Source organism: Scyliorhinus torazame, chromosome 19, assembly GCF_047496885.1.
Source record: "Scyliorhinus torazame isolate Kashiwa2021f chromosome 19, sScyTor2.1, whole genome shotgun sequence".
Lineage (NCBI taxonomy): Eukaryota > Metazoa > Chordata > Chondrichthyes > Carcharhiniformes > Scyliorhinidae > Scyliorhinus > Scyliorhinus torazame.
In genome coordinates, this window is record NC_092725.1 from 144,524,422 (window position 1) to 144,759,699 (window position 235,278).

General features: G+C 49.8%; 1 protein-coding gene and 1 long non-coding RNA gene across 6 annotated transcripts; one reads left to right on the top strand and one right to left on the bottom strand.

The window, feature by feature from the left end:
• The first annotated feature begins 401 nt into the window (after positions 1–401).
• LOC140395954 (uncharacterized) lies at positions 402–38,423 on the top strand. 2 transcript variants are annotated; one of them, XR_011936422.1, is made up of 5 exons: positions 402–475; positions 7,806–7,870; positions 17,464–17,574; positions 22,537–22,686; positions 37,613–38,423. It is a non-coding gene; the product is annotated as an uncharacterized lncRNA (long non-coding RNA). The 2 variants fall into 2 exon arrangements; XR_011936421.1 differs by lacking the exons at positions 402–475; positions 7,806–7,870 and adding an exon at positions 13,548–13,973.
• An 8,637-nt stretch (positions 38,424–47,060) lies between these two features.
• slc13a4 (solute carrier family 13 member 4) lies at positions 47,061–182,222 on the bottom strand. 4 transcript variants are annotated; one of them, XM_072485367.1, is made up of 15 exons: positions 181,693–182,222; positions 145,669–145,800; positions 128,166–128,302; positions 113,453–113,658; positions 109,661–109,706; positions 106,717–106,771; positions 89,403–89,569; positions 88,253–88,372; positions 86,652–86,753; positions 86,440–86,541; positions 75,209–75,315; positions 67,086–67,240; positions 66,354–66,515; positions 62,741–62,878; positions 47,061–55,422 (listed from the first exon to the last, which is right to left on the bottom strand). In XM_072485367.1, the coding sequence occupies exons 1-15, from the start codon at positions 181,789–181,791 to the stop codon at positions 55,285–55,287; spliced, it is 1,866 nt and encodes a 621-aa protein (XP_072341468.1). In that variant the 5' UTR covers positions 181,792–182,222; the 3' UTR covers positions 47,061–55,284. The 4 variants fall into 4 exon arrangements, with proteins under 4 accessions (XP_072341468.1, XP_072341467.1, XP_072341469.1 ...); XM_072485366.1 differs by having other exon boundaries at positions 109,661–109,709; XM_072485368.1 differs by lacking the exon at positions 181,693–182,222 and adding an exon at positions 179,103–179,141 and having other exon boundaries at positions 109,661–109,709.
• Positions 182,223–235,278: the final 53,056 nt, after the last annotated feature.

Below are 235,278 nucleotides of genomic sequence, written 5' to 3' on the forward strand. Positions count from 1 at the left end.
CGGCTTCACCCCCACGAATCCCTCCCGGACTGGATGGGAAAATCCCACCCCATGTTTTTGCTTTTTAACCATCGATAATTGGTGAGAAGATTTATAATTATTCACTCCTAAATTGCATTTTGATGCTTTTCTTTGCTGTTGTGTGGCTGATATGTGTTTTGCAATCTGACTTTGAACCTTCGCCAATAACTATTGGTGATGTTAATGATGTGGTTACTGAGTGAATAAATCATGGGGCACTTTGCCATTTATCCGAAACTTTTCTTCATCTACCCAGCAGAAGCATTTATGAAAATGAACAGCTACACCGGGGAAGTAAAACAAAAAGGGGATTGTGCCATCCCAGAACTACCTTCGTGAAAGGAACGGGAAAAGTGGAGCAATGACTTGGGATTCATCCTATTGATGGTTGGAGGAATAACTGGACTGGGGAACATTTGGAGTTTCCCTTTTCTCTGATACGAGAATGGAGGAGGTAGGCTGTTAAATAAAAAGCAAATGGATATTATGGAAAGTAAAACATTAGTGAAAGCACAATGAATACCATTGCAGTTTACAGCTACACCCAATGTGAACTTTGAATGAATAGAGAGGTTGAGGTGCAAATGCAGTGCCTCATGTAATAAAATAGAAACACAAAGACTTGAGAAATTAGCCCCCTTTTTGTTAGAACAGAGGATGATTATAGTGCTGGACTATGGTAGAATGGGACGGTGTAGAATTGGTGGACAATGGTAAAAGATTAAATATATGCTGCAGGATTCTCCGGCAGGACCTTCCTCACCCACACCCGCGGGTTTCCCGACGCATGGGGTGGCCCACAATGGGAAACCCTATTGGCCGGCTGCAGGAACGGAGAATCCCACCCAAGAGATTGGAGAAATCCTAGTAGACAGATGTCTGTGAGACTGGAATGTATCACTGGAGTGTGTGACTTAGTCAGCACATCAGAAATGTTTGGGTAGATGGTTGCAGGCAATGGGAATAAGGAGTGCACAACTAATAGCTGGCAGCTTCCAGCTAATGAAAGCTCATTCACAAAAATAAAATCACTTCACCTCTGCTTGTTCTCCCCATGCCCACAGAAAATCTCTTCCTGTCAAATAATTCATGAGATGTCCATCTTTCCCCACCATCATCCAACAGCTGAAAAAGTCAGACACACCCACAAAAACTGTTATATTACTGGGTTCAGTAATATGTGGCGTTACTAGTTGCTGTATATCCAGAAGGTCTGATGGTGTGATCCTGAAAAAACTACAAGTCTTCAACTTAAAGCAAACTAATTTATTAAGTAAAGATTAATTATAATTGAGTTTGACACTCTACAGAACTATCATTAGTAATCAAGTAATTAAATAGTAATGTATTAACTGATTCAAAACTACACGTGCTCACTACGCTGCGATCTATCTCTCATACACTACTGCTGCCTAGTCACTCCTGGGTTGAAAGAGACCAAGATCCTCTGGGAGCTGATACATATAGTGGGATCTAGTGGTGCCCTCTAGTGGCAGTATTACAGTTAGATGTTACAATTAACACTTTAGTTATCTACATGTCTACATATCATGGCAGAAACTACCTCAACATTTGTGCTTATGTTAGTGTTGTAACCTGCCTGCTTACCATTGGCTGGAGACTAATGACAATCCCACAATCCTGTGGGAGTATGAGCTTCCCCAATGAGGGGGGGGGGGGGGCGGAGAAATCATTAGCAGACTCCCTGTATAAATAAAGCTGGCCAGTTTGGAACAAGCAGGAAGGAGTGAGCAGCAAGTGAAGTTGCTGCTGCTGTTGTCTATTATTGTAAATAAATGTTATTTCTTTGTATCCTTAAAACTCGTGCTGGATTCTTCGTGGCCGTCACAAAACTGGCGACGAGGGTTAAAGTGAATAGCTGTCTACACTGCTGAAGCCACCTCCCTGGATTTTTGTTGGATACAGGTTGGAAGTTGTTTTCTATTAGGCCATGCCGCTGTACGGACGTTTGGATGTTTTTGATGCTGCGCTGGAAAGCTGGAACCAGTACACACAACGGATGCGTTACTATTTCCGGGCAAACAATATCACTGAAAACGAGCGCCAGGTGGTCATATTGCTCACCGCCTGCGGCCCGCATACGTTTGGGGTGATTAGGAGCCTTACGTACCCAGCTGCGCCGGACACCAAAACGATTGATGAACTTGTGAATTTAGTGGGGCAACATTTTAACCCAACCCCGTCCACGATAGTCCAGCGTTACCGGTTTAATACCGCTGAGAGGACCCCTGGAGAATCCCTTGCCGATTTTCTATCCAGGCTACGCAGGATTGCGGAGTACTGTGACTATGGTGAGACCTTGTCAGAAATGTTACGCGACCATTTGGTTTGCAGTATTAACAATGCGGCCACCCAGAGAAAGTTGTTAGCTGAGCCAACATTGACTTTTCAACAGGCCATTCAAATAGTATTGTCCCGAGAGAGCGCAGAATGAGAAGTGCAGGAGATACAGGGAATGGAGGTGCATGCCTTGGGGCGCAATCCCTTCTGTCCGAAAACATCCTCCTGCACTCCTGCGGTACCTTGGGTGAGGCGACGTCCAGATCGACGCCAGTGGCCGTCGGACATTCCTCCCCAAAGGGAGCCTTCTCCAGAACCAATGAATAAGGAGCCATGTCCGTGTCAGACTTGTAGGCACCGACCCCGTCGCGGACGCCAGTCCTGGGGGCGCCAGAGGTGCCATCGTTCCGACCGAAACTGGGACCAGCCCAGGGGCCGTAACTGGGACCAGCCCAGGGGCCTTACCTTCCATGTGGATGAACCTGCGGCGACTACTCCTGAGGACGTGGAGGCGGAGGCCGACTGCCTGCAGCTGCATTGTGTGGCAGCTCCCCGTGTGGCCCCCATTAAGGTGACAATACGGGTCAATGGTCACCCGTTTGAGATGGAGTTGGACACTGGCGCAGCGGTCTCCGTGATCGCCCAGAGGACATTCGACCGCATCAAGCAGGGTATACAGACTCTTACATTAACCGACTCACAGGCCAGGTTGGCCACCTACACGGGAACCACTGGACATTGCAGGAACTACAATGACCCCTGTTGTTTGTGGACGCCAGGAGGGGCGTTTCCCACTTATCGTGGTGCGCGGCCATGGGCCCAGCCTGTTGGGTCGGGACTGGTTGCGCCATTTGTGGTTGCAATGGCAGCACATCCTCCAAACAGTTTCTGGAGGGTTGACTGAGGTGCTAGGACGGTACCCAGATGTATTCCAGCCCGGTTTGGGGAAAATAAAAGGGGGCGTAGCCCGTATCCAAGTCGAACCAGGAGCCACACCGCGCTATTTCCAGGCGCGCCCGGTGCCTTACGCCTTGCTCGAGAAGATAGAAGGGGAGCTCACTCGTTTGGAGACTTTGGGTATTATCAGGCCCGTCCGTTTCGCTGACTGGGCAGCACCAATTGTACCTGTAATGAAGCCAGATGCCACAGTTCGCTTGTGCGGTGACTGTAAACTTACAGTGAATACGGCTCCCCGACTCGACCGATATCCAATGCCTCGCATAGAGGATCTCTACGCGAAGCTTGCAGGCGGACTCTCCTTCACAAAATTAGATATGAGTCATGCCTACCTACAGTTGGAGCTGGACCCTGCCTCCCGACCATATGTAACGATTAATACACACCGGGGCCTGTATGAATATACATGGTTGCCCTTTGGAGTATCCTCTGCCTGCGCTATATTTCAACGTGTTATGGAGGGCATTTTGAGAGGTTTACCGCGTGTCGCTGTCTACTTAGATGACGTTTTGATCACAGGGACGTCAGAGCAGGAACATTTGGAAAGTCTGGAGGGTGTCCTTAGATGCTTTTCGGAGGCTGGGGTCCATTTACGTCTCACAAAGTGCGCCTTTCAGGCAAAGGAAGTAGTCTACCTAGGTTATCGGGTGGACCGCGAAGGTTTGCACCCCGTCGCAGAGAAGGTGCGCGCGATTCAACAGGCCCCCGCCCCGACTGACACTTCGCATCTTCGTTCTTTTCTCGGCCTCGTAAACTATTACGGGACGTTCCTCCCCAATCTGGCAACTACGCTGGCCCCGTTGCATCTTCTGTTAAAGAAAAATCACACCTGGGTTTGGGGTCAGCCGCAAGAAACCGCTTTCCGGCAGGTAAAACAACAATTGTCGTTGTCTGGGTTACTAACCCACTATGATCCTGGAAAGCCTTTGCTCGTCACATGTGATGCATCCCCGTATGGTATTGGGGCCGTCCTGTCCCACAAGATGGAGAACGGGGCCGAGCGGCCGATAGCTTTCGCCTCCCGCACATTGACTGCAGCGGAGAAAAAGTATGCGCAGATCGAGAAGGAGGGCCTGGCAGTGGTCTTTGCGGTGAAACGTTTCCACCAGTACGTGTATGGCCGCCACTTCACTATCGTGACTGATCATAAGCCTCTGCTGGGACTTTTCAGAGAGGATAAGCCAATACCGCCCATTGCTTCCGCACGGATCCAGCGCTGGGCTTTGTTGCTTGCTGCATACGAGTATTCTCTGGAGCACAAACCAGGAACGCAGATAGTGAATGCCGACACACTGAGCCGATTGCCTTTATCGACCGGCCCCATGTCGACCCCCACGACCGGTGAGGTGGTTGCAACCCTAGATTTTATGGACACCTTGTCTGTCACGGCATCACAGATCCGTGAGTGGACCCAGACGGAGCCAGTCCTGTCAAAGGTTCGGCACATAGTCCTATATGGTGGGCAGCACAGACAGCTCCCAGGCGAGTTGCGGGCATTTTCCTCCAAGCTGTCAGAATTCAGTGTGGAAGACGGCATCCTCTTGTGGGGGACGCGTGTGATTGTCCCGGAAAAAGGACAGGAGCTGATACTAAGAGACTTGCACAATGGGCATCCAGGTGTGACCAAAATGAAAATGTTGGCCCGGAGCTATGTCTGGTGGCCAGGCCTCGACACCGACATTGAGAAGGTGGCCCAAAACTGCTCCATTTGCCAGGAGCATCAGAAGCTTCCGCCGGCCCCGCCCCTACATCACTGGGAATGGCCAGGGCGGCCTTGGGCACGCTTGCATGCGGATTTCGCCGGCCCTTTTCAAGGATCCATGTATCTTCTATTAATCGACGCCCAGTCTAAATGGCTAGAGGTGCATAAGATGCTAGGCACAACGTCCTGCGCAACAATTGAGAAGATGCGTTTGTCTTTTAGTACGCATGGCCTCCCCGAGGTGCTGGTCACGGATAACGGCGCTCCATTCACAAGTGAGGAGTTTGCGAGGTTCATGAAGATGAACAGCATACGTCATATCCGCACTGCCCCTTACCACCCGGCTTCAAATGGGTTGGCGGAGCGCGCAGTGCAGACATTCAAACGAGGCCTAAAGAAGCAGTCATCCAGGTCAATGGACACGAGACTGGCTCGCTTTTTGTTTTTGTATAGGACCACCCTCCATGCGGTGACTGGGGTAGCTTCTAATGGGCCGGAGACTTCGCATATGCCTTATCATGGTTTTCCCGAACATTGGCGCAAAAGTACGCCGCACACAAGAACGGCAGGGACGTGGTTTTTCTTGGCATGGCCGATTCGGCAGTTTGCGCCCGGTGACCCAGTGTTCATTTGGAATTTTGCTGGTGGTGCCCAGTGGGTCCCTGGCGTAATCTTTCGCCAAACGGGCCCGATATCTTACCAGGTGCAAGCCTAGGGTCGTCTCCAGCGCAAACATGTCGACCACGTGCGGTCCAGAAGACTATCCCTTCCAAAGATTCCCCGCCCCCGGAGCTCATTTCTATAGCCGCAGAGACCAGAGACAAGGGAAGGTAGTCCTCACAATCTTCCTCTGGTGCCTCACTCAAAGCCTGCGCAGGTCGTTACAGAACCGCGTGGAGATAGAGACGCCGAGATGGCGGAGGCAGCAGACTCTGACTCCAAGATGGAGACACAGGACGCATCAGAGGGGGAATCCTCGGGCCCACGGGCCGTGGATGTACAACCGTTACGCCGTTCATCACGGAAGCGCGGTATCCGTCTCGTTACACGCCGCCCGATCCAGCGCCTCGTGCAAATGGTGTCCGGCCAGCGGCAAAACAAGTCCGACGCCCTCATTCGCCAGGGTCTTCGGTGGATTCCTTGGACTTTGCAGGGGAGGGATGTTATAACCTGTCTGCTTACCATTGGCTGGGGACTAATGACAATCCTGTGGGAGTATGAGCTTCCCCAATGAGGGGGGGCGGAGAAATCATTAGCAGACTCCCTGTATAAATAAAGCTGGCCAGTTTGGAACCAGCAGGAAGGAGTGTGCAGCAAGGGAAGTTGCTGCTGCTGTTATATATATATATTATTGTAAATAAATGTTATTTCTTTGTATCCTTAAAACTCGTGCTGGATCTTCGTGGCCCTCACAAAAGTTAGATAGAGCACATTTTCCAAAGTATTTCAATCATCCTCCTTAAATTTTATGTTTTAATTTAGTGGCCTAGTCTATTATTACAGTGAGCTGCTTGCAGAGTGAAATGAGCTGCGCTGCTCTTCCTGCAGGTGTGTAAGTCCAGGATGAACCTCATTTCAGAGTGATCTGCTTGTGTCTCCGCTTCTCTTGCTTGTCCAAGGTCTGAAGCACTTTCATTTTCAGGCATTGCAGGCAGCCTGAAGATAGCAGGTTCATCAAAGAGTAACATCTGTACCGACACCCCACAGCAGGCATCCTGTAGATGGTGCACACAGCTGCCACAATGCATCCTTAGTGCAGGGAGAGGATGTTTGTGGAAGGAGGAGCAATCAAGCGGCTGCTTTGTCCTGAATGGTGATTTGATTTGATTTATTATCACATGTACTAAAGTACAATGAAAAGTATTTTTCTGCAACCAAGGGAACGTACACAGTGCGTACATAGTAGACACAAAACAAAGAATAATCAACAGAGAACATTGACAAGTGGTACATCGACAAACAGTGATTGGTTACAGTGGTTACAGATCCAGCAGAGGGCAGTAGAGCGGAGATGCTGATTGGCTGTTGCGGGGGAAATTTGCATACATCCGTGTCCTCACTCTAACTTGAAGGTGTACCAGAGCAAGAGACCCTCGCTGTTCAAGTGAAGACAAGCATCCAGCAGAGGGCAGTAGAGCAGAGCTGCTGATTGGCTGTTGCGGGGGAATTTTGCATACGTCCGTGTGCTCATCCTAATTTGAAGGTGTACCTGAGCAAGAGACCCTAGCTGTTCAAGTGAAGACAAGCATCCAGCAGAGGGCAGTAGAGCGGAGCTGCTGATTGGCTGTTGCAGGGGAAATGTGCATATGTCCGTGTGCTCACCCTAAGTTGAAGGTGTACCTGAGCAAGAGACCCTAGCTGTTCAAGTGAAGACAAGCATCCAGCAGAGGGCAGTAGAACGGAGCTGCTGATTGGCTGTTGCAGGGGAAATTTGCAGACGTCCGTGTGCTCACCCTAAGTTGAAGGTGTACCTGAGCAAGAGACCCTAGCTGTTCAAGTGAAGACAAGCATCCAGCAGAGAGCAGTAGAGCGGAGCTGCTGATTGGCTGTTGTGGCGGACATTTTCATACATCCGTGGGCTCACCCTAACTTGAAGGTGGTTTGTGGAGCAGCTGTGGTAAAGTGACACTTAAACCTGAAACACTTCTTCAGTGTTTCCCTCCCTACCCCCTCCTCTAACCAAAACAAAATCAACCGCTGTAAAGATCAAGAGGAAGGCTCGAGGACAGGTAGAAATAGAAAGAAGTTGAACCGTGACATCACAGCCTGCAGGTAAGGGATTGGTTGGTGACTGGTAAGTAGTTTTTCTTTTATTTTCCCTCAGGTGTTATCGTCCGGGGCGCAGAGGTTGCTGAGTGAGTGCTTGCTGAGAAGGGGAGTGAATAACAGGTAAGCTCTTTCTTTCTTTTTCTTTTTCTATCTAGAGGGGATGGCAGAGAAGGTAGTGCAATGTTCCTCCTGCAGAATGTTTGAGGTGAGGGACACCGTCAGTGTCCCTGCAGATTTCATCTGTGAGAAGTGCACCCATCTCCAGCTCCTCAGAAACCGCGTTAGGGAACTGGAGCTGGAGCTGGATGAACTTTGGATCATTCGGGAGGCAGAGGTGGTCATAGATAGGAGCTTCAGGGATGTAGTTACTCTGAAGAATAAAGATAGATGGGTGACGGTGAGAGGGGCTGGGAGGAAGCAGTCAGTACAGGGATCCCCTGTGGTCGTTCCCCTTAGTAACAAGCATACCGCTTTGGATACTGTTGGGGGGGGGGACTTACCAGGGGTAAGCCATGGGGTACAGGTCTCTGGCACAGAGTCTGTCCCTGGTGCTCAGAAGGGAAGGGGGCAGAGGAGTAGAGCATTAGTCATTGGAGACTCCATAGTTAGGGGGATAGATAGGAGATTCTGTGGGAACGAGAGAGACTCGCGGTTGGTGTGTTGCCTCCCAGGTGCCAGGGTGCGTGATGTCTCAAAACGTGTTTTCGGGATCCTTAAGGGGGAGGGGGAGCAGCCCCAAGTCGTGGTCCATATAGGTGCCATCGACATAGGTAGGAAAAGGGATAGGGATGTAAGGCAGGAATGCAGGGAGCTCGGGTGGAAACTTAGATCTTGGACAGAGTTATTATCTCTGGGTTGTTACCCATGTCACGTGATAGCGAGACGAGGAATAGGGAGAGAGAGGAGTTGAACACTTGGCTACAGGGATGGTGCAGGAGGGAGGGTTTCAGATTTCTGGATTATTGGGCCTCATTCTGGGGTTGGTGAGACCTCTACAAACGGGATTGGTACCCCTCTGGTCTACCAGAGGGGTACCAATATCCTGGGGAGGAAATTTGCTAATGCTCTTCGCGAGGGTTTAAACTAGTTCAGAAGGGGCTTGGGAACTTGAATTGTAGCTCCAGTATACAGGAGGTTGAGAGTAGTGAGGTCATGAGTAAGGTTTCAAAGTTGCAGTGTACCGGCAGGCAGGAAGGTGGTTTAAAGTGTGTCTCCTTCAATGCCAGGAGCATCCGGAATAAGGTGGGTGAACTTGCGGCATGGGTTGGTACCTGGGACTTCGATGTTGTGGCCATTTCGGAGACATGGATAGAGCAGGGACAGGAATGGTTGTTGCAGGTGCCGGGGTTTAGATATTTCAGTAAGCTCAGGGAAGGTGGTAAAAGAGGGGGAGGGGTGGCATTATTAGTCAAGGACAGTATTACGGTGGCAGAAAGGACGTTTGATTAGGACTCGTCTACTGAGGTAGTATGGGCTGAGGTTAGAAACAGGAAAGGAGAGGTCACCCTGTTGGGGGTGTTCTATAGGCCTCTGAAAAGTTCCAGAGATGTAGAGGAAAGGATTGCAAAGATGAATCTGGATTGGAGCGAAAGCAACAGGGTAGTTGTTATGGGGGACTTTAACTTTCCAAATATTGACTGGAAACGCTATAGTTTGAGTACTTTAGATGGGTCTGTTTTTGTCCAATGTGTGCAGGAGGGTTTCCTGACACAGTAGATGTAGATAGGCCAACGAGAGGCGAGGCCATATTGGATTTGGTACTGGGTAATGAACCTGGACAGGTGTTAGATTTGGAGGTAGCTGAGCACTTTGGTGATAGTGACCACAATTCGATTACGTTTACTTTAGTGATGGAAAGGGATAGGTATATACCGCAGGGCAAGAGTTATATCTGGGGAAAGGCAATTATGATGCGATGAGGCAAGACTTCGGATGCATCGGGTGGAGAGGAAAACTGCAGGGGATGGGCACAATGGAAATGTGGAGCTTGTTCAAGATACAGCTACTGCGTGTCCTTGAGAAGTATGTACCTGTCAGGCAGGGAGGAAGTGGTCGAGCAAGGGAACCATGGTTTACTAAAACAGTCGACACACTTGTCAAGAGGAAGAAGGAGACTTATGTAAAGATGAGACATGAAGGTTCAGTTAGGGCGCTCGAGAGTTACAAGAGCCAGGAGGGGACATGAGAAGCCTTTGGCAGGTAGGATCAAGGATAGCCCTAAAGCTTTCTATAGATATGTCAGGAATAAATGAATGTCTAGGGTAAGAGTAGGGCCAGTCATGGACAGTAGTGGGAAGTTGTGCGTGGAGTCCGAGGAGATAGGAGAGGGGCTAAATGAATATTTTTCATCAGTATTCACACAGGAAAAAGACAATGTTGTCGAGGAGAATACTGAGATTCAGGCTACTAGACTAGAAGGGCTTGAGGTTCATAAGGAGGAGGTGTTAGCAATTCTGGAAAGTGTGAAAATAGATAGGTCCCCTGGGCCGGATGGGATTTATCCTAGGATTCTCTGGGAAGCTAGGGAGGAGACTGCTGAGCCTTTGGCTTTGGTCTTTAAGTCACCTTTGTCTACAGGAATAGTGCCAGAAGACTGGAGGCTAGCAAATGTTGTCCCCTTGTTCAAGAAGGGGAGTAGAGGCAACCCCGGTAACTATAGACCAGTGAGAGCCTTACTTCTGTTGTGGGCAAAATCTTGGAATGGTTTATAAGAGATAGGATGTATAATCATCTGGAAAGGGATAATTTGATTAGAGATAGTCAATACGGTTTTGTGAAGGGTAGGTCGTGCCTCACAAACCTTATTGAGTTCTTTGAGAAGGTGACCAAACAGGTGGATGAGGGTAAAGCAGTTGATGTGGTGTATATGGATTTCAGTAAAGCGTTTGATAAGGTTCCCCACGGTAGGCTACTACAGAAAATACAGAGGCATGGGATTCAGGGTGATTTAGCAGTTTGGATCAGAAATTGGCTAGCTGGAAGAAGACAAAGGGTGGTGGTTGATGGGAAATGTTCAGACTGGAGTCCAGTTACTAGTGGTGTACCACAAGGATCTGTTTTGGGGCCACTGCTGTTTGTCATTTTTATAAATGACCTGGAGGAGGGCGTAGAAGGATGGGTGAGTAAATCCGCAGATGACATTAAAGTCGGTGGAGTTGTGGACAGTGCGGAAGGATGTTACAAGTTACAGAGGGACATAGATAAGCTGCAGCGCTGGGCTGAGAGGTGGCAAATGGAGTTTAATGCAGAAAAGTGTGAGGTGATTCATTTTGGAAGGAATAACAGGAAGACAGAGTACTGGGCTAATGGTAAGATTCTTGGCAGTGTGGATGAGCAGAGAGATCTCGGTGTCCATGTACATAGATCCCTGAAAGTTGCCACCCAGGTTGAGAGGGTTGTTAAGAACATAGCTTTAAATAGATATAAGACAGATGTCAGAGGTAGGTTCTTTACTCAGAGAGTAGTAAGGTACGGGTGTGGAATGCCCTGCCTGCAACAGTAGTGGACTCGCCAACACTAATGGCATTCAAATGGTCATTGGATAGACATATGGACGATAAGGGAATAGTGTAGATGGGCTTTAGAGTGGTTTCAATGGTCGGCACAACATCGTGGGCCGAAGGGCCTGTACTGCGCTGTAACGTTCTATGTTCTAAGGGGCCAAACAAAGCTAATACAAGAGCAGGAGCAATGAATGTTGAGTGTTGCTGGAGCTGAGCTCATCCAGGCAAGTGGAGAGTATTCCATTACACTCCTGACTTGTGTCTTGTAGATGGTGGACAGGTTTTGGGAAGTCAAGCGGTGAGTTGGTCTCCACAGGGTTCCCAGCCTCTGACCTGCTCTTATAGCCACAGTACTTATGTGGTTGTCCAGTTCCGTTTGTGGTAAATGGTAACCCCCAGTAATCGGTTCAGTGATGCTAACATCATTAAATATCAGGCAATGGTTAGATTCTCTCTTGTAGGAGATGGTCTTTGTCTGGCACTTGTGTGGCGTGAATGTAACTTGCCACTTGTCAGCCCCGAGCCTGAATATTGTCCGGGTCTTGCTGCATTTGGACATGGACTGCTTCAGTATCTGAGGAGTCGCGAATGGTGCTGAACATTGTGCAGTCACCCGCAAACATCCTCACCTCTGACCTTATGTGGAAGGAAGGTCATTGATGAAGCAGCTGAAGATGGCTGGGCCGAGGACATGATTGGTTGAATCAGCTCTTTTTGACCAGTAACCATTCTGCAACTCTGTGATTCTGTCCTCCGTTTTTTCATATTTCTTTCCTGGTTTGGTCTTTCATTTCTCTCTTACTTTCTTTCCCTTGTATTTGGATGTCAGCTATTCATAAATAAAAAATAAATAATGTTTATTGTCACAAGTAGGCTTACATTAACGCTGCAATGAAGTTACTGTGAAAAGCCCCTAGTCGCCACATTCCGGCGCCTGTTTGGGTACACTGAGGGAGAATTCAGAATTCCCAGCTGGTATGGGAATTGAATTCTCCTGCCAGTCACACCTCCTCTAGACGTAGTGATTGTTTCTTAACTTGTCCCATTACCTTTGGCCTTGCACTATTAGATCTTTTGTTATTTGATCTTTCCTTCCCTCCACCGATCACAGACCTTCTCCCTTGTTCTACTTCCCACAATCCCCACTTTTACCTGCTTCCATTTCTGACATTTGTCAGTCCTGATGGAAGGTCACGGATGTGAAACATTGGCTGGAATTTTCCAGCTGTTCTCAGCAGCAAGTTTTCCCTGTCCCGATGACGACGAACCCCCATCATTGAAAACCCGTGGAGGGGGTCCAAACAGTACGAAACCCAGGTGGCAATGGCAGAGCCAGGGGACCCCACCACTGGCCATTGGTGGGCCGTGAAACACGTGTCGGGGAATGTGGAAAATCCACTCGATTTCTCTCAGAGGTGTTACCTGACCTGCTGATTATTTGCAGCATTTCCTATTTTATTTTTGGACAGGATGAACTCTGCCTTCTTTACCCCCCAAATACCCATCGGTCATTGACTTGACCTCGATAAGCTGAGTACCTAACTGGACATCGAGGAGAGGCTGCAATCACTTTGTTAGGTTTGAGGGAGACTGTGAATCTGTCCATGCCGTGCAGGGTATCTATTGAACCTTGTTTTGTTCACCTGGCTGGATCTTGGGTTTAGGCTGTGAATGCCTGGCTAACCCTTGGGATAGACAGGTGAGAGACTGACTGGGCCTGCATCTGAGGACTGAATTAACCTGTATATTGCAATATCAGTTCAGTGGGCTAGACAGCTGGTTTGTGATGCAGAACAAGGCCAGCAACGCGGGTTCAATTCCCGTACCGGCTTACCCGAACAGGTGCCGGAATGTGGCGACTAGGGGCTTTTCACAGTAACTTCGTACTTGTGACAATAAAAGATTATGATTATTATGATTATGATTATTAGGTGGGCCTACACCTTGGAGCAGAGAAATTAGTTATTTCTCAGGTGCTTGATGAAATTGGTATTTTTTCCACGGACATTATTATGCTCAGAAGGGAAAACCTATTTTAAGGCATCATGGCCCAATCTATTTGAAATGTTGTGTTAATTGTAAAGCACTGACAATGTTTAACAGTGTATAGTTAGTGGACTGTTCGTTGAACGAGTGTCTACTCATTACTGTGTAACAGTGCAGAACTTATTTCTCCCCATTCACACGTTTGACCCTTTCCAATGTAATCAACTTTCATGATGTTCGGTGTTTGGTTACTGGAAGCTCAGAAAGGCAACATTTAGTTCCAAAGAATATTGATTTTGTAACTTTATTATTTTAAAGGGGGTTGTTGTGACATTAAATGTACTGACTTACTGTTGCCTGTGAGAGAGAAACCACAGGATCAGTGTTAATAATTTAATCAGACAGAACAGGATCATTGGATCACATGTCAGCCACAGGATGATATGCCGCCATTGTGAAATTTGTTATGTGAAACGTATTTGATCATTGCACTCTGGCTTTAAAATAGAGAATTCCAGACTGTTAGTGAGATTGTTTTCACTTGGGGCTGGTTTCACAGTGTTAGGGGCGGCACTTTGCGCCCCTCAGCAGAGAATAAGTCCCGCTCTCAAGAGCTTGCAGCCAATCAGAATGGCCTGAAGCTCCAGCAGTCTCGGCAGTACCAGAACTCCGCAGTGGGTGCTGCAGGGACTGCAAATAGTCCTCAGGAAGACGATCACGGTGACGAGAGATGGGTAAGTCCTCGGTCTTTAGGCCAGTGAAAAATCGGATAGCTATGGAGGGGGGAGAGTGGGGGCAGGATGTTTTGAGGGCGGGGAGGAACGAAGGGGGGCGACACCATGAGGGAGGGAGCCCCCAATGCGCGTGAGGTGCCCCTGATTGTTGAGCCCACCCTTCTTCCCGCCTTTTCAAGAAAGCCATTTCAGTAATGGACTTTGCACACTGCTTGGCAGTGGAAATGAGTCCCTTAATTGCTAATTAATTGGACAGTTAAAGGATTCAAAAGGCCAAAGGATGGGTGGCCTATTGGATGATTCACTGACCCCTGTATTATAGGAAACACGTTCCCGGTGGGTGAGAAGGTGGTGCGCTAGGCACCCAACAGATTTTATGTGGTGTGAAGACCACATTTGTTCAATGCTGCTGTCATTTTTACATGATCCATTATAATTTCTAATTTCTCAGATTCTAATGGACCAATGTCAACTTTAGCTACTCTCTTCCTTTTTATATACTTGCAAATGCGTCTTTCCTGCTGAGTTTCTGTTTTTGCCTGGAATGTATTTTTGTTAGGCATTTTGAATTGTGTCTTTAAATGTTTCCCATGGTTTACTTACAGCCGTACCTTTTAGTCTATTTACCTGATTTACCTTCACCAGTTCTCCCCTCAAACCTCTATAATTGGTTGTGTTTAAGTTTAGGATTCTTGTTTGTAAGTATGTCACTTACAAATTTAATTTAGAATTCAATTTTATTCTGATCACTATTTACTACAACATTACTAATTGACCACGCTTTATTACGTAATAGTAAGCTTCCTTTCTAGTAAGTTCCAAAATGCATTGGTCCAAGAACTGTCAGGAGAACATTCCACAAATTTATCTTCTGGTCCATTCTTGTCAATTTGATTGTCCCAGTCGATATGAAGATTAAAGCCCCCACAATTATTACATTGCCTTTGTTACAATCTCCAATTATTTCTTGCTTAATGTGTTACAACTGGGCGAGTGGACGATTAATTCCAGCCTCACAAAGTCCCAACCTAAGTGAATCAACCACTAACTCATATATCATTTTGAGATCTTTGACCCTTGACTGCTCCAATGACTTACCGACACTAAGTCCTGCATTCTCCGATCTTGTGGCTAAGTGCCGACAGCGACGTGGGAACTGTGATGTTTTATGACGCCAAAATTGGTGCCTAGCCCTCGCTGATCCTGGGACCGGTGAGGGGCTACCAGCAGCATCGGGTAAAACCCCCGGCTCCCGCGCCAAACACGGCTGGAGAATGGCCGGGTCCATGGCTGCGCTTGCGCACGGCGTCGACCTGCAGCGGTCACACCGTACAACATGGCGCTGGCCATGTGTGGATCCAACCTGCCAAATACTGCCCCACAAGACGATCCCTGGCCACCCCCCACCAGTCCCCCCAGACCTCGCGGAAGCCCCCCCCCCCCCCCGGCCAGCACGGCTCCTGGCTGACTGTGGCTGCGCTGGACACAGTCCGCCGCCGCCACGCCGAGTTCCCGACCACTCAGATTACACCATTTCGGAGAGTGCGGGACTCAAAAACCGGCGTCAAATCGACAGCATCCCTGATTTGGGCGTCAGATGGGATTCTCCGCCCGATCGGCGATTACGATATCAGTGTCAGGCAACGGAGAATCCCGCCCCAGATTTGTAAGTAAAACACAAAAAACTATTTACAATAAGAGGAGAAATAAACATGTAATGGTAATAATAAAACAACTGCTAATCTAATTACTCCCCCTTCCACCACCCCACTCTCTCTCTCTCTCTCTATATATATATATATACACATGCACACACAAGACAGACACACCATGGGGATGGGAATGATAATAATAATGGTGATTAAAATGGGAATAAAAAATGAATATCTTTGCTGCTGAGGTTGTAGTCTCTCTAGTTGGCTGTCTACCCGGGACACAGAGTATTGAAACCCACTGGTTGGAGCAGACCTTCTGCTTTGTGCCTTCAATTAGAACCCGCAGGCTGTAGAATTTTCTCTGGGGAGTCTCTTTCACTTGACTGACTTCCACCAGACTGCCTCTCAGTCTCAGAGGTAAAATTAGAATTCTCTGCCTGAGAATGTAAAACGGGGTTTTCTGTCCACTCTGCCTCTTGAGCACTGGCCTGCTCTCTCTGCAGGGCAGAACTAATTATAGTGGAGAGAGAGAAAAAGGCTCTTCTCCTTCGGACCTTTAGAATTCTCAGGAGAGATATTCGCCACTGAGTGTAAGTCCTGCTTCCTCCAAGTGTCACAGTACAGCTTGCATTGTTCCGATACCCAGACCAAACCTCAGTTTCTATCAGGATACCATACAAGGCCCCACAATTTTTCAATTATTTAAATGTGAGGTAAGGATACTTTGCTGCGAGACTATTCCACTGACAACCAGGGAACTTTTATATTAGCATTAAACTTTATTATTCACACAAAATTTATCCTATTAACTTCCAAAGAGAAACAGCTTTTCAATTAACAAATAAATAGTTTGTAAAAAAGAAAATCATAGAATCATAGAATTAACAGTGCAGACGGAGGCCATTCGGCCCATCAGATCTGCACCAGCCCTTGGAAAGAGCACCCTACTTAAACCCACGCCTCCACTTTATCCTCCGTAACCCAGTAACCCCACCTAACAATTGAACACTAGGCAGCAATTTGGTGTGGCCAATTCACCCAACCTGGACTGTGGAAGGAAACCGGAGCATCCGGAGGAAACCGACGCAGACACGGGGAGAAAGTGCAGACTCCACACAGATAGTCACCCAAGGCCGGAATTGAACCCAGGTCCCTGGAGCTGTGAGGCAGCTGTGCTAACCACTGTACCACTGTGCCGCCTCAAGTCTTTAAGATGACGTTCTCATCTACTTCTATCATTTCAGTTAAGCAAAATCCACACACACGGGCCTAATGCCTCTTATTATTAACGTTAACACTCAGCGGCTTACAGATTTATTCACAAAGCCCGTGGCAGAGAAGCTTTCAGAAGTCAGTCTGAGAAACACATCCCCGTCCTCAAAATCTACAGCAGGAGCTTAAAAACAAAACTAAAAACAACAGACACCAGGCAGAACCAAAAACGAAATTTAAAAAAACAGACCCAGCCCCTCCCATCTCCCATAAGTGACATCACAGCCTCCCCAGCTGTTGCCCCCTTAATCACAGCTTTAGCTGACATTTAGACGGGAATTTTCCAGATATTTGGATTGTCTTTTCCCGCTGGCAATGCACCCCCGCCTGTGGGCTTCCTGATGATGTACCCAGCATCGGGGAATTTGGCTTCATTGCCAAGTCCCATTGATAAGTGGCAGGAGTGGGGAATCCCACTGACAAGAAACACATGGACGGGGGTCGGAGGATTCCGCCCATAACCTAAATTATTTTAGTAACATTATTGCAACAGTCACTTAATACAATATATATAACAATTCCCTCCATTCATCACAACACTCTCATGTCATGTTTCGTTCCAGTGGATTCATGGATCAGGACATCATCAACGTGACATCCGACCCCATCCAGTGCTTCTCAAATGCTTGGCCTTCTTCTCGGGAGCATTTACGCTGCTGATGCAATGTTGAAAGGTCGGTAACCTGTTGAAACAAATCCTCCGAAATAGTGTAATGAACGTTGTGACTCTTCAACGAGTGGCAGCTGGCAAAACCACTATTTGCATGGAGATTCATGAAGATTGAACTCACTCCCAATTTAGTTCAGCTGACAAAGGGTCATCCAGACTCGAAACTGTAGCTCCCTTTACTCTCCACAGACGCTGTTAGACCCTTTGCCCACCGCAGGGTCCGCTGTGGCCACGCTTGGCAGGACCTGCACCAATTCTCACCCACTTAATTCCTGGCCCGGAGGATCGGAGAATCATGAGGGCCTGGAAAGAATGGGGCCGGATTATCCCACCCCTGCCGGGTTGGAGAATTGCCGGGGGGCGGCGTGAAACCCACCCCGCCGCTCCGACGGCAGCTGCTGAATTCTCCGGCGCTGGTTTTTGGGCGGGAGCGGGGATCGCGCCACGCCGGTCGGGGACCATTGGCAGTGGCCCCCCCTCGGCAATTCTCCGGGCCCCGATGGGCCGAGCGGCCGTCCATTTCCGGCCAGTCCCGCCGGCGTGAAACGGACATGGTCCATCCCGGTGTGACCTGACTTGTCAGCTGTCTAGCGGGGTCCTCGGGGGGGGGGGGAGGCGCGGGGGGATCCAACCCCCACAATGGCCTGGCCCGTGATCAGGGTCCATCGATCTGCGGGCGGGCATGTGCCATGGGGGCACTCTTTCCCTCCGCGCCGGCCTCTGGAAGGTTCCGCCATGGCCGGCGTGGAGAAGAAACACCCTGCGCATGCGCAGGAATCACGCCGGCGGTTCTGCGCATGTGCCAACTTGCGCTGGCCGGCGGAGGCCCTTCAGCGCCGGTTGGCGTGGCGCCAACCCCTCCAGCGCCGGATGTGCGGAGGATTCTGCAACATCCAAGCGGCCCGGGGCCAGAGGGCTTCGTGCCGCTCTTGGCGCCAGTACGGGTCGCCCCACCAATTGCGGGAGAATCCCGCCCAAGGCGCCTGATCCGGAATTGGATGAACAAAGAACAAAGAACAAAGAAATGTACAGCACAGGAACAGGCCCTTCGGCCCTCCAAGCCCGTGCCGACCATACTGCCCGACTAAACTACAATCTTCTACACTTCCTGGGTCCGTATCCTTCTATTCCCATCCTATTCATATATTTGTCAAGATGCCCCTTAAATGTCCCTATCGTCCCTGCCTCCACTACCTCCTCCGGTAGTGAGTTCCAGGCACCCACTACCCTCTGCGTAAAAAACTTGCCTCGTACATCTACTCTAAACTTTGCCCCTCTCACCTTAAACCTATGCCCCCTAGTAATTGACCCCTCTACCCTGGGGAAAAGCCTCTGACTATCCACTCTGTCTATGCCCCTCATAATTTTGTATACCTCTATCAGGTCGCCCCTCAACCTCCTTCGTTCCAGTGAGAACAAACCGAGTTTATTCAATCGCTCCTCATAGCTTATGCCCTCCATACCAGGCAACATTCTGGTAAATCTCTTCTGCACCCTCTCTAAAGCCTCCACATCCTTCTGGTAGTGTGGCGACCAGAATTGAACACTATACTCCAAGTGTGGCCTAACTAAGGTTCTATACAGCTGCAACATGACTTGCCAATTCTTATACTCAATGCCCCGGCCAATGAAGGCAAGCATGCCGTATGCCTTCTTGACTACCTTCTCCACCTGTGTAGCCCCTTTCAGTGATCTGTGGACCTGTACTCCTAGATCTCTTTGACTTTCAATACTCTTGAGGGTTCTACCATTCACTGTATAAAATGGGTCTTACATCCTCCCGCTGGCACAGGGGCGAAACTCGATGCCGACACAAGCAGGGACTGGAGCATCGGAAATGGATCTCTGCCACGCACCAATCCTGTTTATTCGCCAATGCTGGGTACTCCGCTGCATTGGGAACTCCATCACCAGTGGGGCGAGGCGGAGAATGCAGCCCACCTCGACTTTCCAATTCTATCTCTTTGAAAGTAGTCCTCGGTTCATTTTCCTTGAGGCCGAAGTGACCTGTGCTGATATTTTTAATGATTTGTGTATTTGAATTCCCACATTCCTTTACCTTTCTTCCTCATTCAGGTTCTTATTTTCCAAGTAATGTGATCTCCATTTTCTTACCAAATTTAAATCCTCAGACATATTGATGTTGACAGTCACTCTTATACCAAAGTTCTGAGTTTTGTGTCATCTGCAAATGCCCAAGTCTAGGTCATTAATATATTGTCGAAAAGGGCAGTGATTTTAACACCAACCTTTGGGCAACACTTTTCCTCCATTCTGCTAAACAACCATTCAACACCACTCCCTGCTTTCCTGGCTAATTTTACATCCAAGCTGCCATTGCTCCCTTAACCCCAAGTGTTTCAGATTTGCTGACAAATTTATTATGTGGTACTTTGAAATGCCTTTTGAAAGTCCGGGGGTGAGATTCTCCGACCCCCCGCCGGGTCAGAGAATCGGCGGGGGCTGGCATGAATCCCGCCCCCGCCGGTTGCCGAATTCTCCGGTACCGGAGATTCGGCGGGGGCGGGAATCGCGCCGCGCCGGTTGGCGCCCCCCCCCCCGCGATTCTCCGGCCCGGATGGGCCGAAGTCCCGCTGCTAGAATGCCTGTCCCACCGGTGTGGATTAAACCACCTACCTTACCAGCGGGACAAGGCGGCGCGGGTGGGCTCCGGGGTCCTGGGGGGGGGCGGGGCGATCTGGCCCCGGGGGGTGTCCCCACGGTGGCCTGGCCCGCGATCGGGGCCCACCGATCCGCGGGCGGGCCTGTGCCATGGGGGCACTCTTTTCCTTCCGCCTTCGCCATGGTCTCCACCATGGCAGAGGCGGAAGAGACTTCCTCCGCTGCGCATGCGCGGGAAACTGTCAGCGGCCGCAAACGCTCCCGCGCATGCGCCGCCCGGAGATATCATTTCCGCGCCAGCTGGCGGGGCACCAAAGGCCTTTTCCGCCAGCTGGCGGGGCGGAAATTCGTCTGGCGCCGACCTAGCCCCTTAAGGTTGGGGCTCGGCCCGCCAAGATGCGGAGCATTCCGCACCTTTGGGGCGGCGCGATGCCTGACTGATTTGCGCCATTTTGGGCGCCAGTCGGCGGACATCACGCCGATACCGGAGAATTTTACCCCTGATTCACAGCATCAAATGCACTGCTCCTCCCATTACTCTATCAACGGACTCAATCGAATTAATGAGCAGTAAATTTAGGTGGGATGCAAAAGGAATTGCTGATCCCATACCACTAATTTCTCGTCAGGTAGATTTTGTTTAATTTAGCCTCATGCAACGTTTATTTTCCATTGGGTGTTTATTTTCTCTGAGTTATGTGGGTTTTTTATTAATTCATTTTTGACACTTTCTATGTCACACGACATGGCTTGAGGATAAGAGGCCTGTTCCTCAGGCTTCACAACTGGTAACAAATCACTGATGGCTAATCGGTGTACGGACACTATACCTACCCTGATGTTTCTCTCTAGATTTTGCAACCTCCCTACATAGACAGGTTTCTGACCTCTGCCCCCCTCACTCCAAAATCCTAAGCAGAATTCCATATTCTACCTCTTGTTTCGCAACTCCAGACAAAAACAGAAAATATTGGACAACCTCAGCAGCACCTGTGGAGAGAGAACGGAGCTACGATTTCGAGCCTGGATGATTCTTTGTCAAAGCTGAAATGAAAAAATGAAAATCGCTTATTGTCACAAGTAGGCTTCAAATGAAGTTACTGTGAAAAGCCCCTAGTGGTGTGTGGTAAAGGCACACACATAGTCTATTTCTGCTCTGTGCAGTGGTAAAGGCACACACATAGTCTATTTCTGCTCTGTGCAGTGGTAAAGGCACACACATAGTCTATTTCTGCTCTGTGCAGTGGTAAAGGCACACACATAGTCTATTTCTGCTCTGTGCAGTGGTAAAGGCACACACATAGTCTATTTCTGCTCTGTGCAGTGGTAAAGGCACACACATAGTCTATTTCTGCTCTGTGCAGTGGTAAAGGCACACACATAGTCTATTTCTGCTCTGTGCAGTGGTAAAGGCACACACATAGTCTATTTCTGCTCTGTGCAGAGGTAAAGGCACACACATAGTCTATTTCTGCTCTGTGCAGTGGTAAAGGCACACACATAGTCTATTTCTGCTCTGTGCAGTGGTAAAGGCACACACATAGTCTATTTCTGCTCTGTGCAGTGGTAAAGGCACACACATAGTCTATTTCTGCTCTGTGCAGTGGTAAAGGCACACACATAGTCTATTTCTGCTCTGTGCAGTGGTAAAGGCACACACATAGTCTATTTCTGCTCTGTGCAGTGGTAAAGGCACACACATAGTCTATTTCTGCTCTGTGCAGTGGTAAAGGCACACACATAGTCTATTTCTGCTCTGTGCAGTGGTAAAGGCACACACATAGTCTATTTCTGCTCTGTGCAGTGGTAAAGGCACACACATAGTCTACACACAGTCTAGTTCTGAGAACTTCTTTGTTTTACTGAAGCTATCCTGCTGCTGTCGTGCATCTGTTATTGATTTATTTTAAATCCTCAAAATACAAATTGTATCATTGACTGCACGTTCTCCCCGTGTGTGCGTGGGTTTCCTCCGGGTGCTCCGGTTTCCTCCCACAGTCCAAAGACGTGCAGGTTAGGTGGATTGGCCATGATAAAATTGCCCTTAGTGTCCAAAATTGCCCTTAGTGTTGGGTGGGGTTACTGGGTTATGGGGATAGGGTGGCGGTGTTGACCTTGGGTAGGGTGCTCTTTCCAAGAGCCGGTGTAGACTCGATGGGCCGAATGGCGTCCTTCTGCACTGTAAATTCTATGAAATCTATGAAACCCACATCGAGCAATTTTCTTTCACGTGAATCATTATAGTAACAAAGTATTACTTTTGTGTAAATATTTCAAATAACATGTTCACTTGTGAAAAGTGGGACTCGTTAATAATAAAGCTTTTGTGTCTTGGGTTTATCAGGAGAAACGCCAAAAATCCAAATTTCAAATGATCACAACAATTTATACTGCCGTAGAAAAGGATGTTGATCGGAGTGCAAGTCAACGCTGATTGACCGAGGCATTGCCATGGAGAGAGCACGATGGAATTATAAGCTTCCCAAGCACCGGGGTAATTCAACAAGGCATTACGGCCTAAACATATTCTTTTTTTTTGAGATCAGGGTCCCTGTGTAGGAATGTATGTTGCTTCTCCATCTACAAGTTTGCTGACGATATGACCTTAGTGGGCCGGATCTCGAATAACGATGAGTCCGAATACAGGAGGGTGATAGAGAACCTAGTGGAGTGGTGCAGCGACAACAATCTCTCCCTCAATGCCAGCAAAACTAAAGAGCTGGTCATTGACTTCAGGAAGCAAAGTACTGTACACACCCCTGTCAGCATCAACGGGGCTGAGGTGGAGATGGTTAGCAGTTTCAAATTCCTAGGGGTACATGTGGTAGTAGAGGTATTATGGTACCTGGTAATGCTGGAACACCATTGGTAGAAATTGTATGCTTCCTATTCGTCAAGCTGTCTGGTAGCTCCGCCCTGCTAGGCGGGGTATAAGAGCCCGTGCCACCCCAGCAGTCTTCATTCTGTACCTGAGCTGCTGGGGGAAACATCTAGCTTATTAAAGCCTTCAGTTGGACTACAACCTCGCTTTAGTGGTCATTGATCGTGCATCAATTTAATAAGCTAGATTTAAAAGGATGGAGCTCTGAATCAAACCGGAGTGTCTGCAACTCAGCCCCCACGCGGCGAACTCAGCGGCAATCTTCAAGCACTGGCTGGCGTGTTTTAAAGGATATCTCAGGACGGCCGAAAACACACCCACGGGAGAACAGAAAATGCAAGTCCTGCACTCGAGGGTGAGCCCGGAAATTTACACTCTCATCGAGGACGCGGAAGACTTTGATGCGGCAATAGAGCTGCTAAAGGACATTATATTCGCTCGGTAAACCAGGTCTACGCCCGACATCTGCTAGCGACGAGCCGACAAATCCCTGGGGAATCACTGGAAGAATTCTACCGTGCACTCCTGGTGTTGGGGAGAAACTGCAGCTGCCCGCAAGTTTCGGCGAGAGACCACACTGAACTCTTGGTCCGGGACGCTTTCGTGGCAGGTATGCTGTCATCCCAAATCCGCCAGCGATTGCTGGAAAAAGACACTCTAGGTCTCAAGAAGGCATGGCACTTGCAGGCTCCCTGGATGTGGCCTCCCGAAATGCCCGCGCTTATGTTCCCGACCGCGCGGCAGCCCCCTGGTCAGCGTGGAACCCCTCCGCAGCCGACCCCGAGACATCCCCCATCCCCCCACAAGCTTGTGCTGCAAGGCGGCCTGGCAACCCCGGGGGGGGGCCCGCTGCTACTTTTGCGGGCAGGCCAAGCACCCCCGGCAGCACAGCCCGGCCCACGCATCCACCTGCAGGGGATGCGGTAAAAAGGGCCATTTCGTGGTGGTATGCCAGGCCCGTGCGGTTGCCACGGTCTCCGGCGGCAAATGCGGACCGCCACCATAAACCTCGCCACGGTCCCCATGCGACCAGCTGGCGCTGCCATCTTCCTACTCCAGGGCCACGTGCGGCCCCCGGGCGCCGCCATCCTGTCCCGCGGAAGCCACGTTAGATGGATGGGCGCCGCCATTTTGTGCACCCCCAGCAAATTGCGATCAATGGGAGCCGCCATCTTGGATGGACCCCCAGGGCCCCAGCTCGGCTGACCACACACCGCCCGAAGAGAACATTCAACTGCTGAGATTAGCCTCGGTGACTCTGGATCAGTCCCGGCCTCGGACACTCTCAACTGCTACAACGACAGTACTAATCAACGGACACGAGACGTCCTGCTTAATCGACTCTGGGAGCACGGAGAGCTTCATCCACCCCGACACGGTAAGGCGCTGTTCTCTCAAAAAATCAAAATACTCCCTGGCCTCCGGTTCCCACTCAGTAGAGATAAAGGGGTTTTGTGTAGTAAACCTCACAGTCCAGGGAAGGGAGTTTACAAATTACCGGCTCTACGTCCGTCCCCACCTCTGCGCGGCCGCACTCCTAGGTTTAGACTTTGAGTGTAATCTCCAAAGTCTAACTTCGAAATTCGGCGGCCCTATACCCCCCTCACTGTCTGCGGCCTTGAGACCTTTAAGATCGATCCTCCTTCCCTGTTTGCGAACCTCACCCTGGATTGCAAACCCATCGCCACCAGGAGCAGACGGCACTGTGCCCAGGATCGGATCTTTATTAGGTCAGAGGTCCAAAGGCTACTGAGGGAAGGGGTCATTGAAGCGAGCAACAGTCCCTGGAGAGCTCAAGTAGTGGTGGTAAAGACCGGGGAGAAGCATAGGATGGTCATCGACTACAGTCAGACCATCAACAGGTTTACACAGCTGGACACGTACCCTCTCCCCCACATATCCGACCTGGTCAACAGGATCGCGCATTACAAGGTCTTCTCCACGGTGGATCTCAAGTCCGTCTACCACCAGCTCCCCATCCGCACTAGTGACCGCAAATACACTGCCTTCAAGGCAGATGGGCGGCTCTATCACTTCTTAAGGGTTCCCTTTGGTGTCACTAACGGGGTCTCGGTCTTCCAGCGCGTGATGGACCGAATGGTTGACCGGTACGGTTTACGGGCAACATTCCCGTATCTCGATAATGTCACCATCTGTGGCCACGACCAGCAGGACCACGACACCAACCTCCGAAAATTCCTCCTGACCACAAAGATCCTTAACCTTACGTATAACAAGGATAAATGCGTGTTTAGCATCGACCGCCTAGCCAGCCTCGGCTACATAGTGCGAAATGGAGGCCCCGACCCGGAACGCATGCGCCCCCTTATGGAGTTCCCCCTCCCTCACTGCTCCTAGGCCCTGAAGCGCTGCCTAGGGTTTTTCAGTTACTACGTCCAGTGGGTCCCCAACTACGCGGACAAGGCCCGTCCCCTGATCCAATCCACAGCTTTTCCCCTGTCGATAGAGGCCCGCCAGGCCTTCAGCTGCATCAAAGCAGGCATTGCAAAGGCCACGATGCACACCATCGACGAGTCCCTCCCCTTCCAGGTCGAGAGCGATGCGTCTGACGTAGCTCTAGCGGCCACCTTCAACCAAGCGGGCAGGCCCGTGGCTTTCTTCTCCCGCACCCTCCATGCTTCCGAAATTCGCCATTCCTCGGTCGAAAAAGAGGCACAAGCCATAGTAGAAGCTGTGCGACATTGGAGGCATTACCTGGCCGGCAGGAGATTCACTCTCCTCACTGACCAACGGTCGGTTGCTTTCATGTTCGATAACGCACAGCGGGGCAAGATGGAGGATCGAACTCTCCACCTACAACTACGAGATTTTGTATCGTCCCGGGAAGCTAAACGAGCCTCCTGATGCCCCGTCCCGCGGCACATGTGCCACCGCATAAGTGGACCTCCTCCGAGCCCTCCACGAGGACCTCTGCCACCCGGGGGTGACTCGCCTTTTCCACTTTATCAAGACCCGCAACCTGCCCTACTCCATCGAGGAGGTCAGGACGGCCACCAGGGATTGCCAAATCTGCGCAGAGTGCAAACCGCACTTCTACCGGCCAGAGAAAGCGCACCTGATGAAGGCTTCCCATCCCTTTGAACGCCTCAGTATGGACTTCAAAGGCCCCCTCTCCTCCACCGACCGCAACACGTACTTCCTGAATGTGATTGATGAGTACTCCCGGTTCCCATTCGCCATCCCCTGCCCCGACATGACCGCAACCACCGTCATCAAGGCCCTCCATAGCATCTTTGCACTGTTCGGGTTCCCCGCTTACATACACAGTGATAGGGGATCCTCCTTTATGAGCGACGAACTGCGTCAATTCCTGCTCAGCAAGGGCATTGCCTCGAGCAGGACGACCAGTTACAACCCCCGGGGTAACGGACAGGTAGAGAGGGAGAGCGGAACGGTCTGGAAGACCGTCCTACTGGCCCTACGGTCCAGGAATCTCCCAGTCTCCCGCTGGCAGGAATTCCTCCCGGATGCCCTCCACTCCATCCGGTCACTGCTTTGTACCACAACCAACCAAACACCTCACGGACATCTTCTTGTCTTCCCCAGGAAGTCCTCCTCTGGGACCTCGCTCCCGACCTGACTGGCAGCTCCTGGACCCATCCTGCTCCAAAAACATGTGCGGGTGCACAAGTCGGACCCGTTGGTGGAGAGGGTCCATCTTCTCCACGCTAATCCCCAGTATGCCTGCGTGGCGTACCCCGACGGCCGACAAGATACAGTCTCCCTACGAGACCTGGTGCCCGCCGGAGCCCCACGCACACCCCAGCCACCAGTCCCACCCTCCCTCCCACCGGGGCATCTTACAGGAGGATCGGTCCTTCCGCCGGCCCCGTCTAGGCCCCCCAACCCACCGACGCACCCCGCAGGCGCTCCCTTCGCAGAGGTATTACGGTACCTCCATAACTATTGCTACCACGTTGCCATGTTTCTAGTATCAGGCCACCATCCCCGCCAGACCCTTTTTTAACAGGGGGTGAATATGGTAGTAGAGGTATTACGGTACCTGGTAATGCTGGAACACCATTGGTAGAAATTGTATGCTTCCTATTGGTCAAGCTGTATGGTAGCTCCGCCCTGCTAGGCGGGGTACAAGAGCCCGTGCCGCCCCAGCAGTCTTCATTCTGTACCTGAGCTGCTGGGGGAAACATCTAGCTTATTAAAGCCTTCAGTTGGACTACAACCTCGCTTTAGTGGTCATTGATCATGCATCAGTACACATCTCTAAAAATCTGTCCTGGTCCACCCACGTCGACACTACCACCAAGAAAGCACGGCAGCGCCTATACTTCCTCATTATTCCTCAAATTCGGCATGTCCACACTGACTCTTACCAACTTTTACAGATGCACCATAGAAAGCATCCTATCTGGCTGCATCACTGCCTAGTATGGAAACTGCTCGGCCCAGGACTGCAAGAAACTTCAGAGAGTCGTGAACACCGCCCAGTCCATCACACAAACCTGCCTCCCATCCATTGACTCCATCTACACCTCCCGCTGCTGGGGAAAGCAGGCAGCATAATCAAAGATCCCTCCCACCCGGCTTACTCACTCTTCCAACTTCCTCCATCGGGCAGGAGATACAGAAGTCTGAGAACACGCACGTACAGACTCAAAAACAGCTTCTTCCCCGCTGTTACCAGACTCCTAAACGACCCTCTTAAGGACTGACCTCATTAACACTATGTGGTGAATGTATAATTACTGATAATTCACCAGTGCACTGTGTTATGTTATTAACCCTGTGGGCTCCACCTATGGGCCATTGTGTGGCTTCACCCACAGCGGATATGTTGGGGCATGTATAGGCTCCGCCCATGGCTCCACCCCTTTAAAGGAAGTATAAAGAACAAAGAACAAAGAAATGTACAGCACAGGAACAGGCCCTTCGGCCCTCCAAGCCCGTGCCGACCATACTGCCCGACTAAACTACAATCTTCTACACTTCCTGGGTCCGTATCCTTCTATTCCCATCCTATTCATATATTTGTCAAGATGCCCCTTAAATGTCCCTATCGTCCCTGCTTCCACTACCTCCTCCGGTAGCGAGTTCCAGGCACCCACTACCCTCTGCGTAAAAAACTTGCCTCGTACATCTACTCTAAACCTTGCCCCTCTCACCTTAAACCTATGCCCCCTAGTAATTGACCCCTCTACCCTGGGGAAAGCCTCTGACTATCCACTCTGTCTATGCCCCTCATAATTTTGTATACCTCTATCAGGTCGCCCCTCAACCTCCTTCGTTCCAGTGAGAACAAACCAAGTTTATTCAATCGCTCCTCATAGCTTATGCCCTCCATACCAGGCAACATTCTGGTAAATCTCTTCTGCACCCTCTCTAAAGCCTCCACATCCTTCTGGTAGTGTGGCGACCAGAATTGAACACTATACTCCAAGTGTGGCCTAACTAAGGTTCTATACAGCTGCAACATGACTTGCCAATTCTTATACTCAATGCCCCGGCCAATGAAGGCAAGCATGCCGTATGCCTTCTTGACTACCTTCTCCACCTGTGTTGCCCCTTTCAATGACCTGTGGACCTGTACTCCTAGATCTCTTTGACTTTCAATACTCTTGAGGGTTCTACCATTCACTGTATATTCCCTACCTGCATTAGCCCTTCCAAAATGCATTACCTCACATTTGTCCGGATTAAACTCCATCTGCCATCTCTCCGCCCAAGTCTCCAGACAATCTAAATCCTGCTGTATCCTCAGACAGTCCTCATCGCTATCCGCAATTCCACCAACCTTTGTGTCGTCTGAAAACTTACTAATCAGACCAGTTACATTTTCCTCCAAATCATTTATATATACTACAAACAGCAAAGGTCCCAACACTGATCCCTGTGGAACACCACTGGTCACAGCCCTCCAATTAGAAAAGCATCCCTCCATTGCTACCCTCTGCCTTCTATGGCCTAGCCAGTTCTGTATCCACCTTGCCAGTTCACCCCTGATCCCGTGTGACTTCACCTTTTGTACTAGTCTACCATGAGGGACCTTGTCAAAGGCCTTACTGAAGTCCATATAGACAACATCTACTGCCCTACCTGCATCAATCATCTTAGTGACCTCCTCGAAAAACTCTATCAAGTTAGTGAGACACGACCTCCCCTTCACAAAACCGTGCTGCCTCTCACTAATACGTCCATTTGCTTCCAAATGGGAGTAGATCCTGTCTCGAAGAATTCTCTCCAGTAATTTCCCTACCACTGAAGTAAGGCTCACCGGCCTGTAGTTCCCGGGATTATCCTTGCTACCCTTCTTAAACAGAGGAACAACATTGGCTATTCTCCAGTCCTCCGGGACATCCCCTGAAGACAGCGAGGATCCAAAGATTTCTGTCAAGGCCTCAGCAATTTCCTCTCCAGCCTCCTTCAGTATTCTGGGGTAGATCCCATCAGGCCCTGGGGACTTATCTACCTTAATATTTTTTAAGACACCCAACACCTCGTCTTTTTGGATCACAATGTGACCCAGGCTATCTACACCCCCTTCTCCAGACTCAACATCTACCAATTCCTTCTCTTTGGTGAATACTGATGCAAAGTATTCATTTAGTACCTCACCCATTTCCTCTGGCTCCGCACATAGATTCCCTTGCCTATCCTTCAGTGGGCCAACCCTTTCCCTGGCTACCCTCTTGCTTTTTATGTACGTGTAAAAAGCCTTGGGATTTTCCTTAACCCTATTTGCCAATGACTTTTCATGACCCCTTCTAGCCCTCCTGACTCCTTTCTTAAGTTCCTTCCTACTTTCCTTATATGCCACACAGGCTTCGTCTGTTCCCAGCCTTTTAGCCCTGACAAATGCCTCCTTTTTCTTTTTGACGAGGCCTACAATATCACTCGTCATCCAAGGTTCCCGAAAATTGCCGTATTTATCTTTCTTCCTCACAGGAACATGCCTGTCCTGTATTCCTTTCAACTGACACTTGAAAGCCTCCCACATGTCAGATGTTGATTTGCCCTCAAACATCTGCCCCCAATCTATGTTCTTCAGTTCTTGCCTAATATTGTTATAATTAGCCTTCCCCCAATTTAGCACATTCATCCTCGGACCACTCTTATCCTTGTCCACCAGTACTTTAAAACTTACTGAATTGTGGTCACTGTTACCAAAATGCTCCCCTACTGAAACATCTACCACCTGGCCGGGCTCATTCCCCAATACCAGGTCCAGTACCGCCCCTTCCCTAGTTGGACTGTTTACATATTGTTTTAAGAAGCCCTCCTGGATGTTCCTTACAAACTCCGCCCCGTCTAAGCCCCTGGCACTAAGTGAGTCCCAGTCAATATTGGGGAAGTTGAAGTCTCCCATCACCACAACCCTGTTGTTTTTACTCTTTTCCAAAATCTGTCTACCGATCTGCTCCTCTATCTCCCGCTGGCTGTTGGGAGGCCTATAGTATACCCCCAACATTGTGACTGCACCCTTCTTATTCCTGATCTCTACCCATATAGCCTCACTGCCCTCTGAGGTGTCCTCTCGCAGTATAGCTGTGATATTCTCCCAAACAAGTAGCGCAACTCCGCCTCCCCTTTTACATCCCCCTCTATCCCGCCTGAAACATCCAAATCCTGGAACGTTTAGCTGCCAATCCTGCCCTTCCCTCAACCAGGTCTCTGTAATGGCAACAACATCATAGTTCCAAGTAGTAATCCAAGCTCTAAGTTCATCTGCCTTACCCGTAATGCTCCTTGCATTAAAACATATGCACTTCAGGCCACCAGACCCGCTGTGTTCAGCAACTTCTCCCCGTCTGCTCTGCCTCAGAGCCACACTGTCCCTATTCCCTAGTTCTCCCTCAATGCTCTCACCTTCTGACCTATTGCTCCCGTGCCCACCCCCCTGCCATACTAGTTTAAACCCTCCCGTGTGGCACTAGCAAACCTCGCGGCCAGGATATTTATGCCTCTCCGGTTTAGATGCAACCCGTCCATCTTATACAGGTCACACCTGCCCCGGAAGAGCTCCCAGTGGTCCAGATAACGGAAACCCTCCCTCCTACACCAGCTGTTTAGCCACGTGTTTGTCTGCTCTATCTTCCTATTTCTAGCCTCACTGGCACGTGGCACAGGGAGTAATCCCGAGATTACAACCCTCGAGGTCCTGACTTTTAACTTTCTGCCTAGCTCCCTGAACTCCTGCTGCAGGACCTCATGCCCCTTCCTGCCTATGTCGTTAGTACCAATATGTACAACGACCTCTGCCTGTTTGCCCTCCCCCTTCAGGATTCCCTCTACCCGTTCGGAGACATCCTGGACCCTGGCACCAGGGAGGCAACATACCATCCTGGAGTCTCTTTCACGTCCACAGAAGCGCCTATCTGTGCCCCTGACTATAGAGTCCCCTATTACTATTACTCTTCTGCGCTTTGACCCTCCCTTCTGAACATCAGAGCCAGCCGTGGTGCCACTGCTCTGGCTGCTGCTGTTTTCCCCTGATAGGCTATCCCCCCGACAGTATCCAAAGGGGTATATCTGTTCGAGAGGGGGACAACCACAGGGGATTCCTGCACTGACTGCCTGCCCTTTCTGGTGGTCACCCATTTCTCTGCCTGCACCTTGGGTGTGACCACATTTACATAACTGCGATCTATGACGCTTTCCGCCACCTGCATGCTCCTAAGTGCATCCAATTGCTGCTCCAACCGAACCATGCGGTCTGTGAGGAGCTGCAGTTGGGTACACTTTCTGCAGATGAAGCCATCCGGGACGCTGGAAGCCTCCCGGACCTGCCACATCTCACAGTCAGAGCACAGCACCCCTCTAACTGACATTGCGTCAATTAATTAAAATTAAAATTTGTCTTTTTTTTTAATACTTTTTTTTTTTAAATTGCAAAGTTACTGTCAACTATCTGTTTCCTAGCACTAGATTTCTAATAGAAATGCGATAGCTAACTATAATACTCTCCGATCTCTGGCTTAGATATCCTCTAAATTATAATTAAGTTATTATGTTTAATTAGTTCCCAAATACTCAAATTTTTTTTTTAAAATTTAGGTTAGAATCCCAACCAGCCACTCAGGTCACAGCTTTTCTGTGATGTCACTTCAGTTTCCCCCCGACACACAATTTGAAAAAAGGTATAAAAGTAAAAATCACTTACTTACCTTCTGAGTGTCTGAGATGTTCTCAGGTTCTCTCGCTGACAGAGACTGCTCCTCCACCTCCGATCCTTGACCTGCACAATGCTAATAATATAATAATATAATATGGCACTTACCTTACACCAATGGGTCTTATTATTAGGTTAGAGGAGGAGGGCGGGTGGGAGACACTACACGTGTAGTGTCTCGGGTTTCCTCTCCACCAGAATTTATTGGTTGGGGGGGGGGGACTTCCCAGAGGTCCGCGGGTCGAACTTCCGGTTCCCGCCTTATATAAAAACAAATAAAACAGAAAAGAAGAACAGACACGGGACCAGGCAAGGCTTATTAAATTCACTACTCACCTCCAAGAAGGCCCCTGCGCACCGCTGCCGCCGAAATCCAAAGGGCTGCTCCTGTAAAGGTAAGGTTTTTAAATACACTACTCACCTCCCAGAAGGCCCCTGCGCACCGCTGCCGCCGAAATCCAAAGGGCTGCTCCTGTAAAGGTAAGGTTTTTAAATACACTACTCACCTCCCAGAAGGCCCCTGCGCACCGCTGCCGCCGAAAGCCAAAGGGCTCCTCCTGTAAAGGTAAGGTTTTTAAATACACTACTCACCTCCCAGAGGGCCCCTGCGCACCGCTGCCGCCGAAATCCAAAGGGCTGCTCCTGTAAAGGTAAGGTTTTTAAATACACTACTCACCTCCCAGAGGGCCCCTGCGCACCGCTGCCGCCGAAATCCAAAGGGCTGCTCCTGTAAAGGTAAGGTTTTTAAATACACTACTCACCTCCCAGAGGGCCCCTGCGCACCGCTGCCGCCGAAATCCAAAGGGCTCCTCCTGTAAAGGTAAGGTTTTTAAATACACTACTCACCTCCCAGAGGGCCCCTGCGCACGGCTGCCGCCGAAATCCAAAGGGCTGCTCCTGTAAAGGTAAGGTTTTTAAATACACTACTCACCTCCCAGAGGGCCCCTGCGCACCGCTGCCGCCGAAATCCAAAGGGCTGCTCCTGTAAAGGTAAGGTTTTTAAATACACTACTCACCTCCCAGAAGGCCCCTGCGCACCGCTGCCGCCGAAATCCAAAGGCTGCTCCTGTAAAGGTAACGTTTTAAAATACACTACTCACCTCCCAGAAGGCCCCTGCGCACCGCTGCCGCCGAAATCCAAAGGGCTGCTCCTGTAAAGGTAAGGTTTTTAAAGAGCCGCTGACCTGCGGGGCCGCCTTCAGTGTTGTACCGGTTGCAGGCAGGCACAGTTCCAAGCTGATTAAAACCACGGTTTACTTCTCCACGTGTCTTTGAGTGAACTGATGGTCGCATCACACTACACCCCTGTATGCTTTACCCGATACCGGTGTTTATGCAGTTACATTGTGTACCTTATGTTGCCCTGTTATGTATTTTCTTTTCTTTTCGTTTCATGTACTTAATGATCTGTTGAGCTGCTCGCAGAAACAATATGCACAGTGTGATTCATACTGTTGTAATAAAGGTCATCAACATGACCTCAGTGGAAGGGAAATGTGTCATGTGATCCAGTCTTAGATTCACTTTTGCCTTGAGCAGAACACCAACAGATCAGGGCCGGGATTCTCCCCTACCCGGCGGGGCGGGGGGTCCCGGCGGGATGGAGGGCGTGAACCACTCCGGCGTCGGGCCGCCCCAAAGGTGTGGATTTCTCCGCACCTTTAGGGGCCAAGCCCTCACTTTTCGGGGCTAGGCCCGCGCCGGAGTGGTTGCCGTCCCGCCGGCTGGCGTGGAAGGTCTTTGGCGCCATGCCAGCCGGGGCCGAAGGGACTCCACCGGCCGGCGGAAGTCCGCGCATGTGTGGGAGCGTCAGCGGCTGCTGACTTCATCCTCGCACATGTGCAGGGGGGGGGGTCACCTACGCATCGGCCATCGCGGAGACCTACACGGCCGTCGCGTAGTAAAAGAGTGCCCCCATGCCATAGGCCCGCCCGCTGATCGATGGGCCCCGATCGTGGGCCAGGCCACCGTGGGGGCCACATCGCCCCGCGCCCCACCCAGGACCCCGGAGCCCGCCCGCGCCGCCTTGTCCCGCCGGTAAAGAGGTGGTTTAATTCACGCCGGCGGGACAGGCATTCCAGCAGCGGGACTTCGGTTGATTGAGGGCCTGAGAATCGCCGGGGGGGACCCGCCGTCTGGAGCAGCGCAATTCCCGTCCCCTCCGAATCTCCCGTGCCGGAGAATTCGGCGGCCGGCGGGGGTGGGATTCACGCCGCCCCCCGGTGATTCTCTGACGCAGCGGGGGGTTGGAGTATCCTGCCCCTGGTGTCTTCAAGCTTTAAACCTCTGTATAAGGGTATAGAGGGGATTTACCAGAGTGGTTTCAGGGACGATGGATGTTAAACTAGAGACACAGCCTGGAAAAGCTGGGCATTTCACACACACCTCATCTTTTACAGCTTGAGCTGGCTCCCACATGTCCCACCTGATGCTAAGGCCTCAAACCCAACTCCTGCCTGGATTACTTCTGCATTTGCACATTTAATTGTTCAGAGTCCTTTTGAGTGCCATTGCGGTGACTGTACTGTGCCTCTTACCCTCGAGCAGCGCAGGAGTTTATTAACCATCTCACAGCACTGAATCCAGACCTGTTTGTGGATCCCATGACTGCTATCCACCGCTGCCACTGTTATCAGGTAAGAGGGCAGCCTCCATGAATAGAAAATAGGCCCTTGTGCTGTTCCCAGATCACTTGGAGGAGACAATTCGGAGAGGTACCTCTGAACTGTGGGTTCACCCATTGTCTGCATCGGGACATTCTTCATAGTTTAATGGGGATCAACAGTTTGGGGGTGGGGTGGGGGCAGAGTTGGAAGGTGTTTGGGAATCCAAGGGCAACAGATCAGGGGTGGGATTCTCCGACCCTCCACACCAAAACTGCGCTCGGCGCGGGGGCGGAGAATTACCGAAAATAGGCTCCCACACCGGCACGTGATTCACCGGCGACTAGAGAATCGCCACCAGTCACGTGCTCGATGCGGCGCCGGTCGGGGGCCATTGAAAGTAGCCCCTTTGTCGATTCTCTGCGCTCGAAGGGCCGTGTGCCCGCCGATCTCTGCCTAATCCCGCCGGCGGGGTTCACATGTGGTCCCACCCAGCGGGACCTCAGACTTCTGGCTGCGGGGGCCGTCCTGTAGGGAGGGCGGAGGGGTCCGACTCGGGGGGGGGGGGGGGGCTCCACGGTGGCCAGGCCCATGATCGGTGGCTACGGATCGGCGGGCGTGCTCATTCCAGGAGGGGCCTATGTTCCTCCGCGCCACGCCCCTGTAGGCAGGAGCCATGTTGCGCTGGGGCCGGCGCGAAGACGGCCGCCGGGCACATGCGCGGATCTGCGGCTGGCTGCCGTGCGCATCCGCGGCTGCGCGGCGTAACTGCAGGACTCCACCTGCAGCTGGAGCTGCGGGACGCACGCCGGGGCCCTGCTGGCCCACTTGAGGAGGGAGAATCACCCCAGACTTTCTCGGGAAAAGTCCGGAGTGATTCCCACCCATTTTCCGGCATGCGTGGGGACTTAGTCCCCAGAAGTGAGAATCCTGCCCCAGATGTGGGGTCAGTGTATTACGATCCCAGACCAGACCCCAACAGACCGAAACCCACCCCAATATTTTAATTTTGAAAGGATACCTCACTCCAGGAGGGATTTCACACTATATAGGGATATGGTTTATTAAAACAAACACTATTACTAATACAGTAGTGAAATCTTTAATATCACACCTGGAAATAGCTTACAATTACCCCTTAAACAATAGTACTCAACACAGTGAATACAATACCTTTAATTTCTATCTTTATTCCCACTTAAACAACAGGAAAAAAGACCATCTCTACCCTCAATCTGATTAAATACCAATGGCACAGAGTAATACTTGCTTTACCGAGATGTTCATTAAGAAAGAGCCCCTTGACACTGCTTCTCCAGTCCAAACTTTGGCTGCATGTTTTCAAAAGCTGTCTTCAACTGGCTTGTTTAATTTCTCCCATTGTCTTCAGACAAGTCCGACTGCTTTAAATACTGTTTTAACTAACTTACAGGACAGTTTCTCTGTGCACACAGCTTCAGCCAGATCAGAACTCAGCTGAAAATGCTTCCTCAAAATGCCTGATACCTTAATTCCACCCAGCAATGACATCATCTCACCAAGCTGAAAACAAATTAACTCCCCAGAGAATCCCCTTAATCAAAACAGAATTGCATGAGCCCAAGCTTTTATGACGATGAATTGCACCCTCGACTTCGAAAAGCTTTGTTGACTTTTAAACCAACCTGTCCACGGCTGCCACATGATTGGCTGGCCCCTCGCCTCTGCATAGTTGGTTGGCTGGCTGCCACATGTCTATATATGGCCCGTCGGCCCTCTCGGAGTGGACGTGCGATGCAGCTGAACCGTCGGGATGCTCAAAGTGAGATGATTTCGGCCACCATGTGCAAAAGAATCCTTCCACCCAACCCACTCAGTCGTATCATTAATGGGTGTGGAAAATTTCACCCTGTTCATTCTCATTCCCTTCGCCAAGGGAGATTCAGGTTAGACACCTGAACATCTGTCTGAACCTATATCCTAAATTATTCATGTTTGACAAGCTGCTTTCTGATCTGATGTAACTATGGTCCCAGCAGCGTACAAATGATGTTATCAAGCTGGATAGTTGAGCTCTATTTCTGTAGAATATTCTAGTTTGGAGCTGTTTGTTTTTAGCAGTATTACATGAAGGTTACAGAAAGATTTGAGCAGTTCAGTCCTTGAGGCAAGACACAAGTAGATGATTTTTTTAATAGTAGATGGGACGTTTCACTATTAAAGTTGTCTTTTGGCCAGTGTGGTGGGAGATGTCCTCTCATATGAAGTATGCACATCAAAATATATCTACACATGTTTGAATAACTGTACAAAGTCTGCACGCTCTCCCCGTGTCTGCGTGGGTTTCCTCCGGGTTCTCCGGTTTCCTCCCACAAGTCACCACTGTCTGACTGGCGTGTGGTTTGACAGGCCTTACTGAAAAGAGGCATCGTGAGTCAATCCAGCTGGCTGGCAGGACCCCCGACACCACAAGATTCAGCCCCTGATTGCTAACTATGGGCTGCACGGTAGCACAGTGGTTAGCACTGTTGCTTCCCAGCGCCAGGGACCTAGCTTCGATTCCCGGCTTGGGTCATTGTTTGTGCGGAGTCTGCCCGTTCTCCCCGTGTCTGCGTGGGTTTCCTCCGGGTGCTCCGGTTTCCTCCCACAGGCCCCGAAAGACGTGCTGTTGGTGAATTGGACATTCTGAATTCTCCCTCTGTGTACCCGAACAGGCGCCGGACTAGGGGATTTTCACAGTAACTTCATTGCAGTGTTAATGTAAGCCTACTCGTGACACTATTAAAGATTGTTATGTATTTTTCTTCTGTAGCGTATTCTTCACCACAGCCGTCCGGCTGCTGACTTGCCGCCGTTCAAGTAATCGAAGCAAGAGCGTTTGTTGTGCGACAGTCCACAGCCGGATCTCAAACTCTCTGCGCTCGGTACTCTGGCCTGCTGGAGAATGCAGCTATTGAAGCCACAGAGAGGGACATGGTCACCCTTCAGAGCAATTCCATGCTGAAGCGATGTCCAGAACTTGATTCTCCTCATTCAGAAGCATAATTTCAGTCTTGACAGGGCCTGTCCATCATGTGCACTGTGCACAGGAATTCACCAAATATTCCATTCTCGCTTCCCCCCGATTCAACACAAGCAGTGCGTTGTAATCAATTTACCAAATGAAGCCACAGAATTTATTCTGTGAAGTAGGAAGTTTTCTCTGGTGCATTACCAGAGCCGGAATTCATTTGTACTGAATGTTAATCTTCGCACTGAGATATCCATCAGTGTCTACAAAATTTCATGGTCTCGGGAAACGTGCTAAGTCCAGAGGATTGAATACGACAACATTTAATAATGTATCAGTGAAAGTCAACCGCAAGTATATTAAAAATCCACTTGTATAACATTGAGAAAAAGTTTGTCATCATTGAGGGAGCTGGTTTTGGTCGAGATGGAGGGAAGGCATTCTCAGGTTGTTAAAGCTGCCCCGCGAAAATGGTCAAATAAATGTTCCAAATCAAATGCTTTTGGTGAAATTGGTGCTTCTACTGTACAATTTTATCATTCATTTTCAAACGATGCCATTTCAATGTAAAAAATATTTCCGTGAATAAAGGTGTGCAACATATTGGAAAATATATTTGCTTAAAATGAACTTTTCTTTGTCAAAACTGAACTCAGAAAAATGAAAATGTAGAAAAGTATTGACTTCTTGCAAAATATATTAGTTTGGGTGAAGAGTCTGGAGTGGGTTTTTCTCAGCAGCGTCACTTCAACTCAAAGTGTGATAGAAAATGGGGTAACATCACCCAGTGAGGGTGACTGTATCGCACTCAGAGCTGAGGTTTCCTCCTTAGGAAGGTCCTTGGTCACCTCTAAATGCTGGACTGGGGGTCGGGCCTAGAATTCAGACCCAGTTTCCTTCTTGCAGCCGCTGCTGACCACACATTCTGCCATGGGGAAAGTAGATCCTGGGGTACTGGTGTCAAGTTCCAAAGGTCACCATATGAAGGGAGAGGACTATCCTCTCTTTATAATAGACTCAGAAACATATCTGCTGAAATACTTGGTTTAGTTCCAGGGTTTCAGCAAAAAAAAGGTTTTAAGCTTAGTTGTTCCTTTATCTACAACTCAGTGTTGATTTAGTGTATCTCCTTCCTCTGCATCATTATTGCCGTGGATCCACTGAGAGCTTCCCTGGATCACCCTGACCCACCAGACCATTCACCTGTACAGCAGATGTTTTCCTTCACTATCCATAACTTTGCTCTCGATGACGACATTGGCGAAGAGAATTTAAACGATGGGTAAACTTCTGGGTGACAAAGCAAATTCCAAGATAATGTCAATGACCTATCGTGTGTCATGGTGATGAAAAGAGGAGCATCTCTGTGAGGCAGATGCAGGAACTAGACTCGTGAACATGAGAGCCCAACATGGCTGACAGAGCAATGCTTGTTTGTTTATAACCTGGAACATGTACAGTAGGCCAATGCAGTGACCAGAATTGAGAAGTCCTTGGTGACCGAAGCAAAGGGCATCGGATACAAATGATGTCGGAAATCTTTGATGGCCTGAAGTCCTTCTCCCTCTCTTGCAAATAAACCTTGCAAACGCTTCACCCACTGGCTTCCTACGATCCCTTCTCTTTCCTTCTAGGCCACTAGAGAGCCATCAAACATGACAGCAAGACTACATTATTGATTGTAAGGTGCTTTGGGATGTCCTGAGATCATGACAGGCACTATATCAATCCAAGCCTTTCCTTCTTGAATGCTCTACAAAAGACTCCTGGGGCTACAGTGGCCGACATCTCACGTCAGCCTGCTTCTCCCCCCCCCCCCTCCCCCCACCACCACCACCATCCCCGTGTGCTTGTAGAACAGTGCTGGAAGGAGAATGGTCAGGGATCTGGCATGGTCTCCTCTTGGACCTTATCACCCTCTTCATGATCATCATCTTGTCCTTCCCCTCCCCCTTCCCCGCCCCACATTACTGTGGTGAGTCTGTAGGGAAGGAGGAGAGAAGCTAATGATAGATAAATATTACCCCCCAAGATTAGGAAGACAGGGAAGGGTGACATTTGTGGCTCTATAGTACTTCACAACGATGTCAGGGTCACAACATGGGTATTCGGTCAATAAACTGGTGTTATCAAGGTGATGGGCGGGATTTAATGCCCCTCCTGCCAAAAGCAGACTGGTGGCAGTGGGGGCTGTTTAATCAGGGGAAAGATACGGGGTGGAGAGCCTATCGCCTTCTTAACTCACCCTGATTATGTAAAGGTCACAATCACCCTTCCTGCCCACAGGCCAATTATGCTCCTTAAGTGCCCAACTAATAGCAATTTAAGAGCCTTAGATCGTAATCTCCTCATGGTGGTGGTGTTTTCACGTATACACTAATGCAGGGCTTTTCAAAGTGTGGGTCGTGACCAGCGGGTGGGTTACAGGCGGGTGTCGGGAGGGTTGTGAAGCGTTTGGTCATGCTCCGCGGTGGTCCCGATCGTGGGAAAAGCGCTCAATGGCCACTGGCGGGCGTTTAAATTGAGAATGGCAGCCACCGGTGCCTTTTAAATGAAAATAAATGTGGGGTTTTCCAGACAGACGCAGCAGCAGAGAACAGGTCACGCGCTCAACACGTACACCTGACGTCAAGCGCCCTCCATGTGTGTGAGGGCGCCAAATTACGGAGCAGAGTTGCTTTCATTTTCCAGCTGTTGGCAAGAGGTCTGTGAAGACGGATTGCTTCCTTACAAGTAAGAGACAGCCAGAGACACAAATAGGCAGCGTACCTACTGGACAGGATCTTCCAAATCAACCTGCTGGAGAGAGCTGCACAGGAGAGTCCAGAGCAGGACAAAGCAGGGCTCGTGCTGGCTCTGAACAGAGCTCCAGGGCCTCTGGCTAATAGCCGACAAAGAAGAAACTCTGGAACAAAGCAGTATAAAGATGACTTCTTGAGATATGGTTTTGCCAATTGTGCCAATGCAAATACGAGTGCAAGGCCCATGTATGTGTATGCAGGGAAGTACTGACAAACAGAATCCTTAAAGTGCAGGAGGAGGCCATTCGGCCCATCAAGTTTGCACCGGCCCTTGGAAAAAGCACCCGACTTAAGCCCACGCCTCCACCCTATCCCTGTAACCCAGTAATCCCACCTAACCTTTTGGACACTAAGGGACAATTTAGCATGGCCAATCCACCGAACCTGCACGTCTTTGGCTGAGAGGAGAAGTTTCAGACTTTGAAAGAGAAATGACGGGTGCACAAATTCCTTTTTGAGGTTGAGACCCGAGCGTTGGCTATTAACTTGGAGCTGGCTTCAAATTAAAAGACTACACTGCTGTAGCTGACCTCTGATCCCACTTTAAGAACATGCCAAAAGCCCATGAGGCTGCCAACATTCTGGGGGAGCATAAGACCATAAGACGTAGGAGCAGAATTAGGCCACTCGGCCCATCGAGCCTTCTCCGCCATTCAATCATGGCTGATATTTTCTCATCCCCATTCTCCTGCCTTCTCCCCATAACCCCTGATCCCCTTATTGATCAGGAACCTATCTATCTCTGTCTTAAAGTAATTTGGCCTCCACAGCCTTCTGCAGCAAAGTGTTCCACAGATTCACCACCCTCTGGCTGAAGAAATTCCTCCCCATCTCTGTTTTAAAGGATCGTCCCTTTAGTCTGAGATGGTGCCTCTGCTTCTAGTTTTTCCTACAAGTGGAAACATCCTCTCCACGTCCACTCTGTCCAGGCCTCGCATATCTTGTGGCCGCGTTTCTCTGGTCCGGCGCCAGAGTGCCGGCACTGGCGCCACAACGGGAATACTTAACTCCGGTGCCGGTTCCGAGTCCCGATTCTCGGGTCCTGGGGGTGCCAGCACGGCGCTGGAGCGGCCCACGCCGCAGGGTCCGCGCAATCGCACTGCCCGTCGTCCCAGCGCCGGCCCCAACGCCAAATGGCGCTGGGATCCAGGAGCCGGCGTGGAAGGAAAGAGGTCCGCGGCCAGTGAGCCGGCCGGCCGATCAGTGTGCCCCGATCGTGGGCCAGGCCACTATGGACAGCCTCCCAGGGGTTGCCTCCCACAGTCCGCACCCGGACCCTTCTACCCCGAGGTCCCGCCGGCCCAGAGCATGTTAGAATGGCGCCAGCGGGACTCAGATTCTTTCGGACGGCCGCTCGACCCATCCGGGCCGGAGAATCGCGCCGCCGCTACGGCCATTTGCAGGATTTTCCGTGCGGCCCGGCGCCATGCATGCCTGCCTGTTTTTTCACGGGCGGGAGAATGACGTCCCGGCGGCGTGGCGCGATTCGCGCGGCCCCCCGCCAATTATCCGGCCCGGCGGGAGGTCGGAGAATCACGCCCTGTAAGTTTCAATAAGATCCCCCCTCAACCTTCTAAACTCCAACGAGTACAGACCCAGCGTCCTCAACCGTTCCTCATACGACAAGCTCTTCATTCCAGGGATCATTCTTGTGAACCTCCTCTGGACCCTTTCCAAGGCCAGCACATCCTTCCTTAGATACGGGGCCCAAAACTGCTCACAATACTCCATAAGACCATAAGACATAGGAGTGGAAGTAAGGCCATTCGGCCCATCGAGTCCACTCCACCATTCAATCATGGCTGATTTCAACTCCATTTACCCGCTCTCTCTCCATAACCCTTAATTCCTTGAGAAATCAAGAATTTATCAACTTCTGTCTTAAAGACACTCAACGTCCCGGCCTCCACCGCCCTCTGTGGCAATGAATTCCACAGACCCACCACTCTCTGGCTGAAGAAATTTCTCCTCATCTCTGTTCTAAAGTGACTCCCTTTTATTCTAAGGCTGTGCCCCCAGGTCCTAGTCTCCCCTGCTAATGGAAACAACTTCCTTACATCCACCCTATCTAAGCCATTCATTATCTTGTAAGTTTCTATTAGATCTCCCCTCAACCTCCTAAACTCCAATGAATATAATCCCAGGATCCTCAGACGTTCATCGTATGTTAGGCCTACCATTCCTGGGATCATCCGTGTGAATCTCCGCTGGACCCGTTCCAGTGCCAGTATGTCCTTCCTGAGGTGTGGGGCCCAAAATTGCTCACAGTATTCTAAATGGGGCCTAACTAATGCTTTATAAAGCTTCAGAAGTACATCCCTGCTTTTATATTCCAAGCCTCTTGAGATGAATGACAACATTGCATTTGCTTTCTTAATTACGGACTCAACCTGCAAGTTTACTCCACTCCAAATGGGGTCTGACCAGAGCCTTTTACAGCCTCAGAAGTACATCCCTGGTCTTGTATTCCAGCCCTCTCGACATGAATGCTAACATTGCATTTGCCTTCCTAACTGCCGACTGAACCTGCACATTAACCTTAAGAGAATCGTGAACAAGGACTCCAAGTCCCTTTGTGCTTCTGCTTTCCGAAGCATTTCCCCATTTAGAAAATAGTCTATGCCTAAATTCCTCCTCCCAAAGTGCATAAACTCACACTTTTCCACATTGTATTTCATTTGCCACTTCATTGCCCACTCTCCGAGCTTGTCCAAGTCCTTCTGCAGCCCCCTTGCTTCCTCAATACTACCTGTCCCTCTACAGATCTTTGTATCATCTGCAAACTTAGCAACAGTGCCTTCAGTTCCTTCTTCCAGATCATTAATGTATATTGTGAAAAGTTGTGGTCCCAGCACAGACCCCTGAGGCACACCACTAGTCACCGGCTGCCATCCGGAAAAAGACCCCTTTATCCTCACTCTCTGCCTTCTGTCAGTCAACCAATCCTCTATCCATGCCAGGATCTTACCCTTAACACCATGGGCTTTTAACTTATTTAACAGTCTCCTATGCGGCATCTTGTCAAAGGCCTTCTGGAAATCTAAATAAATCACGTCCACTGGTTCTCCTTTGTCTAACTTCCTTGTTACCTCCTCAAAGAACTCAAACAGATTTGTCAGACACGACCTCCCTTTGACAAAGCCGTGCTGACTCAGTCCTATTTTACCATGCATTTCCAAGCATCTCCCAGGTGTATCCAATGCTGAGTAAAACAAGCATTTTGTTGCTTTATCCTTCACGATGACCTTCATGTGCGAAGTTGGATTTTTTTCTATTTTCATGAAGATGAAGACAAAGGAACTGGCTGAACTCTGCACCTGATCTACGTATTGCCCTCTCCTCCTGTGGACCTGATTGGAGTGAGATCCTAAGGACCAAACAGGCTCCCCTTTCACATTAAAGGTAAGCCAACGTGGCGTGGGTCGCAAGGGTCAGTCAGCTTGGGCTAGTTGGCAAAAGTGGGTCCTGGAAAAAAGGTTTAAAAACACTGCTCTAGTGGCCTGCATGCAGGTTGGGAAGGGTCCCACCACTCGGGCAACCTATGCCCAGCAGAAGATTCCACTGACAATAAGGACCACCCCAAGTCAAGGGCCCAAATTACCCTCAAAACCAAGTCCCTTCCCCGGCCTTCCCAGGCCTGCCTGACTGGCTCAGTGAGTCAGCTCCTCTTCCCTGGGTCCAGGGGACTCCATTGCTACTCCTCCTGCCTGGTTGTATTGTCTACCAGCTTCTGATTGGCCAGCAACTCTTGGAGGTGGGATCTTTGCATTAAGGCAAAAATCCCAATGGCTGGTAACTGAGTGCCTGATTGGACTTAAATTTTATCGGGCTCTCCAGAATAGCAATGGCGGAATTGCCACCTGCCCATCGTTATCACTGCCACCTCACATGACAGGGGCAAGCTTCATCCATGTGAGCTCCATGACTGGCCACTCCCTTCCAAAGAGTTTAGTGTGCTCAGTTTTCTTGAGAAATGTGCGCCAAGTTGTGCGGTAGATGTAAGAACTGAAATGAAATGAAAATCGCTTATTGTCACAAGTAGGCTTCAAATGAAGTTACTGTGAAAAGCCCCTAGTCGCCACATTCCGGCGCCTGTTCGGGGAGGCTGGTACAGGAATCGAACCGTGCTGCTGGCCTGCCTTGGTCTGCTTTCAAAGCCAGCGATTTAGCCCTGTGCTAAAGGACTGCAGGAGTTTACGAGCTGTTAAAGTGGAGGAAGGGGCTTTGCAATTGTTCATATAAGGAAGCAACCGTGTTATGGCCATTCATGGGAGATACAATGAGATTTAAATTGAAACTTTTCTTTTTGTATTTTAACATTTATCTGTTTGTTTGTGTTGTGTGAGTCACAGTCATACCAAAAACACCCATTTCAGGCGATGCTGAAGGTTCGACGAGACTAGGCCAGATTCTTAAGAGGTAAATTTAATCTTTATTAGTGTCACAAGTAGGCTTACGTTAACACTGCTCAAAATCTTTGACCAAGGTTTTGGTCATCGTCACTAATACAGCTCAGTGTCACAATTTGCTCTGTGTGAAACCTTGTGAAGCACCCTGGCAGATTAGGATTTGGATTTGACTTATTGTCACTGTACCGAGGTACAGTGAAAAGTGTTGTTCTGCGTACAGTCCAGACCGTTCCATACATGAAAAAACATAGGACATATGATAAATGTAATGTAAATACATAGAGAGACATCGGGTGAAGCATACAGAGCATAGTACTCAGTGGAGAAGATGTGTGGAGAGATCAATTCAGTCCATAAGAGGGTCATTTAGGAGTCTGATAACAGAGGGGAAGAAGCTGTTTTTAAACCTGTTAGTGCGAGTTCTCAGACTCTGTATGTCCTGCCCGATGGGAGAAGTTGGAAGAGTGAGTAAGCCGGGTGGGAGGGGCCTTTGATTATGCTGCCCGCTTTCCCCAGGCAGCGGGAGGTGTAGATGGAGTCAATGGATGGGAGGCAGGTTTGTGTGATGGACTGGGCAGTGTTCACGACTCTCTGAAGTTTCTTGCGGTCCTGGGCCGAGCAGTTGCCATACCAGGCTGTGATGTAGCCCGATAGGATGCTTTCTATGGTGCATCTGTATAAATTGGTAAGAGTCAATGTGGACATACCGAGTTTCCTTAGTTTACTGAGGAAGTATAGACGCTGTTGTGCTTTCTTGGTCATAGCGTCGACGTGGGTGGACCAGGACAGATTGCTGGTGATGTGCACACCTAGGAATTTGAAGCTGTCAATCATCTCCACCTCGGCCCCATTGATGCTGACAGGGGTGTGTACAATACTTTGCTTCCTGAAGTCAATGACCAGCTCCTTAGTTTTGCTGACGTTGAGGGATCTGGGAGAGGTTGAGGAAGTGAGAGACCTTGGAGTGTATATCCACAGGTCCTTGAAGTGGCAGAACAAATGGACAAGGTGGTCAAGAAAGCATATGGAATGTTTTCCTTTATTGGGCAAGTTATTGGATACAAAAGCAGGGAATTTATGCTGGAACTGTATAAAAGCTGGTTAGGTTACAGCTGGGATTTTGTGCTCAGTTCTTGTCACCACATTACAGGAAGGGTTTCATTGCTCTGGAGAGAGTGAAGAGGGATGTACACGAATATTGTCAGGGCTGGAACATTACAGCTCTGAGGAGGGATTGCGTAAGCTCGGATTAGGTTTTTTTTTTGAAGAGGAGGCTAAGGGGTGATCAAATGTTCTCCTCATGGAGAGGTCAATTACCAGGGGCACCGATTTAAGCTGATTGGTGGGAGCATTAGAGTGGCTTTTAGGAAAAACATCATCACCCAGGGGATGGTGTATGTTTGGAATTGGCTGCCTGGCTTGGTGGTGAAGGCAGGAACCCCCAACTCCTTTAGAAGGTGCCTGGATCTGCACCTGAAGTGCTGTAACCTGTAAGACTGGCTGTTGGTTGGTGGGACTAGATTGGGCAGCTAGTTTTTAATTTTTCAGCCAATGCAGACAATGCCGAATCTTTCTCTGGTTTCCTAATTTCACTTATACTTTGCGTAATCTCTCCTTCTAATTAATTCTTGTAGTACAGGTAACATTTTGGTCATTCTATGTTGCTCTCTTTCCAAATCCATATATCCTTCCTTCCATCTAGTGCCCAGGACTGCTCACAGTACACATTGTGTGCTTTTCGATATATCAAAGGTTAGTTTTTAGTGGAAATTGACATTGCACTGAGACTATGCTGTAGATTTAATTCACTTTCCATACTGGAGTAATGGCAACCCCGTCCTGCAGCAGTGTCCACAGTGGGAGCTAATGAATCTCATCCAAGGATCCTGGACATTCGTACAGGGTAACCTCGGTCAAATCTACAGCTAATACTCTCTCTGAGATAGTTCAGGAGCAATACCACACTCTACCTGCAGGACAAAGTTTGCATTCATACATATTTTTAGTGAACTGCAAAAAAAATGAAAACAATCGTGCAAATTTCAGAGAGCGTGTGCACCATGGGTCTTTTATTCAATTCAAATTCAAACAAGAAAACATGTTCGAGAAATCAAGTCGGTTTTGAATTTCTCAGGAAAGGGGCATCGATTCATTTTGTGTTGCTGAGGTTTTTGAAGAGAAAAGCAATCCATTCTTTCAGAAACATACACAAGCCGGGAGTGCTGGTAAGGTGTGGGGGGGGGGGGGGGGGGGGGGGGGACACGTCGGCTGGATAGGGTCTCAGCGCACACTGCTGAGCCCTGAAGCTGAAACAATTTCCGATGGTACTTTGAATTTCTGTTTCCTGTTTCAGTGAAATGTCAGAGTTGACTGGCAGGAGAACATGCAAGCCAGGCAGGAAGAACAGAATGATCTACTCACTGGGGGATGAGGGGCAGGTATATCAGAGTGAACCACATGTCCCATCACTGCTCAGAAATACACTCAGAACTTTTATTTACACCAAGGATATCGAGCCAACCGTGAGGGACAGGACTTTCCGTGGAAATGGCAGTGATTGTCATGAGTAAGGTCCCTGGTACCAAACAAGGAGGATTTACTGCAGTAGCAGCACAGGACGAGGTCCTGTTGGAAATGGAAGCAATGAGCTCAAAGAGAGGGTCGCTGTCCCATAGCCAACAGAAATATTACCTTGTATAGGATTTTCTAGCTAGTCACACAGTTAGAGCCAACTTACAGAGGAGCCGATACAAATTTACAGAGGAGCCGATACAAATTAGAACCAGTCACCACAACACCTCAGAGCATTGTGACAATCTGAAATAATTCTTTGTGATCTTAGTGTACAATAATTGGTTGGAAGCAAGTTATTGGATATATTCTAATCAGAAAGAAAATTGGAAAGCCTTCTCAACCAGACCGAGCATTATGCGGAAAATTCATCAATTTGCAGAGACAACTAATGGTTCACTGGCATACCCCAAATAACTGATCACTAACTCTATTGCACACCAATAACTCATCATTATACAGGTGCTTAACCGACTAACGTACTGAGGTAGCAGTGTTGACTGATGGACCAGCAGTGACTGGATCGTTCACTTATGTACCAACACTAATCGGAAAACTCACTGACATACAGGTGTTGGCCAGGTAACTCATTGATGTACCAACACTAACCGGTTAACTCACCGACGTATAGAGGCTGGTCAGATAACTCACTGATGTATCAACACTAACCGGATAACTCACTGACGTACAATGTTGGCCAGGTAACTCACTGATGTACCAACACTAACCGGATAACTCACCGATGTACAGGTGCTGGCCAGGTAACTCACTGATGTATCAACACTAACTGGATAACTCACCGACATACAGGTGTTGGCCAGGTAACTCACTGATGTACCAACACTAACCGGATAACTCACTGACATACAGGTGTTGGCCAGGTAACTCACTGGTTAACCAACACTAACCGGACAACTCACCGACGTACAGGTGCTGGCCAGGTAACTCACTGATGAACCAACACTAACTGGATAACTACCGACATACAGATGTTGGCCAGGTAACTCACTGATGTACTAACACTAACCAGATAACTCACCGACATACAGGTGCCGGCCAGGTAACTCACTGATGTACCAACACTTACCGGATAACTCACCGACGTACAGGTGTTGGCCAGGTAACTCACTGATGTATCAACACTAACTGGATAACTCACCGACATACAGGTGTTGGCCAGGTAACTCACTGATGTACCAACACTAACCGGATAACTCACTGACATACAGGTGTTGGCCAGGTAACTCACTGGTTAACCAACACTAACCGGACAACTCACCGACGTACAGGTGCTGGCCAGGTAACTCACTGATGAACCAACACTAACTGGATAACTACCGACATACAGATGTTGGCCAGGTAACTCACTGATGTACTAACACTAACCAGATAACTCACCGACATACAGGTGCCGGCCAGGTAACTCACTGATGTACCAACACTAACCGGATAACTCACCGACGTACAGCTGTTGGCCAGGTAACTCACTGATGTATTAACACTAGCCGGATAACTCACCAACGTACAGGTACTGGCCAGGTAACTCACTGATTTACCAACACTAACTGGATAACTCACTGACGTACATGTGCTGGCCAGGTAGTTCACTGATGTACCAACACTAACCGAATAACTCACCGACTGACAGGTGCTGGCCAGGTAACTCACTGATTTACCAACACTAACCGGATAACTCACCAACGTAAGGGTGCTGGCTAGGTAACTCACCGATGTATCAACACTAACCGGATAACTCCCCGATGTACAGGTACTGGCCAGGTAACTCACTGATGTACCAACACTAACCGGATAACTTAGCGACATACAGGTGTTGGCCAGGTAACTCACTGATGTACCAACACTAACAGGATAACTCACCGACGCACAGGTGTTGGCCAGGTAACTCACTGATGTACTAACACTAACCGGATAACTCACCAACGTACAGGTACTGGCCAGGTAACTCACTGATTTACCAACACTAACTGGATAACTCACTGACGTACATGTGCTGGCCAGGTAGTACACTGATGTACCAACACTAACCGAATAACTCACTGACTGACAGGTGCTGGCCAGGTAACTCACTGATTTACCAACACTAACCGGATAACTCACCAACGTAAGGGTGCTGGCTAGGTAACTCACCGATGTATCAACACTAACCGGATAACTCCCCGATGTACAGGTACTGGCCAGGTAACTCACTGATGTACCAACACTAACCGGATAACTTAGCGACATACAGGTGTTGGCCAGGTAACTCACTGATGTACCAACACTAACCGGATAACTCACCGACCTACAGGTGTTGGCCAGATAACTTACTGATGTACTAACACTAACCGGATAACTCACCGACGTACAGGTGCCGGCCAGGTAAATCACTGCTGTACCAACACTAACCGGATAACTCACCGAATTACAGGTGCTGGCCAGGTAACTCACTGATTTACCAACACTAACCGGATAACTCTCTGACGTACAGGTGCTGGCCAGGTAACTCACTGATGTACCAACACTAACCGGATAACTCACCGACGTACAGGTGTTGGCCAGGTAACTCACTGATGTATCAACACTAACCGGATAACTCACCGACGTACAGGTGTTGGCCTGGTAACTCACTGATTTACCAACACTAACCGGATAACTCACTGATGTACGGGTACTGGCCAGGTAACTCACTGATTTACCAACACTAACCGGATAACTCACCGACGTACATGTGTTGGCCAGGTAACTCATTGATGTACCAACACTAACCGGATAACTCACCGATGTACAGGTGTTGGCCAGGTAACTCACTGGTTTACCAACACTAACTGGATAACTCACCGACGTAAGGGTGCTGGCTAGGTAACTCACCGATGTATCAACACTAACCGGATAACTCACCGACATACAGGTACTGGCCAGGTAACTCACTGATGTACCAACACTAACCGGATAACTCACCGACTTACAGGTGTTGGCCTGGTAACTTACTGATGTACTAACACTAACCGGATAACTCACCGACGTACAGGTGCCGGCCAGGTAACTCACTGCTGTACCAACACTAACTGGATAACTCACCGAATTACAGGTGCTGGCCAGGTAACTCACTGATTTACCAACACTAACCGGATAATTCACTGATGTACAGGTGCTGGCCAGGTAACTCACTGATTTAACAGCACTAACCGGATAACTCACCGACGTACAGGTGTTGGCCAGGTAACTCACTGATTTACCAACACTAACCGGATAACTCACTGATGTTCGGGTACTGACCAGGTAACTCACTGATTTACCAACACTAACCGGATAACTTAGCGACATACAGGTATTGGCCAGGTAACTTACTGATGTACCAATACTAACCTGATAACTCACCGACTTACAGGTGTTGGCCAGGTAACTCACTGATGTATCAACACTAACCGGATAACTCACCGACGTACAGGTGTTGGCCAGGTAACTCAATGATTTACCAACACTAACCGGATAACTCACTGATGTACGGGTACTGGCCAGGTAATTCACTGATTTACCAACACTAACCGGATAACTCACCGACGTTCATGTGTTGGCCAGGTAACTCACTGATGTACTAACACTAACCGGATAACTCACCGACGTACAGGTGTTGGCCAGGTAACTCACTGATATATCAACACTAACCGGATAACTCACCGACGTACAGGTGTTGGCCAGGTAACTCGCTGATTTACCAACACTAACTGGATAACTCACTGATGTACAGGTACTGGCCAGGTAACTCACTGATTTACCAACACTAACCGGATAACTCACTGATGTACAGATACTGGCCAGGTAACTCACTGATTTACCAACACTAACCGGATAACTAACCGACATACAGGTGTTGGCCAGGTAACTCACTGATTTACCAACACTAACCGGCTAACTCACTGACGTAGAGGTGCTGGCCAGGTAACTCACTGATGTACTAACACTAACCGGATAACTCACTGATTTACCAACATTAACCGGTAACTCCCTGATGTACGGGTATGTGCCAGGTAACTCACTGATTTACCAACAGTAACCGGATAACTCACTGATGTACGGGTACTGACCAGGTAACTCACTGATTTACCAACACTAACCGGACAACTCACTGATGTACTGGTGCTGGCCAGGTAACTCACTGATTTACCAACACTAACCGGATAACTCACCGACATACAGGTGTGGCCATGTAACTCACTGATGTACCAACACTAACCGGATAACTCACCGACGTACAGGTGTTGGCCAGGTAACTCACTGATGAACCAACACTAACTGGATAACTACCGACATACAGATGTTGGCCAGGTAACTCACTGATGTACTAACACTAACCAGATAACTCACCGACATACAGGTGCCGGCCAGGTAACTCACTGATGTACCAACACTTACCGGATAACTCACCGACGTACAGGTGTTGGCCAGGTAACTTACTGATGTACCAACACTAACCGGTTAACTCACCGACGTACTGGTGCCGGCCAGGTAACTCACTGATGTACCAACACTAACCAGATAACTCACCGACGTACAGGTGTTGGCCAGGTAATTCACTGATTTACTAATACTAACCGGATAACTCACTGATGTATGGGTACTGGCCAGGTAACTCACTGATGTACCAACACTAACCGGTTAACTCACCGATGTACAGGTGCTGGCCAGGTAACTCACTGATGTACGAACACTAACCGGATAACTCACCGACGTACAGGTGCTGGCCAGGTAACTCATTGATGTGCCAACACTAACCGGATAACTCACTGACATACAGGTGCTGGCATGGTAACTCCCTGATGTATCAACACTAACCGGATAACTCACCGACGTACGGGTACTGGCCAGGTAACTCCCTGATGTACCAACACTAACCGGATAACTCACTGATGTGCGAGTGCTGGCCAGGTAACTCACTAATGTATAAACACTAACCAGATAACTCACCGACGTACAGGTGCTGGCCAGATAACTCACTGATGTACCAACACTAACCGGATAATTCACCGATGTACAGATGTTGGCAGGTAACTCACTGATGTACCAACACTAACCGGATAACTCACTGATGTGCGAGTGCTGGCCAGGTAACTCACTGATGTACTAACACTAACCGGATAACTCACCGACGTACAGGTGCTGGCCAGGTAACTCACTGATGTACCAACACTAACCGGATAACTCACCGACGTACAGGTGCTGGCCAGGTAACTCACTGATGTACCAACACTAACCGGATAACTCACCGACATACAGGTGCTGGCCAGGTAACTCACTGATTTACCAACACTAACCGGGTAGCTCACCGACGTACAGCTGTTGGCCAGGTAACTCACTGATGTACTAACACTAACCGGATAACTCACCGACGTACAGTAGCTGGCCAGGTAACTCACTGAATTACCATCGTTGACCAGATGTGTCACCAATGCACCAGCACCGACTGGACAACAAATCAGTATGTGATCTTCCTCCCCCACAAAACCTGTTGACTCTGACAGAATAACTTGTGTGTGCTGCATCTGACTAGACAATTGTTGAGCAGACGTCTGTGTTATTCTATCAGCTCACCTGTCCCATTATATATTGTATTACAAAATGCGAGTCTTGCTCTTAATAAGAAAAATCTTGTATGCTAATCTGAGCAGCAAAGGAATATGGACACTGCTTCCACATCACTCATTTAGCCATAGGAATCACAAATATGACCTAAAGGCCGACATGTGTAATAAGACATCCATTTCATTAAAGAAGCGCTGATTCCATTTTGGTAATGAAGAATTCACAGTTTATGTTATCATAGAGATATTCCTATTGTCATCAACATATTATTTTGCCTCTCTATGAAGTTACAGGTGATTGGCAGTGTTTCTCAGAGTGACATTAAATCCCTTTTCAACCTTGTGTCTGTCCAGCAAAAATAAGCTGACAGTTGTGAGAACGCAGAGAAAAACATTCCTCTTTTCTGCGTGCATCTTAGTAACAGGACTCGTGACCACTTCACGTCATTAAGATTTTCTATTGGAACTTGTCTAGAACCTCTTGCAGCTACAGTTTCTACTTAATAAAACAATGTCCTTTTGTGCTTGAGTCACAGAAAATGGAACCATTTCCTATTTTAGTCGTCAGCAATGAGCAGCCGAGATTAGGTATTGCACAGTTATATACCGAGCAAAGAAATCGTACCTTTGCCCTTACAATGTGCCTCACCTTCAACTTCGAAAGGCCTAATATCCAGCTTCCAATCATTCCACTAGCAATCCTTGTGAAATTAATAATTTAGATGTATTTTGTACAAAATGATTGGCAGTTTTATGCTATGGACTATATCCGAAAGGGGACAGGCTGAAACTCACTTCACATTGGACCCTTACAGCCAACGCAGAAAGGTGACCCTCAGTATCAAGAGGAAAATGATGCCTCAAAACCACCCAAGTAACTAGTGCTCCATATTTGGCAATTTTGTATTCTCATTATAGATATTTTAAACAGAGGAGGTGAGGCAGGGTGACATCATTGGTGTAATGACTAAATCAGTGCAATGTGAATTGCATCTTGTGCTACAGGTTTATTAGTTTTCTCTTTAGTCAGAATTTAAAACAATGATTTGGTTTTGAACACAGTTAACCAGCAGAGGCAGGACCTGCGAAGCCACAACCGTCCTGGCATCCCGAAGGAACTTCAGAGTGGAGCTGTCCCCTGACAGAATCCACTCTCAGTGTCCATCGATTGAGACAATAACAGTACCTCTTTTTAATATAGGAGACATCTGAACTCAGTGTCAAACCAAAGTACAGTTTGTATGGTCAAACTGTCTGCACATTATATAATGGTCATACTGAGAGTAAGGGATGCTTCTTAGCTATGCATTGCCAACTACCTCTGGGCCCGCAGTGGAATGTTTCATATGTGCATCTTGTGTGGAGTGCACGTACGGATATAAATCACTCCAGGGATCTGTACCCACAGTGATCTCTGCAATTAAACTGGACAAAATTAATGGTTTCCACCATTGCAAATCAAAGCCATCTGCTCCTTTGAAAGGGGCAGCAAGCTGTGATACGAAGAATCTGACAGACAAGGAATGTCACACAGACAATGCGCAGCCTCTGCAGCGAGCAGCTCTGGAGCAGAGTTGGAAAAGTTGTAATCAGCCCCAAGATTGGACAGGGAAAAGAATGATCCGGGTTTCTGGTCCTGATTGGTCTCTGTTAGAAAGACCACCGACTGAGGGTACGGTCAGGATTGACTGTGATGGCAAACAGCTTTGCCCCCTTGTCTCGGCTCACATGGGTCAAACGGTCACTCGAATGGGGAGCTGAAGCCTGTGGAACTGAGTTTTTAGCTGAGCCACCACCAATGAAAAGATTAGAAAAAGAAAACAATTAAAAACTTTGTGAAATCCCATGTCGCCAATAAATTCCCAAAGGTGGGGGGAAAAAAGCTGCAAAGATCCTCAAAAGGATTAACGAATGCTCTCGATATCAAAGCTGCCAAGTGACAGGAGAGGTGAGGGGGTTGTACAAATCTATGTTCTGCACTCCATAATAGTTCGCAGTCTGAGAATGATTCTTGCTGGATTCGCATCCCTGCTGTAATAGGTCATGGATGATTTGCAGGCTGGTTTCCATCTTTCATGCACCCTCTGTATGTCTCTTTCTCTGCAATCCCTGATTTAAAGGCCTCCAGTTATGTTGCTGCTGGAAACCCAGTTGGGGAATTGTTCAAGTTGGAATAGAGGAAATCCCCAGGTAGTGATTGCCAGCATCACAGCAGCCACCCCGATCACATTCACTCCGAACCCAGCTTTCACCTGGAAACACAGAGATCAGACTTTCAGCTTGAGCACAGTCCTGGCAATATATCAAACCATTAATTCCAAACGAAATGCTCAAAACAGTTGTGGATCAGAAATAATATTACAATACTTCATTCTCCACCCTGAATGCTCCCAGCAAGCGGACCATCCACTTCGGGGGTCTGAGATTATGGCATTTGCCCACTAATATCAAGGCATAGTCTGGAGGAGTTGCTAATATATTCTGTGCAACTGGTGGTGATAAACATAATATTATTCACAAATATGGGATTGAAAATCATTCACTTTTTAATCTGCCAACCCTGGGATTGCAGGATTCTCCGATGAGGAACAGCCTGGGCCTGTGGTCTCCAGAGTTTAGAACAGGGTTTTTCAAAATACGGGTCATGACCCACGGGTGGGTCGCAGGCAGGTGTCGGGAGGGGGGTGGTTTGTGAAGTGATCAGTCGTACCATTCCCGTGGTAGTCCCGATTGTGGGAGAAGCGCCCAATGGCCGTTATCGGCTTTTACATTGAGAATGGCGGCTGCTGCCACTTTATAAATGAAAATAAATGAGGCTGCGTGGAGTCTTCCAGCCAGACGTGGCAGCAGAGAGCAGGTCACACATCCAACACGTGCGGCTGATATCAAGCGCCCTCCATGTATGTGCTTTTGGCACCAAATCACGAAGCAGAGTTGCTTCCATTTTCTATTCACAAATATAATTTTATTCAAGAAGATTGTGAAGATGGATTGTTTTCTGAAAAGTAAGAGAAGGCCAGAGACACAAATAGGCAGTGCGCCTATTGGACAGGACCTCACAACACCATCTGCAGGAGAGAGCTGCTCAAGAGAGTCCAGGGCAGGATAGAGCAGTGCTAGTGTTAGTTCTGTATAGAACTTCAGGGCTTCTGGTTAAAAGAAGAAAGTTAACTCAAGAACAAAGCAGTATAAAGATGATTTCTTGAGGTATGGTTTTGCCAATTGTGCCAATGCAAATAGGGATGCAATGCCTATGTGTCTGATCTGAAGGGAAGTACTGGCAAATGAAAGAAGTGTCAAATTTTGAAAGAAAAGTGGTGGGTGAAAAATTCCTTTTGAGGTCGAGACCCCAGAGTCTATTATTAACTTACAGCTGACTCCAAATTATAAGTCTACGCTGATGTAGCTAACCTGTAATACCACATTCAGAACATGTCAAAAGCCCATGAGGCTGTCAGAAGTCTGGAGGAGCACCTCCCAGGAGTATCCAGTGCTGAGTAAAATAAGCATTTTGTTGCTTTTGCCCTTCACGGTGACCAACATGTGCGAGGTTAGATTTTCTGATTTCATAAAGATGAAAACAGCACAAAGGAACCGACTGAAGTTTACACCTGATAGGTGCATTGCCTTCTCCTCCTGTGAACCTGATTCAAGTGAGATCGTGAGGACATTAGGCCTCCTCTTTGCATAAAGGTAAACTAATGTGGCATGGGTCACGAAAGTCGGCCTGCGTGGGTCCCAAAAGGTCGACCGTTGGCAAAACTGGGACCCGGGGAAGAAAGTTTGTAAAGATTGCTTTAGAAGATGTAGAGGTTAATCTCTTTCAAGAGTGCAAACCTCTTGCATGGTTCTCGACTCTCCTGGCTGGGGAGTCTAGAACCAGTGGACACAATCTCAGAATAAGGGGTAGGCCATTGCATACTGGGATGAGGGGGTATTTCTTCCCTCAGAGGGTGGGGAATCTTTGGAATTCTGTTCCCCAGAGGCTGCAGAGGCTGTCATTGAGTATATTCAAAGATGATAGATTTCTCGGTACCAATGGCATTACCGGTTCTGGGGATGATGCGGGAAGATACCATTGAGGCAGAAGATCAGTCATAATCTAGTTGGACGGTGGAACAGGTTCAATGGGATGAATGGCCCTACTGCTGCTCCTATGTTCCTGACCCACTTACTGCAGCCACATTCAATGCAACCCGATTTCTTTAACAGTTTCTTCCAAACCTGTGACCCCGAACCCCTAGAAGGACAGGGGCAGCAGGTTTTTGGGAATACCACCTGCTACATTTTCTTTGTCCAAGTCACTCACCGTTCTGACTTGTGACCATATCATCATTCCTTCACTGCATAAAATCCTGGAACTCCCTCCCAAACAGCACTATGGATGTACCTACACCAGGTGGGCCGCTGCGGATCAAGAATGCGATTATCCTCCGCTTTCTTAATGACAATTACAGATAGTCAACAAGTGCTGGCCTTGCTCATGGTTAATGGATATTAAAAAGAACCACAGTTATTCTGGGAGGTAACTGTGTCCCACAGTTCCATAGATTCTTGGCTTTTAACATACAAATGTATTACTTGCAGAAAGTGGGCTGATCTGTACTTCTGACAATTGACATGAACGAGATAATTACTGCATCAACATGAGGTGCAAAAACAGAAAATACAGGACAATCTCAGCAGGTCTGACTGCATCTTTGGAGGGAGCCAAGGCTTCGAGTCTCGGTAACTCTTTGTCAAAATGAGGTTGTTGACTTACCCTTGTTCAAGAAGGGGAGTAGAGACAACCCCGATAACTATAGACCAGTGAGCCTTAATTCTGTTGTGGGCAAAATCTTGGAAAGGTTTATAAGAGATAGGGTGTATAATCATCTGGAAAGGAATAATTTGATTAGACAAAGTCAACACGGTTTCGTGAAGGGTAGGTCGTGCCATACAAACCTTATTGAATTCTTTGAGAAGGTGACCAAACAGGTGGATGAGGGTAAAGCAGTTGATGTGGTGTATATGGATTTCAGTAAAGCATTTGATAAGGTTCCCCACGGTAGGCTACTGCAGAAAATACAGACGCATGGGATTCAGGGAGATTTAGCAGTTTGGATCAGAAATTGGCTAGCTGGAAGAAGACAAAGGGTGGTGGTTGATGGGAAGTGTTCAGACTGGAGTCCAGTTACTAGTGGTGTACCACAAGGATCTGTTTTGGGGCCACTGCTGTTTGTCATTTTTATAAATGACCTGGAGGAGGGCGCAGAAGGATGGGTGAGTAAATTTGCAGATGACACTAAAGTCGGTGGAGTTGTGGACAGTGCGGAAGGATGTTACAAGTTACAGAGGGACATAGATAAGCTGCTGCACTGGGCTGAGAGGTTGCAAATGGAGTTTAATGCAGAAAAGTGTGAGGTGATTCATTTTGGAAGGAATAACAGGAAGACAGAGTACTGGGCTAATGGTAAGATTCTTGGCAGTGTGGATGAGCAGAGAGATCTCGGTGTCCATGTACATAGATCCCTGAAAGTTGCCACCCAGGTTGAGAGGGTTGTTAAGAAGGCGTACGGTGTGTTAGCTTTTATTGGTAGAGGGATTGAGTTTCGGAGCCATGAGGTCATGTTGCAGCTGTACAAAACTCTGGTGCAGCCGCGTTTGGAGTATTGCGTGCAATTCTGGTCGCCGCATTATAGGAAGGATGTGGAAGCATTGGAAAGGGTGCAGAGGAGATTTACCAGAATGTTGCCTGGTATGGAGGGAAGATCTTATGAGGAAAGGCTGAGGGACTTGAGGCTGTTTTCGTTAGAGAGAAGAAGGTTAAGAGGTGACTTAATTGAGGCATACAAGATGATCAGAGGATTGGATAGGGTGGACAGTGAGAGCCTTTTTCCTCGGATGATGATGTCTAGCACGAGGGGACATAGCTTTAAATTGAGGGGAGATAGATATAAGACAGATATCAGAGGTAGGTTCTTTACTCAGAGAGTAGTAAGGGCGTGGAATGCCCTGCCTGCAACAGTAGTGGACTCGCCAACACTAAGGGCATTCAAATGGTCATTAGATAGACATATGGACGATAAGGGAATAGTGTAGATGGGCTTTAGAGTGGTTTCACAGGTCGGCGCAACATCGAGGGCCGAAGGGCCTGTACTGCGCTGAAATGTTCTATGTTCTATGTTCTATGTATGTTCCATTCACGCTGATCATTTAGCCGACATCATTTTGAAATGACAGAACTCTGGGTGGCCAGTGTACAGGAGGTACGCTCTATCCTGTATGAATTATGGTTCTAATGTAGTTAAGACCTTGATTAAAACACATGGATACAGTGATCGTTGGTCTGGTATTGTTGTTCTGAAATGGCCAGAATTATTTTTTTAAATTGTGTTCTGTGGAGTCAGAAGGAGATTGTTTCTGCTCCACCAAAATATTTCTGGTCAGCCGAGCCAGGCCTAGCAGCTCCTATGCATTACCTTCCCCACCCTCACCCAGAGGATCTATCTGAAGGTTTCTGCCTATGTCCTAGTCAACCTACAGTCCAAAACTGAGGACCAATGAGCTACGGAGGTCACCCAAATAGGCGGCACGGTAGCACAGTGGTTGGCTCACAGCTCTGGGGTGCCGGGTTCCATTCGGATCTTGGGGGACTCTCTGTGTGAAGTTCACACATCCTCCCCGTGTGTGCGTGGGTTTTCTCCGGGTGCTCCGGTTTCCTCCCACAGTCCAAAGACGTGCAGGTTAGGTGGATTGGCCATGATAAAAAAAACAATTGCCCCTTAGTGTCCAGGGGTATGCAGGTTAGGTGGGGTTACGGGGATAGGGTGGGGGAGTGGGTGTATGTAAAGTGTTCTTTTGGAGGGTTGGTGCAGATTCGATGGGCCGAATGGCCTCCTTCTGCACCGTACGGATTCTATGATTCAAAATATCAGGTGGCGACCTGAAGGCTTTGTTTCCGGCTGGGTGCAGAGTGACTGCTGTTCAGGCACTCGGGGGGCACGGGCGGGGTGAGTGTTCAGGCACTCGGGGGGCACGGGCGGGGTGAGTGTTCAGCACCCTGGGGGGGGGGGCACGGGCGGGGTGAGTGTTCAGGCACTCGGGGGGCACGGGCGGGGTGAGTGTTCAGCACCCTGGGGGGGGGCACGGGCGGGGTGAGTGTTCAGCACCCTGGGGGGGGGCACGGGCGGGGTGAGTGTTCAGCACACTGGGGGGGGGCACAGGCGGGTGAGTGTTCAGCACCCTGGGGGGGGGCACAGGCGGGGTGAGTGTTCAGCACCCTGGGGGGGGGGGCACGGGCGGGGTGAGTGTTCAGCACCCTGGGGGGGGGGGACACGGGCGGGGTGAGTGTTCAGCACCCTGGGGGCACGGGCAGGGTGAGTGTTCAGCACCCTGGGGGGGGGCACAGGCGGGTGAGTGTTCAGCACCCTGGGGGGGGGCACAGGCGGGGTGAGTGTTCAGCACCCTGGGGGGGGGGCACGGGCGGGGTGAGTGTTCAGCACCCTGGGGGGGCACGGGCGGGGTGAGTGTTTAGCACCCTGGGGGGGGGGGCACGGGCGGGGTGAGTGTTTAGCACCCTGCGGGGGGCATGGGCGGGGTGAGTGTTCAGCACCCTGGGGGCACGGGCGGGGTGAGTGTTCAGCACCCTGGGGGGGGGGGCATGGTTGGGGTGAGTATTCAGCACCCTGAGGGGGGGCACAGGCGGGGTGAGTGTTCAGCACCCTGGGGGGGGGGCACGGGAGGGTGAGTGGTCAGCACCCTGGGGGGGGGGCATGGGCGGGGTGAGTGTTCAGCACCCTGTGGGGGGGCATGGGTGGGGTGAGTGTTGAGCACCCTGGGGGGGGCACAGGCGGGGTGAGTGTTCAGCACCCTGGGGGGGGGGGCACAGGCGGGGTGAGTGTTCAGCACCCTGGGGGGGGGGCACCGTCGGGTGAGTGTTCAGCACCCTGGGGGGGGCGCGGGCGGGTGAGTGTTCAGCACCCTGGGGGGGGCACGGGCCGGTGAGTGTTCAGCACCCTGGGGGGGGCACGGGAGGGGTGAGTGTTCAGCACCCTGGGGGGGGGCATGGGCGGGTGAGTGTTCAGCACCCTGCGGGGGGGGGCACGGGAGGGTGAATGTTCAGCACCCTGGGGGGGGGGGCACGGGCGGGTGAGTGTTCAGCACCTTGGGGGGGGGGCACATGCGGGTGAGTGTTCAGCACCCTGGGGGGGGGGGCACGGGAGGGTGAGTGGTCAGCACCCTGGGGGGGGGGGGGGGGGGCACGGGCGGGTGAATGTTCAGCAGCCGCTGCCTGACACTCCTGGTGCTGCTACTGGGACCGGGAGCTGCTGACCATTTAATCGGTTTGCAGCTCCCGGAGGCGGTGGGCAGGATTCCAGCTGAGCTATTTAACCGCCCATTGTCATCTCTTCCTTTCCAGGATGCAGTTGGAGAGGAGGAGATTCACGATGACAGGATGCAAAGAGAGTTTGGGGTGAGGTGGGTGTTGGTTCAAGTTTGAGGATATTGACATCTCCGATGGTTTCAGCCCCAACGCTGACCCTGATCCCTCGAATGACCATTCGAACAATGATGGACACTGACTGCCTCCATGAGGGTGAAGGGATGTAGCCACGCAAATTCCCCACTGCTTAGGCGTTGCTGCCTCCAGTTCTGTGTCAGGTTGTCCTGTAAGAGGGACTGAGTGCTGTTCAATACGGTAGGTTGCCACAATGCTGGTTTAGCACAGTGGGCTAAGCAGCTGGCTTGTAATATAGAACAAGGCCAGCAGCACGGTTCAATTCCCGTACCAGCTTCCCGAACAGGCGCCGGAATGTGGCGACTAGGGGCTTTTCACAGTAACTTCATTGAAGACTACTTGTGACAATAAGCGATTATTATTATTATGCCTTTGTGAGATATGGGTGTGAGGGTTACAGCAGTGTAATGTGTGGGAGGATGAGGTGGAGCATATGAAGAACAGGCACGAGTCCTGATTTGTAGAGATTCTTGCTGGTTGAATGGCAGGAATGTGATCAATTCAGCAATGTTTGAGGCTAGTGGTGTGATTACAGGGGTTGGCATTCGCTGACCTTGTCCACTTGGGTGAGATCACTGCCCAGCTGGCAGCACCTCACCCAGTTTCTGAGGTTTGCCTCCTGGTGTTGGCAGAATCAACTGTCTCCTTGCCCCACCTTCTGACCACCTGTCTGACCTCTCGTCTCCTTTCCACCTCTTCCACCAGGGCCTTCAGCGCGGTGCCTGAACACATTTGGCCACTCTCTCCCATGTTGTGCTATTATTCAATGTTTTCCTGCACAATTGACAGGACACGGTGCAGCCACAATGCAGTTCCACTTTCAGAGGGGGAGGCTAGCTTTAAGTAACACAGGATAGCTTTAAATGATGCGGGCCACTCATAACATTGGCTCTCTGTGGATGTATCTAGTCAATAGCACGGTCAGCACTAAGTGAATACTGAAATTACGAGAACAATCAGGCAGTAACAAAGTCTACCTACATCATAATCAAACGCGAGTTGGTCAATCAGGCAATATGACCCCCATGTCATTTTGAGTAGTATCAAACCGAGCCCTCAATGGTCCTTACCATGTCCTGAATTTGGCAGTGCCCATAGCTGAAGACAATAGCATTCGGTGGATTACCAACAGGCAACATCACGGCAAAGGACACACACATCGTGGCCGGTATCAGTGTGTACAAGGGATTAATCATCAGAGTTTCAGACTGCAGAGAAAACAGGGAATATTAAACACAGCATATTGCATCCTCTGGAATGACTTTTAGGTTTATATTTATAAAATAATGGATACTTGAAGAAATACTTTGGAGAGACTGGAATAAGGATTTGACAATGTAATTACTCCAGCCACGTTAACGGGTAATTGTTGGACCTTCAGCATCAATGGGAAAACTGGGCCAGAGACCTGCTGACTGGCCCAGTTTCCACAGAGTCATCGAGGCTGGCAAGCAGAACCCAGATAGAGCTCTCCAGCCCTCATTTTCAACAGATTCCATTTTTGCCAGCGGGTGAAAGGGACAGGCCTGAGTTCAAACAGATGCCGTTTTTACAGTAGATGTAAAGGCTCATGAAAGGCAGAGAAGGTCTGTTGGCTTGTCAAGCTGAGAAGTTATTCAAATCTTCACCTGTTAAAAATAAAAACAAAATGGGGCAGCACGGTGGTGCAGTGGTTAGCACAGCTGCCTCACAACACTGAGGACCCGGGTTTGATCCCGGCCCCGGGTTACTGTCTGGGGGGAGTTTGCACATTCGCCCCGTGTCCGCATGGGTCTCACACCCACAGCCCAAAGATGTGCAGGTTAGGTGGACTGGCCACGCTAAATTGCCTCTTAGTTGGAAAAAAAAAAATTGGTACTGAAAGGTAAAAACATCTTAAGGTGTGAAGCTATTTAAATCCCCAACTCATTGAAAATTAAAAATGAAACAGGGTGCTGTGTCATTGAGAGATAAAAATTCTGGTCCAACTGTTGCAAAGCTGTTGGTTGACATTGCCATAAAACCATGATTGTGTCATTATTAATCCTTGGCTATTTTCCGTAACCTATCATTATCCTAATTGGGGATTCTAAATTCACATTTTGATTGGCAGCTCAAAGAGGTTATTCAAGGATTAGCTATCTTTAACGTGAATGATGAATGCAACTGTGTTTTTTTAAGGGATTAGGAATTTCAGGGGATTTAAATGTTTGAATGAGATTTCATGAGGACTAATTTAATAAATTTAATAAGTTTAATAAAATAAATAATTTAGGGCGCAGTTCAGCGGGTTGAATTTAAGTCCACGGTCGGACGCGACTAGTGTGTGTTTCTCAGTGGCCGCTATCCAACGGCACTCTGCAGCTTGTTTTGGCCTCGGGGAGTTTCTCCACTCCAAGGACACACTGAGATGGATTCCCTGCTGGCGAGCTTTGTCTGCTAAGGCCCTCACTTTTACTGACTCCCCCCTCCCTTCATCCCTCCAACCTTGCGGAGGCCCCCCTCCCGAGGGACCTCCCATCAACTCCCATCTACTTGGAAAGTCTCCCCGCCTGGGCCCAACCCACAGCAGTGCCAACATGGCATCTTGGCACCCTGGGACTCCCCAGGCCCCTGGAAGTGCCCTGGTCACCCTGGCAGTGCCACCTGGGCACCCTGGAAGGGTGGCACTGCCAGAGTGTCTGGGTGGCACTGCCAGGTCGTCAGGATGGCAGTGCCAAAGTGTCCAGGTTCCAGAGGTGTGCCAGTGTACCACCATACCCGCTCCTCGACCACCTGGGGGCCTCTGGCCTGGGAACCATCCCAGGTGCCATGAGGACTGGACCATGTTTGTGTGGAACTGTACTAACCGGTCCCTGCAAGGTCCACCATGTGGGGCGGGAGAGTCCTGGGTGCCAGGTGAATCCGGTGGCCTAATATTTAAATAGTGAGCCATTAGGGTCATTTAAATATTCAGATCTGGACCTCGCTCAGTGAAGACAAGATCCAGATCGCGCGGGGTGGAGCGAGTTGGGTGGCCCAGCGTAGAACCCGAATTGGGGCTCTCCCGCAATTCACCCGTTGTGTCTGGATCCACGCAAAGCGCGATGGGGTCGCTGAATCGCACCCTTAATCTCACCATGGCTGCTGAGGTCTGCTCATGATGAATGTTAATGTGTTGGCATGGAAGGTGTAAGGACAAAGGATGGTGTGTAGTTTAGCATGAGTTGTCATGCATTGTCATGGAGTTTGCATTGGGAGCTAAAAGGAGTCATAAGGGTGGGTGGGGGCACCGGTTGGCATGGATGGGACATGGGAAGTGGTGAGGGGTGAGAGGGTGTGGGGGTGAGAACAATAGGGCCTAAAACATGAGCAGACAACTGGGACGATGCCCTAGAGACAGATCTCCACAGCAGCCTCCCTCCAAACCTGGCAGCCAGTCTGACTGCCTCCAATCTGCTTCTGGGGTCAGTGGGCCGAAGTGCACCCTGAAACTATGTCCCCGGAATGAAGACCCCGCCATTCAGGGAATATCTCCCGAGGTGCGTACAACAAGTTGGGAAATTTCCCCACTCGTACTACCTGACTCAGGTGAAAAGATCCGGGCCCGTGACTCCCTGTCCCTTTATCTACCTCACTGTCCCTAAGGCTGTGTTCCTTAGGGGCAGAAGTGGGAAAAATAAACAACCCTAAGCATCATGATGTTCCAGACAATGTCTTTCTAAAGAAAGCATCACCGTTTCAGAAAGGTTTCAGATAGCTCAAGTTTCTGATTTTTCAGGGTCTCCTCAGCCAGAATATTCCATGGAGGATCTTTGATATTCTCTATCCTGGCAAATTTAATGTATTAATGTGGATGTACTTCACCCAGATATTCTTAATTTAAAACCTAAAACTGGTCAAGGTTCACTTGTGTTTGCGGACCACGCAGTGCTTTTGTCAGGCAAAATCTCCCTTAAATTCAGAATTGCCTCACTGCAATGTTGCCTAGTTCAGAGAAGGTTCCACTCTGAAACATGACAGGGTGCAGAGTCATGTAAAAAAAACCTCAATTAATGTTCTTCTTGAATTTCGTTAATTTTTTTTCGATTCACCATTGCTTAAGAATAAAACACTTTCTACATTTTGCACCAATCAAATGGTCATAGGCCTGACATAATTTGAGTTGGATGCAGGATAAAACTCCTGTTATACCCTCCAGCAGGCAATCCCAGGATAGGCTGGAAGCAGAGTAGAACTCCCTCTAACATGACAGAGCAAGGGAAAAGGCTTGCATGCACTTGTTGTACTGAAATTCTAACAGCAGTGGCAGGATTTGAAACCACTTTTCGGACTTAAAAGAACAGCATTGACATTGATCAGTTTACTTCGTTGCTCATCGCGTTTTAATCAAACACTTCTTCCCACAATGGATGTAAGAAATCTGCAACCCCCCCCCCCCCCCCCCCACCCTGTGTCAATTAAAAAACAAATCAAAACTTGAGATCACGACCCTAATTTAGAAAGGATATTACTGATTGCAGAACCAGGGTGGGTAGATGGAATTAAGACATCCCTGAGCCATAATCTAACTGAATGACAGCTCAGACTCAAGGGGCTGAGTTACCCAAACCAGTCCCCATGTCTGGAACAAAGTAAAATGGTCATTGGAGAAGCCTTCATATAGTAATGGGCAACAGTTCTACAGCAGCATTAATGGGCACTGCTCCAGGTGATATTCCTTACCAGTGTGGAGAGGATGGGGAGGAAAACTGTGATGGTGGCGGGATTACTTGCAAATTCCGTGACAACGGACACCAAGAGGCAGGCGATTAACGTAACAGCCCATGGGGGGAGACTGCTCATTGGCTCCATCTGACGGCCAATCCAATCTGATAAACCAGACACCTGGGGGAGAGAAAGATACAAATTCATGAAAGAAACATGTGCACACAGAAGGGGCTGGCTGATCGTACTATTGAATCCTTTGTTCAAGGAACAACGAGGCTTTAAGATGGCATCAGACACCTCAATGAAATCTGGGCAACACATTTAACTGTAATTTTTAGCTAGCAGGCTGTGCAGATCTGAAAACTAATTTCCTCCGTACATCCGGAACCTTCACCAGGTCATCTCTCCAAGTCTCCAGGTTCAGCCAGCAGGATGTGCCATCAATCCAGCAGGAGACAAGTTATTTTCCCTTCCTTCAGGGTAACGAGACTCCGCTTTGTTTTCATCTCCATCAGGGGAGTTGCTCCTTGTGACATCTTTCCAAGCCTGTTGGCATGAAGTGACTCAAATAACCACTCGCCTGCCTGGGCACTTTCAGTGAGGAAATGTAACCACCGTAACTAATGGACTGTTACAGGTCCCAGGAGTGGATCACGAGACTTACTCTCATGTCCGTGAACAACAAATCAAATTTAGTAACGCACACAGAATGTGATTATACTGGACGCACACGCATTCCGGATTTACCTTGCAGCCTGCGGCCAGTGCATAACCCCCTCCCACGAGGATAACAATCTCCCACGGCATGTGCTTTTGAAAGTCTTTCCAGTTGATCAGTGGGGCCAGTGGGTTGGGGTCCTTTGAGATATTCAAATTCTTTGAGTCTTTCGCACTTTCCTCATCTGTGGCAAAATGGAAACCAGGTTCAGACAAGGGTTTGAAACTTGTTCTCGAACAAGGCCACAAACTGTTTTGTTTTGAAGTATTCTATTTCTTTTCAGAAAAGCTGCAGGCTTTGATGATTTCTTTGATTATATTTTCCCCAATCTTAAATTGTGAGTCTTTACCCATCCCTTTGCCTTTTCCCCGGTTTGTGGGCAGAATAACAGGTGATTGTGGTGTAAGGAATTGAATCATGGAAACATAGAAACTTGGAAAATAGGAGCAGGAGTAGGCCCTTCGAGCCTGCCCCACCATTCAATACGATCATGGCTGATCATGGCAAATTCAATATCCCTGTCCCGCTTTCGCTCCATATCCCTTGATCCCTTTAGCCGCAAGGGCCGCGTCCAGCTCCCTCTGGAATATATCCAACACCGGCCCCAACAGCTTTCTGTGGGAGAGAATTCCACACGGTCACAACTCTCTGAGAGAAGAAGTTCTTCCTCATCTCAGTCCTGAATGGCTGACCCCTTATTCTTAGGCTGTGACCCCTAGTTCTTGACGTCCCCAACATCAGGAACATTCTTCCAGCATCCAGCCTGTCCAGTCCCATCCGGATTTTATATGTTTCTATGAGATCCCCTCTCATTCTTCTAAACTCCAGTGAGTGCAATCCCAGTCGATCCAGTCTTTCTTCATCTGTCAGTCCTGCCACCCCGGGGATTAGTCTGGTGAACCTTCGCTGGACACCCTCAATAGCAAGAATGTCCTTCCTCAAACTGTTGTGGGCAAAGTCTTGGAAAGGTTGATAAGAGATAGGGGGCGAAATTCTCTGTCATCGGCGCGATGTCCGCCAACCAGCGCTAAAAACGGCGCAAATCGGTCCGGCATCGCGCCGCCCCAAAGGTGCGGAATCCTCCGCATCTTGAGCGGCTGAGCCCTAACCTTGAGGGGCTAGGCCCGCGCCGGACTGATTTCCGCCCCGCCAGCTGGCGGGAAAGGCCTTTGGTGCCCCGCCAGCTGGTGCGGAAATGACATTGCCGGGCGGCGCATGCGCGGGAGCGTCAGCGGCCGCACACGGCATCCCCGCGCATGCGCAGTGGAGGGGGTCTCTTCCACCTCCGCCATGGTGGAGACCGTGGCGAAGGCGGAAGGAAAAGAGTGCCCTCACGGCACAGGCCCGCCCGCGGATCGGTGGACCCCGATCACGGGCCAGGCCACTGTGGGGGCACCCCCCCCAGGGCCAGATCGCCCTGCGCCCCCCCCAGGACCCCGGAGCCTGCCCGCGCCGCCTTGTCCCGCCGGTAAGAGAGGTGGTTTAATCCACGCCGGCGGGACAGGCATTCCAGCAGCGGGACTTCGGCCCATCCGGGCCGGAGAATCGCCGGGGGGGGCCCGCAAACCGGCACGGCGTGATTCCCACCCCTGCTGAATCTCCGGTGCCGGAGAATTCGGCAACCGGCGGGGGCGGGATTCACGCCAGCCCCCGGCGATTCTCCCACCTGGCGGGGGGTCGGAGAATCCTATCATCTGGATAGGAATAATTTAATTAGAGATAGTCAACATGGTTTTGTGAAGGGTAGGTCGAGCCTCACAAACCTTATTGAGTTCTTTGAGAAGGTGACCAAACAGATGGACGAGGGTAAAGCAGTTGATGTGGTGTATATGGATTTCAGCAAAGTGTTTGATAAGGTTCCCCACGGTAGGCTATTGCAGAAAATACAGAGGCATGGGATTCAGGGTGATTTAGCAGTTTGGATCAGAAATTGGCCAGCTGGAAGAAGGCAAAGGTTGGTGGTTGATGGGAAATGTTCAGCCTGGAGTCCAGTTACTAGTGGTGTACCACAAGGATCTGTTTTGAGGCCACTGCTGTTTGTCATTTTTATAAATGACCTGGAGGAGGGCGTAGAAGGATGGGTGAGTAAATTTGCAGATGACACTAAAGTCGGTGGAGTTGTGGACAGTGCGGAAGGATGTAACACGTTACAGAGGGTCATAGATAAGCTGCAGAGCTGGGCTGAGAGATGGCAAATGGAGTTTAATGCAGAAAAATGTGAGGTGATTCATTTTGGAAGGAATAACCGGAAGACAGAGTACTGGGCTAATGGTAAGATTCTTGGTAGTGTGGATGAACAGAGAGATCTTAGTGTCCATGTACATAGATCCCTGAAAGTTGCCACCCAGGGTGAGAGGGTTGTTAAGAAGGCGTATGGTGTGTTAGCTTTTATTGGTAGAGGGATTTTGTTTCAGAGCCATGAGGTCATGTTGCAGCTGTACAAAACTCTGGTGCGGCCGCATTTGGAGTATTGCGTGCAATTCTGGTCGCCGCATTATAGGAAGGATGTGGAAGCATTGGAAAGGGTGCAGAGGAGATTTACCAGAATGTTGCCTGGTATAGAGGGAAGATCTTATGAGGAAAGGCTGAGGGACTTGAGCCTGTTTTCGTTAGAGAGAAGAAGGTTAAGAGGTGACTTAATTGAGGCATACAAGATGATCAAAGGATTTGGTAGGGTGGACAGTGAGAGCCTTTTTCCTTGGATGGTGATGTCGAGCACGAGGGGACATAGCTTTAAATTGAGGGGAGATAGATATAGGACAGATGTCAGAGGTAGGTTCTTTACTCAGAGAGTAGTAAGGGCGTGGAATGCCCTGCCTGCAACAGTAGTGGACTCGCCAACACTAAGGGCATTCAAATGGTCATTGGATAGACATATGGACGATAAGGGAATAGTGTAGATGGGCTTTAGAGTGGTTTCACAGGTCAGCGCAACATCGAGGGCCGAAGGGCCTGTACTGCGCTGGAATGTTCAATGTTCTATGTTCAAACTAGATGACCAAAACTGTACAGAGTACTCAAGGTGTGGCTTCACAAAGGCCCTGTATACCTGCAGCAAGACATCCCTACTCCTATACTCCAATCCTCTCGCTGTGAAGGCCAGCGTGCCATTAACTTTCCTCACTGCCTGCTGTACCCGCACGCCAACCTTCAGCGACTGTTCCACCATCACGCCCAGGTCTCGTTATACTTCCCCTTTTCCTAAACTGCCACCAACGTGGAGAACCTCACATTTACCCACATTATATTGCATTTGCCAAATACATCCAGCCTGCCCAAGTCACCCTGCAGCCTCTTTGCATCCTCCTCACAGCACACACTGCCACCCAGTTCAGTGCCGCCTGTCATCCCAGTGGAGTTGATCTAACATTGGGGATAACAGGCATTGCTGGGAGGAGGTGTCTCGAGCAGCAGTCATCGTGCAACACCTGTCATTCAAAGGCTGCAGTTGTGGCAGCTGGGACTCAGACAGAACATCTCAGCTTTGAATTCATGCAAACTACGGTTGTGTGCTGTATTTCTGTATTTATCAAAGGATTGGGTGGTGATAGCAAGGACAACACTTATGGGCAGAAGGGCCACTTCTTCACTGTGTGATTCTGTGATTAATGCTGGGGAATTAAATTTTTAAATGTAAAGTAACTGAATCCTAGGTCAGAAGTTACCAAGGTATTTACACATGGAAGGTCCTTCCCGGTGGATTTAGGAGGTCAGAGTTCGGAGGGTGAAAGCTAAATGGAAACTGCAGTCTATGGCCAATATTTTCGTCATGGCCCAGAGCCTGTCCGTCGTTACAAAATACCCAGAAATAGACAGAATTTATAAGCCCCACCCCCAACCCAGCATTTCCCATCTTCGGTGGGGCAGGGTTGGAATTGGCTCGGGGTTCACCCACGCACAATGTGCAGAGGCAGCTGGCCATGTAAATCATTAGCTGTCTTCACTAACCTCTGCATTGTGACCATATCTGTATGAATCCTGGAGTGTGCAAAACAGAGCAGGTAAGAGGAGATCTGAATTTGGGGGATTCTTTAGATTCATAGTGTGCACCTTTGAGAGGGTTAAGTTACCCTTTTGGGAGGGGTAAGTCACCCCTTTGGGAGGGGTAAGTTATCCTTTGGGAGGGATAAGTTATCCTTTGGGAGGAGTAAGTTACCCTTTTGGGAGGGGTAAGTTACCCCTTTGGGAGGGGTATGCTACCCCTTTGGGAGGGGTATGTTACCCCTTTGGGCAGGGGAAGTTACCCTTTGGGAGGGGGTAATAATAATAATAATAATCCTTATTGTCACAAGTAGGTTTACATTAACACTGCAATGAAGTTACTGTGAAAAGCCCCTAGTCGTCAAGTACTTTCGTGATGCTGTGTCTCGCTCTCTAGTTGGAGATACACGTGGCTCATGTCCAGTTTCATGAACAAGTGGTCCCCAGCCAGCTTCACGTACAGATCCTCCACATGCGGAATGGGATATCAGTCCAGGCCCAGTTCACTGTCAGTTCATAAACTCGATGTGGAGATGCCGGCGTTGGACTGGGGTGAGCACAGTACGAAGTCTTACAACACCAAGTTAAAGTCCAACAGGTTTATTTCGATGTCACTAGCTTTCGGATCGCTGCTCCTTCCTCAGGTGAATGAAGAGGTATGTTCCAGAAACATATATATAGACAGATTCAAAGATGCCAAACAATGCTAGGAATGCGAGCATTAGCAGGTGATTAAATCTTTCGAGAGGTGCGACGGCAGAGTCTCTCAGCGTAGTCTGTGTTGTAGGTCGACTTGAGTGGGTTTGTGATCTGTAGCCCTTTTGGGATCTTGTCTGCTTTCTTGCATCTTTGTAGAAACTTAATGTCAGTGTCTATATGCCTATAGTGTCTATAGTGTCTAGATCACAAACCCACTCAAGTCGACCTACAACACAGACTACGCTGAGAGACTCTGCCGTCGCACCTCTCGAAAGATTTAATCACCTGCTAATGGTCGCATTCCAAGCATTGTCTGGCATCTTTGAATCTATCTATATATATGTTTCTGGAACAGACCTCTTCATTCATAAACTTCGCAGAGACGAACAACTTATCCGGTTTCAACACCGGGATCACTGATCCAGCCCACTCAGCAAATTGGACCCGAGGTATGATGCCCAAACTTTCTAAGCGCCGTAACTCAGTTTCCACCTTCGTGAGCAAGGCATAGGGGACCGGTCATGGTCCGAAGTATTTGGGCTGGGCCTCCAGGTTAACATAAATTCTTGTCCTGGCCCCTTTGATTTTTCCCAGGTTCTCCTGGAAAACCTCCGGGTATTTCCTGAAGACCTTGTACAACTTTCCAGTGCCTGTCCAGAAGATTGGCTGCCAGTCCAGGTGAAGTGTTCACAGCCAATCACGGCCCAACAGGTTGGGTCTTGGCCCTGTGTCACTATTACTGGAAGCCTAACCGTCTGCCACCAATGGGTAACTGGGGTCACCGAGGTCTCTGTAATGTTCAATGGCTCACTGGTAAATGTCACCAGCTGGGCCTTGGTATCACGCAAGCTCAAGGGCAGGAAGCCTGTGGGAAGCCAGCGGAAGGTTTGTTGACCGATGCTGGAGACGGCTGCCCCTGTGTCGATCTCCATTACTGGGGTGACCATTGACATGGAGTCTAATCTGAATCGGTGCCAGTTTAGGGGCCGTGGTGCAATTCAGCTGCATCAAGTCATCCTCCTCAGGTTGGGTCACATGCAAGGCCCTGATTCAGGGTGACCTTGTCATCTTGTGACCAATGCAGGATTTTAGAAATATTAGATTATAAACATTTGTCAATTGAAAGGTTAACAGCCTGGGTTAGAGTGTGTCTGACCTGCAGTAGTCATGTTTTTAAAAATAATCTTATTTTACAAGAACAGAAAGCTTTTAGGAGCCAGAGGTGAAACTGCCCAGAGTAAAACAAGCCTGGGCTAATGCACTGTTATTTGACACAGGAGAGTCCCTGGAGAGTTCATTTGTTTTCAGCTTGGGAGATGATGTCATTGCTGGGCGGAGCTAAGGCATTCAGACATTTCGAGAAAGGTTTTTGAGTTGAATTCTAATCTGGCTGCCCTTTTAGACCAGAAGTAAAGAATTTTGCTCCCAGTAGGATAGTTAAAAAAGAGTGATAGTATTTAAAGCAGAGTAGACTTGTCTGAGGACAAGGGGAATGCTGAAACAAACTAGTTGAAACAGCTTTTTGAAGACATCCAGCCAGAGTCTGCAGGGGTTCCACCAGGAACCAGATCTGTTCTGGAAAGCAAGTTTTCCTCTGTGCCATTGGGATGTGGGTTGGATTGTGATCTGTATGTTTTTCCTTTCTTGTTCTTTAATTGAGAACAATGATAGTAATTAAGGGTATTGTAGTTACTGCATTGAGTATTGTTTAAGGCGTATATAATCTATTTCCAGGTGTGTTGTTAAATAGTTTAATATTGTATTAATATTAAAGGTTTGTTTTAAAATACAAAACTCCTATTTCTTTCTGCAATCACTCCGGGAGCGAAGTATTCTTTCCACACTGTCTAACAAAATAAACTAAAATATTGGGGTTTCGGTCCAGTACCCCAGCCACTGATGGGGTCCGGTCTGAGATCGTAATAATCTGTCCCGGGCCTGCGAGCGCAGGCTTGGTAATGCCACTGGTACCCCCCGTCATCCACCGGAGAGGCGTCATCCTGGTGTGTGGTGGCCTTTGACCATCGATTCCAGATGAGACATTGTGTACTTGGTTGCTGCTTTGGTGGCGATCTGGTCATGTGAGCATTGCCCTGAGGGGGCGCTGCACTCCTGTTCTGTGATCGCCACTAACTCCACTAGTTCATCAAAGGACTTTGAGTCCGGGACTGTCGGGTACATGAGGCTTTTGATTATGCCGAAGGATTGGCAGGCGGTCAGGAGTCTTACCTTCCATCGGTACTCTTCACTGATGCCATTTGCCTGAAATGATATTGCATTGTTTTAACACAGTGGGCTAAGTAGCTGGCTTGTAATGCAGAACAAGGCCAGCAGCGCGGTTCAATTCCCATACCAGCCTCCCCAAACAGGCGCCGGAATGTGGCGACTAGGGGCTTTTCACAGTAACTTCATTGAAGCCGACTTGTGACAATAAGCGATTATTATTATTTGCTTAGCATATTGGGCTCAACCCTCCAGGCGACTTTGTTTTTATTGCGACTATGTAGACCCAGGAGGCCCGTGTTGCAGAATAAACGCGAGTTTATTGTAGTCACAGAAAACAGCCACTTCATTGGCGTATACACAATAAATCTGGTGAGGACAACTAAATGTTGGTCCCTGTCCAGGCCGGTGTTTACATAGCCTGGTAACCAGCCCCAGCGGGCGAGCCTTCGCCCACTCGTGGGAAAGATCGTATTCCACAAGCCTCAGGAGATCGATTACGGTATCCCTGTGGGCTTCATGTGGCTTATTGTAATCCCCCTGACTGGTATCACCCTCTTCATCACCATAACCAGTATCTCCCCCTCAATCCCCGTGATGCGTATCACTCCCTCCATCACCTTGACGAGTATCACTCCCTCCATCACCTTGACCAGTATCATTCCCTCCATCACCTTGACCAGTATCACTCCCTCCATCACCTTGACGAGTATCACTCCCTCCATCACCTTGACCAGTATCACTCCCTCCATCACCTTGACCAGTATCACTCCCTCCATCACCTTGACCAGTATCACTCCCTCCATCACCTTGACCAGTATCACCCTCTCTGTTGCCTTCAGCCCCTGGCCAGCATCACCAGCAGGACAATAAGCTACTTTGCTGCTGTTCCATGTTTTTCTACATGGAGGCCGAGGTTCGTGAATGGGAAGGGATTTTCTGACTGTTTCTCTTTGGCCTTTATGAATGATAATATCACACACTGAACGCCTCCACATAGTCCCTACTGAGGCAGATTCAAGAAGCTGGACTTACCAGGTAACTAGGCACAAGCTGAGAATCAAAACTGGAATCTTTTGAGTATCATGTCTACATTTAGCTTTTGAGCCATTAAGACTCCCAGAGTAACATGATCTTAACAAAAATACAGTATGATCGAAAGATTAGCCTTCACATTCCCAGACTGTGAAGGAGAGAAAGGTTCCCTGAGGACTGTGAAGAAGGCAGCAGCTCAGGCGTCAGAACTCACCATTACTTATTTTGCCAAAACAAGGGAAAGATGGTTTCTTCGCAGGAATCAGGAATAGAAGAAATCCCAGGAAGATGGAAACTGTGGCATCTGTTCTGTAACCTTTTCTGAAAGACGCAGGAAATAATAATTAGAGAGAACTTTGTTAAAGATATTTTACAGACTTCAAGTACATCAGCATCGGTCGGGGAAAAGGCCTTTCTTGTCACCAATAAAATGAGATCAATAATTAAGTCCAGATTCATTCAGCTCATAAACATGGAACATTGCAGTAAAGTCATTGAATCCCTGCAGATGGAATCTACACCAACCCTCTGATAGAGCAGTCTACCTCGACCCACTCCCCACCCCACCCCTATCCCTGTAACCCCATACCCTACCTAACCTTTGGACACTAAGGGACAATTTTTTAATCATGGCCACTGCACCTAACCTGGTTTAGCTCAGTGGGCTAACAGCTGGTTTGTGATGCAGAACAAGGCCAGCTGCGTGGGTTTAATTCCCGTATCAGCTTACCCGAACAGGCGCTGGAATGTGGCGACGAGGGGCTTTTCACAGCTTCATACTTGTGACAATAAAAGCTTATTATATTATTACCTAACCTGCACATCTTTGGACTGTGGGAGGAAACCGGAGCCCCCGGAGGAAACCCACGCACACACGGGGAGGAAGTGCAAACTCCACACACTCCGAATTGAACCCGGGGTCCCTGGCGCTGTGAGGCAGCAGTGCTAACCACTGTGCCACCGTCCACTACATGGTGAGTGGATCAGAGTGGGGGGTGAGACTCGGTGGAGAAAGAGGAGCAGAGAGCGGCTGTTTGACCCCTCAAGCCAGTTCCATCATTCGATAAGATGATGGCTGCCTGCCCCCCGCCACCCCCCCCCCCCCCCCCCACAGCATTTGACACAGTTCAAAAAGCTTTAAACTCTGCCTTGTATGTATCCAATGTCCCAGCTTCCTCTGCCACCTGGGGTGGTAAATGTTAACGATTAATGACCCTCTGAGCACAGAAATCCCTCCTCATTTACTTAAATTTTCCACTGTGGCTCCTGGGACTGTATTCCCTACAAGAGGAAACATTCTCCCAACAATTCCTCCATCAAAGCCCCTCTGAATCCCTGTCTCAATAAGATCACCTCCCATTCTTCTGAACACCAATAGGTTCAGGCGTAACCCCATCATCACAGAAATCAAACTAAAGCATGTTCTATGAACGGCTTTCAATGCAAGACTGGTAAAATACCTGTTACTCAGTGTCTTCCTGGAATGGGAGGTGCCGGTGAATCAAACATGGCAATCAATTACGATGGAAGAGAGTTCTGCATTTCCATCCAATCATACGAACCTACAAGCAAGGAACAGGAGGAGACCATTCAGCCCCTCCAGCCTGTTCTGCCATTTAATAAGATCCTGGATGATCTGATGGCAACCTCAAATCTGGGTCCCACCTACCCCTGATAACCTATCACCTCCTTCTTCCCAAGAAACTACCACATCTGCCTTAAAAATACTCAAAGACTCTGGGCTGGATTCTCTGCTGTCAGGATTCTCTGTTACGCCGGCAGCCCGGGGATTTCCCGATGGCGTGGGGCTGCCCACAATGGGAAGCCCCATTGGTCGGCTGGCGTGACGGAGAATCCCGACAGCGGAGAATCCAGCCCTCTGTTTCCACCACCTTTTCAGGAAGAGAGTTCCAGAGGCTCACTCAGGGGCGACCTCTCCAGAGAACAAACAGACCCAACACAGCGGGTCTGGTCACTAGAGTGTGCCAGTTGGCATAGTGACAGGTACAGACATTTCCTACATTATGCTCCATCTGTTAGATTTTTGTCCACTCACTAAACCTGCCTCAATCCCTCAGTAGATGTTTTTTTGTCTTCCTCACAACTTTGGTTCCCACATATCTTTGCATTGTCAGAAACTCTGGCTGCATAAATCAGTGAATTGCTCCAGGATATAGATATATACTGGGAATAGTTGAAGCCTCAACACCAATCTCTGTGGCATGTCATTAATTACAGTTTGTTAACCTGAAAATGACCATTTGTCTCGATTCTCTGTTTCCTGTTCGTTAGCCCATCCTCTATTTCTGCTAATATATCACCCAACATCTTTGGCGGGATTCTCTGTTCCTGAGGCTAAGTGTTGACGCCGTCGTAAACGCCGTCGCGTTTCCCCGCGGCATCAACAGGCCCCTAGGAGCAGCGATCCTGCACCGCACAGGGGGCCAGCACGGCACTGGGGTGCCTCACGCAGCTCCAGCTGCCGATGCCGGCATCAGAACAGGTGCCACGGGTCTGCACATGCGCGCTGCGGCCGACACGCATTCGCGCATGCGCGTGGGTTGCCTTCTCCGCGCCGGCCCCGCGCAACATGGCAGAGCGCTACAGGGGCCCGGAATGGAGGAACATAGGCTCCCACCAGGACAAGCCGGCCCGCCGATTGGTAGGCCCCGATCGCGAGACAGGCCACCGTGGAGGCCCCCCTCGGGGTCGGATCCCCCCTCCCCCCCACCAGGCCGCACCCCCGCAGGATGAACACCGAGGTCCCGCCGGGTAGGACCACACGTGAACGTCGCCGGCGGGACTCGGCCTATCTCAGTGGCCACTCGGGCCATTGTGCATGGAGAATCGCCGGGGGGGGGGCCGCGTAGAGTGGCCCCCGACCGGCACCACGCCGACCGCAACGGCGCCGATTCTCCGGCGTCGCGTGAATCGACCCCCCCCCCCCCCCCCCCCCCGCAGCGATTCTCCGACCCGGCCCGGGGTCAGAGAATCCCGCCCCTTGTGTTCTGACCATAATGTGCGCCACCTTTTAAAATATGTGGTACTGCAGCCCCTTTAAGGGGGAAAGCACCATGAACCACAGGGCCGGCTCAGGTTCAATCACACAGGAGCGTGCAAACCCCGGCCAATAGAGAGTTTGCGCGGGGACAGGACCCGTCAATGTGGGCCAGGGGGCCGAAGTGTTAAAACATGTTGTATTGAGTTCAATGCCTGTTACATAACAGCCTTTGCTTTTCATCAATAAACCCATTTGTTAACTACTCGAAGGTCCCAGTGTCTGTCTCGAGCCATCACATTGGCGACAAGGAAGAAGTTTTCGATTGCAGCCGACGGTCCTTGTGAATCGAGGGGGAAGGAAGAGCTGAGAAAATAGAGAAGCTCCACCAAGGGTTGGAATTATTTAAACTGTGAGTGGAAATGCTTATGATTGGGAAACTAGATCCATTTTATCAAGTGGTTGGTGATTGGAGTCGGTACATCAAACGGCTCTGCTATTTTTTACTATGAATGAGATCAGAGCCGAGGACAAACAGAAGGTGATGTTTCTGACAGTTTGTGGGCACCAAATGTGCAATTTGATTCGGAAACTCACTTCCCCGGAGGCACCCAACTCAAAGACCTTTGACCAGAGAGTGAAATTGGTTAAAAAACATTTCAACCCGAGTCCCTCGATTATCCTCCAACGTTATAAGTTTAACTCTATAGTGAGGGGCCTTGAAGAGTCTGTTTCAGCCGAATGGTGAAGCAAACATTACAGTCCTCACACCTCTTGGTGCATTTTGACTCGGGAAACCCAACCTTGCTGACAGGTGATGCGTCCCCTTACGGTATGGGGGCAGTTTTATCCCACAGAATGGGAGATGGTTTGGAACGGCCTATCGCCTTTGCCTCAAGGACCCTTTCTGAAGCAGAATTAAACTATGCCCAGATTGAGAAGGAGTGATTAGTGCTTATATTCGGTGTGAAGAAATTCCACCAGTAAGTGTACGGTCGACAGTTTGACATAGTGACTGACCACAAGCCATTCCTGTGCCTTTTGAGGGGAGATAAGCCCATTCTGTCCGTATCCTCGGCGAGGGCCTAGTTGATGACGGCTTCGAACTATGTTTTTCAGCACCGGCCTGGGAAGCAATTTCTAATGCAGATGTGTTAAGTCGTCTGCCCCTACAAGCATTCCACCAGCATCGGTACCCCAGGAGGCCACCCTAGCTTTAAACGTCCTAGACACTCTGCCAGTGTCAACTGGGCACATCTGCAACTGGTCCCAAAGAGACTCTATTCTTGCAAAGGTTAAAAGAATGGCACAGACTGGGTGGCAATACGAGAAGTCCGAACAACTGAGGCCTGACTTCACTCGTCAGGCCGTGTTGACATGTGAAGATGGCCTGATTGGGGAATTCAGGTGGTCGCCGTGCCTCAGGCCAGAGGATCCCTCCTTCAAGAGCTACATGGCACCCACCCAGGGCAGATGAAGATGTTGGCGTGGAGTTACATCTGGTGGTCAGACATAAACAAAGTCATTTAAGAACTACTACAATAGTGCCACGCTTGCCAAATGCAGCAATCTTTGCCATCCTATGCCACCCTTCACCCTTGGGAATGGCCATGTCTCCTGAGGACCAGGGTCCATGTTGATGACGTGGGCCGTTTTACAGGCAAGGTGTTTTTAGTACTGGTGGCTGCCCACTCCAAGTGGCTATCGGTTCAAGAGGTGGGGACCAGTACTGCCGGCGGCCACAGTAGATGCCTTGCACCGAGCGTTTGCCATTCACGGGCTAACCGAGTCAATTGTTTCAGACAATGGTGCCCCCTTCACCAGCAATGATTTCCAGGTTTGTGAGCAAGCCAATGGCATACAACCTACACAGACAGCCCCCTACCACCCAGCGTCAAGCGGTCTGTCTGAGAGGGCCGTCCAAACATTCAGGAATGCCAGGAAAAAGCAATCGGATAAACCACTTTGCCAAAGGTAGGCTAATTTTTTCTGGTAGTGCAATTCAACACCTCATTCAACCATGGGGCCACACCAGTTGAGCTACTCATGGACAATCTGTTGAAAACACGATTGGCTCTTGTGTTTGCAAATTTGGCGGGGAGGGTGGAGGCATCTCAGGCTTCCCAGAAGGGTCAGTGGTCAGAGCAGAGGGACGGCAGGTCGTTCTGGGTGGGGGACCCGGTTTTGGTCTGTAATTATGCCCCAGATTTGCCTTGGTTAGAAGGATGGGCTTTGGCCCAGTCAGGGCCGGGGCCTTATCTGGTCAATGCAACGGGAAAATCACCAGAAAGCACATCGACAACTTGAGTCGAGCGGTGGCAACATACAACTTGGAGTAGACAAGTCCAGCTTACATCATGAATGCGTCATGTGTCCTCGTTCCAGTCACAGGGAGCCAGGGACTCTCGCTTCTGTTCAACCAGCTGTGTCTTTGAAGGCCGCTGAGGCCAGTTCGCCTGCCACTGAAGTGGTGCCCCCTGAGGCAGCACCAACTGTCGATGACGTGGTGGCCCAAAAGAGTGTCGAGCCTGTGGCAGGGTCACAGAGTTCTGGGACAACCCGGAGATCCCAGGACCCATTGACATTTTGATGGGGTCTCTATCCCCTGTCTTTCTGTTAACATTTCTAACTTCTGTATGTCGCTTTTTGGGGGAATTGTAATAAGGGACTTGGGCGGGGGGGGGGGGGGGGGGGGGGGGGGGAGTGGTAGTGTGGTCCCTTTAAGGAGGCAGCTTCTACAGACCATGTGACCGGTTCAGAGCCAATCGTGTGGTAGGGCGCAAACCCTGGCCAATGAGGAGTTCGCACAGTGTCCTGGAGGTATGACCTGGGCAGAGGGAACCAGGGAGACAGAGGGTTAAGACCTCTTGAGTGTTTGCTGTTCTGTGCCTGTTACCGAACTGCGTTTGTCCTCCATCAGTAACTCCTTTGGTAACTAGTGGAAGCCTCCAGTGTCTGTGTTGAGCAACCATAGAATGCCCTTTGGAAATCCATAGAAACATCAATTATTGTTCCCCCTTTATCCATCCTGCTTCTTACATGCTCAATTCTAAAGGCCGTTGTGATTGGGCTGAATATGGAGATATGGCCACAACTGGATCAGCAAGAATCTCATTAAATGGGAGATCAGGCTCAAGGGGCTGAATGGCCAACTCCTACTCCGAATTCATATCTTCGGTAATTTTCTACAATTCATCAATGTTGTGGAGTGCCTGGATGATGATCAGGGTTGTGGAGGACTGGATGATGATCAGGGTGTGATGGGACTGGACGATGATCAGGGTTGTGGAGGGACTGGATGATGATCAGTGTTGTGGAGGGACTGGATGATGATCAGGGTTGTGATGGGACTGGATGATGATCAGGGTATGGAGGGACTGGATAATGATCAGTGTTGTGATGTCACTGGATGATGATTAGTGTTGTGATGGGACTGGATGATGATCAGTGTTGTGATGGGATTGGATGATGATCAGGGTGTGGAGGGACTGGACGATGATCAGTGTTGTGATGGGACTGGATAATGATCAGGGTTGTGACGGGACTGGATGATGATCAGTGTTGTGAAGGGACTGGATGATGATCAGTGTTGTGGAGGGACTGGATGATGATCAGTGTTGTGGAGGGACTGGATGATGATCAGTGTTGTGGAGGGACTGGATGATGATCAGTGTTGTGGAGGGACTGGATGATGATCAGTGTTGTGGAGGGACTGGATGATGATCAGTGTTGTGGAGGGACTGGATGACGATCAGTGTTGTGATGGGACTGGATGATGATCAGTGTTGTGATGGGACTGGATGATGATCAGTGTTGTGGAGGGACTGGATGATGATCAGTGTTGTGATGGGACTGGATGATGATCAGTGTTGTGATGGGACTGGATGATGATCAGTGTTGTAGAGGGACTGGATGATGATCAGTGTTGTGGAGGGACTGGATGATGATCAGCGTTGTGGAGGGACTGGATGATGATGAGGGTTGTGGAGGGACTGGATGATGATCAGTGTTGTGATGGGACTGGATGATGATCAGGGTTGTGGAGGGACTGGATGATGATCAGTGTTGTGGCGGGAATGGATGATGATCAGGGTGTGGAGGGACTGGATGATGATCAGTGTTGTGGAGGGACTGGATGATTATCAGGGTGTGGAGGGACTGAATGATGATCAGTGTTGTGATGGGACTGGATGATGACCAGGGTTGTGGAGGGACTGGATGATGATCAGTGTTGTGATGGGACTGGATGATGATCAGGGTTGTGGAGGGACTGGATGATGATCAGTGTTGTGGAGGGACTGGATGATGATCAGGGTGTGGAGGGACTGGATGATGATCAGTGTTGTGGAGGGACTGGATGATGATCAGTGTTGTGGAGGGACTGGATGATGATCAGTGTAGTGACGAGACTGGATGACGATCAGGGTGTTGAGGGACTGGATGATAATCAGTGTTGTGATGGGACTGGATGATGATCAGTGTTGTGATGGGACTGGATGATGATCAGTGTTGTGATGGGACTGGATGATAATCAGGGTGTGGAGGGACTGGATGATGATCAGTGTTGTGATGGGACTGTATGATGATCAGTGTTGTGATGGGACTGGATGATGATCAGTGTTGTGGAGGGACTGGATGATGATCAGTTTTGTGATGGGACTGGATGATGATCAGTGTTGTGGAGGGACTGGATGATGATCAGTGTTGTGGAGGGACTGGATGATGATCAGTGTTGTGATGGGACTGGATGATGATCAGTGTTGTGATGGGACTGGATGATGATCAGTGTAGTGACGAGACTGGATGATGATCAGGGTGTGGAGGGACTGGATGATGATCAGTGTTGTGGAGGGACTGGATGATGATCAGTGTTGTGATGGGACTGGATGATGATCACGGTTGTGAGGGGACTGGATGATGATCAGGGTTGTGACGGGACTGGATGATGATCAGTGTTGTGGAGGGACTGGATGATGATCAGTGTTGTGGAGGGACTGGATAATGATCAGTGTTGTGATGGGACTGGATGATGATCAGTGTTGTGATGTCACAGGATGATGATCAGTGTTGTGATGGGACTGGATGATGATCAGTGTTGTGATGGGACTGGATGATGATCAGTGTTGTGGAGGGACTGGATGATGATTAGTTTTGTGATGGGACTGGATGATGATCAGTGTTGTGGAGGGACTGGATGATGATCAGTGTTGTGGAGGGACTGGATGATGATCAATGTTGTGGAGGGACTGGATGATGATCAGTGTTGTGATGGGACTGGATGATGATCAATGTTGTGATGGGACTGGATGATGATCAGGGTTGTGGAGGGACTGGATGATGATCAGTGTTGTGGAGGGACTGGATGATGATCAGGGTGTGGAGGGACTGGATGATGATCAGTGTTGTGGAGGGACTGGCTGATGATCAGGGTGTGGAGGGACTGGATGATGATCAGTGTTGTGATGGGACTGGATGATGATCAGGGTTGTGGAGGGACTGGATGATGATCAGTGTTGTGGAGGGACTGGATGATGATCAGGGTGTGGAGGGACTGGATGATGATCAGTGTTGTGGTGGGACTGGATGATGATCAGTGTTGTGGAGGGACTGGATGATGATCAGTGTAGTGACAAGACTGGATGATGATCAGGGTGTGGAGGGACTGGATGATGATCAGTGTAGTGACAAGACTGGATGATGATCAGGGTGTGGAGGGACTGGATGATGATCAGTGTTGTGATGGGACTGGATGATGATCAGTGTTGTGATGGGACTGGATGATGATCAGTGTTGTGATGGGACTGGATGATAATCAGGGTGTGGAGGGACTGGATGATGATCAGTGTTGTGATGGGACTGGATGATGATCAGTGTTGTGATGGGACTGGATGATGATCAGTGTTGTGGAGGGACTGGATGATGATCAGTGTTGTGGGGACTGGATGATGATCAGTTTTGTGATGGGACTGGATGATGATCAGGGTGTGGAGGCACTGGATGATGATCAGTGTTGTGGAGGGACTGGATGATGATCAGGGTGTGGAGGGACTGGATGATGATCAGTGTTGTGGAGGGACTGGATGATGATCAGTGTTGTGGAGGGACTGGATGATGATCAGTGTAGTGACGAGACTGGATGAATATCAGGGTTTGGAGGGACTGGATGATGATCAGTGTTGTGATGGGACTGGATGATAATCAGGGTGTGGAGGGACTGGATGATGATCAGTGTTGTGATGGGACTGGATGATGATCAGTGTTGTGATGGGACTGGATGATGATCAGTGTTGTGGTGGGGCTGGATGATGATCAGTTTTCTGATGGGACTGGATGATGATCAGTGTTGTGGGGGGACTGGATGATGATCAGTGTTGTGGAGGGACTGCATGATGATCAGTGTTGTGGAGGGACTGGATGATGATCAGTGTAGTGACGAGACTGGATGATGATCAGGGTGTGGAGGGACTGGATGATGATCAGTGTTGTGGAGGGACTGGATGATGATCTGTGTAGTGACGATACTGGATGATGATCAGGGTGTGGAGGGACTGGATGATGATCAGGGTTGTGACGGGACTGGATGATGATCAGTGTTGTGACGGGACTGGATGATGATCAGTGTTGTGGAGGGACTGGATGATGATCAGTGTTGTGGAGGGACTGGATGATGATCAGTGTTGTGGAGGGACTGGATGATGTTGAGGGTTGTGGAGGGACTGGATAATGATCAGGGTTGTGGTGGGAGTGGATGATGATGAGGGGTGTGGAGGGACTGGATGATGATCAGTGTTGTGGTGGGAGTGGATGATGATCAGTGTTGTGGAGGGACTGGATGATGATCAGTGTTGTGGAGGGACTGGATGATGATCAGTGTAGTGACGAGACTGGATGATGATCAGGGTGTGGAGGGACTGGATGATGATCAGTGTTGTGATGGGACTGGATGATGATCAGTGTTGTGATGGGACTGGATGATGATCCGTGTTGTGATGGGACTGGATGATAATCAGGGTGTGGAGGGACTGGATGATGATCAGTGTTGTGATGGGACTGGATGATGATCAGGGTTGTGACGGGACTGCATGATGACCAGTGTTGTGACGGGACTGGATGATGATCAGTGTTGTGGAGGGACTGGATGATGATCAGTGTTGTGGAGGGACTGGATGATGATGAGGGTTGTGGAAGGACTGGATGTTGATCAGTGTTGTGGAGGGACTGGATGATGATCAGTGTTGTGGAGGGACTGGATGATGATCAGTGTTGTGGAGGGACTGGATGATGATGAGGGTTGTGGAGGGACTGGATGATGATCAGTGTTGTGATGGGACTGGATGATGATCAGGGTTGTGGAGGGACTGGATGATGATCAGTGTTGTGGAGGGACTGGATGATGATCAGTGTAGTGACGAGACTGGATGATGATCAGGGTGTGGAGGGACTGGATGATGATCAGTGTTGTGATGGGACTGGATGATGATCAGTGTTGTGATGGGACTGGATGATGATCCGTGTTGTGATGGGACTGGATGATAATCAGGGTGTGGAGGGACTGGATGATGATCAGTGTTGTGATGGGACTGGATGATGATCAGGGTTGTGACGGGACTGCATGATGACCAGTGTTGTGACGGGACTGGATGATGATCAGTGTTGTGGAGGGACTGGATGATGATCAGTGTTGTGGAGGGACTGGATGATGATGAGGGTTGTGGAAGGACTGGATGTTGATCAGTGTTGTGGAGGGACTGGATGATGATCAGTGTTGTGGAGGGACTGGATGATGATCAGTGTTGTGGAGGGACTGGATGATGATGAGGGTTGTGGAGGGACTGGATGATGATCAGTGTTGTGATGGGACTGGATGATGATCAGGGTTGTGACGGGACTGGATGATGACCAGTGTTGTGACGGGACTGGATGATGATCAGTGTTGTGGAGGGACTGGATGATGATCAGTGTTGTGAAGGGACTGGATGATGATCAGGGTTGTGGAGGGACTGGATGATGATCAGTGTTGTGGAGGGACTGGATGATGATGAGGGTTGTGGAGGGACTGGATGATGATGAGGGTTGTGGAGGGACTGGATGATGATGAGGGTTGTGGAGGGACTGGATGATGATCAGTGTTGTGGAGGGACTGGATGATGATGAGGGTTGTGGAGGGACTGGATGATGATGAGGGTTGTGGAGGGACTGGATGATGATCAGTGTTGTGGAGGGACTGGATGATGATCAGTGTTGTGGAGGGACTGGATGATGATGAGGGTTGTGGAGGGACTGGATGATGATGAGGGTTGTGGTGGGAGTGGATGATGATGAGGGTTGTGGAGGGACTGGATGATGATGAGGGTTGTGGTGGGAGTGGGTGTCTGGACCATTGTGTTTATTATGAGGGACAGATCCCTGGATATGAGGATTATTAGTATTTTGATTGTTGGACTTACCTTTCAAAGAGCGATGTCCATCCTGGGACAAAACCTGGTTCCCGAGTAAACCATAATAATGTCATCAACACAAAGAAAATCCCAGTCACCATTTCTGGATAGCTGGAAAATCACAAAAATGAAAGAGATTTTGTTCAGTCACATTGGAAGCAATTTGAAAGTTGCATCTCCTCTGAATCCGGCAGCAATCAGAAACATGCTGACCCTCTTACCTGAATGGCCCCAATTTTTCATACTCCTCTTGTATTCGCCTTTCAGACATTTCCTCGCGTTTTGTCTTCCTCTTTTTGCTAAGAGAACACGTTTCCTTAAAACTGTAATAAAGAATTTAGATGAGTAATTTTGCGAATCAATGAGTACAACCTCCTTGTTTTGTGAACTTTTGTCCCTTTAAATAGATGATTGTGTGTCGGATCTGGATGCTGTGGACGGTGCGATATTGCATTGAAGCATTCTCAAACCCTTGTCCATGTGGTGTAAGTCTTCCTCACTCGCAGTGAGGAATCTTCTCAACCGCCAGTGTATAACAGAAAATCCTGGGAGTTTTACAATGGATTGAAAAAGACAGGTGATCACCTAGATTGGACGGTATGTGATGGCACTGGACAAGTGTTCCATAGTATACTCGGAAAATTAAGTCCCTGATCTACAATGATGCCCAACATACTGGCAATTCACACCATAATTTGTGATGATTTTCAACAGTTTAAGACTGAGACAGTCATCTTCCGACTAAATGTAATTTAACGATATTCCTCTCATATTATAACCTTGCTTCTCAAAGAAAAACTATCTTCTATTCCTCTGCCAATGGCAGGTAATGGATTGTTTTATCGCAGCCCTGATATTTATATGACACTGTCTAAAACATTTTCAATATAAATGTGCTCATTCAAATTCTTTTTGGATTCCACAAAGTCCAGCTGTATTGACACCCAGAATGTCATTCTTCGGGTTTTCACTCCTCGTGCGAAGACTTATCCCACCAGGAGTTAAAATCAATACCTTCGGCTCATATACAAACAAAGAACAAAGAATAAAGAAATGTACAGCACAGGAACAGGCCCTTCAGCCCTCCAAGCCCGTGCCGACCATGCTGCCCGACTAAACTACAATCTTCTACACTTCCTGGGTCCGTATCCCTCTATTCCCATCCTATTCATGTATTTGTCAAGATGCCCCTTAAATGTCACTATCGTCCCTGCTTCCACCACCTCCTCCGGTAGCGAGTTCCAGGCACCCACTACCCTCTGCGTAAAAAACTTGCCTCGTACATCTACTCTAAACCTTGCCCCTCTCACCTTAAACCTCTGCCCCCTGGTAATTGATCCCTCTACCCTGGGGAAAAGCCTCTGATTATCCACTCTGTCTATGCCCCTCATTATTTTGTAGACCTCTATCAGGTCGCCCCTCAATCTCCGTCGTTCCAGTGAGAACAAACAATATTGCTCATCATTTTCTGGTTATTAAAATAAGTGGTTGGGAAATGGTTGCGAAGTCGTGAACAGTGTACACAAACATTTCCAATTAATGTTACAGAGTGCAGAACATTAAAGAAAACAAAGCAGCAGATTAGATTTCTCAGTAAGGGTGCTGTGACTGAGATGCAGTTAATGAAATGCTACACTTTTTCATTGGCTGATGGAGCAGGCAGTGGTACAGTGGGGTACATGTTCAGATTTGAGAGGTTGATGGTAAATCCCAAGCCAGTGCCAATAATGAACTTGCTATGTTCAAGGACTCCAAAAATCAGCACTTCCATATTGCTAATGCAGGAGGTTAGTGGTTTAGTGGTTCCAGCTCCCATACTTACTTGCACCCCAGGAAGAGCCAATGCATCCAGATCCAGGTCAGCACCAACATGATAATGGCAATAGGAAAACTAAAAACAAACCAAGTTCCAAAGTTGATAGATCGGGAATCTGGGTAGCGGCTGTTAAACACAAACAGGCAGAGATCAGGGAAGAAAGTGACCGGCAGACAGCTCAGCTCTCGGTGCTGGGCCGAGCTTTACCAGCAAACTACAATGCTAAGGCATTCAGTACACATTTGGCAATCAGATTGTTCGACCTAACCTCTGTTCTGAGTCCTACTTTCCTCATTTTTAACCTGACATATTCGCTGAACCCTTTCACCGAGAATAATTTACTCGGATCAATGTTGTCAATTTCCTTTATTGGGCTCCGTTAGGTCCTCTGCGAACATGTTTGGCGGGGTGTTTCTCAGTGGCTGCAGTGGTACTTCGAAGTTTTCTTTGGCTTCGGGGAGTTTCCCTCTGCCAAGGTGGCACTTCGAGTGATTTCCTGCTGGCGGACTGATAGTGCCAGCAGCAATGGCTGTCTGCAGATTCAGGCGCCAGTTTGATCGGCAGCCTCAATCTCTCCCCCCACCACCTTTCAGGCAACCCCCCCACTTTATCAACCCCCTCCCTCCCCACCTCCTCCCCCCCCCCGCCCCCCCCCCCCAACCACCACCACCCCCTCAACCCTCCCAGACCCTTGGGATCTGCCCTCACCACTCCTTTCAGATGGCAATACCCCACGGGCCTGACTCCCTGGCAGTGCCAATATGGCACCTGGGCACCTTGGCACTGTCATTCTGGAACCCTGGTAGTGACATGGTGGCGCTGTCCAGGGGCCTGGATGTCACTGCTAGGATGCCCAGGTGCCAAGGGAGTGCCGCAGTCCCACCCTAGTCTGTCCCCGACCACCCGGGTGTCTCCAATGAGCCCATTAACTTCAATCAGATTCCATAAATATCTCTTTCCCAAATGAAACAAGCCCAACAGACTGAACCGTTGCTCATTATTTATATTGTTGATAGTTGGGGTCTTCATTGCTGGTCAGGTCTGGACCACTTTACGGTAACTAACATTTTTATATCATTCTACAGGGGAAGTTTATTCTTGTATCAGTCTGACAGGATGGCCAACAGGATCACTGCGTAAGAACAGATGATCTTACTTGTTGAATTGTTCAGCAAAGATGAGGTTGGTTGAAGTTCCTGTGATTGTCATCAGGCCTCCAATGGTAGCAGCGTAAGTTATGCTCAGTGACAGACACTTGCAGATCATGTGGTCATGTTTGGTTTTGTATTTACTGCTGTATTCATTACTGTGCTTAATCTGGTTCTGTAGAAAATCAAACAGCAACAGTAAGAAAATAATAGGGAAATATTAAACCAGCCTGTCCCCCAATAAATATCCTGTCCGCCATAGCTGGGTGCGGGTCATTATGTGTGGGTGTCTGCAAACTGCTGCAATGTGCATGGCCTCATCGAGAAGGCCAACGTTGTCCTTGCCCATTATTATATACATATATTTCACAGGAAGAGATTGGATAGTGATAGCAGGAGGAAGCCTGCTTCATGTTCTCCTGCCCAACACAGCACAGTGGCTCATATGTAACACTGCAACTGTTACCATGATTGAACTCAACACACTATTGGGGATTGAATTTCAGACCTTCTGATTTGGGTTAGTCAGTGTGCTGGGTTATTCTCTTATTCTTATCATCAGCAGAGCTGCTCAGGGATCTAAGGAATGGCAAGCAAGAGAAAACTGTACCGCTCAACATATTGGTTTAATCAAAGGAATTCCCAATGGCGCAGTAAACAATAGGCACGGCACAGTGTGACCAATCAGATCAGGAAGGTTTCAGGTTCAATCACCGCTTGCTCAGATGGGGCATCTGAAGGCTTAAATTGTCACAGAAATCCTGGGTGTTGAGAATCAATCTAGTCACCACTTTCAGACTGTGTATGCACCTTGGCGTTAGCGTGAGGGAAGTTCAAGCTTGCACATATGGCCATGATAAATTGCCCTTAGTGTCCAAAATTGCCCTTAGTGTTGGGTGGGGTTACTGGGTTATGGGGATAGGGTGGAGGTGTTGACCTTGGGTAGGGTGCTCTTTCCAAGAGCCGGTGCAGACTCAATGGGCCGAATGGCCTCCTTCTGCACTGTAAATTCTATGTCACTGAAGTCCAGAGGGAAGGGAATCCTGGCCTCTGATGATTCCGCTGTTAATCTTGGTTCATTTCATCAAAAGATTCATCGTTTTAAACAAAATAATTGGACTGCTGGGGAGACAAAAAGATTACTCAAGCAACCCCATTCTGATCACATTGGTCACTTTAACTGAACTTTAACCTTGAATAGCTGATACTGGTAATCAAGCAGACTTGCTTCCCACACGTTTTCATTGTGAGACAAATGACAGAAAATTGCAAACATTAGGCCCGGTTTAATAGTCACATTGCTGTTAAACAAGAGCGCGACAAGATTGTTAAGTCATGGGAGAGGCCAAAATTGAGAACTGCGCCAGGCATCAATCTGGATCTAACCGGCCCACTCCCGTGGCGAAATCAGGATGTCCCTGTAGCGTGGCGCGAAGCCAATAATCACCACTTAAGCCCAATCTCCAAACAATTAACGGGATCGACCCCCATATCCAGCGGCCTCCCCAGCAAGTGGTCACGCGGGCGCCGATTAGTACTCCTTTTAAAAATGTGAAGCTGGTGGATGGGCTGCTGCGGGGAGCCGATGAGGTGAGTAGCCATCTTTGATCCCAGGAAATAGCCCGGGGGCAGTGTGGTTGCTGGGGGGGGGGCGGGTGGTGCAGGAGCCCTCGGGGGGTCAGCCTCATTCGGGGTGGGCCGCTATCGGATGGGGGGGGGGGTGGACAAGGGGATTGGCCGCCCATGGCCTAGGCTGGGGTGAATGGGTGCCTCAGTACCTGTGGGGTGGATGGGTGCCTCAGTACCTGCGGGGTGGATGGGTGCCTCAGTACCCGCGGGTCCGCCATGCCAACTCCTGGGTCATTGAGAGGCGGCTGAAAGACAAAATCCCAGCACCAGCAAACGGTGAGCCGTTGGGGAACCAGGGAATCCAGCCGATAGTCTGAACTTTGTCCGAAAGGCTGTGATATTCCGAATGGGAGGATGAGATGTTGTTCCTCAAGCTTGTGTTGACCTTCACTGCAGCAGAGCAGCTGGCCAATGATGGAGATGGTGGGGGAGCCAGGCAGAGAATTAAAATGGCAGCCCAGGGTAATGTTTGCAGACTGAATGGATTTGTTTTGCAATGTGTTCACTCAATATTCTAGAAAACTAGTCCTTCCATAAACCATTCCAAATAATAGGAGAAAATTCATTCAAAACTCACAAGGTTAGTTCATTTTGTTTACAGTAAACACTGTTTTAGAAGAGATGTTAATAACACTCTATTTCAAAGCTTGTTTGAACTTTTCTGAGGACACATTCTGAGCCGATGTAAAGGCAATAATAACCATCACCAGATAGTAGATAAGACATGTGGAAACAGATAGCAAAGTTACAAAGTGTGTCCGCCAGTTCCTGCCATTATGTATTGTCCTGTAGGCCTTTGTGTCCCATATCCAACCTTTACCTCACTCCATCTGTGTCTCTTCTCACCTCACACACTTGTTGTGGGGCAATAGACTGCAGATCCTTTATTCTATGATACAATACAGTCTGCAGACTCAGTCAATAGTGAGCTCAGTCTGGGGCAGGTTTGACCCATTTCAACTCTTCACTGTAACTGCAACTGATAAGCTTCCATTCTCCCCACTGCACAGATCCAGTCAGAGCAAAGCTTCAGTGGATGTTTACTCTGCAAATCAGTGCTTAGGTGTAAATGCTGAACAAATATTATACCAAACTAAGGCCTCGACCTTTTGCATTTATTAAAGTGTTTGAGTTGGAATAATTGGGAATTTTGAGCAGATTATAATCCTGATGCTGTTCAGCAGATCTCACAAACAGCTGATACCAAAATGATCATTAGCCTATGTGGCTTGTTTACCAGAGTCTATTTTCACCAATTACCTGGTCCAGGGGTTTTATATATATGAGGGCAAAGACTCCACTTGTAACTTTTCCCAATAAATGTGTCCTCTGGGGCTGGGGAGAAGCCTCTTGTGCCTCCCTGCAGTATTTCCGTGGCTTTGATGTTTTTCTAATGCTCCAATTATTTGACTCAATGCAGTATTGAAGGTCAGACCAGAGCACACAGCTTCAGATTGATGGTCGCAGGCATATGTGGCCGAAGTTTTACTTTGGAGGCCTATTCGTAGCAGGCGACATGGGGAGGGTGGTGATTAGCGAGAGGTGGGGGTTACAGCAGATCAGGACTCTGATTTTCTTTGGCTTTTTACCTCAGCTATGACATCCCACTTTCACGTTTCCCAATCAATCACAATGCTGATGTGATAATGAATCAGACCTGTGAATGGAAGGATTTCTAATTAAAGGGTCAGTTTGGTTAGGGTTACGTCCTGCATACGTTCCAGATGTGGTGTAGAGGAGATTTACCAGAATGCTGCCTGGCTGGAGGGTTTAGAACATAGATCATAGAACATCGAACAGTACAGCACAGAATAGGCCCTTCGGCCCTCGATGTTGTGCCGAGCATTGTCCGAAACCAAGATCAAGCTATCCCATCCCTGTCATTCTGGTGAGCTCCATGTGCCTATCCAATAACCGCTTGAAAGTTCTTAAAGTATCCAACTCCACTATCACAGCAGGCAGTCCATTCCACACCGTAACCACTCTCTGAGTAAAGAACCTACCTCGGACATCCCTCCTATATCTCCCACCCTGAACCTTATAGTTATCATAGAATTTACAGTGCAGAAGGAGGCCATTCGGCCCATCGAGTCTGCACCGGCTCTTGGAAAGAGCACCCCACCCAAGGTCAACACCTCCACCCTATCCCCATAACCCAGTAACCCCACCCAACACTAAGGGCAATTTGGGACACTAAGGGCAATTTATTATGGTCAATCCACCTAACCTGCACATCTTTGGACTGTGGGAGGAAACCGGAGCACCCGGAGGAAACCCACGCACACACGGGGAGGATGTGCAGACTCCGCACAGACAGTGACCCAAACCGGGAATCGAACCTGGGACCCTGGAGCTGTGAAGCAATTGTGCTATCCACAATGCTACCGTGCTGCCCTCTTGTAACAGCTACATCCACCTGAGGAAATAGTCTCTGAACGTCCACTCCATCTATCCCCCTCATTATCTTATAAACCTCTATTAAGTCGCCTCTCATCCTCCTCCGCTCCAAAGAGAAAAGCCCTAGCTCCCTCAATCTTTCCTCATAAGACCTATCCTGCAAACCAGGCAGCTTCCTGGTAAATCTCCTTTGCACCCTTTCCAATGCTTCCACATCCTTCCTATAATGAGGTGACCAGAACTGCACACAATACTCCAAATGTGGTCTCACCAGGCTCATGTATAGTTGCAGCATCACCCCGCGGCTCTTAAACGCAAGCCCCCTGTTAATAAACGCTAACACACTATAGGCCTTCTTCACGGCTCTATCCACTTGAGTGGCATTCTTCAGAGATCTGTGGACATGAACCCCAAGATCTCTCTGTTCCTCCACATTCCTGAGAACCCTGCCGTTGACCCTGTAATTCGCATTCAAATTTTTTCTACCAAAATGAATCACCTCACACTTATCAGAGTTAAACTCCATCTGCCATTTTTCAGCCCAGCTCTGCATCCTATCAATGTCTCTTTGCAGCCTACAACAGCCCTCCACCTCATCCACTACTCCACCAATCTTGGTGTCATCAGCAAATTTACTGACCTATAAATAAATTGAAGGTGTACCTGAGCTAGAGACCCTAGCTGTTCGAGTGAAGACAAGCATCCAGCAGAGGGCAGTAGAGCAGAGCTGCTGATTGGTGTTGCAAGGGAAATTTGCATACCTCCGTCGTGGTCACCCTAATTTGAAGGTAGTTTGTGGAGGAGCTGTTGTCAAGTGACACTTAAACCCGAAACACTTCTTCAGTGTTTCCCTCCCTACCCCCTCCTCTAACCAAAAAAAACAACCGCTGTGAAGATCAAGAGGAAGGCTCGAGGTCAGTGACTGGTAAGTAGTGTTTCTGTTTTCTTTTTCTTTTCATTGGTATATTGATATAATTTTTTCTTCGTTGTTTATTTATTTATTTAATTCCTTTTGGTAAATTGTAATTGTTGAAGTTAACTGAAGGTTTAAGACATGGCAGGAGATCTCAGACCCATGTCATGCTCCTCGTATGCGATGTGGGAGCTCATGGACACGTCCACTGTCCCTGGCTCCTTCATGTGCAAGAAGTGTGTCCAGTTGCAGCTCCTGTTAGACCGCTTGACGGCTCTGGAGCTGCGGATGGACTCACTTTGGAGCATCCGCGATGCTGAGGACATCGTGGATAGCACGTTTAGCGAGTTGGTCACACCGCAGGTGAAAGGTACTGAGGGAGATAGAAAATGGGTGACCAAAAGACAGAGCAAGAGTAGGAAGGCAGTGCAGGTGTCCCCTGCGGTCATCTCCCTGCAAAACAGATATACCGCTTTGGATACTGTTGAGGGAGATGGCTCACCAGGGGAAGGCAGCAGCAGCCAGGTTCATGGCATCGTGGTTGGCTCTGCTGCGCAGCTGGGCAGAACGAAGAATGGCAGGGCTATAGTCATAGGGGACTCAATTGTAAGGGGAATTGACAGGCGGTTCTGCGGACGCAATCGAGACTCCAGGATGGTATGTTGCCTCCCTGGTGCAAGGGTCAAGGATGTCTCGGAGCGGTTGCAGGACATTCTGGGGGGAGAGGGTGAACAGCCAGCTGTCGTGGTGCACATAGGCACCAACGATATAGGTAAAAAACGGGACGAGGTCCTACAAGCTGAATTTAGGGAGTTAGGAGTTAAACTAACAAGTAGGACCTCATAGGTAGTAATCTTAGGATTGCTACCAGTGCCACGTGCTAGTCAGAGTAGGAATGTCAAGATAGTTAGGATGAATGCGTGGCTCGAGAAATGGTGCAAGAGGGAGGGATTCAAATTCCTGGGACATTGGAACCGGTTCTGGGGGAGGTGGGACCAGTACAAACCGGACGGTCTGCACCTGGGCAGGACTGGAACCGATGTCCTAGGGGGGGGGTGTTTGCTAGAGCTGTTGGGGAGAGTTTAAACTAATGTGGCAGGGGGATGGGAACCGATGCAGGAAGTTGGAAGGTAGTAAAACAGGGACAGAAACAAAAGGCAGTAAGGGGGAAAGTGTAAGGCAGAGAAGCCACAGTCAAAAATCAAAAAGGGCGACAGTACAAGGTACAGTGACTGAGGGGAGCTCAGTGAATAGGACCAGGAATACTAAAAGGAATAAAACGGGAAGTGAAAACATTAGTGGTAAGCAACGCAGCAGGTTGTTACATGAAGATATGGGTTCAACGACAAGGAAAATTAGGAGGAAGGTTAAGAGGAAATATAACTTAGGAGAGGTTACTGATCGAGGTGTTAAGATTCAGAACAGAGGTAAAAAAGCCAACATAAGTGTACTTTACCTGAATGCCCGTAGTATTCGGAATAAGGTAAATGAGTTGATGGCACAAATCATCATGAATGAAACATGGTTAAAGGATGGTCACGACTGGGAGTTAAATATCCAAGGGTATCAAACTATTCGGAAGGACAGAGTGGATGGTAAGGGAGGTGATGGAGCTCTATTATTTAAGGATGACATCCGGGCAACAGAAAGGGATGACATCGGTGCTATGGAGGGTAAGGTTGAATCCATTTGGGTGGAAATCAGGAATAGTAAGGTGAAAAAGTCACTGATAGGAGTAGTCTAAAGGCCACCAAATAGTAACAGTATGGTGGGGCAGGAAATAAACAAAGAAATAACTGATGCATGTAGAAATGGTACAGCAGTTATCATGGGGGATTTTAATCTACATGTCGATTGGTTTAACCAGGTCGGTCAAGGCAGCCTTGAGGAGGAGTTTATAGAATGTATCCGCGATAGTTTCCTCGAACAGTATGTAATGGAACCTACAAGGGAACAAGCGGTCCTAGATCTGGTCCTGTGTAATGAGACAGGATTGATTCAGGATCTCATAGTTAGGGATCCTCTCGGAAGGAGCGATCACAATATGGTGGAATTTAAAATACAGATGGAGGGTGAGAAGGTAAAATCAAGCACTAGTGTTTTGTGCTTAAACAAAGGAGATTACAATGGGATGAGAGAAGAACTAGCTAAGGTAGACTGGGGGCAAAGACTTTATGGTGAAACAGTTGAGGACCAGTGGAGAACCTTCCAAGTGATTTTTCACAGTGCTCAGCAAAGGTTTATACCAACAAAAAGGAAGGGCGGTAAAAAGAGGGAAAATCGACCGTGGATATCTAAGGAAATAAGGGAGAGAATCAAATTGAAGGAAAAAACATACAAAATAGCAAAGATCAGTGGGAGACTAGACGACTGGGAAATCTTTAGGGGGCAACAGAAAGCTACTAAAAAAGCTATAAAGAAGAGTAAGATAGATTATGAGAGTAAACTTGCTCAGAATATAAAAACAGATAGTAAAAGTTTCTACAAATATATAAAACAAAAAAGAGTGGCTAAGGTAAATATTGGTCCTTTAGAGGATGAGAAGGGAGATTTAATAATGGGAGATGAGGAAATGGCTGAGGAACTGAACAGGTTTTTTGGGTCGGTCTTCACAGTGGAATACACAAATAACATGCCAGTGACTGATGGAAATGAGGCTATGACAGGTGAGGACCTTGAGAGGATTGTTATCACCAAAGAGGTGGTGATGGGCAAGCTAATGGGGCTAAAGGTAGACAAGTCTCCTGGACCTGATGGAATGCATCCCAGAGGGCTAAAAGAGATGGCTAGGGAAATTGCAAATGCACTAGTGATAATTTACCAAAATTCACTAGACTCTGGGGTGGTCTCGGCGGATTGGAAATTAGCAAACGTGACACCACTGTTCAAAAAAGGAGGTAGGCAGAAAGCGGGTAATTATAGGCCAGTGAGCTTAACTTCGGTAGTCGGGAAGATGCTGGAATCTATCATCAAGAAAAAAATAGTGAGGCATCTGGATGGAAATTGTCCCATTGGACAGACGCAGCATGGGTTCATAAAGGGCAGGTCGTGCCTAACTAATTTAGTGGGATTTTTTGAGGCCATTAACAGTGCAGTAGATAACGGGGCGCCAATGAATGTGGTATATCTGGATTTCCAGAAAGCCTTTGACAATGTGCCACACAAAAGGTTGCTGCATAAGATAAAGATGCATGGCATTAAGGGGAAAGTAGTAGCATGGATAGAGGATTGGTTAATTAATAGAAAGCAAAGAGTGGGGATTAATGGGTGTTTCTCTGGTTGGCAATCAGTAGCTAGTGGTGTCCCTCAAGGATCAGTGTTGGGCCCACAACTGTTCACAATTTACATTGATGATTTGGAGTTGGGGGCCAAGGGCAATGTGTCCAAGTTTGCAGATGACACTAAGATAAGTGGTAAAGCAAAAAGTGCAGAGGATACTGGAAGTCTGCAGAGGGATTTGGATAGGCTAAGTGAATGGGCTAGGGTCTGGCAGATGGAATACAATGTTGACAAATGTGAGATTATCCATTTTGGTAGGAATAACAACAAAAGGGATTATTATTTAAATGATAAAATATTAAAACATGCTGCTGTGCAGAGAGACCTGGGTGTGCTAGTGCATGAGTCGCAAAAAGTTGATTTACAGGTGCAACAGGTGATTAAGAAGGCAAATGGAATTTTGTCTTTCATTGCTAGAGGTGTTTTTTTTTAATTTTATTTTTTAAGGCGAGAACAGGAAGTTCGACCTGCGGACTTCTGGGAAGTCCCTCACCAATAAATTCTGGTGGAGAGGAAACCCGAGACACTACACGTGTAGTGTCTCCCACCCGCCCTCCTCCTCTAATCTAATAATAAAACCCATTGGTGTGAGGTAAGTACCATATTGTATTGTTATTATTATTATTTATTTATTTTAAATTTAGTTGTTAGCCAGATCTTGGTAGAAAGTTAGAGGGATGGCAGGGAAGGGAGTGCAATGTTCCTCCTGCAGGATGTTTGAGGTGAGGGATGCCGTTAGTGTCCCTGCTGATTTTACCTGCAGGAAGTGCTGCCATCTCCAGCTCCTCCAAGACCGAGTTAGGGAGCTGGAGTTGGAAGAACTTCGGATCATTCGGGAGGCAGAGGGGGTCATAGATAGCAGCTTTAGGGAATTAGTTACACCAAAGATTGGAGATAGATGGGTAACTGTAAGAGGGACTGGGAAGAAGCAGTCAGTGCAGGGATCCCCTGCGGTCGTTCCCCTGAGAAACAAGTATACCGCTTTGGATACTTGTGGGGCGGGGGGACTTACCAGGGGTAAGCCATGGGGTACGGGCCTCTGGCAGGGAGTCTGTCCCTGTTGCTCAGAAGGGAAGGGGGGAGAGGAGCAGAGCATTAGTAATTGGGGACTCGATAGTCAGGGGCACAGATAGGAGATTTTGTGGGAGCGTGAGAGACTCACGTTTGGTATGTTGCCTCCCAGGTGCAAGGGTACGTGATGTCTCGGATCGTGTTTTCCGGGTCCTTAAGGGGGAGGGGGAGCAGCCCCAAGTCGTGGTCCACATTGGCACTAACGACATAGGTAGGAAAGGGGACAAGGATGTCAGGCAGGCTTTCAGGGAGCTAGGATGGAAGCTCAGAACTAGAACAAACAGAGTTGTTATCTCTGGGTTGTTGCCCGTGCCACGTGATAGTGAGATGAGGAATAGGGAGAGAGAGCAATTAAACACGTGGCTACAGGGATGGTGCAGGCGGGAGGGATTCAGATTTCTGGATAACTGGGGCTCTTTCTGGGGAAGGTGGGACCTCTACAGACAGGATGGTCTACATCTGAACCTGAGGGGCACAAATATCCTGGGGGGGAGATTTGTTAGTGCTCTTTTGGGGGGGTTAAACTAATGCAGCAGGGGCATGGGAACCTGGATTGTAGTTTTAGGGTACGGGAGAATGAGAGTATAGAGGTCAGGAGCACAGATTTGACGTCGCAGGAGGGGGCCAGTGTTCAGGTAGGTGGTTTGAAGTGTGTCTACTTCAATGCCAGGAGTATACGAAATAAGGTAGGGGTACTGGCAGCGTGGGTTGGTACCTGGGACTTCGATGTTGTGGCCATTTCGGAGACATGGATAGAGCAGGGACAGGAATGGATGTTGCAGGTTCCGGGGTTTAGGTGTTTTAGTATGCTCAGAGAAGGAGGCAAAAGAGGGGGAGGTGTGGCGCTGCTAGTCAAGAGCAGTATTACGGTGGCGGAGAGGATGCTAGATGGGGACTCATCTTCCGAGGTAGTATGGGCTGAGGTTAGAAACAGGAAAGGAGAGGTCACCCTGTTGGGAGTTTTCTATAGGCCTCCAAATAGTTCTAGGGATGTAGAGGAAAGGATGGCGAGGATGATCCTGGATAAGAGCGAAAGTAACAGGGTAGTTATTATGGGAGACTTTAACTTTCCAAATATTGACTGGAAAAGATATAGTTCGAGTACATTAGATGGGTCGTTTTTTTTGTACAGTGTGTGCAGGAGGGTTTCCTGACACAATATGTTGACAGGCCAACAAGAGGCGAGGCCACGTTGGATTTGGTTTTGTAATGAACCAGGCCAGGTGTTGGATTTGGAGGTAGGAGAGCACTTTGGGGACAGTGACCACAATTCGGTGATGTTTATGTTAATGATGGAAAGGGATAAGTATACACCGCAGGGCAAGAGTTATAGCTGGGGGAAGGGCAATTATGATGCCATTAGACGTGACTTGGGGGGGATAGGTTGGAGAAGTAGGCTGCAAGTGTTGGGCACACTGGATAAGTGGAGCTTGTTCAAGGATCAGCTACTGCATGTTCTTGATAAGTATGTACCGGTCAGGCAGGGAGGAAGGCGTAGAGCGAGGGAACCGTGGTTTACCAAAGAAGTGGAATCTCTTGTTAAGAGGAAGAAGGAGGCCTATGTGAGGATGAGGTGTGAAGTTTCAGTTGGAGCGATGGATAGTTACAAGGTAGCGAGGAAGGATCTAAAGAGAGAGCTAAGACGAGCAAGGAGGGGACATGAGAAGTATTTGGCAGGTAGGATCAAGGAAAACCCAAAAGCTTTCTATAGGTATGTCAGGAGTAAGCGAATGACTAGGGTAAGAGTAGGACCAATCAAGGACAGGGATGGAAAGTTGTGTGTGGAGTCTGAAGAGATAGGCGGGATACTAAGTGAATATTTTTCGTCAGTATTCACTCAGGAAAAAGATAATGTTGTGGAGGAGAATGCTGAGACCCAGGCTATTAGAATAGAGGGCACTGAGGTATGTAGGGAAGAGGTGTTGGCAATTCTGGACAGGCTGAAAATAGATAAGTCCCCGGGGCCTGATGGGATTTATCCTAGGATTCTCTGGGAGGCCAGGGAAGAGATTGCTGGACCTTTGGCTTTGATTTTTATGTCATCATTGGCTACAGGAATAGTGCCAGAGGACTGGAGGATAGCAAATGTGGTCCCTTTGTTCAAAAAGGGGAGCAGAGACAACCCCGGCAACTATAGACCGGTGAGCCTCACGTCTGTAATGGGTAAAGTCTTGGAGGGGATTATAAGAGACAAGATTTATAATTATCTAGATAGGAATAATATGATCGGGGATAGTCAGCATGGCTTTGTGAAGGGTAGGTCATGCCTCACAAACCTTATTGAGTTCTGTGAGAAGGTGACTGAACAGGTAGATGAGGGTAGAGCAGTTGATGTGGTGTATATGGATTTCAGTAAAGCGTTTGATAAGGTTCCCCACGGTAGGCTATTGCAGAAAATACGGAGGCTGGGGATTGAGTGTGATTTAGAGATGTGGATCAGAAATTGGCTAGCTGAAAGAAGACAGAGGGTGGTGGTTGATGGGAAATGTTCAGAATGGAGTTCAGTTACAAGTGGCGTACCACAAGGATCTGTTCTGGGGCCGTTGCTGTTTGTCATTTTTATCAATGACCTAGAGGAGGGCGCAGAAGGGTGGGTGAGTAAATTTGCAGACGACACTAAAGTCGGTGGTGTTGTCGACAGTGCGGAAGGATGTAGCAGGTTACAGAGGGACATAGATAAGCTGCAGAGCTGGGCTGAGAGGTGGCAAATGGAGTTTAATGTAGAGAAGTGTGAGGTGATTCACTTTGGAAGGAATAACAGGAATGCGGAATATTTGGCTAATGGTAAAGTTCTTGGAAGTGTGGATGAGCAGAGGGATCTAGGTGTCCATGTACATAGATCCCTGAAAGTTGCCACCCAGGTTGATAGGGTTGTGAAGAAGGCCTATGTTGGTAGAGGGATTGAGTTCCGGAGTCATGATGTCATGTTGCAGCTGTACAAAACTCTGGTACGGCCGCATTTGGAGTATTGTGTACAGTTCTGGTCACCGCATTATAGGAAGGACGTGGAAGCATTGGAGCGGGTGCAGAGGAGATTTACCAGGATGTTGCCTGGTATGGAGGGAAAATCTTATGAGGAAAGGCTGATGGACTTGAGGTTGTTTTCGTTGGAGAGAAGAAGGTTAAGAGGAGACTTAATAGAGGCATACAAAATGATCAGGGGGTTAGATAGGGTGGACAGTGAGAGCCTTCTCCCGCGGATGGAAGTGGCTGGCACGAGGGGACATAGCTTTAAACTGAGGGGTAATAGATATAGGACAGAGGTCAGAGGTAGGTTCTTTACGCAAAGAGTGGTGAGGCCGTGGAATGCCCTACCTGCAACAGTAGTGAACTCGCCAACATTGAGGGCATTTAAAAGTTTATTGGATAAGCATATGGATGATAATGGCATAGTGTAGGTTAGATGGCTTTTGTTTCGGTGCAACATCGTGGGCCGAAGGGCCTGTACTGCGCTGTATCGTTCTATGTTCTATGAATGGAGTTTAAGACTAGGGAGGTTCTGCTGCAATTGTATAAGGTGTTAGTGAGGCCACACCTGGAGTATTGTGTTCAGTTTTGGTCTCCTTACTTGAGAAAGGACGTACTGGCACTGGAGGGTGTGCAGTGGAGATTCACTAGGTTAATCCCAGAGCTGAAGGGGTTGGATTACGAGGAGGGGTTGAGTAGACTGGGACTGTACTCGTTGGAATTTAGAAGGATGAGGGGGGATCTTATAGAAACATATAAAATTATGAAGGGAATAGATAGGATAGATGCGGGCAGGTTGTTTCCACTGGCGGGTGAAAGCAGAACGAGGGGGCATAGCCTCAAAATAAGGGGAAGTAGATTTAGGACTGAGTTTAGGAGGAACTTCTTCACCCAAAGGGTTGTGAATCTATGGAATTCCTTGCCCAGTGAAGCAGTAGAGGCTCCTTCATTAAATGTTTTTAAGATAAAGATAGATAGTTTTTTGAAGAACAAAGGGATTAAGGGTTATGGTGTTGGGCCGGAAAGTGGAGCTGAGTCCACAAAAGATCGCCATGATCTCATTGAATGGTGGAGCAGGCTCGAGGGGCCAGATGGCCTACTCCTGCTCCTAGTTCTTATGTTCTTATTACCAGTCATTCCTATTCCCTTTCTTGAACAGAGGAACAATATTCGCCACTCTCCAGTCCTCTGGCACTATCCCCATGGACAGTGAGGACTCAAAGATCAAAGCCAAAGGCTCTGCAATCTCATCCCATGCCTCCCATAGAATCCTTGGATGTATCCCATCTGGCCCAGGGGACATGTCGACCCTAAGGTTTTTCAAAATTGCTAATACATCCTTCCTCAGGAAATCTACCTCCTCCAGCCTACCCGCCTGTATCACACTCTCTGAATGCTCAGTTTGAGCTGTGAGGAGAGATTGGATAGGCTGAGGCTGATTTCCTTGGAACAGTGAAGATTGAGGCGGGGCCTGATGGAGGTGTATATGATTGAGGGGCATAGATGGGGGGGTAAGAAGGCACTTTTCCCATTCGTGGAGGGACCAATAACCAGGGGACGCAGATTTAAGGTGAGGGGGAGAATGCTAAGAGGGGGGTTGAGGAGAAACATTTTCACCCAGAGGTTGATGGGAGTCAGGAACTCGCTGCCTGAAAAGCGGTGGAGGCAGAAACTCCCATAATATTGAAAAAACATTTTGATATTTACTTATACTGCTATAACCTCCAGGGCTGTGGATCTTACGCTGGAAACTGGGAATAGTGCGGTCAGGTCTTTGCTGAGTGGCGTTACCACGATGGGCTGAATGGCCTCCTGTGCTGTAAATGTTTATGAATCTATGTTTCAGAATGGAGGCATGCTGCGGGATGGCTGCCCCACTTTTCTCTCTACCCCCCCCCCCCCCCCCAGTTTTTTCACTCTTCCCGCAGGACCAGCCGTGGCCAGTGAGGATCTGCAAAAAGTGTCATTTCCATGGGAGAGACCAACGTCTCAAAAAAAACAGGTGAGGCTGGAGATCGTTTAGAAAATAAGCAGCAAGAGTGTGGTCCCTCCAACCCAGGACCTCGGCGGGCAGGATAGGAGAGGTGGCAAAACTCCTTCAAGTGCTAACCTTCACATTCTGTCTTCCCCGTAACAGCGCCTCATTCCTCTCTTTCCAAGGACCCATCTGAACAGCCAACACGGACACTGACACCTCAGTGTTTTGCCAGCTCACACCCAATCCTCAAAAGTCTCTCCAGCCTTTCAACTTCACGGGACACTGAGTCACTGCTGTGCTCCCGTTTTGCTGACTCCGGTGAGATTCACAGAACTTGGGAATGCTGAGCACTAGTTGTCAAAGCCAGAAGGCTGGGTTAAAGTCAGAATTATTGGCAGCCAACATAGTTCAATTATAGACCCGAAATCTCCAATGGGGGTTCCAGCAAACTTTCGAAAGCTGTCCAGGAAATGCCGGAAGTGAGCGGGATCATGAGCGGGTTTCCGACAAGCCGGCATTTTGGGGGGATTTAATGCCTTGTAGCCACTTAAAATGGCCAACTCCCGATTCAAAATGGTGAACGGCAAAGGCTGATGGGAAAGTCAGCCAACAGGACACAAACGAGCAGCTGCAGGTTGGCTGTGTATTTACCTCTGGAAAGGCCAGACAAGATCGATACCAGCGATCATCAGCATAACAAAACAACAGCCATCTGCATACTGATGAGCAATCCCCGGGAACAATAAGCAACATTTAGACACACAAAGCCAAACCAGACTCTTCGGCGCCAGCAGAAGACTACACAAAAGGAGGTGAACGAGCACCTCAAGACCGCCCATCGATCAGGGAACCAATCCAGCATTGGAGAAAATCGAACCAAGTGATTGGGACAAAGTCCAATCACTTGGGACCAGGTACAGGGTCCGCCCCGAAAGGCGGGAAGCCCCTGGGGACTATAAGAATTGAGCCCCAAGTTCAAGTCACTCTCTTCCACCGCTTGCAGCTCTTCTTCTTCGGCTCGCTTCCAGCTCATCCAGCTCTCGTCACTCTTCAGCAGCCGACCGAACCTGTAAGCCTTACTTCAACGCTCGCTACAAGATAGGCGCTCCTAGCTACCAATCTGTACCAGCTTCGAATCCTGCAGGCTCAGAACCCGAACAAAAGGCCATTCGTTTCCCTGACCTGGTGGGCCAGTTCCAAGTTAATTATTGGCCTGATGGCTGTAGAAGTAGCTTAGACATAGAATTTGTACATGAGTAGTGATTACTGTGTATAATAAATGTGCTTTGATTTAAATCTTACTAAGCGGTGTATTGGATTATTGATCATTACTCGGACTTGAACCACGTGGCGGTATCAGAAAGGTACCTGGCGACTCGAGAGCAAAGGTGATACAACAGAGCAATTAAACTAAGGCAAAGTTAGCAGCAGCCTCCACGTGCAATCAAACCTGTCCCATTTTGTAATTTAAAATTGCCAATATCTCAAACTTCTGTTCGCTTCTCTCTTTCCCGTTCTGTTCACCTTCTGATCACGTTCCGCCTCTTTGAGCTGATTCATTGAGCATGTTTCCCATTTTTTTGTTCCAATATGTAATACCTGGTAAGTATATTTGTATTGATTTTGATCTGCAATCACAGTGCCCCACTAGAAACATTTTTCTACCTTTTTCTGTAGTTCCGAAGCTGTTTCATCAGCTTCAATTGCCTCTCCACCTCGTTTACCATCATCTGCAAATTTGACCAATATGTAGCGTATCTCTTTTTCTGGATTAGAAACACGATTAGCTTCAATTCACCGCTTGGTAAGTACTGAGGAGCGTTTTCATTAGGACATTTCCCCAGATCATTATCACTCCTCTAACTAGTGGCAGTATTTTCTCAGTTTCAATCGATCCCTTGTCCATTACTCTATTTTTTGGGGGTAATCAGTGCCTCACACTCTGGCTGTTATCACGATGCTGTTTGGGGTAGTTTGCACCGTGGCTGCCACATTTCCTACTTATAGCAGAAACTACACTTCAGAAAGGGAAGCATTATGAGACATCTGAGGGTTGTGAAAAGTGCTATAAAATACAATCTTTTCTTTATAAGTCTTTCAAAAGGACTTTGCTGAAGGCTTTCTCTGACGTGGGGATTTTCATGGTTTCCTTGTGGGGCTTGGAGGAGGTTCCCGCTGCTCAGCTCTGAAGTTGCAACAGTAGGTTGGGCCCCAGAGAATTAAAAAATATATATTTATAGTACCCAATTATTTTTTTTTCCCAATTAAGGAGCAATTTATCGAGGCCAATCCACCTAGCCTACACAACTTTTGTTTTGTGTTGTGGGCGTGAGACCCACGCAGACATGGAGAGAATTTGCAAACTCCACACGGACAGTGACCCAAGGCCGGGATCGAACCCGGGTCTTCGGCATCGTGAGGCAGCGGTGCTAACCACTGCACCACCGTGTCGCCCCGGGTCCCAGGAACATCAACAGAAGCTGATTTGCATATTGGGGACCATGCCAACTCTAGACCCCGATCCATCGGCGAGTGAAAATTGCACTTTGCCAAATTAGGGTGGGAAATTAATGGGTAAACTCACACCCCATTTTAATTGCTGATTCCCACATTCCCCCCACTCTGGTCTGCCTCCCAGGGAAGGTTATAATTCAAAACGAACCACCATTACAAACAGGAACCTGTGTGATTCCTCTCTCTCCATGTTGTAGAATTAAGGCAGTGAGAAATGTGAGAATCCTCAGAATATTAAGCATACTTGTTGCTCAGAAGCAAAGTTAGTTAAGAAAGTGGTTAATAAAGATTTGCGAATATGTAGAATTCTCTATTAGATGCTGAATTCACTTTTCCCTTCAAAGTAGGACAAGCAAAGTGTCAAACCACTGCTGCACAAATCTGATTATATAAGAGCCCCAACATGAGGAATACACAGTGCCCATTTTCTGCTATTCTGGTTCCTCGGTCACTTGTAATGAAGCAATCATAAAACATCATCACAGGGTTACTGAAAGAAGACAGCAGGGTCATAAAACAGGAAGAAATTGAATACAGTCAGCAGCCAAACACAATGGGTGATAAAGCTACAAACCTGCCTCTCTGGCCCAGGCAGCATATTCTGGTCACATTGGTTCCTCTTTGCTGCACTAGGAAAGTAAACAGAAGCTTAAATAATTCCAGCGAACCATTTGATTCCTTCAGGTTCATGTAGGCTGAAAGACACTCAATATCTGGCTCAAAGGACATCTCATCATCATGTGTAACTGCTGTCTAATGGGACATTGGTGATTTCATTCAGTCCCACATTCCTGAGCATTGACTGCACATAAAAAAATGCTTTGAGTTGTAAATAATTCAGCCAATAATTCTTCCAAGACATTGCATATTTCCTGACTGAACATGAATGACCAAAACAAACAAAATTGTATTATTGCCTGTTCCAGAACTCATTTGCTTGAGCAAATTGGATTAGTCATACGGGATATATATATATATAGAATATATATCTTGGGCACCTGTTTAGATTGAACAATGTGTGCACACAGCTGGGACATACTAATTTCAAGGATAACAGGAATTTAGGAACAGGAGCAGACAATGTAACCTCATCATGGTTAAAAAAAGCCTGTCAATCTCAGATTTGACATTAATAATTGATCTAGCATCAATTATCATTTGCAGAATAGTTTTCAAAACCTTTTCTACCCTTTGAGTATAGCATTGTTTCTTGGTTTCACTCTTGAAATGTCTGGCTCTAATGTTTAGACTTTGCCTGTTAGTCCCAGATACTTCCAGCATTGGTAATATTTTACCTATCCCCCTAACCAATTTGCTCACCTTTATATCTTGAAGACTTTGATCGTATCACTCCTTAATCATTTAAATTCCAAGGAATACAGCCATAATTTATGAAATCTCTCTCTATAATTTAATCTGCTATACTCTCTCCAAGGTTAACACATCCTTCCTAAGATGTGGTCCCTACAACTGAACACAGTCTTCCAGATATGATCTAACCTTTTGTGCTCGATTATTCTAGGTACAAAGGCTAGCAGTCCATTAGCTTGTCTGATTATATTCTGTTCCATATGGTGATATTTTTATGATCTGTGTAGCTGGACCCCCATGTCTCCTTGTTCCTCCACTGTGCCTAGTTTTCATCATGTAGGAAGTATTTTCTCTCCTTTTTAGGTCCACAGTGGATGGCCTCAGGTGTGCCTGAACTGAAATCCATTTGGCACCTTTTTCCCATTCGCTTTTCTCTTTATTTATTCATTCACAGGATGTGTCCATCGCTGGCCAGGCCAGCACTTAATGCCCTTGCGAAGCGGGAGGTGAGCTGCCTTCTTGAACTGCTACAGGCTGTTTCAACTTTTAGTCCTCTGTTTAAAGGAACACCCCAATTATTGGTCCAGGGACCAAAACCATAAAAATTCTCTTCCAACCTTTGCAAATCCCAACTGACTCTTACGAGCTGAAAATGTTCAAGGAACGAAGGAATTCTATCCTTAATTATAAATGCCAGCAATTTCTGAGAACAGAGGTTAGATAATCTGTGTTTGATTTCCTGGTTTCCCTCGAGTGTCCCCGTTCTTAAATAGGAGACGGACATGTGCAATTTTCTAATCTAAAGGGGCAATTCTCGAATTGAGAGAACTTTGGAAGATTATAGTTGGTGCATCTGCAACATTTTAACTTTTTCCTTTCCTGGGATGAAAATCATCTTAGTTCTGGGGGGTTTGTCACTCTTTCGTGAAATTATTTCTTCATTACTGTTATTTTGCTGACATTAATTTGGGCAGGTTTTTGTCCCTGATTCTATATTAGTTTAGTAGAGCTCTTGCCCCATAGGGTACAAACTGGTTCTGGGGTATAAACTGGTTCTGGGGTATAAATTGGTTCTGGGGTATAAATTGGTTCTGGGGTATAAACTGGTTCTGCATCACATTAAGTTTATTTTTAAACACCAGCCAATGATCTTCTTCTATTTACCCATTAACAGATTCACCCCTTTAGATTAGAAAAGTGCACATGTCCGTCTCCTAATTAAGAATGGGGACACTCGAGGAAAACCAGGAAATCAAACACAAATTTGCCCAGTTTACTGTGGATAGTGTCTACCCATCTCATTGGCACTGGGACATATCACTTTTCTTTTCTTTATTCTTTCATGGGATGTGGTTGTCACAGGCAAGGCCAGTATTTGCTGTCCATCCCTAATTGCTCTTATGGGGGCATTTTAAGAGTCAACCACATTGCTGTGGGTCTGTAGGCCAGACCGGGTAAGGACGGCAGATTTCCTCCCCTAAGGGGCATTAGCGAACCAGATGGGTTTGCAGCTGGAAGCTGTCATGGACATACTTCAGAAATTTACTATTTTTCTGTCAGGTGCTAGTTTGCTTTATCAAATCCATATACTCAATACAGCAAAGTTACGTTCAGTGAGGTTTGTACATGTTGCATCCAATCCCATTGCGTTTCTCATCCTTATCTACTCCGGTTTATATTCCCATCCACCCTAATTCATTCTTCTATCCTCTTTAATCTCATAAATATCCCTTATAACTCCACATAGTTCAGGGCATGTTCCCTATAATCCATAAGCTCCAGTACATCTTCCCTCCATGCCCTGTGACACCTGGTATCATGAAGGCACCTGAAGATTTTTAAATCATTGTTGAAAGTGTTATTTTTGTTTGAAGGATGTGACTGAGGGTTTAAATCAAACATACTACTGTGGTCACCTCAGAGGATTGTCGCTTTGTGATGAGAATTATTACTGGGGAGCAAGCAGCAACTATTATTGACAAATTTTAAGACTAATAGTTATTCACAGACGGCAGAATTAAATTTTGTTTTTTCCACCAGTAAACACACCAATAATTGCCATTTATGGATATTTAACAGCTCAAATTAAACTATTCCCGAAATAAACTGAAAATATTGACTTTATGGGTCGGAGGTCGTGGAATTCACTTTCCGGTTCTTGGAGAACATGCAGACAATTCTAATTCTGTGCACAGAATGAAACTTACTTTTCTTTAAGGTAAATCATCTCCAGCTTTTTTTTCTCATTCTCATCTTCTGGAAGCAACAAGAGACAGATAATAAAACTTGGATAAAATCATAGAATCCCTACAGTGCAGAAGGAGGCCATTCAGCCCATTGGGTCTGAACCAACCCATGAAAGGGCACCTTACCAAGGCACTCCCCTGCCCTATCCATGTAACCCCACCTAACCTGCACATCTTTGGACTGTGGGAGGAAACCGGAGCACCCGGAGGAAACCCACGCACACACGGGGAGAACGTGCAGACTCCGCACAGACAGTGACCCAAGCCGGGAATCGAACATGGGACCCTGGAGCTCTGAAGCAACAGTGCTATCCACTGTGCTATCATGCCGCCCCTGATAATGGGATCTTTCTTACCACAGTAAAAGGCTGATTTAATTTGAGTATTGTGCACAGTGGGGCTGAATCAGATCAAATTTGTTTTCTGCTCTGTGCTAATATAAGCCGAGACCACGGCCGTGATTTTGCGTCCGTGTTCACTGTGAGCACAGACGGTGATGTGGGCGCCAGCGTGATCTTATTTTCTGATTTCCCTCACCCCCCACCAGTGAAATAATGAGGTTGCCCCCCCCCCCCAAGGAAGGTTGGGGACCTTGTTTCAATATATTTCCATATAATCAGCGGGCTTCCCGCAGTATCGCCCCCCCCACATTTGGAATCCGCCCTTTGCCATCATCGGTCAGGTTTACAACTGGTTTTTAAAAATGGGAACAAGGTGAAGGAGCGTGCCAGGAGCGCGCAGGTAAGTACCGCCCTGGGGGGGGGGGGGGGAGGGGGGGGGGCAGAGGGACATGTTCTAGAACTGCCCCCTGACACTACCGCCTGCTATTACCCCCAGGCACATTGCTGGGTAAATGCCACATACCAGCCGGAAATGCCCTTTAAAAAGGCCAGCCCGACCTCGGGATTCCCGGCTGGGAGGTTTTTTCTGGCCCTGCCCCACCTGTGTGATGCTGAGGGCCACACACCCAGACTGTTTCTGGACAGAATTCTGGATTATCTGGAGGGAAATGCCAGCCGTGCAGACTGCAAACTTCACACTGGTGTTCTGACCTCAGCCAGGACTCTGGGCAGAGATTGGAGAAATCCACCCTCTGGCTGGGCTGCTAACAATAGAATCAGTGCCTCTGAACCCAGGAACGGAGACAAGGTAGCCAAGCTACCCTCCCCTGGTCCTGATCCACTCACCCCATCAGGAAACTTATTAGTTGATGGATGATTCTGGATCAGCCTAAGGTCAAAAAGCTGAATGACACCTAACCCACAAGAAGAGAAAATGAGGAGCCGGAGTTGGTCAGTCAGCCCAAGCCTGCTTCACCATTCAATAAGATCATGCTTCTATCCTCAGCTGATCCTTCCAGTCTGCACCCCCCCCCACCCCCCACCCCCATGGTCCTTACTCCCTTGATGATCACAAATCTATTTAACTCAACCTAAAACATATTCAATAATCTTAACTCCACTGGTCTCTTGGGGAGAGAATTCTATATGCTAATGACCCTTTGAGAGAAAAATAATCTCCTCCCCCCCAGTCTGAAATGGGAGACCCCCTGAGTTTGAAATGGTATGTCCCAGTTCGAGACTCCGCCACAAAGGGAAACATTCTCTCAGCATCTTCACCTTATCAAATTCCCACAGGATCTTACGGGATTCAATAAGTTCACGTCTCAATCATCTAAGTTCCAATGAATATAGACCTAATCTGCTCAATCTTTCCTCATTTTCCCAGGAATCAGTTGAGTGTATCTTCGCTGAACTGCTTCCAATCCAATTATATTCTTTCTTCATTAAGAAGACCAAAAGGCACACAGTACTCCAGATGTGGCCTCACCAATGACCTTTACAACTGTGATGTAACCTCCTTGCTTTTACACTCAATTCCCCTTTTAATAAACGGCAACATTCCATTTGCCTTTGTCCCCACTTGCTGTACCTGCACATGAAGCTTTTGTGATTCATGTACCAGGACTCCCAGATCCCTCTGTACCTCAGACTTCTGCAATCTCTCGCTACTTAAATAATACACAGCTCTCCTTTTCTTCCTCCCAATGTGGACAGTCTTACATTTTCCAACATTATACTCTGTCCCCCAAATTTGTGTCCACTCACTTATCCTATTTCTATCCCTCTGTAGACTCTTTGGCCGGGATTCTCCCACCCCGCACCGGGTCGGAGAATCCCCGGGGGGACGCGAGAATTGGGGTCCGTGGCTCGCCGCCCTGACGCCGGCTGAACGATTCTCCACTGCTGATTCTCGGGCGTTTGTGGGATCGCCACCGCGCCAGTCAGGGACCATTGAAAGTGGCCCCTCGGCGATTCTCCGGGCCCCGACGGGCCGAGTGGCCACCGAGTTCAGCCGAGTCCCGCCGGCGTGGGTTACTCAGGTCCCACACGGCGGAACCTGGAAGGTGTGCCTGCGGGGGCCGTCCTGGACGGGGGGGGAGGGGGCGGGAGGATCCGACCCCGGGGGGGCCCCCCATGGTTGATTCCGTGGGGGTCTATATTCCTCCACGCTGGGCCCCTGTAGGGCTCTGCCATATTGCCGGGGCCGACGCAGAGAAGGGAACCCCGGCGCATGCGCAGTGTCACGCCGGCCGTAGCGCACATACACGCCGGCTGGAGCTGCAGGGACCACTCCGGCACCGGCCTAGCCCCCTAGGAAGGGGAGCATTCCCCATTATCGGGGACCGTTGACGCCGGAGTGGTTGGTGCCGCTTTTCAAACCGGCGTGGGGACATAGCCCCATTATTGCAAATCCCGCCCAGAATGTCCGCTTGACAACATACTTTCCTACTTATCTTTGTGCCATCAGAAGAATTATCTACCTTACCTTCAGCACTTTCATCCAAATTATTAAAACATTGGAAATAGTTGAGACCCCAGACTGATCCCTGTGTGGCACTCCACTATTAACAGTCTGTCAACCCATCAATAACCCATTTATCACTACTCTCTGCTTCCTGTTAGCTAACCAATCCTCGATCCATATTAATGTGTTAACCCCTACACAGTGAGCTCTTATTTTGTGCAGTAACCTTTGATGTGGCACCTTGTAGTATGCCTTCGGGAATTCTAAGTACATCACATCTCCAGATTCCCCTTTATCCACGTTGCCTGTTACTTCCTTGAAGAAATGTAATAAATGTAGTCAAACACAATTTCCCTTTCACAAAAAGCACATTGACTCTGCCCAATCATATTATGATTTTCTAAATGTACTGCGAAAACCACCTTAATAATAGATTCCAACATTTTTCCTATGATTCCTATGACTCTCTGATCATTCATTGGTGAAGGTTGCTTACTTGAATGGGGCAGTGGAGTTTCAATTTGAACTGTATTCCAAGCAAAGCCAGTCCTTCAACAGAGGAAGGAGGAAAATGGGATTGGATTTAATGATCTAAATTGGATTGAATGTGGTGGTAATGGCCCCAGTAACTCTGACAATCAGCTGGTGAAGGTTTTGACTGAAATATCCGTCTGAGTGACTGGAGGACCTGTGTTTGACATCAATGTACAACTCAATGTGCTCCATCAGAAAGTAAAGAGGAAGAAAGATAGAAGGAATCAGGACTTAGATGGGAGATTGAATATTCACCTGATGAAGGAGCTACTCTCCGAAAACTAGTGATTCCAAATAAACCTGTTAGACTTTAACCTGGCGTTGTAAGACTTCTTACTGAATATTCACTGAACAAGTGTGATCAATGTGAGCTATTACCAGTAAAGCTTATGGCAGCCATCTAATACGCACCATATTTTGGGGAGCCTGAGGTAGTGTAGGCATCTTCTATGCTGTCTGTGTCCGTGATTACAGTTAATTCCACATCAGACTCCAAGCTGGTGTTAATGAGCTGCTGAAGCACAGCTTCTGCAATTGGCATCACCATAGCGGTAGTGGAGGTGTTACTGAGCCACATGGACAGGAAGACGGTACAGCACATGAAGCCAAGCACCAACCTGTGAATAAGAGAGTAAATAAATACCTTGCGAGGAAACTTAGAACACAGCAAACAGTAGAAGGAAGAGAGTGTTTCTGCCTGGCACTGGTGATTCGAGGCTGATGGTGGTTTTGCCAGTGGAGTTATTTAATAATAAACCACCTCAGACAGACATCCAAACATACAGCAGCCCTGATACAAACACACAGCCACAGCAGCCCTGATACAAACACACAGCCACAGCAGCCCTGATACAAACACACAGCCACAGCAGCCCTGATACAAACACACAGCCACAGCAGCCCTGATACAAACACACAGCCACAGCAGCCCTGATACAAACATCCAGCCACAGCAGCCCTGATACAAACATCCAGCCACAGCAGCCCTGATACAAACATCCAGCCACAGCAGCCCTGATACAAACACACAGCCACAGCAGCCCTGATAGAAACACACAGCCACAGCAGCCCTGATACAAACATCCAGCCACAGCAGCCCTGATACAAACACACAGCCACAGCAGCCCTGATACAAACATCCAGCCACAGCAGCCCTGATACAAACATCCAGCCACAGCAGCCCTGATACAAACATCCAGCCACAGCAGCCCTGATACAAACACACAGCCACAGCAGCCCTGATACAAACACACAGCCACAGCAGCCCTGATACAAACACACAGCCACAGCAGCCCTGATACAAACACACAGCCACAGCAGCCCTGATACAAACACACAGCCACAGCAGCCCTGATACAAACACACAGCCACAGCAGCCCTGATACAAACACACAGCCACAGCAGCCCTGATACAAACACACAGCCACAGCAGCCCTGATACAAACACACAGCCACAGCAGCCCTGATACAAACACACAGCCACAGCAGCCCTGATACAAACATCCAGCCACAGCAGCCCTGATACAAACACACAGCCACAGCAGCCCTGATACAAACACACAGCCACAGCAGCCCTGATACAAACACACAGCCACAGCAGCCCTGATACAAACACACAGCCACAGCAGCCCTGATACAAACACACAGCCACAGCAGCCCTGATACAAACACACAGCCACAGCAGCCCTGATACAAACATCCAGCCACAGCAGCCCTGATACAAACACACAGCCACAGCAGCCCTGATACAAACACACAGCCACAGCAGCCCTGATACAAACACACAGCCACAGCAGCCCTGATACAAACACACAGCCACAGCAGCCCTGATACAAACACACAGCCACAGCAGCCCTGATACAAACACACAGCCACAGCAGCCCTGATACAAACACACAGCCACAGCAGCCCTGATACAAACACACAGCCACAGCAGCCCTGATACAAACACACAGCCACAGCAGCCCTGATACAAACATCCAGCCACAGCAGCCCTGATACAAACACACAGCCACAGCAGCCCTGATACAAACACACAGCCACAGCAGCCCTGATACAAACACACAGCCACAGCAGCCCTGATACAAACACACAGCCACAGCAGCCCTGATACAAACACACAGCCACAGCAGCCCTGATACAAACATCCAGCCACAGCAGCCCTGATACAAACACACAGCCACAGCAGCCCTGATACAAACATCCAGCCACAGCAGCCCTGATACAAACACACAGCCACAGCAGCCCTGATACAAACACACAGCCACAGCAGCCCTGATACAAACATCCAGCCACAGCAGCCCTGATACAAACACACAGCCACAGCAGCCCTGATACAAACACACAGCCACAGCAGCCCTGATACAAACACACAGCCACAGCAGCCCTGATACAAACACACAGCCACAGCAGCCCTGATACAAACACACAGCCACAGCAGCCCTGATACAAACACACAGCCACAGCAGCCCTGATACAAACACACAGCCACAGCAGCCCTGATACAAACACACAGCCACAGCAGCCCTGATACAAACATCCAGCCACAGCAGCCCTGATACAAACATCCAGCCACAGCAGCCCTGATACAAACACACAGCCACAGCAGCCCTGATACAAACACACAGCCACAGCAGCCCTGATACAAACATCCAGCCACAGCAGCCCTGATACAAACATCCAGCCACAGCAGCCCTGATACAAACACACAGCCACAGCAGCCCTGATACAAACACACAGCCACAGCAGCCCTGATACAAACACACAGCCACAGCAGCCCTGATACAAACACACAGCCACAGCAGCCCTGATACAAACACACAGCCACAGCAGCCCTGATACAAACACACAGCCACAGCAGCCCTGATACAAACACACAGCCACAGCAGCCCTGATACAAACACACAACCACAGCAGCCCTGATACAAACACACAGCCACAGCAGCCCTGATACAAACACACAGCCACAGCAGCCCTGATACAAACATCCAGCCACAGCAGCCCTGATACAAACACACAGCCACAGCAGCCCTGATACAAACACACAGCCACAGCAGCCCTGATACAAACACACAGCCACAGCAGCCCTGATACAAACACACAGCCACAGCAGCCCTGATACAAACACACAGCCACAGCAGCCCTGATACAAACATCCAGCCACAGCAGCCCTGATACAAACACACAGCCACAGCAGCCCTGATACAAACATCCAGCCACAGCAGCCCTGATACAAACACACAGCCACAGCAGCCCTGATACAAACACACAGCCACAGCAGCCCTGATACAAACACACAGCCACAGCAGCCCTGATACAAACACACAGCCACAGCAGCCCTGATACAAACACACAGCCACAGCAGCCCTGATACAAACACACAGCCACAGCAGCCCTGATACAAACACACAGCCACAGCAGCCCTGATACAAACACACAGCCACAGCAGCCCTGATACAAACACACAGCCACAGCAGCCCTGATACAAACACACAGCCACAGCAGCCCTGATACAAACACACAGCCACAGCAGCCCTGATACAAACACACAGCCACAGCAGCCCTGATACAAACACACAGCCACAGCAGCCCTGATACAAACACACAGCCACAGCAGCCCTGATACAAACATCCAGCCACAGCAGCCCTGATACAAACATCCAGCCACAGCAGCCCTGATACAAACATCCAGCCACAGCAGCCCTGATACAAACACACAGCCACAGCAGCCCTGATACAAACACACAGCCACAGCAGCCCTGATACAAACATCCAGCCACAGCAGCCCTGATACAAACATCCAGCCACAGCAGCCCTGATACAAACACACAGCCACAGCAGCCCTGATACAAACACACAGCCACAGCAGCCCTGATACAAACACACAGCCACAGCAGCCCTGATACAAACACACAGCCACAGCAGCCCTGATACAAACACACAGCCACAGCAGCCCTGATACAAACACACAGCCACAGCAGCCCTGATACAAACACACAGCCACAGCAGCCCTGATACAAACACACAACCACAGCAGCCCTGATACAAACACACAGCCACAGCAGCCCTGATACAAACACACAGCCACAGCAGCCCTGATACAAACATCCAGCCACAGCAGCCCTGATACAAACACACAGCCACAGCAGCCCTGATACAAACACACAGCCACAGCAGCCCTGATACAAACACACAGCCACAGCAGCCCTGATACAAACACACAGCCACAGCAGCCCTGATACAAACACACAGCCACAGCAGCCCTGATACAAACACACAGCCACAGCAGCCCTGATACAAACATCCAGCCACAGCAGCCCTGATACAAACACACAGCCACAGCAGCCCTGATACAAACACACAGCCACAGCAGCCCTGATACAAACACACAGCCACAGCAGCCCTGATACAAACACACAGCCACAGCAGCCCTGATACAAACACACAGCCACAGCAGCCCTGATACAAACATCCAGCCACAGCAGCCCTGATACAAACACACAGCCACAGCAGCCCTGATACAAACATCCAGCCACAGCAGCCCTGATACAAACATCCAGCCACAGCAGCCCTGATACAAACACACAGCCACAGCAGCCCTGATACAAACACACAGCCACAGCAGCCCTGATACAAACATCCAGCCACAGCAGCCATGACACTAGCCGCCCGCACTCCAATGCCGCCACAAACTTGTGGAAGAGCAGGATCAAAATTTGTCAACTCTGAGGGCTAATAAGCCTGTCCCATATTGGGAGAAAGGGGTCATTAGCATGTTTGAGTAGATAGATCCTTGGCAGAGGCTCGGAATTCACTAACGTCACAATTACACTGTGCCACTTTGATCCAACAGACAGGATCTGGGGACAACCAATAGAAAAGGAGCTGCACAATTTTTCAACTCCTAAAGGAGCAACCAGCTCTCTCGGTCAGGCCATCAACCAGCTCTCTCGGTCAGGCCATCAACCAGCTCTCTCGGTCAGGCCATCAACCAGCTCTCTCGGTCAGGCCATCAACCCATTCCAGGAACATTGTCTTCTCCCTTGATATCTTGGTACCTTCAGAAGGTTTATAATGGAACGTAAGCACATTCTCTGGAGGTGTACTTCCAGTCTAACTCCTTTTCACATATCAATAGCTAATACTTAGAGATATTTTGGTCTATCACTGTTTTTCAGTTGTTTGGGACAAATATACAGTTCCTTGTTTCCTATCCATTCCCGGCCTATAGCTCTGATTGTATACATATATATATATATATATGCATAGACATTTAAAAAAAACACATTATTGGGAGTGGGCAGTGTGAATTGTTAGTTCTAAGGATAGCTATTGAGTATGTTCACAAGGAGCTATTTCACACTGTTGCGACTCGCTGGGGCGAGATGAACAGTAAGACAGTAGCTCCAGAAATGCCTTGGTCTTATTTATCCTTTGTAAATAGCTAGTAGGTAAATAAATGTTTTTGAACAAAAGGGGCTGGATTCTCCGCATCCCGACGCGAAACCGGGTCCAGCGCTGGTGCGGAGAATCCAGTTCCACGCATGGAATCGGGACTGGCGCCAGTTAATCGATTCTCTGGCCCCCGAAAAGCTGCGCACCCGGGACGTATGCCGCGCCTCGTATCACCCACTAACGGCCATTGCCAGAGGCCCGCCCCGCTATTCTCCGCCCCTGACTGGCCAAAGTCCCGACTAGCATGGTCCCAGCCCTTTGGAAACTCGCGAGGCAGCTGCGGACTCAGTCCGCGGCCGCCATGGTCGGGGGCGGGCCAATCGGAGGGCGGGGAGGCCTCATACGGGACTGGGCCTTTATTGTGCGGGCGGTCTGAGTCGGGCGCGCGGCCGATCGGGGGCACTATTTCTGCGGTCCAGCTCCGCGGTCTGAGTCCGCCATGGAGCACGGCGCGGCCGCTGGAGACCGCCGCCGTGCGCGGCCTCTGACCCGGAAGTGCGGGGACCGTCTTGGCAGCTGGGGCTGTGAGCTCCACGACAGCTGCCTGCTAGCCCCCTGCGTGGCTGTGAATCTGCGGCCATTTGACGCCAGTTTTCCTGGTGTATAAGTCCACAGTTTACACGACGGCCTGGGGACATAGTCCCGAAAACCGAGAATCTGGACCAAGATCTTTGCCTCTCGAGCAAGAAGCCAACATATCCCGAGATAAACACATAATAACAGAGGCAGGGAGAGATAGGTTCCAAGACAGCGAATCATTTGAAAGCAACATGTTGACCTGAAGGCTGTAAATACATTTGGGGTTTAATACGGCTGCAGTGCCTCTCATTGCCACCAGAGGTCTACAGATATTTTGAAAATGTGCTTCAATGGTCCAGAAATCTCTGTGGAAACATTAGATGCGAATGATGCTCCCCATTATTTGTGTTTTTGTTTATTCATTTACGGGCTGTGGGTGTCGCTGGTTAGGCCAGCATTAATTGCCCATCCCTAATTGCCCTTCAGAAGGTGGTGGTGAGCTGCCTTCTTCAACAGCTGCAGTCTCTGAGGTGTAGGTACACCCCATGGGCTGTTAGTGAGGGAGTTCTAGGATTGTGCCCTGGCAACAGTGAAGGAACAGCGATATATTTCCAAGTCAGGGTGGTGAGTGATTTGGAGGGAAACCTCCAGGTGGTGGGGTTCCCAGGTATCTGCTGTTTCTGACCTTCTAGACGGTAGTGGTCGTGGGTTTGGAAGGTGCTGCCTAAGGAACCGTGGCGAGTTCCTGCAGTGCATCTTGTAGATGGTACACACGGCTGTCACTGTGCGTCGGTGGTGGAGGGTTTGAATGTTTGTAGAAGGGGGAGCAATCAAGCGGGGCTGCTTTGTCCTGGATGGTGTCGAGCTTCTTGAGTGTCGTTGGAGCTGCGCTCATCCAGGCAAGTGGAGAGTATTCCATCACACTCCTGACTTGTGCCGTGTAGATGGTGGACAGGCTTTGGGGGATCAGGAGGTGAGTTACTCTCCGCAGGATTCCGAGCTTTTGACCTGCCCTGGTAGCCACAGTATTAATATGGCTAGTCCAGTTCAGTTTCTGATCAATGGTAACCCCCAGGATATTGATTGTGGGGATTCAGCGATGGTAATGCCACTGAATATCAAGGTGGTTAGATCCCCTCTTGCAGGAGATGGTCATTGCCTGGCAATTGTGCGCAGGTGCAATGTCAGGTGAGCGCAGGTGCAGGGTGTGGTGGCATGTCGCTTTAAGGGGCAACTGGGCGGCACGATGGCACAGCGGTTAGCACCGCTGCCTTTCACCAGGGACCCGGGTTCAATAGCCGTAATATTTGAAGTGAAGAAGTTCCAGCTTTATGGACGGCATTTCATGGTAGTTACTGATGGGGGAAATCTATGCTGAGTCCCAGGATTCCCGTACCAGCCTCCCCGAACAGGCGCCGGAATGTGGCGACTAGGGGCTTTTCACAGTAACTTCATTTGAAGCCTACTTGTGACAATAAGCGATTTTCATTTCATTTCACTGTGGCCCAATTGGCCGGATCAGGTGACCCTCCAAGCACTCGCACCTTGAAGAGGCGCACCACCACATCCCTCCCCCTTTCAGTTCCTGATTAACGCATTTCAATAACAATGGAACTATTTACAACATTACACAATAATGGATCGCAACACAGTCCCTTCTAAGGTAAGCTGATCCAGAGATGTCCTTTGGCAGCGGTGTAATTCACCAGCTGCTGCTCTCGCATTGAGGTAACTTCGGTTTGAACCTCACTGGGTTGACTCTCAACTTGCGAAGGTGCGAAGGTGCAGATAACGTCTCCAGTTCCCCCGGAACATTACTGGGCTCTTCCTGGGGGCAGCTTGCTGCAGCATTGCTCTCATCCATAACAATGTCAGTGACAGGCTACCGGGGCGGACTGCCCACTGCCTCTCCGGGGCGGACTGCCCACTGCCTCTCCGGGGCGGACTGCCCACTGCCTCTCCGGGGCGGACTGCCCACTGCCTCTCCGGGGCGGACTGCCCACTGCCTCTCCGGGGCGGACTGCCCACTGCCTCTCCGGGGCGGACTGCCCACTGCCTCTCCGGGGCGGACTGCCCACTGCCTCTCCGGGGCGGACTGCCCACTGCCTCTCCGGGGCGGACTGCCCCACTGCCTCTCCGGGGCGGACTGCCCACTGCCTCTCCGGGGCGGACTGCCTCTCCGGGGCGGACTGCCCACTGCCTCTCCGGGGCGGACTGCCCACTGCCTCTCCGGGGCGGACTGCCCACTGCCTCTCCGGGGCGGACTGCCCACTGCCTCTCCGGGGCGGACTGCCCACTGCCACTCCAGGGCGGACTGCCTCTCCGGGGCGGACTGCCTCTCCGGGGCGGACTGCCTCTCCGGGGTGGACTGCCCCCTGCCTCTCCGGGGCGGACTGCCCACTGCCTCTCCGGGGCGGACTGCCCCACTGCCTCTCCGGGGCGGACTGCCCACTGCCTCTCCGGGGCGGACTGCCTCTCCGGGGCGGACTGCCCACTGCCTCTCCGGGGCGGACTGCCCACTGCCTCTCCGGGGCGGACTGCCCACTGCCTCTCCGGGGCGGACTGCCCACTGCCTCTCCGGGGCGGACTGCCCACTGCCACTCCAGGGCGGACTGCCTCTCCGGGGCGGACTGCCTCTCTGGGGCGGACTGCCTCTCCGGGGCGGACTGCCCACTGCCTCTCCGGGGCAGACTGCCCACTGCCTCTCCGGGGCAGACTGCCTCTCCGGGGCGGACTGCCCACTGCCTCTCCGGGGCGGACTGCCTCTCCGGGGTGGACTGCCCACTGCCTCTCCGGGGCAGACTGCCCACTGCCTCTCCGGGGCGGACTGCCCACTGCCTCTCCGGGGCAGACTGCCCACTGCCTCTCCGGGGCAGACTGCCCACTGCCTCTCCGGGGCGGACTGCCCACTGCCTCTCCGGGGAGGACTGCCTCTCCGGGGCGGACTGCCCACTGCCTCTCCGGGGCGGACTGCCCACTGCCTCTCCGGGGAGGACTGCCCACTGCCTCTCCGGGGCGGACTGCCCACTGCCTCTCCGGGGCGGACTGCCCACTGCCTCTCCGGGGCGGACTGCCCACTGCCTCTCCGGGGCGGACTGCCCACTGCCTCTCCGGGGCGGACTGCCTCTCCGGGCGGACTGCCCACTGCCTCTCCGGGTCGGACTGCCCACTGCCTCTCCGGGGCGGACTGCCCACTGCCTCTCCGGGGCGGACTGCCTCTCCGGGGCGGACTGCCCACTGCCTCTCCGGGGCGGACTGCCCACTGCCTCTCCGGGGCGGAGTGCCTCTCCGGGCGGACTGCCCACTGCCTCTCCGGGGCGGACTGCCCACTGCCTCTCCGGGGCGGACTGCCCACTGCCTCTCCGGGGCAGACTGCCTCTCCGGGGCAGACTGCCTCTCCGGGGCGGACTGCCCACTGCCTCTCCGGGGAGGACTGCCCACTGCCTCTGCGGGGAGGACTGCCCACTGCCTCTCCGAGGCGGACTGCCCACTGCCTCTCCGGGGTGGACTGACCACTGCCTCTCCGCGGCGGACTGCCCACTGCCTCTCCGGGGCGGACTGCCCACTGCCTCTCCGGGGCGGACTGCCCACTGCCTCTCCAGGGCGGACTGCCCACTGCCTCTCCGGGGCGGACTGCCCACTGCCTCTCCGGGGCGGACTGCCCACTGACTCTCCGGGGCGGACTGCCCACTGCCTCTCCGGGGCGGACTGCCCACTGCCTCTCCGGGGCGGACTGCCCACTGCCTCTCCGGGGCGGACTGCCCACTGCCTCTCCGGGGCGGACTGCCCACTGCCTGGGGCGGACTGCCCACTGCCTCTCCGGGGCGGACTGCCCACTGCCTCTCCGGGGCGGACTGCCCACTGCCTCTCCGGGGCGGACTGTCCACTGCCTCTCCGGGGCGGACTGCCCACTGCCTCTCCGGGGCGGACTGCCCACTGCCTCTCCGGGGCGGACTGCCCACTGCCTCTCCGGGGCGGACTGCCTCTCCGGGGCGGACTGCCCACTGCCTCTCCGGGGCAGACTGCCCACTGCCTCTCCGGGGCGGACTGCCCACTGCCTCTCCGGGGCGGACTGCCCACTGCCTCTCCGGGGCGGACTGCCTCTCCGGGGCGGACTGCCCACTGCGTCTCCGGGGCGGACTGCCCACTGCCTCTCCGGGGCGGACTGCCCACTGCCTCTCCGGGGCGGACTGCCCACTGCCTCTCCGGGGCGGACTGCCCACTGCCTCTCCGGGGCGGACTGCCTCTCTGGGGCGGACTGCCTCTCCGGGGCGGACTGCCTCTCCGGGGCGGACTGCCCACTGCCTCTCCGGGGCGGACTGCCCACTGCCTCTCCGGGGCGGACTGCCCACTGCCTCTCCGGGGAGGACTGCCCACTGCCTCTCCGGGGCGGACTGCCTCTCCGGGGCGGACTGCCCACTGCCTCTCCGGGGAGGACTGCCCACTGCCTCTCTGGGGAGGACTGCCCACTGCCTCTCCGAGGCGGACTGCCCACTGCCTCTCCGGGGTGGACTGCCTCTCCGGGGCGGACTGCCCACTGCCTCTCCGGGGCGGACTGCCCACTGCCTCTCCGGGGCGGACTGCCCACTGCCTCTCCAGGGCGGACTGCCCACTGCCTCTCCGGGGCGGACTGCCCACTGCCTCTCCGGGGCGGACTGCCCACTGCCTCTCCGGGGCAGACTGCCCACTGCCTCTCCGGGGCAGACTGCCCACTGCCTCTCCGGGGCGGACTGCCCACTGCCTCTCCGGGGCGGACTGCCTCTCCGGGGCGGACTGCCCACTGCCTCTCCGGGGCGGACTGCCCACTGCCTCTGTGTGCCATTCTCTTCTTCTCAACTGCTCCAGGCACCTCTTCACTCTTCCTCCTTGGGCATCTATCACATACGACCTGTTTGGCCATTACTGTTCCAGGGACCTAATTTGGACCAGCGCCAAAATTCTTTACACAAACCAAGTCGTAGACCTCAAATGTTCTCAGTTTTGTTTGAATGGTGATGTCTCTGCTGTCCGTTCTGTTTTGCCTCCACTTTCCCCACCAAATTCTGGAATACCGGATCCAACCTTGATTTAATACGTCGGCCCATTAGTAACTCGGCAGGTGTGGTGACCTGAGCTGTTGTTCTCTGGGAGACCAGGAACCGCGCCAGTCTGGTCGTGGAGAGGCTGATCTTTGATTCTTCATGGCAGATTTGAATATTGGGATGGTTCTCCCGGTCAGTCCAGTTGAAGCAGGGCGGTCGGGAGCAGTTTGAAGATGTTGAATGCCGTTGGTTCTCATGAAATGCTGGAACTCTTCACGAGTCCCATTATCCGAAACCAGTACGTGGGGCAATCTGAGGGTGGCGAATGTTTGTCACAATTTCTCTCCCGTAGTTGGTGAGGTCGTAGATTTCATTTTGTGTATGGCCGGCACTTGGAGCACACATCCATTAAGAGCAAGAACATGGAGCCCGTGAATGGGACCGCAAAATCGACATGTAGTTGCACCCATGGTCGACCTGGCCATTCCCACGGGTGCATTAGGGCCGCAGACAGAAAACTTTGCTACATTTGATATTTGCCACATTGTTTGACCAGATTCTCTATGTCGATATCGATTCCGGCCCACCACACATAGCTGTGTGCGAACACCTGTGTCATACCACATAGCTGTGTGCGAACACCTGTGTCATACCAGTATGGGTGCTGGAGTCAACCCTGGAGAACCATGTGCTTGACTTGAGACAATACAGGGTCCTTCTAGTTCCAAAACTGACCTGTTGTGCCAACACTGACAATGTATCGAAAAGGTAGCACGGTAGCACAGTGGTTAGCACAGTTGCTTCACATCTCCAGGGTCCCAGGTTCGATTCCCGGCTTGGGGTCACTGTCTGTGCAGAGTCAGCACATCCTCCCCGTGTCTGCGTGGGTTTCCTCCGGGTGCTCCGGTTTCCTCCCACAGTCCAAAGCTGTGCAGGTTAGGTGGATTGGCCATGCTAAATTGCCCTTTGTGTGCAAAAAGGTTAGGTGGGGTTACTGAGTTACGGGGATAGGCTGGAAGTGTGGGCTTAAGTAGGGTGCTCTTTCCAAGGGCCGATGCAGACTCGATGGGCCAAATGGCCTCCTTCTGCACTGTAAATTCTATAAGGTTTAGCGCAAGAATGATTTCCTGTGGTGCTGGTGGGGGTGGTATATTCTCGGGATGGGGAAGGCAGCATAAAGCGCCTGAGTTTGATATGTGTGCCTAGCCTATGCTGAAAAGTATATTTGCAGGCTGTAATAATAAAGCCCAGCGTCAGACCCTAGCTGAAGCTTTGGGAGGGATGGCCTTAACCTCCCGAATTAAGCCAAACAGGGGCTTGTGGTCAGTCTGGAGTCATGGAGTACAGCAACCTTTATCTCATTCTCTTTAAATAGTTAGTAACCTTAAAAAAAACGTTCTTTCGTTAATCTACTTGGTGGACGGCAGCGTTCAAGGTACTAATCGGGGTTAACCAATAAAATGTGAATGTTACTGTCGGAGGTGCACTGCTCCACTGATAGCTTCTCAAAAATGAGGAGTCACCTTCAGGGTTCATCGTTAAAATGCACTGGGCACTGTGAAGTTGCGATTCCATTGTAGCTGTAAACTAAAGCCAGCACAGAAAGTTAGAGTTGTCTGAATTGATGCAAAGAGCCTGGCTTGAAGCCATTTAAGATCTGCACAGGCTTAATTAATCTTGGATTAGCTATCAGAGATTCTTTTGGCAATGTGCTAATTGCTCACTTCTGCCAATGAACCTCTCTGGCACCAAATATTAACTGCTATCAGTGTGGTCATTCATTCCTTTAGGTTTTGATGGTTTTTGAACATTTTGAAAATATGACATTTTAAAGGACAAACTTTCTTTTACTTTTCTATTCTATCTCCTCAAATTGGGGCATTCGATTAAGGTAGAAGCTGAAATATCATCAACGGAATTTTCTGTCGGCAGGATCCTCTGTTTTGTCGGCAGCGCACTCATGCCCACGGGTTTCCTGACGGCATTGGGAGTGCCCACAATGGGAAACTCCATTGGCCGGCTCTCTGGACGGAGAATCCCGTTGCCGGCGGGGGCGCGCCGCAACGGAAAATGTGTGCGGCGGGATGGGGAATCCCCCCCGTGTATTTCTTTCACCATAATAGAAAATTGCACGTTCCACAGCTATATTTCTGAGAAAAGAAACATGCTATAGAAACTTTTCAGATTGCACTCATCAGGACAGATGCAAGAATGCCAAATTTCAAAAGGAGAAACAATTGATGCTGCCGGAGAAAAGGATGCTGATTTCTTGGTAAGTAGAATCTGATTGTCGCGGTGCTACCAGGAAAGTGCACTAAGGAACTATTATCCCCATGCTGTTGTTTAATTCAAACAGGGTGCAATGCTGGACATGTTTCCTTTCCTGCAGAAGGCAAGTTCTTGTGTTTTAATATATGTAGCTTCAAGTAAGGACAAGTGTTATGGCGGGCCTAACTAATAATCTTAAATTGGTTGTTAGCTTAATTCTTAACAAATTCGGGATTATTCAGCAAGTGCTGTCCAATCACAGAATCACATCTGACATTAGATATTATTTTCTGTCTTTTGCAAGCAAGTTCTGGTCGAGTATGGTCAGTAGTCTGCCTGTTGCAAACAGCTGAAGGTCCATACGCCATACCTCCCAACAACTGGCTGATCAAATCAAATAAACTTGTGATATGCAAATTTCAGGTTTTTCAAAATCTGTTTGAATGGTAAAGCCAACTGGAAAAACCCAATAACCACAATCAATGAGGGGGCAGGAAGTTGTTTTGGTACATCCACAAACTTAATACAATAGTATCGGAATTCCCTTTATTTTTGTTTATTTGTAGGAAGTAGGTGAGAGCAACAGAGAGATTGTAACTGATTCAGGCTGCCCCACCAACAGGACAAGCAAAAACAACACTTGACATTTGATTGCTGGTGAAGTGCAAGTGGTTCTGCATGAGAGCTTTGTAAATCTTGTGGGTTCCCAAATCACTGACCATAGAGGCTCCAACTAAACAAAGTCTATTCACGAGCTTAGCAGCTGCTGCAACACTTGAACTCTGGCCACACTCCCAGGGATGACTCCCGCGCTCCCGACACGAGACCTCCTTTGTAGCCGCGACGTCACGCTCCCACGTGGCCACCCGGTCTGCAAGGTTAAAGAGGGACCATTTCCAGGCAAAACTGTTGTGGGAAACCCTAGTGCGAGTGGGCCTGGCCTGTTGGTGGGGCAGCCTGAATCAGTTACAATCTCTCTGTTGCTCTCACCTACTTCCTACAAATAAACAAAAATAAAGGGAATTCCGATACTATTGTATTAAGTTTGTGGATGTACCAAAACAAATGGATATACCAGAACACGTGACACAAAAGTTTCCAAAGCAATTAATTGCAGGCAAGAAAAAATAGTCAAGGACCTGGGGCAAACAGCCTCAAAACACAGAAGGAGGTCTTTTTACAGGTTTCTTTCATAGAATCACAGAATGTACAGTGCAGAAGGAGGCCATTCAGCACGTCAAGTCTGCACCGACCCTTGGAAAGAGCACCCGACCCAAGCCCACACCTCACCCCATCCCTGTAACCCCACCAAACCTTTTTGGACACTAAGGGTAATTTAGCATGGCCAATCCACCTAACCTGCACATCTTTGGACTGTGGGGGGAGAATTGAACCTGGGACCCCTGAGCTGTGAAGCTACAGTGCTACCCACTGTGCTACCATGCCGCCCTTGGCATGAAAATTAGCTGTTGGCAATCCCTGGTGTCGCTATTCTATATGACTTAGTGCTGTTCTGACAGAATCTCCAGAAAAATAAATGAAAATTATCAGCGCCTCGGTTAAATGATGTAATGGAGAAAGTGGCAAAGGGATTTAACCGCAATAAAAAAATCTGATCGTAAAATTCAACGAGACACTAAATAGATGATGATGCAACATAACTGAGCTGTGGCATATTTCTGATGGATTAAGGTCACTTTCTGGCCATTAAGTAGGTTTAACTAATTGAGAAATCCATCCTTCATTAAATCTTGAAGACAAAGAACCAATAGAAGCTCAACTTTCGCTGCAGTCTTCCTTTGATACTCTTCGACCAATAACTTCCACAGCACACATCTGGAGCCTGAAGTAATAATACTCACATTCCCGGTTTGGCACCTGCTAACATCACCATACGGAGGGCAATCCTCTTGTGTAAGTTCCACTTCTCAATGGACGCAGCCAAGCAGATGACACCGATCAGCAGTAAGGTCGTGTCTTTGAAGTATTCTGAAGCTACCTGCACAAAGCACACACAGCCATCAGCTCCGGGGCTGAATACAGTCAATATCCACAACATGGACCATTCTGCTCAGTGTCTCAGTCTGACAGCTGCATATCTTATTGACAGTCCTGCACAGCAACTACGATTCATTCATGGGGTGTGTGTGTCACTGGCCAGCAATTAAACTGAGTGGCTGTGCCTGAAGTTACGTGTAGGCCCGGCCAGGTCAGGACGGCACATTCCCAGGAACTGGTTGGGTTTTTCCAACAACAGACACTGGTTTCATGGTCAACATTCCTGATTTTTATTGAATTCCAATTTCACCATCTGCCGCAGTGGGATTTGAACCTGTGTCCCCAGAGGATTACTCTGGGTCTCTGGATTACTCATCCAGTGACAATACCACTACGCCACCACCTCCCCTGAAATGTCATCTTCCAGTGCAGTGCCACACGTTGACAGGCCTGAGAACGACAGTAACGGGGAGCAACCACATCTTCTATTTAAGCCCGACTCAGCTGATGGGAACTTGGTTGGGAGGAGTTTAAAATGAACAGGTTTTTTATATGCTGGAAACTTAAAGATGGCATTGCCCGTTTGGCTACTTAATCTTGCAGTTTTATGAGACACTCATAGGTTTCTGAAAATCAGAGTCCTTTAACATCACAGGAACCACAAATGCATTTTAATGGGGGCCCTGAGAGAAACCATTGTGGAGTTCCCTGCTGGGCTGAAGCTGGTTTATCGACAGAGGAGGTCTCCGAGTGCAGAACTTTTGGTGTCGTGATTCCAGCACGATACCTTTCCATTTCTCAGTAACTTCCACCCGACCCAGATTTGACATGCAGTCAGAGGAAAGGGGATAAGGAAGTATGGGTATTTGGCATTAAGACTACTGAAGAGGACACATACTAACACAGACAGGTGAGGGCAATTGGCTTGTCTGCATGTTGTAATTTCACATATAATTCTATGTAGGTTACATTACAAGATTGTCCCGAATGGCATTATTTCTCTCATACAAGAGGACATAATGGAAACAGACACCCTCCGGCATCGGGATGCTCTGTTTTGCCGGTGCCCGGGGGTTTCCCGACGGCATGAGGCTGCTCCACAATGGGAAACCCCATTGACTGGCCGTCGTAACGGAGAATCCCGCCGGCGGGTGAAACAGAAATGTGGTGTGGCGGGACGGAGAATCCAGTCCCCTGTCATTTATTGGGAGTGCAGGAGGCCGGGTAAAAATCCAGGAAGACTCAGGATGTGAAGACCCTGGCACTCTTAATGGCAGGGCCACATTAACATGCTGAAGGGTCACCTCTCTGCCCAGTAGCTGGCATATTGTCATCCTAACCAGTGGGAAGAAACTGCAGTGGAGGACTGTCAGGAATGAACACTGGCTTGGAAAAGGACCTCAGCTCTGGGTTGTGATCAGGATGGCTGAGGAGAGATTGAAGGTTGTCCCAAGTTGAGTGTTCCAGTACTCTGGCCCGCAAGGAATACTGAAAGAGTGTTTAATCTTGGGTAAGCTCCTCTCTCTGGGATCAGTGGTCTGCAGATTCAGCCGTCCCTCGCTAACTTGCAAATGTAAGTTGCGGCACTGATAATATCTTTAGCCTGGAGTTTCGAGGAGATTGTACTGGTTTTTCAACACAATTCACCCAAAATCAGACAATGTTCAGCTGCAACAATAAAACTGCACCAAGTGACCAATCCTGAAACATCAAGGAAGCTCATAATATAAAAATTACATTTTGAAAATCCAACAGATTGCAATGATTCACAAACAATTAAACATTAGTGTTCAAGACCGTAAGACCATAAGACATAGGAGCAGAATTAGGCCACTCGGCCCATCGAGTCTGCTCCGCCATTCAATCATGGCTGATATTTTCTCATCCGCATCCTCCTGCCTTCTCCCCATAACCCCCGATCCCCTTATTGATCAAGGACCTATCTATCTCTGTCTTAAAGACACTCAGTGATTTGGCCTCCACAGCCTTCTGCGGCAAACAGTTCCACAGATTCACCATCCTCTGGCTGGAGAAATTCCTCCTCATCTCTGTTTTAAAGGATCGTCCCTTCAGTCTGAGATGGTGTCCTCTGCTTCTAGTTTTTGCTACAAGTGGAAACATCCTCTCCACGTCCACTCTATCCAGGCCTCGCAGTATCCTGTAAGTTTCAATAAGATCCCCCCTCATCCTTCTAAACCCCAACGAGTACAGACCCAGAGTCCTCAACCGTTCCTCATATGACAAGCTCTTCATTCCAGGGATCATTCAAGCAAATGAATTTGAGCCAAAACTTGAATCATAAAATCAATTTCGGAAACTAATGCAATTTTGAGTGTAATTTGCACTTGAGTTGCCAATATGGGGCGGAATTCTCCCCCCCCCCACGCCGGGTGGGAGAATCGCCGGGGCGCCATGCGTGTCCCACCACGCCGCCCCGACACCCACACGCGATTCTCCCCCCCCCCAAACCAGCGCGGCGAGAATCACGGCTGGCCGCTGGGAGAATTGGCGCTCACCGTTTGCAACGGGCGAGTGGCGATTCTCCGGGCCGGATGGGCCGAGCGGCCGGCCCAACACGACAGGTTCCCGCCGGCGCCGTCCACACCTGGTCGAATGCTGGGGTGGGGCGGCCTGTGGGGGGGGGAGGGGTTTCCTGCACCGGGGGGGGGGGCCTCCAATGGGGTCTGGCCCGTCATCGGTGCCCACTGATCGGCGGGCCGGCCTCTCTAAAGGAGGACCTTCTTTCCTCTGCCGCCCCGCAAGATCCATCCGACATCTTCTTGCGGGATGGCCTCGGGGAGGATGGCAACCGCGCATGCGCGGGGACGTCATTTACGCAGCGCCGCTTTTTACGCGGCGCCAAGGCCCAGCGCGCGTAAATTACGCGACGCCGCTTCTAGCCCCCCGGGACCGGGAGAATAGAGGGCTGGGAGCGGGCTCTGACGCCGGAGTGAAACACTCCTGTTTTCACTCCGGCGTCGGCACTTCGACTCCCATTGGGAGAATCGCGGCCATCGTGCCTAAAGTGGAAACACTACCCAGCACGTTTGAGAAAATATCATTGTGGAAGCTTTTCTATTTTAATACAAATCATTATAATTCCATAAAGATGTCGCAGGTCAGTGAGGTGAATAATAAAATAAATTGTTAAAATAAATGGTGCTAAAATACCAGAAGGAGGCCATTCAGCCCATCACGTCTGCACCGGCCCTTACGAAAGAGCTCGCTACTTAAGCCCACGCCTCAACCCTATCCCCATAACCCAGTAACCCCACATAACATTTTTGGACACTAAGGGCAATTTATCATGGCCAATCCACCTAACCTGCACATCTTTGGACTGTGGGAGGAAACCGGAGCACCCGGAGGAAACCCACGCAGACACGGGGAGAACGTGCAGACTCCGCACAGACAGTGACCCAAGCCGGGAATCTAGGCTGGGACCCTGGAGCTGTGAAGCAACTGTGCTAACCACTGTGTTACCATGCTACCGTGCTTCCCACAGAGTGCAAAACATTTTAAATGTCAAGTTACATCTCTATCAGAACAGACCTCAGGAAATCTGTGGCATCCCACTTTTCCCTAAGTCTGTATTTTGCAGAGGGAGATTTTGGGGTGTAAAAGATGGAGCAGATTTGAGCATCCTATAAAAACAGATGTAAGATTTCATCGAACTTTGTGCCAAAAATGAGCATTAGGATGCGCCCACGCGCAAGTTCTGTGAAAACTCTGAGTGGTGGGGCAGGGCCTCCTGGGGCTCTGTTAAAGATACTGGGACCCAATCCTCAAGGGAACTTCCAGAGGTGCTACACAAAAGACAAACATTTTCTTGTTTGGAGCCTAAGGGAGTAAGGATGCTCCATCTTTTGTTCAAATAGTCTATTTAATCCAGTTCTGCCCAAGGTTAAAAATGCTGCGCCACAATTTTGAATAATTGGTTGAAGACACATTCATATAGTTCCGGTTTAGGTATTTTCTATGTCCAGTGAATTTGGAAGAGTTGTGTTAACATTATGGAGCCAAGGACACCTTCTGGATGGACAAATGAACGTCACTGCCTAAAACAGAGCTGTGAGGATTTGATTCCTGGCCACCTTCTACTCTGTTGCTCACAATGATTTCAGGGAACAGCGTACTTGAACTGAACATGTACATCACTAGCAGGAAATGCAGCCTTTGTTTTAACCTCACACCTTTCACTTCTGGCAGATGCTCCCAGCTTTTAACCATTTTTTAAAAGTTAATTTCCGGGATGTGGGTGTCACTGGTTAGGCCAGCATTTATTGCCCATCCCTAATTGTCCTTCAGAAGGTGATAGTGAACTGTCTTCTTGAATCGCTGCAGTCCCTGAGGTGTAGGTGCATCCACTGTGCTGTTAGGGAGGGAGTTCCAGGATTCTGACCCAGCGACAGTGAAGGAACGGCGATATATTTCCCAGTCGGGGTGGTGAGTGACTTGGAGGGGAACCTCCAGGTGATGGAGTTCCCAGGTATCTGCTGCTCTTGTCCTTCTATGTGGTAGCGGTCGTGGGTTTGGAAGGTGTTGTCTGAGGAACCTTGCTGAATTACTGTAGTGCATCTTGTAGACGGTACACACGGCTGCTACTGTGTCGGTGGTGGAGGGATTGAATGTTTGTGGAAGGGGGAGTCATCAAGCGGGGCTGCTTTGTCCTGGATGGTGTTGAACCTCTTCAGTGTTGATGGAGCTTCACTCATCCAGGCAAGTGGAGAGTATTCCATTACACTCCGACTTGTGCCTTGGTATGTAGATGGTGTACAGGCTTTGGGGAGTTAGGAGTGAGTTACTCGCACAGGATTCCCAGCCTCTGACCTGCTGTGGTAGCCACAGTATTAATATGCCTGGTCCAGTTCAGTATCTGATAAATGGTAACCCCCAGGATATTGATTCCGTGCTTTTGAGAACAGGATTTTCATTCAGAAATTCCATTCCACTATGAATGGTCACACGGGCACAAAGCCTTTGTTTATCTGGCTGCCATGTCGTGTATTGCCGAAAGATCCCCCTTGTTTAATACTGCAATATGCTGACACTTTCCTATGAATTTTAGTGAAGTTGTTTGCACACTCCGAATCGTTCTGTGAAAAAGTTAGTGGTTGAAGTTTAAACTCCTTCCCTTTTACCTCACAGTGCTGAAATGTCGGCTCATTAGCAAAGGCGTGAATGTAACCTATCCCACAGTTCAGACATCGGGCGAAAACGGCGCGATGTCCGCCGACTGGCGCCCAAAATGGCGCCAATCAGACGGGCATCGTGCCGCACCAAAGGTGCGGAATGCTCCGCATCTTTGGGGGCCGAGCCCCAACATTGAGGGGCTAGGCCGACGCCGGAGGGATTTCCGCCCCGCCAGCTGTCGGAAACGGCCTTTGTTGCCCCGCCAGCTGGCGCGGAAATGACATCTCCGGGCGGCGCATGCGCGGGAGCGTTAGCGGCCGCTGACAGTTTCCCACGCATGCGCAGTGGAGGGAGTTTCTTCCACCTCCGCTATGGTGGAGGCCGTGGCGGAGGCGGAAGGGAAAGAGTGCACCCACGGCACAGGCCCGCCCGCGGATCGGTGGGCCCCGATCGCGGGCCAGGCCACCGTGGGGGCACCCCCCGGGGCCAGATCGCCCCGCGCCCCCCCCCCCCAGGACCCCGGAGCCCGCCCACGCGCCTTGTCCCGCCGGTAAGGTAGGTGTTTTAATTTACGCCGGCGGGACAGGCAATTTATCGGCGGGACTTCGGCCCATCTGGGCCGGAGAATCGAGCGGGGGGGGGCCCGCCAACTGGCGCGGCGCGATTCCCGCCCCCGCCGTATATCCCATGCCGGAGACTTCGGCAACCAGCGGGGGCGGGATTCACGCCAGCCCCCAGCGATTCTCCGATCGGCGGGGGGTCGGAGAATGTCGACCCAGAGCAGTGGCTGCAGTCTCTCCCTCTCAATGATCACTTCTCACCCAGTCAGTAGAGTCGCCTCTTTGCTGGGTGAGTACCTCACCCCTCACAATGCACTTTGCTTTCTTTAGTCACAGTTCAGTGTATGTATTAAATGCTGAGCAGACATCGATGTGACTTTAAAGAGGGAACTTTAGCCCTGTCTCTGACGCATTGGTCAACGAAATGGAGTTACAAATTGACTTTTACCACTTGAGGGATTTTACTTACAATTCAGTTTTATTTAAAAAGTAACATTTTAAGTGTGACGATGTGCTCTCCATGGGTGGTGACATGTTTGCCCTTTGACCTCCAGGCACAATGCCGTGGGCAAATCTCAAGCAAAGAGCAGGGGATTTTCCACAAGAATAAGAAAGGTCAATGACAGAGGAACGCCGTCCCCGGTCGCTCTTGTGCAACGTTTTGTCTCCTTTTGTGAAATGTGATTTTCCTTTCCTCCTGAAAATGCTGCAGAAAGAGGGAATTGTGGGGGACATTTAACCGCCAGCAAGGTGACAACAGCAAGGTGAGCAATTGAAATGGAGCAGCTCCTTGCACCAAGGCCACTGTCATCTGAGTGCCTGCACTTAACTGTCCTATTGCTTCCAATCGCTCCCCCCGAAACCAACCCCGCAAGCTTACATTCAGCAGGTTGGCCACTGGCTGGGGTTTCTGAATTTTTTTCACATTATAATGGTGATGCACTACCATCTACCACAAAGACACGAGTAGTGGAACAATCGAGGCTTTATTGAGCAAAGATGTGGTGCCTCCTGTAGCTGGACCAGAATGGCTGCAGCACGGCGAGCACACACATTTATACCCCGCCTACTGGGCGGAGCCAGCAGGCAGGGATTTACCCATGTCCCTCTATTATACGTGTCTTACCGTAATACATATAATACTGCTAGTGGTGACTACCACAAAAGGAAAGGGAGTGATGATATTAGAGGAGCTGTAACTAGCTGCATTTACAAGATAGCTCTGCCACTTAAGTAAACATTGTGCTTCAAGTAACAATGGTGGGATTTGAACAGGTGCTAAGTTTTCAGAGGGTATTTTAACTGTGAGGCTAACTACACGAGGTGAATCAAACAGAAACTTCTACTATCCACGTGCAGATGCACAGATAAACATAGAAATACGAACACTGTTATCAACGATACCAAGCTGCTTTGCAAACTCTGCTGTTTCAATCCTCGCTGAAAGACTTGTCTCTGCCGGCGTGATTCTCCGTTTTGCCGGCAGTGCACTCAAGCCCGGCTTCCCGGCAACGTGGGGTGGCTACAATTGGAAATCCCATTGGCAGGTGGCGGGAACAGAGAATCCCGCTGTCGGCGAGGGCAAGCTGCCCAGGAAAACACGGCTGGCGAGACGGAGAATCCCGCTGTCGGCGAGGGCAAGCTGCCCAGGAAAACACGGCTGGCGAGACGGAGAATTCCGCCCCCTTGGTATTGAAATAACTGCAATGTTGTGAACTTGGATTGCTCACTTCCACATGAAGGGTACTAGCTAAAGTTAGGGCTGGTGAATTTCGGAGTCAGTGAATTTTTAACATGCGATATGATAATTACTGCTGCTTTGGAGTTTTAAAATCATAACTTTTTTTAACGTTTTATTTGTCTCTTGTATCTCCCTCTATTAATTCCATTTATATTTCCCAATATTTATTTCATACATGTATAGGGGCACGGTAGCACAGTGGTTAGCACTGCTGCTTCACAGCTCCAGGGTCCCAGGTTCGATTCCCGGCTTGAGTCACTGTCTGTGCGGAGTCTGCACGTCCTCCCCGTGTGTGCGTGGGTTTCCTCCGGGTGCTCCGGTTTCCTACCACAGTCCAAAGACGTGCAGGTTACGTGGATTGGCCATGCTAAATTGCGCTTAATGTCCAAAATAGCCCTTGGTGTTGGGTGGAGGTGTTGAGTTTGGGTAGGGTGCTCTTTCTGGGAGCCGGTGCAGACTCGGGGGGCCGGGTGGCCTCCTTCTGCACTGTAAATTCAATGATAATCTATGATTAATCTAGGACAAAGGTTCGGCACAACATCGTGGGCCGAAGGGCCTGTTCTGTGCTGTATTTTCTATGTTCTATGTTCTATGTTCTCCTCTTGTGGCTACTGCACTCTGTTCATGTTTCACTTTTGAAATAGACAGAGAAAGTTGATAGCTACAGTGAGTGTGAGGGGTTGGCAGGAGTGCCTGTCTGCTCCCAATGTAGCACTCTTACTGCAACGCACCAGCAACGGAAAATCACAACTTCTCTTTTAAAGATGTTCAACAATGCAATGGACAGGAAAAACAAACCTCACATTTTGTATGAATCCCTTTTATAAGAAGCAAGTTTACATAAACCTTTCTCTGCCCTGAGCAGTATCGCCCAATCAAGTAAACCCATTTCTCACACCAATGCTGATCATCAAGCTCACCCCAATCCTCCTGTTGAGGAGGGTGCCTTTAAGACCAATATTTTCCTAAGTTTCTTTGGTTTTGTTTTGCTGGTTCAGCTTTCAGGAGCACTTGCCAAGTTTCGCCGATGACTCTGAACAAAGGGCCCTCCAGTAACACATATTTTAAATGCTGCTTCTGTAACTAAGTCTCAGCTGCCTCACTGTGATCAAGCTGGCCAGGTGCCCATTCCAAGGCCTTGACATCATCAAGCACAATGTCCTATCTGGCGTCAGATTGCTGCTTGCCTCATCCTGAATGAGTGAGACTGTCAACTACTGGAATATACTGGGGGGGGGGCTGCTGCTACCCTAAAAGGGGGCTGTTGGGCGGCAAAGAAGTTGATTTAAAAGGTGTCAATAAGACAAATCCAGCTTCTGCCATAGTGGAGATTTTCCATGTTGCCAATGAGGAATATCACAGCAGGTTAATATTTGCCTGACAGGTCCATGCCAAGGCAATTACAGCCTTTTAAAAATACCACGTGTACCTTCTCACACTGTGGGCGAGCAAAGCAGCACTTAATTAAAATCAAGCTTAGGTGGTCAGCGTTGTGAATCAATTGGAAATATGGACAACGGTGGGGAGAGCTGAGTATGTGAACGATTGCAAAGAATGAAACAGTGGATAATTAATATTGAAAGGATTATATACAATTTGGTGATTCTGCCATTTTAAAGGTACTAGAGCAGCAACTTCTATTGCCTGGGAGAAGAAGGGGGACAGGAGAATGGAAGCACTAGCATCTGAAGGTTCCTCTCCAAGTCACACATCGTCATGACTTAGAAACATATCACTGTTCCGTCATTATCATTGAATTAAAATCATAGATTATCATAGAATTTACAGTGCAGAAGGAGGCCATTCGGCCCATCGAGTCTGCACCGGCTCTTGGAAAGAGCACCCTACCCAAGGTCAACACCTCCACCCTATCCCTTTAACCCAGTAACCCCACCCAATACTAAGGGCAATTTTGGACACTAAGGGCAATTTATCACGGCCAATCCACCTAACAAGCACATCTTTTGGACTTGTGGGAGGACACCGGAGCACCCAGAGGAAACTCACACAGACACAGGGAGAATGCACAGATTCCGCACAGATAGTGACCCAAGCCGGGAATCGAACCTGGGTTCCTGGCTCTGTGAAGCAACAGTGCTAACAACTGTGCTACCCATTAGAGATCTGTCTGCCTATTAGCAATGGACAATAAATACTGCCTTGCCAGTTGTTAACAATTTTGAGAAAAGGCATTAATCGGTCATTAAAGTTGTCTGTCATTTCATATCACTGCTCATTTCCAGGATGAATCCCTTCCACTACCATCTGTTTCTGGGAAGTCGATATTTTTAAAGGGGGAGAGGCACGGGTCCCCGTCCTTTGGTTGCATCTCTCCCGCCTGTTAAAATTGACCGTCCATTTTGTTTCTGCCTAATGTTCATTTCAATCCGTTATGGAAATGGAGTTGGGTAGGGGGGAGGGGGGGTTATCAGATGTTGTGAAAGTAGCTTAATGAGCTTTGCAAAGACGCGTGTCAAAGTGCCCCGTTGGCTCAGTGGGCACATGCCTGGCCTGACATGGTGTGAAGCCTAGAAATAGGCTGGAGTTTCCCAGCCCCGACCACCCCCAGCGCCATCTCCCAGGCCCAATGTGAATGGAGATTTCAGCAGCTTGCTGGCCCTGCCTTCGGTGGGGCTCGGGTTGCAGCAATAGGGACCGACCAATGACTTCAATAATGGTTTGTGCCAAGTCTTGATTCCAACTGGGCAATAATGTAAGTGTTCAGACTGACTTCACAACCCCTAAACCCAGGAAGAGTAAATTAGCTGGAGGTCCATCTCCTGTTCATTATCCAGTAATTACTCCTCTAATGTTAACTTCTGTGGATGTCAGCCCGGTGACAGTGTCCTCACTACCGAATAGCCTGTCAACATTCACTGCCAAAGCTGAACAAGGAGGATGGCTCCAAAGGGAAAGAATCAGAGGACTGAAGATGACCAGTTAATCATATCCCCGGAGAAAACAGGAAGGAAAGAGAAATAAAACTAAAGGTGGCTCGGGCTGATTAGTTGTTTTGGGTAAGACTGCTCTTCATGACACAGGCATTGGGAATGAAGCATGAAACTCCAAGACTCTCCTCTAAATAGCATTTCCAAGAATGCTCCTGTAAATTATAAAGTAGCCTGCAGCATTGCCTCACATTTCCGATGCCGAAAGGAGCTCAGACACCAATCTGGAAACCCAGGAAGTCAGATTGAAAATGATGAGTCAGGTCGTTTAAAAAAAGCTGAGCTTCACATTTGCTTCCTTGAACTTTGGGCAATAAATGTTGGAACAAATCCTGAGAAGTCAAATGAACTAGTCAGCTTATGACATAAGACCCATTTTGAATAATCTTTACTCCTTCATTATAATACCATTATAAAATTGTTATTCAGCATCACTGAGCTTTAAATTGAAGACAGGAGTTTAATGGAACTCGCTCCAACATTTACAGGCACTTCTGAAACCTATCTTCATTAAAAAAAACTGGAAAAAAACATTTCCCATCGTTGTTGGGAGAACCCATACAACGGGGGTGTCAGCCGCTGTCCTAAAAAATGGTGGTCAACCGATGTCTACACCAAAGCTGCAGTCTATGAGAGGTCATTGTTACAATTATAAGGTCTCTGAGATTGTTTTGTTTTGCACTGTGTCTTTTATTTAAGGTACAATGAAAGGCGCCATCGTGATCGGCTTGGAGGTTTGCCTTACTACCAACCTGGATTGTTTGATTGTTAGAGGTTAAAGGATAACCAGATTGTTTGTCAGGCAAGAAGGTGCTAACAGTGGATAGACTAAGAGTCTCCAAAATCCCAGAAAAGCATCGAGAATGTCAGGTGGTAAACAAGTATGCTTCAAACTGTTCATTTAATTCCATGACAGAGTTGGGGTATAAAGAATAACAAATCATCACTTCCATCTGGATACAAGGCCCACATGATTCACATCGCCATAGTGATTCGCTTTGAGATGGGAATGGTACAGAGGAAGTCATTGTGATATTGCGTTATAGGCTTCCCTAAAATATCACTGAATATCACAGACAGGATTGTTTTGGTAGGGTCTGTATCAAATTCAAGGGGAGTTTAAACAAGGCTCAAAGATTTAAAAGCTTTAGCTAGAGGGGGAAGTTTCCAGGAAAACTTACACTGTGAAGGAAAATCCTGAAATTAAAAGTTTCCAGGTTGGGAAAGAAGAAGATCAAAAGTAAACCCTCGGGTGCTAATAATCATTCTGGACTGATTGTGGGAGAATTGACTGTCTAGTTAAAAGATAGTGCTAAATATAACAGTATTTTTTCACTTATGATTGAAGCAAAAAAGAAATGTCTGTTCTGTGGTTTAAAGTATAAGTTACCTACAAAATAGTGTTTAGCCATCACAGTAACACATTCTAGGAAAGTTTGGATGTCTCTTCTTTTCTTGCCTGCTCTGGTAAACCATAAAAACTTTAATAGCCCCATCTTTGAAGATGGGCAGAGGTGATGTTTTCACCCTTGTTTTCAGGCCTGTTTATCTGTAAATAATCTGGGGGAAAATTGACGGTTTTCAACAAATGTCGGTACACAGCTAGAGTACAGCCCAAGGAGGAACTGATTAGTTATTGATCATGATGCTGATCCAGATCCTGGAAGTTTTAAAGGGTCTGTTAACATTGAGAGATAAGGTGAATTGACTTTGTTTTAGGATGTTGTGGATTGCTTCAACTGCTGCGGTGGAATTGGTCACGGCTGTCAAAATATGGGCAGAGTTTTTAGAGCAGGTTGTTTGATGTGGATTGGCCTGAAGCCTCCTCAGCAAAATGGAAGCTCTTAATAATAAAATGTATATTCTCCTGTTTTGTAGTTACAGAGCATGAACTGGACAGTGGAAACCTTCAAGGGAAAACTGTAAATGGTAATAATGTTGCGTTAATGCAGTATGGTAGAGATTTTCATTTTACAGAGCCGATTAACATAACCCCTGCAACTGGTTATTTCCTATTTTATGCTGAGTGACAGTTAATCCTGAACCTATAATTTCACATACATCAGTTCATTTCTTCACATATCCAATTAAACTCTTGGAAACACATAATATTATGAGGAGTGTGGGTTCAGATTATTGTGCAAGTAAGAATGTATTCATTTCTTTTATTAATGAAATAATTGCTTTAATACTAATCATTTAAACTAAACTCTAAAGCCTGAATGATACTGGCTTAACAGCAATTTGCATCAAAAGTATTCCTGGTGCCTCAGAACCACAGGCAGAGCATTAAGCAGAGGAAAGTGGGTCCATAGTTTTAAACCGTTTGGCATTAAATGGTAATCCTCGCCTCTCATTGGGCTTATTATAGTTTGATTTGAATAGAAGTTAGTTAAGACATAAATTAGCTATCTTATCCAAACAGAAAATATCATACTGCAAATAATTTGTGGCATGACCCTGCAGTTGGGAGGTATCAGGTTCCATGACCCTGCAGTTGGGAGGTATCAGGTTCCATGACCCTGCAGTTGGGAGGTATCAGGTTCCATGACCCTGCAGTTGGGAGGTATCACGTTCAGATGTACGTTGCAGTTTACAGAAAAACTCAAAAAACTATAAGTGTTCGGGTTTACCAGTCATGGCACCATGATCATTTCAGTCTATAACTCATTCCTACGCAACAGAAATTCAACATATCATTGTTTCAAGCACCTAAAGTATTACATTCATAAGCAGCTTAACATACAAAGAAGTGATTGTGGCCTTATCCTTGTTATACACACATAGGACTTTCCACAGCCTGCCCATCTTGTACAGGACACAAGTCAGGAGTGTGATGGAAATACCCTCTATTTGAGTGGAGTCATTTGGTTTCCACAACATTCAAGAAGCTCAACAGAATCCAGGACGATGAAGCCAGCTTGGCTGGTACTGCATTTATCATCCTCAATATTAACTCCCTCCACCACCGGCATACAGTTGCAGCAGCCTGTACCATTTATATGATCCACTTACAACAACTCACCAACATGCAACTTAGACTAATTAGAAGAACACAGCAGATGCATGGGACACCGTCACCGGCAATTTTCCCATCCTGAGTTGGAAGCGTATCACTTTCATAATCCTGGAAATCACTACCCAACATCACTGTGGAAATCACTCCAACACATGACGTGGACTGGTTCAAGATAATCCTCATCGCCACCTTCTCAACAGCAGTGGGGTGAGGCAATAAATGTTAGTCGTACAAGTGACATCCATATTCCATGAACTAATTAAAAAACAAGACATTTGTTCAGGATGGGAAGTCAGCAATTAATTCATAACCGAGATGCAATGGTCATTGGAGACAGTGATTGTCAAATTCATATTAAATCTCAATTTTTATCTGGCTCCGATGCTAAAGCCTAAATCAATCAGTGTGTGCACCCAACCATTAGTGCTCAAAGCCTTGTCTGTTTCTGGAGTCAGTCCTTTTTTAAATAATGTGAACTCATATGCTGAAGCAATTCAATTTTTGTTCAAAACACAACCACAGAAATGCTTATGGAAAGACCAGGGGCGCGATTCTCCGACCCCCCCACCGGGTCGGAGAATCACCGGGGGCCGGCGTGAATCCCGCCCCTGCCGTGTCGCAAATTCTCCGCCACCGGAGATTCGGCGGGGACGGGAATCGCGCCGGTCGGCGGGAATCCGCCAGCGATTCTCCGGCCCGGATGGGCCGAAGTCCCGCGGCTGTCAACCCACACCAGCCGGCGTGGATTGAACCACCTTTGGGACAGTGGGACACGGCGGCGCGGGTGGGCTCCGGGGTCCTGGGGGGGGGGGGGGGCGTGGGGCGATCTGGCCCCGGGAGGTGCCCCCACGGTGGCCTGGCCCGCGATCGGGGCCCACCGATCCGCGGGCGGGCCTGTGCCATGGGGGCACTCTTTTCCTTCCGCCTTCGCCATGGTCTCCACCGCTGACGCTCCCGCGCATGCGCCGCACGGCAAAGTCATTTCCGCGCCAGCTGGCGGGGCGGAAATCAGTCCGGCGCGGGCCTAGCCTCTCAAGGTGAGGGCTCGGCCCCTCAAGATGCGGAGACTTCCGCACCTTTGGGGCGGCGCGATGCCGGACTGATTCGCGCCGTTTTTGGCGCCGGTCGGCGGACATCGCGCCGATATCGGAGAATCCCGCCCCTGGAATCCATAGTTTTCCAATGGTTGGAGCAATTAGAATTGAAGCTTTAGAATCCTGACATTGCAGAACGAGGCCATTTCGCCCATTGAGTCTGCACAGACCCTCCGAAAGAGCACCCTACCACGGCCCATTCCCCTGCTCGATCCTCATAACCCCACCTAACCTGCACATCTTTGGACACTAAAAGACAATTTCGCATGTCCAATCCACCTAACCTGTACATCTTTGGTCTGCGGGGGGAAACTGGAGCATCCGGAGGAAACCCACATCATCATCCAAGGCCGGAATTGAACCCGGGTCCCTGGTGCTGTGAGGCAGTAGTGCTAACCACTGTGCCACCGTGCCATCCCAGTGGATGGAGATCCTGTTGTTCTTGCACCACCAACAACTCTTCAGACTCACTTTTCACATCCTTGAGATGTTTCTTTGTTGGTGTTTTGCAGATATTCATCTGGCCTTAAGAGGAATATCTCAGACTGGGTGTTCGGAGTTTTCCTACAAAGTAAATCTGAGTGGTACCACTCAACAGGAATGCAGGCAGTTCTAGAAGATGTCTAATGAATCTTCGGGTGCACTGAGTTACGAGGCACTGTCACAATATATAAAATATCTATATTAACTTCCCAGTAATCCAGTCTTACAGCATTTTGAATTTGGACAGTCTGTATGCTGCAGGTGGTCTTTGTAACAGTTTACTTAATCTGCAAATATTCCTTCTCTATCATTTTTCAATGTTACTCCCCTTCCTTCCATAATCCGTGCATTATGTCCCTTAGGAGAGGAAATCTGCCGTCCTTACCTGGTCTGGCCTACATGTGACTCCAGACCCACATCAATGTAGATGATTCTTAACTGCCTCCTCAAGGGCAATTAGGGACGGGCAATAAATGCTGGCACAGCCGGCAACGCCCACATCCCATGAACAAATGTTTTTTTTTAAATTATGTTTTGTTCTGCACTCATATTCACTGTGGGAGGCACATAGGCAGATGCCCATCACTGTTTCTGCTCAATGTGACATCGCGTTGCTGCTGTCTGGGGGTGTATTTGCTGGAAACGTTCACAAAACAAAAGGGAAAGAAGCCAGAAGCCAAGAGCTCCCTAACCAATTGCTTTAGACTTTCTTTGAGAATGCTACCACAGAGATTGAAGGCAAAGAGGGCACAATTAGCAGAAACCAAGGTCCAGCTTGGGCCCAACCATAGTTTGAACTGAAGGAAATATCCACGCATCTATTAATTGGAGAACTGTACCTGACTCTTCGCTTTCTCTGGATCGCCCACAAGAACAGGCAAAGATCCAGAGTTAACTTGAAACTGGACAGGGGGCAGCATGGAGGCGCAGTGGGTTAGCACTGCTGCCTCGTGGCGCTGAGGTCCCAGGTTCGATCCCCGCTCTGGGTCACTGTCTGTGTGGAGTTTGAACATTCTCCCCGTGTCTGCGTGGGTTTCGCCCCCACACCCCAAGATGTGCAGATTAGGTGGATTGGCCCCGCTAAATTGCCCCTTAATTGGAAAAAATGAATTGGGCACTCTAAATTTATTTTTAAAAAGAAACTGGACAGGGGATCTGGACAATGGGCTGATGCAGAGAGTACGTGTGGGTAGCAGTAAGTAGCTTTTGTAAGGGGCAGCAAAAGGAGTCCACACTGAGATGCAGAGAAAAACAAAGCTTATTTTATTTGACACGTTAACTATTATATATACAGCTCCAGTACTTCCCAACTGGGTCTTCTCGAGTCGGTGCCTGACAGGCCGACTCTATATAAAGACACATGAACTGTGTTAAGGGTCCCCCTTTATCAGGGAACTTGTATTCTGCTAGCTCCACAGGGTAGCGGATCATCCCTACCCCGTAAGATCCGTGCAGCTTATAACAAGGAGTGATGAAAGCTGAGGAAAAGGACTCTGTTGTCTTGGGAATCAGTATGAAATCCTCTTTCGCTGATGAAGACAAGGATCCAAATCTCTAAAATATGCTCTTAAAAGATGGATACTTTTGTAGCATGAAGGTTTATTGTAGACATTGGAGATATTGACAGCTTGAAGCAGCAGACAGCTCGAGTGAAGATTCCCACTCGACACTGTATTGATGTACAGTATTTACCCATCCACCTTCAAGCATCTAGAAATTCCAGGGACCTTTATGATGTTTGGTGTGGGCAGTAAGGCAGGAGCGGGAAGTCCCATTTTCTAACTCAAAGATTTGATAGGCAGGAGGGAGACTGGGATCACTGTTCAGGGGAGCTATTTATTTAAATCACAGGTTGAACCCTCCTTTCCTTCTTACCTGCTCCCGACCCACCTGTCCCTCTCCCTAACCCACTCAAACCCTCCCAGCTCAAGAACCTGCTCTTATCTGCTCCAAGGATCCGTTGGCCTTGATCTTCTTTTCCTTCTGCAGTCCCAGCAGCAGCTACGCTCGCCTTCCTGGTGCTGCTAGTCTCCTTAATCTCCGTCTGCTCCCTCGGGCTTTATGGCTGTGAAACCCTTTCATCGAGCCAGCGGTCGATATTGTTTTACCTCCTTCGCAACTCTGTCTATCACTCTGACATGGCTCCGTTAGAGATATCTCTATCGCTGGACAGTGCTTTTTCTTACTCAACCAACACCTTTCTTTTGAAATGGTGAGAATAATTTTCTGGGGTCCACACACTATCCTGGGGCAATGAGTGGAAAGTTCATCGCGGCTCATGCCCTGGGTTAAATAGCTTTCATTGGTACTCATTGCAAAAATGGAGGAAAATGCATGCTTATAATAAATACAGACTGTGAATAATGGATAGATTTAACTATTTTCTTACTTCACTGGCCTTGAGGACTCCAAACAATGGGAAGAGGAAGGCAGGGACCATCGCTGCTGCGCCAAGGGGGACAGCCTCAGAAACCCAGTAGACAGCAGTCACTATCAGAACGTAGGCACACTGAGCCTCTGGCTGCAAGGCAGAAACAGAGAATTTACTCAATCAGCTTCATTACCCCGAGAATGTTGACACAAACTGTGAATTGGGCAGTGCTTAACGCCGTCACGTTACAGTGCGTCGTCACAACTAACATACAACCAAATGCTCAACAGGTCGAAGCAACACCTGTGGAGAGAGGAAAACAGGTAACATTTCGGGTGAATGACTTTAGGGACAGAGAAAGTGGGAAGGGAAGGACAGACGAGAAGCTTGTGATCGGGTAGAAAGTGGAAGAGAAAGGGGTGAGGCACAAGCAGATGTTAATGGGCAAATAAAGAAACAAAAGATGGGTTTAGGGAGGATCGAAACAACAGAACCATTACTAGCACCTGCTTTCCAACAATACAGGAGTTATAGTCTGTATAAAAATAAAACATCAGCCTGGACATTCACACTTAGAACCCACATTTGAACAGTGTGCTTTTTAAAATTTACTCTTTCATGCCGCTGGCAAAGTCAGCATTTGTTGCCCATCCTAATTGCCCTTGAACTGAGTGTTTGGCTGGGCCATTTCAGGGGCATTCATCAGTCAACCACATTATTGTGGGTCTGGGATCACATGTCGGCCAGACCGGGGTAAGGACGGCAGATTTCCTTCCTTAAAGGAGATTAGTGAACCACATGGGTTTTCATGACTGATAGTTTCATAGTCACTGTTACTCAGACTAGGTTACAACTTCACATATATTTATTGAATTGCACCGGCTTTGAACCTGTGTTCCCACAGCATTCACCTGGGCCTCGGGATTATTAATCCAGTGACATTACCACACCACCACTATCTCCCTCTCGCCCAATAAACCTTTAAGCAAAACATCTGGACAGTGGGCAGGATTCTTCGCGATCGGTGGGACGGCCAGATGCCGGCGTCAAAAACGGCGCAAACCACTCCGACGTCAGGCCAACCGGAAGTAGCGGAATTCTCTGCATTTCCGGGGGCTAGGCCGGCGCCGGAGGGGTTGGCACCGCACCACCAGCCGAAGGGACTGCGTGAGTTAGCGCACACGCAGGACTGCTGGCGCGGTTCCGCGCATGCGCAAACAGGCCGGCGTATTCTGCCGCATGCGCAGGGGGGGGGGTCTCCTCCGCACCGGCCATGGCGGAGCCCTACAGGGGCCGGCGCGGAAGGAAGATGTGCCCCCCGCCCGCAGATCGATGGGCCCCGATCGCGGGCCAGGCCACCGTGGGGGCCCCCCCCCCCCCCGAGGACCGCACCAGCCAACTTACCTGCCATGGCCCGCCATGTGGGACCATGTCCAATCCAGGCCGGCGGGACTGGCCAGAAACGGGTGGCCACTCGGCCCATCGGGGCCAGAGAATTGCCGGGAGGGCCGCTGCTAACAGCCCCCGACCGGCGTGGCGTGAATCCTGACCCCGCCCGAAAACCACCCGGCGGGGGGTCGGAGAATCCCACCCAGTGTGTCTGGACAATCAGTCTTATAATCAAAGCTCCTGCTCTATGGGATCAGGCAATTAAACTCACTTGCTGAGCATGTTCAGCCACTGTAGCACAATGAGTTTCCAGAACTATTTTAGTGGATTTATTGAGGCAGTAGGTCCCCAGAACTACGCAATTTTAGGAGAAAATGGTGGGGTAAGCTTGGAATTCTGGGAAAACCAGCTCCCATTAGAAAACTGGAGGTGGGAATTCAAGTCAACAATACACTGGAACCACCTGCATCATAGAACTGTTCAATAGCCAGTCGAAGATTCTGAAGAGTAAGATAAAGTCATGTGAAGACACAAGAGCCTTTGAGAGGATATCAAACTTGAATCATTTTGTGGCTTTAAGCAGCTTTCTTAAATCACTCATGGTGGGGGAGAATTTGAGCCCACATTACTTTTTTTTTTAATAAATGTTTTATTGAAAATTTTTTCCCAAACAACAATTTTTCCCCTCTTACAAAGCAAACGCAACAATAACAATACAGAAATTTTAAACAATACACAAGTAACAAAACCCCTTTATCTTTGACCTAAACTAAACCCCCCCCCCCCCCCCCCCCCCTCCCCCTGGGTTGCTGCTGCTGGTCATCTGTCTTCCCTCTAACGTTCCCCTAGGTAGTCGAGAAATGGCTGCCACCGCCTGGTGAACCCTTGAGCCGATCCTCTCAGGGCAAACTTTATCTGCTCCAGTTTAATGAACCCCGCCATATCGTTTACCCAGGCCTCCAGTCAGGGGGGTTTCGCCTCCTTCCACATGAGTAGGATCCTGCGCCGGGCTACTAGGGACGCAAAGGCCACAACGTCGGCCTCTTTCGCCTCCTGCACTCCCGGCTCTTCCGCAACTCCAAATAGAGCTAACCCCCAGCCTGGTTTGACCCGGGCCTTCACCACCCGCGAAATCACTCCCGTCACTCCCTTCCAATACCCTTCCAGTGCCGGGCATGCCCAAAACATATGTGCGTGGTTTGCCGGGCTCCCGCCACACCTCCCACATTTGTCCTCCACTCCAAAGAACCTGCTCAATCTTGCTCCCGTTATGTGTGCTCTATGTAGCACCTTAAATTGAATCAGGCTAAGCCTGGCGCATGAGGAAGAGGAATTTACCCTGCTTAGGGCATCAGCCCACATACCCTCCTCTATCTCCTCCCCTAGTTCTTCTTCCCACTTTCCTTTTAGTTCGCCCACCGACTCCTCCCCCTCTTCCCTCATCTCTCGATAAATCTCTGACACCTTGCCCTCTCCGACCCACACCCCTGAAAGCACCCTGTCCTGTATCCCCTGTGTCGGGAGCAATGGAAATTCCCTCACCTGTTGTCTAGTAAATGCCCTCACCTGCATATATCTCAAGAAATTTCCCCGGGGCAACTTATACTTTTCCTCCAATGCTCCCAAGCTCGCAAAAGTCCCATCTATAAATAAATCTCCCACCCTCCTAATTCCCAACTGGAACCAGCTCTGAAATCCTCCATCCATTCTTCCTGGGGCGAACCTATGGTTGTTCCTGATTGGGGACCCCACCAGGGCTCCCCGCACCCCTCTCTGTCGCCTCCACTGTCCCCAGATATTCAATGTTGCCGCCACCACCGGGTTCGTGGTAAACTTTTTAGGTGAGATCGGTAGCGGCGCCGTCACCAGCGCCTCTAAACTCGTCCCTTTACAGGACTTTCTCTCCAGTCTTTCCCACGCCGCTCCCTCACCCTCCATCATCCATTTACGTATCATTGCCACATTGGCGGCCCAATAGTAATCGCCCAAGTTCGGTAGTGCCAATCCTCCTCTGTCCCTACTACGCTGAAGGAACCCCCTCCTTACTCTCGGAACTTTCCCTGCCCACACGAAGCTCGTGATGCTCCTGTCTATTTTATTAAAAAAGGTCTTAGTGATTAGTATAGGGAGACATTGAAATACAAATAAGAACCTCGGGAGGACCATCATCTTAATTGCTTGCACCCTGCCCGCCAGCGATAGAGGCTGCATGTCCCACCTCTTGAAGTCCTCCTCCATTTGTTCTACCAACCGTGTCAGATTAAGTCTGTGCAAGGTTCCCCAGCTCCTAGCGATCTGAATCCCCAGGTATCGGAAGTTTCTTTCCACTTTCCTTAGAGGCAAGCCTTCTATCTCTCTACTCTGGTCCCCTGGATGTATCACAAATAATTCACTCTTTCCCATGTTTAGCCTATACCCCGAGAAATCCCCGAACCCCCTCAAAATTCGCATAACCTCTATCATTCCCCCCGCTGGGTCCGACACGTATAACAATAGGTCATCCGCATATAACGAGACTCGGTGTTCTTCTCCCCCTCTAATCACCCCTCTCCATTTCCTGGAGTCTCTCAACGCCATGGCCAGAGGTTCAATTGCCAACGCGAACAACAATGGAGACAGCGGGCATCCCTGTCTTGTTCCCCTATATAGTCGGAAATACTCCGATCTATGTCGACCTGTAACTACGCTTGCCGTTGGAGCCCCATAAAGAAGTCTAACCCAGCTAATAAACCCGTTCCCAAACCCAAACCTCCTTAACACTTCCCATAAATACTCCCACTCCACCCTATCAAATGCCTTCTCTGCGTCCATTGCCGCCACTATCTCTGCCTCCCCCTCCACTGGGGGCATCATTATCACCCCTAATAGTCGTCGCACGTTAACATTCAGTTGTCTCCCTTTTACGAACCCTGTCTGGTCTTCGTGCACCACCCCCGGGACACAGTCCTCTATCCTCGATGCCAGTACCTTTGCCAACAATTTGGCGTCCACGTTCAACAATGAAATGGGTCTATAGGACCCGCACTGCAACGGATCTTTATCCCTCTTCAAAATTAACGATATCGTCGCCTCCGACATCGTCGGGGGTAGAGTCCCCCCTTTCCTGGCCTCATTGAACGTCCTCACCATCAACGGGGCCAACAAGTCCACATATTTTCTGTAATACTCCACCGGGAACCCGTCTGGTCCTGGGGCCTTCCCTGCTTGCATGCTTCCCAGTCCCTTAATAACCTCGTCCACCCCAATCGGTGCCCCCAGGCCTACCACCCCCCGCTCCTCCACTTTCGGGAACCTCAATTGGTCCAGGAACTGCCGCATCCCCTCCTCTCCCTCTGGGGGTTGAGACCTATACAGTTCCTCATAGAAGGTCTTGAACACCTCATTTATCTTTCCTGCCCTTCGCACCGTGTCTCCCCTTTCGTCTCTAATTCCTCCTATTTCCCTCGCTGCTGCCCTCTTTCGCAATTGATGAGCCAACAGGCGACTCGCCTTTTCCCCATATTCATACCTCCTCCCCTGTGCCTTCCTCCACAGTACCTCCGCCTTTCTGGTGGTCAGAAGGTCAAATTCCGTCTGGAGTCGTCTCCTCTCCCTGTACAATTCCTCCTCCGGGGTCTCTGCAAATTCCCTATCCACCCTTAAAATCTCCCCCAGTAATCTTTCCCTTTCCTTGGCCTCTGTTTTCCTTTTGTGGGCCCCAATGGAGATCAGCTCTCCTCTGACCACCGCTTTTAGTGCTTCCCATACCACTCCCACAGGGACCTCGCCGTCGTCATTGACCTCCAGGTATCTCTCAATACACCCCCGCACTCTTGCACACACTCCCTCATCCGCCATCAGTCCCACATCTAATCGCCAGAGTGTTCTCTGCTCCCTTTCCTCTCCTAATTCCAGGTCCACCCAATGTGGGGCATGATCCGAAACCGCTATGGCTGAGTACTCAGCTTCTTCCACCCTAGAGATCAACGACCTTCCCAAAACAAAAAAATCTATCCGGGAGTACACTTTATGGACATGGGAGAAGAAGGAATACTCCCTAGCCCTAGGTCTAAGAAATCGCCATGGATCCACTCCCCCCATTTGGTCCATAAACCCCTTAAGTACCTTGGCCGCTGCCGGCCTTCTTCCGGTCCTTGAGCTGGATCTATCTAGCCCCGGGTCCAGCACCGTATTAAAGTCCCCTCCTAAAATCAAGTTTCCTACCTCCAGGTCCGGTATACGCCCCAGCATCCGTCTCATAAATCCCGCATCGTCCCAGTTTGGGGCATACACGTTAACCAACACGACCTCCATTCCCTCCAGCCTGCCACTCACCATTACATATCTACCTCCGCTATCTGCTACGATGTTCTTTGCTTCAAATGCAACCTGTTTCCCCACCAAAATGGCCACCCCTCTATTCTTTGCGTCCAGTCCTGAGTGGAACACCTGTCCCACCCATCCTTTCCTTAGCCTAACTTGGTCCGCCACCTTTAGGTGCGTCTCTTGGAGCATAACCACGTCTGCCCTTAGTCCTTTCAAATGAGCGAGCACTCGGGCCCTTTTTATCGGTCCGTTCAGGCCTCTCACGTTCCACGTGATCAGCCTCACTAGGGGGCTACCTGCCCCCTTCCCGTGTCGACTAGCCATTACCTTCTCTAGGCCAGTCCCATATCCCGCCTCCGCGCTCCCGCTCGCTCCCCCAGCGTCGCACACCATCCCCGCCCACCCACTCTTTAGCCATTTCCTTTTGGATTTCCGCAGCAGCAACCCAGTTGTCCCCCCCCCCTTCTCCCTCCCTCCTCCCCTCCCCGCTAGATCTCTTTCTAGCTTGATTGCTCCCCCCATATTACTTCCGTAAGTCAGCTGACTTCAACTGACCCCGGCTACTCCTGCTCACTCCTCGACCTCCCCATGTGGGGAACTCCCATCCGCCTTGCGCCTGTCTTCCCGCCTTATTCTTTCTGGTGCGGGAACATCCCTTTACCTGACCCGCCTCTTATGGCGCAGCTCCCTTTCCCCTCCCCCTCCCCTTCCCCATTCTCCAACTATGTCCCGTCTTTCCCCCCTCACCGGCGCCCACATTTCCCCAATGTCTCCCCCCTTCCCTGTTTACTTCTCAATTAACTTCCACCGTAACATTAACAATAACATTTCCTGCAGCATCAGCCCCTCAGTTCCGATCCAATTTCTCTTCTTTGATGAAGGTCCATGCTTCCTCCGCCGTCTCGAAATAATGGTGTCTCTCCTGATACGTGACCCATAGTCTTGCCGGCTGCAGCATCCCGAACTTCACCTTCCTTTTATGCAACACCTCTTTGGCTCGGTTGAAGCTCGCCCTCCTTCTCGCCACCTCCGCACTCCAATCCTGGTATACCCGTACCACTGCATTCTCCCATCTGCTACTCCGCACCTTTTTAGCCCATCTCAGGACCTCTTCTCTATCCTTAAGGCGGTAAAATCGCACGATTATCGCCCTGGGTGGTTCTCCCGCTTTTGGTCTTCTCGCCGGAATCCGATTTGCCCACTCCACCTCCAAGGGGCCCGTAGGGGCCTCAGCACCCATCAGTGAGCTCAGCATCGTACTTGCGTACGCTCCACAGTCCACTCCTTCCACACCCTCAGGGAGACCCAGTATCCGAAGGTTCTTCCTTCGCGCTCCATTTTCTAGGGCTTCGATCCTTTCAGTACACTTTTTATGAAGTGCCTCGTGCGTCTGTGTCTTAACCGCCAGGCCCAGGATCTCGTCCTCAATATCTGTCACCTTCTGCTCCACCACACGGAGCTCTGTCTCCTGGGTCTTTAATGTCTCCTTGAGCCCCTCAATTGCCTGTAGCAACGGGGTCAGCACCTCCCTCTTCAGCAGCTCCACGCACCGTCTCACAATTTCATGCTCAGGCCCCCATGTCGCCTGCGCTTTCTCCGCCGCCATCTTGTACTTCTCTCTTTCTGACCCTTTGGTCGACGATTCCTCGCGCTGCAGCCGCCGCCGCCGGTTTTTTCCTCCTTCGTTTGGGGGGGACTCCCTTCTCACACGCCCCACACCGGGTTGCGTCGTCGAAAAATTCCCCGTTGGGGCTCTTAAAAGAGCCCGAAGGTCCGTCGGAGCTGGAGCCGCCGAAGCGTGCGGCTAGCTAGGCATCACCGCAACCGGAAGTCCCTTCAGTGGCCTTGATGAGGTCTTTTCACAGTTGTTCCCTCTGCTGCTAGAATTCACCTTTGATACAGGCCCTCAGGTCAGCTTGCAGCTTTAAGCTTGCCCTTCCCCCGCCTGCATGCTGGAAGAGGCCCTGTTTATCCTGTAGTTGCAGCCAAATCTTTCACTGTTTCTGCGTGTGTCTGGCAACCAAGAGACATACCCTTCCTGGGGGACACTGTCGGGGGAATATTGCCGCCTTCTTCCCACACCGGGAAATGTCAAACAAATGCCGTGGGGGCCCTGTAAAAGAGCCCAAAAGTCCGTTCCAAGCAGGAGCTGCCGAATATGCGACCTAGCTCTGCATAGCCGCACCCGGAAGTGAGCCCACATTACTGATCTGCAGGATCACTGACACGTGCACAAAACCCAGAGAAATGTCATGTTTCCTGATTTTCCAAACTCCTCGTCACAATCACAAGGTTCACACCACATCGGCCGATACCTCACATTAATGCTCATGAATACATTTGAATGTAATTATCCAGCGCCCAGCCACATGATCCCCCTCACGAAATATTCAAACTCCATGTGGTGAGGTTTACAACAATTATTTGAAGATGTGAATCAGTTGAGGGGATGCAAAGGTAAGAATAGCGCCTGGGGGAGGGGGACATGAACTGGCGTTGTTCAGGAACTGCCCCCGGACCTGCCCCTGGGTGCAGGGTGGAATGTCCAGGGGCAGTGCCGGGGGAAATGCCGTGGGCGGGCTCTCTGGGGAGCCACATGGGAGGTAATTTCCCGTTACGTGTTGATGGGGGAGAGGACCCAGGTTATTGAGGAGGGGGCGATTTACTGACAGCAGCAGGCTGAGGGGCACAGGCAGTGAGGGAAATGCTGGCAATACCTCTGCAGTGGTGGTGATTGGCGGGGGGTGGAGTTGATTGTCCGTTATAATCAGGGCACCCTTCAAAGACAGTGCCCAATCTCTGTGGAGCCAGCCTTGCCGGCCGTGTCCTGCCAGAGTCACGGTGTAAACCGCACCCACTCATTTCCTTTTACTCAGAGATCTGGGGCGAAATTCTCCGGTATCGGCGCGATGTCCGCCAACTGGCGCCCAAAACAGCGCAATCAGTCGGGCATCGCGCCGCCCCAAAGGTGCGGAATGCTCCGCATCTTGGGGGGCCGAGCCCCAACCTTAAGGGGCGAGGCCTGCGCCGGACAAATTTCCACCCCGCCAGCTGGCGGGAAAGGCCTTTGGTGCCCCGCCAGCTGGCGCGGAAATGACATCTCCGGGCCGCGCATGCGCGGGAGCGTCAGCGGCCGCTGACGGCATTCCCACGCATGCGCATTGGAGGGAGTCTCTTCTGCCTCCGCCATGGTGGAGACCGTGGCGAAGGCGGAAGGAAAAAAGTGCCCCCACGGCACAGGCCCGCCCGTGGATCGGTTGGCCCCGATCGCGGGCCAGGCCACCGTGGGGGCACCCCCCGGGGCCAGATCGCCCCGCGCCCCCAGGACCCCGGAGCCCGCCCGCACCGCCTTGTCCCGCCGGTAAGGTAGGTGGTTTAATTTACACCAGCGGGACAGGCATTTTAGTGGCGGGACTTCGGCCCATCCAGGCCGGAGAATGGTGGGGGGGGGGCCCGCCAACCGGCGCGGCGCGATTCCCGCCCCCGCCGAATATCCGGTGCCGGAGAATTCGACAACCGGCGGGGGCGGGATTCACGCCAGCCCCCGGCGATTCTCCGACCCGGCGGGGAGTCGGAGAATCTCGCCCCTGGAGAGAAAACTTGTCTGTGCAGCTGGAGAGCGTCATGGTGGTTTCAGCCCCAGCCTGACTCTGAACCAGATTCCGCCCCATAGTTCATTCCTCAATATTGCCCACGTTGCTGAATTTGTGCTGGTAATTTAATCCTTTAAACCCTGGTGAATCTAAGCTACACCCATTCCAAAGCCAACACATCTCGGTTAAGTGCGGTGCCTCAACTGAAGACAGTATTTCAGATGTGATGTAATTAATGCTCCACACAACTGAGACACAACTTTGTTCCCATTGCAACTCGCTGGAGATCATAACAAACATTTTATTCACTTGTTTGATTATTATTTGTATCTGTGCACTCGCTTTATTTCATGCACTCTTACTGGATACCGAAATCCCTTCCATCCTCCACAATTCCTAAACTCTCGAATAGGGAGGATATCAAGCGGCGGGGGGGGGGGGGGGTGCACCGATGTGGCCTGGCCCGCGAAGGATCGGCGGGCCGGCCTCTCTGGCTGGGGGCCTGCTTTCTTCCGCGGCGGCCCGTGTCGCCCTGTGCCATGTTGCGTCGGGGCCGGAGCGTTGAAGGAGGACACAGCGCATTCGCGGACCCCGCGGCACCCAGTTGACGCCAGAATCAGCAGCTGGAGCGGCGCGGACCACTCCAGTCCAGTGCTGGCCCCCTGTAGGGGCCACAATTGCTGATCCTGAGGCCGTGTTGACGCCGTCGAGAAACGCGGCGGCGTTTACGACGGCGTCAACACTTAGCCTCAGGATCACAGAATCCTGCCCAAAAGCTTTATTACAGAGTTCTGCTTATTCAACCAAGGCCTACTACGGGCAGCACAGTAGCACAGTGGTTAGCACTGTTGCTTCACAGCTCCAGGGTCGCAGTTTTGATTCCCGGCTTGGGTCACTGTCTGTGCGGAGTCTGCATGTTCTTCCCGTGTCTGCGTGGGTTTCCTCCGGGTGCTCCGGTTTCCTCCCACAAGTTCCGAAAGAAGTGCTGTTAGGTGAATTGGACATTCTGAATTCTCCCTCGGTGTACCCGAACAGGTGTCGGAATGTGGTGACTAGGGGATTTTCACAGTAACTTCATTGCAGTGTTAATGTAAGCCCACTTGTGACAATAAAGCTTATTCTTATAATATACATTGTCCCAACACTCACTGAGGACACATTACAGCCAACAGAGAGATAAAGTGGGGAGGGTGTAGAACAGGTGAGCAATGTGCTCCCTCCTGTCTTGAAAAGTTAAATTTCACCGACAAACTGTTTACTCAGGGGGCAACCACACCATCTCTACTCTTTGCATTGTTTCCAACTGTTTTCTGTATGGTAATAAATGGTGGATTATACTTGGAGAACATGTAGCAGCACCTTAATGGGGGAACATAGACATAGAATTGACAGTGCAGAAGGAGGCCATTCGGCCCATCGAGTCTGCACACGGCCCTTGGAAAGAGGACCCCATTTAAGCCCACAACTCCATCCGATACCCGTAACCCAGCAACCCCCCCAAACCCCTTGGACACTAAGGGCAATTTATCACGGCCAATCCACCTAACCTGCACATCTTTGGACTGTGGGAGGAAACCGGAGGAAACCCACACAGACATGGGGAGAATGTACAGACTCTGCAGTCAGTGACCCAAGCTGGGAATCGAATCTGGGACCCTGGAGCTGTGAAGTGACAGTGAACAAAGAACAAAGAACAAAGAACAAAGAAATGTACAGCACAGGAACAGGCCCTTCGGCCCTCCAAGCCCGTGCCGACCATACTGCCCGACTAAACTAAAATATTCTACACTTCCGGGGTCCATATCCCTCTATTCCCATCCTATTCATGTATTTGTCAAGATGCCCCTTAAACGTCACTATCGTCCCTGCTTCCACCACCTCCTCCGGCAGCGAGTTCCAGGCACCCACTACCCTCTGTGTAAAAAACCTGCCTCATACATCTACTCTAAACCTTGCCCCTCTCACCTTAAACCTATGCCCCCTAGCAATTGACCCCTCTACCCTGGGAAAAAGCCTCTGACTATCCACTCTGTCTATGCCCCTCATAATTTTGTAGACCTCTATCAGGTCGCCCCTCAACCTCCGTCATTCCAGTGAGAACAAACAGAGTTTATTCAGCCGCTCCTCATAGCTAATGCCCTCCATACCAGGCAACATTCTGGTAAATCTCTTCTGCACCCTCTCTAAAGCCTCCACATTCTTCTGGTAGTGTGGCGACCAGAATTGAACACTATACTCCAAGTGTGGCCTAACTAAGGTTCTATACAGCTGCAACATGACTTGCCAATTCTTATACTTAATACCCTGGCCAATGAAGGCAAGCATGGGGGGCAGCACGGTAGCCTTGTGGATAGCACAATTGCTTCACAGCTCCAGGGTCCCAGGTTCGATTCCCGGCTTGGGTCACTGTCTGTGCGGAGTCTGCACGTTCTCCCCGTGTCTGCGTGGGTTTCCTCCGGGTGCTCCGGTTTCCTCCCACAGTCCAAAGATGTGCAGGTTAGGTGGATTGGCCATGATAAATTGCCCTTAGTGTCCAAAATTGTCCTTAGTGTTGGGTGGGGTTATTGGGTTATGGGGATAGGGTGGAGGTGTTGACCTTGGTTAGGGTGCTCTTTCCAAGAGCCCGTGCAGACCCGATGGGCCGAATGGCCTCCTTCTGCACTGTAAAATTCTATAAAAAATTCTATGCCGTTTGCCTTCGAGACGACCTTCTCCACCTGTGTTGCCCCTTTCAGTGACCTGTGGACCTGTACACCTAGATATCTCTGACTTTCAATACTCTTGAGGGTTCTACCATTCACTGTGTATGCCCAACCTGCATTAGACCTTCCAAAATGCATTACCTCACATTTGTCTGGATTAATCTCCATCTGCCATCTCTCCGCCCAAGTCTCCAAACGATCTAAATCCTGTTGTATCCTCAGACAGTCCTCATCGCTATCCGCAATTCCACCAACCTTTGTGTCGTCTGCAAACTTACTAATCAGACCAGTTACATTTTCCTCCAAATCATTTATATATACTACAAAGAGCAAAGGTCCCAGCACTGATCCCTGTGGAACACCACTGGTCACAGCCCTCCAATTAGAAAAGCATCCCTCCATTGCTACCCTCTGCCTTCTATGGCCTAGCCAGTTCTGTATCCATCTTGCCAGCTCACCCCTGATCCCGTGTGACTTCACCTTTTGTACCAGTCTGCCATGAGGGACCTTGTCAAAGGCCTTACTGAAGTCCATATAGACAACATCCACAGCCCTGCCTGCATCAATCATCTTTGTGACCTCGTTGAAAAACTCTATCAATCCCCTTCACAAAACCATGCTGCCTCTCGCTAATACATCCAATTGCTTCCAAATGGGAGTAGATCCTGTCTCGAAAAATTCTCTCCAGTAATTTCCCTACCAGTGACGTAAGGTTCACCGGTCTGTAGTTCCCTGGATTATCCTTGCTACCCTTCTTAAACAAAGGAACAACTTTGGCTGTTCTCCAGTCCTCCGGGACATCACCTGAAGTCAGTGAGGATCCAAAAGTTTCTGTCATGGCATCAGCAATTTCCTCTCCAGCCTCCTTCAGTATTCTGGGGTAGATCCCATCAGGCCCTGGGGATTTATCAACCTTAATATTTTTCAAGGTGCCCAACACCTCGTCTTTCTGGATCTCAATGTGACCCAGGCTATCTACACACCCTTCTCCAGACTCAACATCCACCAATTCCTTCTCTTTGGTGAATACTGATGCAAAGTATTCATTTAGTACCTCGCCCATTTCCTCTGGCTCCACACATAGATTCCCTTGCCTATCCTGCAGTGGGCCAACCCTTTCCCTGGCTACCCTCTTGCTTTTTATGTACGTGTAAAAAGCCTTCGGACTTTCTTAACCCTATTTGCCAATGACTTTTCGTGACCCCTTTTAGCCCTCCTGACTCCTTACTTAGGTTCCTTCCTATTTTCCTTATATTCCACACAGGCTTCGTCTGTTCCCAGCCTTTTAACCCTGACAAATGCCTCCTTTTTCTTTTTGACGAGGCCTACAATATCTCTCGTTATCCAAGGTTCCTGAAATTTGCCGTATTTATCCTTCTTCCGCACAGGAACATGCTGGTCCTAAATTCCTTTCAACTGACATTTGAAAGCCTTCCACATGTCAGATGTTGATTTACCCTCAAACATCCGCCCCCAATCTAGGTTCTTCAGTTCCCGTCTAATATTGTTATAATCAGCCTTCCCCCCAATTTAGCACATTCATCCTAGGACCACTCTTATCCTTGTCCACCAGCACTTTAAAACTTACTGAATTGTGGTCACTGTTCCCGAAATGCTCCCCTACTGAAACATCTACCACCTGGCCGGGCTCATTCCCCAATACCAGGTCCAGTACCGCCCCTTCCCTAGTTGGACTGTCTACATATTGTTTTCAGAAGTCCTCCTGGATGCTCCTTACAAACTCCGCCCCGTCTAAGCCCCTGGCACTAAGTGAGTCCCAGTCAATATTGGGCAAGTTGAAGTCTCCCATCACCACAACCCTGTTGTTTTTACTCTTTTCCAAAATCTGTCTACCTATCTGCTCCTCTATCTCCTGCTGGCTGTTGGGAGGCCTGTAGTAAACCCCCAACATTGTGACTGCACCCTTCTGATTCCTGGGACGGGATTCTCCGACCCCCCACCGGGTCGGTGAATCGCCGGGGGCTGGCGTGAAATCCGCCCCCGCCGGTTGCCGAATTCTCCGGCACCGGATATTCGGCGGAGGTGGGAATCGCACGGCGCCGGTTGGCGGCCCCCCCCCCCGGCGATTCTCCAGTCTGCAATGGGCCGAAGTCCCGCTGCTGGACTGCCTGTCCCACCGGCGAGAATCAAACCACCTCTCTTACCGGCGGGACTAGGCGGCGCGGGCGGTCTCCGGGGTCCTGGGATATTTTTGCCTTGTCCCACCGGTAAGGTCGGCGGACATCGCGCCGATTGCGGAGAATCCCGCCCCTGGGGCGAAATTCTCCGGTAACGCCGCGATGTCCGCCGACTGGCGCCCAAAATGGCGCAAATCAGTCGGGCATCGCGCCGCCCCAATGGTGCGAGATGTTCCACATCTTTGGGGGCCGAGCCCCAACCTTAAGGGGCTAGGCCCTCGCCGGACGAAGTTCCGCCCCGCCAGCTGGCGGAAACGGCCTTTGGTGCCCCGCCAGCTGGCGCGGAAATGACATCTCCGGGCGGCGCATGCGCGGGAGCATGCACGGTGGAGACCGTGGCGAAGGCGGAAGGGAAAGAGTGCCCCTACGGCACAGGCCCGCCCACGGATCGGTGGGCCCCGATCGCGGGCCAGGCCACCGTGGGGCCCCCCCCCCCGGGGCCAGATCGCCCCGCGCACCCCCCCACGACCCCGGAACCCACCCGCGCCGCCTTGTCCCACCGGTAAGGTCGGCGTTTAATCTACGCCGCTGGGAGAGGCATTTTAGCGGCGGGACTTCGGCCCATCCGGGCCGGAGAATCGCGGGGGGGGGGGGCGGCGCCAACCGGTGCGCCGCGATTCCCGCCCCCGCCGAATATCCGGTGCCGGAGAATTCGGCAACCGGTGGGGGCGGGATTCACGCCAGCCCCCGGCGATTCTCCGGCCCGGCAGGGGGTCGGAGAATCTCGTCCCTGATCTCTACCCATATAATCTCGCTGCCCTCTGAGGTGTCCTCCTGTATTACACCTGTGTTATTCTCCCTAACCAGTAACGCAACTCCACCACCCCTTTTACATCCCCCTCTATCCCACCTGAAACATCTAAATCCTGGAACGTTTAGCTGCCAATCCTGTCCTTCCCTCAACCAGGTCTCTGTAATGGCAACAACACCATAGTTCCAAGTACTAATCCAAGCTCTAAATTCATCTGCCTTACCCGTAATACTTCTTGCATTAACAACTGCTAACCACTGTGCTCCGGTGCCACCCAAATAATAACATGGTCTTGCTAATCTGTGCAAAAGATTAGATCAATTTATTTAAACTGAATGACCCCTGTTTTCTGTCGTGGAAGGATGGTATTTTCAAAGTGCCAGCACAGATAAACAAGTCTATTCAAAGACACTATGTTTACTTGAATGCAAGTCACAGCTTCTTGACTCATTAAATACATACAAGATACTCAATAACAACCAACTGTGAGTTCTTTGCTGTAAGATATCAATCCAGAAAAAAACAGGTGATCTAAGTCAGAATAGCACTCACATATCTAGAGTGAACAGGACTATCCCTGTATGTGTCAGTGATTTTTGCTTCAATTCTTGATTTATTTTTTATTCTGTCATTTCTGCTAAACATTAGTCATCTGTCACTCAGAAGAGAACAGGGAGGTATGGAGTGTCCGATGGCTAAATGGGTATATGTACCATGTGATATAGCACCAGCATTCAGACCAGCAATATCCCTGACTTGGCAACTGGTCAATGTTATCATCAAGTGTTATCATCTCATCTAATGCAGCATTAGGAAGCCTCAAACTGACCTCAATTACTCTGGCCTGAGGAAGGGAAACTAATCAGCTTTTACTCTGGCTACAGATTGTTTAAAAATTCATATACGGGATGTGGGTGTCGCTGGTTGGGCCAGCATTTATTGCCCATCCCTAATTGTCCTTCAAAAGGTGGTGGTGAGCTGCATACTTGAACAGCTGTATTCCATGCGGTATAGGTACACCCAATGTGCTGTTAGGGAGTTTCCAGGGTTTTGCCCAGTGACAGTGAAGGAACGGCGATATAATTCCAAGTCAGGGTGGTGAGTGACTTGGAGGGGAACCTCCAGGTGGTGGGGTTCCCAGGTATCTGCTGCCCTTGTCCTTCTAGACGGTAGCGGTCGTGGGTTTGGAAGGTGCTGTCTAAGGAACCTTAGTGAGTTCCTGCAGTGAATCTTGTAGATGGTACACACGGCTGCCACTGCTCATCGGTGGTAGAGGGTTTGAATGTTTGTGGAAGGAGGAGCAATCAAGCGGGGTTGCTTTGTCCTGGATGGTGTCGAGCTTCTTGAGTGTTGTTGGAACTGTGCTCATCCAGGCAAGTGGAGAGCTTAGATAGGGTGGACGTAGGGAAATTGTTTCCATTAGCAGGGGAGACTAGGACCCGGGGGCACAGCCTTAGAATAAAAGGGAGTCACTTTAGAACAGAGACGAGGAGAAATGTCTTCAGCCAGAGAGTGGTGGGTCTGTGGAATTCATTGCCACAGAGGGCGGTGGAGGCCGGGTTGTTGAGTGTCTTTAAGACAGAAGTTGATAAATTCTTGATTTCTCGAGGAATTAAGGGCTATGGGGAGAGAGCGGGTAAATGGAGTTGAAATCAGCCATGATTGAATGGTGGAGTGGACTCGATGGGCCGAAAGGCCTTACTTCCGCTCCTATGTCTTATGGTCTTATGGTCTTATTCCATTACACTCCTGACTTGTGCATTGTAGATGGTGGACAGGCTCTGGGAAGTCAGGAGGTGAGCTACTTGCAACAGAATTCCTAAGCTCATAGAATCATAGAATCACTACAGTGCAGAAGGAGGCCATTCGGCCCATTGAGTCTACACCGACCCTCCGAAAGAGCACCCTACCTATGTCCACTCTCCACCCTATCCCCATGACCCAGTAACCCCACCCAACCTTTTGGGGCAATTTAGCGTGGTTAATCCACCTAATCTGCACATTTTTGGACTGTGGGAGGGAACCGGAGCACCCGGAGAAAACCCATGTCCACACGGGGAGAACATGCAAACTCCGCTAAAGGCAGTCACCCGAGGCCAGAGTTGAACCCTGGTCCCTAATGCTGTGAGGCAGCAGTGCTAACCACTGTGCCACCATGCTGTTCTGGGCTCTGACCTGTTCCTGTAACCACAGTATTTATATGGCTAGTCCAGTTCAGTTTCTGGTCATTAGTGACCCCCAGGATGTTGATAGCGAAGGTTTCAGCGATAGTGGGTGGGATTTACCGACCCTCCCCCCACCACCATGGAGGCGGTCCGCCAGTGGAATCTACTTACCCCGTATTTCCCGGTGACAGCATCCCTCGTCACCAGGAAACCCATGCGCCGGTGTGGGATGGGAATGTCCCTCCAGAGGTAAATCCCACCCGATGTTTTGCGGAAAACTGGTGATCGCATGATGCTGAACAAAGACAGACTTAAGCTCAGCTGCAATGTCCGCCCACATCATTCAACTGTCTGCAGATGCCCCGTCCCCACTAACCTGCAGCGTTCAATTTACACTCGGCAAGATCCCTCAAATGAGATAAATTACAAAATCATCTGTTTTGCTGACGTTAACTGAGGGGTAAATGCTGACCCGCAAACAATGGCATAAATTCACCAGCTCTTCCCAGGATCCAATATTGTTGTGGAATATTTGTACCTGAGGGGATTGATAGGGCCCGTGTCTCACTGGGAAAATGGTGTTGCAAAGGCACTAAGGAGTTGGAATATTTGATTTATCAGACGCCACACATTTGTTTCGAGAGCAATTCTGAGGGTGATTTACAATCTTGTGATTTACCTCCTCTTTTATTCTGTGGTTTCTTTCACGGGATGTGGGCCTTGCTAGAAAGGCCATTGTTTGTTCCCCATCATGAAAAACACCTTTCTCAGTTTACGCTTTTGTATGTGAGAGACAGGGGTTTGGGTTTGAGATTTTTTAATATTTTAACACTGCACCTGACCTCAAACCACCTGTTTTATGGGTCAGAGTGACGTCGCTGTTTCTCTCACTGTAATATTATCAGCTCCCGCTTTATACAACATACCACGGAAAATATTTTAATATCTAAACAGGCCAAGGTGAGTCTAACTAATGGCAGGTTGAAGTCCACCTTGACACAGCAAACTGTAGCTCACAATCTGAGGAAATAGGGTAAAGACAATCTTGCATTCTTATTCTGATATAAAATCCAGTTCCAGTTTTAATGGAGATGGGCTAAGGACCGACGACCAAGCCACTCCCGGGATGTGGGCCACTCATTTATATATTTTGAGGCATTTGCACACCTCAGATTTTGTCTTCTTCCCAACTTGAACACAGACTTCAGGAACACAGCAACTAAAGGAGGGGAGGACTATGTGGAATAAGTAATTGCTTTTCCAACATTACGTGTGGGCCAGGATAAAGATTCAGACAGCAAACCTGTTTCCTAATCCTTGTGAGCAAACAATTCCCTCCAATCCACAGTCAGGTCCATCCCCAATTGGCAAACCCCCATCCATGGACACCACTCCACTATCTCCCAATCCTATCACAATCAGCCTTTCACCTTCTGAACCACACTGGACCCAGCAAAAACGCGAAGGCAGACTATTATCTGACTGGCCATAAATTAGGAGAGGGGAATGTGCACCGAGACCAGGGTGTCCTTGTGCCCCAGTCGCTGAAGGTAAGCGCACAGGTGCAGCAAGTAAAGGCAAATGGTATGCTGGTCTTCACTGCGAGAGGACAGAAGCAGGGACATTTTCCTGCAATTATACAGGGCCTTGGTGAGGCCATTGGTGCCGGCGTGGTCGGCACTGCGCCGGCGAGGTCGGCACTGCGCTGGCACTGCGCTGGCGTGGTCGGCACTGCGCTGGCACTGCGTCGGCGTGGTCGGCGCTGCGCTGGCACTGCGCTGGCGTGGTCGGCACTGCGCTGGCACTGCGTCGGCGTGGTCGGCGCTGCGCTGGCACTGCGCCGGCGTGGTCGGCACTGCGCTGGCACTGCGCCGGCGTGGTCGGCACTGCGCTGGCACTGCGTCGGCGTGGTCGGCACTGCGCTGGCACTGCGCCGGCGTGGTCGGCACTGCGCTGGCACTGCGCCGGCGTGGTCGGCACTGCGCTGGCACTGCGTCGGCGTGGTCGGCACTGCGCTGGCACTGCGCCGGCGTGGTCGGCACTGCGCTGGCACTGCGCCGGCGTGGTCGGCACTGCGCTGGCACTGCGCTGGCGTGGTCGGCACTGCGCCGATTCTCGGCCTGGAATGCGCCGAGTGGCCGTCGCAAAAAACTTGAGTCCCGCTGGCGCCGTTCACACCTGCTCTCAGCCGGCGAGACCTCGCCGTGGAAGGGCCCGGGGACAGCCTATGGGGGGGGGGGGATCGATCCCGGGGGGGAGGGGCCTCCGTGTGGCCCGGCCCGCGTTCGGGGCCCACCGATCGGCGGGCCGGCCTCTCGGGCTGGGGGCCTCCTTTCTTCCACGCCGGCCCCTTTAGCCCTACGCCATGTTGCGTTGGGCCGGCGCGGAGGAGGGAGCCACTGCGCATGCGCGGACCCTGCGGCGCCCAGTTGACGCCGGGATCAGCAGCTGGAGCAGCGTGGGTCGCTCCAGGGCCGTGCTGCCCCCCTGTAGGGACCAGAATTGCTGATCCTGAGGCCATATTGACGCTGTCGAGAAACGCAACGGCATTTCCGACGGCGTCAACACTTAGCCTCAGGATCAGAGAATCCCGCCCAATGTTCCTGCTGTAGACACAGTGAAACAAAGGTTCATCAGACTGATTTCTGGAGTGGCGGGACTGATGCATTAGGGAGAGATTGAGTCGATTAGGATTGTATTCAGAGTTCAGAAGAATGAGGGGGATCTCATAGAAACCTATAGAATTCTAACAAGACCATACAGGGTCGATGCAGGAAGGATGTTCCCGATGGTGAGGGTGTTCAGAACCAGGGGTTACAGTCTGAGGATACGGGGGAGACCATTTAGGGCAGAGATGAGGAGACATTTCTTCACCCAGAGAGCGGTGACCCTGTGGAATTCATTACCACAGGAACTCGTTGAGGCCAAAGGATGGTGGGCAGGATTCTCCGTTTGCTCATGGTGTTCAGGCTAAGATCCTGGCATGGAGAGAGGATTGGCTGACTGGCAGAAGGCAGAGAGTGGGGATAAAGGGGTCTTTTTCAGGATGGCAGCCAGTGACTAGTGGTGTACCTCAGGGGTCGGTGCTGGGACCACAACTTTTCACAACATACATTAATGATCTGGAAGAAGGTACTGAAGGCACTGTTGCTAAGTTTGCAGATGAGACAAAGATCTGCAGAGGGACAGGTAGTATTGAGGAAGCAAGAGGGCCGCAGAAGGATTTGGACAGGCTAGGAGAGTGGGCAATGAAGTGGCAAATGAAATACAATGTGGAAAAGTGTGAGGTTATGCACTTTGGAAGGAGGAATTTAGGCATAGACTATTTTCTAAATGGGGAAATGCTTCGGAAAGCAGAAGCACAAAGGGACTTGGGAGTCCCTGTTTACGATTCTCTTAAGGTTAATGTGCAGATTCAGTTGGCAGTTAAGAAGGCAAATGCAATGTTAGCATTCATGTCAAGAGGGCTAGAATACAAGACCAGGGATGTACTTCTGAGGCTGTATAAGGATCTGGCGAGGCCTGGATAGAGTGGACGTGGAGAGGATGTTTCCACTTGTGGGAGAAACTAGAAGCAGAGGACACAATCTCAGACTAAAGGGACGATCCTTTAAAACAGAGATGAGGAATTTCTTCAGCCAGAGGGTGGTGAATCTGTGGAACTCTTTGCCTCGGAAGGCTGTGGAATCCAAATCACTGAGTGTCTTTAAGACAGAGATAGATAGGTTTTTGATTAATAAGGGGATCAGGGGTTATGGGGAGAAGGCAGGAGAATGGGGATGAGAAAATATCAGCCATGATTGAATGGCGGAGCAGACTCGATGGGCCGAGTGGCCTAATTCTGCTCCTATGTCTTATGGGCTTATGGTTAAGCGTTAACTTAGTTTTACACGCCTATTTATTCACGTAACTCAGTTATTTGAGCAATCTCTTCATTATTTTATTAAAATTTGTCCTTAAATGATTCCAATATTTGTGTGTCTCTCCTGCTCTAAGCAGAAGTCTATTTCAGATTATTGCTCAGTCTTTGTGTGAAGAACATCTTGCTGGTATCAGGCCTAAATTTATCGCTCACAGATTTGAACCTCTGGTTTTGCCTCCTAATCCTGCAACTTCACCTTTGTGCTGTTTGCTCGCTTGTCCGCCCAGTTAATTTATCTCAATGAGCTTTGCTTCCAGTCTCGCACTCTTACCTTTAACTCTTTCTTTTCTATTTTTACTCGCCCCAACAGCTGTGCTCACTGTTTCCCAATTGTTCATCATCTCTGAGATTATTGATTTGTCCTATTTCATTTCCCAGTGTTAATTCAAGCAATGTTTCTCTCCTTGTTGGGTTGGAAAGAGTCCTGAATTCCCTCTGAAAAACATTCCCACTTTAACAACATTTCTTCAAGCCCACCTTGGAATGGTTAAAAACATTTAAAATGATTGTCCTGTTGTTTTTCCAGATCTCTCTGAACTGTCTGAAGGTCACCACCTCCATCTCATTTTTACTGTTTGATGGCCACATATATTCTGTCTGAATTTAGCCCTCTACAATGTCCTTATATTGCAACATAAGAGCAGAGGAACATAGATGCACACAGAATCCATTCAGCCACTCCATCTGTTGGGCCGTTTAATTAGCCTGTGGTTGATCTGTGCTTCACTTCCATTTACCTGCCTTTGATCCAAATTCCTTGATAACCTTATAAGAATAAAGAACAAAGAACAAAGAAAAGTACAGCACAGGAACAGGCCCTTCGGCCCTCCAAGCCCGTGCCGACCATGCTGCCCGACTAAACTACAATCTTCTACACTTCCGGGGTCCGTATCCCTCTATTCCCATCCTATTCATGTATTTGTCAAGATGCCCCTTAAATGTCACTATCGTCCCTACTTCCACCACCTCCTCCGGCAGCGAGTTCCAGGCACCCACTACCCTCTGTGTAAAAAACTTGCCTCGTACATCTACTCTAAACCTTGCCCCTCTCACCTTAAACCTCTGCCCCCTGGTAATTGATCCCTCTACCCTGGGGAAAAGCCTCTGACTATCCACTCTGTCTATGCCCCTCATAATTTTGTAGACCTCTATCAGGTCGCCCCTCAACCTCCGTCGTTCCAGTGAGAACAAACCGAGTTTATTCAACCGCTCGTCATAGCTAATGCCCTCCATACCAGGCAACATCCTGGTAAATCTCTTCTGCACCCTCTCTAAAGCCTCCACATCCTTCTGGTAGTGTGGCGACCAGAATTGAACACTATACTCCAAGTGTGGCCTAACTAGGGTTCTATACAGCTGCAACATGACTTGCCAATTCCTATACTCAATGCCCCGGCCAATGAAGGCAAGCATGCCGTATGCCTTCTTGACTACCTTCTCCACCTGTGTTGCCCCTTTCAGTGACATAAAAATATCTCAGACTCGGCCTTTCGATTGAGCTAGCACCCGCGGCTTTCGAAACAAGATCCTATGATGATTGCACTCCTGAATAGCCTATCTCGAATTTTAAGATTTGACCCCCTTGTTCTGACTTCCCCATCAGACTAAATACAAAGGAGCAATTTCCTTTCAAATCATTTGTCATTTAAAATCCTCAATTAGATCACCTATCAACTTTTTTAAACACAGGGGAGTATAACCCAACCTTGTGTAACCTGTCCTCATAAATGGTCGATTGATTGATTGGATTTATTGTCACGTGTACCGAAATACAGTGAAAAGTATTTTTCCGCGGCCAAAGAAACGTACACAGTACGTACATCGTAGACAAAAAGAATAATCGACAAAGTACTTTGACAAACAGTGATTGGTTACAATGCGGAACAAGGGCCAAACAAAGCAAATACTGAGCAAGAGCAGCCTGGGGCGTCGTACTCTTACTCTGTATCATTTTGGTGAATCTGCTCTGAACTTTGCCTCTCAGGCCAACGTATTCTGCCTGAGAAGCAGAATCCAGAATGGAATCCAATATTCAGTGTGGTCATTGTAAAATTCTGATAGAATCCTTCATTAACAATGCCACTGTACACACCTTTACCCCTCCCGAACACTACAAAATCAAAGTCAAATGCCTGTTTTAACCATTGCACCATATCTCACCATAGTAATTGATGCTTCAAACCCTCCAGGAGACACTCATTAAAGAAATGTCACTCGATTATCATCAAAATATTTCACATCAGCAGCTTGTCCCATGACGGTAGCACATTCCTTCTGGTGACAAGCGGAGCTGCTAATATTTAGCGAACAACAAACTGCTTTTGGGATGGATGATTAAATCTTTAACGTTTTGCAACCTGGTAGAACAGATTGGGTGATCCAACACATAGTTATTATGGTGACTATTGTTTGTCATTCAGTTATTAAACTCTATCAGCAAAGTGCACTTTTACATGAACAATCACTTAAACAAGTGTGGATTGGTTAATGAAAATCACTTATTGTCACACAAGTTGGCTTCAATGAAGTTACTGTGAAAAGCCCCTAGTCGCCACATTCCGGCTCCTGTTTGGGGAGACTGGTACGGGAATTGAACCGTGCTGCTGGCCTGCCTTGGTCTGCTTTAAAAGCCAGCGATTTAGCCCAGTGTGCTAAACCAGCCCCAAGGAAAGCAGCATGGATTTGTTAAAAGTAAATCTGTTTCACGAATGTGAGTTTTTTGATGCGGGAGCAGAGTGTGTTAGTGAGGGTAGTGTGGTAAAGTGCATGAGTTGATGCCCGTCGAATAAAAGGGGCAGTGACAACATGGATACAAAGTTCCTGAGTGACAGGAAGCTGAACGTTATGGGGAATGGTTGCATTTTGGATGGAGAAATGTATCAAGTGGGGTTTCCCAGGGGTCTATAGGCACACGCACAGTGGGCATGAGTAATTTATCATTTACTCAAGACAAATGAATAAACTACTCCTTCTCAAAAGCCATTGAGAAAATACATACAAACTAGCATATCAGCAACTTAACTACGCATTGGCTCAGAGACATTGTCGGTAACTTGCATAATTCATTATACTTTAAAACACAACAGCCTAAAACAATCCGATATTGGGCCATGGACCTCATTAACTGGGAGCTCAACAAAACAACTGGATGCCCGGGGCAACCGGATGGTGGAGACCTCTGGAGTTTGGGCTGAAAGGGATGTGGGGTGATGTGGGGAGATAACACGAGAGAAGATGGCTGATTAGAGATTGGGGGTTCAATCAGAACAGGTGGGGAGCAACCTAGCCTAATAATTTTACCCTGGTATCATTCTGCACTTTACTCCTTCTAAAGTACAGGTTAAGGCACAACCAGAATGTTCCAACAGCATCCAATTCTCCACGAGACCAGCCGGAAAAACATTCCGATCCAGAACAATCCCGGGGTCTGCCTCTGGAGTTCAGGATGGAGGCCACCAGCAACCATTGATCCCGGAACATCACAGCAGTGGGAGGGCGGAGCATCTACAGGTGGACTTTCCAGATTCAGTATCATCGCAGAGTCCATCTCCCAGACTCAGAGTGTTTCTGGAGATCCATCTTCATTCTTCAACAGTGGCTCAGTGAAGTGGGAGCCTTGTCAATATGCTGCTCAGTGACACACGCCATTATTCCTGCCCCACCACAGAATATGGCGCTAAACCCCAGGTGCATAATTAATTAGGTCAGGATCAGGGGATTAGATGTAGTTACCTGCCAGCCTCCGCAGTGGGAAACATTCCCCTTTCCCGTTCACACCACCGGACTTAGTCCCAGATGGGAGAATTCCACTTCATTTCTTTTTCCTGAAGGTTTGGTAAGAGCACCCCTTGTGGCACAGCGAATGACAACATGTTCCATAGAATCCCGACACTGCAGACGGAGGTCATTCGGCCCATCGAGTTAGCACCGACCCTCTGAAAGAGCACCCGACCTAGGCCCAATCCCCCACCCCATCACCATAATTCCATCTAAACTTTGGACAGCAAAGGGGCACTTTAGCATGACTATTCCATCTAACCCGCACATCTTTGACTGGGTAGAAAATCGGAGCGCCCGGAGGAAACACACACAGACACGGGGAGAACGTGCAAACTCTTCACATGCAGTCACAAAAGATGCAAATTAAACCCAGGTCCCTGGCGCTGTGAGACAGCAGAGCTAACCACTGTGCCACCGTGCCGACCCGGGTCTATGGCGCTGTAAGACAGCAGTGCTAACCACTGTGCCACCGTACCAACCCGGATCCCTGGCGCTGTGAGACAGCAGTGCTAACCACTGTGCCAACCTGGGCCCCTGGTGCTGTGAGACAGCAGTGCTAACCACTATGCCACCGTGCCGACCTGGGTCCCTGGCGCTGTAAGACAGCAGTGCTAACCACTATGCCACCGTGCCGACCTGGGTCCCTGGCGCTGTGAGACAGCAGTGCTAACCACTGTGCCACCTTGCCGACCTGGGTCCCTGGCGCTGTGAGACAGCAGTGCTAACCACTGTGCCACCGTGCCGACCCAGGTCCCTGTCGCTGTGAGGCAGCAGTGCTAACCACTGTGCCACCGTGTCGCCCTGGGTCCCTGGTGCTGTAAGGCAGCAGTGCTAACCACTGTGGCATCGTGCCGACCCGGGTCCCTGGCGCTGTGAGGCAGCAGTGCTAACCACTGTGTCACCGTGCCAACCTGGGTCCCTGGCGCTGTGAGGCAGCAGTGCTAACTACTGTGACACCTTGCCGACCTGGGTCCCTGGCGCTGTGAGACAGCAGTGCTAACCACTATGCCACCGTGCCGACCTCCTTTTCGTGCGGCCTCAATGAATAGGAAGCACTGAAATAAATAAAGATAAATGAAATACAATAAATAGGGAACCACACGCACAGTCTCAGTGCAATGGCAATGGAGCTCGTGTGTGTTTGGGTATTGCACAGCTGATGCACGAGTATTAATGCCGTGTGTACCATCTACAAGATGCACTGCAGGAACTCAGCAAGACTCCTTAGAAAGCACTTCCCAAACCCAGGACCACTATCATCTAAAAAGACAAGGGCAGCAGATACCCGGGAACACAATCACCTGGGAATTCCCCTCCAAGCCACTCACCCCCCTAACTTGGATATTCATTGGGCATGGTTCAGCAACTCTGTTGCGCCCAGGACTCACCAGCCAAGCGCGGGAGACCTCGCCGGGATGCGTTTGATATTGGTCCACACAAACGTGTTCCAATTTGTGGTACAAATGTGGACCAGGCGTAATGGCGGGTTTGTCAGGCCACTGGGGACCCTGGAGGGTTGGGAACAGGGCACGGTGGCACCCTGGCACTCTCCCTGGCACCTGGGCTCTGCCAGCCTGCCACCCTGGCAGTGACACCCTGCCTTGCCAGAGTGCCAGGCTGGCAGTGTCCGGCTGCCCAGCTTGCTGCTTCCATGGGTCGGGCTGAGGGAGCTTTGTCATTTGGAGGGAACGTTCCCAGGGGCCTCTCCAATGTTGTGGAGGGGGGCAATGGGGGGGTGAGGGGGGGCTCAAAAAAGCAGGAGGAGGCCTGAAAGGGGGCGGATGGGGGCTGTTGGACAAACTGGCACCCTGACCTGCTTCAGCTCGCCAGCAGGAAATTACTGTAACTGCGGCCTCGGTGAGGAAAAACTCCCCCAGGCTAAAACCGGCACAGTGCCTTCGGAGAGCGGGTTGTTTCCCTCGGCGCTGCTGCCACCGAGAAACGCCCTCGCTAAACACGCTGTTCAGCAAACTTTAACGTCAGTCCGCTGAATGGCAACCATCATCGACCCTTCACTGTTGCCAGGTCAAAATCCTGGAACTCCCTCCCTAACAGCACAGTGGGTGTACGTACATCACATAGAGTGACACAAGAACCATCTTCCCAAGGGCAATTAGGGATGGGGAATGAATGCTGGCCGAGCCTGCGACACCCACATTCCATCTATGAAAAAAACTCTGGATACTGGAGCACAAAGGTCTCGGCCACATTATTGACCTAATGCCGACTATCTCACCCTGGGTGGCATGTGCCAGGGGGATATTGGAACCTGCTGGGCAATACAGTCAAAACCTAATCGTAACCTCATCCACCACCCACGCACCTCACAGTCTGGATGGTGATGAAGACCGTGAATCCTTGCTGGAGGTTTTCCCTCCCTGGCCCAGGATTACCACATTGCAGCGAACTGTTCCTGTCGGGAACAGTTACCAACCATCACCAACCAAAGACTGAACCAGAGAGCCAGCTGTTTAATCCAAAATAAGCTGCTCTTGCGGAGAGGGAATGTCGATACATCTTCCGCAATCAGCTTCACTACTCCAGTAAAGATGACATCAAATGTCTATATTCCTCTCTAATGGATTAGAATTCCCAACGTTGCAATCGGGCACTGCCCAAAATTTGTTATACCTTTTAAATGTTGACTTTCTGGTTCAGAGACATCTATGAGCCACTGGAAGTATATGCTTTATACTTGTCCAGCATAATATTCTTGTTTTCTTTAACCCAAAGTCTCTGTATGTGTAAAAATGATATCAGGCTGGATCCAATAGCTAAGGGATGGCCTTCAAGTCAAGGTATAAGACCATAAGACCAGAAGACATAGGAGCAGAATTAGGCCACTCGGCCCATCGAGTCTGCTCCGCCATTCAATCATGGCTGATATTTTCTCATCCCCATTCTCCTGCCTTCTCCCCATAACCCCTGATCCCCTTATTGATCAAGATTATCTCTGTCTTAAAGACACTCAGTGATTTGGCCTCCACAGCCTTCTGCGGCAAAGTGTTCCACAGATTCACCACCCTCTGGCTGAAGAAATTCCTCCTCATCTCTGTTTTAAAGGATCGTCCCTTTAGTCTGAGATGGTGTCCTCTGGTTCCAGCTTTTCCTACAAATGGAAACATCCTCTCCACGTCCACTCTATCCAGGCCTAGCAGTATCCTGGAAGTTTCAATAAGATACTACCTCATCATTCTAAACTCCAACGAGTACAGACCCAGAGTTCTCAACCGTTCCTCCTACGACAAGGGATCATTCTTGTGAACCTCCTCTGGGCCCTTTCCAAGGCCAGCACATCCTTCCTTGGACACAGGGCCCAAAACCGCTCACAATACTCCAAATGAGGTCTGACCAGAGCCTTATACAGCCTCAGAAGTACATCCCTGGTCTTGTATTCTAGCCTTCTCGACATGAATGCAAACATTGCATTTGCCTTCTTAACTGCCGACTGAACCTGCACGTTAACTTAAGAGAATCGTGACCAAGGACTCCCAAGTCCCTTTGTGCTTCTGCTTTCGTAAGCATTCCCCATTTAGAAAATAGTCTGTGCCTAAATTCCTCCTTCCAAAGTGCATAACCTCACACATTGTATTTAATTTGCCACTCCACTGCCCACTCTCCTAGCTTGTCCAAAATCTTCTGCAGCCCCCTTGCTTCCTCAATATTACCTGTCCCTCTACAGATCTTTGTATCATCTGCAAACTTAGCAACAGTGCTTCAGTCCCTTCTTCCAGATCATTAATGTATATTGTGAAAAGTTGTGGTCCCAGCACAGACCCCCGAGGCACACCACTAGTCACCGGCTGCCATCCTGAAAAAGACCCCTTTATCCCCACTCTTTGCCTTCTGCCAGTCAGCCAATCCTCTATCCGTGCCAGGATCTTACCCTGAACACCATGAGCTCTTAGCTTATTTAACAGTCTCCTATGCGGCACATTGTCAAAGGCCTTCTGGAAATCTAAATAAATCACGTCTCCTTTGTCTAACTTCCTTGTTACCTCCTCAAAGAACTCTAACAGATTTGTCAGATATGACCTCCCTTTGACAAAGCAATGCTGACTCAGTCCTATTTTACCATGCATTTCCAAGTACTTCGCGATCTCATCTTTAACAATAGACTCTGAAATCTTACCAATGACCAAAGTCAGGCTAACTGGTCTACTATTTCCCGTCTTCTGCCTCCCTCCCTTCTTAAACAGTGGTGTTACATTCACCACTTTCCAGTCCTCTGGGACCCTTCCTGCCTCCAGTGATTCCTGAAAGATCACCACCAATGCCTCCACAATCTCCTCCGCTATCTCTTTTAGGACCCTGGGGTGTAGTCCATCCGGTCCAGGTGACTTATCCACCTTCAGATCTTTCAGTTTCCCCAGAACCTTCTCCTTAGTAATGGTCACTGCACTCACCTCTGCCCCCTGGTTCTCCTGGAGCTCTGGCATCCCACTGGTGTCTTCCACCATGAAGACTGATGCAAAGTAACTATTCAGTTTGTCTGCCATTTCTTGGTTTCCTATTATTGCTTCATCTTCCCTACATTTGGGAATGCACGAGGGACAATTATTTCTGGAATGACTTGACTAGGGCGAGGTTTTATTGAGACACTTCCATTCAGGTTGTTTAAGAAGCAGGGATTTCACTTGTGGTCCAAACATTTAAAAACATGAGACAGCAGCAGCAACACAAATGGCCTGCTCAGAGTAAACCGTTGTGCCTCAGCCCTACATGGAGAACATGAAGCCAGTTTCACAAAAATTTAGAATTAATCATCTAGCCAGAACTGCCAGTCACAAATGGATTTTTACAGTAACTTCATTTGAAGCCTACTTGTGACAATAAGCGATTTTCATTTCATTTTCATTTCATCTGTTTTTTCTCGTGCTTCTCTCTGTGTATATACAAGGACACAGGAAAAACAATTGAAACAAAAATTCCATAATTTTGCTATATATGTAAAAAGATTGCAATAGTTTAATTTGAAGAACATAGAACATAGAACATAGAAAATACAGCACAGAACAGGCCCTTCGGCCCACAATGTTGTGCCGAACCTTTGTCCTAGATTAATCATAGATTATCATTGAATTTACAGTGCAGAAGGAGGCCATTCGGCCCTTTGAGTCTGCACCGGCTCTTGGAAAGAGCACCCTACCCAAACTCAACACCTCCACCCAACACAAAGGGCAATTTGGACATTAAGGGCAATTCATCATTGGCCAATTCACCTAACCCGCACATCTTTGGACAGTGGGAGGAAACCGGAGCACCTGGAGGAAACCCACGCAGACATGGGAAGGACGTGCAGACTCCGCACAGACAGTGACCCAAGCCGGAATCGAACCTGGGACCCTGGAGCTGTGAAGCAATTGTGCTATCCACAATGCTACCGTGCTGCCCTTAAGAACAAATAAATCTACACTATATCACTTTACCGTAATCCATGTACCTATCCAATAGCTGCTTGAAGGTCCCTAATGTTTCCGACTCAACTACTTCCACAGGCAGTGCATTCCATGCCCCCACTACTCTCTGGGTAAAGAACCTACCTCTGATATCCCTCCTATATCTTCCACCTTCAACCTTAAATTTATGTCCCCTTGTAATGGTTTGTTCCACCCGGGGAAAAAGTTTCTGACTGTCTACTCTATCTATTCCCCTGATCATCTTATAAACCTCTATCAAGTCTCCCTTCATCCTTCTCCGTTCTAATGAGAAAAGGCCTAACACCCTCAACCTTTCCTCGTAAGACCTACTCTCCATTCCAGGCAACATCCTGGTAAATCTTCTTTGCACCTTTTCCAAAGCTTCCACATCCTTCCTAAAATGAGGCGACCAGAACTGTACACAGTACTCCAAATGTGGCCTTACCAAAGTTTTGTACAGCTGCATCATCACCTCACGGCTCTTAAATTCAATCCCTCTGTTAATGAACGCGAGCACACCATAGGCCTTCTTCACAACTCTATCCACTTGAGTGGCAACTTTCAAAGATGTATGAAAATAGACCCCAAGATCTCTCTGCTCCTCCACATTGCCAAGAACTCTACCGTTAACCCTGTATTCCGCATTCATATTTGTCCTTCCAAAATGGACAACCTCACACTTTTCAGGGTTAAACTCCATCTGCCACTTCTCAGCCCAGCTCTGCATCCTATCTATGTCTCTTTGCAGCCGACAACAGCCCTCCTTACTATCCACAACTCCACCAATCTTCGTATCGTCTGCAAATTTACTGACCCACCCTTCAACTCCCTCATCCAAGTCATTAATGAAAATCACAAACAGCAGAGGACCCAGAACTGATCCCTGCGGTACGCCACTGGTAACTGGGATCCAGGCTGAATATTTGCCATCCACCACCACTCTCTGACTTCTATCGGTTAGCCAGTTCGTTATCCAACTGGCCAAATTTCCCACTATCCCATGCCTCCTTACTTTCTGCATAAGCCTACCATGGGGAACCTTATCAAATGCCTTACTAATATCCATGTACACTACATCCACTGCTTTACCTTCATCCACATGCTTGGTCACCTCCTCAAAGAATTCAATAAGACTTGTAAGGCAAGACCTACCCCTCACAAATCCGTGCTGACTATCCCTAATCAAGCAGTGTCTTTCCAGATGCTCAGAAATCCTATCCTTCAGTACCCTTTCCATTACTTTGCCTACCACTGAAGTAAGATTAACTGGCCTATAATTCCCAGGGTTATCCCTAGTTCCTTTTTTGAACAGGGGCACGACATTCGCCACTCTCCAATCCCCTGGTACCACCCCTGTTGACAGTGAGGACGAAAAGATCATTGCCAACGGCTCTGCAATTTCATCTCTTGCTTCCCAGAGAATCCTTGGATATATCCCGTCAGGCCCGGGGGACTTGTCTATCCTCAAGTTTTTCAAAATGCCCAACACATCTTCCTTCCTAACAAGTATTTCCTCGAGCTTACCAATCTGTTTCACACTGTCCTCTCCAACAATATCGCCCCTCTCATTTGTAAATACAGAAGAAAAGTACTCGTTCAAGACCTCTCCTATCTCTTCAGACTCAATACACAATCTCCCGCTACTGTCCTTGATCGGACCTACTCTCGCTCTAGTCATTCTCATATTTCTCACATATGTGTAAAAGGCCTTGGGGTTTTCCTTGATCCTACCCGCCAAAGATTGTTCATGCCCTCTCTTAGCTCTCCTAATCCCTTTCTTCAGTTCCCTCCTGGCTATCTTGTATCCCTCCAATGCCCTGTCTGAACCTTGTTTCCTCAGCCTTACATAAGTCACCTTTTTCCTCTTAACAAGACATTCAACCTCTCTTGTCAACCATGGTTCCCTCACTCGACCATCTCTTCCCTGCCTGACAGGGACATACATATCAAGGACACGTAGCACCTGTTCCTTGAACAAGTTCCACATTTCACTTGTGTCCTTCCCTGCCAGCCTATGTTCCCAACTTATGCACTTCAATTCTTGTCGGACAACATCGTATTTACCCTTCCCCCAATTGTAAACCTTGCCCTGTTGCACGTACCTATCCCTCTCCATTACTGAAGTGAAAGTCACAGAATTGTGGTCACTATCTCCAAAATGCTCCCCCACTAACAAATCTATCACTTGCCCTGGTTCATTACCCAGTACTAAATCCAATATTGCCCCTCCTCTGGTCGGACAATCAACATACTGTGTTAGAAAAGCTTCCTGGACACACTGCACAAACACCACCCCATCCAAACTATTTGATCTAAAGAGTTTCCACTCAATATTTGGGAAGTTAAAGTCGCCCATGACTGCTACCCTATGACTTCTGCACCTTTCCAAAATCTGTTTCCCAATCTGTTCCTCCACATCTCTGCTACTATTGGGGGGCCTACAGAAAACTCCTAACAAGGTGACTGCTCCTTTCCTATTTCTGACTTCAACCCATACTACCTCAATAGGGTGATACTCCTCGAACTGCCTTTCTGCAGCTGTTATACTATCTCTAATTAACAATGCCACGCCCCCACCTCTTTTACCACCCTCCCTAATCTTATGGAAACATCTATAACCAGGGACCTCCAACAACCATTTCTGCCCCTCTTCTATCCAAGTTTCCGTGATGGCCACCACATCGTAGTCCCAAGTACCGATCCATGCCTTAAGTTCACCCACCTTATTCCTGATGCTTCTTGCGTTGAAGTATACACACTTCAACCCATCTCCGTGCCTGCAAGTACTCTCCTTTGTCAGTGTTCCCTTCCCCACTGCCTCATTACACGCTTTGGCGTCCTGAATATCGGCTACCTTAGTTGCTGGACTACAAATCCAGTTCCCATTCCCCAGCCAAATTAGTTTAAACCCTCCCGAAGAGTACTAGAAAACCTCCCTCCCAGGATATTGGTGCCCTGAAGAAGAAAGACTGATGGTCTCAATTAACAAACAGTGTACTATTTTAGCAATCAGCCCAGTATATCTAAAATAACATTGGCTTGTTAACTACTCAAGGTGGCTGCTGTATAAATTTCTGTGCCAAGAATATCCACCCCGGCGCTCATATCTCACTTTTAAATACACATCAATCATTAACTGGATGCCAGCATTGTTTCCCCATCCACCAGTAAGTTTTCCTGCAGAATAGAGGGATTCCCATAGATCTGGGATATGATGGATGCAGTACCTGCCAACATACTTGCTTCATCATGTTTAGTCATTCACTTCGTTATTGGAGATGGAGTGTGTAAATTGAGAAACTTATCTCCTGTTATCTTTGTTGTTGAATGTAATCCTGAAAAAACTGGTCCAGATTACAGTATGTAAAGTGCACAGAGGCATGACCCCATCAACATTGTGTAATTAGATCACTTCTCCTGATGTGATTAATTCCTCCATCAGCACGTTTTTAAGTAGGTCTGTCTGTGAGTTTACATCTTACTGATATCAAAGTTCATCGTTGTTCCTTTTGGAATTCTTTGAATTCAAAGGGATCCTGAAAAACAAGGGCTCACTCTTAAAAAAAAACTGTTTTGCATTGTGGGGCGAGTGTTTAGAAACTCTGGTGATATATTATCAGAGTCTAGATATTGAGCTATTAAGGGCTGTTTTCCCAAGCTCACTGAAATTTACTGCAAGACCCTATCTAACACTGCACAGTGCTGTGACTCTACCCTCAATATCTGTAAAAAAAATGGCAAAAAATTAAGAGACCCTTTGAGGGCAGGTTTTACCCGGCCGAATAACGTCACTGAGAGTAAGAGCAGTGCGGTGACACAGTGGTTAGCACTGCTGTCTCACGGGGTGACACAGTGGTTAGCACTGCTGTCTCATGGTGTGGCACAGTGGTTAGCACTGCTGTCTCACGGGGTGACACAGTGGTTAGCACTGCTGTCTCATGGTGTGGCACAGCGGTTAGCACTGCTGTCTCACGGTGTGGCACAGCGGTTAGCACTGCTGTCTCACGGCATGGCATGGAGCACAACGGTTAGCACTGCTGTCTCACGGGGTGACATAGCGGTTAGCACTGCTGTCTCACCGGGTGACACAATGGTTAGCACTGCTGTCTCACGGGGTGACATAGCGGTTAGCACTGCTGTCTCACCGGGTGGCACAGCGGTTAGCACTGCTGTCTCACGGTGTGGCACAGCGGTTAGCACTGCTGTCTCACGGGGTGACACAGTGGTTAGCACTGCTGTCTCACGGTGTGGCACAGCGGTTAGCACTGCTGTCTCACGGCATGGCATGGAGCACAACGGTTAGCACTGCTGTCTCACGGGGTGACATAGCGGTTAGCACTGCTGTCTCACCGGGTGACACAATGGTTAGCACTGCTGTCTCACGGGGTGACATAGCGGTTAGCACTGCTGTCTCACCGGGTGGCACAGCGGTTAGCACTGCTGTCTCACAGGGTGGCATGGTGGTTAGCACTGCTAACACGGAGTGGCACGATGGCAAAGTGGTTAGCACTGCTGCCTCACAGCACCGAGGACTCTGGTTCGATCCCGGCCCTGGGTCACTGTCTATGTGGAGTTTGCACATTCTCCCTGTGTTTGCGTGGTTCTCACTTCTGTAACCTATTGATGTGCAGGGCAGGTGGTCTGGCCACGCTGAATTGCCCCTTCATTGGAAAAAAATTATTGATGACTTAAAATTTATATTTTAAAAATCACTGACAGTAAGTTCCGAAACTGAACACAGGTTGGATTGTGGCACGCTTTTACTCCCAGAACACGGCAGAGCTTTATTCTGAATACCCTTTCTTACGGAATAGAAATGAGAGCCATTGAGAGGTTAAATATCAAGGATCCCACCTCCTCCGATAGTTTCATGTCATTATGAAGCACAAAGAATTTGATGGACCCAGCTTCAAAACCGCGATTGGGAAAAGGTGGGTGCGGGTCTGACTCAGGGGTCTGTGCTGGGGAAGTGCCACATTGTCAGAGGTGCTGTCCTCAAGTGAAAGGCTAAACTCAGATCTGATCTGTCTGCCTCTGATGTAGCCCAGTGTCAATCACCAAAAACAGGTGACCTGATCATTCACATCATTACCGTTTGCAGGTCATGAATGGTCACTCTGTGATCGCACCTCAAGGTAGTTTATTGTCTAGGGTGCACTTTGGCACATGGCTAAGAGGCACATTAGGATGCTGCATAATGGCTGTTCTTTAGTGAGTTCAGCCAGGGTTCAGCGAGGAAACGTGAAAGATCAGAGTCCCTTCTCGAGAGAGAGAGCTGCTCCTGCTGACGGGGAATGTGTATTGAGAAGAAGATGGGGCTGAATTGTGATGCCCCCAAAGTGGAATAGCCCACTAAGACCCAGTCTCTGGACTCGCACACTAACACAAACAACTTGGGCAAGGTAGCGAATGTTTTTGGGGACATCCTCCTACATGCATAACCATGCTGCAGAGACACTCCACAAAGACAAGTTGTTGGTGAAGGGCAAATGTTGCAGCTTCACATTGAATGATTGCTCTGGGATCTGCCCAATCCTGCAGGACCTTCGTCCCTGCTCCCAAACATCACTAATCCCAACGTAGAAATTAGCCTTAACCTCACAATCCAATGTCTTCCTTACTCAGAATCTCTCTTCCCTGATGAATGGAAGATTTGACTGAAGAACAGACAGAGGGTAATGGAGTAATCCTGGGTGGTCACAGGGCTGTGTCTCAGATAGGTGCTTCACAACCGCTGGAAACATTGCCTGAAACCCAAGTCACAGGTTATTTTTTGAAAAGGCTGCATATTAACAGTGAATGAAATAGTGCACTTACACTGTCAGGGTAGAGGACAGGCAGAGGCAATAACAGGAGAGGGATCAAGATGACCAGTAGAAGTTTGCGTGCCCTCCAGATGCTCCACAACATGCCCATGGTGCCGACTCCAATTCCTGCTCTTAACGGCTGCTGGCTTTTCTCATTGGACACCGGGATGAGTGTTGCTGCCTGGCCTGTGGGAGAGGGTGAGGAGAGAGGGAGGAATGTCCTGTAGACAGCCCCTGTGCTGGAGGTGGAGGCACCTGCCCAGCTCCGGGTGGCTGAGTTTGCACAGCTCCTGATTTTGAAGCTAACTTGCCGCTGATGCCCAGGGTCGCTGCCAGTCCTGCCAATTCCTGCACGTCCCCTCTCCAAGTGATCCTGGGCAGAGAGAGTGAGCAAGGTGCAGTGTGAGGCTGGGGGCACACACTCAGCTCCCTGTCCCGGGGCAGCAGCCGACCGCGGTGTGAGCTGGTACTGTGGAGGTGAGCAGCTCTGTCCCGGGTTGTCCTCCACCCCCACCCTGTCTCCAAACTTCTGCCAAACTTCTGCCAAAACTTTCCTCCAACAAGAAAAGTTCATTTCAGCCTTGCCAGAAGCTGCCAGATCCCCGCCAATCAGTGCATGACAAACACCTCCCCCTGCCAATCAGATTGCAGGGCCACGCCCAATGGGAAAGGGGGCGTGTCCCGTGTTGCCTCTCCTCCTGAGATCGCCAGAGGTTTGCCCCAAAGCCAGGGGGGTAGGGGTCTCTCCTCACCTTCAGCAGTGTCCCTCCCTTCCCCACATTGTCTGAGCTTCCCTGGGGAATTTAACCCAGCAGAGTGGGATTTTACTGGAATGGCCATGAGGCACACATTGACGAAGATGCATTAACATTTCCAGTCTCTCACTTCTTCCCAACTCTGAGTCAGCTACAAACATTAACTCTGCTACTCTCCACCCAGCCTGACAGGCATACTGAGATTTTCCAGCATTTTCCTTTTATATCAGGTTTCCAGCATCTATAATAATAATTATAATAAGAATCTTTATAATAATAATAATCTTTATTAGTGTCCCAAGTAGGCTTACATTAACACTGCAATTAAGTTACTGTGAAAATCCCCTAGTCGCCACATTCCGGTGCCTGTTCGGGTACACAGAGGGAGAATTCAGAACATCCAATTCACCTAACAGCACGTTTTCCAGGACTTGTGGGAGGAAACTGGAGCCGGGATTCTCTAATCCTTCCCGCCAAAATCACGCTCGTCGTGGGGGTGGAGAATGGGGGTCAGACCCGCAATCGGGTCCGACGCCTTCCCACAATTCTCCGCGGACCGGAGAATCGCCGGCAGTCACGCGAGCGCGGTCGACGCGGCGCCAATCGGGGGCAATTGAAAGAGGCCTCCACAGCGATTGTCCGCCAGCAGCTGGCTGGGTTCCCGCCGCTGTGGTTCTAACATGGTTCCACCCGGCGGGCACTCGGAGTGGCGGCTGCCGCGACCGCCTGGTGGGGGGCGGGAGGTTCTGTCACCAGGGGGGTGCTCCAGGATGGCCAGGGTTCCGATCGGGGGCCACCGATTTGTGGGCGTGCGTGATCTGGGGGGGGGGGGGCCTATATTGTGGGGGCCAGTTTGTTGCGTGGGTCCACCATGTTGCGCGGAGCCGCCGCCGCCGTCACGCGCATGCAAGTACCCACGGCTGGAATGCAGGGCCTCCGAATGCAGCCGGATCCACGTGGAGCACCTCTGCGCCCTGCTCACCCCCTTCAGGTAAGTGAATCGCTGGACCAAGGACTTGTGGGAGGAAACTTGTTGATGCCATCGTCAAACGCTCCGGTGTTTACCCCGGCGTCAACACTTAGCCGCCGTTTCGGACAATCCCGGCCCGGAGCACTTGGAGGAAACCCACTTGGAGGAAATCCATACAGACACAGGGAGAACATGCAGACTCTGTACAGACAGTGACCCAAGCCGGGAATCCAACGCGGAACCCTGGCGATGTGAAGCATCAGTGCTAACCACTGTTGCTACCATGGCACCGTGTTTGGACGGGATGAGCATGTTTTTCTCTTCAAAGGACAAGGCTCAGGGTGACCACCAAAAGATCTTGAAAATGATGCAAGCTTTTGATAAGGGGCTGGTTTAGCACTGGGCTAAATCGCTGGCTTTGAAAGCAGACCAAGGCAGACTGGCAGCATGGTTCAATTCCCGTACCAGCCTCCCCGAACAGGCGCCGGAATGTGGCGACTAGGGGCTTTTCACAGTAACTTCATTTGAAGCCTACTTGTGACAATAAGCGATTTTCATTTCATTTTGTTTGAAGAGTGGATACAGAGACACCATCAACATAAGATATCACAAAGGGGAACGTCCGACTGAGCAATTGTAAAGGAAACACAAATGGGGCGAGCTTCTCCATCAGCCAACGCCGGAATCGCGAAATGCGATTGGGCGGAGAATCGCTTTCGATGTTGCAATCGTGGCGGGCGCTGGTTTCCGGCCAAATCACAATTCCCTGGCCCCTCGACAGCGGTGTCCACGCATTCCACTCCGCACGTACAGTAAACGCCGTTGGCATATCATTGGCGGGCCTGTCCCAATATTCTCCGGGGCTCCGTGATTCTCCGCCTCCATCGGGGGGAATTCCTGACGGCGAAGTTCACTTGTGGTTTCAAAAATCGTGAAACAGGCACCGTGGCTGCTGAGGGAGGCAGAGAGAGGACACAGACAGCTGTGCCACTGGCTAGGGGGCATCTGCCAGGGCTGGGGGGTGTAGCGGGGGATGGCCAGGAGGTGGGGAGTGGGGTCGGTGTGGACGGATATGGAACACCACTGCCGCAGCCTGCCAGGCAGCCATGTGGCTGTGCACGCTGCTGACTGCCCACTGGCAACCTAGTGCCACAGGTAGTATGGGTGCCCCCCCAGGCACCCCTCCTAAGAAACCTCTGGCCCCAGCCGACCCATCAGCTGTACGGGCGCGCTCCAGCACAACCAGTGCCACCTTGTTGGCTGGGATGGGTGTGTGTGGGGAGAGTGTTGGCTGGGATGGTGTGTGTGGGGAGTGTGTTGGCTGGGATGAGTGTGTGTGGGGAGTGTGTTGGCTGGGATGAGTGTGTGTGGGGAGTGTGTTGGCTGGGATGAGTGTGTGTGGGGAGTGTGTGGCTGGGATGGGTGTGTGTGGGGAGTGTGTTGGCTGGGATGAGTGTGTGTGGGGAGTGTGTTGGCTGGGATGGGTGTGTGTGGGGAGTGTGTTGTCTGGGATGGTGTGTGTGGGGAGTGTGTTGGCTGGGATGGGTGTGTGTGGGGAGTGTGTTGTCTGGGATGGGTGTGTGTGGGGAGTGTGTTGTCTGGGATGAGTGTGTGTGGGGAGTGTGTTAGCTGGGATGAGTGTGTGGGGAGTGTGTTGTCTGGGATGGGTGTGTGTGGGGAGTGTGTTGGCTGGGATGAGTGTGTGTGGGGAGTGTGTTGTCTGGGATGAGTGTGTGTGGGGAGTGTGTGGCTGGGATGAGTGTGTGTGGGGAGTGTCTGGGATGAGTGTGTGTGGGGAGTGTGTTGGCTGGGATGGGTGTGTGTGGGGAGTGTGTTGTCTGGGATGAGTGTGTGTGGGGAGTGTGTTTGGGATGAGTGTGTGTGGGGAGTGTGTTGTCTGGGATGAGTGTGTGTGGGGAGTGTGTTGTCTGGGATGAGTGTGTGTGGGGAGTGTGTGGCTGGGATGAGTGTGTGTGGGGAGTGTCTGGGATGAGTGTGTGTGGGGAGTGTCTGGGATGAGTGTGTGTGGGGAGTGTGTTGGCTGGGATGGGTGTGTGTGGGGAGTGTGTTGTCTGGGATGAGTGTGTATGGGGAGTGTGTTGGCTGGGATGGTGTGTGTGGGGAGTGTGTGGCTGGGATGAGTGTGTGTGGGGAGTGTGTTGGCTGGGATGGGTGTGTGTGGGGAGTGTGTTGGCTGGGATGGTGTGTGTGGGGAGTGTGTTGGCTGGGATGGTGTGTGTGGGGAGTGTGTTGTCTGGGATGAGTGTGTGTGGGGAGTGTGTTGTCTGGGATGAGTGTGTGTGGGGAGTGTGTTGTCTGGGATGAGTGTGTGTGGGGAGTGTTGTCTGGGATGAGTGTGTGTGGGGAGTGTGTGGCTGGGATGGTGTGTGTGGGGAGTGTGTTGGCTGGGATGGTGTGTGTGGGGAGTGAGTTGTCTGGGATGAGTGTGTGTGTGGGGAGTGTGTTGGCTGGGATGAGTGTGTGTGGGGAGTGTGTTGGCTGGGATGGTGTGTGTGGGGAGTGTGTTGGCTGGGATGGTGTGTGTGGGGAGTGTGTTGGCTGGGATGGTGTGTGTGGGGAGTGTGTGTCTGGGATGAGTGTGTGTGGGGAGTGTGTTGGCTGGGATGGTGTGTGTGTGGGGAGTGTGTTGGCTGGGATGGTGTGTGTGGGGAGTGTGTGTCTGGGATGAGTGTGTGTGGGGAGTGTGTTGGCTGGGATGGTGTGTGTGGGGAGTGTGTGTCTGGGATGAGTGTGTGTGGGGAGTGTGTTGGCTGGGATGGTGTGTGTGTGGGGAGTGTGTTGGCTGGGATGGTGTGTGTGGGGAGTGTGTTGGCTGGGATGGTGTGTGTGGGGAGTGTGTTGGCTGGGATGGTGTGTGTGGGGAGTGTGTTGGCTGGGATGGTGTGTGTGGGGAGTGTGTTGGCTGGGATGGGTGTGTGTGGGGAGTGTGTTGGCTGGGATGGGTGTGTGTGGGGAGTGTGTGGCTGGGATGGGTGTGTGTGGGGAGTGTGTGGCTGGGATGGTGTGTGTGGGGAGTGTGTTGGCTGGGATGGTGTGTGTGGGGAGTGTGTTGGCTGGGATGGGTGTGTGTGGGGAGTGTGTGGCTGGGATGGTGTGTGTGTGAATCGCTCGTCCGTCAGTCACGCTGTGCGGCTGGGGGCCATTGCCAGAGGCCCTCACAGCGATATTCCGATCCTGACTGGCCAATTTCCCGACAGCACGGTTCTAACCACGTTTGGCTGGCCGGGACTCTCGCACTGCGGCTGGGGGAGGGCAGATCCAGCACCAGGAGAGCATTATGGGCGGCCGGGGCAGCGATCGGGTCAGTCCAATGCAGGGGCACGGGGCCGATCGGGGGGGGGGCCTTGTTTCTTGGTGATGGTCGGCAGTCCGAGTCCGCCATGGCGCACGACACGGCCGCTGGAACCCGCCGTGCACATGTGCGGACTCGGAACCGGAAGTGCGGGGGCCCGTATCTGCAGCCAAAACTGCGTGAAGCACTCCGGGTCTCTGCTAGCTCCACGCACGGCATTGAATTGCTCTTAATTATTTTCAAGGAAACTGGGGAGTGAAACACCAGCGGTTTTACGCCGGAGTGGGGACTTAACCCCAGTTTTGGAGAATCCAGCCACACGAATTCTGCCCCGGCGTCAACACTTAGTCTCAGGAATGGAGAATCCTGCTGCTGGGGTTTACCCTGACGAGTTTTTATAAATTGCTTTTCACTAAGCCAATATTTTTTTTAATTTGCTGCCACCAAACTAACCGAAACACTCAAGCACCAAGTTTATCCAAATTTGCCTAAGAATTGAAAGCATAGACAGGATAAATTCAAATGATGAAGGTGGTCCATCCGAGCAGCTTCATTAAGGTGGTGACCAGCTCCCCCACACCTTTCACAACTGAATCTCTGAGTGAAATTCCTGTCACTGAGTTTGACAAATCCTGACAAAATTTGGCTCTGGAATTGAAAAATTATTTGGAAGAGTCACTGGGTCCAATTCGATATTTCCTCGGCATCATTCGTCTCGCTGTTGATTTTCACAACAACACTCTTACAGACATTGAGCCCTTTCGGACACAGCGACAGGATCTATTTGCTGGAGTCCAAGCAGACTGCAGCGATTAAGGAGAGTGTTACTGCGGGTCAATAGCGATGACAAAATGAGAGGCAATGGAGGGCCAAGTACCTGCCCAGAAGAGGACATGGAGAGGATGTTTATACTTGTAGGAAAACTAGAAGCAGAGGACACCATCTCAGATTAAAGGGACGATCCTTTAAAACAGAGATGAGGAGGAATTTCTTCAGCCAGAGGGTGGTGAATCTGTGGAACTCTTTACCGCGGAAGGCTGTGGAGGCCAAATCACAGAATGTCTTTAAGACAGAGATAGATAGGTTCTTGATTAATAAGGGAATCAGGGGTTATGGGGAGAAGGCAGGAGAATGGGGATGAGAAAAATATCAGCCATGATTGAATGGCGGAGCAGACTCGATGGGCCGAGTGGCCTAATTCTGCTCCTATGTCTTATAGTCAATTACTTCAGGAGATGCACGTTCGTGTTGATGATCACACCAGATTACATAAAGCATGGGTTGTCCAGGTGTTTCATTCCAGCTTTAACAGCAGAGCTCGGGAGACGGCAATTTTGATTGACAAAAGAATGCAGTTCTCCCCGTGTAATCCCAGACCTTGGAGGACATTAGCCGATAGTCAGTGGCACAAGCTTTCAAATACCTGTAATGTTGGTGAAGGTCTGTGCCCTGAACTGGGACGATACAATCTGGAACCAACCATCTTATTTTCAAAGGGGACCCAGGGCAGCATCACTCAAACTAATGAGTTCCGGGCAGCACGGTGGCACAGTGGTTAGCACTGGGTCACTGTCCGTGTGGAGTTTGCACATTCTCCCCGTGTCTGCGTGGGTTTCGCCCCCACAACCCAAAGATGTGCAGGGTAGGTGGATTGGCCACGTTAAATTGCTACTTAATTGGAAAAATGAATTGGGCACTCTAAAAAACGAATGAGTTCCACCTCCTCCGGCATTGCCAGGGCTCTCTCCGCATTTATCGCTCAACTGGGTTGTGTGGACCCTTGGCGTTTCCTCCACGCAGTCCCGAGGGGCTTTTCCTACTTCCCGCATACCCACCAGGCTTACTCACGCATCAACAACCTTCTTTTACAAACAGCTCAACTTCCCTCGGTCCAAAACGTCGAGTATTCTGCCATAGTTATTACTCACCATGCACCCCACTCCCTCCATCTATCCCTGTCCAAGGCTGGGGGATGGCCCCAAGAAGATTTAACACATCTTTACCATCTGACAAGGACTTTTGTAAATCCATATCCTCCTGTATAGACAATTTTATTAAAACAATTAAATCTGATTCCACGATGCCGTCAGTACAGTGGCAGACTCTCAAAGTGGTTCTCTGGGGAAAATAAGTTCTTACAATGCAGAAATTATCAATTAAAGAAAATTAAAACTACAAGAATTAGTGGATTTAGTTTTGGAAACTGACCATTAATAGTCCATTATCCCCACTCCTGACCTTTCTAAAGTTAAACGTAAAGTCGCCATAATCCCAGATGACCATAGGCTGCTTTCCCCTTTGAGTCGGAGAGATGACTGGTGATGATTTAACCCGAGGGTCACCACACCTCATGTGAGGGGCAAGGTTGAGAAGGCGGAGCCTTCATGAATAGCTTAGGTCGGGTTACAGGATGGGGTGGGCACAGGCAGTGAGCTCCTTTGCAGGGTCGTTGCAGACTCGATGGGCCGAATGGTACTTTATAAACTTTATGTATCAGAACCCGCCTTGGACAGCATCGGAATGACCAACTTCCGAAATAATTTGGACATCCTTTCTGTGGATAGGGACCTGTGCAGGGACTTGGGAGGATCTTTTATTTGTGGATGAGATAACAAACTGTATTAAATCAATGCAGAGTGGCAAGGCCACCGATCCTGATCGTTTTCACACTGACATCTGCAAAACGTTCTCTGCTCCACTCGATCTTCTATTACCAGATACGTTCAGTGATTCAGGGCTCTCTGCCCCCAACACTGACTCAAGCTTCCATCTCACATCTACTAAAAGGCCGAGACCCTGTCGATTGTGTCTCATACAGGCCTGTCTCCTTTAACTGTGGATGTGACGCTAAGATATTGGCATGCTGTTTAGACCTTGGGCTAGATTCTCCAATCCTGCGGCGCCGCCCCCGCACAGATCCTCCGTCTGGTGGGGGCTAGCAGCCACGCAGCTTAAAGCCCCCCGGCTTTACCGGCGGATATGGCCAGCGAATTGCCGGGTCCATGGCCTCGCAGGCGCACAGCCACAGCCAGCGGCGGCCATGCTGTGCAACTTGGCGCCGGCCACGCGGACACAACTTTCCAAATACTGCCCCCCTGTAACCAGCCTCACCAATACCGCCCCCCCCCCCACCAGTGCCCCCAGACCCCGCCGAAGGCCCCCCTGCCAGCGGAATGGCTATCCCCCGCCCCCCCCCCCCGACTGTGGCGGCGCTGGACTCAGTCCGCAGACACCATGCGAGATCCCAGAGCGGTGTGAGCGCACGTGTCCCACGCTGTCGGGGACTCGGCCCAGCGGGGATGGAATATCGGGGGAGGGCCTCAGGTGATGTACGTAGTACGCCATTTTTGATAGGGCGGAGCGTTGCAAAAACGGCACCGCCCCTTTTCCGGCATAACTGGGAATTCTGTTGCTGATCACCGAATGCGATTTCGGAGTCAGCAATCAGAGAATGCAGGCGCTTGTATTCCTGGTACAATATCTGATGATTACACTGGCTTTGTGAAGCGGTGCCAATTATTCTCTAACATACATGACCTCTTGACGTTGTTCTTTCCCCAATGGCCACAACCAGCCCTGATGTTGTTACCTCTCAGGGTGCGGAGACGGCTTTTGACTGGATGCAGTGGGATTATTTGTTTACAATTTTGGATAAATTTGGGTTTGGCTCAAAATCTATTTGCTGGATTTGCCTTCGAAAGATCTCCTCCACCACACGGTGTGCACGGAAACTCTCTATCCTCAGGGTACTTCCCTCTTTCCAGAGGAACCCATCAAGAGCACCCTTTGTCTCCACTCTCCGTTGCCCTGGCGATAGAACCCCTGTCCATAGCCTTAAAGTGGTCACCGCTGTTGAAGGGTATCCACTGAGCTGGCGTGTAGCACCTGGTCTCTTTGTAGGCCTGTGTTGACCTGGTCTCCTTGTAGGCCTGTGTTGACCTTGTCTCCTTGTAGGCCTGTGTTGACCTGGTCTCCTTGTAGGCCTGTGTTGACCTGGTCTCCTTGTAGACCTGTGTTGACCTGGTCTCCTTGTAGGCCTGTGTTGATGACACAATGAATATTCGCAGCACCATTGGCTCATTTTCTGACTATATATAAAATATCAAGAAAAGTGTTTCCCAAGCAACCCTATTGTCAAACGGACGGCACTCGGGTAGTTCGCCTCTTTCCTTGGCTGACAGGATTCAATGTAAAACTGGACAGTCTTGCTTCTTTTTCAATGTCTCGCTATCTTTTTAACAAAATCATTCTTTGTTTTGGTAATAAGTTGATGTCAACGTTTATCTGGGCAGGCAGGACTCCCAGAGCCCATAGAGCGGTACTACACAGGGGGCACGATGGGCTTGCATTGCCTCACTTGGACAATATCCAGGCTTGGGCTGACATGTGACGAGTTACATTTGCTCCACACAAGTGCCAGACAATGGCCATCTCCAATAAGAGAATCAAACCATCGTCCCCTAGACATTCGATGGTAACCATCAACATCCTGGGGGTTACCATTGATCAGAAACTGAACTGGACCCGGCCACATTAATACTGTGGCTACCAGGGCAGGTCAAAGGCTCGGAATCCTACAGCATGTAGCTCACTTCGTGGCCCCACAAAGCCTGCCCACCATCTACAAGGCACAAGTCAGGAGTGTGATGGAATACTCTCCACTTGCCTGGATGAGCGCAGCTCCAACAACACTCAAGAAGCTCAACACCATCCAGGACAAAGCAGCCCCGCTTGATTGCTCCTCTTTCCACAAACATCCAAACCCTCCACTACCGACGACCGGTTTTGGCAGCCGTGTGTACCATCTACAAGGTGCACTGCAGCAACTCACCAAGACTCCTGAGGCAGCACCTTCCAAACCCACAACCAGTACCATCTAGAAGGACAAGAGTAGCAGATACCTGGGAACCCCACCACCTGGAGGTTCCCCTCCAAGTCACTCACTATCCTGACTTGGAAATATATCGCCGTTCCTTCACTGTCACCTGGGGCAAAATTTTGGAACTCACTCCCTAACAGCACAGTGGGTGTACCTACATCTCAAGGACTGCAGCAGTTCAAGTAGGCAACTCACCACCACCTTCTGAAGAGCAATTAGGGATGGGCAACAAATGCTGGCCTAGCCTGCGAAGCCCACATCCGGTAAACAACCTACCATACTGTATTGAGTTGCCAATATTTAAAAGATTTTAACATGGTGTCACCATCCAGGTGAAAACTGGTGTCCTATGGAAGCTCATTCCTGCTGCTCATCCTCTCTTCCCACCTTAACCTCCTGTCCCGATCTCCTTCTAAATACACATCGAGCTCCATTCAGATTTCCACTTTAAAAAATCTGGAAACTTTTCTCAACATTTTAAACTCACAGCTCCTTCGCTTGAGGGCTATTTGTAACAATCACCTATTCTTGCCTTCTATGCGTGACTCGCCGTTTAGCGTGTGGAGGGAGAGAGGACATGAGCGGTTTACTGATATATTTGTAGATGGGTCCTTTGCCAGCTTTAACGGGCTTGCAGCCAAATGTAACCCGCCTCAATCGAGTCTTCAGTTTTGCCTGGAGTTTTATTCACTTTCTTTGCTCGTCCTTTCCTCAGCCACCTCCGAACATATTATTCCATCTCTCTCTCAAACCCGTGGAGGTTTTATGTCAAGATTCTCTATCTCATGCTATCCCCGGTCCCTCCCCTCTTCACAAGATGAGAAATGACTGGGAATCGGAACGTGGCGTGACCTTGCGGACGATTGGTGGGATGGGCCCTTCTGAGGGTCAAATCCACATCCTCCTTTGCTCGATTAGGCTTAATTCAATTTAAAGTTTTGAACAGAATTCATTTCATTAATGCCAAAATTAGCAAGTTTTTATTCAGTACAAACAACAAATGTGACAGGTGTTCCCTTACCCCCCCCCCCCCCGCAGACCATACCCACATGTTGTGGGCGTGCTCAAAGTTGCCTGGTTTTTGATCATCCTTTGACACTATTTCCAAAGTTTTAGATAGCTGCAATCATGTTTCAAAAGAAATTCTAATTTGAAAGAGAACAAAGCTTTTGGGAGCCAGGGTGAAATTAAAGCATCGTAAAAAGCTTGGTCCAATGGAATGTTGTTTTGATTACGGGGATTCCCTGTGGAGTCAATTAGATTTCAGCTGGTAAGATACTGTCATTACTGGGTGGTATTAAGGTATCAGGCATTTTGCAGAGAGAGCAGGTCAGAGGAGTTCTAGCTGAAGCTGTGACCAGAAGACGAGCAGTTTTCTCCCTGCAATTCAGTTAAATATATGTCTGCAGACAGAAGAGCAGTGTGGTTGGAAAGGTGAACAATCCAGCTGAAACAGCTTCTGAAGATACACAGCCAGAGTTTCTGCATGGGTCTGACAGGAGTCAGATCTTCTCTTTAAAGCAGTGCCCAGAGATCTCTTTCTCAGTGCCACTGGTAGTTACAGTGGATTGAGAGCTAAGATAATATTTTTCCTTGCTGTAAGTGGGAATAAAGATAGCAGTTAAGGATTATTGTATTCACTGTATTGAATAGTATTGTTTAAGGAGTAATTGAAAGTTATTTAGGGATATGATGTTAAGGATTTTAATACTTTGTTAGTAATAAAATTTGTTTTAATGAACCATAACCCTATTTCTTTATGTAAGGTATGAGTGAGGTATGCCTCCCTCACAGTCTACAAAATTAAAACAAAATATTGCGCTTTCTGTCCTGTATCCGAGTCACTGTTGGGTCTGGGCTGGGATTGTAATAACAGGGAGTAAAGTGAATAGTATTAATGCATTTAAAGGGAAACTAGACAGGAAAGAGTTAATGTCCCCTCGTACTTATGGTGGAATTGTTGTCTCAATTGTTCAATAGACTTAACTTATTGTTTAATAGACAACACCAAATATAAAGGGATACAGGCACTGTGGTGTTGTTGGAGAAGTGATTACTGAACACAGTAAACTTGGAGTTGAAGAGGTCAGGACATGCTTTCTAGTTCCCATTATAAAGTTAAAAAAAATAAATTTAGAGTACCCAATTATTTTTTTCCAATCAAGGGGCAATTTAGTGCGGCCAATGCACCTACCCTGCACATCTTTGGGTTGTGGGGGCAAAACCCACGCAGACGCGGGGAGAATGTGCAAACTCCACACGGACAGTGACCCAGAGCCAGATTGAACCCGGGTCCTCGGCGCCGTGAGGCATTCCCGTTCTAAAGTTACCACCAGAGTTAACAACTCACATGATGGAGAAGGGAACATGTTGCTATTGGTAGATTTAGATGAAGAAATATGGGAGGAGGCTAGAGTGGAGGGCAAACACCAGCATGCCCAGTGATCAGGCAGAGTGCGCTGTTTCAGTGATGTTTATTCTGACCTTATTAACGGGGAAGTCTCGTCCAAAGCCAGACCATAGTTTCTATGGCGGTAACCATAGAAATATCAATCCCATCAGCATGTATAGAATCTATAGAATCTGCAGAAGAAGCCATTCAGTCCATTGAGTCTGCCCCTCTGAAAGAGCACCCAACCTAGGCCCACTGACCCGCCCTGCTGATGTTCGGATCATGCACCTCTCACGTTCAGCCCACTCCGTAACCTTGACTGTCCCCTTTCTGATTGGCTGCCTTCCCAGTCACATCACACCCAGGAGGAAGAGGGAGAATAATACCAGACCCCAAAGAAGAAACCGATCATGTGATCTGACATTTGCGGACACAAGCTCAGTTCTGCTCCTGCGTACACCTCGAAGTTTATTCTGAAGTCTGGACTCGATGAGTCACCAGGCATGGGGGGGGGGGGGGGGGAGTCAGCAGCCAGTTCAGAGAGAAAGGATAACTCATGGAGGGAGGGGTGACAGACGGGAGTCACAGATGAGGACTTTGATGGGGAACCGTACAGGGGAACACTGATGAGGATGCACCCTTATATGTTGGCCGGAATTCTCCGACCATTGGAATGATCTTTTCCCACTGGTAGCGCACTGACGCCCATGGGTTTCAATGGAAATCCCATTGACAAGCAATGGGAGGATAGAATCCCGCTGCCAGCGAACGGTGCGCCGCCAAGAGACACACGGCTGGGGGAACTGGAGAATTCAGCCCGTTGGTGCATTGGTAGGTCCCCCAGACAACATGCTGACACTGACAAGGAGCACTGAGGAGTCCGGCCCCAACCCCCAATGGACCGCATTGTGCAGAGATTTCTCTGTCTGCTTCATCTCCCTGTCAGGCTGTGGACTGAGAGGCAGCTCCTAAACATAATGGAGTCTTTGTGAGGACAGATCACCAAACCTCTGCTTTCCCAGACTGCAGCAATACTCACTGCCAGTTCCAGGAACTCAGCACAATACCTCCAGAAACACTTGAGACCTTGCACAAACATTCAAATAACAGAAAATCTAAACCATTCTACCTGGAAGTTAGATTGTTCCCTCTTTAAATAATGCCGGTGGGGGAACTTTCTTGAATTGAATGCATGGACTTTGGAGAATGGATCTACACAGTCCAAGTTTGTGGGTCAACTCAACAGGGATGGCTGTTTAACATCATGATCTTGCCAGTTGGTGTGTCTCAACAGGCGCATCGCCCAGCATGGGGCACCTTGTGGGCCACATCTGAAGCCATAGTGTAGCCATCTGGGATGGCCACTTCCAGAATACAAAATGGACATTTGCAAAGATTGCAGGGGAAAATGGACAATGTTAAGAAAGCAAGCAGGCACAGAGCCTGTCTGCACATTGGAGAAACAGCTCCCAGATGAGACTGAAACTGTAGGCTCATTAGCATATGGATGGCCTATCTCCAGGAACAAAGGAAGATACTTAAGTAACCGATCTGGCCCCAGACCTCGCCGCGCCAGTTCCCCAAACCGAAAGCAGAAAACAAAGCCAGGCCAACGGCCACCAAGGACACGCCCAGCCATCAGGGCACCCGCCCCTTTATTGGTCAAGATCAATGCGAATGATCAAGGAATGGCCCAATTGATTGGGGCCAAGTTCAAGCCCAAAAGCGCGCGAAACCCCTACGGGTATAAGAAGAAGGTCCCGAGAGAGAATCGCTCTCTTGGACTTGGCTCTCACAGCGGAGAGACCCGTCCACCAGCTGCACCAGAAGCAAGTAGGTCCAAGGTCAACGCTCGCTACCAGACGGACGACCTTAGCTGTTCCCCTTCACCACTTCGACCCCAGCAACCTCAGATCCGAACAACGGCCATTGTTACTCTGACTGAGTGGGCGCCCGAAGCCAAGTATAGTCTTTAGCAGTAGTGATAGTTTAGTCTGTAGTATTTCATGCATGAGTAGATATTGTTGTGTATGTAAATAAATAGTATTGACTTTGAACTAACTAACTGGTGTATCAGCTCTTTGATCAGTATTCGGGTTTGAACCTTGTGGTGGTATCGAGAGATACCTGGCGACTCTAAAGCAAACGTAATTAGAATTAAGGAAGGCGACCACATTGACCGCCATATTTAGAAACAACCAAAGAAGCAACAATACGAAGCATTGCTGTTCACCACTTGGAGGGCCTCCATCTTTCAGTTGTGTCATCGAGTCAAATTTCTCTGTCGATATGCACCTGCTGTTTTAGTTCTTTATTCACAAACAGAGCTTCTCCAGGACATATACCATTAGTACACGATCCCCATCACCATTTTCAAAATGATGTGATACTTCAAGATGACAGAGCACAGCATAGGAATCTTGATAAAGGCAGAAAATGCTGAAATACTTTTTTGACAGAGCTCGCCAAGCTGAAACATTAACTCTGTTTCTTTCTCTCGATGGCCTTATGAATACTTCCAGCAGTTTCTTTCCGATGGGAATCTTGATGCTGGATGATGACTTCCACGAACATCCAACCAAACGCCAAGTATTGAGCTGAAATAAAACATTACTGTCACGAATCCCTACTTTCTGGCTGTTTGGTTATTTTACACTTTGTTTCTTTGCATTATCTAGAGCTTGGTTTCAGTTCCTGTTATTGAATCACCAAAGATGATGGTTTACTCTGAGCTAAATCATCAAACATTATGGCTGAAGGAGGAAAAATAGTTTATGACAAAATCAAAGTACTGTACACACCCCTGTCAGCATCAACGGGGCCCAAGTGGAGATGGTTGACAGTTTCAAATTCCTAGGGGTGCACATCACCAAAAATCTGTCCTGGTCCACCCACGTCGACGCTATGACCAAGAAAGCGCAACAGCACCTATACTTCCTCAGAAAACTAAAGAAATACGGCAAGTCCACATTGATTGCAGATGCACCACAGAAAGCATCCTATCTGGCTGCATCACAGCCTGGTGTGGCAACTACTCGGCCCAAGACCGCAAGAAACTACAGAGCGTCGGGAACACAGCCCAGTCCATCACACGAACCTGCCTCCCATCCATTCACTCCTTCTACACCTCCCGCTGCCTTGGAAAAGTGGGCATCATAATCAAAGACGCCTCCCACCCAGGTTATTCTCTCTTCCAACCTCTTCCACTGGGCAGGAGATGCAGAAGTCTGAGAACTCGCACTAACAGACTCAAAAACAGCTTCTTCCCCGCTGTTACCAGACTCCTAAACGACCCTCTTATGGACTGAGCTGATCTCTCCAAATGTCTTCTCCACTGAGTAGCACTACACTCCGTATGCTCACCCGATACCTGTGTCAATGTATTTACATTGTGTATTTATCGTATGTCCTATATTTTTTCATGTATGGAACGATCTGCCTGGACTGTACGCAGAACAACACTTTTCACTGTACCTCGGTCAGTACACGTGACAATAAATCCAATCCAAAATGTGAATATCATTGTACTTTCCTGGTATAACAATTTGAAATACTTTTGTAATGCTTCTTTCAGAGGTTTTATGCTTAAAGTATATTTTTGAACAAGAAGATTCCATGCTACTATTTCAAGAAGAGTAGAGTTCCCCTGGCTGCTATTTACCCCTCAGCTCAAGCAACTCAAAATAAAAACAGACTATTTAGTAATTTGTCTCTTAGCTGTTTGTGAATATTGTTGTGTACACATTTTCTGCTTTGTTTTCTGGATTTGTAACAGGTGCATACACGCAAATGTGCCTCATGCCTGTATAGCAGCACGAGACCTGACAATTTAAGGGTCTATATACACACAACATTTTTATTTATAGGCAAGTCAGAACAAAACTTCTGATGCTGTGCAAGACCAGTACCTCAGCAATATTTTGTCCTTCTGAGAGTTATTATCAACTGAACATACCAACAAAAGTTTTTAAATAAATGTTTTGGAATTTTTTTGCAAATTCACATTGCTACATAAGTAGATGGAAGAAGAGAATCTAATTATTGGTGGGAGAGTTTGCATCAATCAAGATAGATGGGTGAGGGTGAGAGGGGCTGGGAGGAAGCAGTCAGTACAGGGAACCCCTGTTGTCGTTCCCCTTTGTAACAAGTATACCGCTTTGGATTCTGTTGGGGTGGGGGGGACTAACCAGGGGTAAGCAATGGGGTACAGGTCTCTGGCACAGAGTTTGTCCCTGTTGCTCAGAAGGGCAGGGGGGAGAGGAGTAGAGCATTAGTCATTGGAGACTCCATAGTTAGGGGGATAGATAGGAGATTCTGTGGGAACGAGAGAGACTCGCGGTTGGTGTGTTGCCTCCCAGGTGCCAGGGTGCGTGATGTCTCGGATCATGTTTTCGGGATCCTTAAGGGGGAGGGGGAGCAGCCCCAAGTCGTGGTCCACATAGGTACCAATGACGTAGGTAGGAAAAGGGATAGGGGTGTAAGACAAGAAATCAGGGAGCTAGGGTGGAAACTTAGATCTAGGACAAACAGAGTTATTATCTCTGGGTTGTTACCCATGTCACATGATAGCGAGATGAGGAATAGAGAGAGAGAGGAGTTGAACACGTGGCTACAGGGATGGTGCAGGAGAGAGGGTTTCAGATTTCTGGATAGTTGGGGCTCATTCTGGGGTCGGTGGGACCTCTACAAACAGGATGGTCTACACCTGGACCAGAGGGGTACCAATATCCTGGGGGGGAAATTTGCTAATGCTCTTCGGGAGGGTTTAAACTAGTTCAGCAGGGGATTGGGAACCTGAATTGTAGCTCCAGTATACAGGAGGTTGAGAGTAGTGAGGTCATGAGTAAGGTTTCAAAGTTGCAGGAGTGTACCGGCAGGCAGGAAGATGGTCTAAAGTGTGTCTTCTTCAATGCCAGGAGCATCCGGAATAAGGTGGGTGAACGTATGGCATGGGTTGGTACCTGGGATTTCGATGTTGTGGCCATTTCGGAGACATGGATAGAGCAGGGACAGGAATGGTTGTTGCAGGTGCTGGGGTTTAGATATTTCAGTAAGCTCAGGGAAGGTGGTAAAAGAGGGGGAGGGGTGGCGTTGTTAGTCAAGGACAGTATTACGGTGGCAGAAAGGACGTTTGATGAGGACTCGTCTACTGAGGTAGTATGGGCTGAGGTCAGAAACAGGAAAGGAGAGGTCACCCTGTTAGGGGTTTTCTATAGGCCTCCGAAAAGTTCCAGAGATGTAGAGGAAAGGATTGCAAATATGATTCTGGATAGGAGCGAAAGCAACAGGGTAGTTGTTATGGGGGACATTAACTTTCCAAATATTGACTGGAAACGCTATAGTTTGAGTACTTTAGATGGGTCGGTTTTTGTCCAATGTGTGCAGGAGGGTTTCCTGACACAGTATGTAGATAGGCCAACGAGAGGCGTGGCCATATTGGATTTGGTACTGGGAAATGAACCAGGACAGGTGTTAGATTTGGAGGTAGGTGAGCACTTTGGTGATAGTGATCACAATTCGATTACGTTTACTATGGGCTGTTTAGCACAGGGCTAAATCGCTGGCTTTGAAAGCAGGCCAGCAGCACGGTTAAAGGTTTCCCACTGTAGGCTACTGCAAAAAATACGGAGACATGGGATTCAGGGTGATTTAGGAGTTTGGATCAGAAATTGGCTAGCTGGAAGAAGGCAAAGGGTGGTGGTTGATGGGAAATGTTCAGACTGGAGTCCAGTTACTAGTGGTGTACCACAAGGATCTGTTTTGGGGCCACTGCTGTTTGTCATTTTTACAAATGACCTGGAGGAAGGCGTAGAAGGATGGGTGAGTAAATTTGCAGATGACACTAAAGTCGGTGGAGTTGTGGACAGTGCGGAAGGATGTTACAAGTTACAGAGGGACATAGATAAGCTGCAGTGCTGGGCTGGGAGGTGACAAATGGTGTTTAATGCAGAAAAGTGTGAGGTGATTCATTTTGGAAGGAATAACAGGAAGACAGAGTACTGGGCTAATGGTAAGATTCTTGGCAGTGTGGATGAGCAGAGAGATCTCGGTGTCCATGTACATAGATCCATGAAAGTTGCCACCCAGGTTGAGAGGGTTGTTAAGAAGGTGTATGATGTGTTAGCTTTTATTGGTGGAGGGATTACGTTTCCGAGCCATGAGGTCATGTTGCAGCTGTACAAAACTCTGGTGCGGCCGCATTTGCAGTATTGCGTGCAATTCTGGTCGCCGCATTATAGGAAGAATGTGGAAGCATTGGAAAGGGTGCAGAGGAGATTTACCAGAATGTTGCCTGGTATGGAGGGAAGATCTTATGAGGAAAGGCTGAGGGACGTGAGGCTGTTTTCATTAGACAGAAGAAGGTTAAGAGGTGACTTAATTGAGGCATACAAGATGATCAGAGGATTAGAAAGGGTGGACAGTGAGAGCCTTTTTCCTCGGATGGTGATGTCTAGCACGAGGGGACATAGCTTTATTCATAGATTCATAGAATTTACAGTGCAGAAGGAGGCCATTCAGCCCATCGAGTCTGCACCGTCTCTTGGAAAGAGCACCCTACCCAAGGTCCACACCGCCACCCTATCCCCATAACCCAGTAACCCCACCCAACACTAAGAGCAATTTTGGACACTAAGGGCAATTTATCATGGCCAATCCACCTAACCTGCACATCTTTGGACTGTGGGAGGAAACCGGAGCACCCGGAGGAAACCCACGCACACACGGGGAGGATGTGCAGACTCCGCACAGACAGTGACCCAAGCCGGAATCGAACCTGGGACCCTGGAGCTGTGGAGCAATTGTGCTATCCACAATGCTACCGTGCTGCTGATATAAGACAGATGTCAGAGGTAGGTTCTTTACTCAGAGAGTAGTAAGGGCGTGGAATGCCCTGCCTGCAACAGTAGTGGACTCGCCAACACTAAGGGTATTCAAATGGTCATTGGATAGACATATGGACGATAAGGGAATAGTGTAGATGGGCTTTAGAGTGGTTTCACAGGTCGGCACAACATCGAGGGCCGAAGGGCCTGTACTGCGCTGTAATGTTCTATGTTCTATGTTAAAGAACAAAGAACAAAAAAATGTACAGAACAGGAACAGGCCCTTCGGCCCTCCAAGCCCGTGCCGACCATTCTGCCCGACTAAACTACAATCTTCGACACTTCCTGGGTCCGTATCCCTCTATTCCCATTCTATTCATGGGAGCAGAGACAACCCCGGCAACTATAGACCGGTGAGCCTCACGTCTGTAGTGGGTAAAGTCTTGGAGGGGATTATAAGAGACAAGATTTATAATCATCTAGATAGGAATAATATGATCAGGGATAGTCAGCATGGCTTTGTGAAGGGTAGGTCATGCCTCACAAACCTTATTGAGTTCTTTGAGAAGGTGACTGAACAGGTAGATGAGGGTAGAGCAGTTGATGTGGTGTATATGGATTTCAGCAAAGCGTTTGATAAGGTTCCCCACGGTAGGCTATTGCAGAAAATACGGAGGCTGGGATTGAGGGCGATTTAGAGATGTGGATCAGAAATTGGCTAGCTGAAAGAAGGCAGAGGGTGGTGGTTGATGGGAAATGTTCAGAATGGAGTACAGTCACAAGTGGAGTACCACAAGGATCTGTTCTGGGGCCGTTGCTGTTTGTCATTTTTATCAATGACCTAGAGGAAGGCGCAGAAGGGTGGGTGAGTAAATTTGCAGACGATACTAAAGTCGGTGGTGTTGTCGATAGTGTGGAAGGATGTAGCAGGTTACAGAGGGATATAGATAAGCTGCAGAGCTGGGCTGAGAGGTGGCAAATGGAGTTTAATGTAGAGAAGTGTGAGGTGATTCACTTTGGAAGGAATAACAGGAATGCGGAATATTTGGCTAATGGTAAAGTTCTTGAAAGTGTGGATGAGCAGAGGGATCTAGGTGTCCATGTACATAGATCCCTGAAAGTTGCCACCCAGGTTGATAGGGTTGTGAAGAAGGCCGATGGAGTGTTGGCCTTTATTGGTAGAGGGATTGAGTTCCGGAGTCGGGAGGTCATGTTGCAGCTGTACAGAACTCTGGTACGGCCGCATTTGGAATATTGCGTACAGTTCTGGTCACCGCATTATAGGAAGGACGTGGAGCTTTGGAGCGGGTGCAGAGGAGATTTACCAGGATGTTGCCTGGTATGGAGGGAAAATCTTATGAGGAAAGGCTGATGGACTTGAGGTTGTTTTCGTTGGAGAGAAGAAGGTCAAGAGGAGACTTAATAGAGGCATACAAAATGATCAGGGTGTTGGATAGGGTGGACAGTGAGAGCCTTCTCCCGCGGATGGAAATGGCTGGCACGAGGGGACATAACTTTAAACTGAGGGGTAATAGATATAGGACAGAGGTCAGAGGTAGATTCTTTACGCAAAGAGTAGTGAGGTTGTGGAATGCCCTACCTGCAACAGTAGTGAACTCGCCAACATTGAGGGCATTTAAAAGTTTATTGGATAAACATATGGATGATAATGGCATAGTGTAGGTTAGATGGCTTTTGTTTCGGTGCAACATCGTAGGCCGAAGGGCCTGTACTGCGCTGTATTGTTCTATGTTCTATGTTCTATGTGCTATTTGTCAATATGCCCCTTAAATGTCACTATCGTCCCTGCTTCCACCACCTCCTCCGGTAGCGAGTTCCAGGCACACACTACCCTCTGCGTAAAAAACTTGCCTCGTACATCTACTCTAAACCTTGCCCCTTTCACCTTAAACCTATGCCCCCTAGTAATTGACCCCTCTACCCTGGGGAAAAGCCTCTGACTATCCACTCTGTCTATGCCCCTCATAATTTTGTAGACCTCTATCAGGTCTCCCCTCAACCTCCTTCGTTCCAGTGAGAACAAACCGAGTTTATTCAACCAGGCAACATTCTGGTAAATCTCTTCTGCACCCTCTCTGAAGCCTCCACATCCTTCTGGTAATGTGGCGACCAGAATTGAACACTATACTCCAAGTGTGGCCTAACTAAGGTTCTATACAGCTGCAACATGACTTGCCAATTCTAACCAATCATCTTTATTCTACAAAACCCAGAAGATCTGTCTAACTGTTGTGTGTTGTTTGGGGAATGCAAGCTCAATCCATCTATTGGAATAATATTCAACACCTGTTACTGGACTGGAGAAATGTTGAACCTCAGTGGCTGGATTTGGGAAATTATCCAATGATTTGCAGTTGAGAAAGAGAATGGTCAATTCTTTTTGGCTTAAAAGTAAAATGTCCGTTTCTTGGTGTTCTAATATGGAGGCCTATCCAGTCACTGAACCTTTTGTTTTTGTTTTTGTTAAATTATCTACTAGGTGTGGGTCCTGCTGCAAAATATGGAGCTGTGATAGTATTTGGTTTTATCCCTGTATAACTTTAATTATTCTAATTATTACACTTGTTTTTTATTTAACTAACTTGGCAGCTGCCTTTTTCCAGACGATGAGTTAAGACTTGAGCCGACAGAAGAGCATGCTAGAGAGTTGTGTTTAGACGAGGATGATGTGATAAACACAGTAATTCCTCCACCGTGAGGACTCTGCCCATTAATACTGAATGTAAATGTCTCCTCGGCTTTGATTGCCTCGCCATTAACGATTCCTGTTGATGCAGGGATACGTTCTGCAAGTTATTTTTATTTTCTTGCGTCACCTGCTCTGACCACATTTTCTGTTGCCATTGTAGTAATTTGGAACTCTGTGCAGGCTGAGAAATGTTCCACTGACAAAATATCAGATTATTCAGCGAAAGAATGCACTTATTTGGAAACCCTGCTATTTTGCTCATTTACCTAAACTTTGATGCACTCTAGTTTCTCATTGCTCTTTTGGACCTCATCTCAATCTGCCCACTGGCTGGCATCCAACTCACTTAAATGGGAGTCATTGGCATTGGTGCAACAAAATCACATAAGTTCAGTTCACAAATTGTCAGAGTAGCACTGTGCGAGATACATTAGGGGTGGCACAGTGGCACAGTGGTTAGCACTGCTGTCTCACCATGCCAGGGACCTGGGTTCGATTCCAACGTCGGGTGACTGTGCGAAGTTTGCACGTTCTCCCCGTGTGTGCGTGGGTTTCCTCCGGAGGCTGCAGTTTCCTCCCACAGTCTGAAGATATGCAGGTTAGGTGGATTGGTAATGCTGAATTGGCCCTTACTATCCAGGGATGCACAGGTTAGGTGGGGTGTGGGGCAGTGGGGCAAGGAGGAATGCTCTTTCAGAGGGTCAGTGCAGACCCGATGGACTGAATGGCCTCCCTCTGCACTGTGGTGATTCTATGATTCTACATGCATCCGTTTTCAGCAAAAAGTGAGATTGGCAAAGGTGAGGACATTGTGAGCTGTATGGTTTGGGAAACTTTGAGGGTGGAACAAACCTTTAAAGCTTTTCTTTTGACTTCTCATCTGGCCAATCCTGGATGTTCCATTCACTGAGCGACTGACACCAAGATCTTTCTGCCTCATGCCAAGAGATTCTAGAGAATGTTATAGGCTTTCCAGTGACATTATAAAGGATGAGGACGAGGGATTGCAGGGTGAGATGGCGAGTGAAATTGACCATGCAGCGGCTATACCCTTCATGTTAACATCTCTCACCCAACCCCCAAAAATGTACGGGTCACAGAAATCATATGGAAATCTGTGAGGAACTTCTTGATCAAAGAATGTATATCCAACTGTGTTGGCCCTGACAACTTTGGGATGTGAAAATGATGTCTGTATTCAATATTTAGATCACTGGGTCCTTTCAAGCAATCATGAGGAGCTGTAATATTACCGATGGTGCTATCTGGTCAAATATTTGCCGAATTCCTGCAGAATTCATCTAATTTGACATCATTGCAAGGCAGTATGACAGGCACATACTGTTTGAATGTATTCCTGGCTTCTTCGAAATGTCAGTTTAATAGGTGACATGGAGCACTGTGAGATATAATCTCAACATCCTTTTTAAAAATAAATTTAGAGTACCCAATTATTTTTTCCAATTAAGGTGTAATTTAGTGTGTTCAATCCACCTACCCTCACATCGTTGGGTTGTGGGGGCGAAACCCACGCAGACACGGGGAGAATGTGCAAACTCCACACGGACAGTGACCCAGAGCCAGGATCGAAACTGGCTCCTCAGTGCCATTGGCAGCAGTGCTAACCACTGCGCCACTGTGCTGCCCTTACCTCAACATCCTGAACTAAAAGGATTAACACTAAAACAATGTCTTGCTGTCTATGAGAACACAAGGCCTTTGGAATTTTGGGCTCCAAACAATCCAGAATCTCAAGCAAATATCTAAATAAGCCTGGAAATTCACACATCTCTTTGTTTAAGGATGGACCATCAAGAACAAAAATATAACATTCACGTTGATTTATTTTCTATTTCACCATGGACAGAAGAATCATCGAAACGCAATGTGTGAGACAAATTTGCGAGGAATCCCATCGATCCACCATTGGATGATGATGTTTTTTCATTGAAACTAAACAGGGTGAACTTCAAAGTGGTTTTAAACTTGTACCAATCACATGTTGAGCACAGACATGATTATCTGTCTGCTTTTCAAACATCAAAAGAGAGAGAGAGTTCCATCAAAATCCATCGCAGAATCAATCCTACCAGCTGCAGCCAAGGTAATAAACAGCGACACCTTGAAAGTCTTACAGCACCGGGAATCTATATGAGGTCCTCGGAAAGTATCTGGAGGTACTCCAGGAGGGTCTGGATAAGAGGAACCAAGGCACGCGTTTATGTGGAGCCAGAGGCCCAGCCCATATACTTCACGGCATGACCGGTCCCTTACGCCTTGCTCACCAAGGCGGATACTGAGCTGCAGCACTTGCCGATATGCTCCGTGTGATTTGTGGAATGGGCTGTTCCTGTTGCCCCAGTGATGAAGTCGGACAAGTCAATTCACCTCTGCGGGGACTATAAACAGGGCCCCTCGCCAGGACCATTATCGTTTGCCCTGCATGGAGGACATGTACGCGAAACTGTCTGGAGGATATTCATTCACCAAACTGGATACGAGCCAGGCATATCTTCAGTTAAATTAGACACGGCATCTCGGAGGTACCCGAGTATAAATACCCACAGGAGGCTGTTCCAATACACGCCTTCCCTTCAGGGTCTCTTCCGCCTGCGCAATTTTTCAAAGGGCGATGAAGGCATCCTCCAGGGGCTACCCAAAGTGGTGGTATATTTAGACAATGTACTCATCGTGGGAGCCACTAGATGGCAATCTAGAGGAGGTCTTCATATGATTTCCCCAAGTAGGGGTACCCGTCTGAAGAGAGGTGCACCTTCCAAGCAAAGGCTGTGACATACTTGTGTTATAGGGTGGATATGGACGTCCTCCACTCTGTGGGGAAAAAGGTCCAGACCATGAAAGGGACTCTGACTCCACAAAATGCCACAAAATTGAGATCATTTTTGGGGCTCGTGAACTATTATTGGAAGCTTATTCCAAACTGCTGGCTTCTCTTCAGATCTTGTTGGAAAAGAATCAGAAGTGGGCTTGGGGAACTCCACAAGAGGAGGCGTTCGCAGGAATGAAGATACAGCTGCTATCCTCTAAGCTGTTGGCTCACTATGATCCATCCCAGACACATGTTCTCACCTGTCACGTCTCTCCATACAGCATCGGGGCCGTGACAGCCCATCGATGGATCGCTGGCACAGAGCACCCTGTCGCATTCACTTCCAGAACCCTGGCAGATGCGGAAGGTCGCCACTCCCAGATCGAACAAGTAAGCTTGGCTGTGACATTTGCCATAAAATATTTCACCAATATGTCTATGAGCGGCTCTTATTAATTATCACCAACCAAAAGCCACAGCTGGGCCTCTTTAAGGACAACAAGGGGATTCCCCCCATAGTCTCAGCCCAGATTCTGTGCTGGGCTCTTTGCTGGCAGCGTATGAATACACTTATCGCCCAGGAGTCCAGATAGCACACGCCGATGCTCTCAGCTGTCTTCCGCCTATGGCGGGCAAAATTGTGGTGACTTTAACTTCATGGATACTCCACCGGTATCAGCCACACAGATACACACATGAACGCAGAGATCCCACATTGGCGAAGCTTCGCTATTTTGTTTTACTTCAATTTAATGGGATGAGGGCATCGCTGGCTATGCCAACAGTTGTTGCCCTTGAGAAGGTGGTGGTGAGCTGCCTTCTTGAACCACTGCACTCCCTGAGGTGTAGGTACACCCACTGTGCTGTTAGAGAGGGAGTTCCAAGATGTTGATCCAATGGCAATGAAGGAACAGCGATATATTTCCAAGTCAGGGTGGTGAATGACTTGGAGGGGAACCTCCAGGTGGTGGAGTTGTCCTTCTAGATGGTAGTGGCAGTGGGTTTGGAAGGTGCTGCCTAAGGAACCTTGGTGAGTTCCTGCAGTGCATCTTGTAGATGGTACACACGGCTGCCACTCCATGGTGGAGGGGGTGAATATGTGTGGAAGGGGAGCAATCACGCAGCTGCTTTGTCCTGGGTGGTGTCGAGCTTCTTGAGTGTTGTTGGAGCTGCACTCATCCAGGCAAGTGGAGAGTATTCCAGCACACTCCTGACTTGTGCCTTGTAGATGGTGGACAGGCTTTGGTGGGTCAAGAGGTGAGTTACTCGGCGTAGGATTCATAACCTCTGACCTACTCTTGTAGCCACAGTATTAATATGGCTGGGTCCAGTTCATTTTCTGATCAATGGTAACCCCCAGGATGTTGATTGTGGAGATTCAGCGATGGTAATGTCATTGAATGTCAATGGGTGTTGGCTTGAATCTCTCTAATTGGAGATGGTCATTGCCTGGCACTTGTGTGGTGTGAATGTAACTTACCACATGTCAGCTCAGCCTGGATATTGTCCAGGTCTTGCTGCATTTGGACATGGACTGCTTCATTATCTGAGGAGTCGCGAATGGTGCTGAACATTCTGCAAACATCAGCAAACATCCCCACATCTGAAGTTATGAAGAAAGGTCATTGATGAAGCAGGGGATTATGGGTATAGGGCAGAGACTTGGGCCTAGGTGGGGTGTTCCTTCGAAGGATTGGTGCAGTCTCGATGGGCCGAATGACCTCGTTGGCGCTGTAGGAATTCTATGATGATTCCACTCCTCCATCCTATCCCCATAACCCTACCCAACCTGCAAATCTGTGAATACTAAGGGGCAATTTAGCATGACCAATCCACTTAACTTGCACATCTTCGGACTGTGGGAGGAAGCCCACGCAGACACGGGGAGAAAGTGCAAACTCCACACAGACAGTCACCCGAGGCTGGAATTGAACCCGGATCCCTGACGCTGTGAGGCAGCAGTGCTAACCACTGTGCCACCGTGCCACCCACTTGGGAGCTGGGGGGGGGGGGGGGGGGGGGGGGGGAGGGCTGTAATAAACTTCACGGGGCCACGGGGATACTCTGTTTGATCTACCCATGGGATATGAGCTTCCCATTAGTGGGCAGAGGCCATAAGAACTCCGTGAAAAGGCTGGCCCGGACAGGGATTGCCATGTTGGTTGGCCCAATGGGACTGTACACTGTAAATATATTCGCTGCCGTACCTGTGAGCGTAAATAAATCGATGTTTGCCTTACCGCACAGCTTCCTGGGTCTCAAGAACAATCGTATTGTTTTTTTCCTCCTAATGTTTTTGTGACTGATTGTGTGTGTGAGGTGAGTGAGTGAGACACCAATTTTTTAAACCTCAGCCTTTATTTTTAAACTCACAAAAATGGCTTGCTGTTGGAATTTTTAAAATTGGGAAAATTACTGATGGGAACAAACACCTCACATAGTTAACATATTCATCACAGACAGTCAGGAAGCACATATAATTTGACAATGACAACATGGATAATTGTTGCTCTCAGAGATACAGGAGCAATACATGAAGAGCCTGATAATGAGGCACAGGTTTCATCAAAACTGTGTCCATTGGGTCTAAAATTAGAACTTTTGTTCCTTAGTTGGGTCAGGAGGAGCCTCCATTACCCTCCAGGTCGCTTGTCCTACATTGTTGTTGCTTTCTGTACCAACACACATGTGTCATCCAAAAGATATGGGGCAAAATTCTCCGTTATTGGCGCAAATCCGACTTGCGTCACGCCGCAAAATTTGTCGCGAAGTCTCCGGCCCGAAATGGGCTAGCAGCGACGTGACGGGATCCGCGCTTGCTCACGTGGTTCACGCTGTGCAGCGTCATACGCGCCGCACGGCGTGACGGCTCATAAGGACACGCTGCTCCCCCCCACCCGACCGGAACACCCGACCGGAACACCCGACTGGATGGCTGGCCGCCGCTCAGCCCCGAGGTTCCAGTCACGCGATGTGGAGGCGCTCCTGGACGCGGTGGAGCAGAGGAGGGAGGCCCTGTATCCCGGGCATGGCCGCAGAGTTGCCCCATGCCACAGCCGGCGTCTGTGGAGGGAGGTGGCAGAGGCCGTCACCGCTGTGGCCCTAACACCACGGACAGGCACCCAGTGCCACAAGAAGGTGAACGACCTCGTCAGAGCAGGCAGGGTGAGCCTCCCCCCCTGCCCGATATCCATATCCCCCATCCCCCATATCCCCCATATCCCCCCTCCCCCATATCCACCCTCCCCCATATCCCCCATATCCCCCTCCCCCATATCCCCCATATCCCCCCCATAACCCCTCTCCTCCATATCCCCCCTCCCCATATCCCCCTCCCCATATCCCCCATATCCCCCCTCCCCATATCCCACCTCCCCATATCCCCCATATCCCCCCTCCCCATATCCCCCCTCCCCCATATCCCCCATAAACCCCCTCCCCATATCCCCCATATCCCCCCTCCCCATATCCCCCCTCACCCATATCCCCCATATCACACCTCCCCATATCCCCCTCCCCATATCCCCCTCCCCTATCCCCCCTCCCCCATATACCCCCTCCCCCATATACCCCCTCCCCCATATCCCCAAATCCCCCCTCCCCATATCCCCCCTCCCCCATATCCCCCATATCCCCCTCCCCATATCCCCATATCCCCCCTCCCCCATATCGCCCATATCCCCCCTCCCCCATATCCCCCCTCCCCCATATCCCCCATATCCCCCCTCCCCCATATCCCCCTCCCCCATATCCCTCATATCCCCCCTCCCCCATATTCCCCATATCCCCCTCCCCATATCCCCCCTCCCCCATATCCCCCATATCCCCCCTCCCCATATCCCCCATATCCCCCCTCCCCATATCCCCCCCAATATCCCCCCTCCCCATATCCCCCCTCCCCCATGTCCCCCATATCACCCCTCCCCATATCCCCCATATCCCCCTCCCCCATATCCCCCATATCCAACATATCCCCCTCCCCCATATCCACCTCCCCCTATCCCCCATATTCCCCTTCCATATCCCCCCTCCCCATATCCCCCCTCCCCATATCCCCCATATACCCCTCCCCATATCGCCCCCCCCATATCCCCTTCCCCCAGATCCCCCATATCCCCCCTCCCCCATATCCCCCATATCCCCCCTCCCCCATATCCCCCCTCCCCCATATTCCCCATGTCCCCCCTCCCCCATATCCCCCCTCACCATATCCCCCCGCCCCATATCCGCCATATCCCCCCTCCCCATATCCCCCATATCCCCCTCCCCCATATCCCCCTTAACCCCCCTCCCTCATATCCCCCTCCCCATGTCCCGCATATCCCCCCTCCCCATATCCCCCCTCCCCATATCCCCCATATCCACCATATCCCCCCTCCCCCATATCCCCCTCCCCCAAATCCCCCATCCATATCCCCCTCCCCCATATCCCCTATATCCCCCCTCCCCCATATCCCCCCTCCCCCATATCCCCCCTCCCAATATCCCCCCTCCCCATATCCCCCATATCCCCCTCCCCATATCCCCCATATCCCCCCTCCCCATATCCCCCCTCCCCATATCCCCCATATCCCCCTCCCCCATATCCCCCATATCCCCCCTCCCCATATCCCCCATATCCCCCCTCCCCCATATCCCCAAGTGAATCCAGCCCTAACCTTAACCTCTGCAATACACGCGCAACCGATGGCGTGCATTCATATACCTGCCTAACAGTGTTGCCTTTTACCCCTGCCACCCCCCCCCGCCCCCCCCCCCCCACAGGAGAAGCGCGCACACAACAATAGGGAGCATGTGAGGATTGGAGGAGGCCCCGCTGATGAGAGGCCACTGACTGAACACGAGGAAAGGGCCCTGCAACTGTCTGGCGGACCTGAGGACCGGGAGGTTGCTGATGCAGAGGTCGGGGGCGTACTAGCAAGTGAGCCACCGACAGCCCGTCCCCATATTCCCCCTCCCCCATATCCCCCCTCCCCCATATCACCTGATCACTGCCTGCGTGTCTAACCATGCATGCGTCATTGTGTATCGCAGGAGCAAACGTCAAGGCACCCATCCCCGCAGATGCAGACCACCCGCAGGATGCCCCTCGCACGCCACGGGAGACGGAGAGACCTGCACCCTCCAGCATGCGACGCCCACAGGATGCCCCTCGGAGGCCATGGGAGACGGAGAGACCCGGACCCTCCGGCATGCGACGCCCGCAGGATGCCCCTCGCACACCACGGGAGAGGGAGAGACCCGGACCCTCCGGCATGTGATGCCCGCAGGATGCCCCTCGCACACCACGGGAGACGGAGAGACCCGGACCCTCTGGCATGCGACGCCCGCAGGATGCCCCTCGCACACCACGGGAGAGGGAGAGACCCAGACCCTCCGGCCTGTGACGCCCGCAGGATGTCCCTTGGAGACCACGGGAGACGGAGAGACCTGGAGCAACAGGGAGACGACGCCCCTGTCACGTGCGGGTGCGACGAGGCAGGCGTGTGCCACCCAGCAACGAGAGGGGCAGCCACAGGCCCCCGTCACAGCCAAGCCAGGACACCACTACCCAGGACACCCCTACCCAGGACACCCCTACCCGGGACACCCCTACCCGGGACAGCACTACCCAGGAAGATGAAATACTGGACAGTGACACAGAGTGGATGGGTGGAGACGAACCCCCACCCCAAAGTGCCATGGACTCAGAGTGGGACGAAGAGCACGACTCAATGCCACTGCTGTCACCAACACCCTCCACCATCGCAGAAACACTCACCTCGGTTGGGCACTTTAGTGGTGAGGCGTCTGGTACACTCACTGGTGCGCACAACACAGCCGTCCTGGTACAGCAGGTGGAGGTAGGAGCAGCAGAGGGGCCGGGCGGTCGGAGGGCAGCCCAGCCCAAGCGAACATCTGCCGCCCAGATGGATCCCGGGTTCCTGGAGTTACCACACCCACACATAGATCCGATGCAACCACCGACCCGGAGACGAGCGAAGAGGGTGACGGCCGGCTTGCGGCGGCTGCAGTCGCAGGTGGAGGAGTCCACCCGCGTCCAGGAGCTGGGAGTGGTGCCGGTCATACGTGCCACCCAGGCCGCACAGGTGGCGTCCGCGGTGGAGGCAATGGGTGCGACGGTGTCAGACATGGGGAACGGTTTGCGAGGCCTGGGGCTTTCCGAGCAGGCGGTGTCTGTGGCCCAGGACATGGCTGCCCTCTCACAGGAGGCCATGAGCCAGTGCCAGCGCCAGATGGCAGAGGCGCTCAACGCCATAGCCCAGTCTCAGCAGGCCATGGCCCAGTCTCTGCAGGCCATCGCTGAGGGCATCGGCGCCAGTGGCCATGTGCGAGCCGGCGTCGCACTGTCACAGACAGGGTTTGCCAATCCCCTGGGCTCCATGGCTGCAAACCTGCAGACCCCTGTCGATACCAGCACGGGCCTCCAGGACTGGCAGCGCCAGATGTCGGGGGGGCGTCGGATGGCCAGTCCGTTCGCATCCCCCAGCCATGTAGAGGCCTGGGGGCCATCGGGCACCCCTGTGGCGGAGGAGGTGGTGTGGTCTGTCCCGGGTCCCCCTGTAGGGGAGGTCCCGGAACACCGCGACACCTCGGACTCCCCCCCCTTCCGTCCCAGGTGCATCGGGTGGGCAACGGGCATGACTGGCTGGCAGCTCGCCATCCCAGTCGCCCGGGCCGCAGCCTGGCCCATCTAGGCCAGGACACCCCAGGAAACGGCCGCCAAAGGGATCCCGTGTCAGAGGGCAGGAATCACAGGAGTCCACCTCCAGTTCTGCTGTACCGTCTGGGGAACCACGTAGACGTAGTCAAAGGGCCCATAAGGCCAAACAATTAGACACTGAGTAAGTTGGCACGGGTGCAGGGCACAGATGAGTTTTAGGGTCTAGGGCACGTTCATGAACTCCTTTGGTTATTAAAGTCAATGTTACCCCTACAGAAGCTGCCTTTGTGCTCTGTCCAAAGCGTGCGGGGGTGTCATGTATGTTGAGCGCAAGTGTGTGTGTGTGTGAGGGGTGGTCTTACCTCAGCCCCAGGTGAGTCTGCCCCTTCCCCCAGGGCCGCCATCAACATACCCCCGGGCAGAGGATGGGACCGTGCACTGCAGTGTCACAGCCGCATGCAGGGATGGTCCGGGTGGATGGTGGTACTGTGGCCATGGGTCAGACATAGTCCAACGATGTGGAGCCAGGAGCTCACCGCAGGGCGGGTTGTCATCATCCTCCATGGCCTGCGATAGACACGCGTCCACCCGCAACTGTGTGAGCCCGGCCCGTTGTGCCACAGGTGGATCGGCAATGGGGGGGGTGGTGTGCATGTGGGTGGGGTGGGTGGGGTGGGTGGGGTTGGGGAGGGGGGTGAGGGTGCTGGGTGGGTGGATGGGTGGGGGGTGTGGGTGGTCGGCTGTTGCCATGGTGTGCGGTCTGTGGCCGTACTACCCGATTCCCACGCCCATCTAGTCAGTGAAGCGGGCGTCTATCAGCCTGTCCCGTGCCCGCTGGGCCAGCCGGTAATGGTGGACAGCCACCCGCCTGTGTCTAGCCCGTCTGCCCTGACCATTGCCCCCATCCCCCTCATCTGGGGAGGACTGCGCCTCTTCCTGCTGCTCCTCCACTCCACCCTCCTCTGCCTGCGGCACATCGCCCCTCTGCTGGGCTATGTTGTGCAGGACGCAGCACACTACAATGATACGGCCGACCCTATCTGACCGATACTGGAGGGCGCCCCCAGAGAGGTCCAGGCACCTGAAACGCATCCTCAGCACGCCAAAGCACCTCTCTATCACTCCCCTTGTCGCTACATGGGCATCATTGTAGCGGTTCTCCGCCTCATTGTGTGGCCTCCGTATAGGCGTCATCAGCCACGATCGCAATGGGTAGCCCCTGTTGCCCAGCAACCAGCCCTTCAGCTGGGGATGGCGTCCCTCGTACATGCCGGTGATGGATGGCCACGACAACACGTATGAGTCGTGTACACTGCCTGGGTGACGGGCGCAGACGTGCAGGATCATCATGTGGTGGTCGCAGACCACCTGTATGTTCATTGAATAGGTCCCCTTCCTATTGGTGAACACGGCCCTGTTATCTGCAGGTGGCCGCACGGCGACGTGCATCCCATCAATCGCGCCCTGGACCATGGGGAACCCGGCCACGGCAGAGAAGCCCACGGCCCGGGCATCTTGGCTGGCCCGGTCCACAGGGAAGTGGATGTAGCGGTGCGCCATGGCATATAGGGCATCTGTCACTGCCCGGATGCACCGATGCACCGATGTCTGCGATATGCTGGACAGGTCCCCACTTGGTGCCTGGAATGACCCCGTTGCATAAAGGTTCAGGGCCACCGTAACCTTGACGGACACGGGGAGAGGGTGTCCCCCGCCAGTGCCACGCGGTGACAGGTGTGCCAGCAGGTGGCAGATGTGTGTCACGGTTTCCCGCCTCATCCGGAGTCTCCTCCTGCATTCCCGATCCGTGAGGTCCTGGTATGACTGCCGGGGCCGGTACACATGGGGCGCCCTCGGGTGCCTCCGGTGCCGTGGGGCCGCGACGTCCTCCTCCCCCTCCTCGTCCTGTCGGTCAGGTGTCCCTCCAGCCTGGGCAGCTACCGCATGCCCCTCTGCGGCAGCCTGCGCCGCCTCTCTGGTACGCTCCTGCTCCTCATCCAGGGCAACATAGACATTAGCGGCTGCCGCCACGGCGGCCAACATCGCTGGATGATCGGAAAACATGACGGCCTGGTTGGGGGGGGGGGGGGGTGAGGGGGGAACGACGATATGTCATCATTGCCCATATCCCCTCCTCCCCCCAGCCAGGTGGCATGGACCGCATGGGTCCAACTGTTGGAGGCTGGCACCTGGCCAGGTGGACCAACTCACTTGCCCTCACATCCCCCTCCCCGGCACGGGCCCCCCATCCTCCTCCCCGGCACGGATCCCCCATTCTCCTCTCCGGCACGGACCCCATCCTCCTCCCCGGCACGGACCCCCCCCATCCCCCTCCCCGGCACGGGCCCCCCATCCTCCTCCCCGGCACGCCCCCCCCCCATCCCCCTCCCCGGCACGGACCCCCCCCCATCCCCCTCCCTGACACGGACCCCATCCTCCTCCCCGGCACGGGACCCCCATCCTCCTCCCCGGCACGGACCCCATCCTCCTCCCCGGCACGGACCCCCCCCATCCCCCTCCCCGGCACGGGCCCCCCCCCAGCCCCCTCCCCAGCACGGATCCCCCCCATCCCCCTCCCCGGCACGGACCCCATCCTCCTCCCCGGCACGGGACCCCCATCCTCCTCCCCGGCACGGACCCCCCATCCTCCTCCCCGGCACGGACCCCATCCTCCTCCCCGGCACGGACCCCCCCATCCACCTCCCCGGCATGGGCCCCCCACCAGCTCCCTCCCCGGCACAGACCCCCCCCCATCCCCCTCTCCGGCACGGACCCCATCCTCCTCCCCGGCACGGGCCCCCCATCCTCCTCCCCGGCACGGACCCCCCACCCCCCTCCCCGGCATGGACCCCATCCCCCTCCCCGGCATACCCCCCCCATCCCCCTCCCTGGCACGGGTCCCCCATCCTCCTCCCCGGCACGGACCCCTCCCATCCCATCCCCGGCATGGACCCCCCCCCCCCAATCCCCCTCCCCGTCACGGACCCCATCCTCCCCCCCGGCACGGGACCCCCATCCTCCTCCCCGGCACGGACCCCCCATCCCCCTCCCCGGCACGGACCCCATCCTCCTCCCCGGCACGGACCACCCCCCATCCCCCTCTCAGGCACGGACCCCATCCTCCTCCCCCGCACAGACCCCATCCTCCTCCCCGGCACAGACCCCATCCTCCTCCCCAGCACGGACCCCCCCATCCCCCTCCCCGGCACTGACCCCCCTCCCGGCACTCCCCCGGAGCCCAGCCTACTCTAACCACCCCCCCCCCCCCCCCCCCCCGCCGCACACACACACACAACCCTAGACATACCTCTCCCCACACATTCAGACTGCGGCCACGCCATCGCCTGCCCAGCGGCCAACCCCCCAGGTCGTCACTCACCTCCTCGCTGGTCGGCGTGAACCTGGAGCACAGGTTGACGCCGATTGAAAGGAGGTTTGATTTACGTCGACGTGAACGGTCATCACGTCGACGGAACTTCGGCCCATCCGGACGGGAGAATATCGGCAGGCCCAAAATCGGCTGCCTTGCGCCCACCCGTGCCATTCTCCGACGTCTGCGGCGCCATTAACGCCCCGCCGACTTTTCTCCCTTCGGAGACTTCAGCAACCGGCGGGGGCGGGATTCACGGCGGCCAACGGCCATTCTCCGGCCCGCAAGGGGGTCGGAGAATGACGCCCATGATGTGGAGATGCGGGCGTTGGACTGGGGTGAGCACAGTAAGAAGTTTTACAACACCAGGTTAAAGTCCAACAGGTTTGTTTCGATGTCACTAGCGATGTTCCAGAAACATATATATAGACAGATTCAAAGATGCCAGACAATGCTTGGAATGCGAGCATTAGCAGGTGATTAAATCTTTACAGATCCAGAGATGTAGGGCGAAATTCTCCTCCCCGCTGGCCACATTTCTGCGCCGACCGGCCGGCGGGAGTCTCCGTAACACCGGCCGGTCAATGGGGTTTCCCGTTGTGGGGCAGCCCCACGCCGTCGGGAAACCCCCGGGCGCCGGCAGAACGGAGACTCCCGCCGGCGGAGAATGACGCCCGAGGTAACCCCAGGTTAAAGAGGTGTGAATTGTGTCAAGCCAGGACAGTTGGTAGGATTTCGCAGGCCAGATGGTGGGGGGTGATTCATCCCCATCTCTGGATCTGTAAAGATTTAATCACCTGCTAATGCTCGCATTCCAAGCATTGTCTGGCATCTTTGAATTTGTCTATAAATGTGTTTCTGGAACATACCTCTTCATTCACCTGAGGAAGGAGCAGCGCTCCGAAAGCTAGTGACATCGAAACAAACCTGTTGGACTTTAACCTGGTGTTGTAAGACTTCTTACTATCCAAAAGATAGGCCTCAATCTGGTCATGAAATGAAATGAAAATGAAATGAAAATCGCTTATTGTCACAAGTAGGCTTCAAATGAAGTTACTGTGAAAAGCCCCTAGTCGCCACATTCCGGCGCCTGTTCGGGGAACTGGCTGGGAACTGCTCCCAGCTGCTTTGAAGGCAGAAAGACATGGAGAAGAGGGACGGAATTTCATCCTGTTGAAAACGTCTGAATAAAATCGTTCTAAACGACAGATGAGCCATTTCTTCATGTCACTGATAAAATGATAAACTTTGAAAATGTATTCCCATTGCACCTAAATGTTTGTTTCTTGGCTGTTTCTCACCAGTTTCTCATTCATTGGCCCGATGCATTTTCCATAAGTTGACCTTTACCGTTGCAGGCAGAGAGCTCGGTGCTTTTCATTGCAGTTTCTGCGGAGATCCCAGACTCGTGGATTAAGAGTGATGTAATTCCGTGACATCCCCACTACATTTTAAGTCTAGGTGAAAATATTACAACAGCAGTTCGATAGGTAGAAACAATTCATCTTTTTTTTTCACAACACCAAAATAAAATATAATAAATTAGACTCTGAGATTGAGTTACGCCGGCACGGTGGCACAGTGGTTAGCACTGCTGCCTCACGGCGCTGAGGTCCCAGGTTCGATCCCGGCTCCGGGTCACTGTCCGTGTGGAGTTTGCACATTCTCCCCGTGTCTGTGTGGCTCTCATCCCCACAACCCAAAGATTTGCAGAGTAGGTGGATAGGCCACGCTAAATTGCCCCTTAATATGAAATAAAATTCAGAATAAATTTTTTTAAATACTCAGGGACTGAGCTCGATCAATTAATTTTGTGTGTTATAATTTTGCGGCCACTTTGCCTGTTGCTCAACATATTGGCAGCTTTTACTCGAGGTTTTCAACAAATCTTTCAACAGACATATTGGGCAGGATTCTCTCCCCCCGGGGCTGGGCTGGAGAATCGCCACGCCGCCCCATCGCCGGTCCACCCATTCTCCAGAGAGTGGAGAATCAGCGCCATTGGCACCGAAGAGGTCGGTGTGGCGCCGATCGAGGGCCGTGATTCTCGGCCAAGGAACGCTAAGAAAGGCGGGTCCCGCCAGCGCCGTCCACACCTGCTCTTACCTGGTGGGACCTCGGCGTGGATGCATCCGGGGGTGGCCTGATTGGGGGGAGGGGGGTCTGACCCCGGGGGGGGGGCCCCATGTGGCCTGGCCCGCGATCAGGGCCTACCGATCGGCGGGCCGGCCTCTTAGGTTGGGGGCCTCTTTTGTTCTGCGCAGGCCCCTGTAGCCCTACGCCATGCTGTGTCGGCGCCGGCACGGAGAAGAGAGCCACTGCGCAGGTGCGGCAATTGCGCCAGTCCCACTGCACATGCGCACGTTGGCACCGGTGCCATTGCACATGCGCAGACCCGCGGCCCCATCTGACGCCGGCATCGGCAGCTGGAGTGGCGTGGGTCGCTCCAGTGCTGCGCTGGCCCCCTGTAGGGGTCAGAATTGCTGCTCCTGAGGCCGTGTTGATGTTGTCGAGAAAGGCAACGCCGTTTACGACAGAGTCAACACTTAGCCTCAGGATCAGAGAATCCCGTCCTCTATGCCGATTAAATAATCAATGCTGCATCTTCAATATTCACAATGCAGTTTTCAGACACACCATTGTGACACTGAGGTGTCTCAAGCAATATCAATCAGGGATGGAGTTTTCGTGAAATACATTAAACCACATCCTTTGTCTGAAAAAGCTTCAAAATGCAGCAAAGGCTAATATATATTATATGAAACTATATATTTAGGGGTGGCACGGTGGCACAGTGGTTAGCACTGCTGCCTCACAGTACCAGGGACCCGGATTCAATTGCAGTCTGGGGAGGCGGTGACTGTGTGGAGTTGTGTGCTTCTGTAAACACCAGTTTCAACAAGCAAACTATCAGAAAATTATATTACACTCTGAAAACACAATTAGAAAATCAAATATAAATCAATTCTGAACTGAATCAGTTTACAAGTTCCATCTCATTAACACCTGAAAACACATATAATCAGCACTCTGATCTTAATAACTAAACAAGTCTTCTTAGAATGGAACTACCTAAAACCTTTTGAAACACACTTTTTTAAAACATCTTTTGTTTGTCAGAATACCGTTTTTTTTCAGTATCTATTCGAGATGTCAGTATATGTGGGAAGTTCTGTCTCCACACTGCAGATTCTCCTCTTTGCGTTAGAAGTATTCATTTGGATCAGATGGAGCAGTTTAAAACTGCACCGACAAGGCCTGTGAACCATCAGCACTTGGGGTGAAGGGGATTAACCCGAACAATCAGCAGCATTAAAACATAATCAGTAACCTCCTGGCTCTGCGAATCCCTCCATCTGTCACTAAGATCAAAGCAGGAGATAAGGGGATCGATGATGAGAATAATCCCACTTTCCCCCTTAATCCTTTGATCACCTTCACCCCACGTGCTATATTGAACTGCTTTTCGAAAACATACAGGGCGGCATTCTCTGTCGGTCGATGCCAGAATTGGGAAACCTGATTGGATGGAGAATTGTGGGTTAGCCACAAATCGAGCCGGGCACCTTACAGAATGCCGTGTTCTGTTGCCTCGACATAGCGCGTGAATGCATTCTGCACTGCACATACAGTAACACAGTTGGCATTTTATAATGGCCCATCCTGGTATTAGAACATAGAACATGGAACAGTACAGCACAGTACAGGCACTTCGGCCCACGATGCTGTGCCGACCATTTATCCTAATCTAAGATCAACCTAACCTCCACCCCTTCAATTTACTGCTGTCCATGTGCCTGTCTAAGAGTCGCTTAAATGTCCCTAATGCCTCTGACTCCACCACCTCCGCTTTATTCTTGAGGAATTACGAGGTTCACTTCTGGTTTTAAAAATTGGAAAACAGGCGTAGTGGCTGCTGGAAGATAGGCCCCGTTCCCAGAGGCACGGCCATGGCTGCTGGTCCTGCTGCTGACAGGGCTGGCTGGCAGAAGGCGTCTGTCAGGGCCGAAGGATGTAGGGGTGACCAGGGGATGGACCGCGAGGTTGGGGTGCCCCCCGTGACTGGGGTGTCGAGGCAAGGACCACCGGCCTGCAAGGCAGCCGTCCTGCTGCGCAGCGCGAAGACCGCACACCGTGGCCCACAGTTGTGCAGAGTTACACCGGCTGTATGGGTGCATCCTTCCACCCCCCGAATAATAACCCCTCTCCTCACCCCACCTCCGCTCTACCAACCCTAACCGCATCCCCAACTGGGCACTACCCGCTGGTGGGGCATCACACGGCCCACCCAAATGCCCATGACAGCCACTGCAGGAGGGTGCTGTACAGAGCTGCAGAACATACTGCTGGCATGGGTAGTGCCAGCCATCGGTATCCCTGCTGGCAGGGATGAGTGCCGGGGCCAGTGGCCCCCGACAGATCCTGGTGCGCGATGTGGAGGGCAGAGTGCTGGGGAAACCGGGGATGGGTGTGGGCAAGGGAGAGGGGGACACGCAGGGGCTGCAGTGCAGGCTGGGGCCACTGCTTGCCCTTTGTGCCTGGTTGGGCACGGGGCTACGCCCCATGCTTACATATCGCCCTTTCACGCAGACAATGGATTTCAGAATCCAACCAGGAATGGTTTGCACCTGCTTTGCGGGTGCAGCCCTGGGCTGGGCTGGGTCATCACCAACCTACATCCCATGGACCGGACCCACAGTTACTGCCAACTCAGGGCCCCCACCCCTCACAGAGGGGGTACACTGCGGCCGTACGAGATGGAACTGCTGGAGGAGCATCCTGCATCGATGGACCCTGCCCCAGAGGAACAGGAGCCAACCAGTGAGGATGGAAAGCAGCTGCCCAACAGGTCGAGGAGGAGGTGGGAAGGAGTTGCTGGATTGGGCCTGCAGGGCTTGTCATTCAAGGGCCTGCTGGACCGGGCATGCCGATGAAGTCGATTTCGGCGTGAGAACAGCTGGTGAGTCCGTTTCAGCGGGAGCATTGCGGAGGTGGCTGCTGGGAGGTAAGTCAACCTTTAAAAGCACTTGTCTTTGCAGGGGCAGGCCAGTCGATTTCGGCGGGAGAAACAGCTGGTGAGTCAGTTTCAGCGGGAGCAGTGCGGAGGTGGCTGCTGGGAGGTAAATCTGTCCTTTAAAAGCACTTGCCTTTGCAGGGGCAGGCCAGTCGATTTCGGCGGGAGAACAGCTGGTGAGTCAGTTTCAGCGGGAGCATTGCGGAAGTGGCTGCTGGGAGGTAAGCCAACCTTTAAAAGCACTTGTCTTTGCAGGGGCAGGCCAGTCGATTTCGGCGGGAGTGGAGCTGGCTGGTTAGTCAATTTCAGCAGGAGCTGAGAATTTTTCTTTTTTTTTTAATTAGTTTTTTAGGCGGGAACAGGAAGTCGACCCGCGGACGTCTGGGAAGACCCTCACCAATAAATTCTGGTGGAGAGAAAACCCATTGGTCTGAGGTAAGTACCATATTTTATTATATTATTATTATTTTTATAAAAATTTAATTTAGTTGTTAGCCAGATCTTGGTAGAAAGTTAGAGGAATGGCAGGGAAGGGAGTGCAATGTTCCTCCTGCAGGATGTTTGAGGTGAGGGATGCAGTTAGTGTCCCTGCTGATTTTACCTGCAGGAAGTGCTGCCATCTCCAGCTCCACCAAGACCGAGTTAGGGAACTGGAGCTGGAGTTGGAAGAACTTCGGATCATTCGGGAGGCAGAAGGGGTCATAGATAGCAGCTTCAGGGAATTAGTTACACCAAAGATTGGAGATAGGTGAGTAACTGTAAGAGGGACTGGGAAAAAGCAGTCAGTGCAGAGATCCCCTGCGGTCGTTCCCCTGAGAAACAAGTATACCGCTTTGGATACTTGTGGGGGGGACGACTTACCAGGGGTAAGCCATGGGGTATGGGCCTCTGGCACGGAGTCTGCCCCTGTTGCTCAGAAGGGAAGGGGGGAGAGGAGCAGAGCATTAGTAATTGGGGAATCTATAGTTAGGGGCACAGATAGGAGATTTTGTGGGAGCGTGAGGGACTCACGTTTGGTATGTTGCCTCCCAGGTGCAAGGGTACGTGATGTCTCGGATCGTGTTTTCCGGGTCCTTAGGGGGAGGGGGAGCAGCCCCAAGTCGTGGTCCACATTGGCACTAACGACATAGGTAGGAAAGGGGACAAGGATGTCAGGCAGGCTTTCAGGGAACTAGGATGGAAGCTCAGAACTAGAACAAACAGAGTTGTTATCTCTGGGTTGTTGCCCGTGCCACGTGATAGTGAGATGAGGAATAGGGAGAGAGAGCATTTAAACACGTGGCTACAGGGATGGTGCAGGCGGGAGGGATTCAGATTTCTGGATAACTGGGGCTCTTTCTGGGGAAGGTGGGACCTCTACAGACAGGATGGTCTACATCTGAACCTGAGGGGCACAAATATCCTGGGGGGGAGATTTGTTAGTGCTCTTTGGGGGGGTTTAAACTAATGCAGCAGGGGCATGGGAACCTGGATTGTAGTTTTAGGGTAAGGGAGAATGAGAGTATAGAGGTCAGGAGCACATATGTGACGTCGCAGGAGGGGGCCAGTGTTCAGGTAGGTGGTTTGAAGTGTGTCTACTTCAATGCCAGGAGTATACGAAACAAGGTAGGGGAACTGGCAGCATGGGTTGGTACCTGGGACTTCGATGTTGTGGCCATTTCGGAGACATGGATAGAGCAGGGACAGGAATGGATGTTGCAGGTTCCGGGGTTTAGGTGTTTTAGTAAGCTCAGAGAAGGAGGCAAAAGAGGGGGAGGTGTGGCGCTGCTAGTCAAGAGCAGTATTACGGTGGCGGAGAGGATGCTAGATGGGGACTCTTCTTCCGAGGTAGTATGGGCTGAAGTTAGAAACAGGAAAGGAGAGGTCACCCTGTTGGGAGTTTTTTATAGGCCTCCTAATAGTTCTAGGGATGTAGAGGAAAGGATGGCGAAGATGATTCTGGATATGAGCGAAAGTAACAGGGTAGTTATTATGGGAGACTTTAACTTTCCAAATATTGACTGGAAAAGATATAGTTCGAGTACAATAGATGGGTCGTTTTTTGTACAGTGTGTGCAGGAGGGTTTCCTGAAACAATATGTTGACAGGCCAACAAGAGGCGAGGCCACGTTGGATTTGGTTTTGGGTAATGAACCAGGCCAGGTGTTGGATTTGGAGGTAGGAGAGCACTTTGGGGACAGTGACCACAATTCGGTGACGTTTACGTTAATGATGGAAAGGGATAAGTATACACCGCAGGGCAAGAGTTATAGCTGGGGGAAGGGCAATTATGATGCCATTAGACGTGACTTGGGGGGGATAAGGTGGAGAAGTAGGCTGCAAGTGTTGGGCACACTGGATAAGTGGGGCTTGTTCAAGGATCAGCTACTGCGTTTTCTTGATAAGTATGTACCGGTCAGACAGGGAGGAAGGCGTCGAGCGAGGGAACCGTGGTTTACCAAGGAAGTGGAATCTCTTGTTAAGAGGAAGAAGGAGGCCTATGTGAAGATGAAGTGTGAAGTTTCGGTTGGGGCGATGGATAGTTACAAGGTAGCGAGGAAGGATCTAAAGAGAGAGCTAAGACGAGCAAGGAGGGGACATGAGAAGTATTTGGCAGGAAGGATCAAGGAAAACCCAAAAGCATTCTATAGGTATGTCAGGAATAAGCGAATGACTAGGGAAAGAGTAGGACCAGTCAAGGACAGGGATGGGAAATTGTGTGTGGAGTCTGAAGAGATAGGCGAGATACTAAATGAATATTTTTCGTCAGTATTCACTCAGGAAAAAGATAATGTTGTGGAGGAGAATGCTGAGCCCCAGGCTAATAGAATAGATGGCATTGAGGTACGTAGGGAAGAGGTGTTGGCAATTCTGGACAGGCTGAAAATAGATAAGTCCCCGGGACCTGATGGGATTTATCCTAGGATTCTCTGGGAGGCCAGGGAAGAGATTGCTGGACCTTTGGCTTTGATTTTTATGTCATCATTGGCTACAGGAATAGTGCCAGAGGACTGGAGGACAGCAAATGTGGTCCCTTTGTTCAAAAAGGGGAGCAGAGACAACCCCGGCAACTATAGACCGGTGAGCCTCACGTCTGTAGTGGGTAAAGTCTTGGAGGGGGTTGTAAGAGACAAGATTTATAATTATCTAGATAGGAATAATATGATCAGGGATAGTCAGCATGGCTTTGTGAAGGGTAGGTCATGCCTCACAAACCTTATTGAGTTCTTTGAGAAGGTGACTGAACAGGTAGACGAGGGTAGAGCAGTTGATGTGGTGTATATGGATTTCAGCAAAGCGTTTGATAAGGTTCCCCACGGTAGGCTATTGCAAAAAATACGGAGGCTGGGGATTGAGGGTGATTTAGAGATGTGGATCAGAAATTGGCTAGCTGAAAGAAGACAGAGGGTGGTGGTTGATGGGAAATGTTCAGACTGGAGTACAGTCACAAGTGGAGTACCACAGGGATCTGTTCTGGGCCGTTGCTGTTTGTCATTTTTATCAATGACCTAGAGGAAGGCGCAGAAGGGCGGGTGAGTAAATTTGCAGACGATACTAAAGTCGGTGGTGTTGTCGATAGTGTGGAAGGATGTAGCAGGTTACAGAGGGATATAGATAAGCTGCAGAGCTGGGCTGAGAGGTTGCAAATGGAGTTTAATGTAGAGAAGTGTGAGGTGATTCACTTTGGAAGGAATAACAGGAATGCGGAATATTTGGCTAATGGTAAAGTTCTTGAAAGTGTGGATGAGCAGAGGGATCTAGGTGTCCATGTACATAGATCCCTGAAAGTTGCCACCCAGGTTGATAGGGTTGTGAAGAAGGCCTATGGAGTGTTGGCCTTTATTGGTAGAGGGATTGAGTTCCGGAGTCGGGAGGTCATGTTGCAGCTGTACAGAACTCTGGTACGGCCGCATTTGGAGTATTGCGTACAGTTCTGGTCACCGCATTATAGGCAGGACGTGGAGGCTTTGGAGCGGGTGCAGAGGAGATTTACCAGGATGTTGCCTGGTATGGAGGGAAAATCTTATGAGGAAAGGCTGATGGACTTGAGGTTGTTTTCGTTGGAGAGAAGAAGGTTAAGAGGAGACTTAATAGAGGCATACAAAATGATCAGGGGGTTGGATAGGGTGGACAGTGAGAGCCTTCTCCCGCGGATGGATATGGCTGGCACGAGGGGACATAACTTTAAACTGAGGGGTAATAGATATAGGACAGAGGTCAGAGGTAGGTTCTTTACGCAAAGAGTGGTGAGGCCGTGGAATGCCCTACCTGCTACAGTAGTGAACTCGCCAACATTGAGGGCATTTAAAAGTTTATTGGATAAACATATGGGTGATAATGGCATAGTGTAGGTTAGATGGCTTTTGTTTCGGTGCAACATCGTGGGCCGAAGGGCCTGTACTGCGCTGTATTGTTCTATGTTCTATGTTCTATGAAGGCTCCAGCTGAGCATATCTGCCAGATCATGGTGCACCTGGCATTGCGGGGGAATGGAGAAGAGCACCCGCTCCAAGTGGCCGTCAAGGTGACGGTCGCCCTGAACCCTTTCCTCACAGGTCCTTCCAGGCGCGAGTGGGGACCTGTCCGGGATCTCGCAGAGCTCGGTGCACAGGTGCATCTGACGAATGTGATATAAAATAGTTACTTTAGAGATATTAGTTACTGTAATGTAGAGATAGGCCAGTCTCATTCTGGTGAGTTCACAGACAAAGCATTTCAGACCGCATGGCAAAGCAGGAAGAGGTGTGTCCACCAAAGGAGGAGAAAAGGATGCTGGGTAATAGGGGCCAGAGGAAGGGATTGGAAGTGAGCCATTCAGAATATATCAACAGGTCAGGAGGGGTATAGAATGACCTATGGGCATCGTGTATGTGAAACTTGATGCCATTTGAATGTATCAGTACAGACTCCTTTGTTCCACATCCTCACTTGATTCCAGAAGTCTACGGAGCAGGATGTGCTTCGTGCTCCTGAGAATTGAGGAAAGTTTGCAAGCTAAATAAAATAACTAATGCTGTACCTGCAAATCCATCTCGACTTTTATTGAGGCCAGACTGACGGGTAAAGAAATTTGGGATTTGTCATTTGGTGCCGAAAACCCGGGATTTCTCAAGACGGTTCTGACCAACTGCGAAATCAGAATTAGACTGATTATGATCAGGAGGATGGGGAAAAAGGGCCCACAATGTAAAGCTGGAAAATGACCACACATTGATTTTTCCCCTCTTCTTATCGTCTGATTAGTCTGGTCACTTGCGGTTGGTACGGAAAGATCGTCTCAACGAAATCAAAGGTCAGTCTGGGGATTAGAAATTTAATTGATGGGATTTCATATTGTTGATTCGGCTTGGGTTAGGTTTTGGGTTGATGGGACATCTAAAATGATGATTCAATTCCAATTATAAGTGTTTTTGTGGCTGATGAGACTTCAGTAGTGAAGGTTCAGTCCAGTATAAAGTGTTTAAGGGCTGATGTGACCTCAGGATGAGGGTTCAGTTCAATGAGTGTTTTTAAATCTGAAGATGATTCAATTCCATGTGTGAGTGTTTTAAATCTATAGTTGATTAAGCTAAAAAAAAAATTGTACCCTTGGACTGTAGTGGCGAAAAACACAGTTCTGAGGACTAGTTGAGATTGTGGGGAATTGCTTGGATAAATTTCAAGACAAGAACATCCATACAGCTGGATGCTGCATATTGGTTGAAGCAGAAGTCTCTCAAAGGGTTAACAGCAACAGCCAAAGTTAAAGACGACAGACAGTGCTTCTCACTCAGGCCTTGAGATAACAGCAGCAGCCTGTAGTGTAATTGGCTACCTTTCCTTTGAGTCAGTGAACTCCAGCAAAGTTACGTTTTGAATTAATTAAAGGAAACCAGTGGGTTTCTCCACCTCTTTGATAAAAGTTATTATTTTCGAAAGCAATTGATTGAAATTGCCAGAATCTTAAGTTTTACTTACTTGAAATAATGTTTATCTCATTTTATTTGTGAATTAATAGAAACTTAAAGAAGATCACTGACACCATTTTAAAAAGTGTAAATCTGGAGATGATAGTTGACTTTGCCAACATTTTTGTGAATGTAAGAAAAACTTGTTAAAAGAAAAATTGTTAAGATAAAGAATTAATTAAGTTGTAAATGTTATACAAGTTGTGTTAAGCAAATCGTAAATTTAGTTCTGAGTTGAGATCAGAACTAAGCTTGCAAGTTGCAGTAATTCAATTTGAATTTTCAAACATTTTTAAGTTTTAAAAGAACACTGTTAGAACCTTTTCAATCGTTTTGCCAAGAAAAAAACCCCCAAAAAACGCGCAAGTAGAGACAGGAAAGTCTCGGGTCAAACAAAAGATGAGCTACGTAGTTCAATGGCTGGCCTTGAATTGACAGAAAATGATTAATTCAATAATTCAAAAATGTCAGTAAAAGTTTTGACTGCACCTGTAGCATTGTCTGCACTAATTCCAGAACCACCAGAGTATAATAATTTATATCCAGTCACTGCTCCCAGATTCCAATCATGCCAGTAACTCCAGCTCTTTTTCGTTGATAGTGTGGGTCCTGATTTACCATCTTCACGATCAGTAGAGAAAGAGGAGCTCTGTTCCGCAAGCCCAGTTAGCTCTAGGACCAGATCTCGGACAGCAAGAGAAGGGCTTGATCATAACCAGAAACAATTAAGCATACCAACTAAATCCCTCCAAACCAAGGGGAAACCGCAAATTCAGAACAAAGGGAGCTGCAACAGATGATTTTGAAGAGAAAGAACTCCCTCTAGTGACAGGGAGGGATGTCGAAGTCTTGGAAGAACCAGAGGAAATAGCTAGAGTGCCCCCTGGTGAGACTCGGAGACAGTTGCCGATTAGGAAGATACCAATCACTTGAATTATGCTAGCCACGCCGCACTTCAGCAAGCCCATGCGTTAGACGATAGGCGGACACAGATCCTGAATGCGTTGAATAGCACATTTCAAAAGCCCATAAATATTTCTGCTATCTTAGACCTAAAACCTAAGAAGACTGAAGAGCCAGAGGAATTTCTGGAGCGTTTTAATGAAATCTACTGTGGGCAGTCAGGCGACTTGCCATATCAAAATGGTCAGAATTCCCCTCAATATTGTGCTATGTTAATGCATTGCCTACCACCTTCTGTGGCTACTGCTGTGAAATGTAATAACATGAATTGGACAGAGAACGACCCTTCCCAGATGACAAGGGCAGTCAGATTTTATTGGAAGGAGGGTGTAGGCCAGGAAGGAGGCTCAGTTACAAAGGTTAAGACTGAGTATGTAATGAAAAAGGATGATCTGCGATCCCAATAAGCGGCAGAAATGGTAGTTTACCAGCAGGAGCCCCAATATTGTGACTTTGGGTGGGTGGATCAGCGAGGGGGAGGATATCAAACCCACCCAAAGGGACCCTCAGCTCCTTTTTATGGCCCACCGTATGCATCAACAGCTTTACAACCACTGCCCCCTCTGAGGGGCCATTGGTCTACTGGGAGAAGAGGACGGGGCAGATATAGAGGGAACAATGCATGTTTTAATAGCGGCCGTGCAGATCACTGGCAACAGGAATGCCCCTTTAAAAGACAGGCAGCAGAAGAGATTATCCGACCCAAAGGAGGAGGTACCCACCAAGGGGAGGACAGACGAGATACACTGACTTCTCCCAGGCAAACCCTTTCCCAACACAGGATTGACTAGCTAATTTAGTCATAAGGACTCTCCAATCGGACAGGGAACCTATTATCTCTCTGCAGATAGGAGATTAACATCACTCATTTGTAAACGACACTGGAGCAGCCATGTCTTCTGTGCAATCAGAACTTCGACTACCATTATCCGACCACACCCAGCAATTGTCAGGGTTCCAAGGACAGATGTGTGAGTATCCTATTTCTGAACCTGTGACAGTCACTTATGAGAATAAGTCTGCAGATCATCAGTTTGTAGTGACTAATGGATTGGACTGTAATTTGTTGGCCCGAGATTTACTGTGTATCTTCCAGCTACAGCTAGGGTACGGAGACGAAGGGGTAACGGTCCAATCATGGAGGATGAGACAACAGTGCTATATTTCTATCACCCCCAGTGGTAGACGTTAGATATTGAACATTCACTGCATCACGTTACCCTGGCCTATGACAGAACCGGACAAAACAGGGAGTTGGAGGACAAATACCGGCCAATAATTGGGACCGAATGGCCAGTCAAAGGTACAGCCACAGTCACGGGAAAAGAAGGTACATCCAATTTTGTTACAATACCACCACATTTATGGCCACAGTCAGCTTCGGTAAGCCCTCATATTACACGTCAGGTCCACGACCAGTACCATGCCAGGGATCTGGGGCAAATGGTAAGGAGGGTAGTGGATCATTCGAATCCAACTGAGTACACACTTCAAGTCATGCCGGATGGCACTGCCATAAAATATTTTGAGGTCCCTGAAACAATTAACACTCAACTGCAGCATCACTGGGGACATGATGTTTTGGAATATGTCAATCCACAGGTCTGGGCGAAATACCCATCACAAGTGGGAAAGACAAATGTTACACCTATAAAGGTAACGATTAAGGATCATGTAAAGCTACCTTCCATTCGGCAATACCCCTGAAATCCCAAGCTGCTCCGTCTATAGACAAATTAATTCAAGAGCTGTTGCAACAGGGTATTTTGGTCCCTTGCCAATCAGAATGTAACACCCCCATACTTGCTGTGCCTAAACCAGCCAAACCAGACCAGTACCGATTAGTACAGGATTTACGTTCAATCAATGCCATTGCATAGCCGTTACATGCTCTCACCCTCCAACAGGATATTACGGTGTATAGCTCCCACTCGGTCATCGCACTACTGAGGCAACTGCAGACTCAGCATCTTACCGCAGCTCGTCAGAATAGGTATGAGATATACCTTTTGAACAATCCACGTCTGACATTTAAACACTGTACCACTATCAATCCAGCCTGTTTTCTTAGTGGTCCCCCTGTCCATGAAGACGCACCTGGCCACGACTGTTTAGCCTTGATTCAGGAAACTACCACAATAAGAGACGATTTGAGTGACATTTCGTCAGACAACCTGACATGATTATGTGTGGTCAAATATCCCACAGGGGTTTAGTTAATGACCTACTGCAGGCCCTCCTTATGCCCGCGCAGATTTCCGTTATTAAATGCGCTGCCCACACAAATGGTAAGACCCCAGTTGACGTTGGTAATGAACAAGCAGATTGTGCAGCGCGCACAGCCGCGCAAATTCAGCAAGAGATGGTGCCTAAAATGTTAAGTCAGACTAAACGATCTACTATAAATATGTCTGCTTCTGACAAGCCAATGCCAACCATCCAAGACGTCATAAGGTTACAGGAGGACGCTCCTGAGAGTGATAAACAAATGTGGAAACGGTTAGGTTGTACATATGATTCTGTTTCCTCTTTATGGACCACGCCAGCACATCAGACTTGTATGTCTGATGTACTGGCTTTATGGGTCACTGAATGTGTACACTTTGCAACTCATTGTGGGGCTCGGGGGACTAGTGATTTGTTGCTGGACACTTGGTGGCACCCTAAAATGCAGGGGTTGGCCCAGAGTATCAGTAATCGGTGTTTGATTTGTCAGCAACATAACACCGGAAAAGGTATCCCTTGTGGGATGGGGCAAACCCCGTTGCCCAGTGGTCCCTTTGCGTCGCTCCAAATGGATTACATTGAGTTGGAAAGGTGTCAATGTTATAAATATGTTTTGGTCATTGTGGATGTGTTCAGCAGATGGGTTGAGGCATATCCGACTACCGATAATAAAGCTGCTACTGTGGTTAAAGTTCTGATGCGGGAAATCATTCCCCGGTACAGTAGACCAGCTCAGTTGAGTTCTGATAACGGGCCTCATTTTCTTGGACAGATTAACCTGCCTCCCTTCTCCAGTGCTATTTTACAGGTGTGGAGCATGATGGGGTGGCTACGCACCGTCTGTGTGATATTTGGCCTCACCTCGTTTGGAGTGTTATTGGCGACGGACATGGAAAAGGGGAATATTAACTACATTTGTAACCCCAACCAATCTCCAAGGATACATCACCTATGCAAAGGTGATGTTCTTCGCTGCCCCCATATACGAGGACACGGTATCGACTCATGGAAGGTCGTCAAAGTTAAGGAGAATGCAGGACTCATGAAGCAATTGCACCGGTCCCGGCGATGGGAAGGGAACATTATATGGACATTGCCTTGTTTTTGGAGTACATGTAAATTTGATTTTGGATGTGTTAAGATTGGTGCGATAAAGGTAACATCAGACCATCAGGAGAGCGTAGGAAGAGAGAGGGACGAGAGAGAGGACGGGGCGTGTGAGAAGGGAAGTACAGCTAGAACGTAGGTTATCGGGAGATACACTTAATTTAGTTAAAGGCCAAACTGAGGAAAACCTGGGTAGTATGAATCTCTTCTACCAGATTTACCATCGCTTGTATGGCCACGGACGGGTTGTCTGCTACCCGAACCCCGCAGCGGTGTCTAGGTTATTTTCTGTTTCACCGCTTTGGGGCACTCCCCAAACGGTGGTTCATTGTCAGCATTCCGAGCCACTGCCCGAGCAAGTCACTCTTCCTTACGATCCGGTTTCAGCACCACCGGCTATTTGCCTTCACCTTCCTCGGGATAATTCCCATTCACAGTATGATAGGCTGCAATGGTGGAGGGCATATATACCTAGCCACTTCACTCCCAATAGGGATTCCCGGTCGTACGAGAATTGTTTCAGCAGTGAAGGATACGGCTGTTTGCTGGTAGAGGTGGAAACGAATATAACATGTCTGTTCCCCAACTGTGCGGACAGGAGGTGCCATATCACCCAGGCGTCTGGCCAATGCGTTTGTTACAACACCACTTGCGTTCCATTGAACGCCGGCCTCCAGCTCCTTTGTGGCTGGGGGAATGTCTCTCATATCACTGTTGGGACTAGGTCTTTCCGCATTGCTAGGCGGCCCGAATGGGCATTTCGAAGCTAGATAAACTGGGCTACTGGGGGGTTCCTTGGCTGTCAGCAATAGGAATTATTTTATTTGTTGCCTTACCATCTTGGGAAATGAAACCTTGGGAGCCTTCGGGGCAATAACCAAGGAATTATCTCAGCTACGGTTGTTTGCAATGCAGAACCGGTATGCTCTTGACTATCTTCTGGCCCGTGAGGGTGGGGTATGCACCATAGTGCAGGGCAAGTGTATCATGGGAGTTCAGGACTTGACCGCTAACATCACTAAATTTATGGATCACATACGGGATCACCTGGACGGAATGCAGGATCCTGGCGCTTGGGGTAACTGGGGATTTGGAGGTTGGAAGGACTGGTTGATAAATATGGTCATGTATTTAGTGGTGGCTATCGGCTGCATCTTTGTGGGCCCAGCCATCCTTAAATGTGCGATGGGTAGAATGCGGGGTACACTGGAACAGATCAACGCCCCTAAAATCTTAGCTGTCAAAATCCACGAGGGTGCAGCAGATGAAGGGGTGCTATGCCAGGAATTGGAAATGCCGTGACAGATCTTTTTAGATGAGGGACCGTAGCTATGGATTGGATAGTTTGGTTATCATGGAATGATAAAAGGAGGGAATGACGAATGTGATATAAAATAGTTACTTTAGAGATATTAGTTACTGTAATGTAGAGATAGGCCAGTCTCATCCTGGTGAGTTCACAGACAAAGGATTTCAGACCGCATGGCAAAGCAGGAAGAGGTGTGTCCACCAAAGGAGGAGAAAAGGATGCTGGGTAATAGGGGCCAGAGGAAGGGATTGGAAGTGAGCAATCAGAATATATCAACAGGTCAGGAGGGATATAGGATGACCTATGGGCATCGTGTATGTGAAACTTGATGCCATTTGAATGTATCAGTACAGACTCCTTTGTTCTACATCCTCACTTGATTCCAGAAGACTACGGAGCAGGATATGCTTCGTGCTCCTGAGAATTGAGGAAAGCTTGCAAGCTAAATAAAATAACTAATGCTGTACCTGCAAATCCATCTCGACTTTTATTGAGGCCAGACTGACGGGTAAAGAAATTTGGGATTTGTCACATCCGCGCCATCACGGAGGCACTACATACCCAGTCAGCACAATACATCCATTTCAATGTGGACCGAGCCCACCAGGATGCCCAGGAAGCGGGGTTCACAGCCATTGCCGGGATGGCCCAGGTTCAGGGGGTGATCGACGGGACACATGTCCCCCTATCGGAACCGGCGCATGAGAAGGTGGTTTTCACAAACCAAGAGGGGTACCACTCCTTGAACGTGCTGCTGGTGTGTGACTATGAGATGCACATCGTGCACACCTGCCCACGATACCCGGGCAGCGTGCATGACACATGCGTCCTGGCACACTTGACGGTTCCTGACACCTTCGAGGTGAACCCCCGGGTGACGGGTTGTCTCCTGGACGACAGGGGTTATCCGTTGCAGTCATGTTTGATGAGGCCTCTTCGGAGGCCAAAGACCGACGCAGAGACCTGCCACAATGATGCCCATGCCGGGCCCAGGGGTGTGATCGAGTGGTGCTTCTACATCCTGAAGATGTGGTTCAGGTGCCTGGACTGCTCTGGAGGGGCTCCCCAGAATAGGACTAGGAGAGCCCCAAATCATGGTGGCCTGCTGCATGCTCCACAACATTGCGCAGTGGAGGGGCGACATTCTGGAGGAGGGGGATGAGCGCCTGGCCTCATCCAATGCAGAGGATGCGCGTCAGGGCCAGGGTGGGCAGGGCATGGAAGCGGGGCAGGCAGAGGAGGCCACACAGGGCACCAGTGCCGGTGCGCACGGGGCGCTTTCATCAACTCCAGGTTCACCGACTAGGGGGCCCAGCCGGCGACACAAATATCCCATCCCAACACCATACCACCCCCCTCAGGTGACCACCCCTCCCCTGCACCAACTCCCCCCCCCCCCCCTCACAACTGCAACCCCCTCCGTGATTCCTACCTACCCTCATTATGGGGTGGGGGCCCTGAGTTGGCGTAACAGTGGGTCTGGTCCATGGGATGGAGGATGATGATGACCTGGCCCAGCCCTCACACACTCTGACAGAGCACTGAGGGAGGTTGAAATGTGTGAGAACAGGTGTTTATTGTGAACAGGTGAACATGTGTCTACAGATTTATGCCTCAGCTCCTATTGCTATCCTGTGCCCTGCACGCATGCCAACTGAACTGATGTGTAACATTCTAGCCTTACGGGTCACATCGCTACGTCTAGGTGGATCCCCAGATGGTACATCAGGGGTGGAGTCGGCCTGCTTTGATTCCCGTCCTGTGACCTGAGTCCCCTCAAGCGGCTATCCTCTGGCGACCGTCCTGGGTGGCCCAGCAGTCTCTCGGGTGTCCCAGGTGACGTGGTGCCATCCTGTTCTGCCCGCTGGCCATCGGATGCGGGAGGGACGGGGGGGGGGGGGGGGGGGGGGGGAGTCGGCGGCACCCTGGTGTTCCAGCACCTTCCCTGTGGGGGTCACCAGCACGGGCCACACCACCTCTTCCTCCCTCAACGCTCCAATCACCCATGGGCTAGTCCTTGGGATGGGAGAGCAGCCGGAGTCAACTCCTGGACACCCCCCGTCACCTGTCGCTGCCAATCTTGGAGGTCTACTCTCATCTCGACCAGGGTCTCAACGCTCATGACCATGGAGCACAGGGACTGGGCCACCTCCCTCTGGGACTGGGCCACCTGCCTCTGGGACTGGGCTACCTCCCTTTGGGACTGGGCCACCTCCCTCTGGGACTGGGCCACCTCCCTCTGGGACTGGGCCACCTCGCTCTGGGACTGGGCCACCTCGCTCTGGGACTGGGCCAAGCTCAGGAGGGCCGCTGCAATGACCAGGTGGCTCTGGCCCATGTACC

What these genes read in the sequence shown, in the direction of transcription:
- slc13a4 (XM_072485366.1), bottom strand. Translation starts at nt 181,791, where the DNA reads ATGGGCATGTTGTGGAGCATCTGGAGGGCACGCAAACTTCTACTGGTC. An exon ending in CTCAGGCTCCCCAAAATATG is followed by an intron (nt 109,710 to 113,452) that starts GTGCGTATTAGA and finishes TGTTGCTTCCAG; the next exon opens with AAGATGAGAATGAGAAAAAA. An exon ending in CACTGGCCGCAGGCTGCAAG is followed by an intron (nt 66,516 to 67,085) that starts GTAAATCCGGAA and finishes TCTCTCCCCCAG; the next exon opens with GTGTCTGGTTTATCAGATTG.